General features: G+C 33.0%; 3 protein-coding genes and 3 long non-coding RNA genes across 17 annotated transcripts; 4 read left to right on the forward strand and 2 right to left on the reverse strand.

Annotated features, from left to right (window-relative positions):
• Positions 1–1102: 1102 nt before the first annotated feature.
• On the forward strand, positions 1103–9881 carry LOC143055955 (uncharacterized). Its single transcript, XR_012972179.1, has 2 exons — positions 1103–1488; positions 8594–9881. It is a non-coding gene; the product is annotated as an uncharacterized LOC143055955 (long non-coding RNA).
• A 16947-nt stretch (positions 9882–26828) lies between these two features.
• On the forward strand, positions 26829–172610 carry LOC143056082 (pleckstrin homology domain-containing family G member 5-like). Of its 10 annotated transcripts, none has more exons than XM_076229163.1 (21): positions 26829–27029; positions 72768–72850; positions 87866–88013; positions 88650–88788; positions 89203–89287; positions 90062–90250; positions 92415–92506; positions 92975–93111; positions 137534–137628; positions 140379–140537; positions 144225–144404; positions 158124–158288; positions 160916–161011; positions 161675–161725; positions 161970–162116; positions 162683–162793; positions 164904–165053; positions 165646–165903; positions 167039–167171; positions 167941–169021; positions 169749–172610. In XM_076229163.1, the coding sequence occupies exons 1-21, from the start codon at positions 26846–26848 to the stop codon at positions 169756–169758; spliced, it is 3693 nt and encodes a 1230-aa protein (XP_076085278.1). In that variant the 5' UTR covers positions 26829–26845; the 3' UTR covers positions 169759–172610. The 10 variants fall into 10 exon arrangements, with proteins under 10 accessions (XP_076085278.1, XP_076085277.1, XP_076085279.1 ...); XM_076229162.1 differs by lacking the exon at positions 26829–27029 and adding an exon at positions 37729–38048; XM_076229164.1 differs by lacking the exon at positions 26829–27029 and adding an exon at positions 49205–49634.
• LOC143057352 (uncharacterized) lies at positions 111263–116956 on the reverse strand. Its single transcript, XM_076230655.1, has 5 exons — positions 116902–116956; positions 114533–115533; positions 113957–114046; positions 112520–112700; positions 111263–112109 (listed from the first exon to the last, which is right to left on the reverse strand). Exons 1-5 carry the CDS (start codon positions 116954–116956, stop codon positions 112024–112026), a joined length of 1413 nt encoding a protein of 470 aa, XP_076086770.1. The 3' UTR covers positions 111263–112023.
• Positions 120050–122062, forward strand: LOC143056084 (uncharacterized). Its single transcript, XM_076229169.1, has 2 exons — positions 120050–120128; positions 120555–122062. Exon 2 carries the CDS (start codon positions 120602–120604, stop codon positions 121865–121867), a length of 1266 nt encoding a protein of 421 aa, XP_076085284.1. The 5' UTR covers positions 120050–120128; positions 120555–120601; the 3' UTR covers positions 121868–122062.
• A 13790-nt stretch (positions 172611–186400) lies between the features above and the next one.
• Positions 186401–192605, forward strand: LOC143057014 (uncharacterized). 3 transcript variants are annotated; one of them, XR_012972598.1, is made up of 4 exons: positions 186401–186561; positions 188961–189101; positions 191727–191824; positions 192449–192604. It is a non-coding gene; the product is annotated as an uncharacterized LOC143057014 (long non-coding RNA). The 3 variants fall into 3 exon arrangements; XR_012972600.1 differs by lacking the exon at positions 186401–186561 and adding an exon at positions 188651–188673 and having other exon boundaries at positions 192449–192605; XR_012972599.1 differs by lacking the exon at positions 186401–186561 and adding an exon at positions 188743–188829 and having other exon boundaries at positions 192449–192605.
• An 84270-nt stretch (positions 192606–276875) lies between these two features.
• LOC143056990 (uncharacterized) lies at positions 276876–278563 on the reverse strand. The gene is made up of 2 exons (XR_012972589.1): positions 278440–278563; positions 276876–277953 (listed from the first exon to the last, which is right to left on the reverse strand). It is a non-coding gene; the product is annotated as an uncharacterized LOC143056990 (long non-coding RNA).
• Between the last annotated feature and the right edge of the window lie 1919 nt (positions 278564–280482).

Raw genomic sequence — 280482 nt, forward strand, 5'->3', positions numbered from 1 at the left:
TATAAAGAAATATCTGGAAAGGCCACAATGGTGCACCTTCAGCAAATCAAAAGTACATATGTTTACAAATTAAGTTACATTTTCTATAATTTCAAATCTTTACAAATAATCGATAACTATAAAGTTTTTGCATCTTTATTGTACTTTTGTCATGACTAAACTACCTAGGCTGTAATTGGTTCCTTAATGCTGTGCAACTTAGTACTTGTTTAGACTTTTTAATTTGTTTGATTCTGGTGTCAATTGTGAGTATTTTGTAGACGATATGCGTCTGATGAACAACTATCTAATACACATTTATATTATATAAATACATACGGCCATACCTATCAAGACTGCTTATAAGATATATAAATTTTACAGGTGAAATCGGTTACAAAACTTGTACTCAAACACATTTGATCAATTATGAACGCCCTAATGATTAAATGATACATAGATAAACAATAATTAAAGATACCAGACTTATAATATTTTAAACTCGACGCACGTTTCGTCTACGCAAGACTTATTAGAGACATTTGAATTAAAAAGTTGAAAGCCGGGCATTTCGAATATGAGAGTATAGAGCTTAAAAATCGAAATGCCGAAAAGTTGAACCAAAGACGGCAAAGTTAATTTATACCTGTGAAAGGAAAACATAAGCGGTTCATTATATGCCGTGAATATACAGACAATGAATATATCAATGAAGTTTTGTGTCGACACAAAAGTACTGGATATTGTGATATGCAGGACAATGACCCGGTAGTTGTAAAAGCGCATCAATGATACGTATACAAGGCTTGTCATTTTTTACACCGAATAAACTAGTGAATATCATATCGCGGGGTAGCCCCATGTGCAAAACATCCTTTAATTAAGGCGCTTCAGTTAACGGAATATAATTATTGTTTTAAATTATTCGTCTTTATTTCGCTCTTAATACATAATATGTAGGGGCGGTAATCAGTCCAAATGTGACTTTAAAATTTCCTTGAAATTTTAGCTTTGACCATTGACCCCAATTTAAGAAAATCTTGACCGCTGTAGACAACGACGATAACGATATTCAATTAAAAAAAATTGAGAACAATACGTTTAATAATTACATGCGTGTTGTGCCAGGATTATTTGCATTATTCTTTTAACATGTTTAATAGTAACCTTCATACATTCGTATTTCCCGGCGTATATTTTCCGCGAAACTAGGTCATACATGTTTTCACTTTTTGTACACTTGCTTGTTATGCGGAATGATTTTCTATAGTTACAACATAATTACCTTATTCAGAAGTTATTAATGCATCCTATTTAATCCATATTTATCCTTTTATAATGTTAGAATTATCCCAAATCGAACTTGTCAACTTTATGGCCATTTTGGTTACTTTCATTTTGTGTACACACGTACTATTTTTAGGTGTATTGATTAACTTGATCTTTTAAACGTTTAGAGAAAAGTATAGTCAGTTTCAAATTACCTCGCAGACAGATCAGCTGTTTTTAGTAAGTGACCTAGATTTTACTATTCATGTATTTTCACTATTATAGCACACACTGCAATTCTATTTAGATATATTGTAATTGATTCATAATTATTATTTATGATATTAGCTTTTAATAAAGCTGCTTTTATTTAATTCCAACAAATCTTATTCTTGATTATTCAAAGTTTAGACTTCAAAACAGTTTTATTCCTTCGACTTTAAAATTGATATTTATATAATATCTGCCAACCATTTACAATAACGGTTGGCGTTTCAATTGGTGGCAGCGGTAAAAAGAACATTTAAAAAAAAAAAAAAAAGATAAAGAGAGGAAAAAAGTAATACATAAAAAAAAAACCAACAACATACAAATCAGCATATATTGAAACTCAAACTGTGGTTTACATATGATATTATTGAGCACCAAGAGTTATTGAAATTCAAGGTGTATTTTTCCATAAATAAATTATTGAACACCAAGAGTTATTGAAATTCAAGGTGTATTTTCCATAAATAAATTATTGAACACCAAGAGTTATTGAAATTCAAGGTGTATGTTTTCCATATAAATTATTGAGCACCAAGAGTTATTGAAATTCAAGGTGTATTTTCCATATATAAATTATTGAACACCAAGAGTTATTGAAATTCAAGGTGTATTTTTCCATATAAATTATTGAGCACCAAGAGTTATTGAAATTCAAGGTGTATTTTTCCATATAAATTATTGAGCACCAAGAATTATTGAAATTCAAGGTGTATTTTTCCATAAATAAATTATTGAACACCAAGAGTTATTGAAATTCAAGGTGTATTTTCCATAAATAAATTATTGAACACCAAGAGTTATTGAAATTCAAGGTGTATTTTTCCATATAAATTATTGAGCACCAAGAGTTATTGAAATTTAAGGTGTATTTTCCATAAATAATTATTGAACACCAAGAGTTATTGAAATTCAAGGTGTATTTTCCATAAATAAATTATTGAGCATCAAGAGTTATTGAAACTCAAGGTGTATTTTTCCATAAATAAATTATTGAACACCAAGAGTTATTGAAATTCAAGGTGTATTTAGCATAAATAAAATATTGAACACTAAGAGTTATTGAAACTCAAAGTGTATTTTTCCATATAAAATTATTTAGCACTAAGAGTTATTGAAACTCAAGGTGTATTTTTCTTTAAAATATTTTAATAATATAAGGGTAACTGAAATTAAGTATTAATTCAGTCTGGTATATTAAATATGAATTTAAGACAAAGACAACTACCACCTCCTATGTTTTTAAATAATGGAGGGTCCCCAAGAGCTCCCTTATGTAGTGTTAATTCCAATTTTTCGGGTTTAACAAGAGAAAATGAGACACAAATTGTTTCGAATAGTGCACCAGGGGCTAGTGGTATTATTTCTGATACTTACCGTTCAATTACAAGTGTTAATAATTTTAAGAGTTCAATGGCTGGTCCCAGCATTTCAAACTTTAATACTATAAGTTCACCTAGTACTAGGTTAAACAGTCAGTCATATCCTGCTTGGGGGTTACATTCAAATATTAGTTCTAATAGTATAAATGTAAGTTCTTATTCAAATCCAATGAATAGTACTACTAATTTGACCCAACCAATGACAGCAAATCAGACAAATACCATGACAAACCTATCACGGCCCAGAACATCTTCTTTGAGTGACAGCAATCTGAACAGATCAACATATGTGAATCATCAACCAGATGAGGTGATGGAACTTAGACGAAGGATACAAGAACTTGAAAGAGAGAAAGAATTTAATACAAGGCAAACAATGACTACTGAGTCCCAACCTTCAGCACATAGTATGCAGTCACAATATAGAAATTATGGTAACCATGGTAACGGTGAACAACAACCATATAGATGGAATCAACAAAATTCCATATACTACCCTGACACAAGATTTAGTGAGACGGCCTATCCAATGCGAAATCGAACAGAATCATTTGCAAGTCAAGATTCCTATAAGTCAAGACTTCCATTTTTTAATGGTAAAGGAGACTGGAAAACTTTTATGGTACAGTTCCAGATAATTGCAGAACGTAATAACTGGAGTCCACGACAGCAAACAGAAGAAATCCTTCTAGTCCTTAAAGATGAGGCCCTTACTTTTGCCACAGAGTTAGCTCCAGAAGTTCGCACTTCCTTTATGCTGTTTAATTCAGAAATGGAAAGACGTTTTGGAAACAACAATTTTCCGGAGACCTACAGACGTGAATTACAGACCATCAAGAAACAATATAAAGAAAGCATCCATGAATATGCTGCTAGGATAGAAGGCATGGTTAGAAAGGCTTACCCTGGAATGGACAAACAGCTGTTCAATAATATCAGTATTGAATATATGTTGTCTGGATTACCTGATCAGAGTCTGGCATATGATGTGCTAACCAAGCGACCAAAAACCATGGAAGAAACGATAAACCTGGTGACTTGGCATCTAACTTGTAAGAATGGCATGAAAGGAAAAACTCAGATCCGTCAAGTGGAGACAATGGAAGAAGAAGAAGAATATGACTATGAAGACCTCAACTGCAGAAAAGCAGGTCCCCAGAGATTCGTAACTGAGGAGAGATTGAATCAGTTTGGTAGGGACATGAAAGAGTCTATGACCAGAGATATAACAAAGGCAGTTGGAGAAATAGTGGAGGAAAAGCTGAATAATCAAACCACAGAGAAGAGACCATATAGGGAAAAACGACAGAAACCCAACTCCAAATGCTATTCATGTAACCAAGCAGGGCATTACAGCAGGGACTGCCCAACTAAGAAAAATGGTAAACAACAGTATAAGAATAGCACTGAAGAGAATTCTTTAAACAAGTAGAGGCTGGGACTGTCGGTCAAGTGTCAGCCTTAGAGATGAAAAATGAAGATGCTGAGTCAGCAGTTTCCTTAGAGATGACAAAGGAAGATGCTGAGTCAGCAGATTTTGATATTGATATACTTTTCAAAGAATCCAAGATGCAGAAGGGAAATAAAGAACAAGAAAAGGATTTAAGTCCTTTGTCACCTGTGAGAGAAACAAAGATTGTAGAGGTAATGTCTGAGTTGACGTCAGAACAAAGTACTTCGACAGCTGTAATGACTCCTATGATGAAAACGGAGAAGATGGACAGTAGACGGCAATCTAGTTGTGTTATCCAGATAGACAGAGTGAGGTCAGCAACAATTAAAGTTCCCATAAGTATTAATGGGCAGGTGACCAAAGCTGTTTTGGATACAGGAGCAGAAGTGACGGTTCTTAATAGCAGTCTGTATTTTGGGATTCCTGAGGAAAAGAGACCAATATTAAAGAAAGCGACCAGAAATTTAGTAGTAGCTGAGGCAGGGAAAAGTATGGAGACCCATGGAATAGCTATGATGAATGTTAAACTTGGGAACCATGAATTTTCTTGGGATATGTATATTGCCCCTATTGGTGATAGTATTCTTCTTGGATGTGATATTGTAGATGAACTTGACATTACAATAAACTCTAAGAAGGGAATACAGGTGGACGGCAAGTGGATAGAGTGTTACACTGAGAGGAAGGTGGATGACAAGATAGCAAGAGTGGTTTTAACTGAAAATGTAACCGTTCCAGCCAATTATGAGATGATATTATTTGGTGGGAGTTATAATACTGATGTTATAGATACCAGATATACCATGTTACAACCAGTGGTTGAAGATAATCGGAAAATTATGGTTGCACAAATCCTTGTTGACCCTTTTGAAAAAGTCATTCCATTTAGACTGGTGAATATGGAGGACCATCCTGTCCAGTTAAAAAGAAATTACTTAATAGGAGAATTACATCCAGTTACAGATATTACAGAATTTGATGATATCCAAAACAGTACAAAACCTTTGGATGATAATACCAAGAATATCTGCAAGTTGCACAATTTGAAGATGAATATCAACCTTACAGATGAACCAGTATGTATTCCTGATGAATGGAATAGTACCATTCGGAACTGTAAAGCAGAAAATTCCTGGGAGATGAATGATAAATGCAGAAATGAGGCCGAAATTCCTGCATTACCAGATCATCTTAAGGATTTATTTGAAAGAAGTAGCAAAAACATAGCAAATGAAGAGACCAAACGAAAGCTTGCAGATATGCTCATTAAGAACAACAAGGCATTTGCTGGTTCTAAAACTGATGTTGGTACATGTTCCTTTATAAAACATAGAATAGATACAGCTGGTGCAGCACCAGTAAGACAGCCACTTAGAAGGACACCAATAGGATTTGAGAATGAAGAATTTGAAAACTTACAAGATCAACTTAAGACGGGAGTTATCAAACCATCAAAATCAGCATGGGCTTCACCAGTAGTACTTGTTCGGAAGAAAGACAACTCTGTGCGCTGGTGTGTGGATTTTCGCAGGGTCAATGACCTTACAATTAAAGATGCCTACCCTATTCCTCGCATAGATATGTGCCTCGATTGTTTAGCGTCAGCGTCCATATTTTCATGTCTCGATCTTCAAAGTGGTTATTGGCAGTTGATGGTGGAAGAATCAGATCAACCAAAGACAGCATTTATTACCAAGTATGGTCTGTATGAGTATACAAAGATGCCTTTTGGACTCTGCAATGCCCCTAGCACTTTCCAGAGATGCATGGAGTTGATATTTAGAGGACTTCAATGGCAAACACTCCTGATATATCTCGATGATATTATAATTTTTAGTTCTGATGAAGAAGAACATCTTAAAAGACTAGATGAAGTTTTTTCAAGACTTATAAATGCAGGATTAAAGCTTAAACCATCTAAATGTGATCTATTAAGAGAAGAAATACTATACCTAGGGCATGTTGTAGGTAAAGAAGGAATTAAGCCAAATCCAAAGATAGTACAGTCTGTAGATAGCTGGAAAGCCCCATCAACAGCAAAAGAAATACAACAATTCCTTGGTCTATGTAATTATTACAGGCAGTATATATACAAATTTAGTGACATCGCAGCTCCACTCAGTCAGCTTACCAGAAAAGATGTACCTTTTGAATGGACACAGCCCTGTCAAGAATCTTTTGAAAAATTAAAAATCGCACTGACAACATCACCAATATTGGCATACCCACAATCAGACGGAATGTTTATATTGGACACAGATGCATCTAATATAGGTATTGGCGCTGTGCTGTCTCAAATCCAAGAAAACAAAGAAAAGGTTATATCTTATGCATCAAAGAAACTAGACAGGGTACAACAGAGGTATAGTGTCACAAGACGAGAATTACTTGCAGTTGTCACATTTATACAGCAATTTAGACACTATTTGCTTGGAAGAAAGTTTTTGCTGAGAACAGACCATGAATCATTACGATGGATATTTGCATTTAAAGACCCTCAGGGACAGTTAGCACGATGGATTGAAAGTCTTAGTCAATACAATTTTGACATTCAACACCGCCCAGGAACAAAACATTCTAATGCTGATGCAATGTCTAGAAATTCTAATGAAAATGATATTTGTATACATTTGAAAGAGGGAAATCTTGATTCCAGTTGCGCTGAATGCATTGAATGGAAACAAGAATGGTCAGAATTTAGAAAAAAGGTTGATAATGTAAAGAATTTAACAGATAAACCTATAATAAGGAATGTAACACAGTCAAGTGATGGTAATTGTTCCAGTTGGTTAACTAAATACACAGAAAAAGAGATGAGTACATTCCAGAAAGAAGACCCAGATTACAGCTTTTTACATAAATGGATGGATGCAGAAGAAACACCAGATAGAGATAAATGTGCCAGTTTCAGCCCAGCAGTAAGACATTATTGGCTGAATTGGAGTAATCTTGTCCGTATTGGTGGAGTAATATACCAAAAATGGAGAGAAGTTAAAAGTGAGCTAGATCATTTACAACTTCTGGTACCAGCTGTTATAAAGAAAGAAATAATAATCAGCTGTCACGATACTGCATATTCTGGTCATTTTGGTATTAAGAAATCAGTCCAGAAAATGAAAAATTATTTTACATGGTATCAAATGACAAAAGACGTCAGAGTACACATAGAAAATTGTGTAATTTGTACTAAAAGTAAAAGTAGAAAATCAAAAGCTGGGATGGTTGATTATAGAGTGGGTTACCCTTTAGACAGAGTTAGTATTGATGTAATTGGACCCTTACCACAAACACAGAGAAGAAATAAATATTTATTGGTAATAGGAGATAATTTCACCCGATGGATGGAAGTTTATCCATTGCCACACCAAAAAGCTGATATTGTAGCACAAAAATTTGTAATGGAATTTATAACAAGATTTGGAATACCATTAGAACTGCACAGTGACCAAGGCAGTAATTTCCAGAGTGAATTGTTTAAGGCTGTCTGAAGCATTTTAGAAATCACAAAGACCCGGACAACACCTTACCATCCTGCCTCAAATGGACTTATTGAGAGGTTTAATCGAACCCTTGCAGGGATGATAAAAAGTTTCATCAACAAGAATGCTACTGACTGGGATGTTAACATCAACCTACTATTGGCAGCTTATCGTAGTACACCACATCCTGCTACAGGCTTCTCACCTAATTTTCTAATGCTAGGTCGAGAAATCAGTATTCCTATCAAACTGATATATCCATTACCAGACCATAAATATGGAGGGCAATCTGAATATGCTCAACACCTTCAAGATAAATTACAAGACGTATACCAGATTGCCAGGAAACATCTAAAGACAAATGCTGAAAGACTCAAAAAGAACCATGACACGAGACTTACAAAATATAAATATAAGAAAGGGGATCTTGTATACAAATTTGACATAACTATAAGGCAAAAATTTAAATCCCCATGGCTTGGTCCCTATTTAATTTCAAAAGTTTTGAGCACAGTGGTTTATGAAATTTGTTTTAAAACTAGAACCGAAGTTGTTCATATTGATAAATTAATACCGTACGTAGGTGAAATACCAGACTGGGTTAATAGAAAACTCAACCATTTAGAATAAATTTTATGTTAAGTGTAAACCCAAATATTGTATACATGTATTTATTTCATGTATTTATTCCTGTTTTAAAAAAGTAATATTTTATACTTGTTAATTTATAAAGTATTTTGTATTGATTAATTTTATTATTACAGAAATATGGTACTGTTTCAATGTTCCAAGTGTCCCTTTCGAGGAAATACCAAAAATACCATCCAACATTTTATTATAAAACATACGTCGGATGACAGAGTCCCATTTTTATGCCAAACATGTAATTTCAAGACCATTTCAAATGCTAAGTGGCAAAGGCACATAAAAGATCATAAAAAACCTCATGTTAATAAAGAACACATTTGTGTGAAAAGCAGTAATCCTTATGTTGTAATAGTAAGTGAAGACATTAAAGAAGTTGATGAAGCAACATTTATGAAGAATCAAATATTCATACAAGAAGAAGAGATTGAAATTGTAGAAATAAAGGTTGACCCAAAAGATGAAAAAATTGTAGAATTAGAAAATAAATATATTGATTTACAATCAACACATGCCAACCAACTAAAGGAATTAGAAGAAAAACATAAATTTGAGTGCCTTCGTTTTGGGAATTTTATTGAACGACTGGAGAAAAGAAAGACAGAGCTGAAAGAAGAAGTGAGAACACTTAAAAATCAATTAACATGTCATTCCGCTAAGAAGATGAGAAGTTCCGTCTGTGTTGTGAATTCAAGAAAATAGGAAAGAACTTTGTAATCATATTGAACTTTAATTTTATGAGATTTATATATAATATTTATTATTTTACTGTTTATATACATTGTATGTATGCTTCTTAGTTGAAATTTGAATATTCATTCATTTTATATCAATTCTAGGGACAGAATTCTTTTTTCTTTAAGAGGAGCAGTGTTGTGCCAGGATTATTTGCATTATTCTTTTAACATGTTTAATAGTAACCTTCATACATTCGTATTTCCCGGCGTATATTTTCCGCGAAACTAGGTCATACATGTTTTCACTTTTTGTACACTTGCTTGTTATGCGGAATGATTTTCTATAGTTACAACATAATTACCTTATTCAGAAGTTATTAATGCATCCTATTTAATCCATATTTATCCTTTTATAATGTTAGAATTATCCCAAATCGAACTTGTCAACTTTATGGCCATTTTGGTTACTTTCATTTTGTGTACACACGTACTATTTTTAGGTGTATTGATTAACTTGATCTTTTAAACGTTTAGAGAAAAGTATAGTCAGTTTCAAATTACCTCGCAGACAGATCAGCTGTTTTTAGTAAGTGACCTAGATTTTACTATTCATGTATTTTCACTATTATAGCACACACTGCAATTCTATTTAGATATATTGTAATTGATTCATAATTATTATTTATGATATTAGCTTTTAATAAAGCTGCTTTTATTTAATTCCAACAAATCTTATTCTTGATTATTCAAAGTTTAGACTTCAAAACAGTTTTATTCCTTCGACTTTAAAATTGATATTTATATAATATCTGCCAACCATTTACAATAACGGTTGGCGTTTCAATGCGTCCGAAGCGCTTTTCTGGATTTACCTTCATCAGGAACGCTCAAAGCCAATTAAACATTTTAAATCCGTACTGAACAGTTGAAGAGCAATATGACAAAAATACCTAAAACAAATATCCAAATTCATTTAAGTTCAACTTTGCCTGAGGGAGTTGAAACCTCATTTCTTTATAATTTCAATTTTTTTAAACGGACAAATTTAGAAAGATTTGTGATAAATCATGTCAGTACCTAAGTACTGACTACTGAGCTGATGATACCCTCTTGGACTGATAGTCCACCAGCAGAAGTATTAGGCTTGTTCTCCTATTTCCGATAAATTTATAATACAGTCATTTGTTATTACGTTAACCCAAATCGATCAATTACGTTGACTGGGCACCGCACTTATAATGACACACTATGAATATAAGAAATAAACATTTAATCGTCTCCACTACATTAATGTGATATCGAACGAGAAAAAAATATCTATAAAAATGAAGATGTGGTATGATTGCCAATGAGACAACTCTCCACAAGAGACCAAATGACACAGAAATTAACAACTATAGGTCACCGTACGACCTTCACCAATGAGCAAAGCCCATAACGCAAAGTCAGCTATTGAAATCAGGTGGGGTTCGTCTTGCTTAGTCTTTAGTTTTTTTTGTTTCGTCTTCTGTACTATTATTTGTCTGTTTCTGTTTTTATTTTTAACTATGGCGTTGTCAGTTTATTTTCGATCTATGAGTTTGACTGTCCTTCTGGTATCTTTCGTCCCTCTTCTATAAAAGACCCCGAAATGACAATGTAAACCAATTCAAACGAGAAAACTAACGGCCTAATTTATGTATAAAAAAGGACGAAAAACAAATGTGTAACACATAAACAAACGACAACCACTGTATTACAGGCTCCTGACTTGGAACAGGCACATACATACAGAATGTGGCGGGCTTAAACATTATAGCGGGATCTAAATCCTCCCCCAAACCTGGGATAGTAGTGAAACAGTACAACATAAGAACGGACTGTAAAAATTAGTTAAAAAAGGCTTAACTCATCAGATGGATAAAAATGCAAATATTACATATACAAGTGAACGTGGCCGCGCGCCGAGTACTTGTACATTCCAACAACAAAAAGACAAATCTGAGAGTAATTGCTGTTACTGACAGCTAGTTCAAAAGACTTTTGAAAACGACTGCAGAGATGTTGTATATAGTGTTGTACAAATGTGGCCAATCGGAATGTCAAACAATATCGCCGTCATTTGTTATATGTAATGCAAATATTTCATTCACACAAAAAGATATGCAAGAAAACATGTCAGCAGAAATTTAAAAAAAAATTATGTAGTTTCGATTGTTATTGTTTTTGACTAACGGCGAAATGTATTTGTATTAACAGGTAAAGAAAATCGGGTTTGGTGTGGACATAATGCTAATCCACCTGGCATGTTTGTATCATATTTGATGGACGCCAATATTTTTCGAAATATCCCCATACTAAATGGATGGGGGATTGTTGAAAAACATGTTCAATTATTCGCCTTTATTTCAACTGACAATAGATTGTCCCTTGAAACAAAAACAGACGCTATTTACGAAATGATAGGATTAAAAAAAACGGTTGACAAGTTTAGAACATCTTTTGGCGATTTCTCCAAAAAGATAAAAAGAGAATTGTCTTCAGTTTCACAAAAAGCTGTTGTTCAAATTCAATCGTCAATTTCAAAACTACAGACCATTCTTGCCGGTATACTTACTGGAGGTGAAAGCCTCCGTTTAATCTTGAAGGTTATCAAAAATGTATGGACAACCTTCAGCATACTGAAGTACAAGGCTTATGATTTGCAAGATGACTTAGAATTTCACACAAGTCTTCTGGTAAAAGATTTCACTGATCTTATAGAGTCAGAAATCACAAGAATTGGTCGGAATATAGATAAAGTTTCATCAAAAGTAATAGACCAACTATTTTTATTAGTTGATTCTTATAACGGAGTCGGATTTCGTTTCAGAGCTTTTGTGAAAATAAATGTTTTAGAATTTGATGTCATGGAAATAGAAATTATTAATTCAGTTGAAGGTATTGGGAAATGTAACAAATTTAAAAAAGTATATGAACTTATGAGCGATGCGAAAGCTATTAGATTGGTGGCACATAAAATTCCAATTAAAACGAAGTTACCTAAAAAAATAAAGTTTGGGTATTTCTTATTATGTGAACATAACTATAATTTAAGCTTGGCTGTTGGTAGTGGAAAGAGGTTTGTTGCACATATCCATATTGACATATCTATATTAGGAATTCGAAGGACTGAGGATATGTTAATTAGTGATTCTGGTATACATATTTATACAGAAGGTAATGTATGGAACATATTCTTTGCGAAAATAGAAATGTCCGCAAAATTGGTAAAAAACTGGTTCGATATAACATATAATATAAAAGGATCGTTATCTGTAGCTAGTCAAAAGCAAGATACTATAGAGAGAAGTAAGTCTGATTTTCAAGGAAGTTATTCTGATGGAATTCTTTCAATTGCATGGAAAATCAGTAAAGAGGCCAATAAAAGATTGCAAGCGGCCCAGTATGGCCTAAATGTAGCTCAGGAAAAGCTGGCATTGTCACAAAACAATATAAGTCAAGCCCAGGAAAAGATCAAACTATGCAACGAAAATTTTGACAGTGCAATCTACAACCTGGAAAATGCCAAAAGAAAACTAGACAAAGTCAAAGTTCCTTACGAAAATGCCTTAGAAAAATTACGAAATGCACAAAGAAATGTCGGGAATTTATGCAGAATAAGATCATGTCCTCCAATATGTATACCTGGATGCATATTAAAGTGGTGTGGCCTCACTCCGTGCTGTGAACACACTAATTGTTTATTTAAAGTACCTGATATTATATGTCATGCTACCAACTTAGTTTGTAAAGGTATACGTAGTGCAGCCTACGCTGCTCTTGACGCCGCTCAAATATTTGTAAGAATTCCGATGCTAGCATTCGATAGCGCAAAGGCAGTTCTGACTGGAGCGCAAATTGTTGTTGACAAAGCAAGAATATTTCTTGACGTTGCAGTTAACTTCCTTGAGGTGACAAAGAACGGTCTCCAAATGGCAAAAGTCGGCTTAGAAGTTGCTAAAGGAGCCATTGATTTATTAAAAGTAACTTTAAGTGCAGCTTTGCATGTTTTCGATTTTCTGGTTCTAGACCTACAAAAAGCAATTGATGTTAAAAACTGTGGTTTCGAAATCGAAATGTCAATTTGGGATAAAGCCCTATTCGAAATAGGTTGTGATGTGAAAGCTTTTGGATTAGGTTGGAAAACATTTAGATTCTGGTTTGATTTCCGAAATCCGATTACAAGTATGTGGAGAGTTGCCAAAGGAACCATCGATGCTTTACTGGATTCTATTACCAATATTTTCGGTAAACGGAAAAGAAGAGATATTTCGTTTAAAGCAATGTCTAGACTTCATCACATTTTCAAGATATACAAGAAAGATACGTTCTACTCGACAGGAAATCAAAGCGAATATTTAACAAATACAGTTTTCAAGACCATGTATGATAATAATTTCCAGAACAATTCTATAAACGAGCACGATTACCGTGTTATGTTGTTTCAGGAGAACTGTTTGTCTTTCGATGATATTCACTCATTTCTCTCGATGGCTGTTATAAAGCTACTGGACATATCAAATGAAACTGTTTCGCAGTTGAATGTCATGTCAATGTTTAATGAACAAACACCGAAAATTACAACTGAAACATCAATATATGATTTAACAGTAGAATCATCCGGCATCAGTGCAGAATACGCTTTAAAAGACTATAATCTTACATACGAAGACTTAAACGCAATTCTGGAAGAAGTAAAACATAATTTAACAGGTGATCCACTAATAGCTGAAGTGGAGGAATTAAAACGTGAAGCTAATGAAATGACAAAATCAGCCATAAACGCGGCAAATTCTGTTTCTGCAGTTCCATTTTGGATCTTTGAATTGGAAAACATGACAGCTGAAAACTTTAACAGGTCTGAATGTGCAAATTTCCGAGATTGCGTTTTACACTCCATTTCTATTCTTTATGACCTTTTTACTGACGATTCAATTGAAAACGCAGTACTGAATAGGCAACTGATGTCTTCAATCGAGGATATTTTGCAAATACTACTGACAAATGATTCCCTTACTGTAACTCAAACGCACTTAATGTCACTGGAACTCGTTGGTCATCTGACAGCCTTGAATAGCTCTAACATGTTCTGTTCAACTCCCCCAACCTTTGTTACTCAACCTCAAAATCAAACTGTCTTATTAGGGTCTCAGATACATTTATATTGCAACGCGCTAGGAGATCCACCACCGACCATTGTTTGGTATTTTAATGATAGTATGCTGGAGAACACAGAAGGAGCAGAATTAACAATAGATAAAGCTACGAATCAAAACAGTGGCATTTACAGTTGTATGGCAGGAAATGTAGTTACTAATATAACCTCTGGTGACGCATTTATACTTGCAAAAGGTAAGTATTAACTTATAGTATATTTGAATGAGAGTGATTTAACTGAAATAGTGTCCACGACTCTTACAGTTACATGTCGTGAGAAGGTTTCAGACAGGGGTCGAAATTAGCGCTGGTCCGGTGGTCCGAGACCAGTAGAATTTGAGTCGGACCAGTATATTTTGTTACCTGGTGGTTTTATTATAATTTAAATGGTCAACCCCCAAAAAATCATGTTGTCCCCTGTTATTTTCTGAAAATTAAATCATTCAAAGAATATCTAAATTAAGTAAACAGACTTCGGATTTTCACAAATCTGATAGATTATATAAAGAACTTCTCCATTACTGGTCTGGTTTTGTTGTAACTAAAGCATGTAAGAAAATTTTGCATTTTAAGGGTGTTTCAAATGTTGCCCCTAGGGGTAATTTCCCTCCTGTTACCGCTTGTTTTTTTCCACCTGTGGACATGTTTGAAAGACCAAAAATTTATTTCTTGTAATGCAATGTGAAGAGCATCATTTCCTGAATGTATGACTCCATATGTTTAGGTGAATAGCAACCAGTTTAAAAAATCTGAACTCCCCAAAGATCAGAATTTGGAGAAAAATAATTGTGTTCTTCTCTCCTGTTACAGCTTTTTTGTGTACCTTCTGAGAATATTTCATTGTCAGCACTATACCAGTACATATGTTTTTATAGTATCTTATCAAATTGACATGTAGATGGAAGTAAACTTATACACAATTCGAGTAAATGGACAAAAAGTACTGTGTAATTCCTTTCTGTTACGTTCTGTCATGTTACCCGATTGAAAGTAACAGCATAACCATAATCAGTAACAGGAAGGATGTTCAAAACAATTTCACTGATGAACCAAAAAGTTAATCTACTATATGCCAACTATTTCATTTAATATAAGTTATCATCACCATATTAAATAAATTTCAAAATAATATACAGTATATTGAATGAAAAAATAGGTATTTTGCTTTTGATAACAGCAGAGAAAATTGTGCAATTTTAGTATAGTAGATAGTAACAGAAAGGAATTTATTTTTGGAATTTTTCATTACCTAGGCAGATTTTTCATCTTGTTAATACAGTTTCAAAGGATAAATGACATTGTTTGCTGTTATCTTCCAATTGTGCCCAATCTGAAATGATGTATTTTTCTTAAACTATAAAATAAAGCTTCTTTTTTTTTTAGAAAAAAATCCTTTCTGTTACCAACTCTTGTCTTGTTACCGTTGTCCTGTTACTCAAGATACTTTCATGTTACCGACATATCAGACTATGTTTTAGGATATTTCTAATACTTTGGTATTGCAAATGATAAAATCACTAATTGGCATTTGATAAACTATTGCAGGATCTACTAGTAAACCACAAATAGTGTCTTAAACTTATTCCTTATTCCCATTAGAAACTTTTTAAAGTTGATTCACTTTGGTAACAGGAAAGAACTGGATTTTTTTTATACCATCTTTAAAATTGCCATTCTTATCACATTTCACAATTGTTTGAATTACAGACAACAGGTCCTAGATCCTCAATGTGTGTTCTTCGATTTGTGTTATTAAAATACCGGATCTAAAGATTTTTTGGTGGTTTTTTTTTCTTATTGCCAAAAATTATACTTTTTCAGATATTGTCTCTTATAAGTTTCATGTAATATTCCAGAATGTCCACCAGGCACATTTTATAAAACAGAATCATGTGAAGTATGTCCGAAAGGTTCATATCAACGGAACTGGAACCAAAGAGAATGCAGTATGTGTCCTACTGGGTTCGCTACTTCCATGCAATTTTCACCGTCTGAAATTGAATGCATTGGTATGTTAAATTTCATGTACACATGATCTTAAGAATTTTATTATTCATATTTTCATTTTTTCTATCCCCAGTGAATATTACAGAAAGACTGAAATATTATGTCTTAGTTTAAAGGAATATCTGATACATTATTTCAGTAACAGAATAAAATTTTAACGCAAATTTTGCACCGATTTCACGCCTGCTTTTTTTGTAAAATTTATTCAGATTATAAGTTTTTTGTTCATTGAAAAAAATTGAAAATACACGTTCAGTAATTTCTTGCGTCCGAAGCGCTTTTCTGGATTTACCTTCATCGGGAACGCTCAAAGCCAAACAATCGAAACCCGAAGATGTATAAGTACCGAAACCGTTGAAGAGGTATATGTTAAAAATACCTAAAATAAATATCCAAATTCATCTAAAGCCAACTTTGCCTGAGGAAGTTGACACCTTAGTTTCTTTATAAAGCTTCGACAATAATAGTGTATACTGCTCTTGAAGCACAAATTCAAACATGACTAATCATAAGTATGATCACTTTTACTCTTTGGATAATTTCGACAGATATAAACGAGTGTACAGATCAGCTGTCTGTTTGTCAGCAAGTTTGCATTAATACCAATGGATCGTACTATTGTCAATGTGGGAGGAATTATAATCTGGAGAAAGATGGCAAGACCTGTTCAGGTAAGTATGCTTAACCATATTTTCTTTTCTTAATTGTGGTTTTTCGTCTCCACACTTGATATGTGTTGAAGATGGACTTTTTTAAGGCTTTGAAATTTTTATCAAATGTTTTTTTAGATTTTAAGATTTTATATAGACTTTTTTGACAAGGTTTTTAAAAACGAAAACACAAGTAACAATGCCATATTATCAAGCAAATCCTAAAAAAAAATAAAACATAACAAAAGAATTGAAATACATAATCACCATCATAATTTGTTTTACTCATGATTGTTTAAACAAGGTTCAAGCTTTGTTGTTGAGTTACTAAAATTGTCGATCACCTTAATTGCATTCAAGATTCTTGTGTGTGACATATTTCCTCTATTGAAGTTGGTTTGGTTCAGGCACATAACTTGGTGGGGTTGAATATGTTTTATACTTGGGCACAAATTTCTTTCTTATATACCTATCTATACTATATGCTTAGAATGAGAACACATAATTATAAGTTTGCACATTCCTTAATAAGTTAACAACGGATTCAACTAGGAATAGATAGACGTTACAAAACAGACATGCGTTAATATGTGCCTGCTGTCTAAAAACATTGATACCCTATGATTATGAATATGTGATAAATTAAAGTTGTTTATCATTATTTATATTTTTTGCACTTTTTATTTACATTTGTATGGGTTAACAGAAAATAACATGGAACTGATCATAGCCGCTGGTGTTGTAGTTGGGGTGGTAACTGTTGTAGCTGCTGTTGTATTATTTAAATTGTGGAAGACAAGACAACTGAGAAAAATGAAAATCAGGTAATAGATAAGGAAAATAACACTTTATAAATTTGGGGCACCCTTAGAGCTTTTCTGGATTTTCTTTCAAAAGAAACACGTAAATCCAAATATTTGAAGACTAGTAATTTATTAGGGGGAAATTGAAACAATATGGGCTATATTACTACAGGGGGCTACAATATATACAATGTAAAGCAAGAGTATAGCACATTTATTACAAAACTTTAAACACTGACGAGTTGAAATGTAAACATCATATGTACACAAAAAACACACACAATAAGAAAACAGTTCTAAACCGTGCATTTAATTAAATATGAATAATATATAAGTATATAGATGGTTGCTCAATGTGGACCTCATTTTCGCAAGTCAGTATGTATAGGGCTTAAATGAAAAACGACACAGAATCTATACAATTCGCAATAAAATAAATCATTTGATAAATACGCTGTACCTTTCGATATATTCCTGCTGTTATTGATGAGGCTTTGGATAGTGATAAGATGTATAAACACATGAATGTTGAAAGTATAAAATTTAAGCGGACTTCCATAAGACAATATTACATAATCATCTAACATATCCAACTCCAATAAACTAAAATTACCAAATTTTACTTAAAATAATTGGTGTTCATGTAATCTCCTAAAATTGATAACTAATATAAAACCAATTTAAGTAAGATATTTCATTAAAAAAATCTCAGGTATTGGACTTCGTAATCATATGATACATTTTTTTTTCTTTTAGACCATCAAGTGGTAGCGTGACGATTTCACAACCGGAACAAGTCCATGATACTGATCCAGCTAAAGCCAAAAGGATGCAGACAACAAATTAAATTACTTACACATAGACAAGTTTTATTATTATCATTCAGAATATGATTATTTTAATAATTTGTTGGTATTGAAATTATTTATGATTTGTACATGTACTCAATTGAATCCACCAGTAGAAAGATAAATTATAGCAATTTAGATTTGAATATATATGTATATAATCAGTATTATTTTTGTATTGCATATTAATCAAGATATTATTTTGTTTTATTCAGTAATGAACTTAGTTAATGAACTGTATAATATACTACGCGACTGGTATGTATCTGTTTGTCTCTTTCAAAGCTGTCCTGTTGTTCAATGATTACCTTTTTATTTTGCATGAATAACGTTTACTACGTCATATGATTGTTGTTGGACTGCACTTGTCTGTCGATGATAATTGTTGTAATAAAATATCTCAAAATTCAAGATGTATTATGCATAAAGTTATATCGAGGAATAAAAAGTATATACTCCCAATTCTTTTAATAAAGAAAAATAACACTTATAAATTTCGTGCGTCTGAAAAGATTTTCTTGATTTAACTTCACCATTCACGAACGATCTTGAATCTATACACCATTTGCAAGCCAGTGACGTAGATACGTCAAAACCTTACATGTATTCTTCATCTTTCCCATTGAAATAAGATATTGGCCTATACATGTGTAGTATATAATAATTTCCATATTGCTTGGAACAATTCATTGAGAACCTTCGACGACAATATTTTAATCTTCACGATCACTGAGAACAAAACGTTTTTTTTACAAACAGTCTTCCTTAAAGTTTTCCATGCAGACACGTTTGATTCTCAGTGGTTATGAATCTGCTTTCATGGATTTACATTTTGGTTAAATGTGATTTAGCCAACGTAATTTCAGTTGAATGTGCTATCTGGTCTCATCTCTGTCACTCATTATTAAAATGGAAAGATTATTTTAAGATATTCACATCATCATTCCTATTAGGTTGAAAATAATCACAACCAATCAGAATCAACAGTACCCTATGAAACGATGGGTTTTTATAAGAAAAATGATGTATATCTATTTAGGATGCAAAAAAAATTACACGACAGGAATGCCAATAATCACTAAGAAGTGATGATATTTTCAGTTTCTAACTGCCTTTCCATATTGTTTGCTTCAATTCTAAAAGTTGGAATTAAACTCTTGAAAAATGACCATATAAAAATTACAATAAAATGTAAAATTGTATATATGCATTTAAAAGTCATAAACTTAAAAGCTGCATCTACAAAGAAATGTTATATATATATATGAATTTGAGCTTTTTTTGTACGTGTTTAGGCTTTTATGTGTTCTTTATGTGAATCTAATGGAACTACATGTAAATTCTAGGCAAAAAGTGAATCGATTCTACAATGCTTTCGTTCTATTCATAATATTCATAATCAGATTTGGATTATATCAATAAAATCTTTGACCTTTAATAGGAGGCTGTGATGGGGTTTGCAAAAATGACTAGCAGTCAATAATTGCGAGAACTCTCAGATCTGTACTTAGTGTCTTTTTGTTGTGGGGATGTATAAGTACCGTGCCACAACCATGCACTGTGTGTTTTGGTTAGATGTATTTCAGCTTTGTCTTAATTGATCTGGTTAACCTTGTTTGACAGTCACATAGAATTCCATTATATTGACAACAATACGTGAACAAAAAAAAAAAACTGAACATGAAAGTTAAAATGTTAAAAATAGGGTACAGCAGTCAACATTGTGTTATAATCTTAATCCTATACAACAAACACATATTAAGTGTAGGTCGTTTGTTGTATAACATTTGTTTTCGTTCATTATTTTGTGCATAAATCAGGACGTTAGTATCCTTGTTTGAATAGTTTCAAGTTTGTCGTTTATATATTTATATATAGTGACCGGCCTATGACTATGCAGTATTGGTTTTACTCATTGTTGAAGATGACCTATAGTTGTAACTTTCTATGTCATTTGGTCTCTGGTAAGGAGAGTTGCATAATTGGTAATCATACCACATCTTCTTGTTTTTAACCGGATTTTTGTGACAAAAATGTCGGTTATTGATTTGGGGATGTACGGCGGGCGGCCGGGCGGCCGGGCGGCCGAGCGGTCGGGCGGGCTGGCAGTCGGGCGGGTGGCAATCAAATGTTGTCCGTGCATTAACTCATGAACCGTTCAACCAAAGCTTTTAAAATTTTAATATGTTGTTACTGACACCTAAATGAAGGTCAAGTTCAATAATGGCGATTTTGACTTTTACCGTTCAGGAGTTATGGTTCTTGAAAGATTGAAAAAAGGAGTTTCCAGTCGTGTCCGTGTATTTACACATGAATTGTTCTACCAAAACTTCCCAAATTTTAATATATGTTGTTACTGATGACAAAATGGAGGTCAAGTTCAATAATGACGATTTTGACTTTTACCGTTCAGGAGTTATGGTTCTTGAAAGATTGAAAAATGGTGTTTCAAGTCGTGTCCGTGCATTTTCTCATGAACCATTCAACCAAAGCTTTTGAAATTTTTATATGTTGTTACTGATGACAAAATAAAGGTCAAGTTTAATAATGACGATTTTGACTTTTACCGTTCAGGAGTTATGGTTCTTGAAAGATCGTAAAATGGCGTTTCCATTCACTTTATTGCATTTACTCATGAACCATTCAATTTAAGCTTTTCAAATTTTAATATGTTGATACTGATGACAAAATGGAGGTCAAATTTGATATTGACGATTTTCACTTTCACCGTTCCAGCACACAAATAAATGTTAATAAATCCGGTTTGCTGTCGTTGTGACAGCCTCTTGTTATATATTTATCACATGTGAAAAATCTACTGAACACCTCAAAACTATGACGCAATCGAAACTGCATATTAGGATGTGGAGGTCGGTTATTTGTCCATACACAAGTTGTCATAGACACTTATCATCGTTTACCTCTTTCAATTAGTGTGTTACTCTCTTGCATGTTCACACTATATATGGGCGTTTTTCAATAAAAACGTATTTTCTTGTCCCAGACACTTTAAAAAAAATGTGTTTGATCTTTGCAAGTAATATTTTGTGCAGTCAGTACATTGAATTAGATTTAACATTTTTAAGCAAAGAAACAGTTTATTTTTAGAGGGATGGATAAGATATTGACTCCTGAATGGTCCAAAACAACCAAAATGGCATGTCCCTAGACCGCCTGTCCAACATTCATACTCTAAAATATCGTAAAAAAATGAAGAAATAAATGTTATTTTTACTTTACATAAGTTCTTTAATAATTCAAAAGTATGTTCAGAGCCAACATATTTTAATAAACAGCTTTCAATATAGGATTTTTAATTTCAGAAGGTATGTCCCTCACAAAATGTCCACTACGAAACGAAGTCATTAAAATTTGCCAATAAACAGTTTTACAAAATCAATGTAATTTTTGTTTGCAAGAGATATAAACATTAGGGTCTTACAAAAGAAGTGATGCTTTTATAACGGCAATTAAATTGTTGGTAAGAAAAATTGAGCACACCAAATGGACCAGAGTGATACCGTATTTTTGTTAATGTCCACTACGAAACGGGTCAAATCTCCTTCATTATCTGGTTTTAAAATTATGAAAAAAAATATCAGTGTACAGCTTAATAACGCTTTGATGAATACAGTCAGTCTTGTTACTATTGCAATATTGGGGTTGTGAGAAAAAAATAAAACATGTGAATACGTCCCCTACGAAACAAGTATGGGAGAAAAACGTTTCGTAGTGGACACTACCACAACCATGCAGTCTTTTTTTACTCTTTTTTCAATTATATTCGTGCAAAACAAATAACAAGGGTTAGTTTCATGTAATTTTTATTATGTTTTTATTAACATATAATAGGGTTGATGTCAACTACGAAACTTTTTGTCCACTACGAAACGGTTTTGTCCACTACGAAACGGTTTTGTCCACTACGAAACGCATCAAAATGTCCACTACGTAACATGAGTTGTGCCCTCATATGTGAAGTACTGTCTAATCTTTATCGATAAAAATGGTTTTCCAATTCAGAAAAAAAATGAGATTTTTCTAGTATTTAAAGTAAACAAACTGGAATGTCTATAGGAAACATTTAAAATTGCAAAAAATACGTGTGTTTAGAAGAAGTTTCGTTTTTGTCCCCTACGAAATAGTACACAAATTATGAAAATAATATCATTTTAAAGAATATTTCAGATTGCACTTTTTGTTTACAAACAGGTCTATAATAGAGGTATTCAAAATAACTCTTGAAATTAAATTTTAGACAAGTTGATTTTCCATTTTTTTTAGGTCTGAAAGTTACGCTTTTATTGAAAAACGCCCATATACACCCCCCCCCCCCCTAAATATACACATGTATAAAGACTTCATAACTTGTGGAATGTAGTTTGCGCTTCTTGCTTTTTTTGTAATAGTTGGCATCTGCCAATAAGATTTCCTTCAGAGCAAGTTGTTGTGGTGTCTTCAAGTCTTGGACTGCTTAGAATAAACTCAGTATTGTCCAAACTGATCCAAACTGGCCATTGTCGAAGTAGTCTTTATTATATCAGTCATATCTAACGTTAAATATATTTTCTATAATAATTGTAGTATCATATCTATCACCAAATTATTTTACTTTAGATGCTCAATAGACCTGTCTTCAGCAAAATAAACACTTTTTGGCTAGTTTTTATAATTTCCAAGGCTTTCTTCTTAAAATTCTTCAGGTCTTGCTTCTGCGTGATGGAGAAGTTTGAGTTTACTATTTTGGGAATGGGTGAATTCCGAATTTATCCGAAAGGCTTCTATTTTTTTCGCGCCAATTTTTATGTAAACAAAAATCATGTCAAAGAACTTCAATATCAACCAAAGATAAATGAATTTAGTAACCCAGTATTTCATCCAGCAGGGCATATGGAAAGTATTTGGATTGAAAAGGGGGTGGATGGTCAGAGATGTAGTAGGGTTGTACAAAAAAGAGAGAAAAAAGTCATTCCACCCCAAAAATAGATAAAAATATTTTTGAAACATTGTCATTGTCATTGATCAGAGACGTCTCTGATGTCTCTGGATTGATGACATATATAAAGCAAACCTAAATAACCTTCATTATTATTGAACCTCTAGATCTAGGACTATAACATCACTGCAGGAGTGCAGCACTTGTTTCATGAATGGTAAATGCCTATTCAGAAAGAGCTGGGAACAGCTAGCATTCTTTGTTCCTAGAAAGGCCTTGAGAGGGGGTCTCATTGGGGGTTCTGATCCCAAATCCCCCTTACACTATGTACGTAAGCAATTTTCATTGTTTTGTAATTTCTGGGTCCCGCCACACTTCATTTCCTGTTTTCATGGCACAATAATTTGTATTTCACATGTCCAGCTTACAAAAAAATCGTCAATCCTGTGTCACGCTTAGACCCCAACTACCCACTTGAGACTAGAGAAGAGGGGCTTTACAAGCAGAAATAGGGAGGGGCATTAATCCAATCAAAAGATTAACAAGTACAATTTGGCCTGTTTCAGCACAGTCGTTTGAATTTTAGTGATAAATAAACCAAAAAAATAGAAAAAAGTCGCTAGATATATATATAATAGCACAGTCGTTTGAATTTTAGTGATAAATAAACAAAAATTTATTTAAATAAACAAAAAAAATAGAAAAAAGTCGCTAGATATATATATATAATAGGGCCCCTATTATATATATATATATATCTAGCGACTTTTTTCTATTTTTTTGGTTTATTTATCACTAAAATTCAAACGACTGTGGTTTCAGGTTCCCACTGTTTAAGATGTCAATATCAACAAATCATGTTCCAATGTCGATCTGCTCCAGATTTCAAAGAAGTCAAATAAGTTTCTCTTGGTTCAAATGTTGAAGATATCAATAATGTACCAATTCCTTGTCACAACATTTAGAATTTTTCCCCATAATTGAGGGGGGATAGGACCTTTATCGAGACTCCAGGATCAGGTGTTTTTAAGCTCAGGATTTCAGGATTGACCCTTTCGAGATCCAGGAGTTCTTTTTTCAAATTCCAGAATGTCAGGATTTAAATTTATTGAAATTCGAGACGTCAGGAATTATGTTTTTAAGCCCAGGATTTTCGGGATCAGGACCCCTTCTACCCCCCTATAATTTAATTGTTTCTCAATTCATTTCATTCTGTTTAATTACCCAAATTACATGGAGGTCTTGTACTTTTTCCATTGAGACAACAAACCACCAGACAGTAGAGTCTTCAAACGCATGAACCTTCACATGACAAAATGTAAAATATTTCCTCATGTTCAAATGGGAAAAGAAAACATTCTGATTTATGTACATATATCAATGATAAACAAAAATCAAATATGGCAGGCGGCATCTGATGACAACCACTGAGTCAAAGAGCTCCAAAGTAGGTTCAGGTGGACAGTCACATTGAGAAATTGGCAAGGTTGAACATGTTTATGAGCACTCACCACTTTACTTAAATCAAGAATGGTAGTATAGCATCTATACAAAATATAAAAAAATATTGGAAAAGGCATCACCTATCAACATGATCAAATTAATATTGTCACCATGGTCACTATGAAAAACAACACGTAGACAAAGTAGAGAAAAACAGTCTTTATATGTATCCAAATTCAACTTCTTATAACCTAAATCTCAAAATGTCACCTTTATACAACCGATGAAAGATAGTCAATGTGGATGATTTCCACTACTGATTTTGTAAATGTTGTTGTACATGTAATCTAAATCAATATTTCTCTGCTCTTTGGTCATGTTGTTGTCTCTTTGACATATTCCCTATTTCCATTCTCAATTTTATCTGGTTAAAATGTTTGTATAAGTTCAAGACTCGACAAGATCAAATCTATAATGTGTCAAATTTGGCTCCTATATGAATGACTGAATCCAGTCAAACTATACATAATATATGGAACATTAACTAGAGCTATTAATTATGAATTTTTTCAGGCTTTATCTGCTCTTTTTTTTTGATACATGATAAGTTTTATTTTTTTCTACCTTCAGTAGGTACAAGTAATAATCTAAGGTCTTTGTTTTCAGTTTGTAGGTCTGTTGAAAGTATTGCAAAAATTCATGGTGGATTAAAAGAATTTTAGAGAAAGTTTCAGCAGCAGAAAACAGAATTATGAAATAGTGGTAAAATAATATAACAAATCAATATTACACAAATAAAATGTACTTTAAAATAGACAAGTTACAAATTACATGTATGATCAAGTGATATAAGCCGATCATAAAAGAGTTACGCCAAATGCTGATCCTGTAAACAACTACATACATGTATCAATATAAACATGATAAACAAAGTTTATAATGACTCCTCATCAATACAGATCTTACTATTATAAAATTGAAATTTGGTTGCTGCTGTAGGGAAGGACTAGCAATTCAAAAGTCATCACCATGATAGCTTACACAAAACAATAATGGACAAGTTTATCATCAGTTTAAAATTTACATATATATTCACTGAACGAAAATACTAAAGACATGTAAATGATGTGCACCTAAGAGGTGTTAGCAGTAATACAGAAACGTAACTCGTGCGTTTAGGTGCGTCGTCACTTCCGTTTCCATGTTGAGCGAGTGGTTGAAAACTAAAAGCTATATATTTCACGAATTATTCGGCAAATTGAATTCTCATAATTGACGATCTGCACCGCTGTCATTAGGGAACTGTGATTAAGTACCTACTGAACAAACTTTATTTCTAGTTTATCCTGCATAATGACGATCACTAAGGCGCTTGGTGAATGTTTATAGTGCAGGGATACAGGCTAGCCCCTCTATCTGGTAAATGTGGTCACAAAGGCACGTATAATTGACGAGTTTTTTCCAGTGACGGATGAACTTGAAAGTGAATATCATCAAGGTTCATAAAGAGGTATATTGATGACAACAGGGGTCCACACATAAATATTAGTTTTATACATGTATATATTTGTAATAGACTTTTCATTAATGCTTATACAAAAAAAAATGTGTTTCAGTTTGTACCTCAACAAAACAGTGAAATAGTACCGGACATCACAAATAACCTGAGAATCTCTGGACATGAAGTCACCTCACACTATAGTACAAACAACTAAAAAAATGATCTTGCATTTGTTTATATTATATGTTAAATGTTATGAATATACACATGCTCACATATTAATTATTATTTTGCCATAAAGTTTTCTTCAGTTCTTATCAAGGCAAAGATGGCTAGACGTGACCCAGACAGCAGCATGGAGTTACCAGATTTCGATGGGGGACCAGATCTAATGAATGCTTTTCTACAGGAGGCCTGTAATGTACCAGGATTATCACACCTGTTTGCTGATAATTTAGAGACTATTGACCTGACCAATGATGATATCACTGACCCCACAGATGAAGCATCAGGTATCTACACAATCAAATGTTTACAGTATATTAATATGCAATTATGGCCCGCTGAGGGGTGAATATCCAAAAGTGTCAACCTGATTAAGAGTTATTCCATGAGGACTTTATTATACCAAACATACAATTGAGAGTAAAATATTGCCTTACTGAAGAGAAAGATGATAGTTAAAATACTTACTTTAGCAGATTATTTCGTGTCTAACAATTTCTGGTATGTACAACAAAGGTAGACTCTTTCTGTGAAATATTGATGGTCTGTTCACGAGAGATAACCTTGGAAGTAAATGATTTCTAAACATTGCTTGATCTTGTTTCCTTGTTACTTGATGGGCTTCTTAATTCTTAGCTGTTGTTAAATTTGTTAACAGGCGTCAATGACATATTTTTTGTGGGAGAAAACTCATGTAAAAAACAAAAAGTTAAAAGGTCATTCTCTTGGGTTGTTTAATTGAGGCTTGAATTTGTCTGGGTTGTCAAAGCTCCTGCCAATTTTTTGAAAAACATTGAAATCAAAATTTGACACTTGATTCCGTCTTTGTAACCAATCAAACAATAACTATTTAATGGAAAGTATGATAATAGAACTTGTTAAAGTAACATAATTTGAGTTTGATATTTCTCTCTTGGCCACCATGTTTAGAGAGGTATATTGATTAACCAAATTGAATAAAGTTGTACAAACAAGTAGGATGAAAGATCTCTTCTGATCGTAGAGAATATGAGTAAGGCTAAAAAAAAATAATTGTTTAGAAACAAATTTTCAGCAGTTAGTATTAAGTTGAATTTGGCTGATTTATGTAGGAACTAAGTGTTCCATGGTAACAAAAGTGAAGTGACTTGTTTAAATTGTTTCAATTGAAACCTAAACCTAATGGAACAAATGACCAAATTGAGTTATCTCTCTTTGATTGCAGGCTATCCATATCCTTTAGGAAAAGCAAAATCATAGGTTATGGATATAAGTATCCCAGTTATGACTTAAAATCTGGACGAAATTTAGTGCTTGGCATATATATAAACAGAATAACTTTTGAGCTGGTTTTATTTATTAAAACACAGTGGTCTTTGACAGCTGGGTGGAGTACACTTTCCTTGAATAACATTTACCAATAAATCATTGATGCTGCGAAAAGTAGTAGATTGCACTTTACATGAGTCTAATTTGATCCAGATTATATATTGAACCTGATGACATGAATAATTTACATGATTACCAAAATCTTATGAACAAGATTCTTTTGAAATATTAACTTTTTTTTACAACAGAAAATGACAATTTAATATAACAGTATGAAATCAGTCATAAAATTATCCTTCTCACCATGGAAGACATTCACTTTTCAATTTACACCTAACAGAGAATATACGATTATTAAATAATTTCTCCTGCATATATTTACGAATATTATTGTAAGAAAAAGTTTTAAATAACACAATCTGTATAGGATTAGGATGAGATATAAATAAATTAGTTAGGTTAAGAAGAGATTATATTAAGGGATATGTATAAGTTATGTAGTTCAAAAATATTATATACATGTATTTTTTAAAGTTTGGAATAAATGGTTATGTTTTTAAAAAGGAAGAGTTATTCTTTTCTGGAGAAACGTTATATTACAGGTAAGTTTGCTGCATTTGAAGCATTTTTCTGTATTTACCATGGAAGTTTCAAATCTAAATATATTTTATATCAAAGATGTATTGATACATGAGAACTTATAATTCAAAAGGATTATTGGCAAAATATTTATGGGTTTCCTAACAAAACTGAATTGGATATCATTGAAGGAATTTATTATATTTGAAATCCTCTAGTTGTTATTCAGAATGATGAAAATTTGTTTGCTAGAGGGTTCAATGGAGAAGGCCATTCTTACACTGTTGTCATATAAATTGATGACTCTTGAGCTACCTGTTGCAACTAAAGGTCAGCTGAATTTCAGAAATGGATGAATTTTGTCAAATTAAACAAATACTATATAGTACCAAAAATAATATAAACCCTCCTTAGAGGTATTTATTTCTTAGAAAAAAATCAGGTTTTTGACATTTACATAGACAGTTTATCTTCCAAAGCTTAAAATATTTGAAGCCATTTTGTAGGCCTTTTGGGGTACTGATGGTATTTGAAAATATGTGTAAGACATCTACAAATGTCTCTGTTTACCATGTTTACAGATAGGATGGGTGTAATATGAGTTTAATATTATCAAGTTATCACAGAAATTTGAACTTTTGATTTAAGATTTACATTTGTGGGTATACTTTATTAAAATTGAGAAACTGTAAATTCAGAAATTTTTGTGTGCATTAATAATTACAAATTTTGAAAAATGATCAAAATTTTGAGACTAATTATTGCAATATCAAGAAAATTTGCATACTGATGTATGCTGCAGATTTCTGAATGCAAGTTCTAACTATTGTGATAAACATTTTTTATTGCAATAATAAAGCTTTTCAATAATTTCTGAATGTACATTATTGAGGAATTTGTTCACTTTGCATTTTTTTAATTTCTAAATACTTTAAATACAGGGGTTCAAATTAGCGGTGGTCCGAGGTCCGCGACCTTCCACTTTTGCAAGCGGACCTTCGTTTTGGTTACTAGCTACGCCCGACGGACCTTCGATTTGAAAGAAAATAAAAAATAACTTCGCAGACCTTTTTATCAAAATTTCCAAATAAACGATCTCAAAATAAATTCTCATCTTTATTATTCATGACAGCAATATTCATTTTATCCAACCGCTAATTTTATACCGAAAATCGTTAAAAAGTAATTTGTAAATCCGAGTGAAATCGTATCTGACTGACAACATCAACATAGAAAAACAATGGATGCCATATATAAACCGGAAATGAAGATAATTACAATACCGGATCAGTTTCCGGGACGGATAAGGGTAATTCCGGGTTTGCCGATCAAATACAATAAAAAAAATAATGTCAGGCTTGAAGTTGTGACAAAATACATCTAAGATTATGAAATATAATCACTAGAATTGAAAACCAAAAGATATATGGAAAAGAAAGAAAGACCAGAAAATATTTTAGGTTGAAACTCAAAATTACTTAATAAGTTTTTTAGTTGACAAATTTCCATGTCAACATCCAATACAATGTGACAGCATTTTTCTTTTATCATTGTGGATATGACATGCAGATGTTTTTAAAGTGTAAACAAATTACTGCAATTCCAAGGGGTAATTTCTCCTCAATTTTTAGGGGCCTGTAAATAGCTGGAAGTTTCGTACTTTATTATCAAAAATAGTGCAACTAGATATGATACAATGTAACAAAGTAACAAGCTCTAGTGGACTTTTAAAATCGAGTTGAAGTAGTGTGAGCCCTGAGGTAATGATATGATACAATGTAACAAAGTAACAAGCTCTAGTGGACTTTTAAAATCGAGTTGAAGTAGTGTGAGCCCTGAGGTAATGATATAATTAGTAATTAATTACTAATCTTGGTTACAACACACCTACCAACAGTGACACCCTACCAAATAAAAAAAAATAAAGATAATATGAATTCATAATATACAGGACAATTATATTTATTAGTTTATTGAACATATTATACAACAGTGACACTGACAATGTAACAAGATAACCTAACACCAAAGGCACAATAATTTTGTATCTTACTGTGTTATAAAATATTTCAAGTAAAAGTAGGACCTGCAATTTAGGTTGTGGACCTTTCAGTTTTGAGTGTCAAAGGTCCTGGACCTTCCAGTACCAAATGTTAATTTGAACCCCTGAAATAGTTGGAAGACTTAATTCTGTCTTATTAAAATCAGCAGCTTGTAACAGTTCAGAATTATAAATGTAAATTTTAATATCATGAATCAACTTTATAGTGATTCAATTTAAAGAGGAACACACCAATGTCAGAAGGATATTATGAAGCGAGAGAAAATTGCAAAAAAGGCCCTCGTTTGATGATCTAAGCATTAAATTTTTCATTGTGTGTGGTTTTGTAGGAGTAAGAATTTCTAATAATAAGACCAAAGTTTGTCATTTATTGCATGTAAGATTGAGTGTAAATACAAATTATACAATAAAATATGTGCATATATAGCGTGAAAATAAACACATGAAATTCTTTACATGAATGGTTTAGGTTATTGGTTTTAATCTTTCTTAACAGACAGCTGTACTTTTAGGAGTTGGTAGATTTCAAATTTATGAATGCACATGTACATAATTTTATTAGTATGTCTAAGTTAGCAACTTGAGCCATTCACTGAAATAAAAGTAAGAAGTGCTAAATCTTTTGATAATAAGATAGAGGATTGTTAGTTTGTCTGTTCATTTGTGAATAGCAAATAGCAATAAGGTCTTTGAATATCAAGAAATATCTCTAAATGATTACAGTTCATATTTTGGTTTTAACATTGCTTGCTTAAAATATTTTAGGGGTGAAGACACTCATTAATAGATTTAGCCTTATAAAGAATGAACTTGATAAATTTTACCACCAAATGAAGAAAGTTTTTGCAATGTTAAATTCAAGGTTATACTTTTGAACTGTTATTTCAGGGACTATTTATAAAACTGATAAATGAACAAAATTGTCATTTATGTTGTTAATAGCTAAACTACTTATAACTTTATACCAAATAATTAGTAACATGAATGAAATAATGTAGATTAAGACAATACAAGAAAGAAGTTATTTTAGAAACATAACCAAGGCATATGTTGCCAAAAACATTAAGAATTAATAGTTTACACAATATTTCTGTCTCGCGTACATGACAAAGGTCAATTTTACCTGTTAAACATAATTTCTTACATTTTCTCCTATAAATCATAACTAGTGCCCAAAGGGAGGTAACCCTGAGGTTGATGTAGGTGGAAGGTCGTGTAATAGGATAAATTTGTAATCATCACTATTATAACAAACTGATTGACCTGATGTGTGTAAAACATTGTATATTTATTATATACTAGTTACACATGGTGACAAGATTTCTGTACTTATGTTCAGATTTGTTGTCACTGGGCTGATTGGCTATGTTTGTCGGTTGTCATGTTTATTAATTTTCATGGGTGTCTAGTTTGAAAGATTTATTATACTTATGTTTTATTTTCTCACAAAAAGATAACTCAACTTGTACTTTTTTTTTCATCTCAAAGAGATGTCTTTATATTTTTCCTGATACGAAAGAAATGGATGTATACAAAAGTGGATAGGGCATATTATTTGCTGGTTAAAATATTACATTAATACTGTGGATTCTATTATATAGTACATAAACACCCTGGATTCTTTTATATAGTACATAAACACCCTGGATTCTTTTATATAGTACATAAACACCCTGGATTCTTTTATATAGTACATAAACACCCTGGATTCTTTTATATAGTACAATAACACCCTGGATTCTTTTATATAGTACATAAACACCCTGGATTCTTTTATATAGTACATAAACACCCTGGATTCTTTTATATAGTACATAAACACCCTGGATTCTTTTATATAGTACATAAACACCCTGGATTCTTTTATATAGTATATAAACACCCTGGATTCTTTTATATAGTACAATAACACCCTGGATTCTTTTATATAGTATATAAACACCCTGGATTCTTTTATATAGTACAATAACACCCTGGATTCTTTTATATAGTACATAAACACCCTGGATTCTTTTATATAGTACATAAACACCCTGGATTCTTTTATATAGTACATAAACACCCTGGATTCTTTTATATAGTACATAAACACCCTGGATTCTTTTATATAGTATATAAACACCCTGGATTCTTTTATATAGTACAATAACACCCTGGATTCTTTTATATAGTATATAAACACCCTGGATTCTTTTATTTAGTACATAAACACCCTGGATTCTTTTATATAGTATATAAACACCCTGGATTCTTTTATATAGTACATAAACACCCTGGATTCTTTTATATAGTATATAAACACCCTGGATTCTTTTATATAGTACAATAACACCCTGGATTCTTTTATATAGTACATAAACACCCTGGATTCTTTTATATAGTACATAAACACCCTGGATTCTTTTATATAGTACATAAACACCCTGGATTCTTATAAACACCCTGGATTCTTTTATATAGTACATAAACACCCTGGATTCTTTTATATAGTACATACCCTGGATTCTTTTATATAGTACATAAACACCCTGGATTCTTTTATATAGTACAATAACACCCTGGATTCTTTTATATAGTACATAAACACCCTGGATTCTTTTATATAGTACATAAACACCCTGGATTCTTTTATATAGTACATAAACACCCTTGATTCTTATAAACACCCTGGATTCTTATAAACACCCTGGATTCTTTTATATAGTACATAAACACCCTGGATTCTTTTATATAGTACATAAACACCCTGGATTCTATTATATAGTACATAAACACCCTGGATTCTATTATATAGTACATAAACACCCTGGATTCTATTATATAGTACATAAACACCCTGGATTCTTTTATATAGTACATAAACACCCTGGATTCTTTTATATAGTACATAAACACCCTGGATTCTTTTATATAGTACATAAACACCCTGGATTCTTTTATATAGTACATAAACACCCTGGATTCTTTTATATAGGACATAAACACCCTGGATTCTTTTATATAGGACATAAACACCCTGGATTCTTTTATATAGTACATAAACACCCTGGATTCTATTATATAGTACATAAACACCCTGGATTCTTTTATATAGTACATAAACACCCTGGATTCTTTTATATAGTACATAAACACCCTGGATTTTGGAAACAACTGTATTTTCTTGGGTATTTGATATTGTAGATTTTTATAATAAACTGTATACAAATCCATAGAAAATTATTAAAAAATTATGAACACTTTATTTAGTTATTTCCTTCACCCATGCAATTTAGTACTCTTTAACAATGAAGAAGAATGTCCAGTAATTTCAGATGAAATTCTTTTTAGAAATTTATTGTAATCTGTCAGTGTCATTCTATTGGTTTCCAGATGATAATCAAAGTACAGCTTCATTAAATTAATTTCAAAATTTGAAATTGTCATGAACCCTAAAATACAGTTCCATTTTGACTGTTTTGGCTAATACTTTTCATGAGATTTATGTCCTTTTATTATCATTTACACTTAAATTTTTTCTCCAGATCATAAATAGCCTACCACTTGACAGAATCCTAAATTTGTATGCCCCCACCAAGGGGCATTATCTTTTTCAGTATGTGGGTCAGTTTGTTTGAACCTCTGTCCGTCTGTCAGGCTTCAGTTTTTGTTCAAGTTAGTTTATGATGAAGTTGAAGTCCTATCAACTTGAAACTTAGTACACATGTTCCCTATTATATAATCTTTCTAGTTTTAATGCCAAATTAGACTTTGTACCCCATTTGCATGGTCCACTGAACATGGTAATGATAGTGCAAGTTGGGCTTCCATATACTATGGACACATTCTTGTTAAACAATGTCATTATCATTTAAATACAGGTCAAGTTCCATTGTGACATTTAAGATTCAAATGTTATGTCCCTTAATTATCTGAAGAAAAAGTGGGGAGGGGTGTTGACTTATTTTTCAGTATATGTACAAAAATGTACACTGTTTAGTAATTTGAGATCAATATTACCTTTGTGTTGTCTTTTTCTATCTGTTAAACTTGAACTATCTATGCTATTTAATAATACATTGTATTTTATAAACAAAAGAACATAAATGCTGACTATGTATGGGCTTTACTCATTGTTGAAGGCCATACAGTAACCTATAGCTGCTAATTTATGTGTCATTTGGTTACATGTGAAGAGTTGTCTCATTGGCAATCATACCATATCTCTATATTTTATTTAATCAAACATTCCTTCAGAAAAGTAAACTTAATTTTTAAGCACAGTATTACAATGTTCAATTATTACTTGTTTTTGTGTTTCCATGTGTTTCAAAATGTTTTTACGATGTGTTAACATTATTTGTATCTTCCCGACATAATGTTTTGACAAGAAGACATCTTTTATATCAGTTCCTTCATGTAAAGAAAAAATAAAAATGATGTTGTTATGTATCTGTCTTGTCTTTTATTGTTTTTTATTGAAAAGGAAATGTCTTATTTGACCATGAGTTGGTTAACTTAAGGTGTGATAATCAACCCAAATGTGTCAAAAATCTAGAGAATGGCAGTTGACACGAAAAAATATTAGTTTAGATTGTTTAGAACTATTGAAGGATAAGGGTTGTTTTAAGAAAGTTCTTTTATTTGAGGAGATTTCGTTTTGTTAGTTGTTGATGTAGACATTGAATTTTCAAGACCTGCATTAAAACTTTGCCGTTTAAAGATGATTTATTTGGACCAATGTAACTGTGATTAAAAAAAAAAACTTGTTAGTTTTGATGTAGATTTCTTGATTTGATATGGAGCTGTCAAATATTGTGACATTCTTCAAGTGATGGTTCCTTTTCATTGTGTTGACTAATTCGGCTTAATAGAAAACGAAATAAAAGAAGATGATAGTTTGACCAGGACACAATTCTCCAGATTTATTTTCTTCATAAAACTGCTTTAAGTTTTGCTTTGCCACAGTTGTTGCTGCAGAACACAAGTTATCGTCTTTTGATGTACTGAAAAAAGTTTTAATCATTTTATTAAAAATTTCACTGGATAATTTAATGCAAGTATAATAATGGGATATTATTCAAAATGGATTTTAACAGAATATTTTACTGATGGATATAAAATAATGATACGAGCAAGAAAAATAGATGATTAGTCAGGATATAAACTGTGTTATCCAGAATTAGATAATCGCTAGAAATAAGACTGATCAATATAGCATGCTCTTATTGCTCTGATCATTTCATTCTTTTAAAGTCTCTCAACAGAATGAAATATTAATCATAATTAAATTATGGATTAAATATAACTGTGCAGGTGTGATGTATATTTATACAAATGATTTGGAAATTTAGAAAGGCTGTTTTTCAAGTTTACGCATCATTTTTGAATATACAAATTATTGACCTGGTGCAAAACTATTGGATCTTAAGTTCGGATGCTCTCTTTAATTCAAATATCTGCTTATAAATGATAAGTAGATTGAACTTTACATCCGGATTGGAATAACTTCGATAACACATCTTCCTCACATGTTTGTATCTGCATTTGAAACTTTAACTAGAAACATTAACCTTTTGAAATTTTGATTTCTGTAATGTGGAATACATGTACTCTGCTTTTAGAACGAAAAACAAACCTGGAAAATTGTTGAATAATTTGATGAGTTGATTAGGAAATAGCAAATTTTACGATAATTTTACAGTATTGCATTATGTACTTTAGTCAGGTAATATTATTGGATTGTTACGCAGATGGGTGTGTTTGATTACATCAGCTGCAGAAGCTTAATGAATTCTGAAAAATCAATATTGATTCATTGTCATTTCTCTAAACAAAAAGGGTGTTTTTGATATATGCATTTACTTTTGTTTAATAATCAGCTATATTGAATCAATGAAAAATTTCGATATTATCAATTAATATATGGGATTTTCATATAGAGAAAAAAGTAATTGTATCTATTAATAAACAGGAAGATAACATGTTTGGATGATAAAGTTGATTTTGGAATAATTTCTATATGATTTGCTTTGTGGACTGACAGACAATATGTGGAACAGTTATAGTGTCAAAAAGGAATAACTTTAGATGTGAAAAAAAACAGTTGTAGAAATCAATGTGGAAAAATGGATAATGATTTCAATGGGATAAACTTAGACAAATGTTTAGACAACTTATGAAAAATTATTCATGAAACAAATGGATACTTATCTGCAGTGTTAGTTTATTATAATCTAGTTTGAGAAAAGGCAAAATAAGTAAATTGAATTTTAGTGAATATTGATAAAAAGTATTACAGTGTGTTATCTTTAGGTGAATTTTGATAAAGAGGAATTCAGTGGTTTTAATTACAGATGTTGGACATGTGATTCGATAGGTTTATCATTTTTCTACTAATTGATTAACTCATTTGCATAATATCAATTATTTCAAAATGCAAAGTGTTTTTCTAATGAATTGAAGATTTAGCATAACACATTAAGTGATACATGCAAAGCAAATTAATAAATGGACATATTATATGTGGTCAATTTGTAATTGCACATGTCATCAGTAAGTGTCCTTACATGTAAAGGCAATGTTTACAAATGGATTTTATCTATTTGTTTGTTTATTTTTAGATATTTAATATATTTATGGTTAGAATTTTGTCAGATTTCTGAAATCGTTGACTTAATTGAGCTTAAGATAAGTCATGATTTTATGATCAGGCTAATCAGCATGGACTTAAACTTTACAGTGAACGGGCATGTTCTCAAACTCAAATTTAAAACTTGAATTTTTGATTTTATCAATCAACTTGATAGATTTATGTGAAAGTTTGCAGTTATTTGATAAATAAGGTGAATATAAACAACTTATAGAAGAATTAATGTAATGTTGGAAAAAATCTTAATCATGTTAAAAAAGTCTAACTATTGAACAAATTTGGATTTGCTACTAGTGTTTAAAGACTCAAGACAATGGATTATGCACTTTGAAAATCAAATGAAAAAGGAACAAAGTAATAATGTGAAATCAGCTGTTATAAATGTATAATTAGTTATTGTGGGAAAAATAAATACACTAGCCTTCATTGTTGGAAAGGAATGAGGGATATACATGTATAAATACATTTGCCTCCATCAGTAGCCAGGAATGAAGGATATTTAAGTGCCTTCATGGTTAGAAAAGAATTATACAGTGAAAATGAGGACTATTTATAACCCTATATCAAGTAGGACTAGTTCTCTGTGGTGTTGTGGAGGGGGATCTCAGAATAGTACCAAGATGCCAAGCAGTCCATTTGTTAGAAGGCCTTGCCATGGACCCAGAGCTGCGTTACGTAGAGGGCGCCTCTCTCATTCACATCCAAACCTGAAATTTCTTGGTCAAGGTTAGTTATCCTATTTCTCTAAATAAAAACTTATTAACATAATCATGTCCTAAAAACAATTTCCTTTCTCAATGAAGTAAGTGTTGGACAAATATTTTGGAACAACAGCTTGACATTTATAACCCAGCAAAAAAAAAAAGATGAAAGAATATTTTGTATATTTGTGGTAAATATTCTTAATTATATTGAGAAATGTTTACCACTGGATGAAACCAAACAGCAATCAATCACTCAGTCAATCACATATTTATAAACTATCAAAATATATAACAGTAGATAAATAAAAATAAAATAGAATGGGATATTTCTCATTGTTCAGAACAGTGACCTTTTATTGCTAACAACAACATTATTTGAACTCTGGTGGATAGTTGTGGCAGTCTGATAAAATCAGAAGAACAAAATGCACTAAACAAATTTCTTACAAAGCAACATTTCAATTCATTTTAAGTACTCAAATGGGACAGGATGAAAAATCCAGTAATCAATAATCAAAACTGGTTTGTTATTATTGCTGCAATAAATATCCTATCACAACATGTACAGTAAATAGAATTATTGAATTTATAGAACAGTTGTGTTTAAAAATGTTAAAACGATAATGCTTATTTGTTATACTTAAAATGTATAACACTTATTTGTAGTAAAATCTTTTCAGAAGTATATATTTGTCTTACCAGCCATGAAGCATGAAAGTCAGAAATTGATAAGATTTTATTGTTCACACTTTTCATCTTTTACAAACTGCTGTTGTAATTAGAATTTTGATTAATTGGTATTATAAGACTAATAATGTCAAACAGAGGTCCCCCCCCCCCCCCAAAAAAAATAATTAAATTATGCTGAGCCAACATTATGATCAATGTTTTTAAGCTGTTCAACTGAATTTGATTTGAATTCACTCATATTGATGGTTATAAAAAAGAAGATGTGGTATGATTGCCAATGAGACAACTGTCCACAAGAGACCAAAATGACACAGACATTAACAACTTTAGGCACCATACGGCCTTCAACAATGAGCAAAGCCCATACTGCATAGTCAGCTATTAAAGGCCCCTATTAATCTGTATAGAACATGATATCAGATAGCAAAACACAAAAGTTAATAAAGATAAAGAGAGAATACATAAATTGCCATCGAGGCATAAAGATTTGTTAAGCATTATAACTTAAAACTTTTTGGACAACTTAAGCTTGAAATGTGCAGTTATCTAACCTTACTAATGGACTTGATAACAAACCTTGATACCGTAATCAGTTTATTTCCAGATGGATTATGCATACTTTTGAAATTTTTTGATATACATAGTAATATATTTATTTATCTAGATTTATTATTTGATTCAATTTTGGATACAGATATCACATGGTATAAATTAAAACCCCTTTAAAGGGAGCTGGGGCATTAAGTCTTACGATTGACTGTCCTTAAGTATGTTGAGCTATTTTGTCCAATCTCTTTCAGTAGGACCTGTAAATAGGCAGAAACAACTTCACAAGAACTTTTAAAGTGCTTTCAAATGTAAATAAATGAGTTATCTCTCTTTGTAGGTTTTGTATGGGCATGTTGTAGTACTTTAGCAGACAACAAATTTGTTAATCTGAAATTTGGTTTTCGAAGAAAAATATTAATAAATAATACTATAATGGATAAGAGAATAGAATTTTTTAAAAATGCTTGAAAAGTATCAAGTGTATTTTGTCTCACTGAATTGAAATTCATGGGTTTTTAATTTTCTTCTATAAATACAAATATTGTACTTCAATTCTTCTATAAAAACAAATATTGTACTTGAAGTCAAATGTGCATCCACTTTAGTCAAATCTGAACATCAAGAACAAATAAGAATAAATTTATAGACCTCTTAAAAAGTGACATTTTAATTTGGTGTATCATAATAAAATTATGATTTCTTAAGGTTTTTTTTCCCTGTATTTACCTAATGAGTAGGTTCAATACAGTCTTTCCCACCCTTGTCATTGTGATTTATATATAATTAATGAGATAAATGAGTATAATACTTAGTGTAAATGTGTCTATTTATATATAAACTAAAAAAAAAGGGAATAATTTATCTATAACCATGAACCAAAAAAAAAAAACGAAAAAAATGTATACAAATGGTAATGTGTTAAAAAAAAGAAAGAAAAAAAACGTAAATACTAAACGGTAATGTGTTATCGCCTTGTCACTAATAGTCTGGTAATTTAGACGTGAAAGGAAAATTTAATCAGTCCAAAAATAAGTGGTGTGTGAAATTGTCCGTATTGTTTTACTTAATGTGTTATTATATCACCTTGGCTTAAATTACTATAGAAAAGATCGAGGATTTAGAATTTTCAATTTTTGGACAATGATTTGAAGGTAAGGTGCTTTGACTTTTCTAATTCCTTATATATAAATATATAATATAGTGTGGGATTTTTTTTACCTGCAAACAAAAGTACACTTACACTTTTTAACATTGTGTATCCAGGTGAAATGATGGTGTTAAGAACATTTTTTAATGAGCAATACTTTTGAAATAAGCTAGTGTTCCAAGGCTTCTCAATAACAGACCTGCAAACTCTCCAGTTTATAGGGGATAACTGTGAATTCAGTATATTTGTTGGATACCATTTTTTGTGGATTTTGTAGGTACAGGTGAACCACATATTTGAATGTTCAATAAACTGCAAATTTTCTATAGTGTTGTTTGCAGACTTTGTGACTAAACCACCAGATCTAATATCCATGAAAATGCAGGTTTTCATCAATCCTCCAAAATTGGTGCTCATAAAAATCATTGAATCCTCAGTAACAGCACGAAAGGCATTAGTTGGCCTAATTCTAACAATCTTCTGTTACATCAACTGATACCATAAAGCAGGCTTTTGAAAGTTTTTAGATGGAAGCAGCACATATGAACTCATCAAAAACAAGTTATTAATTAGATTAAAAACACTCAAAGACAAGAACAAGAGGTGTTGTAATAATAATAATTAGTCTCTCACATGCTGAAAATCATCTATGAACATTTACAAAGTTGATAGGCATGCAATAAGTGTCACTTTAAAGCTGATCTTCATGGATATATATATGTAGATGTTCTTTAAAAGAGTTATATATTACAAGGTTTTGAAGGTGATATTTCAAATCAAATCTTTGTTTCATTCTAGTTGTCTCACTTTAGATTTCATTGCATAACAGCCCTTGGACTTAGTAAAATGTCATGAATGTTATACTTATCTGAAATTTTTTCTGTATACTGGTGATCTATTTAAGATTTTACTGTTAATGCTTTATAAGAAAAGTTGCACAAAAATAATTTTATTTCACTTTCTTACATGTTTTTTTATCAATTTGAAACACTTTTATATCTAGAAACAATGGAATTATTGTTTGAGGCCAAATATGGCACTTACCAAACTTACACCTTTGTTCTGCTTTGAGTTATTCATTTGTTAAAAAATGTACCAACGTTCAATAGGAACTAATTGATATCTATTGTACAATGAATTATTGATTTACTATAGGTATATACTAGGGGTGTCTTAGTACAGTAGAGGGAATCTGATAAAGTTCATGCTTTGTTTAACTTATTGTTTACTTAAGAATGGACAATTGAGAGAGTCCTTTGAAGTATTTAACCTGATAGTACTGAAAGATCAGAAATATAAACACCAAAATATTGTTTTATTATTAAAGGAAATGATATAGGTCTGTTTATTAAAGATTTATCCAATTTGAATTAAATATTTGTTTGCTTAATAAAAGCAGTAGGATTTCAATTGGACTGTAATTTTAAATATTGTATTGGAACAGTAGTTGAAATACTAGGAAGGTGGACTGCCATATTTTCTTGTGGGTCCATCCCATATTGATCTATACTAAAGTATTGTAAGCCCTAAACCTTACCTTAGCCTTTAGTTAAACCCTTTGCTAGCCTCAATTCCAAAAACTAAACTTAAATTAGACCATTCCAATACCTAACCATAACCTAGCTGCAGAACCGCAGCTGTTAGGTCCTTATGGTTTTTTTTTTTTACTATTTGTGTACCAAGAGTTACGGTTCCTTAGCTTACCATTACCATAAATGAACCCCCATCCTGACTGGAAAGTGTTATGTTTTGCCTATTTTATATGAATTTAGTTGAATTATATTTTCACTAAAAAAATCATAAAAGGGTTTCACCTTATAATCCTCTTCTTTGTTCTCTAGACCATGTATACCTAAACAAATAGATGATATTTCAGCACTGTTTCAATTGAACTTATTACAATTACAAACATGTGACACTCAATCAAGCCTTTATTTTGGGACACTAGGGCTTTAATATGCATGTTCTTTATGCTATAATTTGCATGCAAAATTACATTAAATATAGTTACACTATATACCTGTTACCATAATCTGATATTTTAGGACACTTAATATATCGATGCAATAACTTTTGCACTGTGTTTATATAATAACATGATTTCACAAAAAGTACAGAAATAAATGTGATATCCAATTATGTTTGACAAATAGTAATGATATGCTCCGAGAATCAAGACAGTGTATTTATCATGAGAGATGGATTATCCTATGTCTAATAAGAAAAATCAGTAGCCTGTAACAAAAAGGAACATAATTAACTTCCTTAATTGCAAAGTCTTTTCCATTATATTTTGACCACAGATATCTTATTAATCTACCGGCAGTTAAAAAAAGAAAATAACTTTAAGAAGGAAGTTGATTTTTGGTAACCAAATTTCTTGAAAATGGCATTTCACTTTAACATGTTTAACAACTAAGACAAAAGTAAACATTTCTGCAACTCTTTAGTTACACACATTTTTGTAGCAATGGAGTTAGAGGCTTTTGAACCCCCCTCCCTGATAACCGCAATTGGACTTTTACCTACATGTAATTAAGTCAGAGCACCATGACCATGTACTAGTATCCCTCCCCAGAGGGTAGAGGCCTAGTTCCAGGTTCTGTAACTTCAGATTGACTAACCTTTATTTGACCTGTACAGTTTTCACTACCTTATCAACACTGTCAAAGTATTAGGTTTAATCAAGGAAATTAAGGACTGAGGCAGACTTGATAATCATAGATTTCTATAGATACCCGTATGAAAACCTTGATATTAAAGTCACTTTCATCATAAAATTCCATTATATTCAATAATGCAGTGGAGACATTTCGATGTGTGCTCTCTTGTTTTGATAATTGAGTCCTAGGAAGACATTAAATTTAAACATAGTGTGTGTAAGAAGATTAACATACAGATATCTGTATCAAATCTACTAAACTTTGACTTAACTTGGGCGTGGATTAAAGGGAATATTTATTGCAGAAATCCGATACAGGATATCACATCTCCACTTACAAATGTAATTTTGATTGAATTGTCATAAATTTGTTTAATTCTATCTCTCGCCTGTCTAGTCAGTTTCATAGAGCGTGATTTAATGTTCTCAGCATGTCATGTGATTACAACACCTCAGGAAAAGTTTTAATATTGCGGAAAATCTACACAAGATTTTATAAAAGGAATATCTGCAAATATTTGAAGTTTCATGGTTTTAAGAAATTGATACTACTGTAAAAATTTAATTTGTTAACTTCTTTGGAAATCTGTCAACTTTATGAAAAAGTTATATTATCATTTTCTGAATATGCTGTATTGAATAAAGTCTATTGATTGTGATGTTCTGTGTAATTAATAAGTTTTTGTGTACCAATAATATTCGCAATCTTTTTCTTTTTTTTTTATTGTGGAGTAAGTTATGGCTTTTCTGTCTTTCTTTGTTGTTTGCTATCTTTGAATTGTGTTTTTTTGATAACCTCTATTACAGTTCTGCAGCTAACATCTTGATATTTTTTTCTTTCAAGAGACTGAGTTGTGTAGTTCATCTATTGTATTACTTGCCATATATTATCAACACTGAAGTTGTCAGAGTTTCAGACCAGGCACATGGCAAGTGCTTTCAATTTCAATCTTAATTGACTAGGATTGTCAGCTTTCCTGCCAAAGTTTGATGGTTTTCTGTGGACTTCCTCCACCAACAAAAACTGATGGCCATGATAAATCTAACAGTGTTGAAATTGGTGTTAAAATACGAACAATAAATCTTTCTTCTATCTTGTTGCATTTTTTTTGGTTTCTTTTGCATGATTGTTTTTATAGATAAAGGACCATGTGGCCAAGTGGTCTAAGTATTTACTACTGTTATCACTAGCCAGTCAACACTGAGGTTGTGAGTTTGAACCCAGCTCATGTGGATGCACTCTACTCAAAGCCTAATTGACTAGGATTGTCAGTATTCCTATCAAAAGTCATGGTTTTCTCTGGGCACTCTGGCTTGCTCCACCAATAAAAACTGGCAGCAACGAAATAGCCCAAAAGTGGTGGTGCATAAAAGAGGTGTTAAAACATAAAAAATCAAGTAAAATCTTGATGGATAATAACATAATACAAGTTTGCTAATTTTAGTCAGGCTAAGTTCATTTCAGTTATAAAACTTACATGTGAGTCTTGATCACTACTTGGTAGAGTAAAGTTGCATAATTAGGTTATACATTGTGTATACTATTGTTCGTCATGGCATTGCAGTTTGTCATCAATGAGTTTGAATATCTCTTAGGTATCTTTCGCCTTTCTTTTGTGTTTGTTTTATGTTTTGTCGGTTTGTCAGAAATTCTAATAATACATGTATATATTAATTTAAAGTCTTTATATTGACTTTGATAACACTAATCCTGAGTATATTGAATTAATGATATATTTGTTCCCATTGACACGCATTAGTCCAGATTTTGCTGGGCACATTTTAATTAATGACTTATTTGTTCCTATCGACACCCATAAGTTGAGATTTCATGATTTATTATTGACAAACAGCTACCGTAATTACAACCTTATCATAAGAAGGTATAAAGGTTGCCAATCTCCTAACCCAAAACAACCGGAATAAATTCCCTCGTCAATAAACTTCCGTCAAACTAGCTCATTCAAATATCGGCATGTTTAATCCTTTATTTCAAAGGAAAGGTCAAACTTTTAAATCTCTAAAGTTATTTGTTTAACACACTAATTGCTTATCCCAAGTTGTGAAGTATTATTAGGAACTGTTTCAAATGGGCCATACAAAATAAAATTGTAAGATGTAAAAGGTGGTAACAAGGTCTGTTGTATAATTCAAGATAAGTGATGTTTACAAATGGATTTTACTGGGAATTAAAAGGATAAACTTTATTTTAAGTCATTTTGGGTAAAAAAAAATATTTCAATTTATACTAATGGAAATGAAATTTATATTCTTTGAAAATCTTATGTGTTATGCTTACTTGCTTTTTATCTACCTTTTTTTGTTAAAATGATATTAAATTAAAGTCCAACTGAATTTTGAACAAATATTAAATATATCATTTAATGCATTTGAAATTGGTTTGAAAACTTAAAAACTATAAAAGCAATCATTTTGACATGCATTTTTTGCATTAATTGAAATTTAAAAAGGGTAAAGTGTATAAAGTTTGCTGCAATGATTAGACATAACTCCTATACATTCACAATTTTGTAGAACATTTGTATAGAAGTTTTCTTCATAGGTGTTATAAAATTTCTAAAGCTTCTATTGTGAATTGAAAATTTTGATATCAGGAAAGTTACCATTCAGGATATTCACTATAGCTTTGGGAATTTCACTTGCTACAGATTTCAGAGGCCAAAAGCCTGCATAACAAATTTCACCTCCTACTTGCTTAGCAGGAAACATGCCTGTGTGTACACAAATGTGTATATAGAGTTGTTATATATAGTGATTATACAGTCTGTCGCCTGTTTATGTTGGATGTAAAGAATTAAATAGTGATGTACTTTATTTGGTTAACATGCGATTAAAGAATAAAATAATAAATTTAATGGACATAATCATAAAAGCTTTATTGAGATTGTACTCTGTCTGAACATGGTAGCAGTTTAGTTAATCTTTTATTTCATGTAAGGATTTTTTACTGCAGCAAAAATATCGGAGAGTAGATTTATTCTGAAAAGTTTTTGTGAAATGGATTAATTCAGTATAGATCATGAAGCATTATATATCATTTATGTAACCAGCCTTTTTGGATGAATGGTTAGAAAAAATAGTTTTTGAAAAAGAACAACATTTTTAAATCAGAAGTTGACAGATTGATTCATTAATGCAGAGATATTTTCAATTCTTTCGTATAGAGTCTATAAAGACATTTCCTTAAATCTTGCTTGAAAACAATTTGCAAAATTCTTATTCAATAAAATAACTTGTACTGTGAAATATTTTTTTTTCAGATTGTTGTTTTTTGCAATGTTGGTTACAAGGCTTAAAACGTTTTACAATAACATCAACATGAAAATATTTTAAATAGACTATAAATTTTAAAAAAGTCATTTATGATATTTTTAAGTTACTATTTTATTTGCTTAATCGGTAACAGTTAGATTGCTACAGTGAAAAAATCCTACCAATTAATGTGGCGTGCCAAATTTGGATCAAATTTTATTCTCTCAAACATTTAATTCATACTAGAGGACCCATTCAAAAAGGTGTAAAATCCCACTAACATATAAAGAATTTAACGTTAGCCATGCACTCGTGAAAGGATTTGAGCCAAATTCATGCTGATTTCCTGGGGTTGTGATTGATAGTAAAATTGTATAGTATAAATGAGTGATTTTGATATAAAAATATCGTATGACTTTTACCGCAAATTACAATTTAAAAATTCATTGGAGCGTTAATATTAATATGACACCTTGGGCTTCACTAGGAAGTCAGTGAAATGTAAATTTTTGTGGAATGTGTGACATCTATTTTACTACAAAACAAATTTCTGCACTTTTGAATTATAATGTTAAACATTGAAATTTATAAACAGGAAATCAAAATAGATCGTGTGGTTTGATTGAAGAGTTTTGATTCTAATTAGTAAAAACAATATTGGATTTACATCTTAACCAGTTGTTTTGATTGGAATAAAAGACAAAACTATCCCTTTTAGGAATTGTGTAATTTGATTTGTGTGTTATTCTGACTTTTAAATTTTCGAAGGAATTATATTGACCAGAATGTTGATTGACAATTTAAAAGGAATATTGAGAAACTTATCATCATAATTGTGAATTTTGAAGGACGGTTGGAAGTTAGAATTATTAGCATTGGGATTATGTACTATAGATTTTAATATTGTAAATTTCAATATTTGAGATTTTAGGATGACACCAGATAAAACTAAAGTTATATGATTCGTATATCAAAGGAATGAAATATTGAAATTTGTACATTCAATTTAATTTGAACAAGAAGGACGCATCTTGTTGTTAAAAAGTTGTTTTGACATTAACGAGGACATGCAGATTTGTCTTTTCCGTGAACGGTTGAAATCAATTTGTTTACCAGTGAATCAATGACTAATGTATGCATCAAAATATCAAAATAATTTTATGATTTGACGATGTATATATAAAGATATGGATGACAGAAAAATTTAAACACTGTCTTATTATTTTCTACCTCATAGCACCAATTGGAGGATGACATATTATACTTAAATTTGTTGTGAAGATCAAATTCAGTAATTGATATAAAGGATATTAAAATATAAAGAAGGAAAAACATTGCTACACAAGTTACAAAGAAACATCGTGTTCAGTGATTTGTGATACATTTTTTTGGACACAATTTTGTCTGCATTGGGAGAGACATTATTTTGCATCAGGAGGACAAGTTAAAAGTTTTTTGACACCTCAGTGCATTTTCAAAGGGAGGTAAATGACCGATAACTGAAAACAAGCACCTGTCCAATTAATTGTATTTAAATTCCACGACCTTTTAATCATTTTGACGTCTAAGGGGATTATTGAAATAGGTACCTTGAATTGAGGATTACATATAACTCTATTTTAATGTTATAATAAGGCCTGTATGATAGAAAAGGATACATGTAACAAAATAAGGAAAATTGGATAACAAATTTAGGTATAGAAACATTGTATAAAAATAATTAGGTAAGAATTTTATAATTAAATGTCTTTTATCTCATCTTTTGTAACAGAAAAAGGTAACAGAAAATAGTTCTTTTCTAATCACAAACAAAATCAGTATTTTTTAACATAAACATAAACAAAATGGTCTAAATTTCTTGGTATCATAACAAAAAGGGTTAGAATTTCGAAGGGTTTGTGACCTTAAGAATGCTGTAAATAAATTTTAAAATATTTTGATCAGATATCGTAAAAGAGCTTTATAAATACATTTAATCCGACACTAATTACATACCATTCCTATAACCCTTTATTACATTTCTAAAGCCTAACACTACAGGTTGCCTTGATAGATGAATGGTCAGCTTAAAAAGTCACAATAATACCAGGGTCATCCATAGTCAGTCTAAAGTGTCAGGCCAAGGACAAATATAAAGAACTATTCTGAGACATAGCTGACCACAACTGTTATGTAAACTAATTGGAAACAAATGTTCTTTGCAGTGAGTTGGATATATATAGTTTACAGTTATATATTGGAAATAATTCTGCGATAAGGAGCAAAAACTAAAACTTGGTTTAAAAAGCTACCAAGTATAAATTAGAGAAGCATATATAGTACTGAGTATCTATAGATAGTTTAAAGTGGATTTAATAAAATGACAGATGCGAAGGATATTCCATGTGATTTTGCACACCTGGATTTTCTGTAATCAGTCTTAATTACATTGAAAGGTTTAAAGAATCCTTGTGATGTGTTGATATTCTTTATTAAGGATACCTGGTTTAAATGGAGGATAGCAGATTTTTATAATCAAAATCAGAATAAATTGAATAATTATAAAACAAAAATATAACTAACAACTTGAAGTGAAATGCACAAAGATATATTTTGATAATTGATTGTTGACATTTGATAAAAGTTTTTGTTTAATTTAATTATGAAATACTGACTATCTAGGATTTTTCCCTGATTTTCCAGTAAATGAATTGATACCCCATAATAGATAAATGATTTAAAGTTGATATTATGAGTGATAATACCATGTTTACCAGGAAATCATAAATCAGGAATATAGAATTAAATGTATGTTGCTGTTTCATAAAGAGATCAACTGTCAAAGAAGAAGATGTGTAACTTGTTTTGTTTTGCCTCATTTATGGATTAGAGGCCATTCAAAGAAAATTGTACTCGACTCTTCTTAAAAGTTTTAAAGAATCAAGCAAATGTTTGTTTGCATAGGATAAACATTTTGTATGTAATTTTGAGAAACATTAGATATTATTTATACCAGTGGGTGTAAGGGAAAATGTCAGTTATTAGTAAAATTTGATAGCCACTACATTTGTGGTCAAGAGAGAGACTTTGTGACTTTTATCAGAAGTCGAGTATGACTGTTATCTAATAAGCATTAGCAACTTATAAACAGCAGACATTAGTTACATGTGAAGTTATGACAATGTTTTTCTCAGACCCATTAGTGTTGTGGTATAAACCTGATAGTCCCCTGACACCAGACTGGGACGGACCCATGCAAATTGTTGTACAAGATTATGATGATGATGTCAACAACAACTATAGTGAAGGTAAATACAGGGGGTGGGGATAGATTATGACAGGGTTGATGTTAGAGCATGTAAGGGGTGGGGATAAAATTATAACAAGGGTTTTGGATAGATTATGCCAGGGATGGGGGATAAAGAATCTTGTAAAATGTAAATATGCTAACTGCACTGGTTTCTGTTTAAATACCAGTCAATTGGGGTTATGGTAAATTGATAATACCTATTGGACTTATTATGATACTGTAAACTCCATTATTCCACTCGAAGACTACACTTGTAAAACTTTAATTGATATGATTGGTCAAAATGGTTATAGCAGCCAATTAAGAATTGTTTCTTTTAATTCAGTCCCTTAAGGATGTACTTAGGTGAGGTTTTGGAATTTGTGTCAAATGTTCGGACTCCTTGGTGTTTTTCCATACAATACAATGTAAAATATTTTGCCCAATAACATCCATTTATTTTTTCATATAAGACTTAAAATAGCTCAAGAAAGGTCATTTACCAAAATTTTAGATGATTCTTGATTTTCTTTCTTTTGTTTTAAGATCCAAATAGTTCCAATGCAAATATAAGGTAAAAGAGCGAGTCAGCCTTTTCCCGCCATATTTTAAATCTCAAATATCTCGAAAAAGAGGTCCATGACCTATTAATATTTTTAGCTTATCTTTATCCTTAATTGATGCTCTACCAGCTTATAGTATCAATTTTAATTTCTTAATTTCTTAATTTTTACCTAAGTACATCCTTAATATTATAGATTAATAAAGATACTGCTTGATAGCCTGGGATCAATTTATTCAACAGTTTGTGTTGGGGATAGTTGTCTCATTGTCATACCACATCTCTTTTTTTTTTTAATATATAAACATTCTTATAGTCTGTGTTATTGGATGGATGGTAACTGATTGTAAGGTTTTAAGAAGAAAAGGTTTCATTGTTGTGTATTCTTACTTGTTAATGATTGTGGTATAATTTTCATTTTTTGGTTAATTTCTTGTCAGATATATGAGGATGGATTGACTGTAAGTTGGTGATAACGCCCAAATAGTTCAAAAATGCATTTTTTTAAAATTTATTAATAAATGTTATAAAAATGAAGGAGTGAAATAAATTTTATATATGAAATGAGTTAAAAGAGGACACAAAAAGGGATCAAATTTTGAATACAACACAGGTTAGGAAGGTTGGATACAGCAACAGAAATTTATTCTTTTGCCATTTATTTGTAATCTCATATATGCTTGCTCCCCTTAAAATTTACAAAGGGGTCTTAAACTTAACGAAGTGTGAAACTATGACCTGACTAATAGTTTCTCTTTCACCTAAATGCATTGAGGTTAGTGGAAAAGCAGCTAATACCAATTTGCAAACTTGTCTTTAGTTTGACCCCACTTAGAATTGAACCCATGACCTCCAACACTTGGGGTGAGCAAACTACCATCATGGTTGCATTGGTTGGAAAAGCAAAGATGTTATTTTTTTTCCAAAAGTACATCTGCTTTTATCCACCAACAAATACTGGCCACCACAATATAACAAAGCCTACTGAAAGAGGTATTCAACACCTTCAATCAATCAGTCTGCTTGCTTTTTGGACACATTTCTGAATGGAATCATTTTTGTTGAGTTTACTCAGCAGTATCAAATTAAATGTATGACCTCTACCTCATCATGATGTGCAAGGACTATTTTTGCAAAAGTTGTGTAATAGGAAATAGAAATTAAATGAATAATTGCATTGTACATGTTGTTACACCTGCATTTCTTTAAAAAAAAATTAAAAAAAATAATATTTGAGTTATTTCCCTTTAACTGATAAGATATGCTCTTAGACAGGGAACATTGAGACACTGTTCTTCATATTTTATACAAAAGGTTTATCTAGTTTGATCAATGTGAGTTGTTTTCAATTTTCTATGTGCTTTGTTGCGAAGTGGTGTCAAGTTCCTCATTTTCTCAAATCTTTGCATTAGTCCAATGTAAAGAATGTATCTGACATCTGCGGCAGATGGACAGATTTTACCAGACCTTTCTCAATATGGTTACAAACCTTTTTTAAAACTTCAACTATATAAAATATTACAAGTTAGGTTTTGTGGAACACTGATCAGATCTTCACATTGCTTCATGCAGATTTTTGCTGTATTCTCTGATTTTGTATATTTTTGCCCATAAGTTTTTCTTACCAGTGAAATATCCCATCTTTTATACAATAAAAATTCCTCATAGTATGAATACTATTGCAATGTTATGAAATGAATGACATATGTTAGTATAATAATTCTTCTATGTCTGTGAGGCATTTTTTTTTAAAATTTATTGGGGGAGGTTTGGGAGATTTTGTATGCTACAAGCCTTGCTGTCACAGCATCTAATTCCACTAAGAACATGTTTTTTTAGTCGTTTGATAATTGGTGATATTTTTATATGTATTGTAAGCTTTTATCTAGTATCAAATGAAAAATTACGACAGATATATAAATGGTTGGACATTAATAAGATTGAAACGTTTCAGTATTACAGAACTCCTTCTTAGGAGGCTTCTTAATAACATAATGCTTGAAGCCTCATCAATAACAACAATGCACGAAAATACCTTTTACAGTGTTATTTATTGGTGATCTGATTTGCATATTTTATATTATTATTTCTTAATTTGTCTACAAAATATTCCATAAGTGCGAACCCATTATGAACCTCAATTTCCAAGCTTAAAACATTATGAGTAATAAAATTTATTGAGTATGAAAATAGATTTGAAATTATGACGTTTGATTGCCAGGTATTTTGTTATACAATTGTAATCATCTTCAGGTAGGAATCTTACCTGTCAATTTGTTTTAGTTTGGGTTTAATGACCTAATTTGAAATCACCTCTGTGGCTCATCATTTGCAAACATATACTAGAAATATATATTGAGAAATAATATTAGAGGGAATTTTTTAAGTTAATTTTCCGGAGGAAACAGCTACACTAAGTAACAGGTAACACAACATCTCTTATGTTATTAATTAATTGATAAATAAGTGTGTCATGTTACAAGAATGCATGTTCTAGATCAAATCAATTTACATTTAACTGGTTTAAAGTTATTCTTTTTATAGACTTGGAATAATCTTGTTGTAATGACACTAATGTCCACTGTTGAAGACAGTTTATGTTTCATTCTAGATATTTTTGATTTCTTTTTGTCATTGGGTTGCTGTCTCATTCAGATGTATAACCACATCTATTACTCTTAATGGACTTCAAAGTCAGTATACATGTAAGCCTATGAAACTCAAAATAACCTAGAGGTAATGGTTTAAAAGTTTATGTCAAAGAGACTGCTTTAGTATTCTAGCTGTGTTCTCATACTAATTTATAATCAATGTGGTTACAACAGCATTGAATCAAAAGTAATTTGTCCATTACCTGGTAGCTTGATAGTAAAAATGAGATGTGGTTGATTGCCTTTTACCTTAGCTGCACATATTTTAAGTAGACAATAAAATGGCCTATGATCAATAGTTGGTCAGTGACCTACATTTTCTGCTTAATTGACTTTAATTAGATACAATGATAGAGCTGACCTCAAGAAATTTGTGTGACTTATTGTCATGTACCTTGTTGTGAGGACCTCTTAAGTAGGTCACTGTGACATATATTTCCAACCCACTGACATTTCACTTTCTTTATTTCTCTTGGTACTTGAAAGGCTGTATTTGATTTATAAATCCAATTTGGAGGAGGGGATCAAGTGAAATTGTAATCATAGATTTATTATGTTTACACATGTACTTATTATGACAAATCTTTTTACTTTAACTGGCATGTTATGAGATTGGGGTTTTCACTATAAAACTCATATCATCTCTCAGTTTGAATATGGATTTTATTTATAGGTTGATTCCTCCCAGAAACAGTCCTATGGTGTCAGATATTTACACTCATATTTACCTGCATAAAGGTATTTGATAAATAGATAACCACATGTAGTAATCTAAATGTGCTGTACTATCAAGTGAGAAAGTTTTAAGGAATTTGTGGGGTTTAAACATTTTAACATTTTTGTCACTACTTTTACAAATAATAGAATTTTCAGGATATCATTTTTGGAATTTTGGAACATTCTGTTATTTAACACATAAATTTTGATCTTGCTACTGTTATAAGGAAAGTCAATAATTAGTATAAAAGAATTGGGTTAAAAAATTGTTGTAAATTACTGGAGATAATCCTAATTAAGCCTCCTTTTACTATATGGTACCCTTGCAATTTAAAACTATATTTCTGTTATCAACATATCCTGCCCTTATTTGTACCCAAATTTATAAGCTGTACCATGGTTCTAAACCTTGCATTGATAGTCCTGCAGAACAGGATCTTTAAAATATTTAAAGATGAACCTTGTTTATGTTCTAAATAAAAGATTAAATCAAGAATTTGAATAAAATAATTGAGTCGTTACATATATTTGATGTTATTGATCTAGGGTGGGTCAATGTACATTGTTTACCGACAAAAAATCTGTAATCCTTGATGTAAAGAGATATAATAATTCAGGAATGGTGTGGGCTGGTAGAAAATTCAGTTTAAATCCCTTTATTGTTGAATATTTATTCAATAGTGGTTGACCCATGTTATATAAATAAATGCATCTGTTCATATCTAAATTTGATACATTATAAAACATTTGTAATTGGGGAAGAACGATAGAAGGAGTTCATTTTTCCACTTTGTTTCCAATTTTCTCAATAAAACTTCCAAGAACCCGATGTTAACCGTTATTAATGGAAGATTATTGGATGTGTTCTAATTTGTTTGTCTTAGATTGCTTCACTTCATTTGAACTGACCATTACTTCCAGAGAAGTGACTGCTGATTTGAGAGATAATTTATAGAAATCTGTTATTATTTTTTTTTCTTTGTGGCGAGCTTTCTTGTCCATGTTTAACAACAATTATCAGTGCTAATATCTGGTATAGGGAAGACTTAAATGACTGGGAATGATATTTCTGAAGAGTTTTATTAGTGTCAACTGGTCAGCTGGTCTGCAGAATATTAGTTGTAAAATATAACAATAGATTGAAATTTTTTGAAAAGGATTATACCTCTGTTTATGTGAGTACTGTAAAAAAAATATTAATTAGACACAAATGAACCAAGGCCTGGTAAATCTTCTGTCTGTAAAAAAATATGTTTGCAAAGATTTAATTTCACCATTTTAAAGTACAACCTTTTTGCCGAATTTCAGGTTCCATAGTCCATACTGTTATATTCATATAAGATTAAATTTAAGCAAGGGAATATTTTGCAAATTGATTTCATCATCTTATACACTAAATTATTGTTGATAAAATCCCTCACTATAAAATATTTCCCACTTTGCAGTAGTGTTTTTTCTCAAAAGCTTTCTAGATAGATATAAGTAGATATGATGCTCTACAGTCAGTAAGTTTTCTGTTGTTGGACAGAAGAACTTGTTTGAATATTTAATGGTTTGTCATTTGCAAGATAAGAAAGAAAAGTTCCAACATTTAATTACTTGTACTTTGGTAGTAACTGTGTAATTTAAGTACACTATGAATTTTGAATCTTGAGAACTCGAAACATTTGTGTTTAAAATACTGACTGTATAAGGTTTTTTTTCAGAAATAAGAAAATGTTCTTAAAGAACATTATAAAGAACATTAGAAGTAGTATGGGAGGGTGGCATTCTCTTAATGTCCTGTTACAGTAAAAAAAAAAGTTTATCCTCTCAAAACTGACAGTCATGCTTGCTGCATGTATTCAATAGGTTCTAAACTTTCCTTTAATTTTGTAAAGCTATAATTTGTTGTGTCTTGATAGATTGAGTTATCTCCCATTGATTTAGCTTGTCTACAATCTTTAAGGCCTAGACATCTGTTTTTACTAAACTGAAGTGAAGTGAACCAAATGTTGCTTTTGACATGCCACTGGGCCTTTTATCGAGTACTATACTGTTTGGGTTTTGTTCTTTATTCATGGCCATACAATGACTTGTAGACCAATTTCAGATTTTTTTTTAATTTTATGAATGGGTACTGGTTGACAAGAGGTCAATAACGATAATGACATTTTTGAACAATTTAATTTTACTATGACATAATTACATATAAGTCCTAGGAAATATATTTGAAAATGTACGAATTTGAAAGTCCTTACATTCTTGCCCTGTGGTCTCTGGTGGGTTGATAGTTCTATGTCTCTTGTGTATAGTTGGCAATCTTTCTTTAAAATGTTGATAGGTTGCTGTCTCTTTTTTATCTTTTTTCAGTTTCTGATGAAATATTGTGAATGTCTTGGTATATTATGAAGTTTAAGAATTTTTAGATTGACAAATTGAACAGTTTGTTTGGGTAGCTTAAAATTGTTACCTGTTCTAACACAAGGTATTCATATGTAAAATTCAAATATATATGAGACATAGAAGTTACGCTTTCTCAAACCTATCATTAAAATTAATAGAGACAAATTGAATGTACCTTTTGATTGACATAAATGTAATTCAATTCTTTAAGACTGGTTTTCATTTGTAAAGTACAACTTTGTTAAAAATAGTCAATTTTTTTGGGGAAATACAATTTCCAAATGTGTAATTTCTCAAAATAGCATGATATGAAATTTAGAAAACTGACCAATCAGATGTTGTGCATGACTTACACTTCCCATTTAGGGGTGGTCCATCTTATGTTGTAACTGTAAAAAATGCAGTGTCACATAAAGGCAGCAAGAAGTCTATCCTTATTAGCATTAGCCCTATAGCTATACAGTAGTAGGATTAGTTATAACGTAAACAAACTAGTGATATATTCTTACCTATAGGTGGTGATCATGTAGTGGTTTCATCCTTCATTGATTTGTGTAAATGTTTTGAATGGTTCGTTACTTTTTGGAAGTGGAGGTCAAGGTTTTGGTCTAAAATTGGGGCTTACGGTTCAAGTTGTTTTTGGTTTACTGTGAATTCATTTATTTTCATGGGTACAATCTTAGTGGATTCAGGAAAACTAAAATGTCCGTGGACATTTTAATTTCGTCTTTTTGCCAAAGTCTGCATACCAGCCTATAATAGATTTTTTATTCATTGAACATTGAATTTGGTGGTTCAACTGAACCCACGAAATCCACAAAAATTGGTATCCAACTTATAATAATAAATTCACAGTAATAGAAATTGAAGAATGCAACTAGTGAGAGTTATATTAAGGGGAAGGGGTTAAAATTGAGTGGAGAAAGAATTTTTATCAAACAGTTTGTTCATGACTGTCAGACATAATAGAGGACCTTCAAATATGTGCATTTTTTCTGTCATTTTTTATGTCACAATGCTTATGTTATTATGTCACTGTAAAAAACGATTGTTCGATGATATCAATTACACAAATATTACCTCAGGTTAACCAGTGTATCTCTTCATAAAAACAATTAGAGATTGATAATATAATAAAAAAGGAAATACACTATCTTCAACATCTACAGCATAGTCACTGATACAAATGGATTTGAAATTTCTTTTTTTTAATTGATAATTTTGATTTGTTGATCTGTTAAGATTGTATGGATATAATCATTTAATGGATGTTGAACTCATGATATGGACCGATAAGATCGACTAGCCAAGATTGAGACTATATTGATAATTATAGAATATTTCATAATTGTCATGTGGACCCTAAGTTACAAATGTTTATGACTATATAGTCAATACTGAAGACAATACCTATTTGTTGTCAAATTTAATTATATTTGCTATGGAAGCTTGTCAAATGTCAACTCTTTTATAATCTCAACACTGGAGTCCTGATTTCAGGAAAGCTCATTAGTCAAGTCCAGTTTTGGGATAGCTCAAATGGTATGTTATGTTTTGGGAGAGACAAAAGTCAAGTCCAGTTTTGTGAATGCTCAATAGTCAAGTCAAGTTTTGAGAAAGCTCAATAGTCAAGTCAAGCTTTTAGATAGCTCAATAGTCAAGTCAAGTTTTGGAAAAGCTCAATAGTCAAGTCCAGGTTTAGGAAAGCTCAATAGTCAAGTCAAGTTTTGAGAAAGCTCAATAGTCAAGTCATGTTTTGAGAAAGCTCAATAGTCAAGTCCAGTTTTGTGAAAGCTCAATAGTGGAGTCAGCTTTAGGAAAGCTCAATTGTCAAATCAAGATTTGGGAAAGCTCAATAGTCAAGTCATGTTTTGAGAAAGCTCAATAGTCAAGTCAAGTTTTGAGAAAGCTCAATAGTCAAGTCCTGATTTAGGATAGCTCAATAGTCAAGTCTAGTTTTGGGGAAAGCTCAATGGGCAAGACCCAGTTTTGCAAAAAAACTCAATTATTAGTCTAGTCATGGTTTGGGGAACGTCTCAAAATTTAAGTCTAACTTTGAGAAAGTATTAGGATCAAAACTTTCTCTTTTTTGTGCAAGCATTATTACATTGTATGTATCAATGAAGTGGATTTATGCCCCTTGGCTACTTTGAATTGGAGCAGAAGTTTTCGTTTCTTTTGCAATCGTTGAATGAAATTTATGGCCATGTTTACTGCATACAAATTGTTACATTTTTTATTTTTAACTTGGGGCAACGATATCTCTCATCGTTTAAATGTGCAATGATTGTCAAGAATGAAATATAATCTAATCATAATAAAACTTCAAGATATATTATACATTAGGTTTCGTTGTATTTTAGGTGGATTTATAATGTTATAACTGGCTGTTCTGCACCAGAAATCATTCCATTAGTTTTATTTTCATGGGCATAATTTGAAACTGAATACTTATATTTTATTTTTAGATATTTTGTTTAGTATTTGTTCATTAGAAGAAATAAGTTGAACCTTTTTGCTACCATCACCATGCACAAATAAGTAGATCAATTGAATAACTTACCCTGATCCCTGAAAAAATCAACCTCAAGTACAAGCTCATTCAAAAAAGATTTAAAAAATTACTTGATGGAACATTAAGATGCTGTGCGTTTTTTATATGCATAATAATTTTCACACACTTACTCAAACTTATGATATTGTTAATGCCAATACTATACATGTCATATATGAATTTGTAACTTTTGCCTGTTTTGAAAATTGTATATTTCATAACAATTTTTTATTTCATTATTCATGTATGTGTGTCTGTTTGATATTTTGTAATTGTTTGTTATATTTCATTGTATTTCATGAGGGCCTCAGGGAAGATTAGCTTTATAGCTAACTGTGTAACCCTCTTTAAATAAAGAATTATTATTATTATTATTATTATTATTAATTTCATTAATGCGAAATTTGAAGAAGAAAAAATGGACTGCCTTGAACATAGCAGAACTTCAAGTTACAAAGTGCAGAAATACTTGATATACACTAATGTATTCTCCTGCAAGGAATTCTTAAAAAGCTTCATAGAACTTTAAAAATTAATGTTTCAGTTGGTTAATATTTAGAGAATATAGATTCCTTCTTGCATACCTCCGATTCCTGTCTATATTTGACTTCACTTTGATGCTTTCTGGTTTTAACTGCCTTATAATGTTTGTGTAAGATTTATCATTAAGGATTACATATATTTTGGCCTCAAGGATCACTATAAAAGACATTAATTATTTAAATGTGCATCTGCTGCATATAAATTATTACAGTTTACACAGGCACTTTGTTCTCTCTAACGCACAAGCGTACTATGTTGGTTCATTTGGTAATTCTGTCAGGGTTTTTTTTATGCCCCATTTATGGGCATTATATTTTCTGGTCTATGCCTCCGTCCGTTTGTCTCGCTTCATGTTAAATAAAATTGTCGGTAGTTTTTGATGAAGTTGAAGTCCAATCAACTTGAAACTTAGTAATCTACCCATGATAAAATCTATCTTATTTTAATGCCAAATTAGACATATCCCCCCACTTTAAACATAGAAAATGATAGTGCGGATCGGGCATCCGTGTACTTGGGACACATTCTTGTTTTTTACTTACAAAAAAGAAGATGTGGTGTGATTGCCAATGAGACCAAATGACACAGAAGATAATATCTATAGGTCACTTTACTACCTTCAACAAAGAGCAAAGCCTGTACCTATTTTGAATTTGATATTGGAGTTTAGTATATATGTTTAAAGTTTTTTCGGACAGTAATGGTGGAATGGCTCTAAGTATTTAGCTAATGATTTTATGAATAAACATTTCTTAAATTTTTCTAATCACTTAATATTTTTGTACTAAGTAATTAGTTATTTTTATATTCATTTCTAACAAGTTGTGGTGATGAATAAGGGATTTTTAAGATAAAAATATTATGCTTAAGGATAAATTTAAATAGAGAACTGACAAAATAAACAAATTGATTGTACTAAGGGTGTCTGCTGAGTGATTGGATGTTTAATGTTTCGGAAAAATAATCTCTTTATTTGAAATTTCATCTGTTTCATCTTAACAAATACAATTGTGTAAGAATCTGAAATATTTTAAGGGGTTCCATTTGTGACAGTCTAATGTATTGAATGTTCCTTTCAATTTTTGATTTTTTTCCATTGTTCAGGCAAATTATTTTCAAACCAGTGATATATATTTCTATAGCTCTTAATACTTGACGACTGGTTTGATTGGAAAAAAGATGTGGTGTAAAAAGTCAAGGCAACCCCTACCAAACAACATAGTTCACCAGAAAAGACAGAAATGTTTTCAAGATAGACAATAGTGGAATAGACATAGGTCAATGGCCAGGGTCATAGCATTCATTGAAAGTCTGAAATATTAGCAAAACTTAGGTTTCCATACTTTATCTACCATATGCCATAATAAACTATTACCAAACTTGGTTCTCCTACAAATTCTTACAGCGTACCATAGAAAAGCAAGTCTGACTCCTTTTAACTAAAACAATGATTAGATTTGTTCAATACCTTAAAGAAGGGGAAATAACCCAGTCATAGGTATCATTTTACCATACAAGTAATACTTAGAAAAGTCATCATTTTAAGATTTTAACAAAGAGTTTTGGGGATGTGTATTATTTTTCATTTCTGACAATTGATACAGATACATAGCATTTTGTGCATCCAATTTTAAACGGACTAATATTTCTATGTTACATATACATAAAATATGATTTTTCAACATAATACACATAAGGTGTTTTGCGTTGTTGGATTGTACGTGTCTCATTGCTGTATATTCTTCTTATATTTTCAATCCCTTACATTTTATCCTCAAATAAAATATGTGAAGCAACCATTAATGTTTAGACTGACGTCAGATGTAAATTGCATCATATTTCACCTACTTAGATACTTTTTTTTCCTTATTGTATTTATAGATGATTAATTACCAAGTATATCAGACAAATCATTGTCTACCTTTGAATACTGATTTTTTTTTTTTTTTTTTTTTTTTTAAACTGGTTATACGAATACATCTCATTTTCTAATGTGACTTGATTAAAAAAAAAATGCTTTATGAGAGATACATGTACCAATATTTTATTAGTTATAAAGTTCAACACAGCTCTGCAAAACTTGTTGGGTATAAAGTTTATTAACCCCTTACAGGCAGTGTCACAATCTTAAGTTACACCTCAAAGGCATTAAGCCTAATATTTGGCAAAGTTTAAGAATATTAGATATTTTCTTTTCAAGTTTCATATTTTTATTCATTAAATTATTTTTTAAGCAAATTATTGAGTCAAATAGCGACACAAAAGTATTTCTTACGATATCAATGATGAAAAATCACTATAAGGTTTAAATTATTGTGTCGTATGAATAGGAATATTATAGCTACCTGCCTTGTATGACCATCCACCTGAGGTCATGGAGTAGAAATATGTCAAAAAGATGAAACGGTAGCGATCAGAAATGATCGGTCGTAATTATAGATATAACTGATTTTGTAATGTCGGAGATAAATGTTTTTGATGTTTTACACCTAATTCTGGAAATAAAACTTTTGTAAGAGTCTTATGTGGTATTCAGTATAGGAAAAAAAATCATATTGAAGATATGAAATAACAATGAAAATAAAGTGATTTTCAGGTCAAGTTTGTTATTATATACCTTAGAATTTTTCTTGATTTGGATGTGTTTTATTGAGTGAATGGACTTTCTGTTCCACGTTGTTTCTGACCGTGACTTTGAATTATAAAGGCATTAGATTGTAAAGACACATGATATCAGATTACAATTAGTCATGGTGAAAACTGGATTTAAAAAAATATTATTTATAATTATAATGACAGAATAAAAGCAGATTTCAGAAAAATTATAATGTGGGATTTAGGTGCAAATAATGAGACCAGTGAAATCAGTCTACTGGAAGATATTAACAAAGTTCTCAAACTTTGGGAGGGTAAGACTTGTTAAGTATTAGTTATAACTGAAAACTGAAAAATCCTTATGATAGTCAATACTAGATTCGTTTGTAACTTCTCTTTTTTTCATCTTAATTTACACTGAAAATGCATGATGAATCTTTTGATGATATAGCTCCTATAGTATTCAGGTTATTTTACATCTTCAGTTGTCAAGTACTTAATTGGTTCTTCATTACATGATGTTGAATGGATTTCCCAGTTTAGAGAATGGTTGGGTGCTTGCAAAGATGTCAAACATTGGCACATTCTTTATGTGGGCCTATCTCAAGTCCAAGTGCCTTTTTTCAGTGGTTGTCGTTTGTTGCTGTTCTTTCCTTGTTTTCTTTAATCTGTCCATTGTTTTTCTCATTTGAATTTCTGCATGTTTTGTTTGGTCTTTTATGGCTTCCTGTAGGCCATGGTTTTAGGCTAATTGTTTAAGGATGTACACTGACCTCTAGTAAACATCTACATTATTAGTCTCTGGTGGGTAGTTGTCATGTTGGAAACCATACCACATCTTCTGTTTTATGTTATGGAAAAAAAACATTCTGAACAAAAAAAGTAATTTTTGGCAAAATTTAAAATTGAAACTTGAAATCGGTTACTAGTATTTATATCCCTTCTGTAGTGACATTGTAAGCCTTTCATTTCTATTTAGTCTTTACAAATATCTATATAAAAGTACTTAAGCTTAAGTCCATTTTGATTTTTTGTTATTAATCTCTGAAGATTCCTAAATTTCAATTTGGATGATTTCTGGATTGTCTTTTCCATATTAATTCCCTTCAATAGGAAGGTCTAGTTTACTCCTCATACGTTAAGTAACCACAATGGTAGTCATGTGTTAGTGTGCTGTTCTCCAGTGCAGGAGATCCTGTATTCCATCTCTGGCCCAGTCAACCAAAGACAGGAAATAACAGTGTGTAACAAACTGTTTTAGAGTTACTGTTTGGCCTTCAACAATGAGCATAACCTATACCATATAGTCAGCTATCAAAGGTTCAGACATGATAAATAGATATAGGAAGATGTGGTGTGAGTGCCAATGAGACAACTCTCCATACAAATAACAATTTAAAAAGTAAACCATTATAGGTTAAAGTACGGCCTTCAACACGGAGCCATGGCTCACACCGAACAACAAGCTATAAAGGGCCCCAAAATTACTAGTGTAAAACCATTCAAACGGGAAAACCAACGGTCTAATCTATATAAACAAAACGAGAAACGAGAAACATGTATATATTACAGAAACAAACGACAACTACTGTACATCAGATTCCTGAATTTAACAAGAACAGGGATTTTATGAGGCAAAATTGATTTAAAAAAGACCATGTATTAATGTTATATGCTTGTATTTATGGCAAAATGAAAATGTAGGTCACAACAATCAAATGACAATAAAACAATGGTCATCTTTTCTTCTCAGCCTTATAGAGAACATGTATGATGAGAATTCAAATATGATGTCTCTCACTTTGATAACTGAAGAAAAGTAGCAACCAGGTTTAAATATCAGTTTCTGAACCTTAATAATGTACTGAGGCTATGTTAAGAACTGGTCAAGGTTATAATATATAAATAACACTAAACATCACATTTCTTAGTTATTAGTCTTTCCTTTAATGACCCGATTGGTCTGAATAATTAGATATTGACCATCAATATAAATCATATTTTATTAACCTGTAATCAACATATATTTTGTCTGTTTAAATCAATATACAACATCTGGTTTAGTGTATTCATGATAACTTGAGTCATGTCACTGAATATGTACTGGGTATATATTAGGAAACTTATCTTGTAATGAGGGGGGAGATTTAATTCACTTAAAGTAAGTTTATCTATATTGGAAAGTTTGTTGTAATTACTTTTTTTGAAGTGATCATTTATAAGTTGATCACTCTTTTTTTTCTTCCAAAATAAAGAGTTATGTCCCTTATTGCTTATATCAAGGTTGTCAGCAAAAATGGGAAAAAAACATTGGGAAAGCCTTTTGCAGATGGGTGGAAGTTTATTGTAGCTGATCCCATAGCTCTTAAACATTTTCAGTATTTTTTTATTGATTCTTTATTCTTTGCATTTGAAAAGATGAAATGTTGTAAAATGATGAAATTTTGTTTGTATCAAAGTTTTTATTGTGCATACTTTTGAAATTGCTGCATAATATTGAGGTTGGCATCTTTATATGGATATGTAAAAAAGAAGATGTGGTATGATTGCCAATGAGACAACTATCAACAAAAGACCAAAATGACACAGACATTAACAACTATAGGTCACCATACGGCCTTCAACAATGAGCAAAGCCCATACCGCATAGTCAGCTATAAAAGGCCCTGATAAGACAATGTAAAACAATTCAAACGAGAAAACTAACGGCATAGTACTTTTCTTCTTTGAATGTTTTCCGATCACAAAAAGATGGTCTTACTATAAAGAAGGGTGTATATGCTATGTATAGATGTATATTTACATTTACATCATGAACTGTGAATTGAGTTTGTTGCAAAATTTTCTATTGAAACTGTGGATAGTAAGAATATTTCAGATTTTTGACATTATTTTCCCTTCTTTAGTCCCTGCTTTAGGCAAATTATTAGAATTCATGTTGACAGAAATAATTAGGTATTACAGGTTAATCCAGATCTAAAGGATCAAATAGCATTTGTTATATTTCACCTTTATATCTCGTTAATTTCAGGTAAACTTTTTATTCATTACCTGTCAATATTTGTAATACTGTTCAATGAAGTGTAAAAAGTATGATTCGATCATGTATAAATTTATAGGACAACCCCCTCAAGGTGTCAAAGGTCTGAAATATTATGATATAAAAAAAAGAGGAAGTCGGTGTCGACAATGTTTTAAGTTTGAAATCTGTTTGTGAATAATTCTGAAGAATAGTAGAGAATTGGGATTTCAATAGCTGTTTATCTGAAACAAACACAGCGGTGATGTTGATTTTAGTATAATGAACAGAAGTCTTTGTTAACCTGATTGTGTTAGATTCATACCTGAGTTTTGTCAAATTCAACAGATTTTCCATTTATCGATTTCTTTCTTCAAACATTTGATTTATTATTATATTTTATGTGTGATGTTCAACAGATGATGGTTCTATAACTGAAACTCATCAGTCAAAAAACTCTATTTAATATAGTGAAATTTATATGAAAAAAATAATTCGAAGGAATTGGAAATTACAACAGAAAATAGTTTATAATAAATTGGAAATCAAAAGTGATGTTTCTCTTTTTGGAGTAAGAGTGATAATATTGTGAAAAGAAATACATTTTGGTAAATTTATAGATATATATTCAGTTGGAAGTTTTATGTAATTTTTTACGGAATTTTAACAAATGTGTCAGCGTGTCAGTGGGTCTTTAGTTATACTTCATCATAAAGCTTTTGATTTGGACAACATGAAGAAATTTACATTTAAATTGCATTAATTTAAGTGACATGTAACATTTTATGGAATATCGGAAGAAATTGCGTAAAAATGATAAGTTTTGTTGATGTCAGCCGCTGGTTAAATAACCACAAAAAAGGTAAGGAAACAATAGAGTAAAATATTTATTAGTGGTTGGGAGACAGCATCCAACTTATTTATTAATTGTTCTGTCCTGTGACAGACTAACTTTGTTGTACATTTGTTTGATGTGTTTGAGCTTTTGATTTTGCCATTTGATTACCGACTTTCCATTTTGAATTTTCCTCAGAGTTCAGTATTTTTGTGATTTTACTTTTTTCAATTACGTCATTGTATTTTTAGCGTAACCATTTCTATATTATTATTATATATTTGTCAAGCTGTGAAAGAAAGACCTCTTAGTTCAGATTTTGAATTTACAACTCTAGGGTTTAGTATTGGGATGGAGTGGGGTGCTATTTGAAAGATTTAGAATAATACAAATTAAACAATTTACTGCCTATTCACTATTATTCTGGGATACAAATATTGTTGATTTTGTAGGTACTCGTGAGCCACAAATTAAATGTTCATAAAGTATAAATTTTCCATAAGCTTGTATTTAGGTGTTGTCCAAACCACAGAATCAACCCGTACAGAAATTGCTAACAAAAGCACATAAGTTTCACATGTGAAGCACATGAGATGCAAGTAAGAATTGTATGCAAATCAGGTTGCTCATATGTGCAGTTTGGTAGTTCATATGTGCCCACAAAAATCTAACATAATGCTCACATGTGCAATTCAAACCTCAGGTGAGCTTTTATCATCCATGTTAGTTTTATGTTAGTTTTGTACTTTGAAAAGTTTTTCCATTCTTCTAACCATTCAAAACTAACCTACATCATTGCTCATATGAGCTTTTTCAAAATGACATGCCCAGTCATGTACTTCCTGTAAATTCAAATTCATGAAAAGCATGCAATAAATGGAGGTAGATGGATATGGAAAATGTTAAGTCCTATATTGTGCTATTTGAAGAAAGGCATTGTTGAAATCTGATAAAACCAGTGTGACTGTGGTTAATTATTTGTAAGTTATCATTTCTATTTTGAAATATATTACAATTTTAAGTCCTTTATGGGAATATATATACAAGTTGCTTCAAAATAAGTACTACATGTATAAAGATTTTTCCTTCTTAAACTTTTTGAAATACAGTACTTATTAATCAAAGACATTCATTGTGTACTAAACTTGCAAGTCCCTCTATTAGTTTTATAATGTAATGTTATGTTTTTAGTCATGATCATGATTATTGTTTAAATAAAAAAAAATAAAAAAATGATATGAAAATCATAATTAACTGACAATAATAACTCTTTAAACATGATGTATCAGTTATTTTATTTTCAACTGAATTATTTAAGATTTTCATTTAAATTGGAAAAATATTCCTTTTTTAAAGCAGCCATTTTGTTTTGGTCAACTATAATATTCACGTGTGCAACATGTGAGCAATCTAATAAAATGCACATGTGAAACAAAAGCTTATATGAGCAGTTGCACATGAGGTTTTTAACATGCAAATTAGATTAGTTTCATATGTGCAATTTTTTTGCTCACAAAATGCTCACCTAATTTGCATGTTAAAAAACTCGTGTGCAATCATGTTAGTTTCTAACGTGAGCATCTTATGTGCAACATGTTAGCACTTTTTGGTAAGGGAAATAGGCTCAAAAATAGATAAATTCATAGTAAAATACTGTTATCATATTGTAAGAGAGAAGATTCAAAATATACAGAAAGCTAACTTCTAAAATAAGCAAATAAGAAAAAGAAATTAAAAGGTATGACAAAGATTTTTGAATTGACAAATGTGAGTTCCTAGTTTTTCTGAAAGTTTAAAAATTTGGTTTATTTTTAAATTTTCCCTACTGCATCTCAATTTGACAATTTTATTTTAAACATTTTAATTTTGAGCCCAGTCATGAGGGGAGGGGATTTGGGGTAAATAAAGCCAAGCCAAACTTTAATCAAATTCCAAATACAGCTTGCATACAAAGTAACTATCAAAATGTTAAAAGAGTCAAGTTTCAAGGTCATCATCCAAAGTAACTACCAAAAAGTTAAAAGAGTCAAGTTTAAAGGTCTTCACCCAAAGTAACTACCAAAAGGTTAAAAGAGTCAAGGTTCAAGGTCCTCTTCGTAAGTAACTGCCATAAGGTTAAAAGGGTCAAGGTTCAAGGGTTTTATACAAAGGAACTACTCAAAGGTTAGATAGTCAAGGTTCAAGGTCTTCATACAAAGTAACTATCAAACTGTTTTAAAGAGTCAAGGTTCAAGGTCTTAATCCAAAGTAACTACTCAAAGGTTAAATAAGCAAGGTTTAAGGTCTTTATACAAAGTAACTTCCAAAAGGTTAAAAGAGTCAAGGTTCAAGGTCTTTATACAAAGTAACTACCAAAAGGTTAAATAGTCATGGTTCAAGGTCTTAATCCAAAGTAACTACCAAAAGGTTGAGAGAGTCAAGGTTCAAGGTCGTTATACAAAGTAACTACTCAAAGGTTAAAAGTCAAGGTTCAAGGTCTTCATCCAAAGTAACTACCAAAAGGTTAAAAAAAGGTCAAGGTTCAAGGTCTTTATACAAAGTAACTGCTCAAAGGTTAAAGAGTCAAGGTTCAATGTCTTCATACAAAGTAACTATCAAATGTTAAAAGAGTCAAGGTTCAAAGTCTTCATCCAAAGTAACTACCAAAAGGTTTAAGAGTCGAGGTTCAAGGTCTTCATACACAGTTGCAATACAAATGTTAAGAGTCAAGGTTCAAGGTCTTCATACAAAGTAACTACCAAAAGGTTAAATAGTCAAGGTTCAAGGTTGTCATACAAAGTAACTACTTAAAGGTTAAATAGTCAAGGTTCAAGGTCTCAAGGTTAGTTATCCACATTATATTTGTGAATAGTAGATTTGTTTTTGTGAGTTGCTGTCTCATTGAAAACATTTACTTTTATTCATGGTCATTGTGGACATCTTTTTCTCCAAAACTTCCATTTGCATATCATTACAGTTCAAATTATGATCATTTAATCAGTAATGAAATATATATATTACCTTGCTCAGCTTCTATATTAGATAAAGAAGAGGATTGAATTCTTATTTAAATGAATAGACTTGACCCAGATACTGTCTCACTTTTGACGAATACCTTAATTTATAACGAAGAGCATTACTTTTCTATCTAAGTTGCCAAGTTTGATTGTAAGATTTTTGAAGTAGAATAGCTTCTGATAAACCTTCTTATTTGGCATACATTTGCTTACAGTTGGAATTTTTATGGCATGCATTATTATGAGGCCCCAGTCTTGCTCTAATTTCTTTGCAATCCATACTTACAAATAATAAGATTGTTTATAAGATATGCAGCGAAAGCTAACTAGCTAGAAGAACTTATGATGAATCATTCTTATATACATGTGGAGCAGGATCTGCTTACCAGTCATATTTTGCCCTTAAAATCTTTAAAATCTTGAATACTATTAAATAATCCCAATGGTCAATGGCTATTTTTACCCATATTTTGAATTTTTGGCTTTCTTTTATTTTGAGAACTATGCAATATATATAAAGACACTGTGTCAATGAAGAGCATTATGAACATAACTGAGGAATCTAGATTAAACTTGGAGATATTAATGTGTGTCAAAGATAACTTTGGACACTTTTTGTAATAATTTAAATGTTGCTTTCATTTACCAGATGTAAGATTCAGGCTCTTAGAAGCCTCAATCTCTTCGTATTTTGTTTCTGAACTTTTTATTTTAAAAGTTTACTTTCCATTTCAATAATTGTACATGCATGTTCTTACTGTACTGGTTTGATTGTAGATAGGTTGGAATATTTATTTCAGTACAAAGGATTTAAGAACTTTATTCTCTGAAGGGTTTCATAACATTCATCTTGAACAATAATTACTTGAGAGAGTGTGATATAGTAAGTGTTGATGGCTTTATAATGGACTCGATTCACTTTTTATTGAGAAATTTAAAATAAATTTACTATTGTTAAAAATAAATTTTCCCTTTCATGGCTGTTTTTAAAGTGAGTAATGAGTTTGTTGTAATATAATGAGTGTTCAGAAGTGGTATGATATAAATTGTGCCAAATAAAGTCATTGAAATAAGATTATAGAAAATATTTACACTACAATGTTGTATTTAATAATAAATTGAAAAAGTTAAACATGTATTCTATAATAGATATTTATCCGAGAAACTGAAGAATTCTGATATTTATTTAGTGGGAATAAATGGACAATTGATGATTTAAAAAAAAATAATAAAAAATTTAAAGTTGTTTTATTTGTTACTGAATGAACTTTAATCTTTTATGAGACGTTCAAATATTTTGATATCCCACCTTTGAAAGAAAACATAAAGGAAGTATGTCTCTCCGTTTCTCTTTATTTGTCTTGTTTCAAATTTTCTGTCTTTATCTTTTTCAGTTTGTTTGTGTTTGTAAATTGGTCTGTTTTACCACCAAGCTTTTGATGTATTAAACATTAATTCAGTTGTTTTGAAAATTTGACACTATTGTAAAGACAGCTAAATGGGGATTACATTTGGAATTGAAGGTTTTTATTTTGTTATAATTGGAGTGTGCTTTCAAAAAAGTAAAACGTGTCATAAAGTTTGTATTCCAAGGAATAAATTTTGAGAAAGCTACTTGAAATGCAAAAAAAAAATGATTCAATTTTAAAAGGAATAATATCATAATATGGAAGAGGAATGTAAGTAGTTAAGACTAATAAAACTGGACTTTCATTTATAGCAACTTCTCTCAGTTTGCTTTACATCACATTAATGTAAAACAATCTATATGCCTAGCATCAGATGTTTTCTATCATTATGGGAAACAAATGGGGGGGGGGGGGGGGGGGTAAACTTGAAATTGGTGTGTATGTATGATCATGATTGACTACTAACTTCATTAATTGACTATTTAAAATATACTATAGCTTATTATATTGTAATGTTACACTACTCAGCCAGTCTGAGGTTAGATGGAAGGTTGGCACCTGTTAAAATGTTTAAAGTTTAAACCTGCTGCATTTTTGTACACCTGTCCTAAGTTAGGTTCCTGTTGTTCAGAGGCTGTCATTAGTTTGTGTGGTTCATAAGTCAGTGTTTTTTTGTTTTTACATATATTAGACTTGTATTTTCTGTTTGATTTTGTTTAAACTGTCATTGGTGTTCATACCACATCTTCTTATTTTGGCTGAAATCTTATTTATTTATGCACAAGCAATATCATGTTTGATTGACAAAGTTCTATTTTTAAAGACCAATTGAACAGTATGTAATAAAAACAAGTATATATATTGATGACATGTATGATTTAAAGCAGTAAAAAACTTTATTAAACAATCATTTATATTAAACACCCAAATAGATTATAAATTGAACATTTCCACCCATCATTAAAATGACATTTAAATATTTTTCTCTGGACTGATTTAGTCATGCTTAAATGGCAGCAAAAAATACCTAACTGTTATAAAGTTCTTAAAGTGGACAAAAATCTTATGTGGGAAAATAGTTTTTACAATGTGTTTAATGTTCCATAAACTTAATACTTAGAATTAATGTCATAATGTACTAAAGTCAGTATATATTCATTATATATTTTTGCTGATATAAGGCTTTCAAGTGATTCATGTTGGAATCAAAAAGTATTATTGTTCTACCTTATCAAAGTATAAATAAATCCCAAAATGAGAAAAATGAGTCTTTGTTCAAAAATTCAAGTAAACTTCTGTACTCCTTAACTTGAGCCAGTGTCAGACCTTGTTTTGAAAGTGATGTTTACTCTTTTTTTATCAATCTGGACTATAGTGTCAAATAAATCTATTTTTGTACTTGTGCTTAAACATTCTTAACATATCACATTTGAATATTGTGTACTTTCCTTCTAACCCCTATAAACCAAGTTTAGGAAATAGATTGGGAAATGCCCGTCTTATGTTTGGTTGTCTAAGTTATCCAATTTATGTGTCCTCTATCCAGCTTCTTTTGAGCTTTTTCAATTTCCTTAGTGGTCATGTGGTCAGTAGGCCTTGAGTGTTGTTAAATTGTAGGCTTAACTGGGTACATTTTTAACTGGTATTTGCTCTGTTTTAATGGCATTTAGTAGTAAGATAAAAATCTGCTACAGAATCTGTCTTGTGTACATATACTAAGTCACCATAAATCCTTTTTTTCAGTGCACTAACTTTTTGACAATGTTTGTATTTACCTAGTCCTGAAATATAGGTTTGAGATGACCCCTTAAGGAAAGCATTACATCATATTTAACTATGTAATGAAGTAATTTATAATAAAAACATGTAATACATATCTACAGGTCGCTCAACCAGATGTTAAAAAAACTTAACAGCCCAAGGGCAACAACTCTTGTGTTAATGATAGATAATTTCAAGCCAGAGTGATTTTGTATTATTTGATAACTACCTGTTATGCTGGCTATCTGTTAAAGTATTGTTTCAAATTTCAATCTTACAATTAAAGGGAGGAGAGCTTAAGAATTGATGATTTTATATCAAAATAAAGGGGCACCTGTTTTGAACAAGTTAAGTGTGGACAAAGGGAGATCACTGATTTTTTTATTTCATTTCATATTATTTGTAGAAGCTAGCAATTTTATGAAAATGGTATGGTCTATTATGAAAGACATTCAAACAGTTTAAGAAGTCTTTAAAAAGAAGTGATGTCTAATGTATGGCCCCTTGCAGACTATCAGAGAATTGTAATTCTAATGCAATTATTTTGTAACAATTGTTCTGATTGGATGACAGCACGCGTAAAATTCTCTATCTCCTTGTCTGTAACTAAGGAAGCCGACATTTCGGAATGTATTGACATGTTTTTTCTACAATAATAAACAAAAAACTCACTTGTTGCGCCTAAAAATCTTCTTTTTATCAAATTTTATTACATTCTGAAGCGGCACAGAAGCCAGAAAACGCCCGGTGTTTACTGTTTGACGCCGGAAGCATACATATGACGTCACGTAGTGTAGGGACAAAAGAAGATAACATCTTTTCGCGGAATTTTCTTTAATGAAGATTTTACACTGAAAGTATGATTGAAATTTAATTATGAACTTGTTTTGCATTAGAATAGAGATAACTGTATTGTATTTGAAGCTTTTCGGACGTCCATCGGTAGTTTTACCAGGTAAACTAAATTTGCGACAGTAAAACTACCGATGGATGTCCTTAAAGCTTCAAATACAATACAGTTATCTCTTAATTGATCCTTTCTGTTCCTGTAAGGAATAAATGAAAGTCTACTTTTATTTTACACTGGTGCATCACATTATTTTATTATTTACATATGTTTTGCAGGTGGGCAGTCTGATGACGAAAAGACAGGAGGCATGGCTGTGTGTCAAAATCGAGATTGCAAAGACAGGAAGTTAGGAATAAGGGTAGGTAACTCTACAGGGTTACAATATCCCTGGGGTCTACAATAAATAACATTTCATTTTGAAAAAAATGTATGCCATCAGAAGAGACCTAAGATTTACCTCAGATAGTTTATTATTTCCTAGTCAGCTATATTCCCTTTTATTTCTATTTTTACATACATAGTTATTGTATATATTAAGGAAAACTGCTATTAGACCACCTAGGTGATTTTTTTCAATACTGTAAATTAAACTGCCATTTGACACTTTGAATCTTGTAGGACTGTTTGGAACATTAACTCTCAAAAGCAGTTTTCTATTGTGACTTGCAATTAATATATCTATATCAAGATGTAGTGATAATCTACAGGCGGCATTGAAAAATGTGTCTCATCTTTTGCAAAAAACTCTACACTCAAATTTATAACAGAAATGGAACCTCTTAAGGGTCAACTAAAAGAGAATTGATATATATACAAAACTTTTACAACAAGCATACTTTAATATTTATTTCACTGAAGATATTAGGATAATTAGAGGTACCAAAGTAACATACTGTTGCACATCCATGTCTTGTTATAAAACCTATGTCATTGGCTAACTGTGCTTTGGACAATAATTTAAAATGCTAGGTATTATAATTACTAGCCACCACTAGGAGATTGTATCCAATAAAGTTTGCATGATCAGGGTCAAAATGGAAATGTTAAGGATATTTCTAGACAGTAGCAAGATCTGATATTCAATCTGCAAGGTCAAAGTCACTGTAATTGTTCATTCTTATATTTTATATGTAAAGGTGCATCTTTCTTCTTCTATTTGCATTTTATTAAGGATATCAATGATACTTGGTTTGGTTGTAGCCCTCACAAAAGTCTGTGTTATAAAGATGGTTATGATATCCTTTTGCAAGGTCAAGGTTGCAGATAACCATAATAAGTTTCATCAATAGATTTGTAGATGTCTGAGATAACAGGAATAAGATTAATACTAATTTAGTGTTATAGTCTATTTTTATGCCCCACCTACGATAGTAGAGGGGCATTATGTTTTCTGGTCTGTGCGTCCGTTCGTCCGTCTGTCTGTTCGTCCGTCCGTTCGTTCGTTCGTTCGTCCGTCTGTCCCGCTTCAGGTTAAAGTTTTTGGTCAAGGTAGTTTTTGATGAAGTTGAAGTCCAATCGACTTCAAACTTAGTATACATGTTCCCTATGATATGATCTTTCTAATTTTAATGCCAAATTAGAGGGTTTACCCCAATTTCACAGTCCACTGAACATAGAAAATGATAGTGCAAGTGGGGCATTCGTGTACTGGGGACACATTTTTGTTATTTCATGTCTTTTCAAAAACTGTTTTATAAATTTTATCTTGTATGCATCCTGTTATAAATTTTCACCTTGAATATTAATTACATTTTAATCCCGTCATCCTTTTCAATAGATTTATGTCGAGGTTATAAATCTTAACATTTTAAGATTATGTTTAAAATTTTGACAGTAACTGATTTTTTATATTTTTATTATACATTAATATTATGTAACATATTCAGAATTTTGTAAAATTTTAATAAAATTAATGAAGACTTGACACAGCTACTAAACAACAGTGGTTCTCCAATGATATATGAGGGGGGGGGGGGGGGGTAGGACCTTTATCGGGACTCCGGGATCGGGTGTTTTAAAACTCAGGATTTCGGGATTGATCCTTTCGAGATCCGGGAATTCTTTTTTTCCAATTTCGGGACCTCAGGATTTCATGTTTTTAAGCCCAGGATTTCATGATCAGGACCCCTCCTATCCCCCCTCATATATAGATCCAGTTGATCGAACACCTAAACTGTGATCTTAATTTGGTAAAATCTTTATCTGTGAATGAATTAAAGAATAATGCAGATGTTCTTTTAATGATACATTTTATACTTACTATATAAAAATATTGTAGTTGGAAGTGCGGTTACCCTAATTGAAAAATACTAATAATGCATTTCTCACTGTGTCCTTGATTTACTAATGTAGGTCTGCTTTGGACTTACTAAATGTCCTTGTCTTCCAAAACTATATGAATGTGACATTTTGCACACACCTTGTATTTTGCAAAACTATGTTGTTTATTATTACATTTGAAAAAGAATCCAGCATCCAACAAGAATTCATGTCATGGAAATCTCAGACTTCTTATGGAGAGATTTTATCTAGAACTCTCAACTTTGATAAACCTTGTTGGAGAATCAAAATCTTACCCCCAGGGGATTGACATTTCCTGAAGACAGGCCTCTTAGAAATATCCCACTTAGATACTATACATTTCCTTAGAACAAGCCTCATCAGAGATTAGTAAATATACCCTCAAGCACTTGATATTTCCTTAGGACAAGTTTCATCAGAGACTAGAAAATATAACCTCTGACACCTGACCTTCTCTTGAAAGTCTCATCAGAGATTTGAAATCATACCTGACAGTACCTAACATTTCCTTGAGGACAAGCCTTGACAGAGACTAGAAAATATAACCTCTGATACCTGACCTTTTCTTGAAAGTCTCATCAGAGATTTGAAATCATACCTGACGGTACCTAACATTTCCTTGAGGACAAGCCTTGACAGAGACTAGAAAATATAACCTCTGATACCTGACCTTCTCCAGAGATTTGAAATCATACCCTACGGTACCTAACATTTCCTTGAGGACAAGCCTCATCAGAGACTAGAAAATAAAACCTCTGACACCTGACCTTTTCTTGAAAGTCTCATCAGAGATTTGAAATCATACCCTACGGTACCTAACATTTCCTTGAGGACAAGCCTCATCAGAGATTTGTAAATATAACCTCTGACACCTGACCTTTTCTTGAAAGTCTCATCAGAGATTTGAAATCATACCCTACGGTACCTAACATTTCCTTGAGGACAAGCCTCATCAGAGATTTGTAAATATAACCTCTGACACCTGACCTTTTCTTGAAAGTCTCATCAGAGATTTGAAATCATACCTGACATTTCCTTGAGGACAAGCCTCATCAGAGACTAGAAAATATAACCTCTGACACCTGACCTTCTCTTGAAAGTCTCATCAGAGATTTGAAATCATACCTGACGGTACCTAACATTTCCTTGAGGACAAGCCTCATCAGAGACTAGAAAATAAAACCTCTGATACCTGACCTTTTCTTGAAAGTCTCATCAGGGATTTGAAATCATACCTGACGGTACCTGACATTTCCTTGAGGACAAGCCTCATCAGAAACTAGAAAATATAACCTCTGACACCTGACCTTCTCTTGAAAGTCTCATCAGGGATTTGAAATCATACCTGACGGTACCTGACATTTCCTTGAGGACAAGCCTCATCAGAGACTAGAAAATATAACCTCTGACACCTGACCTTTTCTTGAAAGTCTCATCAGAGATTTGAAATCATACCCTACGGTACCTAACATTTCCTTGAGGACAAGCCTCATCAGAGACTAGAAAATATAACCTCTGACACCTGACCTTCTCTTGAAAGTCTCATCAGAGATTTGAAATCATACCCTACAGTACCTAACATTTCCTTGAGGACAAGCCTCATCAGAGACTAGAAAATATAACCTCTGACACCTGACCTTCTCTTGAAAGTCTCATCAGGGATTTGAAATCATACCTGACGGTACCTGACATTTCCTTGAGGACAAGCCTCATCAGAAACTAGAAAATATAACCTCTGACACCTGACCTTCTCTTGAAAGTCTCATCAGGGATTTGAAATCATACCTGATGGTACCTGACATTTCCTTGAGGACAAGCCTCATCAGAGACTAGAAAATATAACCTCTGACACCTGACCTTTTCTTGAAAGTCTCATCAGAGATTTGAAATCATACCTGACGGTACCTGACATTTCCTTGAGGACAAGCCTCATCAGAGACTAGAAAATAAAACCTCTGATACCTGACCTTTTCTTGAAAGTCTCATCAGAGATTTGAAATCATAACTGACGGTACCTAACATTTCCTTGAGGACAAGCCTCATCAGAAACTAGAAAATATAACCTCTGACACCTGACCTTCTCTTGAAAGTCTCATCAGAGATTTGAAATCATACCTGACATTTCCTTGAGGACAAGCCTCATCAGAGACTAGAAAATATAACCTCTGACACCTGACCTTTTCTTGAAAGTCTCATCAGAGATTTGAAATCATACCTGACGGTACCTAACATTTCCTTGAGGACAAGCCTCATCAGAAACTAGAAAATATAACCTCTGACACCTGACCTTCTCTTGAAAGTCTCATCAGAGATTTGAAATCATACCTGACATTTCCTTGAGGACAAGCCTCGACAAAGATTTGTAAATATACCCTCGGGCACCAAACATTTCCTGAAGACAAGCCTCAACAGAGATTTGAAATCTGACCTTCAGGGTTCTGGACATTTCCTGGTCTGCACTTGTGCCTGTATTATAACCTTTATTTTATTGTAGAGACTAAAACTCATTGACAAATGATTTACAGATTATCTTGTCAGAAGATCATCAAAAATAATTACAAACACTTTAACTCACGTTTTGTTATGATTGAAATCAGAGAGGGAGATTGATATGGTCGGGGGATCAAACATTGTAAAGATGAAGATTTATTTACCGTGTCAAAAGATTTAGTCCAAAAATTGAAATTAGATGTGTTTTTTCTCCCATTTGAATATATTAAAATAAAATTTAAAGTTTTTTAAACTCAATCTTAATATATATCTTGTTCATCTTTTTTATCTTGTTCTTACAAATATGATTTATAAAGACGTTTGAAAGAAAAACCTTTTGCACCCTTCTAATGAAGTACAAAATTTGCATCTCAACATTTACATCTTTTGTTAAAATCTACATTTATTACAAAATCTGTGAGTTGAATAATGTTGACATGGATGATAACAGACTGCTGGTGCCAGAATGTTAGGGAAAAAAATATATGTAGTTAAACATCAAAAGATTAAACGTTTTTCTGTATATTTGCAATAGTGTTTAAATTTTTTCACAATTTGTTGTTGAATCAATCATAATAAAGTTTTTAAACTTTAAAAAGAATTAGTTATATAAAATTTACGGTATTTTGATCTATGTCCTAATAGGGTAATATAACAAAACCTGCTATGTTATTTATTTTTACCAGTAAAATGTTTTATTTTCTTTTGTCAATTTTACTTGAGTTATCTCCCATGATGAGAGATTGCTGGTTAAAAACAGAGCTAGAACCAACTCCAACCCAAACACCCTTTTGGATCTGCCATTGCAAACTATCAATATGTTTCAAATTTAATATAGCTTTAGTTTTTCTGTGAATTTGATTTCTACCTGGCATAGTGGGGTGGTTTTCTCTATTTACTCTTATTAAACAGAATTTAACTGACAGCCACGAAATGGAACAATTTTGTTTAATGTAGCTTTAAACCCCAATCAATCAATCAATCTGCTCACTGCAAAAAGGCATAAAATGTAAAGGTAAAACATGCAAAGGAGTAGTGTATATTAATTTTACATTTTTCTGTTTAATTTTGTGCTGAAAAAGTTCAGATGGGACTTTATTAGCTAAAAACATAGGTGAATCAGGAAAGTACAGTACATGCACTTTTATCTCTGCTGTCTTTTTTTATGACTTTAATATTTTTTTTATATCATTGAAGTGAATAAAATAGGATAGTCTCATTCCTCTCTTTATATGCATTGAAGAATTCAACAGTAAAATTACCACAGTTTCTATGTATTGTTTACATAGACAGGAGGGTGACATCATAGTCACAAACAGTTTTAATTATCTCATAAGGACAATTCTTTGTTTGACTAAGTTTACTTTGGATTACTATTAAGTAATTGGCATTGAAAGTTTCACCTTTTTGTGTAAACAAGACGATTTAGAAATTTGAATAGATTTTGTTTTCATCTTCTTTTTAAGTCTTATTTAACCACACTACCGTTTAATAACAGAGGGCTCCTATTTCTAAACAAGCAGATTTACACATTAACAAATAATCACATCAGAAGGTGAGTAATTCTACACTACTATCCAGGCTATTTTCTGGTCAGCTGGTCAATCACAGTGGACAATAGACCCCTACAGATTAAATGTCCAATTAAAATACCCATCCTGTGGGACAAATCTGTTTGGAGTGACCTTGATAGGTAGTGCTAAGATGTAGATGAATAATTTAATGTTCATAAAATTAAAAAAAAAGAGAAGAGAATATGATTTTAATTGACAATACTATATATTTACATTAGCAATCTGCAAATCTCACAGTTAGAATTAAGAATTAAGATTTTTAAAAACTTTTCACAATACTAAAAGTAGATACATGCTGTGCTTTAACACTAAAGCTAGATGCTGGTTGTGTACAAACAACAGCTATATGCATGATGTTTCAAATTCAGCTAGAAAACACTACAGCTACAACCATGTTGTGTCAAAGCACTGTAGCTAGGATCGTACTGTCAAAATATTGTAACTTAAATCAAACACTACAGTGACAAACATGATGCATCAAAACACTAGCTACAGCAATGCTAAGTCAAAACACTATATTGACATACATGAAATGTCTAAACACCAGAGTGGCAAACTTCTGTCAAACAATAGCCTCAACTATTTTGTTTCAAAAACAATAGTTTTAACTATGTTGTGTCAAAACAATAGATACAACCATGTGTCAAAGTGATGTACAAATGTACCAGTAGTTAGAACCATGCATTGTCACAGTGGCAAACATGTGTCAAAGCACAACAGTGGCATACATGACATGTCAAAATGCTGCAGCAACATACATGATATGTCATAACACTAGCTACAATCATGATGTGTCAATAAACCAAATTGGACATACATGGCGGGTCAAATAATTTAGCTATAACCATGATTTATCAAAACAACAGTAACATACTTGATTTTTCAAAACCCTTCGTCTGCACCCATGCTCTATGAAAACACCACAGTGACATATATTGTGTGTCTCAGGTACAAGCTACATACTGTTGGTTTCAAAACAGCAAAGCTGCAATATTGATGTGTCAAAATACTGCAGCTACAGACTGAATACATGTATGACTAAACAACTTGCCCATCTTCTTGCTTTTTGTAATTACTAGTTGGAAAAAACAATAAACAGTCAGTACATTTATTTATTTACGGAATCACCAACTAGATTTATTCATTTTTGTTGACTGTACCAAATTTCTTTTATTGAAAACAAAATGTATTTTCATGTATACTGACATGGCATATTGATTTATAAAAAAACATCTGTCTGTGACATGGACCAAAACATTTTTATTTACAGAGTTTAAAAAATTATCATTTTAGAGGAAATAAGAAAATTTGAGCTGTTTGAAACATGGACATTTAAATTTTTTATTCATGAAAAAAATGAAATTTAATATGCATGGCTATCAAAAAGAATTGTGTGAATGGTGTTTGAAAGAATATTTATTAAAGTTTAAATTTATGCTAATTCGATTGAAGTTTATGAAGGAACAAATTAAGGGGTGTGTAAGGTGCTTTTGATGGATATATTTTATGGTCTGTATGTTATCTTGTATTTTGAAGTTTCCATATTTATGTAGTTGTTGTAATGTTTACATGTGAGCTTTGATGTTTGGTTAAGTGCAGTACATAAATAAAAACTCAAAAAGTTAACTGTATACATTATGAGAGCAATTGATATATGTAGAAAATGGAGAAATTATAAGGACTTGTACAGTGAAATGAAACTTTTTTTTTTGTTATCTTGAACATTTTTTGTTCATGATTTACATGTGTAATAATTGGTTCAAAAGAAGTTTGTAAACATGCCTACGTGTATCTAATTTATCTGATACATGTTATATACATATAAATTGACAAATAAGTGATAGAGAAATTCTTCAAATTTTTAAGAAGATGAAGGCTTTTTTTACCTATTACAATTTTAAACAATATATGTTGGTAAAAAAAATCAAAGGTTAATCCATCTTTTAACAGATGGTATGTAATATATTCATGGCAGCTAACACTGTGGGACTTCTGTTTTAGTAAGATTAAGTAGAAAAGCTTGAATTGATACCCCCTTTTTAGGCTAAAGAAATATATTAGCAAAATTACCAGTTAAGGTTTCGTTATGAAATCTATTGAGAAACAGACAAAATGACATGTATCCAATGTTTGGAATGATTGAAGGGTCTATAAGGATACTTCATTAATAGATATTTTCCTACTTCAAGTTAGTTGTTTATATTTTAAAAATAATTATTCTTAGGTCTTGCTAGGTCAACAAGAAAATTGCAAACTTTGTTAGGTCAATGGATTACCCTTAGTACTCAAGTTTTCTCCTCCAACTCAGACTGTCACTGACACAAATGTAGGTAAAATTGGTTTTATGCAAACAAACAGACAAACAACAAACAGTTGTTACTTCAATGTTTTATATCCCTATCAAATGATTCATAATGAATAAAATATCATAACGTCTCGCCCTGCAAAATTAAATAAGAATCTAAATATAAAAATTATTATAGCAGGGTGTTGCTTCCTAAGTAGGTTTTTATAGCCTTTTTTCAATAGGTCATTTACGGGACAAATATTTAACTATAAAATTTATCATAAATTTAAACATAACATTAGCAAATTTCCGTCCATTGTTCGTCATAGTTTTGATTGTAAATATTTATCTTATATCAACAACATAAACAAATGTTTTGTTGTTGAATTAACACTTGAGAAAAAACTCAGTTCATCGGCCACCTCATTAGTTCGTAGGTAATAGGGATTATGATCAGCACGGACAATAGAAGATAGATGGAGGATTATAAATAACAATAAAGTATTTCTTCTTTCGTTATTAGGGGAAAAACAGGTTTGATTAGCCGGTTGAATCATTGAAAAGCAGCGTGAAACGGAAGGATTTTCATGCTTTGTTGTACTTTCAATGGCTCTTTTGAGCAGCTATTACTCATGTGGAACCTCTCTTGATTTATCCTATTCAATGCTTTATAAAATGTAATTGTACATTTGGATACGATTAGTGATAGGTTTATTAAAGTACAGGTGCATCATTTTTCATCAAGTTTTCGTTAGAGATGTTACCTTTTCGTTAATTTATTACCATTTAGGATTAATTGACATCGAAACAATTTGAACTGTTATTTTCGTCTAAGATGAAAATTTTCAACTAATTTTTTTCGTGGATCTTGAAATGATTTGAATGGTTTATGGATCTATTTCATTATTTATCAATGGATTTATGGAAAATAACACGAAAGATATGACATCTGTGAACGGTTTAATTATATTTTTAACAAATAGTTACGCTTTGTAACACAGAGTTGTACAGTTTATTGGATTTCAAGAATTTGTTTAAAAATGGATTACCGATTAATTTGCTTGACAAGTATGTTTGTTCAGATTTGACAGATGCGATGCATTCAATGACAATTTTTTGTGAATTTACTGTTTTAAACGAAACAACAGAGACTAATTTAAACATAATGTATCTTGTTAACAATTAATACTTCCTTTTTTTATATCCTGGTAAACATAGTGTTATATAGATTTTGTCATTCAGATGTGCGTTAATCTTCAAGTGACATAATTGAAACTCTTCTTAGATTCTTCAACTCGGATATAGATCATTACTTTCATATATAAAGCTGCTGCATAGAATTAATAGAAGCTGTAAATAATTTCGTGGAGAACACAAAAAATGCACAGCAATTTGCATTGCTGAAAAAATTGACATACTTCAAGGGACTTACATATAGTGAACCTATAAGAACTTATGTTTACATAGATCCATAGATTAGTAAAAGGATAAAATGTACAATTGTTTCAAATTCATGGACAAAAAATAACCACAGACTGAGATAAAAGGTTGGAGACTCAAACAAACAAACAAACAATTGTAGCAGGTAGTGTTGAGAGGTTTGAATACACATAGACACTGTCAAGAAATGTTTGCATTGAAAAAAAGCATTCAATTGATCAGGATCAAACGACGGAGAGATCTGTAGCTTTTTTGTTACTTGGAAATACAGGTGTTTTATCTCGTTAAGTGTCCAACTTAAACCCTATCATTCGATTGTTTCACAATGCTAGAAACATTTGATCGGTATTGATAAAGGGTGGTGTCAGATTCCACATGAAGACTTAGACATTCCGTAACATATCATCGTCTAAATTAAGAAAATTAAACGGTTCAATTATGTATATTTCAATCAATTTCTAAAGGAGAAACCATGATAGATAATTGATTTACTTAAAGAAGGGTTCAGTTGGTTTAATTGATCTGCAAAATTCAGGTAGCGAAAGTTATGCAAACAATTTATTTTTTGGATACAAAATATCTTAAAAGTATTGACGAAATATTGATTACTTAATATTCTGAGGTTTTCCCAGACATCTAATAGACAGTGCGTAGTGTAACGCCTTTGCTGGAATTTAAAAAGACAGTGCACTATTATTGGAGTGGTTTTGACTTTTACTTAAAATTGATTCATGAATTTGAGTTTAAACAAACTTTTAAGACATTCCTGTCACAAGTAATTATATATCATAATAAAACGGGACTTCATTGGATAAGGATCAATTCAAACCATATTGCACTTTAAGGAATTCTTTTGATGAACATTATGAATACATGTATGGAAACCGTATTCTTATTTGTGTGATTAATTTCAAATGTTTGACAAATAAAGTTTTGCAAGCATATGTAGAAAACCTGTTTGAGATCTGAATTAAGCTGAGCTTAAAGAAAGTGGCAGTCGGTTGATAATTAGTAGATTGTCACCAATCATCAACAAAGATATGAAATCGCAGTAAATTATATGTGAAGAGGTCTTTTGTTCGGGAGTTTGTGGACATTTTTACAAGCTTGACCTGTGAAGATTTAAATCTTTTGTAAATGACCACCCAATAATTAGGATTTGTAAGCCAACTCTTGCTTATTAAAATTTGACTTAGTTGTGAAACGATTTAGCATGATATGTTTCGATTATAAGGATATGAACTAAATCATTTTGACAGCTGGGGATTAATGAGAAAAATATTTCATAACTTTTTAATCTTTTTTGTGATTTGTTCACTCAAGGATTAAAAAAAAATCAGGACACTTAAATCTTAAAAAGTGATTGTAAGTTGTAAATATTTTGACTGTGGGTATAAAAGATACTTGAATATTTTCTGTCATTATGCCTCGGAAAAAGAAACAAAAAGCAAAAAACATAAACAGACAAATCTCAGCTCCAGAGATTAAGAATGAGAAGTCTGGGAAAAAGAAGAAACTGCATACTGTCCACTCTGCAGGGGATGTTTACAAGTACGATTATGATGCAGATTACGAATCTCCGAAGAAATCAAATAGCAGACCAACTTCACCTGTACCATTCTTCATGCCAATTCTTGCTGACTATGGATTTTCTTGGCCTAGACGTAAAAGTCCATTTAAGTCTACAAGTAGCGAGAAAATTGTTGTCAGTCCAGTTTCATCACCCGATAGTGGATTTCCTACCTCTCCTTGTCAGGTCGTTCCCATAGAGGAAATAAATAATGGGAACAATACTGACTCTTCCAATGGGATTTTGTCATCTGATGCATGTGACAGTGACCGTGAGAAGGAAAGTGATAAGGAAAACTTGGAAGTTGATCATGTGATAGCATCGTTGGATGACATCATTGAAAATGAAGAATCTGATGAAGATGTTAACGGCAACTCTGTTTCCAATGGCAATGTTACCAATGGTGACATAAATGAGGAGATTAAATCAATCATTTTCTCTGATGAAGACGAGTCTGAGACTTTTTCTGTTAGAAAATTCAAAGTCAAAGAAATGATATTAGGTTTCGAGAAAAAGAAAAGTACCGATCAGGCAATTTCTAACAATAATTGTGACAAACAATGTATACATTTAAGCACAGAAGAAATTGATGTTCTAGACAATTTTTCAAAGTTAGAAAACTTACAAGAAAATTTCAAAAGTTACAGTACAACTTCGTTATTCGATGATACAAACAAAAACAGTTTAGAAGTTTCAACGAAAAGTAACAGTATTAATTCACTGAGTCCTATTATCAAAGATGGTAAAGGTTCAAACTCTGGGAAAAAGGTTAGATTCATGATTGATTCAGTACCAATCAGAAAGTCTATAAGTTGTGATGTTTTAGAGACTCCAGGAAAAGAAGAGGTTTGTGAATGGGAGGTAACTGTAAAAGAGATTGATATTCCTGTGCATAATGGTCAAGAGAAGATAGAATGTCCTGTTAGAAATAGCTATCAAATCATGGTAAGAATGTGATGCCTGTCCAGGGGGAAATAGTTCTGAATGATAATTACTTCTATCTATCTTCCTCCATGAAGGTGCATTTTACTTTAATTGACTTGGATTTCAAATTTATCTGCTGAAGTCTATGATTCTCTTTTATTGTTGGCTGGCTTCCTCCAGCAGTAAACACTGGTGACAATGATGGGCCAAAGAAAATTGCAAATGTTGCTCAACATCAACAATCAATCAAATTTTTGAATTAACTTGGGATTGACACTGATATGATCGGTCTGTTCACTCTTTAAATTGAAATAAATGATTCCTTGATGAAAAAGTGCAAATAATATTTGGACTGTATGTGTATTGATGTCTTTATTTGTAACAGAAACTTCATAGGAATTCCCTACTCTTCAATGATTTGTTGACTGATGTTCGTCTTTTTATTCTTTTACAGTTGTTGGTCTTCTTTTCTTTGCCCTGTGAATTTAATTTGGGTTCCTTTCTTTGGGTCTTTGCTTACACATTTTAATCCAAGGTGGCAAAATTATCCAATAGCAGTTAATATGGCTAACCTCTAAAATGTTAGCCCAAAAAATTTGTTGAAGGACTAATTAGTTATCAAAAAAAGGTACCAGGATTATAATTTAGTACATCTAAATAAGACTCATCAGTGAAGCTCAGATCAAAATAGTTATAAAGCCAATCAAGTACAAAGTACTAAAAGATACATTCTCCCTCGACAGCTGATCTTTAAAAGTATAAGACTTTTATAAATAGTTAACTCCTGACCAGCTTCGAGTGGATTAAGTATCATTTTATAAATAAAGAGGAAATAATTAGATTTGTAATACAAATAAACTTTGAATCCTGAAAGTTTATTTCACCTAAGGAAATGAACTTTAAATAAATTTAACCTTTTTTTTTTTTATAAAATCCTAATAGTATTGTATACCTTCTAAGGATTAGACAAGGAATAATGAGCTCTAAGGATAAACTTTAGTGTTGTTTTCAGTTAAACAATGATCCGAGCACACCTTAATCAGGTATAAATATATTTTTAAATGCTTGAATGTAAACACAAAAATAATTCATAGATCTAAAATATATTTTTAGTATTTTTTTCCCTATCTTTTGAATTAAAACTAAATATGGGATTTTTTAGATCCTCTGGAACAAGGAGCTGAATTTTGTTTAGTGTTCCTAAAAAAATAACAAAAATATCTGTTTTCTGTGTTGTTTAATCTCTTTTTGAACAGATATATCATGTTAAGGAGGGGTATTTGCGAAAAATACCAGTCGAGAGAATGTTAAATTTCACGAGCCGTAAGGCGAGGGAAATTCATTCTCAAGACTGGTATTTTTCGCAAATACCCCTCAATAACATGATATATCTGTTTAATTACACCGAATGTTAATGTACTAAAACGCACTGATGATCGTGACGTTACAAGCGTCCAGTCGGATAGAGTATTTTTTGGCAAATACCACGGCAGAGAGGGTAAAAAAGGCATATCCTTTTAGCAAATACCCCGGCGGCGTTAAAAATGAACGATATTCATTTGATAACAGTAAATTGGTGAAAAATACACTGGCTATCAACCAATCAAAACCCCAGATTCTTACATAAGGTGTAATTATAATCCAAATCCTTAACTTTAATGGATATTTTACACATTTTCTTAATTAAAGCAAAAAGATCATTTTATAATGTAACAAACTCGAGTAGTGATGAACAGGGAGTAAAGACTTTTAGGCTCTGACAAAATGTTATTTTAAACCAGGAAGGTGGTCTTATCCATTAATATTTCAAAGAAAAATTATCAAAATTTATAAATTTATTTGAATAAAGGTAATAAAACGCCCAACAAGAACAGCTTGGTTTTATATTGAGTTTTTATAAAGGACAATTTTTCAGTAAATTGAAAAAGTGATAATATTCTCTGTTTGAACTTTAAGTTTATATCATGGTCTCTGATATTTGAAGCCATAAATATATTTGATCATTATATTTTATTTACCTTGAAGCCTTGAGTATTGTATCATGTTGTATGGAGTTTTTTACGATAGAAATTTCATCATTGTTAAATAAATGAAGTAAATTGATTGTACTGTAATGTGATATACAATTATTAGACTGTTACCCGAGAACATATGTTCATGTAGCTGCAGCTTCTAAACAATAATCTATACACAAAAGTTTATTTAAATCTGAATGACAATAATTTCATTGCAATATTTAATATAGAGAATTCTTATTATTAGAGATCAAGTTGGAATCAATAGATTAGAGAAAAATAGTTTCAGATGATGTTAATATATAATGTCATCAATACAAAGCCTTTTATCTACCAAAGAATTAGGCTCATGCATAATGATGAGTATCCTTGAACTTGCTCTGAGATAATAGATTATGCTCAAATATACATCTCACTGACTAGAAGATGCCTGCGAAATCACAGTACAATTGGCAAGTGATGATACAAACAGTTTTCAAAATAGGTAGCAGTAGACCAATAGAGCATGCACAAAAGGGTATAAGACACTGATCCATAATTGTCTCCGAATTCCGATGTTTTCTGTAGAAAAAAAGATTGTTTCAAAGACAAATTAAGGAAATACAAAACACTACATTTATACGTCATGTCACAAATATTTGCCACTTGTATGGTTTCAGATGAGTTGCATTGTAATGAAATCGGTCTCTTCCTTTTGTAGAATAGATTTTTGTTTTATAAAGCAAATAAATGTAATAATCGTATATTGAATGCTATTTTCTGTTATTTTTAGGTGTGCCATCACCCAGACTGTACAGAGTCTAACGGTAATGCCCCCTTACTGTTATGTGGGGACTGTGATAAATCTATACATTCTCGATCAGAACTTGGTAACAGCAGCCATCTTGTTTTAGATGCACCAAAACGCAAAAATAATACAGGTTTGTTTTTATTTAAGTTATCTTTTTTTTAATTTAGATTTGTACTTCCATAGGCAACATGACAGAAGATATTTAAGCAACACACAGGATTTGCTAACCTTTTCAAAATAGTTTGAATTTTCAAAGAAACATTATAATAGAAGGTGCTTAGCAATATTTAAAAATCTCCAACATAATAAAAACGTACAACAATATCAGCAATAAAACCACCAACCTGATTTATGTACTAAACAACAAAGGAAAGCCAACCAAAACCCCTAAATTCAAGGCTTCTGACTTTGGACAGGCACATACAGAATGTGGTGAGGTTACATGTGTTTGCTAGCTTATACAAAGACTAAGCCTAAGTAGATGTGGTTTAATTCCAAAAGACAAGGGGTCAGCTCACCTGTTATTGAAATATGGTACTGAATGATAATGGAAAAAACCCATACAACAACAAAAACTACAAAAATTCCAATAATATAAAAATGTGAAACAATTCAAAACTTAAACTAAAATATTGTCTCGCAGAAATTTAAAGCAAAATATTTGAAATGTACGTGTAATTGTGAAGGGAAAAAAATGAAATGATATTATTAATTTTCATCATTTGTCTGATTTTTTGTTTAAATGTAAACTTTTTTTTGCTATTAGCAAATGGAGCACTGCCTCGAGGAAAATCTACGCCAAACTTAAACACTGAAAACAGTGACAATGAGAACAGAGAAACAGACTCCGGTAACCAAGGTGATCAGACGGATGGCATGTATAACAAAAGAGCAGAACCTTACAAGTAAGAAATATATAAATCAACAAATCTGTATAAGTATAGCCAGTTTTTTTTTTTGTTTTTTTTTTCTTGGGGGGGGGGGGGGGTATCCTTACAGCAAAGAACACAAAAAGTGAAGTTCAGATATTTTTTTTTATAGATATCTTAAAATTGCAGCCACACTACACACAATAAAGACTGTTAGCTTGTTTGCTGCACTCACTCACCAAAAATGTTGACACTGTTGCTAACAGCTGATATGTTACATTATCTAAAGTATAGAAATCCTGATAATCTAAACTGTTTTGCTTTACTCTAACTTAAATCTTTGTTGATCTTTAAAAAAAATATTGCTCTTGAGTGCAAACTGACTGCATTGAATTCTTCAGTAAAAAGGTGTCAGGAATTCAAAATGTAATTTATTATTATTTTTTGCAGATTTCAAACTCCTGCACCTACGTCCAGTTTAGAGGCTAAATTAAAACGCAAGAAAGTTCTTAAGAATAAAAGACGTCATACAGACGTAAGTTTTATTATATTCATGTTACAGGGAACCAGGTGATACCTGTAGAATACCTATCAATTATTAATAGTTGTAATCCTTCTCCATTGTGACATTGTAACGGTCCTATTTATTGGTGGTATTTTAGTGGTCCCTATTTATAGGTGGTATTTTAGTGGTCATATTTAATGGTGGCTGAATGTTCTGACAGGAAATATAATATGCAGATATGTTGAGAAAATGATAAAGAGGGCAAAGTGGAAGTTGAGCAATCAAAATTCAACCAATCCACATTAAATCATGTTTATAAGATAAAATGCCTTATATTTCAAAATAATAATCATAAATAAAAAACACATATAGTATACAGTCAAACCTGGTATAAAGGTTCATCTTTAAAACAAAAGCTTGCTTTGTCAAGTCAGTGTCTAAATATTCATTTCGCACCTCAATTAAAAGAACTCCTCTCTTATAATGTCACTTTTTTCTTGACCAGAATATGCATTTCACACCTCAATTAAAAGGACGCCTCTTGTATAATGCCACTTTTCTCTTGACCTGGGGGTGGGTGACCTTTATATAAAGGTTTGACTGTATATCGCAATGTTCTCTTCTCTTTATTTACAACAGCTTAAAAAATATAACTTTTGAACTCTACATTTACTATGCACATAAATAAACTATTTTTTAACCTCTTTCAAAAAGTCATTTTGATGGCTCCTTTTAAATGCACTTCAATCTGCATGAACCACATTTTTAACCCATTTCTTTTCCATTTTACCTCTGCACATATAGGGTGAACAACCAATCATAAATGACTTTGAAGCATTTTCTGATTACTCTGACGAAAGTGATCAGAGCCTGGGTTTAGCTGACGACGTTAGCAGATATACAAAAGGAAACGTGAAGAGAGTCCTGCGACCTAAATCTGAGGATTTAGACGCCGGTTCTGTTAGTCAAAGAGCTTTACGTAGACAATCAAAGGTGCTTTGGGTGATCTGTGTTAAATAGACCATTTAGTTCACTGTAGATATATCTATGTTGTCTGCACCCAGTTTGTACATTGAGTTATTTCCCTTGATATGAAATCTAAAAATTCTTTGTTTACATGACATTTTTTATATATTCTTTTATATCAAATAAAAACATAAATTTCAGTGAAATCATGTGAACATTTAGTAGGATTAGAATATCATTATATGTTTTTAACCCTTTAAATTTATTTTTTTATCAAATTTCTTCATTTATTTGGCTATAATTGTTGATTTTAGTTATCTTAATTAGAATGATTCATAACATCATACGTTCTAAGTTCATTTAACTTTAGAATATCTGTATGCTTTATATCAAGATTTCCAATATTCTTAGGAATAAAAGAAGATTTGATCATAAGCTATGAATAATATGTAAATAAAAAAACTAGCAAGTGTGTGATACTGTTAAATTTTAAATGTAATTTTAAAAGAAAGACTTTTAGGAATAATTTGAAAATAAAATCTCCCAGCAAAGCAATGAAGTATGCACAAACTGGGGTTCAATTTGTAACTACGATTTATACACACCATATTCAATTTATGACAGTTTTATAGTATAGTTTGAACCCTTCCCTCCAACACTACTTAGTACTAACATGGGATACTTTCTAACAGTAAAATAATGTTGTTATTATTATCCAAACATTATCCACAGTACATTTGTATATTTTAACTAATTTCTATGAATTCAGAAATTATTGCAATTTCAGGAAAGTTTTCATATGATATTTATATAACTCAATATTAGAATGCAAGTCTTTTGATAGAGAAAAACACTAAGTGACCCATTATTCACAGGAATAAAAGCCTTACAATAATTTCTGAATTTACTGTACATATATACATTTGATTCCTTGTAAAAGTGGTGTTAAATGTAAGTTTTCTTATTCAGTAAAATCATAATACAATAGTTTTGAACTCAAAGGTCAAAATTGAGATGAAACAGAAAGAAATGCAGTATATTTCTTTTTAATATGACCGATAAACATGATAAGACTAAAACAGTTTAAGGATAGATAACATAGAGCAGCAAACCCCAAAGAAATGTGCATCAGTGTAACATTTTGCTGCACAATATAACAAGGGGAACTACTGTAAAGAACGTTAAATGATGTAACATTTTGAAGAGTTTTATCTTGTAAGGCCTATCAATCTTTTAGAATAAGACAGACTTCTTTGGAATTAGATTGTATTACTATTCTTAAAAAAACCTTCTAAATTGAATATGGTATTTAAATCAAAAGAGCTGCATGGAGCTTTGGAGTTTTGTTTTATGGTGAATACAGATTTATAATTTTTTGCATTAAAGATTTGGCTGGTGATAAGGTGTCATTGCTTCACTTGCTTTTTTCACTGCATGAATAACTTTCTATCTTTCTCTTAAACAATGATGACATGTTTTAAAACACTTCTTATTTTTAATGCATTATATGTTTTTAGATATGGAACATACAATAAAATGTATTAGCTTATCATGTATTTTCAGCATACTATAAACCAACAATTCTATCGGTGCTGTTTTTCAAGCTACACTTTCAATTATTAAATCTGCAGCAATTAATTTTCGAATTTTATTGACTTTTCTTTCACTGTATCAGATATAAGAGAATTAGATCCAAGTTTTAAAATATTTGCAAGAATTAATGTTTGCCTCACTTTCAAACTAGTTATGGTCACATCAATAAATTGCATGGCAAATTTAGTTGTTTATAGTTCACCTGCTAGCACTGAAAATGTTCATTTGAAAAAAAATGATATTTGTCTCGAAGTTTAAACTGAAATTATTTTTTAACAAATTTGTTACATGGAAAATAAAAATCTAGTACATAGCATATTATATATTTATGGTTTTAAGATTTGCTTTGTGGAGGTTAAAGGTCATTATCCTGTTTTTCAAGGTCAAAGTTAGAATAGAATACTTTTAATACTTATTTCATTTTAAATATTAATGTTTTTTGCATACATAAACAGATTTGATATTATAGTTCTCAATAAAATGGGAAAAAATCATGAAAACCTAAAATATTTACTGCGTTTAAGGATTGTACCCAGATAAATAGAGTTTATTTATTGATATCAACTGTATAATTATTTAATGTTTTGATATGTTGTAGACTGTTATAAGTGATGAATGTTTTACGCTGAGGTTTTTGGATCGTGATAATGATGTTGAAATAATGGCTGCCGTGAAAGGAATTAGTCTGAGGTTTGTGATCATTTCATTTTGGGGAAAATTTACAATTTTAGAGATTTCATATTCAAAAACAAAACAAGTATATTATAATTGATCAGTTATTAGAGCAGTAGTTCCAACACTATTTAAGGGAATAAGATGACTGCCAATGAGACAACTCTCAATCAGAAATGACATGATGTAGAAGTTATCAACAAGAACGAAGAACAAGCACAGCTCCTAACTTGGTACATACACATTCAGAATGGGACAGGGTTAAAACATAGTGGAATATGCCCAACCCTCTGTCTAACCATGGACAGTGGTATTAATGATTGATTGGTTTGACTGCCTGATTAATTTTCGTTTGACAAAATGTCACAAAATATTACACAAAGTCATTTTAATGAAAAATATACATGTATTCCAAAGTTTTCTACATTAATTTATTAGCATCTAATTCAATGACTGGACATATGTGAATTTCTTTATAAACAACAGATCTGCAATACAGACGAGCTTAGAGAGAAGGGGTTTGAACGTAAACAACGTCAACATCTACGTGGAAGCCTCTAAAACTCCATTACCTCTAGAATGTGAATCATTTCTCCTCGGTGGAAATACACTTAATATAAAAGGTAAGTCACAGACCTTCCACTAGGAATATATATTTTATATCATATGTTCCATTATCCACTAGGACTTGAGAGTTATTATACCCCCGCTTTAAAAAAGGGGGGGTATACTGTTTTACCTCTGTCTGTCCGTCAGTCCGTCCGTCCATCAGTCCGTCAGTCCGTCCGTCCGTCAGTCAGTCCGTCCCATGAAACTTTCGTCACATTTTTCTCAGGAACTACACATCCACCCTTTCTGTAATTTGGTATCAACATTTATATATGTCAGCCATACCGTGTGATGCGTTTTCAGATTCATCACTTGACAACTTCCTGTTTACCGAACACTTGTCTGATTTTACACATTATAGCCAAGTTGAAAATTTTCGTCACATTTTTCTCAGGAACTACAATACAAGGATTTCTGAAATTTGGTTTCAGGATTTATATAAGTCAGCTATACTGTGTGATGCGTTTTCAGATTCATCACTCGACAACTTCCTGTTTACCGAACACTTGTATGATTTTACACATGATAGCCAAGTTGAAAATTTTCGTCACATTTTTCTCAGGAACTACAATACAAGGATTTCTGAAATTTGGTTTCAGGATTTATATAAGTCAGCTATGCCGTGTGATGCGTTTTCAGATTCATCACTCGACAACTTCCTGTTTACCGAACACTTGCATATTTTTACACTATTAATATTATCCACTTGCGGCGGGGGTATCATCAGTGAGCAGTAGCTCGCAGTTTCACTTGTATTCTCATTGGTTGGTCTGATGATGTAACTATTGCAGTGGAGGATCAGGCCTTGCAGACATATAACTTTTGAGTAAGATATTTGAACTCCTACTTAGGAATCAGCCAATCACAACACTGGATTTGGTTTATTTAGCACAAATTTTGTAATCAAGAGAACTGAGTAAATTTTTTTAACGGAGAGCCCATGGACAAAAAGGTTTTACTGTCATTCACCAGCTGATTAAAGGTAACTTTGACAAGCTTTTAATATATATGTAGAAATTGCAAAATGCATTTAATCTGTCTACGGTTTTATTGATAGAAAGAATATATGTAAATCTCAGAAACTGATTCAATTTGGAACCTTATTTGGGCTTGCTTTTATATGATTGGAAAACTTCTATGACAAGTTTGTAAAGATACAGGCTTATCTTTTCCTCCACATATATACACCTGAATGTTAGTCTCATATATAGCTTGCGTGATTCGTTTCGTTAGCACAAGCTGTCTATTACTGCATCATAATGATGATAATATAATAGTATGTCAAATTTTGTCAAAGGTCATTTGATAATTGTTTTTATTGTTGAGGCTTTTTAATCATGTTTCAAGAGACAATACCTCCAATGAGTCTGACATCCATAGCTTTTGTCTCCCTCCCGGAGTGATTATAGATTTATCTGTTTGTAAATGAGACTATAGATTTCTAGAGAACTAATTGACCTGACTATACAATAGAATGTTTTGTAATCAGCTCTAATTAAAGTAGTTTGTCGAGTGATCAATTTGATATTGATCCAGAAGCTACTTGTAATTAGATGATGCCAGTTTGAAAGTCCACAAAATTACTATTTGTCTTTTAATTGATAGATGTCCCATTTTCAACTTGATAGCAAATGTAGGTCACTGGAACTTGTCTTTGAATTGATGGATGTCCAATTTTCAACTCAGCAATAGCAAATGTAGGTCACATGAAATAACTTCTCTGAGACAAAGTCCCTGAGAGATAATAATTTTTGGCCCCATTTCGCAGAAAAATATTATTGTGATTTTGTCCTGGATCAGTCCCAATAGTAAAAGTTTGCCTTTTGAGCAAGATCTTAAACAAACCTGATATAGCCATTAACCTCAGAAGGGATATCGTTGCTTTAATATGATTTAATAGAAGTTATGGTATAGAAGGAATAACTATGGTTACCAATGTAAACAACCTTAATAAACCAGACTACATAGAAGGATAACTATCAACAGCCTATGGTCCTAAGCAAACAAAATTTGTCTCTTGAATTGTCTCAAAACCGTCAAATTGACAGGTTCTGTATTGTGGATGCAAGGATCTTATCTAACTATTTATCAATAAATACAGGTTAAGTTCATCTCTTCTTGTAATATTTTAGGAAATTTATTTTGAAATTGATAAAAAGATTGCTGCATTGATCTGATGAAAATAGATATGAACTAAGTGACACTGGTTTTACTTCAGTCTCGTTATGTAATAATCAATTTCACCTTTAGGGGAATCATTCAATGTCGGAAGATGTTCTGTAATGAAGGACAATTTTTACATAGATGGATTATCATTGTAACGAAGGATCCAATGTAATCAATACGGAATCATTGAATATACTTGTCTTAAATTTACCATTGCCGTAAACCATTTTATATCTAAGTTGAATGATTTTCTTACCTGAGTATATTACCGTAGAGCTAATGCAGTTCTTCAGCATATGTTGCTGAAATGTTCTGTTCACTGGAATCTTAATTCATGACATTTTATTTTACTATGGATAAAAAGCTTATTATTTTTCAGCTTTTATTAAAAGTTCACTAATTATTGAATATTCAAGGAAATTTTTGGAACAAATGAAACTTAACTTAAAACTGTAAAAGACACTTTATCGGTTGTGTTGCTGTGTACCCGTAATTTTAGCTCCTTCGCCAATATTTGGTAGAGCGAGATATATTTTAAAAGTTCACTAATTATTGAATATTCAAAAAAATTTTGGAACAATTGAAACTAAACAGTCAAAACTGTGAAAGAAAATTTAATTGTGTATTATCTGTTGTGTGGCTATGTACCTGTAATTTTAGCTCCATAACCAACATTAAGTAGAGAGAAATATAGCTTTTATAAAAGACTAAAAATCACAAGTGACAGATTAATTTGTGATTTGTTCGTTGAATAATAAATGAGTTAGGTTGATGACTAGTTACAAAATGTTAACAAATGATTGATTCCATCTAGCATCAATTTAATCATCTTAGTTACGATAGCAAATTCATGATAGATGTAACCAGATTATTTCAATACTCCATGTACTTTTGGGAAATAGGAAGAAATTATTTTCTACTGATTGAATATTTTGCACTGTTAGTGAAAACGAAAACCGATTGAAATTTTTGACCTAGAATAATCATTAATGGAAGCAATTTTTGAAAAACTGTATTCATAGTCGTTCTGTTCAGAAGTGGTATTTTTTTCTTAATTGGTTTTATCTTATTAAGATGGATTTAACAACATAGGGATATTAATTGTGCAGATAGCGTCAAAATTAATTTGGAATGAAAAGAAGTATGTCAAACCACCTTTGTCAGTGAAAAGGATTTTGTGACACTGTAATGTAATCATGACATTTTGAAAACTTAATGTTAATAATGTAAATGTTGTTTTTTACTTGGAATGTTTACCTGTGCAGATAAAGACTTGCTGTTTTAAGGATTTATTTTGTGGTTTGAAAATTAAGATTGCAGGTCATTATGCAACATTTTATAAGTTGAACAAAAATCTTCATTCAACTAAGTCAAGGACTATATTATGGAATTGATATCGTTATTTTAACTGTCAAATTTTGCTGTTAGATGTTATTGAATCTTAAAAATCAAAATTCCAACTGAATTGATTGCCGATCATTGTATTTTAAATCTAAAGAAACAAATTGATTCTGAATCTTTGTATATTAAATCTAAAGAAACAAATTGATTCTGAATCAGTGTATTTTAAATCTAAGAAACAAATTGATTGCCTAATAGAACCTTGTGGTTGTGGTAATGGCATTAATTATTTTTTCTTAACATTTCAATAATAAAACAAAAACAACTAACTGCAGTCAAAAATCAACAATTGGTAGTGTTTATGATTGATTTAAAGCCAGAATTACTCAAATGAGTATCAACATGTGGAATAAGGACTCCATCAGGATTTCTTATTGTGAGGATTATATTGGATAGCAATGAGTAACAAACTTAGGTTATTACAATTGTGCTTAAAACATACACGTATAATGGAAAGTATCAGTGTAAATTCAGGCTTAAAAGACGCTTTTTATGGATTGATAATAATAGCAAATCTTATCTGACAAATAAAATTAAGATTCTTAAGAAAATTGGACTAAACAATTAAACCAAGTAGGATATTGGTCAAATGAAACTGTATCTTCTTGTTGTAACAGAAATACAATGAATTAAACAGAAAAATTGTATTCCAATCAGAATCCAATGAGAGATAAGTTTAGTATCAAACTATGTAAGTAAGAGGATTATTATAAGTGTCAATAATTATGTTGGAACCTGCTATGGTGTTAATCATTAAATATGATTAATTTATTCTGAGAATGCCATTAATTTGCTTGAAACTTACTTTTAACTAAAGAAATCCTGCATTCCTGGAGTTTTTTTAATAGGATCATTTTGTATTCGATGGATTACTGTAATACTGACGTAATATTTCTTGGAAAGAAAAGCACACAAAGTAAATGCATTGGTATTGACATTAACGGTGATAATTTCTCTTATGAAAATAAGTTATCAATCTTGCATTTGGCTTATGACATAGATAGTTAGAAAGATCAGGCTTTTATTGACAATGAATAAGTTTCTCTGATTCATAAGTAAACTATCTAGACAAGGATACATACAGTCAGAAGAATTGATAATGACTGCATCACTAGATATGAACTTAGTTAGTCCAGTGTTCCAGCATTACTTACATTTTCCAGGTAAGCTTAAAAAAAAAACGAGAGGTTTTATAAACAAGTTAGTCCAGTTTAGGGTAAATAGGGTCTTATCCTATAACTTTCCATTCTGCTATATAAATATTCTTTGTGGGTTAGTTGCTGCTCAGTCTTCAGCTTTCTTTAGACTGTTTTTCTTGCCCTTCCAGAGCACCTGAGATCACCCCAAGTTTGGTGAAGTTCATTTGTTACTCATTCTTTAGTTTTCTTTATACTGTTGATTGTTACAATAGTATATATTTCTTACAGATACATGAATATTCAATGAGTGGTAATAAAATTGTTAGTGTAATGGTCAAAGTGGTCAATTCTAATTAGACAGGACATTGGTCACTACATCATTCAAAGACAGAATTATGACTTATTTATTTTTATTTTATATTTATCAATGATATTACAAAATGGGGTACTTACAGGCTATAAAAGGGGGTTGAAAAACTTTATTGTTTTTTTTTAATTTAATTTGAAGTAAATCGTTTAAAGAAAAATCTTTCTTTCTAAAATTGTTTGCCAATGTTTTTAAAAATAAAATTGAAATTTTTGTCCTTCCCCCCAAAAAAAAGTAAACAAGAAATTCATCCCTTATTGCGATCATTCACATTGGCCTCTGATATTTTATCTTCAGAAATAACTACTTGACCAGTGTCCAAACATTTGTGGAGTCCTCTCTGACTATGTTACTTCTACTTCTGCTATTTGACTGTAGATTTTACTTAATTCTGAGACAAATAGTGTTTATAGTTATGGCTTTTCTGTTTGAGGATTTTGTGTCAGTTGTTATGAGCCGATATATTACATTACATTGAAAGTTTTATTATCATTGATGGTTTATTTATACAGCACCTGTCAATGGTAGTTTAGACTCTATACAAGGGACCAGTTTACACAAAATTACTGGTTCACTGTTTGAGGACAAATACATGTTATTGTTGCTAAAGAGGATAGTTGGGAGAATATGGACTTTATAAAAGTTGGCAATCATACCAGAGATCCACTTATTTCATGTTATTGGTTAACATATGTTTTCAAAGAAAATGTTTTTACAAAGATGATAACTTTTCAGAGTCACTTGACCTGTAATTATCTATCCAAGTAGATTATTTTTTAGAATATGTGTCGATGAAGAGCAAATATCAGCCTTGATGCACTTATCTTTGATGCTATATATAATTCTGAATATTGGTAAAGAATTGTCACTTCTCTTAAGTTTGTAATGAAGGAAGGAAACACTGCTATTTGGGGAAATAATTTAATTCCTAGAATTCGTCTGATAAGAGGTAAGCTTTGGTTCAATTTGACATTTTAAACATCTTAGAGAAGTATAAATTTGAAGTAATTTCAGAAACCATCATGTTAAGTCTAAAGTCTTGTACTGGGCATTTTTGGTCTAGAATTTGTTTAATAAGTATTTGTAGCCTAAAGTCTAAAACAATCTTCCAATTAACTTTTTTGAGTCCACAAGCCCAAAGCTCAATTTTTTAAAAATTTTAATTGGGTTTCTTTGGCTTGTAGAGAAGACTTTCACAAGTTGGAAAAAATTTTGCAAGCCAATGACATAGGACTGGTGGTTAAGCCTGAAGACTGATTCAAGGTATATTTTTATCTCCCTTCATCCTGGTCAACTAATTTTGCAGACCTAATACCTATTAGATTTATTTTTACATGAACTATTTGCCACTGGACATCATGCATCAATGGCCTGATGGTATCCATTACAGAGACTCTATATATAGTAGATCTTGTAATAGATTAATGTTAGGTAATAATGTCAGTTATCCTGAAGGGGTTTATATCTGGACATAGCTATGTCCACTCAGTGATCAGACAGGGATATAATGACCGCCATAATGAAAACAAATTATTTATACTTTAGGCTATAATGTAAGTTTAACGTCAAGGTCACATTCTAAATTGTGACCTTGGTTGTTATCTTTGTGCTAATGCATTGTATTGCCACTTTGTGCTAATGCATTATATTGCCACTTTGTGCTAATGCATTGTATTGCCACTTTGTGCTAATGCATTGTGTTGCCAGTACCTTATTAGAGGGGCACTAGCTACAAGATATATAAAAAATCTAAAGTTTGATTTCTTTCTGTTCAATCAATAATGAAAGTGAAATAGTGAAATAACTATTCGCTTTTTGCAGCCAAAAAGGTTCAATTTTGTCAAATTACGCTAATAAACATTGATAATTAGTAATTCACTTGCAAGTGAATGAGTCGACCTCTATAAATCGGTATTCATGTGAACTTCAATTTAACCCCTAGCTAGAGATTGACAAAGCATGCACTGTACGTGTACTGGTTATTTAAAGAAAATAAATATCAACAATGAAAGTGAAACTATGATAAATCATTTTATTACTAATTCGATGCACATAAAATCATTCTTATACAGTTAAAACAATGAGAAACGTCTCTTTTTAATCTATAAAATAAAATCAAACAGACCTATAAAAATCCAATTACACGTGTTGGTTTAATCTATTCATATCTTTATTTATGTTTACATCGCTTATTTGGTCAATTGAGGTCAAACCAATAGGTAATTAAATGGCGTCTGGACTAAAATACACACGAAACGAACCTATAATTATTATTTACTATCTACCCCATGCTCTGTAAACTGTTTATTTTAGATTTTTGATAGTTTGGATAAATGTTTTACATTGTTATAAATCAAATATGAGAATTTGAGTCAAATCGGTGACCATGAATTTGACAGAAAATGCCCCTTTAAGATCAGTAAAAATACATAAGAAAGATATGTGTTAAACTTCAAACAAATAGCAACCTTGAAAATAGGTTAGGTATTGTTTCAGTGTCTCTTCAATGAAATTGAGGATGTCTAAGTTATACCCCAATCATACATGTCAGTGTGTGTGAGGATTTGCGATTGAAGTTATATTTCAATCATACATATCATTGTGTGTGTCTGTATGTTTGTGCAGGTACACTTGTCATTTCTAGGGATCTGAGCATCTCAGAAAGTGATTATCATACAGTTAAAGTTTTATGAACTGGTTAATTTTAGAAAGAAAGACCATTTCTTACAAGATCTTACAAGATCTTATGGTCCAGTCCTAAAGAATATATTAAAGAGACTTGGGGTCTGTTATTGCTGATTATAGTGATAGATATAGGAAGATGTGGTGTGAGTGCCAATGAGACAACTCTTCATCCAAATAACAGTTTAAAAAAAAGTAAACCATTATAGGTCAATGTACGGCCTTCACATCTAAATTTGTACTTTCTACATTGTTCTTGGTGTAGAAATTTATTAAGCATCAAAATCAGAAATATTAAATTGTGTACAGTTTATTTATTTGGAAAAGGCTGCTTTTTTCAATGGCTTTAAAATATAATCTATTCTTATTTTTTTCAACACTAATACTGTTATGTTACTACTACGGGGGAGGGATCCAATAACCTCGACTACTAATAAGGGTCTTTAATGGTCATTGCATATATTGTGGGAGGGAAATCATTTTATCACAATTACTGATGACTGTTAATTAACTCCAATATAAAGTAAGAATGTTTGTGGTAATTAATTCCAATGATAAGTAAAATAAGGGTCTCTAAATTGTGGGAGTACTATAGGTAAATCACAAACAATGATGACTGTTAATTAATTCCAATGATAAGTAAAATTAGGGTCTCTAAATTGTGGGAGTACTATAGGTAAATCACAAACAATGACGACTGTTAATTAATTCCAATGATAAGTAAAATTAGGGTCTTTAAATTGTGGGAGTACTATAGGTAAATCACAAACAATGATGACTTAATTAATTCCAATGATAAGTCAAATGTTTGTGTTTTGATTATTTACAGTTAGGGACATGACAAACAAATTATTTGACACATACCCTGGGCTACTAACTGTTAAGATACATGTACGTACTATCATGTTACAAGTAATAAATATTCTACAAATTAACTACTCATTAATGTTAGATATTCATCACTGTAACTAAATAGTTACTTTAATCTCACCGTCACAACTGATATAAACAGGTAATCTTAACGTGAGATCTGAATTTTCATGAAAAGTAAGTTAAATATCTAAATTCTTTTACATATAACTACATTGTACCATTTATTCGTACAATATTTCAAAAGGGTATAGGCCTTTCATAGCTTACTATGGGGTATGGGTGTTTTTGCTCATTGTTGAAGGCCGTACAGTGACATATAGTTGTTTACTTCTATGTCATATGGTCTCTGGTGGACTCATTGATAATCATACCACATCTTCTTATTTTAATATAAGTTGACTTTTTGGTTTTTTACCTGATTGAAAATTAACATGTATCTGTCTCGTAGGTTATAGATTTTCAATTTGACTTTATAAATATTGTTGAAGGTTTCATTTAATTAAGTTGTGGCTTTTTTTTTCTTTGTCGTCAGTAATTTTGCTAAGGTAATTTAAGCCTATTAACACTTTCTTATCTTGTTGCTTTAATAGGCCACCCCAATAGGTTCATATCCCCTCAATTCCTTAATTTGGCTTAAACACTTTCCAATTAGAAATGTTTTTATAAGTTTAAAAAATGTTTTATTAAAGATTTTTATACAGTATTTCTATATTATTTTTCAAGAAAAGTTCTGTTTTAGAGTATAATATAGACAGAAATTCTTATGTAACCCTCAATATGAATAGGATTGGACTTCAAAGTTCACAAAACTCAAAATTTCAATATTAATTTCAAATCTTATATTGACAGTGTTAATTCTTTTGATATATTCTATGTTTGAAAACCTGAACAAATTTGCCTTTTAGAAAATGTGATTTACAGGGACACAATAATGGATGTTAAGATGGACGACCATAATAGTATACAGGATTTAATTAGAAACTTTTGATCACCAGGTGGGGAGGCATGTTAATGTTTTAAATAAGTGACCGATACGATTCAAATTGTACTGGTATTTATACGGCATTTATACCGATATAGATACATTTATACAGAACCAACTTATCTCATGTGGGGATTATAAGCCTTTCACTTATTCAGATTGAAATTGAGTTTATTTAATTCCTCTATAGAAGTTTATTTGTTTATTATGTATTTTGTACAAAGTGGTTGGAGGATTCCTACAATTTAATAGTTTGTATTGAACAACTGACTGGGAATTTGAAAAATTCAGTATATATTAAGTGAAAATTTGATTCAAAATTCAATTTATTTGTCATCTTCAGGATTTTTTAATCTCATGGAATTTCAAATGACCTTGAAAATATGGAATAAGATAGTCCTATGTGGGATTTTGAATTGGTGACAGTTACTGTGATATTGAGCACTGATTGAATTTAAGTAAAAAAATTACCAAACTTTATTTAGTCAAACAAAGAACATTGTTTGTTTATTTGGATGTTTTAACTCAGTGTATGTAAGAAAATCAAATAATTAAAGATTGCATACCTACAGTTACATACTAAGCCCTTGAGGGTAACTACATACAATATTACTGGTGCAATGAGAGATATCTAACGGAGATATCTAACTATTTACTGGATTTCGATCAGATAACTTGAACATAGTAATTGCTGGATTTAACCTTGGGGTGGGATTGACAGTCACAACATTTGGTGAAATTTTTGTGAAAATGTCTGGATCTTGAATTATGTTTCATAGACGTCAAATATCGTGTCCTGGTGAGTGTTTGATTTAATCTGCAGATTTAATGTCAGATCATATATACCTGAAACTTGCATTGATATATACATGATATATGCAAGTATTGATTTAGATAAGTTACACCTGCCGTTTCTACCACCCTATTGTAAGAAAACAGAATGGTACGTCAGAGATGCTATTCTGTTCCAGGTAGGTAAAGTATAGCTGTTCTAAGGTGATAATTTATTAACAGGAAAATGCTGCGTCAGAGATGCTTTACAAACCCAGGTAACCATTTTTTTTAACAATTTTTCTAAGGTGTTAAAGTGATTGTTTTAAAGAAAATTTCATAATTTGAATGAAAGTTATGGCTCTAGCAAGGCTAAGGCGACGTTGCTGGTCAGAATCAGAAGCTGGTAAGAAAGATATAATTTATACTATTTGGAGAAAAAAGTGCATGGCTGACTGTGCAGGAAACAAAAATACTATAGGTTTACCTATACATGTTATGTTTTGTTGGGTTAATAATGTTGCATTGAATTATCATCCATTTTATTTTTGTTCATGAAATACTGAAAATTACCAATTTTTCTAAGTAGCAGTCCCTTTTCCTTTTGATGCCCCATCTACGATAGTAGGGGGGTATTATGTTGTCTGGTTTGTGATTCCGTTCGTTCGTCCGTCTGTTCGTTGTACGGGTGTACTGTTCATCCGTCCGGTCGTCCGGCTTCAGGTTATAGTTTTTGGTGAAGGTAGTTTTTGATGAAGTTGAAGTCCAATCAACTTGAAACTTTGTACACATGTTTCATATGATATGATCATTCTAATTTTAATGCCAAATTAGAGTTTTTATCTCAATTTCATGGTCCAATGAACATAGATAATGACAGTGTGAGTGGGGCATCCATGTACTTGGGACACATTCTGGTTTTTTTTTATCCTCTGACATTTTTGTTTGGGGGCAGAGGTCAGTGGATTGAAGGAACAATTTCAGTTGAAAGAATCATTTCAAAAATTGAAAATAATATTGACAAGATTTGCCAGGCATTTTGACTGTTTATAATTTAAAAGATTTGTATATGCATGTTTCTTTTGTTTATAATATTTATCTTTAAAACATTGTGACATTACTTAATGAATAATAGGTAATAATGTTATTAGCTTAATTTGAAAGAAAAATCTTTAATTCAATCCTTCTATTTAATCCTTATTTTACAGCATCGATAATCACCAAGGGTTTTGTTATATTACATAACTATATAATGTTGAAACCAGATCTCAGGTACTATCTTTAGATCATGATTGATTATCCTTAATTAAAAATCTTTCATGTGTCTATGCTCAACAAAGCGGATTCGATCTGAAAATATAGGACATTGAAACCAAAGGGAGATAAATATAGCAAACACATTTCAATAATCACAATATTTTTAGGTTTTATTTTTTAATTCAAGAAGTAAAATGAAAGTGATTTTTAATTTGCAATATAATAGTATTTAGAATGGAGACGGGAAATTGTCAGACAACAACCCAACCAAAGAGCAGAAAACAAGTAAACTTTGAATAAAGTCTTTTTTTTTTCAAATTAGAAATTTTTAAATGAGTTTAGTCCATTATAAAATACTTCGGACTTCAGATGGTAAATTCTGATCTCTGGGACCATATTTGTGGCTATCAATCTTTACTGTAGATGCAATAGATATAACAAACAAAAATTTCCCATCTGCACTATCATTTTCTATGTTGAGTGGACTGTGAAAATGGGGTAAAAACCCAATTTGGCATTAAAATTAAAAAGATCATATCATAGGGAACATGTGTACTAAGTTTCAAGTTGATTGGACTTCAACTTCATCTAAAACTACCTCAACCAAAAAGTTTAACCAAAACTTTTACTTGAAGTGGGACAGACAGACAGACTGCGAGTGGGGCATCAGTGTACTGTGGACACATTCTTGTTTCTGATGAGTTGACATTTGCAGTGAAATCACTCTTCTTTTCAAACCACAATGTCTAGACATATCAAATTGTTGCTAATATTCAAACCACAATGTCTAGACATATCAAATTGTTGCTAATATTCAAACCACAATGTCTAGACATATCAAATTGTTGCTAATATTCAAACCACAATGTCTAGACATATCAAATTGGTGCTAATATTCAAACCACAATGTCTAGACATATCAAATTGTTGCTAATATTCAAACCACAATGTCTAGACTTCAAACCACAATGTCTAGACATATCAAATTGTTGCTAATATTCAAACCACAATGTCTAGACATATCAAATTGTTGCTAATATTCAAACCACAATGTCTAGACATATCAAGTTGTTGCTAATATTCAAACCACTTGACACAGTTGTCAACACATGTAGAGTTAGGTGTTAATATTCAAACCACTGGACACAGTAAATGTCAACACATGTAGAGTTAGGTGCTAATATTCAAACCACTGGACACAGTGGTCAACACATGTAGAGTTAGAGTCACACTTTCATTCGAACCAATTATTGTCTCAACATATCAGGTTAATTTCACACTTTTATTCCAGCCATATTAAGGTCAAGTCCAGCCATATTAAGGTCAAGAAGTTATGTTGGTGTTTTAGGACACCTCTGTTGAATATAATGACCAGGTCTCCTCTTTATGGTGATCAATTTTCATGGATAATAAGAACTTTTATTTTAAAGAATGTCCCATGTTGACCATATATGGAATTTATTATTTATTGAAATGGCCACAATAATTTTCTTTTTGTATAATACTTATTTCAGACCAATTTAAATAATTTAATGAGAATCTAAGCTTCAGTCCAATCCAATAGTTGATAAGCATTTCAAGTCTGTGGTTATACAATTGTAGAGTTATATTTTGACTATTTCATTGCAACCAATGTAATAAAAAAACAATCAATATTTTCTGCTATAAATGTTTACAAAATGTGTGAAAAATATCTGAAGGGCTGAAACGTATTTCAATTATCAAGACTACATGAGATTACTGGTGTGAAAAATATAAGCAGACAATCCAGTACATGTGTATGAATATTTCTCTTGTTCGCTGCCAAGATATTTGAAGAATTAAACAATATTTTATCTAAAGAAACTTTAATCATGTTGTGTCATTGTAATAATCAATTTAATTTAACCTGTGAGAACCAAATATTTTTGATTTATTTTTATTATTAGAAATGTTCAATTTTCAATTTATTATCTTTTTCCCCATTTTGAAAATTCCAATAGGATCTTTTTTTTTACATTTTACTTTTTAGATAAAACAGATAATAAATACTTTTATGTTTGTCATACATCCAATTGATTTCTCTTTGTGTGCTGTTCATGTTTATAAGGTTATATGAATTAGCTGCTAAACCAAAAAGTTGTTTAAAAGATATTCGATTATCTCCCTTTAGTCATTCTCTGCTAAGTTACAACAACCGTTTTTATCTCCCTTTACTCATTCTCTGCTAAGTTACAACAACCGTTTTGTAGGTTTTTATTATTAAAGTCTTGTTATGTTTTCAATTAAGACAGTAAGAAAGTGAAAAGATTTCAACAAAAGTAATGAACTGGTACTCTTTTAAGACCAGTAACCAGTATATTATTCTCACAAACCTATGTACAGTTTATTATAAGTAGGATACTGTGACTCTTTGGTATGAGTCTAGACACAAGTTGCTGTAAATTTTGATAATTATGTGTGCATATTGTTATTGCGATTGGAGTGTCCAATTTTCAAAATAGATGCTAGATTAGTTATTGTGAATCAGGAAATACTACATATGCATGAATATTGCTATCAAAATCTGTCTTTCAGGAAATACTACATATGCATGAATATTGCTATCAAAATCTGTCGTTCAGGAAATACTACATATGCATGAATATTGCTATCAAAATCTGTCACAATTTTACAGTAACATTAGCTAAAACATCTAAAGAAATGTCTTTCTATAATGTTTGGTATTTGATCCTTTCTTGTCTTCTTACTTTCAACGTTGCTTTGTTGCTTTTCTCGAAAAATATTTGTTAAATGATAAAAAAGTAATTAGGTATGGTGATAAGTTTTATTCAGTCACTACTAAAATCCCTAAGATAATCTCAAGTATAGAGTTGTAATTTATAAAACTCAAAGTTTTGTTGACATAAATAATGACCTTTATATAACAGGATGCAGTGTAGAAAGATAAACACAAACTAAGGAAACTTAGATACAGGGTACATAAAACAGATAAATACTCAGACAAATATTTAGATTAATTTACCACACCACTTTTTGTTTAAGTAAATTAATGTTTTGATCATTCTCTTTACAAATAACTGGAATTTTTTTTCGTCAACAAGAATGTTTTGGCTGCAGTGGAGCTTTTTATGTCCAACAATGATGTAAAAAGGAGATGTTTGGTTTATGTCAATAAACAGCAACGCAACAAAATAGACAAACCATTATTAAGTCAATTAATGGGAAGAGATGGAAAAATGAAACAGCTTGTTTTAAGATCTGTTCCTAGTTTTAGATTGAGTGATTTGTGTTTAGTAATATAATGATATACACCAAAAAACATCACATCTACATAATAATATAATGATATACACCAAAAAACATAACATCTACATAAGTTAGAAATCAACCTTATTTAAATTAATATCATTACATCTATTAAGCCATATCTTGTTAAAAAAATCTCTATAGAAATTCTAGCTGTTTGAAGATTGAGCTAATATAAGAACACTACAATACAAAAATTAGTCTTTTTTTTCGTATTTGAATGTTCCAAAATCTGAGTGAGTTAAAGTCTTGTACATGTACATGTATATGTGCACTTGCATGAGGTCAATTTCTATCTGAGGCAGCTCATTATGTCATTGAACAGTGGAACTTTGAATATTAACCTCAGTAAACTCTATTGTCCAGGAAGTTTATTTCATATAAGCTTTGATTAAACTCCTAACATCCTATGAACACATAGCCTAGCTTCTAAGATATGTGTTTGTCCTCAAATGTAAATATATAATAATACATATATGATAACAGTTCAAATAAACAAATTGATATTTAGTTGGTTGTCTGGTGGACTAATAGCTTCAATTTGTTGATAAGAAAATATCTAATGTGGTTTTATAAGTCTCGGCACAGAAAATATCTAATGTGGTTTTATTAAAGTCTCTGGAAAGAAAATATCTACTGTGGTTTTATAAGTAGGGAATGAGTAGACCTCAAAATGTGAATTACATGCATTTTTACAAGACATCTTATACGTTCAGGTATTTCACATCCAAAATTTTATGGAAATATTCTTTATAAAGCACAAAAATGTCAGTATTCTCCTCAGAAACTAACAAAACCTTTAAATAGACTTATTAAAAGGGGATATAGTTACGATACTGTTGTCAGGTCATTAAAGATTACATATTTTGGCTTTAACATTGATTCACTGATAGGGTCTTTGCATCGGAACTAAACACATTTATTTCTAAAAAAACAGTTGTTGGTATGACACGGGTTATGTTCTTCTCATATATTTTATGATAGTATGATACTAAACCCCTAACGGGAGGGATTGTACCTGATATTCATATGATGAAGACATAATCTTTCAATCAGTTTAATTGAGGTCTGGAGCTGGCATGTCAGTTAACTGCTAGTAGTCTGTTGTTATTTATGTATTATTGTCATTTTATTTATTTTCTTTTGTTACATCTTTTGACATCAGACTCGGACTTCTCTTGAACTGAATTTTAATGTGCGTATTGTTATTGTTTTACTTTTCTACATTGGCTAGAGGTATAGGGGAGGGTTGAGATCTCATAAACATGTTTAACCCCGCCGCAATTTTGCGCCTGTCCCAAGTCAGGAGCCTCTGGCCTTTGTTAGTCTTGTATGATTTTAAATTTTAGTTTCTTGTGTATAATTCGGAGTTTAGTATGACGTCCATTATCACTGTACTATTATGCATATTTTAGGGGCCAGCTGAAGGACACCTACGGGTGCGGGAATTCTCGCTACATTGAAGACCCATTGGTTGCCTTCGGCTGTTGTTTGCTCTATGGTCGGGTGGTTGTCGCTTTGACATATTCACCATTTCCTTTCTCAATTTTATTTTTTACAGAGTTTGTCTTTAGTGCCGTGTGGAGACAGTAGAGTGCCTCCCCGTGCTTAAGGTTTATGCTCTTATATTATACTAGATTATGGAGTGTGTGTCCGAGCGAGAACTTCTCTATGTTCATTACTTTAGGAATATCTATCATAAAGTAGTATTTTAATATTCAGCCCCATTCATCTATTTAGTCAGACGTCAGTCGCTACCTTGATATACCCTATCTTTTGTTAAATTTGTCGGGTAACTTATGACAATAAGCATTTGACGTCTTGAGCCGAACAGTTTTATCATTTTTACACAATTTAATCTACTGTGTGATGGTTCATATTCTGGACGCCAGTCTTTGCTCCTTTGTAATAAATCTACATACCAAAAAACAAATATGAAGCTTAGAAATGGAAAAATATTAAATACTAAACTCGTTCAAAGGGTATCTACAAGTCTCAATCTTCAGAATCGCTTATCTAAAAATACGACCATAGCTAACGTTTTTAACAATAAAAATCGTGGTTACCCTTCTATCGATAAGTGTCATGCCAAAAAATGACTTACGTGTCCCCGTCTTTCCACCAACAATACAGTAAGGTCCACATTTAATGGTCGCACATTTTCTCTAAATTTTGAAACTGATATTACTTGAAAAACAAACAGTATTATTTATTTACTCACATGAAACAAACCGGGATGCGGTATTCAGTACGTAGGTGAAACTGGGCGATATTTATCTAAACGCACGCAAGAACACCTGTATCGTTTTAAAAGACCCAATAAATTCAAAAGTATCATTTATCAACATCTTAAGAAGCACAGTCATCCTATTAAATATTTAACAGTTCAACCTTTAGAAGTAGTAAATAAGCAGCCTGGTGAATCTCATTCCAAGTTTGTACGATCACGAAAAATAAATGAATTAAATTGGATTAAAAAATTACAGACAGTCTACCCTCTCGGTCTTAATGATAATATCATGGGAATTGGCAATATATCAAGAACCGATTCTGTTAACATTTTGGATATAGTTTCTAAAACTGTTCGTAAAAATCGTTCTCATGGACGCAGAAAAAATCGCAATCAAAGAAAATTTCGGACCAACCATACAAATATTTCGGACCTAATTTCCATTTCAAAAAACAACGGCAGACATTATCTGTTAACCAAGCTTTGTTCTTTACCTATAAATAAATTAAATAAAATTTTAGAGGATTGCAACACAATTTCATATTACAGTCCTAAGTATGAAATTGTCCAAATTATAATGGCTTATTGTTATTCTAAACTGTTTCCAAAAATTGATCGCCCTGAAGATCATAAAAAACATTTTATTAAAATAAAGTATGTCAATAAAGGTTTTGATTTTGTAAATATTGCCGGTATTTTTAACGACCATTCCGTTAAAGACAAAATTCCTGGATATTTTGATAATACTGAACTCCCTCTCATTTGTTATATTTACAAGAAATCTACCCGAAAATATGTGTTTAATTATAGCCAATTGTGTAAAGATGTAAATGTCACTGAAAATACACCTATGTCGTGTAATTGCAGTAATTCAGAATACACCTATGGACCAATTTCCCATGTTATAACAGGAGACCTTAACATCGTTCGCGACCGAGAGTTAAAATCATTCCTCAGTAAAGGACCTAAATATCGTCCCCCGTCAACTGTTAACTGGAATGAGTGTCGTTCCCCTGTGAAAAAAATGTGGGAATTCCTAGGATAATCCTTGGATAAAGCTGGAAAAAGATCCCAGTTTATCCTAGGATAATCCTAGGTTTTTAATCTAGGATTATGTGGGACGGTATTGGAACAAGGATTATCCCAGGTTATCCTGAGACTTTTTTAAAAGCTGGGTTTTTTCTAATTCAGTTATAGTCCCAGGTTGTCCCAAATATTAATCCCAGCTTTATATCATATCGATCCCAGCTTTATCCCACATCACTTAGCCTCAGTCCCAGGATGTCCATGATAATCCTATATAAGTCCCAGCTAAATTCTATAAATTCCCAGCTCTGTCCTATACCAGTCCCAGCTTTTCCCAGAAAATCTGATGATCATTTGTGGTAAATCTTCCTTATAAAGCAGTGACTGTGAGTCTTTCTCAGGCTAATTTTTTTCTGCAAAATCTTCTGAATCATTAAAATGTTATATATTTCAACCAATTATAATTGTAAAAAGAATATGTATTTACTTGTATGAAAACTATTGAATACACTAGACAACATAGTTTGCAAAAAAACAATCATGATTGCTGAAAGTTTATTTAGTAGAATATATTTGATTTGATTGTAAACAATAAAAATTGAATAAAATATCATAAAAAAACTCATTGATATGTATAATTCCATTATGAAATACTGATAATGAAAATGAAAATGTCAATGTTAATTTTTGTCACAATTAGGTTAAGACATGTAAGATAGACTGTCAATTATAAAATCTCCTGTCCTATTTCCTGGCAAACATCTTAAGCCTGTCCCTCATTTTCCCTCTAACTTCCTTTATTGCCACAGTATAGGCCTTGGCTATTAAATCTGAAAATATAAACAGAGTGTAATATTACAATAACAACTAATACAAATCTCAATTTTTGCACATTAGTTGTTCCAGGATTCATATATCATGTAAAAAGCGGTAAAAAGATTACATTATTTACAGTTGTTGAAAAATAGATATTGTTCTTTTTTTATTACTGGTTAAAATCTCATGTCATTCAATCTTCGGTCAAATATTTATTTAATCATTTTTTTAGACTGCATTCTCTGTATTTTGAGTCATGTCATCAAATGCCAAATAATCATACTTGTGTCTGACCAAATTATGCTGTAAACCAATCTATTTTGGTGGCTTACTACATTATGTCCTGAATTGTCTATGGTTTGATTTTTTATACCTGTACCGTTATATAAATGCATCAACCCTTTACACTACATCAATAACTTACCTTCTAAGAAACTTCTTTTGGTTTCATCAAGGCCTGGTCTTGGGTCATCCGTTTTTGTATTCTTTTTTTGGCCTAATAGGCTGCAATTCCTCAATTCCTCTTCATTAAAAACCATTGGCATTGTTGCCTTAACAGCCTGTGTAACATCAGATCTGGATTTGACTGTTCTTTCAATTTCATCCTGGAAATCCAAGGGAAAAAAGTCTTCATTATTTAATATCTTGATTTAGTAATGTCACCTATGCTGACCAAAGCAACATATAGGGATCATTTATCATCAAAATGCCTTCTGATTGTGACATCTGTACCAGATGTTTAGCACAGTTTTTCACAACAAGTACAAATGTACATTAGCGTACACTGAGCTGACATCTTTATCCCAATGTGTAATAAATATCTGTATTGCTGTTGTTCTATTTTAATATTTTAGTTTTATTATTGTATGAATTATCAATGGTAAATAAGAGATATAATAAGCAATAATTTGTTTATCACTTGACATATTTCTGAAGATTTCCATACTGGTGTTATATCAGTTACAAATTTAAAGGAAAAATCAAACATAAACATTACTAATGAAAATGGAATGCTATAGTATTGTATGATTGACAATGATTCGCAATAATATTTGAAAGGGCTGAATAAATATTTTGGAAAATATATCAAAATAATTTTTTGGAAAGTTATTCTTGTGCAAGTCTCATGAATTTCAATGCATTTATTGTATTTTGTGGTATCCGGTCGTTCCGGCCCCAAACCGATCCGGCCCCAAACCGATCCGGCCCCAAGTCAATCCGGCCCAAAGTCGATCCGGCCCAAGTCAATCCAGCCCACGTCGATCCGGCCCCAAGTCGATCCGGCCCCATAATAAAATAAGAAATAACCATATTGATCTTGGAATAATAATAACCTATAATAGTTTACTTTTATAAACTGTTATTTGGATGGAGAGTTTTCTCATTGGCAATCACACCACATCTTGCTATATATATCGATATATTTTTCATAAATTTGACAGTATTTTGAATAGTTGTGTGTAGAAAAAACACAAGTTATATGAGTATCCAGTATCTATTATTATTTTATACTCATCTAAAGAAAATATTTTTTAATTTTTTTTTACCGTACACCTTTAACATTATAATAAAAATCATAAACATTTATGAATTACTTTAATAAATATCTTTATTTTTATTCCTTATAAATATATTTTTTTATTGGGGCCGGATCGACTTTACATTTGGGCCGGATCGACGTGGGGCCGGATCGACGTGGGGCCGGATCGACTTGGGCCGGATCGACGTGGGGCCGGATCGACGCGAAAGCGTATTTTGTAAAATGAACATGTAATACTTTTGCAAAAATATGCAAGAGAAAATTTAATCTTTTACCACAGAAGTCAGAAAATAAATGACAGAGAAAAAAAAATGATAATACCTTTGTATATCCATTAACCATATTGTTCTCTTGACGGTTGTTATCTATATCCAACTGATCTGCATCTTTAAGGTCAGAAGATTGGTTTTTCTGAAATAAATAATTGACAATTAATTTATCATACTAAAATTGAGTTTTCTTTAGGGAGATTATTAAGGAGGCACTGACATTTTACTGTGTCTTTTTTTCAATTTTGATTATGTTTTAAAGGTTAAGAGGTCAGTGTTTCCCTCAAGTTCTTGATTTATGCATGGTGGTGTCCATATACATTAACGTCAGGCCCCTCTCCTTAAAAAAGTTAATACCCTATGACTCTTCATTATTCCTCCCCCCTTCAAATGTCATGATCACCATTCTTTCAGTCAAGCCCCATCCTTCAAACAATTTATAGGAAAAACACTCAACTGAAGGATTTTATTCATTTATATATGCTAATAAGTATTTGTACTTCAATTAATCTGAAAAAATACTTTAAATTATAAAATGAATTATGTGTAACCTGTACAGTGTTATTGTAAAGTTTCAATACAGAATAGCAGAGGATAAACCTTCATGTCAAATATGTTTTGCACTCACCTTAGACTTCTTTTTTAGTTTTTCAACGTCCTTTTTCAGTTCTTTTATTTCTTTTTTTAAATATTTAAGTTGGTCACAGCATTTGTGACATTGACTTTGATCATCAGTATCTTCCTTCTCATCATCACTTATGACCTGTTCTGTCAAGGGTTCAAAAGAAGTCCCACTTTCACAGAAGGAACTGGTATGGCTGGAGATTGGCCAATTATATGCAGTCTCTAGGCTTTGTCTAATTGGTGGTACTTGTATGTCCTGCTGAAATTGATGGTCATTGTTGTTCATGAGCATACTCATGTATGGAAAGGAGTTCTGTCCATTTGATGTACTTGGCTGGTTAAACATGTTTGAATTATAAGGATATAATTGTTGCGACTGATTTTGTTGAAAAAGTTGTTTAGGAACTGGTAAAGATGACTGACTTTGTTGAGGGGATAATTGATGAAGTGGTATTTGCATTGATGGATTTTGCTGAGACATTTGTTGATGAAGTGGTATATCATGCCATTTATTTTGCTGAGACAGTTGAGTGACTGGTACACATGACTCATTTTGTTGTGGAAGTTGTGGAGTTACTGGTAAGTGTAGCTCCTTATGATTAGAGATTGGTTGCTGAACAGGTTGGTGCGACAGATGTTGTTGCGATATCTGAGGATGTGGTACACATGACTCATTTTGTTGTGGAAGTTGGGGAGTTACTGGTAAGTGTAGCTCCTTATGATTAGAGATTGGTTGCTGAACAGGTTGGTGAGACAGATGTTGTTGCGATATCTGAGCATGTGGTACATGTGACTGATTTTCATAAGGTTGTTGTTGAACTCTCTGGGAATCATCCTCATATGAGGTCTGTTGAGGTTTGGCTGCAACAAGTGGTGGTGTGGTCATATGATTTTTTTCATTCCGACTTCTAAGAAGTGAATCAACTGCTGTTTTTATAGCTTCTCTTGTGACAGCAGGTGAATTTCCATCATTTTCCTCATCATCACTGTCGTGTTTTTCGGCACCTGAAAATAATGTGAAAGAAAATATACAGATCTGAAAAACAATCTGCAAAAGGTAAATAGTGCTGCATATACATGTATTGCATCCCAACTTTTTTGCTTAATTGTGTTTAGTACATTTTATGTGTGACCAACGTTTTGCAGATATTCAGAAAATTATTCTTGTTTTTATTTCTGTTGAAAAACAGAATTGTGAACGGACCATTGTTATGTCCAATCCATAATGCTATAGCACATATATTTTATAGAACTCATAGTTTATATTTTAACTCCTGTACAATTTAACACACTGAGAGTCTACTGAAATTACAACATACATGTATAATATATATTTGGTAAGATAGATAATATTTAAAAAAATGGACCGTAGAAAAGGTGATTATCCAAAATTGTCAACATGAGAAAGTTATTTCACTGACGGAGCAGAGAAAGTTGATGTTTGAAAATACATTTGTATATTAGAATTTCTTGTATGCACAACAAAGGTAGAAACTTTTAGTAAAATATTAATGGCCCTGAAAAGGACCCTTTATAGGAAATATCATTCGGTTGGCACTAGTTAAACAAGAAAATCAAAAGGTTATTTGCTGGTGAATAATAGGGTTAATTAACCAAAAAATACCATGTAATGTGTTAACATATAGAATTGCTTGTAATATATTATAAGTTATATGGTTCGTAGGGGGGTCAGTAGTTTACCGTATAACGAATTTATCGGACGCTGGACTTTTTTTGCGGCGTTTTGTTGAAAAATAAACAATGAAACACAACAACATTGATACTTCGATGATGTCACTGCGGAGGTGATATTAGGTCATTCGGAGGCAAGATACAGCTAAATACCAAAAGTGTAAATACGTTTATTGAACAGATACATGTATATCATGTAAGGGAGGGGTTTTTGCGAAAAATACCAGTCAAGGGACTGTGTTATTTCCCAAGCCATAACATGATATATCTGTTTAATAACACCAAATAGATTTTGATTGAACATAAAAGGGAAATCATAGTACCGTGGTAATTAAACATGTTCAAATATATGCATTTAAGTGCTTTGTTTTTTTGGTATCTATGTGTAAATGTCATCATTAAATTGTTCATTTGTATAGATGTCTTTTATTTCATAAACAATAATATATAACGTCTTAAAATATATTTATGAGGATTGTTTTAATTTGAATCATGACCATAAATATCTTACTTACAAGATTCATATTTTCTTCTTGTTCTTGATATACCTAACAATATCTTCCATTGTTGTTCCATGCATTTCTAATCAGGACGACATGCATAACATTCTTTGTTTTCATACATGCATTAGGGAAGTATCGTGCGTTCTTACCACCAATGGCTAAAATTTCAAAATCCCACAACTCTTTGTACCCGGGATATGATGCCTTTCCTTTGTCGCCGAGTTTAAAGTCATTCCATGGCTTAAGAGGCTCTTTAATTTTCCCCAGACTATGTACTGACATTTTACCACTGTCAGTCGGCCATAACATCACAGCAAATTTATTCTGGGCTTGCATTTCTGTTTCTTTGTAATCGTGGCTGTAACTGTAGTCGTTCAAGTTATTTGAAAATAGCGCTAGGTGTCAAGTTACTTTCTGTTTACCAAATACGGGAAATAGAGATGCATCTAAACACCGACGAGTAAATACCGATAATATTAACGCGCTTTCGATGTGTTTTAAAACGTGATACGTATGTGGTAGGGATTATCATCGTTTTTAATCGTTTATTAGAAGATGGGAATAAACAACATCACAAAAGCACGAAGAACAAATAATTATTAAGGTTTGTTATTTTCCTTTTCGGTTTTAGCTTTACCGTGATTTTCGGAAACTCTCTAGAATTATCATGCTTTATCGTGATTTTCGGAAGCGCTCTAGAATTTTCTTAATGGAAGAAAACAATAACAATGAATGAAGTCGAAGAGTGCGAAATTTGTGGCAAACTGTTGAGTAGAAAACAGAGATTGATATCCCATAGAGAAAAAATACATGGCATAAAACGTAAGATTAGAAATTGTTTTGTTCAGAACTAGGACGTCATTGTGTAAATTGTATGCATTTGAAAGTTAAAAGGCACCAGTAAAAATGTAACATGATACCACACATGATGCCGGACATTTCACAATTATTTACCGTCTCTAAATTATAGTGTAGTTTTTACTATTTTCTCCCGATCTTCTTTAAGCTTCAAATACAAGTTTATAATTTTTTAAACTTGCATATATTTTTCTTCTTTTTTTTAAATTTTATAAAGATAGTGTTTGTTGAAAATCATTGACCATTCACATTCCATTTAGTATCTGAAAAAAGGGGGGATTTTTTTCTGGGGCATACATTTGTAACATTTTTCAAGTGTTGGCTCATAATCTATGTGAGAGCTACATATTTGGTTTTTTTTAGAGGGGTATTTTCTTTAAGGATTTCTGATGGGTTCCTAGTCAAACATCATGAGCATCTGGGGGATTGAAATTGCTTGAGCATTTAATTTCTTAAGGGTCTTTGACAAGGTACAAATGTACATGTAGTGTTTTATCCCCACTTCTGTTCAGAAATTAAATGGAATGGCCTGTTTTAAAACATTGCATTAATTTCAAAATGAATTATCAACAGTATATTTATTATTTGCATTCGACTGTAATGAAAATAAACACTGATATGATAAACATATTTTTCATTGAATAACTATTAAGACATCCAATTTTTTTTTATATTCTAGCTGACCATGAAGCGAAGAAGTACAAACTTTACGTAAGCAATTCTGCAGTACCAATTCCTAGGACAACAGCGTTTTGAAAAAGAAAATTTGACCAAGAAACATGTATCCAGTCTGTAACAGTATCAGGACAGTTAGATCTAGAATGCCAAGAGGAATCCACAACATTTGAAACAAGATCAGAAACTGCTGAATCTTCATCTTTATCAAATTTAGAAAGTTGTCATTCATCGTCAATACATGAAGAAGAACTTGCACATACTGTTTCATATAATGAATGCACATCTTCCCAGAACAAACTTGAAACTGGTATGTTAGAAAGCATATCTGTTTTAAATGAACATGAGGTCATGAACAGCAATTCAGCAGAAATACATGTACAAAATGTATATGATAAGACAATGCAATCTTTCCCAGGAGCATGGGAATGTGAGGCAGCTGCTGCTGAATTATCTGATTGTGATTCATCTGCAACATCTATTTCTAGAGACTCTGATAGTGATATTGATACAGATTTTGAATCAGATATATCTTCATCTTCTGAATTAGATACTGATACTGAGGACAACATATTAAGTGATGACTCAAGTTTCGATCAGCCAGAAATCGCTAATTCAGAATCACAGACAAAACTGACCCATGATGAAGAAAAAGACATGGCATTACTATCCCTGCTGTTAAGATACCATTTAGGAGAGAGTGGATCTCGTGATGTAGTTAAAATCCTTAACATTTTTAACCCTGAAAACAAAGTCAAAGATCCTAATAAATTAAAAGCCTGTATTGGTTCAACTGAGACACAGATATATGAATTCTGTGACAAATGTTATACACTGTATACTGAAGAAGACATTTTTCAATGTGCAATAGCAGGATGTAATGGCATAAGGTATAAAGGGCCAATTAACAAGCAGCAACTGAAAAGAAAGAAAACATACTTTACCTGTCTACCAGTGAAACAACAAATAAAGGATATATTACAAAGGGAGGGCATATGGTCAAGTATAGTGAAGTACCGTGCTGACTGTAAAGCAACAACTGATGTGACTGATATAGTTACAGGAGAAATGTACAGAGATTTATGTAAGCCTGGCCAGTTTATGAATGGAAAGGATAATTTCACTTTGCTTTTCAACACCGATGGTGTTCCATTATTCAAATCATCCGGTGTTTCAATATGGCCAATCTATCTTGTTATCAACGAATTACCACCAGTTTTAAGATTCTCCAGGAGAAACATGATAATATGGGGTATTTGGCAGTCCAAAGGTAAACCGGTCTTCAGGACATTTCTGCAGCCTTTTATTGAACACATGATAGACCTAAAAGACAATGGGGTATCCATATCTGTAGATGGTAAGACAGTTCTTACCAGAGGTCTTCTATTGGCAAGTACAATGGATTTGCAAGCAAAAGCGTATTTGACTGAAATGACCCAACACAATGGAAACAAGAATGTGTCCCCAGTACACGGATGCCCCACTCGCACTATCATTTTCTATGTTCAGTGGACCGTGAAATTGGGGTCAGAACTCTAATTTGACATTAAAATTAGAAAGATCATATAATAAGGAACATATATACTAAGTTTCAAGGTGATTGGACTTCAACTTCATCAAAAACTACCTCGACCAAAAACTTTAACCTGAAGCGGGACGAACGAACGGACGGACGGACGAACGAACGAACGAACGAACGAACGGAGCCACAGACCAGAAAACATAATGCCCCTCTACTATCGTAGGTGGGGCATAAAAACAGCTGTATTACATGTGAAGATCCTGGCGAAGTGGTGAAGCAAGGACGTGGTCATACCAGAGTTTATCCACACCGTAATGATAGTGATTTGTATAAAGTCAGAAATTCAGCAGGTAATTAAGATTATACATGTCTGCATGTCATGCATGTAAAATGATGATTATAAAAAATGTAAAAATAAGATAATGTGGTAGATATATTTATGTATGATTGCCAATGAGACAACTACTCCCAATAAAACAAGTAATTATCATGATGAATAAATGAATAAGCAGTGATGTAGGCTGTCATAAAATCTTCAACACAGAGCAAAAAAACATGCACCTGGTGTACATGTGTAATCTTTTACACACAGTATTTAACATACAACCATGAACATGGATATTTTTATTTTCTGAAATAAGAAATATTGAAAGCGTTTGATTAAAAATATCAATGATTATAAAAACATGAAACATATTAAATAACTGACATGATTGACAATTGTCTTTGTTTATTGTTGAAATGATAACGCATGTTCAGTTATTTTTTTTTTATAGAAATCCTAGCTTGTGGACTAGCTGCGCTTCAGACAAATAAGCCTGAGATGGGAGTTAAAGGGGTATCGTCATTGCATGGGCTAGAATGGTTTGATATGGTCTGGGGACTGGTTCCAGACTACATGCATGGAGTTTTACTTGGTGTAACCAAAATGTTGATGAAACTTTGGTTTTCATCATCACATGCTGGTAAACCTTACTTCATTGGAAGGGCCATAAAACAAATTGACAAAAAACTTAAGAAGATGAAGCCTACCGACGACATTACAAGACTTCCAAGGAAAATTGAAAATAATATGCATCATTTGAAAGCATCCGAACTCCAGATGTGGTTACTTTTTTATTCTGTACCGTGTTTGATTGATATCATGGTGTCTGAATACTTCAATCATCATTGCCTCCTTGTGGAGGGAATATATATATTATTAAGTGACAAGATCACTGCAGTGCAGTTAAATCATGCAGAACATATTTTGAACTTATATTATGCACAGTTTGGCAACTTATATGGAGTAAATAATTGTACAATAAATCTGCACAATACTTGCCGACATCTTACATCGTATGTCAGAAAATTGGGACCACTCTGGGCATGGTCATGCTTCGCATTTGAAGATATGAATGGTACAATTTTGGAATCTGCACATGGTACAGGAGATGTTTGTTCCCAAATTTTGTGGTCTATGCAGGCAAGAAAACGACTCACTGTTGATTGTTCTAAAATGGCCAACTCAGAATTAAGAAATTTTGTCGTAGAAGCAATGAACACAAGAAGAGCAATAAAAATAAAACATGTTGCAGAAAATTGTAAAATTGCAGGGGGAATGAAGACAGAAATTCTTGAAGCAGATATTTTAAGACAACTCAGACAAGTATTGAATTTACCACAGCCAGATGATGATAGTAGTTTAGGAACAATTTCAAAAGTTGGACGCATAGTCAAAAATGACCAAGTTATATTCTCCAAAATCTATAGTAGAATGACCAAGAGAATTGGCCATGTAGTGTTGATAAATAATATTAATACATGCACTTCTGACAATTCTTCCCAGATAGCATCTATTCAATATTTTGTATTGCACCGTAAGAGTAACAAATGTGCGGCAATTGTGAAATACATTACACTAAAGGAAGAAATGGCATTGGTTCATAGGTCTATCAGTCATTTAATTACTGTGAACCCTGAAGATCTGAATGCCAAAAACTGTGTTATATTAGTTGAAAATATCCAAGAAAAACTGCTTTATCTTGATGGAAACACAAAATATCCTTGCATTGCCAGACTACCAAATTTATATGGACAAAGTTCCTGAATGGATTGAATGATAATGTACTTAAAATTCATAATTTTCACTGAACAATTGGCTAGAAAATTAATTTTCACAAATCAAGTTTAATTATTTAACATTTCTAAAATTACTGTGTATAAAGATAATGTTCATGCACATGTTCACAATTTGTATCTTTTTTAACAAAAATTTCTCAGACATAAAAAGTTTGGACTCTAACATTTTTACTCTTGTCTTTACAAATCCTAGAAAGTCCTTGCTTAATCCCAGAGTTCTGCAAATTGAAAAAACAACTAAGTATTTCTGGGACTTGTGCTATTCTTATCTGTCCCAGCTCTTGCCACAAATTTCCAATAATCCCAGGATGTCCTTAGATATCCCAGCTTTTTCCAGCTCATATAATTTGTGGGAATCCTAGGTTGTCCCATATAAAATGAATATCCCAGCTTTTCCCAGGTTCACCCACAAAGTAAGGCTGGGACGTCCTGGGACAATCCTGGGATTACCTAGGATAAATCCATTATCTGGGATTCTTTTTCACAGGGGTAATATCATCAACGACTCACTCCGCGCCTACTGTTTGAAATGGGTAAAACGGGGAAAAAGCTGACAAAAAATCTTTGGACTCTTTTTTTAATTCAGTAATGAAGATAGTTGATATTCGAATACAACATTTTAAAGAACATTTTACCCTCAACAAAAACTATAAAAACCCTATTTCGCGTATCAAAAATAAACTAACAGAACTAGCCAAGGAATTTGTTTTTGTCCCGGCTGATAAAGCTGCTAATAATATCATTATTGTTTGACGTAAATTTTATATAGAGGTTCTGCAAAAGGAAATCACGAATTCACCAACATTCCAACTGACTTCATTTTCAGAAAACGACATCTGTAACAAACATAAACTTTTAGCTACTTCTTTACAAGCAGAACCAAACACAATGAAAGTCCCAACTATGTACTGGCTTCCGAAGCTGCACAAAAAACCTTACAAATATAGATTTATTTCATCTTCCAGCCATTGTTCAACTACTAAATTGTCTGTTTTACTTACTAGTACACTTGGTACAATAAAAAACCTGATAATAAATTGTTCAAATAAGGCCTTTGAAAATAGTGGAATTAATTACTTTTGGAGTGTCAAAAACTCGTTGGAAGTACTTGATAAATTGCATGCATATATTGGTGATTTTGAATCTGTTCAAAGTTTTGATTTTTCTACCCTATATACCACTTTGCCTCATATTCTTATTAAGAAAAAATTCACATCCCTAATTAACTGGGCATTTAAAAAGTCGGAATGCGAGTACATATGTTCAAACTCTTTTAGATCATTTTTTAGTAGCAATAAACAAAAGAACTATGTCAATTGGACATGCTTTGATACTATTTATGCACTTGAATTTTTACTTGATAACATTTTTGTTCGCTTTGGAGATTCCGTATATCGTCAAGTTATTGGAATTCCAATGGGGACTAACTGTGCACCACTTATTGCGGACCTGTTTTTGTATTGTTATGAGTTACAATTTATGACTAAAATTAGCAAAGACCCATCAAAACAACATTTGATACAAAAATTTAACAATACTTTTAGATATTTGGATGATATATTGGCTCTAAATAATGACGACTTCAGTATGTATACTAAAGAAATTTATCCTGTAGAACTTACTTTAAATAAAGCTAATGATAACAATGACCACTGCCCTTTCCTCGATCTTGATATCTATATCATAAACGGGAAGCTTAATACAAAAATTTATGATAAAAGAGATGATTTTTCATTTCCTATTGTTAATTATCCATTTTTAGATGGTGACGTTCCCTTGTCACCATCTTATGGTGTTTATATATCTCAACTTGTACGATTCGCTCGTGTATGTAACAATGTATTAGATTTTAGCGAGAGAAATTTATGTATTACTGAAAAATTATTACACCAGGGTTTTCGATATCACAAACTGGTCAAAACATTTACTAAATTTTATCACCGGTATAAGGAAATAATTCGTAAATATAACTCAACATGCAGACATCTTATACGTTCAGGTATTTCACATCCAAAATTTTATGGAAATATTCTTTATAAAGCACAAAAATGTCAGTATTCTCCTCAGAAACTAACAAAACCTTTAAATAGACTTATTAAAAGGGGATATAGTTACGATACTGTTGTCAGGTCATTAAAGATTGCATATTTTGGCTTTAACATTGATTCACTGATAGGGTCTTTGCATCGGAACTAAACACATTTATTTCTAAAAAAACAGTTGTTGGTATGACACGGGTTATGTTCTTCTCATATATTTTATGATAGTATGATACTAAACCCCTAACGGGAGGGATTGTACCTGATATTCATATGATGAAGACATAATCTTTCAATCAGTTTAATTGAGGTCTGGAGCTGGCATGTCAGTTAACTGCTAGTAGTCTGTTGTTATTTATGTATTATTGTCATTTTATTTATTTTCTTTTGTTACATCTTTTGACATCAGACTCGGACTTCTCTTGAACTGAATTTTAATGTGCGTATTGTTATTGTTTTACTTTTCTACATTGGCTAGAGGTATAGGGGGAGGGTTGAGATCTCATAAACATGTTTAACCCCGCCGCAATTTTGCGCCTGTCCCAAGTCAGGAGCCTCTGGCCTTTGTTAGTCTTGTATGATTTTAAATTTTAGTTTCTTGTGTATAATTCGGAGTTTAGTATGACGTCCATTATCACTGTACTATTATGCATATTTTAGGGGCCAGCTGAAGGACACCTACGGGTGCGGGAATTCTCGCTACATTGAAGACCCATTGGTTGCCTTCGGCTGTTGTTTGCTCTATGGTCGGGTGGTTGTCGCTTTGACATATTCACCATTTCCTTTCTCAATTTTATTTATAAGTACATTGTATCTGCAATTAAGAACCCTAAAAAGGTGACTTGCATATGCTTTTGTAAAGGTTGGCTATGAGTAGGCTTCATAATAACCCACCTGTACCATATCAAGCTTTCTTTGACATGTTTCTGTTGACCATGTTTGTTATTATGCATTGCTGGTTGTTGATGTTGTGTTCTTGTTATCCATTGTATGTGCTTTATAAGTCTAGGCTAGGGAAGTAATTTCAAGATGAATTTCTATTAAAAAAGAGACGGAAGATAACAAAGAGACAAATTAATCAATCTTTAAGGTGGTACCCAACACTTTCACTAAAAGTAATTTGGCTCGTTTAATTTTCATAAAATGGTGTCAAAGTATTTACTTTGAGACTTTAATAAAAATATAAAAATTTTAAAATTTTTGAACCAACCGTTTTGTTAGAAAAAATACACTGGTTATATATATAGCAATTTGACAAACACCAATTTTGATCATTAAGAATCTTAATATTTTCTTTACAACACAACGTAATTAAAACGTTCAGCTGACTTTACAGAGTTATCTCCCTGTAGTGTTAGGTACCACCTTAAATAACAAAACAATTAGCATATTAGTTGAGACAAATTTCAAGTCATTTTAAAATTACTTATGTCTAGAATAAGATTTAGGGTAGATGTCAGTGACAGGGAAATAGATGACTGCATTATTTTTAAATTAAGACTGATAGATCTCTCTGGACACAACAATCAGTTGTTAAATAGTTAGATTAACACCCCACACAGTTTAAGTACAATCAACAAACTAAAATGTAGACAAACCAGGTTTGCAGTTTCAATGTTAAATATACTGAATCGCCTACTTGTACTGAAGGTACTTTTACGATTCTCTAGTTATTAACACTTAATAAGTACATTTCAATAAAATATACAGATAGTAAAACATTTATGATCAAGAATAAAGTGCCAAAATCATTCTGTACTCTCTCAAGTACCAATGTACTTGAAATTGTCAAGAATAAGTGCAATTTTCTTAACTTTATCTAGCGCAATAATTCCAGTTAAAGACAATTTGAAGATTAACTTCGCACAACGTAATTAGATTTTTAACAACAGTGATAAACCTATAGTCTTTCTTACTTTGCATGAGGTTATTTGATTTGTTCTTTAATTTAAAAGAAAATTTCTAACTTTCTATTGCATGGTGATGACCTTGAGATGAAAACCCAATAAATATTTGTAAAGGATGTTAATTATATAAAACCGACCAATCAAATTAACTCTATAGTAAAAAGTTTATTAAATTGACTCAATTTTTCTCTGAGTAACAACCTCTCCAATGATTTCAATAGATACATGTCAAGGTCATTTGCATGTAATTGTAATAGAAAGGCGTCCTTCATAATGAACTCTACTTTCTAATCTAGGTTGAAGCAATATATTTTTAATTAGAATTCCACTTGAATTCTTATAAGCATTATATTGATGATGATGAAAAGCTCTTTCATGTGTTCAATACTTGTTAGTGGTATAACATAGTTTCAAGTTGATTATTGTTATATTATTGTATAGATGGATTATTGTCCCCAAAAAAAGTTATGGGCATTGTTAAAGTCAATGGAGGGAAAACAGTTGTAAGAATGAATAATGTTTAATCAAGGTGAATAAATCAACATAAGGTAAAGAGGGTTAAGTATCTTAACTTTTTTTTTGTGATTTCTAGGGCCAAGCTGGTGGTTGGGGTTTGAATTTTGCGTTCAAAATGTTTTCCTTTTAAAATATTAAAATGGCAAATGAAACATGTTAATTGTGAATTTCAGTTGAAAGGACATTTAGGCTCACTTTTGGCAAAATATGGCCTTGAATTTCAACTTTATTTTAACATATCACAAAGGTCACACTTTGGTTCTTAGATGGACCCATTTCAAAAGCCTTTTAAAACTGCTGGTAAAACAAATCTCTTCATAAAACCTTTGTTGTACAATATAGGCTCTGAGAAATCGTCAAAACAAAACACAACAATTTTGTTTTTTCACCTAAAAGCTTTAGAAGGACTGTGGCTGCCAACTAAGATTTAAAGCCATATGGTTAATATTGAATCCCTAGAAATATAAAATTTCTGGATCAGGATAATAATTATGACTTCTTGAAATGGCTATTTTACTTTTTTGCTTTGACACTAGTTCCTCAGGATATCAGAACTCCTAATTATTTGGACTAGGTTGGAATCCAAAGCTTATTAATATATATAACTATGCTAAAACTATTTTAAACTAAGGAAAAATAGAACCAAAACTTGTAACAAGAATAATGCATATCAACCACTTAATTTATAATGTGAGGTGCAAAAAAAAGTTATTTTGTATTAGTAGTTAACTTGTGTGAAATTTTCTATATTTTGTCCTGACTAAAAACAGGCCAATTTTAGTCCTTAGTGAACCTACTCTTTTAGTGACAGTTAAGTTAGCATGATTAAAATCACTTAATAATCAATATAAGACTTTTATTTATCAGTTTGACCTTTCAACCAATTAATCACAATGACAATTAAAGAGCCAAGTCAGCATATCTTAACATACTTAAGTTTATGTTATTAAAGTAAAATTAAAAACTAATTTGACAAAAAATGTCATTTAGAAAAAGCTGTTAAGGAGGAAGTTTATTAGTTTTAGAATCTTTTAATACATTTTAATGTCTATAGGACAGTTCAGTTAAATTCTTAATAGAATTTTTGAAAGGTTTAAAAGTGGTTGTAAAAGTTGTAATAATGGCTTCAACAATGCTTCACAAATGGACCATTTAAGATATAAAATTATCTGACATTCTCAAAAGTTTAAATTATACTGTACTTTAAGCACTAGGCAGAATTTCAGAAATAACGTCAGAAATTAAAAATTGGTTTTGCAAAAGTAAATGATTTGAAAAAGTTGTATGGTTAGAGGTGCTGTTATTGCATGTAAATAAAACACATCAGAGTCACATTTTTCTCTAGGGCCTTGGTTACGTTAGAGGTTTTAGAAAATCACCTTGACTGTTATCTATAAAATGAAGGTTAGAATATAAACCCATTCACACCCTCAATAAGAAATGGTCATAACATACCAATTGCCCATACCCCCCACCCCCCAATTACCCCCTTCCAAATAAGGAATGGTCATAATATACCAATTGCCACCCTCGATAAGAAATTGTCATCATACCCATTGCCCCCCTCCCCCTCCCCCTTGATAAGAAATGCTCATAACATATCAATTTCCACCCTCGATAAGAAATGGTCATATCATACCTATTGCCACCCTCTATAAGAAATGGTCATATTACACCCATTTACACTCTCAATAAGAAATTGTTATAACATTCCCATGGCCACCCTAGATAAAAAATTATTATAACATACAAATTTCAAGCCTCAATAGAAAATGGTCATAACCCACATAAAGATTGATGATTGTCTGAACACAACATTCTGTAATCATTTACAGAACAGGGGAAGTGAAAGACAGATTGATCCGGAATTATACAAAGATAAAAAATATCCAAGATAATAGGATAAATATGTAATGCACGCAAGATTTAAGGACTCACAACAGATCTGGAAAGTTATATGGTGTTTGTTGAAACTTATGCATTTCATGTTATAATCTTTAAGTTATAGATTACGATTGCATATTTTGGCGTTAATATTGATTCACTTATAGGGTCTTTGCATCGGAACTAAACACATTTATTCAAAAACCAGTTGTTGGCATGACACGGGTTATGTTCTTCTCATATATGTTATGATGGTATGATACTAAACCCCTAACGGGAAGGATTGTGCCTGATGTTCATATGATGAAATCATAATCTTTCAGTCAGTTTAATTGAAGTCTGGAGCTGGCATGTCAGTTAACTGCTAGTAGTCTGTTGTTATTTATGTATTATTGTCATTTTGTTTATTTTCTTTGGTTACATCTTCTGATATCAGACTTGGACTTCTCTTGGACTGAATTTTAATGTTATGCGTTTACTTTTCTACATTGGCTAGAGGTATAGGGGGGGGGGTTGAGATCTCACAAACATGTTTAACCCCGCCGCATTTTTGCGCCTGTCCCAAGTCAGGAGCCTCTGGCCTTTGTTAGTCTTGTATTATTTTAATTTTAGTTTCTTGTGTACAATTTGGAAATTAGTATGGCGTTCATTATCACTGAACAAGTATATATTTGTTTACGGGCCAGCTGAAGGACGCCTCCGGGTGCGGGAATTTCTCGCTACATTGAAGACCTGTTGGTGACCTTCTGCTGTTGTGTTTTTTTCTATGGTCAGGTTGTTGTCTCTTTGGCACATTCCCCATTTCCATTCTCAATTTTATCAAATATTTGCCGCTGTACATTAAGCAAACAACAGTAAATTAGTGATGTATACATGATTATTTGCCATGTTTACTCGTTAATATTTACTTTTATTTATAAATTTCAATAAGCTGTCTATATTATAAGCTGTATAATGTACTGATTGTAATTTGCTGACTTAGCAAGAATTGATCTGATGCTTATGTAGTTTCTGTTTTATGTGTACATGTATTAGTTAATAGACATTTGTGTTCCGTAAAGTTGATTTAAATAATCATTTACATTATTTGGATGATGAAGAAGGAAAAAAATGTATTAATTCATGAGTACATGTTTACATGAAATCAGTATACATACACACATGAAAAATAAAAAGCAAAAATAAAGGAATAGAGCATTTATTGCTATTTTTATTGAAATTAAAATTGAGAATGGAAATGGGGAATGTGCCAAAGAGACAACATTGTTTGCATTTGGAATGTCCTGTAGTGAGGTCAGAACCCAAGATTATCATGTAAATAGAATATCACTAAAATTGCTTAAAGTTTTTAACCCAGTGAGATGTGCAGTGTATGTTGAATTTTATAATCAGTATTTAATGAACAAAAACCAGCAGGAAAGAACTAGGTCTAAATAAATGGTGAAATAAAATAATACATTGACATTGTATACCTTGGCAATCAGTTCACTTTACATAACAGATGAAAATCTTTCTACTCTTAATACCAATGTGTATGGTGCATGTCCAAGAACTGTGATGTGACTAAATATGGATGCACTCTATATTTCTATAAGTATACGTAGTGCATCTTGTCTGGAAAGTTGTGACTTCTTAATGTAATTCTTCATATTGCACTTGGTAATAATTAAGAATAAGAGTAGAAACATATATGTGAAATCATTATTTTGCAATATCCAATATTATATTGGGTTTGGTTGATTGGTAGAAGGTACTTTCTTTAGATCATTCTAATACATTATATAAATATTCGTCCATTTCAGGTTATACTTATATAGTGTAGAAGTGTTTAAGTATCTGAATGGTACTACCTATAAAGTAAATAGCTGTAGAATTTGTGAAAAGTATGTTGTTTTTTGGGAGGGTTACGTTACTGATTTTGCTTATTATTCAGTGAAGATCATTTAACAAACTATAAAGAAACTGAATCTTTGAAATCTCATACACTTTCTTTTCCATAATAATAAACTCAGTCAATATCAAAAATCATAATAGAAGTTTAACTAATAAAGTTATACAGAAAATAAATGTTTAGGACTCAATATAGGTCACCATTAAAAAGGAAATAACTATAGTGCCTTTTTAAAACCGTATTATGATTAAAGCAACAACATATGTACAACTAATTGTGTGTTGTACAGTAGGTTATACAAACAGAAAATACAATAATACAAAAATGTTCAATAGTCTCTTTAATCGGTACATATAGATTTGTCTTGTAGCTATTGACCTAGTGCCAGATGTAATCTAATTTAGTCATTCCTTAAGGGACAAAATAACTTGTAAAACATTTATACCAAACATTTTATACATTTTTTATTGATAATATATAAGTTTACCTAGCATTCAAATGAACCACTTAAAAGACTTTGTCGACACCCTTTATAATCAGTAATCGTTTAATCTTACGATATCAAAAGGACGTGTATTACAGTCATCGACTTTTATATGAGATGTGAAGTTTTTTCGTAAAGCCATTTCATGGGTCAGTTAAACTCTTTGATGACTTAACGTGGGCCTATAACGGACACAAGACTCCTGTTATAACCTTTTGTAGTCCTAATATCATTATGTGACAATGGTTTGAATATTTAAATAGCCGATTATTAGTTCTCTTTTAACCAGTAATTATTTTATAGTTGAGATCTTATAGATCTTTCTTTGTACAGAGTATGTTACATAACAATAGTTGAGTTCAATTGAGAGATTTAAATTGACGATATTTGGCTTAGCCATTTGTGAGAATTTTTTGTGGTATATGGATGGACCGCAGGTGTTTTTAACACTATATTGGTAGTTCAATGTTTTGTTGTAAAAGCTGATGTTGATGTCTTTAGTTATTAAGAACTAGTATTTCATAAATAGGATATTTATATTGATGCACTATTCTAAGATAGTCAATTAGTAAAGTTTTGACTATACAGACGCATGCTTTGGACAATTTAAGTATGTGCAGTTAGATGGCCAATGATGTCATGTTTCATTTTGTAAATTTGATCCCAGACAGTGAGAGGGCTAGTTACGTAAAGTAATTTGCTCAATTGTGTATGGATTTATACCATTAAAAATTGATGTAAAACCATATATCCAGCGAAATGTCTTGTATCTTTTGTCATTGATTTTTCGTCAGTACACAGAGAACGATTCCTCGTTTACTTTTATACCTGTATTACTGTATCCTTATCTGTATTGACTAAACTTATAATCACTTTAAATTCAGTTTACAAATCAACGGACTATAAATAGGACGTGAATTTGTGAAATTCTAAAACAATGTGGATTTTAGGTTTATGGACTAAGGCTCAGGCGTGGATCAATACTTTTTGAACTGATAGAATGGATTTCTATACGATTGGACATTCTGAATGAAAAGATTTAATTGATTTCACTATTATTTGTTTAGTGTATGTGAACTTTCATTATGTTATCTGTAATAACTTTTTAAATCTTATAATTTGATATTTGGATTAATAAGTGGTATGAAGTAGAGGATGCATTGATTCTTTATAACTACAGCTGTAACAGTTATCACATTGCTGGAAGCAAACTTTAAACCTTGACGGAAAATTTAGCCTTGACACATGTGTAAAGTTTGTTTATTGAAATTTGTCTATCAAAGGAGAGTGGGATTTTGTGCATATCTGTTCTTGTAAAAGCAGATTTTCAGGTATCAACTGATCTTTAAGGAAATGATAAGAAACACAGAGAATTAAAGGAAAAAAAACATAGTTTTCATGATGAGTAGAATTGAACGAAACAAAAAACGGAATATAATTCGCTCCAACAGGAAGTCCGAATCGGATTTATTTCGACCTGGATTTAGTTTCACTCAAGACATTTTTGGTTTCAAATCTATAGGTAAATTAACTTAGAGATGATATTATATTTAATTTAAAGCACTTGAATTATATTATGTTTTTGTTAAAATTTGTATTAAGATACCAATAGAAATTTTGTCTTTAAGCATTTAATTTTGTGGTTAACTTAAATACCAATGAAATCTACCAAAAATTGATACCTAACGAGTAATTATAACGGTTATAATGAATTCAAAGTATGGTGATGTAAATATTCTTAAGGTTGTTTTTTAGGTTGTTATCAATTTCTAAGAAAAGCAACTTTGTTTTAGGTTGAACTAGTTTTTCACCTACATGTATCAGTCAAATTTTTGCATACTTCACAAGAAATTTAATGGTTATATATTATCATAAATCTATCATGTGATGCCTTTAAATACTCCTTCACTGTCAAGGACACCAAGAGAATATCACAGTCTTACATAAAATGAAATTTATTTAAATCTTGCTTGCTTTCAGATCTTTGAACACTTTCGTACCACGATAGTATTGATGTTTCCACCCTCTCTCTATCAGTCAGGGACACCTAGATCCTATTCCACGATTTTATAAAGCTAATTTAAGTTTTATGAAGTATTAAAAGATCGATGAACAAAGTTTTGTTTGTTCAGTAGGTTTAACATGACAAATTAGTACTTTGGGTCATAGATAACCTTTATTTAATACTGCCCAACTTGGCAAATCTTTCTACGACATGAAAAATAGAAATATCTGCCCCACTAAATCATAGTCAGCAGTTTTGTATAGATTTGTGGGTTAACCATAATCTTAAAAATCCATAAACTTGTGTTCAAAAATTTAAATTTCCCTATTTTTATGAAACTGAAAGTGTGTATAATAGCCAATTATTTGTTGTCAAACATACTTTTTTTTAATTACGGTAAATTTGCCACAATATTTAACATGTTGATTGGCAGCCATGTATGATATAACATACAGAACAGCTATTGATTATATAAACAAATGTTCTTTTCTGAAAATATTTTTGTCACATATATTATGCTTTTGAGATATTATACAAATATAGCCTTTGTATGAGGTCGATACAAGGATATATTGACCTGAAAGAAGTATATTGACTGAGGACGAAGTCCGAGGTCGATATACTTCTTTGGGTCGATATATCCTGTATTGACCTCATACAAAGGCTATATTTGTTATATTATTAATTTCTGACCATATTTGTATCAAAATCGTCATTTAGGTTTGTTGGAATTGTATAGATATTACATTGTCTCCTTGACAATAACAACTTTTTCATTTACTTTTTTTTTGGACATCTTTAATTATGTATTTGAAGATTTTTTTTGTCAAATAATCGATCACAGATATCATGTGTTTCAAAACGTTAAACAATATCCTGAATTCATTACATGACGTCACAAAGTATATTGGTTTTTAGATATTCTAAAAATAACCGTGCAATATGCTTTTTGCAAGTCAATATGCGTTTTACTATCCCGTTTTTTCTCTACCTTCGAAAATATAGTTTAACATGTGACTATCCCTAAACGAATCAAATTTGTTAAAATATACGAATTAATAATATTAAGGAATACAACGAAGACTTGATTGACTGAGCAATGTTCTGGTTCTAATACTTTTATCCTACTTGAAGTCTGACAAGTCTGAGTTTACCAGTACATATGAGAAGCAGGATTTGCTTACCCTTCCTGTGCACTTGAGATCACCATAGTAACGGTTACCTGTATTTTTGTGGTTTTCTTTTTTTTTGTCAATTGTGTTCAGTTTGTCTTCGACTTTTGAGTTTGAATATCGCTTTGGTGTCATACTCCTTTGTTCTACTCTAGATTATCTTCTCCTTTGTGGAGAACCACTAATAGAAAGATGGTTCTACTCTAGATTATCTTCTCCTTTGTGGAGAACCACTAATAGAGAGATGGTTCTACTCTAGATTTAATTTACTCCTTTGTGGAGAACCACTAATAGAGAGATGGTTCTACTCTAGATTATCTTACTCCTTTGTGGAGAACCACTAATAGAGAGATGGTTCTACTTTAGATTATCTTACTCCTTAAAATGTGGGGAACCACTAATAGAGAGATGGTTCTACTCTAGATTATATTCTCCTTTGTGGAGAACCACTAATAGAGAGATGGTTCTACTCTAGATTATCTTACTCCTTTGAGGAGAACCTCTAATAGAGAGATGGTTCTACTCTTGATTATCTTACTCCTTTGTGGAGAACCACTAATAGGGAGATAGTTTTGGTTTGAAAAGGTTTCAGGTTTGTGGAATGTTTAAAATGATTTTCCTCTATCCTTCACTTCAGTTGTCACATATTTATATACGCCAAAATCTGTTACCTCATTATCCAAATAAAAATAGATTTTTTAATGTAAAATCAATTTCAGTCCTGAGCAACAGAAGAGGGCTACACAGGTCATTTCATATCAATATTACAATGTAGTATGGAATATCACAAGTGTTCTACTTTAAAACCTATTTTCTTCCATGATATAATCATCTGAATAAAAAAAGGACTTATCATTTGTATCTGAAGTGCAAAAGATAGATGGTTTATAACTAATAAAATTCAGAGCCCTTTATAAATACATTTGTAGTGCCAAATATTAAAAATACAGGAATGCTTTCTACATAATGAAATCAGAGTTTGAATGTAAAAACAAAATCTCATCTTAGTCTAAGATCTGTTCTTCACAACAGTCTATTTTCTGATTCAACAATTTAGAGCTTTATAACTGGTCCTTCTCAAAACTGTTCAGTCATAGTTATCCTCAAGCTGTGAAGAGCTCATTTATATTATCAGTCGGTTGAAATGGTGTCCTATGAACATATTATATACCCTCATGTTACTTGTGTGTAAGTGTAATTTCACTGCCTACACTTTTGTGTTGTATTAAATTGTATGATGAAGGAAGTTTCACTGTGCAATACATTGTACTGTAGGTGTCAGTAACATAAAGACAGATTTGTGACATAACTTATGGTACATGTAATGATTTTATTTTATATTTTCACCTGTTTAACACGTCTTCTCATATTACCATTATATAAAGATTACTTCATAATTATTTTGCAATGAAAATGATCAATTGATAGTTGTTTCTGGATCAGAGTGGGAAATTTGCTCCAAATCTGAGTGAAAGTCAGGGCAATTTTTTAACATTGCCATATGAGTGGTAGGTTTGGCTAGCCATAAAACCAGGTTCAAACCACCATTTCTTCTTAAATTGTCCTGCATTAACTCAGGAATATGGCAGTTGTTATCAAATAGTCGTTTCTACATATGTTAGCGTTTGTTTTGATGCACTTCAGTGTTCCTGTTGTTCCTTTGTCGAATAGTTGATGTGTTTCCCTTGGTTTTAGTTTTTAACCAGGATTTGTTTTCTTTCAATAAATTTATGACATTGGAAAGTGGTATCATAACTACTGTTTCTTTTATCTATATTGCAATCACCTTGTCCATCCATTTATCCATGCAACACGTAACTTTGTCATCATTTTCTCTGAAGCCATGTTTAACACTATGACTACATATTTGGTCAGCAGCTTAACAGTGGTAAGTTGTAAAATGTGTGTGCTTTTTGGGTCTGTCCAACTTCCTACTTTATAAATAATATGAACCATGTGAGGACAACACATGCATTCTTGTTTGACATATTATAAAAATTAAGGCAGACAAGACACTACAGTATTGAAACTGGTGATAAATAAAAAACATATCCAATTGTTTATTGTTGAATATGTACAAAGAAATACTATTTAGAAGAACTCAGGGTATTGAATCTCTTTGTCATATTTTGATTTAAATATTTCTTTGACCTGAGCCTTATCAAAAGAATATCTCACTATTGCAAGTTAAAATTTATTGAAAAAGTTTAAAGTTTGAACAAGTAAAAGTTAGGTAAATAGACATAGTTGATAATTTGAAACCCTTAGACATTTATTTGACAGTTTTATTTGGGTGCGTTCTAATTCAGTTACTATCAGGATGTATTCCATTTTATTTGGGTGCATTCTGATTTTGTTTCTTTCAGAGTGTCCTCCATAAACCATCTATATTATAAAAAGTTTTTAAGATTTTCAGTTGAAATTTTAAATTTCATTATCATTTGTTGAAAAGGTATTGATGTGTAAACATCGTAAATTTATCACGAAACTGACAAACTTTTATCTCAAGGATTAAACAAATTTAAGATAAAATATTAGCCATATCAGAGCTGTGTACCGAACCTTGTATGTTATACTGTATTTTGATCACACTTACCTTGAAAGGTGATTTTAAATTGTTTTATTTTCTATTACTTTTATTATATCAGATCTTGAAGAGTACGGTAGCTAAAAATGTTCGTGAATGCCAAGTCAAGATCCCCTGACCAATTAGTTGACCCTTGTCTGACCATTGGTTTACCTGAGTTGGACCATTAGTTTAACCGAGTCTGACCATTGGTTTACCCAAGTCTGACCATTTGTTAACCTGAGTCTGACCATTGGTTTACCTGAGTCTGACCATTGGTTTACCCGAGTCTGACCATTATTATATCAGATCTTGAAGAGTACGGTAGCTAAAAATGTTCGTGAATGCCAAGTCAAGATCCCCTGACCAATTAGTTGACCCTTGTCTGACCATTGGTTTACCTGAGTTGGACCATTAGTTTAACCGAGTCTGACCATTGGTTTACCCAAGTCTGACCATTTGTTAACCTGAGTCTGACCATTGGTTTACCTGAGTCTGACCATTGGTTTACCCGAGTCTGACCATTGATCTACCCGAGTCTGACCATTGGTTTGCCTGAGTCTTACCTTTGGTTTATCTTGAGTCTGACCATTGGTTTACCTGAGCCTGACCATTGGTTCATCTTGAGTCTAACCATAGGTTTACCTGAGTCTTACCATTGGATTATCTTGAGTCTGACCATTGGTTTACCTGAATATGACCATTGGTTTGCCTGAGTCTGACCATTGGTTTACCTGAATATGACCATTGGTTTACCCGAGTCTGACCATTGGTTTACCTGAGTCTGACCATTGGTTTACCTGAGTCTGACCATTGGTTTACTTGAGCCTGACCATTGGTTTACCTCAATTTGACCATTGGTCTACCTGAGTCTGACCTTTGGTTTATCAAAGTCTGATTTGCTGACCTGAGTTTATCATCCCTAATAGACCATTGGGACTGTACACATTGGACAGCCTAATTAGCATTTAAGATGCAATGGCTTATTGTCAGACAGTCTCCTTCACTATTTACAAAAATGTACATCTGTTCACAACCTGATCAAAATTGAAAACCATTTTTGCTGATAATTATTCAATAATTGCATAACATGTTCATATAAGTTTGTTTTTTTTAAATATGTCTTAAACTTTAACTTTTTATACAATAAAGAATTATTTATCTTTACAGAAAAGGAGTCGGATGGAGTTTTTGGAAAGAGTTCCTCGTCCAAACAGTCTGGCGGGAGTAAAACTGGATCTATATCAAAGGGATCAAAATCATCGGTAAGGTTCAATCTTAAACACAATGTATAATTGCATGAGCTTTTATTGAGGGCTGAGATTTAAAAATATAAACTGCACAGTGTTGGGTGTTGGTGTAGTATAGAGGTATTTGTGTAAATCAGACCCTCGTTGGACAGTTTGTTACGACTATGCAATGATATCAGTGAAACAAATGTCTGCAGCTCATTTTCTATACACATAAAGTCTGTCATTTCATTAGTCTTATAGGTGGCACATGTGGCTGCATTGGTGGACAGGCATTCCTAAATTCATGTGAACAAAATGACATATATATATCTATAGTTATAACGTTATGAAGTTCAGTTGCTTAATTTATATATTTTAAATTTGTAAATTGGGCATTCTTTGGCACTATATTTAACTCAGCAGTCTTGTGTAAATTGGCTAAGTAAAAACTAGCTTTTGAATGTCAGTATATGCAATGTGACTTGGGTTGGTTGAAAATTTGAATTTTGATTTCTCTGATATTTTGTTTTAAATGGAAATGTTGGTATTTTCAGTTACTGACATTTTTAGATTTTTTTATTCTATGAGTAAACTATATGTATTTAATATAATATTGCCACCTCTGGACTCTGGAGTCAATGTGTTGAGATATCTATGACTGGCATTGTGTTGGTCTTGGTTCTGCTGTTAAAGTTATTAACTGTATATTTGAAGGTTTCATTCACACCGTTTCAGAGTTTGGTAATAAATTCTTCAGATTAAATATATACTAAATACTTAGTCATGTCTGTTCATATTTTACTATAAAATTTCTAGTAATTGTTTATACACACACAAAATTTAAAATTATAAGTGAAAACGAATAGAAATTTTACTGTTAGTATTAAAATTTATTTGTTGAAAAGTGTCCAAATCTTTTCTATAAGCAGATTAGTTTATGATAAAAGTCTTGTTTAGCTTGTTATTTTTACCACTTGTGAAACTTTTTAATATAAAGATTAAAGTTCAACAATACAAACTATGAAAAGCAAGTTAACCTTTCAGAATTTACAATTCAAATAGTGTTACAAATTTTTAAATATATTTTTTTTAAATTTAAAAATAGATTAATTCATAAAAGCTTCGCCTTATACATAATTTAGATTTGAACCTTTATGTAAATAAAAGAGATAAGAAATATGCCACAGCATATTTTAAATTTTTGCAATTAATTATTCATTTACCATAAAAGTGCAACATCTGTAAGAAAGGTGTGTTTGATTACACAATGTTTACAATCTCTCCTTACTTCCATATATAGATACTTTTGATATATAAATCAGACTTATATACAAACATTATATCATTTCAACTTATAGGAGTGAGTCTTTTCTCTTTTAAAAAGTATTTTTAGAAATGTCTAAATAGAATTTAAGGTTTTTTCCTTCTATTGTTGGCGGGATGGAGTTTTAATGAAAATAAAACCTTCCAGTGGTAAAAACTTTACTTTAACACTGGATTCCATGAATATCTTTTCAAAACGTAGTTAAACAAATAATAATAAGTTAAAACAACTAAATAAAACAAATAGAGAAAACTTCAGATGTAAAATCATTGATAAAAGTTTTATAAAAATATTTTTCATCAAAGTACGTTTTGTGCAGTAACCTAATAATGTAATGTCGTCAGTATATCAGGCGTTAATAAAACAGACAGTAGATTATAGGTCTTAATCACTTATTGATTTGTCATTTACACCACAAAATTTCCATCAATCTTACAAGAAAGTTACGAATTTTCCAATTACGGAAATATATGTCCAGATGTGAAGAAATTACATAGTATCAGGTGATCGCGAGATAGAGACGTGAAATGACTTCTTTTTGTTTTCCTGTTCGTTTACTATTACCTTGGATTATAAGATCACAAATCAGTATAGCATGTTCAAAGGAGGTGCAAGAAAGGATTTTTAGAGAAGAAAATTGTCCAATAGCATCAAGTAATATATTTGTAATGTTCTGGAGATCAAAAAATGAACAATCCTATAACAATGGTTAGATAAAAACAAATGAAAAATCTAGCCAATTTTGATAGAGCCCCTGAGTCTTTCTAAATAAAACACATAGTTCAATTTTAATTAACAATACATAGTAAATTTGAGAACTTTGTATTTAGACTCTAATTGATAAGTAAAGCATGTTGTATACTGCATGTCGTAGAGCATGATCCAAACTGATATAATGATCATATATGGTATACCACATCTCCTTATTCTCCTATACCTATACAAAGGTTTAAAACAAAGATACAAGGTCATTATATTGTAACAATGAATATAAGGTATTGTCATACTCATCCAAAACTGAAGTTGACTTTCATAATAGATATGCATTAGCAAAATGATTAGTATTTGGATGCATCAGGGCTTTATTATTTTAAAACCAGTATGATTTTGTGCAATATCTGCTTTAAATGTCTAAGCCATTAAACTCTGATTTTTTAGGTACAGCGCAGGGAAATGCTTCAATTATCTCTTGTTTCTGACTAGTTGTAAATACTTTAGGGTGTTTCATTGAATTTAAAATAAATCATGAACGGGTAAAGATAATTTTAGAAATCATCTTTAAATATACATTATGTAGTTATTTAATATATTCATAATTGTGATGTTCTCTAATCAGAGAGAGAGAGACACTAACATTGTTCTGTCTTTTAACAATAGCTGTTCTTTGTTACTTGACTGTTTTCCTTGTTTTTGCCTTATTTACATAATGTGATTTTTTTGTTACCATGGTTACCAACAGATGGCCAGACGGGAGTCCTTTTTTGGACGATCTGGTAGTGGTATGCTTGAGCCTCCCGTTCCTTCGAAGCAGCGACGTAACTCTTTGTCCTTCCCCTTTTTCACTAATTCTCCTAAAGTAGCAAATGAAGATATGAAGGCACAGGATGACGGAAGCTCTGTAAGTCAGGCAAGATTTGGGCAAACATAACTTTGCCTGGCATCCTTTTTCCTCTACTTAATTTTCTTGGTTCTTAATGATGCTCGCTACCTTTGTTTTGAATCTAACCATATCTTATTCATTCATATATCACAATTGATCAAACAAATATTTTGAAAAAAAAAAAAAAAAAAAAAACAGAGCTTAACATTTTACATTAGCTGAGTTGTGAACTTGAATTTTCAATACTGAACAAAATGCCAAAAATATCTCACAAATACTTAATAGATTGCTTCATACATTACTTTCAATTCATTATTATTTGTGGGATACAAATTTTCTTGAATTTAGTAGGTATAAACAAAACATGAATTTAAATGATCAACAAAAGTATGAATATTCTAGCGGCTTTTGTGACAAAACAACAAACAAACTATCCTTGAAAAAAATATGTGTCTTCAATCCAGGAAAATGAATAGTATTATTAGGTTTCAAATTGGTAACATGAGATATGGTTAGAATCAAAACTCTCTTGTATAGATGTATCTTATTTTCACAGCATTTTCAGCATAAACACTCACTGACAGAACGTATAGTAATTAATTAGCTTTTTAAACTGAAATATAGATTATTTTTTTAAGCTTAAGTATTTGTTATAACCTTCTAGATCCAATAAACTATATCTACTTTCGTTTTAACTTTGATTTACACTGATTTTCTGTGTTTGTAGATCACTACAACAATAAGGAGTGAAATAGGCACTGCTACTTTTTCTGCTTTTTAATTTAAATGTTGGTATAGACTTACAGGTTCTTATAATTATCTGTACAAAATCTGATTGGATCATAAACTAGCCTCTTTTTGATATTGAAAATAAGTACAAGTTCCATAAAATTTTATAAAATATTATTGCATTTTTTTTGATTAATAAATACTTAAATTCCATAACTTGTTAAAGATACCTGATTTCTTTAATTTCTTTAAAATCTTAAATAAAAGATTATCAGAAAATCTATTTCAAAAAAATTTGAGTCTAGAGTTATTTGCCATTGTTCTTGAATAAGAAGGAAAGTTGAAGTTGAAATACAAAAAAAAATTGTGAAAATGTTTTTGCTGAAATGTCACTTTGCATGATCTATTGTATGATTGGTGTTCATGCTGAAATGTCTGTTGAGAAGTATAGTCCAACTATTTAACTACTTAAAACTCTGTCTTAATCTTTATCTGATAAACCAAACATTAGCATGGCAAAGACGGTTTTTGGGTACAAGTTTAAATTGAATTTAACTCTGTTAATAAAATTTATATTCATAATTATTTCTAATTTAATCATTTAATGCTCATTCTTAACCCTAATGAAACAAAATATATTTAAAGTGGAATTGGGTGTGTAAAAAAAGGGGGTCTAGAATTTTAGGATTACAAGGGGAGATAAGTTAGCAATATTATTATTATCTCCCTTAAGATGATTTTAATTTAAAATATCAAATTTCAAAATTACTGATTTATTTCTCTATGTTTTTATGAAGGGTCTAAATCTTTGAAATGGTTTTGAAGGAATTTGTAACAGTCTTCTGTAAAATGACAGAAAATTGTCTCAAATGTTCAGTAAATGTGCCTGCCTGGATATTATTCATTTACCAAAATTTACTGAACTTTATAGTGAAAGACAATTTGGCTTTGCCATGCAGTGGTGTATATAGCATTCCCATTGTAAACCTACCCTTAAGAGCAAGTCCATGTTAAAAGTACAGCTAAATTATAGAGTTAGCTTCTGAGTTATAGTCTCAGAAATCTATCTGCTACTATTATTAAATGACAGATATTATTATACAAAATTTAATACAACAGACAGGAGACATATCTGGGTTAACAAAGCCGGCATGTATTTGATCAGCATCTTGCAGTTGATAATGAAGTGGTTTTCAATGGTTCAAATGAGACTAGAATTACTATTTTGATCTAATTATTGTCTAAATTTTCGTACTACATTGTTTCATTTCATGTCAAGATGTCTACGCTGCCATACACAGTTCCATCACATCATTTTAGCGTCTAATATTTATGCTGAGCAAAGCATATCAATGTTTTTTCAAAACATTACAGTCACTGTGATTAACTTTCTTAGAACTGTTATAGTAGCAGCTAAAATCATTTAAAAAAATCCTCTCAATCCAAGGACTATTATTGGTTTTGCTATTTAGAAAATTTAGATCAAATTCAGATCAAAACAGTTAAATCAGCCTTAGAACCAAGTTATTTATACATATAATTTCCAGCTTGTATTTTTGTGACCATAGTTATGAGTTTGTACAGAATGTATTTTCAGATATCTTTAACTATTGTATCAGTATGCACTTGTAAAATCTATGAAGGCATGTTACATGAACATCTGTGTATATAATGTGTTTGTAATATTTTAAAACTTTTGTCTAGGTATTGTCTGTATGTTGTTAAGGCATGGTTTAATGGTTAATACATAATGTTTTTAAAATGAGTAAAGAATTATTTTCAGGCCATTGCTGCACCAAATAGATTTTTAATTCTAAAATAGATTTGTTCAAATTAATTTTGGTGGATAGGTTAAAATTTAATTTGGAATGAATAACGCTTTCTGCCGAAGAAAATATCTGGGTTTTTTTAACACTTTATTTTACAATTAGACGAAAATTAAAGAAATGATTATCCTTTCCGATCAAAAAGTACGATTAAATATTTTGCTAAAGAATTAATCGACAACTTTGGGAGGTTTTGAGGAGCTCCTGCTCATCTCTTTGTCAACTTGGTGTAGCAATGTACAATTTATGGTGAAAATTAATATTTAAAATGAAATCAACAACAAGAAATTTAATGCATTAAGAAGAGTATGGTAAACAAACAGTAATAGAGTTGTAGTGAATTCTAGTCATATAGGAGTAGCTGATAACTTCCCTATTAGAGAGAAAAGAGTGTGCTTAGATTTTTTTGCCATATATTTGACTTTAATTTATTATCTCCCTTGGCAGTAAAGTAATTGTTATTTATATGAGTATGGGACCATGGCATAGTATTTTAGATATTTACATGACACCCATCATGACCCATGTATATATAGGGACATTCCTAAAACACGCTATTTCTAAAGTTCGCATAGGAAATCTATAGTTGTTTTATACATTTTATTAATTTTTCTTTTGTATCCAGATTTATTTCCAGCGTTATGGATTTTGTTATTAACAAAAGTGAATAGTTTAAGGACAAACTTGATCAATAATAAACAATGTTATTTGTAAGATTTCATATAATAAAATATATTTGTTGGTCATGTGAAAAGTAAAAATAACTTTGTTGGAAATAAACATGAACAATGACCAAGTATTACAACAATTTTTTTTTTTTTAAAGTGAAAGAAGAATAATCAATATATAAATGAGAGAGAAAATATTTAAGTAATTTTCTTTTTACAACTTGTTTAATGTAATAATACATTGAATTTATCTTATGCTGTCTTTATTTAATGGCATTCTGTCAAAGAGAGATAATCCAATCTGATATATGCAGCAGAAGTCGAGTATTAAAAATTAGTCCATTGTGATTTCTGCAACAGAAAATAGAATATATTGAAAATTGACTTAAAGGTTAGATATTTATGAATTTAGATCAGAGAAATAAATGTATATATATTTATGAATATAATATAAATAATTAATTGTTGCATTTTCTGTAAAGGTTGGAAGTTTAAGGAGCAGACGTGGTATAAATCTATCTATAGATGATACATGTCCAATTCCACAGACTTTGTCACAATCAGTCAGTCCACAGGGAACTCTAAGCGGGACATATAATGAAGGGAAACGGATCAAGGAAAGGAGCAAACTGACAAATCTATTCAGTCCCAGTACATCAAAGGTGAGTTCCCCATTGCCCAACTCATAAACAAGTCTGAAGCTGTGAGAGTGTTCACAGTTTATAGGAACCCTTGCAACCATTAAGAGATGTCAGTAGGTAAACTTTTGTAATGTAGATCTACTCTTATCAGCTCTTTTTTCAGTGAATCAGAACCATTTACAATGATCAATATTATAAAACAAATGTTCATTTTTTTTTTTCTCAAATTTTATGTTGCTTTTACAGATGTTGAATAACATCTCGTGCAATGTTTTAGATAAGGAATAACAAAGGGAATTTGAAACATTGCAGAGTTCTATTGAAAGTTTGAAGTAACAAATATTTACACGATAACCTCTTTGTCAAGAGTAAAAAAAGTATTTGTAACCATCATATCCCAATCTGACAACAGCAACTCTACTATTAATACTGTTTTTTTCTTCTCAAAATACAAGCTAGTCTAAAGTGTTCATTTAGACCAATGCATTGATCATAAATGGTCAGACCTTGTGCTCATAAGCGAGGCAAGTGTGAAAAGTGGTGAGTTGAATTCACAGTGATGCCTAAGCATACACTTCTGTTCTTCATGAAAGGAAGACATTAAGAAGTAGTTACCAATTGGGGTTTGCTGTCAGAATATTGAATCCACATGGGTGAGGGTATGGTAACATGTCTATGCAGACTCATGTTGTCTTAATTTGTGAGCTATTTCATTTTAATTTGCCATTGTTTCGGAAAAGCACAAGCTAGGTATATCATAATCCTAACAATAGGCATGAAATATTGGCTGCTGGACATTAAGCATCTTTTAATCTAAATCAAAACAAATCACTGCATGAAAAACTTAGTCTTTTTTTTTCCTCTATGTTTTGAATGTGAAATATTAGAATCCAACTTGTTAGAATTGACTGTCCCAGATACATAAACATTCATAAAAAAAAACCATCATAAGGAACATGAAATTATGGTTTAAGGAGATTTTTTTAAAGTTACTTTAAATATGTTAGATTTCCATACAAGAATGAAGGATTTGAAAAGAACATTTTGGGGTATTTTATAGGTCAAATATAATCTTAGAATTTTCCATGAAAACTGATAACTAAACATTATTTAGAAAAAACCCAAAACCTTTTAATAAATTCACATGTTGATTTCCTGTGTTAACCAGATAACGGCATAATAGAAGATAAAAAGCAAACAAAAGTCTGTTGTTTGTGGTAACATTGGTTTTTATGGCTGTCAGTAATAGTCCAGGGTGACATTTCCTGTTGATCGGTGTCAGGGTCTTACTGCACCTTTCAGCATAGCCAGGTTAGGAAATTGAACCACAAAATTTACTTTTTAAAAACCATGTATGAAAGCCGACAAAACATTTAGAAGAACGGATTTAACAACATTACTATGAGGTTAAGGTCTCAGGTAAAAAGATTGAATTAAGATTAAAGTTTAATTTAATTTAATTAATTTAATGATAAAGTTAATCTTCTAATAATAGGCCATTTAAATGTAATTATATTAATTTGTATTTATTTTTTTTGTTGAAATATTAAAATCCTTTTTTTAATTGGTATAAAATATCTTTTCATTGTATTTTTTCTATATTACATTTGAATTAATTTAAGATACCCTTGGGGCAAGATGTACTTAACATGTCAATTTAAACAAATGAAAAGAAATAAATATTTACCCAACTATTATTGAAAGGGTTAGTTAAGGTCAAAGCTGTAATTTTTAAAAGCAGTGTTCACCATAAAGACATGTCTTTTTTATAAAAACATTTTGAATGAGAACTTCAACAGAAATAACAAGTCAATGAAAAAATTCAAATGCTGACAATTTTAAATCTGTTTTGATAAAAGATTAGATGAGTGTGAGAAATTTATGTGTGAAAAGCATACGATAATTCTGGAATAGTGAAAAAAAGTTGAAGTGTACAAGGACTTAAAAAAAAACTAAAAAAGGCCCTGGAGATAAATTTCAAAGGTGTGATACACATTACAAACAGCCTGTGAAGAAACCAACCCATCAAAACCTTTAGGTTGTGTAAAGTGTGACAAACAAGGGTGACTTTTAGCCTGATTGATCAACTAGTATATCTTGATTAATGGACTATAAATTATTTTTGTGTTTTGTAAACTATTGTGATATATTTGGCATGGGTCACACAATATGAAATACTCTGTTAGATTTCTGCAGTTTCAGCAAGTTTTTGGAACATTGCCTGCCTGTATCCTGCCAATATTTCAACTAGGATTCTATATATTTACTTAAAATAAATCAATATACATGTGCAAAGAACAGTGACTTTATGAAAGGATCATTATAAAACCTCAGGATTTTAAGATAAAAATAAAACAAGGATTTTTGTATCATAAATTAGGAAGCAGATGGACAGGAATACACCAAATCTAGAAATTTTTTGTTCAGGATGCTAAAATATCAGTGATGTCTTTTAAAAATAAGGTAAGATCAAATGCATCCTTCTTTCAAAAGACATTTAACAGGTTAAAGCAAACACTAAAATATGATAGATTGTATGAGGTAAATTGATAGTGCCAGAAAAAATGTAATTTTGGAGAATTAAGGGTTTTGTCCCCTGGAATATTGTTTGTAATAAATCAAGAACCAGACAGCCTTTCAATTATGAATAGTTGTCCACTAAACACAGGTCAAATGGGATATTTCAGTTTGTCCTTTTTTTGCCACTTGTTTGATCCTGAGACCTAAGCCAAAAAAAATGAATGGACAAGTTAGTTTTTGCAAAACTTTCTTTTTAGAGAGAAAAGAAACTGTCACATTTTGTGAGTTATTCCCCTTATTGTGTGATTTGAAAAAGGTCTAAAACTATTTCATTTTGCAATGATGTGGGAAATTTTATGTTGCATAGCTGTGTTTGTTCATTATTAATGTACCTGCTATTCTGCAGGAAATAATAAATTGTTTTTTTGCTATATTCTTACAAACAGGTATTTTTTCATGTTCCTCCTTGCATGTAGCTGCTTTTATATATTTCAAAACATTTCAAAATATAAAATAATATTTGCAAATATATTTTAAAATTTCCCCACATTATGTGCCTCATTTATTGTAATGTAAGAACTGTTGTATTGTATGGATTTTTAATTAATATTTCCTTTTCAATGTATTCAAATCCATATTGACTTTGATGTAGAAAATGTTCTTAACAATACAGTACAATATAGGATTATTTATTCCTGACCTCAGTTTTGATATCTAGGGGTCACTCATTAAAAAGATCGTATCATCGAAACGTTTGAATTTTATTTAAACATCAAATTACAAGTCATCATCAAAATAAAAGTTAATAAAATTTGTATAGGAAACACCATGTAATTTTTATAACGTAACAAACACCTTGTCAATCATGTTAGTGAAATGAAGCAGGTAAAAAATCATCGTAGCGAGTCCAGGTATGACTTAATGTAAGTCTGAACGTTATGGTGGGGACATCATACTGTTAATAAAGTTAATAGACCGGTCTCAGCTGTGAAATACTGTCGTCTGGTATAATATTCGATGGAATATGAAACGAAAAGATTTATACGAGGAAACGTCAAATGTCTGGGACTGAAAAGGAGGAAAGATTTAATAGGAATATCCCTATAAAGTGCACTTTAAAATGAAAATTTGTGAGATGTAATGCAATGTATAATAAAATTCTTGTCAAGGAGACTATAACAGTAAAAGAACTGACTAGATACGAGAACGTTCTAAACCAAAAATGACGAGTTTTAATCATCATACGATAGATAATGTGGTAAAGCGTAGACTCCAAAAGTCTACTGCCAACCCCGTCTATAGGAGGTCCTGGCCTATTGGACCAAATATATCAAAAACTTGGAAGGTAAACAAACTGTTTGATTGAGTAATGTTAGTGTTTCTTCATGATTTAAGCTTAAGGAGATTGATCTTAGATTTTTTATCAGACAGTAGGTTAGCATAGGCGGATCCAGGGGGGGGGGGGCCTGGGGGGCCCAGGCCCCCCTTTCGTGGGAAAAATTTGGTTGATTATATAGGGAATCATTGAAGCATGACTGGAGCGGGGGCCCCCCTTAGGTCAGTCAGCGGGCCCCCCCTTAGGAAAAGTTCTGGGTCCGCCACTGGTTAAAGATGACTTCTTAAAGGGCCAGCTGAAGGACACCTACGGGTGCAAGAATTCTCCCTACATTGAAGACTCATTGGTGGCCTTCGGCTGTTGTCTGCTCTATGGTCGGGTTGTTGTTGCTTTGACACATTCCTCATTTCCTTTCTCAATTTTATTCGTTCCTATGTCATTTTTTTGTTCAATCTATTTTGACCAACTGTGATAGACCCTTGTGGGTAGTCAAGGTCTTTAAACATTTCAATGTTCTGAGAATTTGTTTAGTTGTGAAATTTCTATTAAAGATAAGATAAGATGTTACAAACAGATACTTAAACCCACATTTATGGATAAAATAAGATATTTTGTTTCAAAATGAAGTCCCAATAAGTGCCTTATTCTTAAAGCACAGTATTCTTCATAAAACATTCATATAACTAAAAACAAATCAAAAAGAGTCATTCTTATTATTACTTATAACAGACAAAAAAGAATATAAGGGTTATTTGCTTCTCCAAAGATGTGGGAAATGTCCTTTGCATTGGCAATTTTTTATTCTTTTGCTTAAACTTGTATTTATATTTCCTTGAAAGTATATATTTTTGTTTTTTTAAGCTGCTACTGAGGCAGCAAACAGTTATATTTTCTGTTACACAGTAAAACCTGTTACATTATTATTTAAAGTATATTGATCAGTAATAAACAGCTTCATAGATCTCTTAACAGTTATTACAGCCAGAAAAATAGAAAATTGATTACATGGCAAATTCAATTTTTACATAAGAAGTTTTATGAATTTATTTTGCATATATTACCATATATTATAAAGGTGGCTATAAAGGGCTGGGTTATTTATGTGGATTGTCATGGTAACATATTGATTAGAGTATAAGAAGTTGAAGTTTGTCTTTTAATAGTAGCTTAAAAATTGAAATCCTTTATTGGACAGAAATCTAACGAAAAATAAGTGGTTAAGTTCTGACTAAACTTAACGCCACCTTATTATTTATGTATGAGCCTGTCCCAAGTCAGGAGCCTGTAATTCAGTGGTTGTCGTTTGTTTATGTGCTACATAATTGTTTTTCGTTCATATTTTTTTATACAAATAAGGCCGTTAGTTTTCTTGTTTGAATTGTTTTACATTGTCATATTGGGGCCTTTTATAGCTGACTATGTGATATGGGCTTTGCTCATTGTTGAAGGCCGTACAGTGACCTATAGTTGTTAATGTCTGTGTCATTTTGGTCTCTTGTGGACAGTTGTCTCATTAGCAATCATACCATATCTTCTTTTTTATAAATGCTTCAAAATTCAGTACATGTTGTATGATACATTTCAAAACTGCTGAGGAATCTGAATCTTAATTAATAAAAAGTTTGTAATTGTTGATAGGTTAAGTCTGGTTCCAAATCCTTTCTAATGAATTATGCTCCATAGGAATCAGGTCCAGATTTTACCTAATGACTATTCACTTCTTTCAATTCAGATCCCCTGAGGATTTCGAATTGGGTCCCGGGGGTGTTACATGTTATTTAAAGAAAAATGTTAGAGAAATCCCTTTTGCTGTTCATTTAGTCTTTGATAACTCAAAAATTAATTGGAGTCATTGTATTTTTTTTACCAAAGTAAGCCATAAATATCTATTACAAAAAAGTTCATAATATTCAGGTCGAGATATAGGTCAATTTGTAGTTATATCATTTATTCAATCCTATATCATAAAAACACACAAAACATGACAGAATACATGAAGAAAAATGTTTTTATTCGTTAGATTGGCATTTGTTTGTTAAGATATAATTAACCCAAATAACCTTATTTATTCAGAGAAATGGTCATTTATGAGGACATTATGGACAGGTTCTTTAGAAAATAGCTGTGATTATATTTGGTGATAATTATATTAGGTGATTTTTATGTCGGAGACGGTTGTCAAACTTGATTTATGGTTAGTTTGTAGGAAATAAATTACTCAAAATATGTTTGATAATTTACAGTTTTCACATTCCTTAAGATGAAGAAAAAATGATATGGGGTCCTGAATGTACATGAAACAAAAACACATGGATATTGTCAATGGATAATATCAATCAAAAAATAAAAATGAAAATGAAGAGTGAACAAGAACTAGCTAATTAGAAGAGCTTGTCTTTCAGCTCTGTTTACCGTACATGTAATACTAAAATATTTTCATTTTGACTCAATGAACCATTTCCCAAACATTCATTTTTCCTATCATTGTTTGATCTTGTAAGGCTAACGGTAAAATGTTGGATAACAGTTCAAAATATTATTGATCATGTTAGAGATTGGGTATACACAGATCTTGAGGCATTTCAACCTTTTTTCATGTCAACTCTGAGTGTATTGATATTAGTTAAATTCAAATATGTTGGAGTTCACAATCTTAAAAAAATGCCTGACTTTGCAGTATGAGTTTTGCTCATTGTTGATGGCTGTACAGTTACATATAGTTGTTCACTTCTATGTCATTTGGTCTTTGGTGGAGAGTTGTTTCATTGACAGTCGATAATTCAAAAAAAATAAAATTGTATTAATGTCAAATTTTTCCTTAAAATATCAATTAGGACAAATATTTTATAGCATGAAATATCTGATTGTGACTTATACCCCACATCTTCTTTGATTGAAGTATTGTTTGAAGAAATTTAACTACAACATCAATTTAACCTTGCTATTGATGTTGAAGAAGTATAAACATTATTTATAAAAACAGACATGTTAGAAACATCAAATGATATATATGTTTTTTATGTGTATATACATATATGTAAGATGTACTTTTGTCATGTAAGATCCATAGCTCATTAAGGATTTATACTTCAGTAACAGTTGGTTATTATACCTGACAGGATAGAATAGAACATTAGTATTTACAGGTATATATATATATGTCTTCCTGGAAATCAATATTAGGGGATATCTTATGGTTACATATATGTGTTGTCTCAGTCTGACTATAGATGTGTTTGGTGCACTTTTAAAGATTTACTCTTTAAAAGTTCCAATTTGTTTAAATAGATGGCCTAGCTGTCCCTTATAGCTTGCTGATCGGTGTGCGCCTACTTCCTGGCTCCTTGTTGAAGACTGTACTTTGACCTATTATAGTTATGACTTGGATGGAGAGTTGTATGTCTCATTGCCACTCATACCACATCTTCTTATCTATCTGTTGCAAGGAATTTGACTTTATGATAACCATCCCACCATCCCAACCCTTCCCTGTACTTATAGACAGGGTGTTAGACTCCTGCTTGTAATTAAGGACATTCATACCCTTATCTATAAACAAAGATCTAAAATACCAACAATCAGTCTAATAATTCAAAATGGTTGCAACTCATGTAATTTAACAACATTGGACTTTACTGTGGATAACATCTAAAATCCTTAATTTCTAGATTCTTAACATTTTACATTTGTACTAGTAATTTAGCTGCTAAGGCTCACATCTACCAACGAACAACGAATAGGATACATAAAGCCTCAGTCACACCTTCCTTAATGGATAGCACAAATGGACACCTAACGGAAGAAAATAAAAGTTGTCCGTTGGCAAAATTGTTATCCGTTGGGAGTCTGTTGATGTACTGACCCAATAAAACGAACGCATAACGAATGCATAATGGAGACACACCGGATGCCTACCAGACGTTCGACGTCCGTTCAAAGTTTTGAACATGCTCAAAATTTTCAACCAGACAAAACGGACGTCGATGGATAAAACGTACGCTAAACGGACGTCTAACGGATAAGAACTAACGTCTAACGGACATGAACGGATTGAAAAAAAGTTATCTGTTAGGCATCCGTTTGAGCTATCTGTTAAGGTGTGACCGAGGCTTAAGGGTTTCTTAAATATAGTTTTGCATTTAGAATAACAAAAAAAATCTTTCTGTTTTTTGTTTTTTGATTTTTGTTTTAATATTAAAATGTCCTGATAAACTTGTAAGTTCCATACAAGGAAGATGTGAATACTTAATATTTGGGTTTTTGTTTCCCTATATTATAAATGAATAAAATACAATGTATTGAAAAGTATTATTCCATAAAATATCATATGGTATGTAATATGAACCAGCTGTTTCAGTTTTATGGCATACTTAGGTGTTAACATATAATTCACCATGTAAATTTTTTCTACTGTTCAGTTTTTCGTCAATATAAACTTTACTTTATATTGTCAATAAATTTCTCAGATATATTCTAAGCATTTGAAAACATCAAAGAAATTATGAAGTTCAGTTGTATATTACAATACATTATAATGTGAGTCAATGCCCTTTTGATTTTAACTTATACAATAGAGGTTCAGAAAAGGAAGGGTGAAGTCCACAGATTTCTATATTTTCTTACCCAAGTCAACCCTTGTCATTCCTGAGACCAGAAGGAAATTCAATGTCTAAGTCTTCAATGTCAAGGTTAAATAGAAATTGTCAGGAAAATCAAGGTTATATGACAATGGAGGCTTATATTGACATCATATAAATATCTTGAAGTGCAATTGACTTTTAGGCTAAAACATGGATAAACTTATCTCCCTTGCCATTATGTTTTCAGCTCTATATGACCTTACTAGTTATGCTTTCCATGTCAGTCTGATCAAAGTTACATATCTGTCCGACCCCTTGTCAGTATAGCAATATCTGACATCTTGAGTTAAAAAAATATATAAAAAAATGTCACACACTCTCAAGTTTATAAATCATTTTGTAATTGTGATTAACATGGTCACAAAATTTTGTGGTGAAATAAATCACGATTATTGTCAATGAAGACAATTTATATCAAAACAAGACCTGCACTATTAAATTTCACAGATTTATTACAAAGTTGGGAACTGATAATCAAGTATTTAGCAGGACGGGAAATTTTTATGCTCAAATTCAATTCTCCTGAACTCGAAATCCTTTGATCCTGTCCAACAGCCTGTCACAATGTTCTTATCTCAGCTATCTTTTCATTGGTCAAGAACAACTGCTTTATTAGGGGTCAGTATATTTTGGTAAAAAAGGGTTTGATAGCGCCAAAAGTCAACAGTGGTGACAGGTCAAGTGGTTCCATCCTGATGATTGATCCACCGTGTCCTATTTCCTATTTGACCTTGATATAATTGAAAGTTCAGATAGTACATGCATGTTTGATTGATCTGTTTGTCGTCTGGAAGTCCTTATACAAATATACAACCATAAAGTGGGAAATTTGATTTAATTGTAGATAACATTGTAATGTCTGAAATTATATGCAAATGATGTGAATAAATTAACATATTTTTACACATTGATAATGACACAATTAATAAGCATGTTTTCAACATCATTTGATAATTTTTACATGTACGTCATCAATTGTATAATCCTTGAGATTTAAGCCACCAGATTTGATTTATAGCTGTTTTAATTTTCTGTTGTAAATTTGGGAGAATTCAATGAAGACAAAAAATAGTTTAAATCGTTCAAAAAAATAACAACTCTTCATAACCATGCAGTCTCTATAATGTTTCCAACATTTAAAGAATTAGAAAGTCCCTCTCAACTTGTACTTCACTCTAAATTTTAACATGTATGGGTCTCATATGTGTTCAGCGACTTAACTGCAGTAACGAAAATCTTAACAAATAGTGACTTGGATGGAAAGTTGTCTGATTGGCACTCATAGTCATACCACACCTTATATCTATATAAATGTGTAATTTTCAAATCCATTTTAAATACCTCTTTTCTGTTTTCCAATACTTTGAATAAAGAGATGGGGTTTTATAGCTTTGCATGAAAAATGACTGCATTGACATACTGTTTGTCTACATATCCACTGGTTTTGGGTTAAAGGCGACCAATTTTTCAGTTTTCTGTCCTTCATAAAGGTATACATATTGCCCAGAAAAGACCTGCCTCTGATTATATAGTAATATTATACTTGTTAATCAGAATGTGTTTATAAGCCTTCCACCCACAACTATACTAGTCTGAATTGACATTGTTATAAAATTCAATGTTCTTTGCAAGGTAATCAGTATTTTTAGATTGTTTAACAAATTAAACAATGTTTGTGGTTTTTTAGCCGCTTTCTGCCGATGTTAAGTACATAATTGACACATTTTGTAATGTAATTGTCGGCCTTTCGGTCTGTACTAATACCACAAAGAACAAATAATTTTTACTTTCATTCAGATTTTACCTATAAGTTTTCTAACGGTACAACCTTTCTTTTGTATTGCATGACATTTTGACGATTGTTAGAAGAAAAAGAACCGTAACTCTAGATCTGATTATCTTGTTCTGATAAATTAAGTCTTTGTGCAGCTAAATTAAGTTTTGATAAAAATCAGTTGAATAATTCTTTAAGTAACAATAGCGGAATTGAATCATTTGATCTTTGATGACATACGTGTTGGTAACGTTTCTTCGTGCAAAATGACATCAATGCTGAATAAAAGAATTTTTTGTTTTGTTGAATCGCAGTATTTCTTTTCATTATTGTTGGTGATAACATCGCTTTGTTTATAAAGAACAAAAACCTTCAAATTTGAGAAGAAACAAAGTTATATATATTGTCTTACTTAATTTAGATATTTATGTACATCAAACAACCAGTTCACATGTAAAATACTATCCCTATCTTTGTAAATAGTCAGTTAGTACACTGTTGAAATTTTAGTCCACAAGGGCATCACCTGGCCAGGAGAAGATGAAAGATCTTTGATGCAATCATTTTCTGTAAATTACCTTACATAAATGCTCAATTCATATGAAACATTAAGGTTTTCTACCTTTCTGCATGCTTAGCTCAAGCTAGATTTTGATACAAGATTTTAGAACTTTTGGTTTCGATGCTCTTTAATTTGTAATTGACAATTGTTTTGCATTAAGTCATATGTATACATTATTTGACAATGTTTTGAGCCAAAATGGTCTAGAATTATTATATTATGCTTTAAATATTTGCCACTGGACATAAATCAAACCACTATCAATCGTTAAAGCCACAACAGTAAGCAGACTTAAGATTGTGGCGTCATGTCTGTTCTTCATGAAAGATTTATTTTTGTAATTAATGATTATGATACAGTTATTAACACTCGTTAGTAGAACACTTCCCCTGGTGACAGGTAATACTAATCACATGTACACAGGTAATTAATTACATCTTTACCTCATATACAATTGTATATCAAAATAAAACAGTAGATAGATAAAATGTAACGCTGTATCCTTTGATCTCCTCTGTTGACTGTATGGTTGTTGGTGTTTTAATGCAACTTTTAAGCACCCCTTTTGGGCTATTTCATGGCGGCCAGTTTTATTGGTGGAGGAAGCTGCAATGCCCTGAGAAAACCACCAACCTTCAATAGGAAAAATGACCATAAGTCAATTAAGATTAAAATTGAGTGCACCTGCACGAGCAGGGTTCGAACTCACAACCTCTGTTGACTGGCTAGTGATTACAGTGACCTACTTAGACCCCTTGGTAAGCAAGGCCCCTGCCTTTGATTGTAAAATCTTATCTCTTTTTAAAAAACAATTTCTTAATGCAAATGTAAACCTTAAAAAAAAAAGTTCATTATTTTTAGGCCTGTTACACCTGAAAATGTGGATTTGATTTCTCTGACTTCTTGCACCTGATAAATATTTTTTATCAAAAAGGCAGATGTTTATTAAATAAACATCTGCCTTTTTGATAAAAGTGTATTTTATAAGTAGTCAAATATTATGGAAAGATTTCTCAAATTAAAATGTTTTACATATTTTCATCGAAAGAGTATGCTTGAAATTCATAATTTTCCATGAACTTCTATTAAAGTCTTTCTTTTATGTAAAAGTTAAATTTTATTGTTATTTTTTATATTTTGATGGTTAGATATAATAACATTCCATAGAAGTACAATGTGTAACTATTTCATTTACATATGAAAACCAATGTGGAATGCTGAAAACAGTTACCAGTGACGTCAAATTATTGAATTAATAAAGATTAACAATATTGAATGGAAATGTAAGATATGTTGGGCAAAATGAAAAAAATTACATTCCATCTGTCCATACCTCAAGTATTCAAATTTATATTCTACTATTACAGGATAAAGTTTGTTATCTATATTAAAGGTTAACGAGAAAGTAATGACCAAACATTTCATTATTAGTATTACCATAAAATACAAAATGAAACCCTTCTCATCAAATCTAGATTTATAAAAAAGTTTTTAGCCAAAATGACGTTGGTCCTATTCAGGTCAAACAAAAAAGCACACAGCTGATCTTAGAAGTATGCATATCTAATACACTGTACGGTGACGAACGGCTATTTGAGTACAATATTTATATTAGGTATTAAAGTCTTTTGTGTTTCTTGACTACCTATAGAAGATAAAATAAAGAGCGGTGACACCGTTAGTTTAACTTGTGGTTTTGTTTTGGGTGTTATTGATATTTATTATATAAGGACAGAGAAGGCGTAGAAGTCATAGTTTTTTATTCGTTAGTAATATAGACCACATGTGACAGATTTTTCTTGTAAAACGTTGGATTTATTGAAATGGATCATAATATTTTTACTGCATTAATTTGATATGGATCTTTCAGTCATTTATGAAATTAATGTTGTATTTATGTGATAAAGATTTTGTAAACTGAATTATAAAAGTACTGCTGAGTTGATGTGTTATAATAATATGGGATGTATACTGACTTGACAGCCCTGTTAAAAATGAGATACTGGAAGGTAGGAGAAATTTGATATTTAAGTAGCCATTTTTCCTTTTGATTGGGGATTTCATGTAATCTTAAATGACAAGGAAGATACACATGTAATCCTTGAACTGTTGAAACAACTTGGTGACAATTTTTAACGGCAAAAATTGTGACACAAAAAAATCATACATTTATAAAAATATGTGTAGATGATTACAAACATTTTTTACATATGTTTATGAAGAATTTCATTTGTATGAAATTTGGTGAAAATTATGTCCTGGGCTATTGATCTTTTTCTAGGGTATTAGTTTTGGACATTATAAAGGAACAAAAATCAATAAAGGAAATTCCAAAATTAAGATAAAACAAATGTAAATCTTTACACCTGTGGTCCTGGATCTTGCAAAAATTTGCAAAAATTCCTGGTTCTTTAAATTTTAAATAAGGTCTGTTTAGTAACAAGGAGTGATATATCTCAGGCTACCTTAAGTTAGCATAAGGGAAGGATAAAGTTCAGATAAATACTGATGCCTCAGCTTGAATCAGGCCTTTACCTCCATTTGACCCTCATTTCTTGAGTATAATAGTTGTTTTGATACAGAAAAACCAGCTTCAACCTCATAAATTTCAGAAATTGCTTGCCATAAAATTGAGATGAATACATCTATTCATAAAAAGTTGTCATTCTCATATTTATTGAATAAGAACTTTATTTAGATGTTTTGCTATGGAGGATTAGTAAGTAATAAACGGCGGACAAAACTTTCAATTGACTTCTGTATGACCCTGTATGATGTATTTGTTGAATCCAGATACAATAACTATTTGTTAGCTTCGAATGAAATTAAAAAAGACTTATTTTTTACACCATTAGAATTTATGTATCACCTCCATTCATCATTTAATGTTTGTTATCTTTTATTGCAGGACCGTGAGAAACAGGATCAGTTGAACGAGTTGTTAAACAACTATAGTACAAATGGAATCCCTCACATGCCAGAATTCCTTACCCTTGGACGTGAGACACAGTCAGAAAAAGAAGATTTGTTTGAAATGGAACCTCATTGGAGCTCTATTGTGGAAAATGCTTCAGTAAGTCTCACAGTCAGACAGACTCAGTCGATAAGAACAAATTCCTGTCACATATGATACGTCATAACAGATATTTCTGATTTCTGCAAGTAACTCGAAGATTTGAGTGATAATTTTAACACTTAGGTTTTAATGCTCTAATGCAAAGTTGACGGAAGATGAATTTGGCTATTCATTTAAGGATACCCTTTTGGTTATAATAATAGCTCCTTTAACAAGAATACATATTCTACATCCCTGGCTTTTATATGTTTTCATTTCTGATGAAGGTAAATTCATAAGTTAGTGTTAGATGAATTTATAAAGCGTTATATTTATTTAGAGGTCTTAGAGTAACGTTTATATGAAGAACAACAATCAAGTGATAATCTCTCAATGCCTAGTTGTAAGGTTTGATTATTGTATGTTGTGTCAGATACAATGATGGTAGTCTGTTTTTTATGATATTGTCCTTCAGCATATTTACATGTTGAGTCTTTAACATCTTATCGGAGGTCAACGGAAACGAGATATGATAATGGCTTCAAATGACTGTCCTTGTGACCCACATTTATAACCGGATGATTCTATATAAATGTTTATAATGGTCTTTAAAATTCATATCAATTTAAAACAAGAAAGGCGAATAAAACAAACCATTGAAACATAAGAAACATGGCAAAATATGTAAACTTGGATACTTTAAAAAGTAATAGTTACAATATTAACCCATTTTATTTCTTGTACCATTAAAATAAGAATATTTGTATATTTGTCCATGTAAAAACCTTCATAGAGACCAAATGAGGTAGACTATAGCTGTTATAGGTCACTCTTCAGCCTTCAACAATGAGAAAAAAATTATACTGCAAATATGCCTTTGCTAGCTTTAAAACAATTTAAAAAATAACAGCTTGATTTACTCACAAAACAATAAATAAAGACAATTTATTCATTTTTTTTTTAATTTTCAATTTAATTCAAAATTCAGAATTCTGTTTTGATGACTACCATTGGTATCATTTTTTTTTTGTATTTCATATACAAAAAAAGACATTTACCACAAAATCTTGCATATTTGAACTAAAGTAAAATAAGTTTTAGTTGTTATTATGTAAATTTGACATTTTGTTCACAAGTCTGTTACCAAATCCTGTTATATACTTCTTTACTGAAATGGAAAAAAAGACATTTCTTATTTATAATCATGAAATTAACCTTAATTTTATATTATTCAATATAATATGTCCACAAGGTTCAAACTTAGATCAAAAACAAAAACAAACATTGCATGGTGACACATGGATTTTTGTTTTTGTAAAGGTGATAATAAAATTATACCTCAATTAATTTCATGAATAGACGTAATTGACCATTTAAGTGGTCGCTCACAAACCACTTCACTAAATAGATTTTAATCTTAATTCTTTTATCCTAATTTGATTTAGTATAAAGCTTTGGAACAACAGTTGATTGAAATTAAGTAAACAAACAAGACTGTTAAAATAAGTTATATATTCTTACCAAAAGGTTTGTAGGTCAAGTTGAAAAGATTAAAAAATGCTCACAAATCAAACTTTTCGTAGAACTTCATAACTTTTTAGAAGGTTATACAATTATGAATATTTATACCATAGGGAAAAGCTAACTCTGCAGATTTTAGGTTACATGAACACTTAACATGGATTTCATTCCAAAATGATAGTCAATCGTTTAAATTAATGAAAAGGAATACAGAAAAAGAAGTTTTGAGAAAGGTTGCATACCAAGTTAGACTTGCTGTCCTACATTAATGTTAAACTCTATTGATTTTATTGTACTTTTTCATATTTTTCTTTTAACAACATTTCACTGAGCTTGCATCTTCATAATTTACCAAATATGGATAAATTGAATTTAGCTGTAATAACCTTGTTTCATGTAGTGTAGTTTAAAGGAATGACCGATCACACAGAATTAATAGTCAATATCCTGTTCTTTGGTCTTTATTATCAACAGCTTTCAATAATTTTATCTTCATATTAATTTAAATGTTTGTTTGTGTCCTTCCTTTCACAAACTTTTCCATTGTTAGTCAAAAGAAAGTTGTTTATATTCAAGATTTTATGATGACTCATATTATACATATTTAAATGATGCAGCAATATTTACCTGTTATACAGGTGAAAAATTATATAATTTGAACCCTTCGATTATTTTGTCGTGGGTGGTGTCAAGAAGGCCACAATAAGCCCATCTAAAACAAGTTTTTGATTTCATACAGCCGGAACTTATACCTCTAAAACGTTTACTCCACATTTTTTTAGTTTAATGTCTTGATTTCTGTGTATGTTTCATTCAAAAGGTCATGAATAGTAGTAACATCACTAATCTGAATAAAGACAGATAATCTAAAAGCAAAACCTGTGTACACATCTATGAAAAATTGTCTTAGAAGAAAATACTCCAGCATTTTTTAACTTAACAAGTACCTATCATAATCAGTAGTTGTACCTAAATTCTACTGCAAAACACAAAATATTGATCTAATAAAAAGTCATAACAATAGCCAGATTTCCCTTATAAATGTTTTTGTATTGCTATCAATTATTCATTTTGCGTCCTCTTTCATGTTTTAACTCATGTGACGATATTATTATATTTTTCAGGGTCTTACAAAACGACAGCATGATCAACAAGAGGCCATATGGGAACTCCTACAGACTGAAATTAATTATATTAGAACACTCAGGGTTATAACAGATGTAAGTTGTTTGTTAATTCAGAATGTATGATTGTAAAATGTCATGAATTTTTAAACTGGCTAGTACCAACACTTATATACTCAAAAATTAAAGTATACAGGTATCTAAACTTCTACTCTAGTCAAGCTAGAAGTAGAAAGAAAACTGGATTGGTAATATTCATGGTTTACCAATTTTCGTGGGTAAAGGTGAACCCCAAATTTTAATGTTCCACAAATTACAAATTTGCTATACAGGCTTGTATGTCTATTAGGCATGAAAAAGTAAATACGATATTTTCTCAATTTATGAAAATTGGTTACCATGAAAATAAATTATTCCATAGTATGCTATAATCAAGAACTGTAACACACCAGTACAGTGGTACAAAAATGTTTTGGGGTCATTAGTAAACATATCCATAAGTTGGTTTTAAAGAATTTAAACTGTGCGTCTTATCATCTAATGATCTCTAATGCTAAACAGAGGGAAACAAGAACAAGGTATGTGAACAGACAAACAGGCACATGAGATGATAATTTTATGCAGAATAAAAAATAAAAATAGCTTCATGTTCCTTTTTTACCAACAAAACATAAAATGTATTATGAGCTTACAATAACATAACATATATCTGATTTCTATAGACAATATGAGCTTTAAATATTTTGTTTTTCCTTTCAGCTATTTTTATGTGTGATATTAAATTTACAAAGTGAAGGACTTCTGTCGGAGGTAAGAACCGTAACTGTAAACATCTTGTAATTTAATGTGTCATTTTAATTTGTTAGGGAGTTTACATTGTAAAACATCAGAATATTTGACAACCATTTTGATAATGATTCCTGAAATATCTTGTTTTTTTTTCAAATTTCTATCAAGAACGATCTTTAATAATCATCTATATTGGCCAAACAATTATTGGAGTAATGAATCTTATTTTAGTCTGACCCTCACTTATTAAAACTTTATTTTTTAGATTAAAACTGAGCAATTAAGCAATGTTGGTGAAATAGTTTGTGTAAACTGTGATTTCTGGGAGTCGACATTAGTCCCAGTGTTAGAGGAAGCTAGAGAGAGTCGCCTCCCCTTAAATCCATCTATAATGAGAGATGGTTTTAAAAAGGTATTGTATTTAAATTAATTGTTTCAATGTTTGAATAAATTGCACATGAGTTTTATGTTCTAAAGGTATGAAAGAGAGGCGAAAGATACCAAAGGAATATTCAAACTCATAAGTTGAAATAAACTGACCACACACCATGGCTAAAAAAGACAAACAGACAAAGAGACCAACAACAGTACACAAAACTTAACATAGAAAACTAAAGACTGAGCAACAGGAACCCAACCAAAAACTCAGGGTGTTCAGATCAGGTGCTACTGAAGGGTAAGCAGATCCTGCTCCACATGTAACATATAATATATTGTTACTGTGTAGTGGTGAAAATATTTGGAGGGAATAGAACATTTCATTGGAACTCTGTTAGTGAACGTACAATTTTTTAAAAGCTGTTAGATGTGGAGAGGCTTTTTGATTCACAGTTAAAATGATTGGTGTTTTATATAAAACAGCTTTAAGAATTATGTGGAATGTATAATACTTGAAAAAAATTAACTATTATGTATTTGCATACTTATGTTTAATTATGATCAATTGATAATTGCTAATTAGAAAAGATTTTTTTTCAGTTTCCAGAAACATTTACACCTTATATAAAATACTGTGTAGAGCAGAAATCATCGACAGATTTTATTAAAGCTAGATATGCTGAAAATGATTTATTTAAAACTTATGTTGTGGTAAGTTGACACATATAGTGTTAAATAAGTTTACACTTAGTGTGTGAAATCAGTTTACACATAGTGCATGAAATCAGTTTACATGTAGTGCTTACCTCAACCTAAAGGTTTTCTGTAATTAGAGAAAACTTTATCCTGGTAAAATGCGTCCAGGCAGATATACCTTACTAATAGAAAAAGTCCCTAGAGTGTTTAAATTTTCGTGTGTACCTGTGTTTCCAATAAGAATGCTACAAGACTTGAAACTCAATTGTCACATATTTTACATCGCATATATATATGATCTGTATGGAATTAATCCAGATACACTTGTTCTGACCCCACCCACCTCCTCATGGGTATCTGAGAGAATTACATGTAAAGTATGTGTGTATGTAATATGCATCCAGCAGACAAAGGCTATATTCTGGTCCATGCCCATAACACAATTGGATGCAAGACCAGACCCTGAAGAGCTCATGGTTACTGAAGCCGAACAAAATCTTGTACTTTAACCGTTATGCACAGGCTGGACCAGATAATTATAAAACATATAAGTTGAAATGAGACAAAATACTGGTTAATGGGCAAACTAACCACAGTTTTATTAATTTCTTTCATTATATAATAAACATGACAATGAACAATGAAAGAATCATAAAAAGTCAATTGTTTCGCAAATATCAATTCACTGATAAGTCTGTGGTACTCCATACAAGAAGCTGAAAGCCTAATGACAACTGTGGTTATCAACATGAAAATGGAAACTAAGGCAGCAACCATTTGATTTTCTGGGGGGGCTATGGTTTTTTTTGGAAAAAAAAATTTGTTTCCAGTTTTTGGAGAAAAAAATAATTTGTCTTTGATTCTGAGAAAAAAAATTTGTTTGTTTCACCCTCAGCTGCCACTATATGTAATGCTAAAATTGAAAGAAAAAAATTGTTTTTGACTTGTCGCATAAAAAATAGATTGTTTTTCGCCATAGGCGAAAAAAAAAGTTTGCACAGAAAAAAAAACCATAGCCCCCCCCCCAGAAAATCAAATGGTTGCTGCCTAATCTACTGATACACATTAAAAAATAAAAGATTTCACTAAAATACAATATCATCAAATAAACAAAATCTACAAAAAGGTGACACATACAATGACAACATATAGTCATATAAAAAAACAAAATCAACATACACACAAGTATTGCGAGGGCTGTGGTGGGTGGGAATAAAATAGAATTGTAACTGGAATATGAAAAGCAGCCTGCACACGCTTTGTGCAAATTCAAAAGTGATCAACAGCGCTTGTGATAAAACAAAGACCGTAATTAACAATCTGATTGGATAATTTAAATAAATCAAGAACAATGATTGGCTAGCATCCTAGATACCAACCATACCAATTAGTAAAAGATTAGGGCTGCAGAAATTATGATTTCCAATCATGATTGGATAAAAGGAACTTCCTGGATACGGTAATTAACTAAGTAAGCAAATGCTATGTTCAAGTTCCCTCTGTATTAATACTTTATTTAATAAAAATATAAAGCACATTAATCCAGATACACTTGTTCTGGCCCCACCCACCTCCTCATTGGTATCTGAGACTTGGCAATTTAACTGCCAAATATTGTCCACTTGACAGACCTTTGGTTCATGTCAGATATAAATAATATATTAATGCTGGTCGAAGGCATCGTTAACCTAATCATCCTGATCTACAGATCACTGAAGGCCATCCTTTTACCAAAAAATTAGTACACACGTTGATAATTTTGTATTGGACGAACTTTATTTGAATGAACCCTGCTCTTCAAGTAAAAAGACACAGAATATCGTTCGTCATATCATGATTCAAAGCTTTCAACATCGATTTCAAACAAATGCTTTGAAACTCTAAATGCAAGTGTTCATGTCAAACGTTCAAGTGATGCCAAATGGACTAGACCTTATATGGTAAAAATAAAACTTGAGGATTCCGGTAAAAAAAAATTTTGAGCTGGAAATAAATATAGTTTTTTGGTAGGAACGAAAAAATCAAAAAAAAAATCTTGCTGGTAAATACAAATAAAAGTCGGTTGGTAAAGGGCAAACAAACAATATTTTAATTTAGGCCTAATAGATATAGTTTCATTTTGTAGTGGGCTGAGTCACAACCTCAATGTAAACGTCTCAAGTTAACAGATTTACTAGTCAAGCCGATGCAGAGGATCACTAAATACTCACTGTTATTACAAGCCATCCTCAGGAAAACAGAGGAGGATAAACAAAGAAGAGCACTCCTGGAAATGGTAAATGTATATTATTATAGAGATATAAGAAGATGTGGTATGAGTGCCAATGAGACAACTCTTTATTCAAGTAACCATTTGTAAAAGTAAACCATTATATGGTAGGTAAAAGTATGGTCTTCAAGGTGTAGCCTTGGCTCACATTAAACAGCAAGCTGTGAAGGGCCCAAAACATGACTAGTGTAAAACCATTCAAACAGGAAAAGCAACGGTCTTATCTATATAAAAAAAGGAGAAACATTATTTTACTTATCTTTAGAAAAACAGAGATTGTGTTATACAGCTACTACTCAAAAGAAAAGTTATTTTTTACATTGGCCTGTCTGTTCCCTACAGTTATAGGTTCTTGATAACATCAAATTACTTATCTGAGTGAATGTACTGATTTCTTACCCAAATATTACAGTCATTATATTCTGCTGAGCAACAATTTCTACTTCATTAGATAGATGAGATCGACTAGGGGAGGGAATGAATTATTTTGGTTAACTGATTTCTTCAAATTGAACTCATATGCTTTTTATTTGCATAGAATATGTTGTAATTTCCATAATATAACTACCCTCAGAACTGTAACATTTTTTTATTTCAGATTGCCAGTGTGGATAAGTTTGTCTCAAGTGTAAATTTAACATTAAAACATCGACATGACCAAGAGAGATTGGCGTCCATTATTACAAAGATTGAATCTTACGATGCAGTTGAGGCTCCTAATGATGAATCACTTAAATATATACAGGAATACAATACGAACTTTGACCTTAGAGCTCCGATGCCAGGATGTAGTGCTTCACAAACACGTTCACTAATCATGCAATCAGTTTTAAAACTGAAGGATAATGCGTCAAGGGTAGGTGTTTGTAACTAAAAGTTGAAATTTTGGCATTCTGAAATTTTGTTGTCACTTGTAAATATATGTAGAGATATTTATATAAACCCTACACAATTCTAAATTAAGGTCATTGCCATTATTTCTTTGTATTTGATTTCATTTTTTTTATGGTGGCATGGCTTTGATTTTACTGTGAAATAACATAATTTGAACCCAAAAAGGATTTGTGATTCTACATAAGGCTTTCACCAACTGTTTCAACAATACTCTCTCCATACACACTACATCTTCCTCTTCCTCTTTGCAAAATTTGATAAAAAACTTGAAAGATTTCATTTACATTTTTTCATTAAAAATATACCAAAAAGACAGTAACTTTAACTTAATTCAATAATCATTTCAAATTGTGCATCAAAGTTTATAGACCTAGTTGGTATGATATTTGTACAACAAATATATAAATTTGACTAGGAGATAACAGTATTACATTGCAACCAAGGTAATAAATATATTTTAATGATCTATTTACAAGTAAATCAAATAAGAAGTCAATAAAATACAATCTTTTTATGTAATAAATTCTGAATTTTTACTTCCCTGACGTCATACAACTAAAGCATTACGTGTTGTTTACAAAGTTACTTTAAAAAAAAAAGTGAGAATGCATACAAAAAGATATAGTTTGATTTTAATTTCTGACATAACTCATTGACATAATGAAAGTCAAGGTAATAAATAGGAAAAAAACTAATCCAAGGTTTTCATACAGGCCGTTGTAAATACTTTGTTAGGCCACTCATTGAATACTTTTCATCATTCAAAGTCTTCGATTAATTATTTTGTAAAAACAAATCACCAAACATATACCAGGCATATAATAGTGAACCCCAGACATGTGTTTCTCCTACAAATGACTTATCAGTAATGACCAAATCAAAAAAGCTCATAGGCCAAATAAAAAACAAAGTAAAAAAGTGTTTAGGATAAAAAAAAATCTGAAAATGCTTTGATATAATACAGCCAATGTTATCTTTCTATAAGGTAGAAAATCCTTAGTTTTTGAAGAATTAAAAGTTTTGTAAAGCAGCCATTTAAAAAAAAAAAAAACTGAGATGATTGAAGTAAATATATATTATTTTATTTTATTTTTCAGATGGACGTAGAATGTTTACTTTTCACAGATTTATTATTGATATGTAAACCGAGTAAACGTATGGAGAAATATAAAATTATAAAACCTCCAATGAGGGTGGATAGGCTTATAGTACATGAGCTTAAAGATAAAGGTAAGACTGATTTAATGTTAATATAATGATATATAGGCCAAGTAAACGTATGGAGAAATATAAGATTATAAAACCTCCAATGAGGGTGGATAGGCTTATAGTACATGAGCTTAAAGATAAAGGTAAGACTAATTTAATGTTAAAGTAATGATACATAGGCCAAGTAAACGTATGGAGAAATATGAAATTATAAAACCTCCAATGAGGGTGGATAGGCTTATAGTACATGAGCTTAAAGATAAAGGTAAGACTAATTTAATGTTAAAGTAATGATACATAGGCCAAGTAAACGTATGGAGAAATATAAAATTATAGTACATGAGCTTAAAGATAAAGGTAGGACTAATTTAATGGTGATCACGAAGAATAAATATATGCAATCGAATCCCGGCAAGGAATGATAAAAAAATTCTTCTGCAAATTTCAGATATGACATTTTTAGCCTGATATTTATATATATAGGCCAAACATATATATGGAGAAACATAAAATTTTTAAAACCAATGAGATGAATAAGACAACAAAATCAGTTTGTCATTTTATGCATCAATGAAATATAACAATTACTTAAGTTGAAATAGCAGAAAAAAATATTCTCTTATGAAAATTCCACTCAAAGAAGAACTCAGTTCTTACAGACCAGATGAAATTGAATTTTAAGCAATCACCAAATAAAAAGCTGAACAACAAGAAATACCACATGGATTTCCAGAAAAATATAATGTTAAAGGCATTTTTTGGATCTTATTATTTGATTTTTGTTTTTCAGGAAGTTTCCTGTTAATTTATCTGAATGAGTATCACATTCCTATATCAGCATTTACATTCCATGCAGATCAACGTGCTATAAATATCTGGATAGAACATATACGTAAAGCCCAGGATATATATCGTAATTTGTCCAGGGAATGTAAGAATTCAGAACCGTATTTTGTACCAGTAACCGTTGAAGAGGAAGTAATACATGTGACTCCATTACATCAACCGGACGATAATCCTCCCGATGTTGTTATTTCTCGGACAATTGCAAATGGTGATAATTATATTACGAACGGTGAACCAAGTCCTTCTGAACTTCTCTCACCCCATGCATTGTCAAAGTCAAGCTCAGACCAGGACATTAAGTCTCAACATTTTACCGACAGTGTGACAAAAGACGATAGGAAAAAGCATGGCAAAGTTCAAACTTCTTATTCAGTGCCAGCTTTTGTGGATAATTCTCCCGATGATGAACGATTAAAAATACCGTCATCAAATGTTTCTTCTGCAAATAGTGATTCATCATTACCAGATATTGTAGACGATAATCTCAAAGCCAAAATAAACCAAAGACGATCGTCAAGATCGGAAAAACGTTATCACACGGCAGATGCTATTCAGGATTTAAATAGAATTGACGATAAAGATAATAGTATTTATAAAAGACTTTCGTGGAATTTTGGAACTACAGATCAGAATGAAGAAAGACAAGGTGTTCTAAAACACAAAATACAAAGTTCGGATTCTCTAAGGAGTATACATAGTTCTAGTGGTGTTAGTTCAACAAATTCATTACATTTAAGTCCAGAGGGTGATATTTGTGAGGAATCGGACTACAACACAAGTGATATCGGTACTATTTATGAATCTCGGCATAGTGAAGATGATTATCATGATATATCTGAACATGATCGTACAAAGTCTAAATCCACAACAGATATTGCTATTCTATTTAAAGAATTGACTACTAGTGAGAGAAAAGATGGAATATCCTCGGTTGACTTGCCAACAATGGATAAAAATAAATACTCAAGTACACACTTGTTGAAAATGAAACGTCAGTTGTTACTTAGTGCTGATGTAGAAGCAAGGTAAGGTCAAGGTCAACATAAACACAATATAAAATGAAACGTCAGTTGTTACTTAGTGCTGATGTAGAAGCAAGGTCATGGTCAACATAAACACAATATAAAAACACAGAGCTACATTAAAACACACTTTTGATTTTGTATATTTATCTTTAACTTCAAGAAAGTTGAAATTTTTATGTCCTGCTTTTGATATTATGGTGCATTATGTTTTCTTTTCTGTATTTTTGTCTAAGTCCCTGTGCTGTATTAGGTTATTTTAATTTAAGATAGCTTTCCATGAACTTTAGGTTACATCAACTCTTGATTATACTGTAATAATCTGTTTTACTTATTTAAGTTGTAAGAATAAAAAGTTTGCTGGTAAAATTCACTAACGACCTAACCAGAAAACACAAAACCAAAATAAGAGGTAACTGAAGTCTTGGTTAGTTGTGAAAAAAATGACAACTGCCAATATGAGACAACAACACAAATTCTGTAGGAAGAAAACTTAAACAAGGACACTTACTGGTGAGAATAGAAACTGTGAATGTGCCAAAGAGACAATAACCTGACCAAACAGCAGAAAACAGCACAAGGTCACCAATGGGTCTTCAGCACAGCTAGAAAATCCTGAAACCGGGGACAGGCTTCAGCTGGCCAGTTCAGATTTATGGTAAAATGAGACAAAGAATAAAACATGTTTTAGAGGTTCACCATATCTAATGTTATTTTATTTTTGTTTCAGTGAGGTATAGCATTTGAATGGAATATATCTGCAATAACTGGGATATTTGAACACTTGGCTCAATGATCAGATTGGTGACTGCACTGCAATATTTGGATCAACATTGAAAGGGAGATAACTCATCATACTTCATGTGATTTTGTATTCATGTATTTTTCCTAATCTTTACCTTATGCAAATTTTGACCTTACAACTTTACATATTAACCAGTTTATTGAAGATTTGTGTCGTCTTTTAATTCATGTTTTGTTATTTGGTTCTATTTTATTATCAATGTAAAATTGTTATAAATTCAACAACAGAGTTGAAATATAATTCATATCAGTAAATTCACAGTTTCAGTGAAATTTTGAATAAATTTTTACAACTGCAAACACCAAAAGACTGTGATTGGTTTTGGATCCTAAAGAATGGATATTTGTATGATAGCATTAATCTAATGAGATTTACCCATATTAATTTAAATAATAAAGATGCAATTACAATCAATTAAAAGTACATTCTTATATTATAGGATGTAGAATCCTGTGTTAGAATAAAAAAAAGTAATGACAATTGTGCTTAAAATCTGTCTTTAAAGATTCATTGTTTTTGGACTTTTTTTCTGTTGGAATAATTTGATCAGTGCTGTTAAAGATACTTTCCAGATTATTATGTATAAAAGTCTGATTAATGAGACAATTGTAAATTTTAACTTACCATTTGATTTATGGACCTGTTACGTTTACATATAATTTCTTACACATTTTCCAAATATTTCATTTTGAAATGATAAGAATTTTTCTAAATTTTAGTATCCGCTTATAAAAGACATTCAAAATCAATTTTTATCCAGAAGAAAAATCTCCATTGTATTTCTAAAAGATCTGATTTTTGTATTTCGTGTATCTAACTTACATCATTTTGAAAGAAGTGCTATTGATGATAAATAATCATGACATTCCTAGAGTCTGTGATCTGAAAATACGTACTGTGAATTCGTTAATTTTCGTGGGTAACAATTTTCGTTGATTTAGGAAAAGCTACATGTTTGTGGATATTTAATTTCGTGCATAGTGTGTATGTACAAACCTATTGGAGGGAAAGTTGTAATTTATTGAAAAATTAATTCCATGGTACATCTGTACCCACTAAATACACGAAAAATTGGTATCCAACGAATAATAATGAATCCACAGTATTCATATCTCAGGACAAAGTGCTAAAGAGAAAAGTTTTGTTCCGACATTTCCTACCTTTCTGATACAATTATATTGTGTTATAAGTTAACCTTGTTACAGATATAAAACATTGTCTCACTTAGATATGTGATAATCTATATTGTAATGGATATGTGTAGATTGTTTTTTTAAGGCTCACCTGGTTCATATTTTAAACTCACCTTGTTATTATATAAAGATCACATGGTTATTGTTTGAAGCTCACAATTATTGAATGAGACAAAATCTTTAAAAATATATGTCAACATGGAAACATTTCCTTAACGAATCAGTTGCCGAATTTAAAACTGAAAGTATTTCATATTCAAATGAAAGGCTTGCTAGAGTTCCATAAATTCTCTTCACAGACTTTCAAACAGTATGTTGGGGAAGTGTTGAATAGACCAGCAAAGAATAAAATATCATTATTAACACTTTTTATGATTAGCAAAAATTATTTATTAAATTTGCATGATTAGATAACAAAGTATTTAATTGTAAAAATTATGTCAGTCTCTTTCTGTTGAAATGGACGTATAACTCCTTCACATCAAAGGGACATAATTCATGCATATCAAAGGGAAATAACTCATGCAAATCATCATGACTCAAATGAGACATATTTGTGTATTCAGGTGAGCTTTTATCCAAGATTATGTATTTTTCATATTGTTTATTGTGATATGTAACAACATTCCTATTATGACCTATATCATGCAATATTGTTTGTAATGTCGACATATCTGTATGTATATACATCTGGTGTCCTTATTTAATATTTTATTATTTAAGTACCCAATTAAACTACATTTTCACTTGCATGTGGCTGGCATAAACATATTGCAAGATTTTTTTCAATGTTGCACAAGACCAACAATATTTTCTACTCATAGTTTCATTGTTGACAAAGGGAGATAATTCAATTCAAAATATGAAATTCACATTGCACAATGGAGGTTTTCATTCAGTGCTACAACACAATTTGATATGCCCTGTTAATGAGTAGAATCCTATACTATATTCAGATTTCATTTTTCTTTTTTATATTTCTGTACAACTTGAAAGATATTTCAAATTCTACATAGAAAAAAACTTAAGAAAGTTCCTAATAAATGTCCAACCATGCAACTGTATCATCAAAAAGTTTACTTGTTGAGGTCTTTATTAAATTAAATACCATATTGAAATTGACGTGAAACAATTGATTATGTCCTTGAGTGCTGCTAAATTAACTTTTAAGTTAGTATGGAGTATTAAGAATTACATTTACTTATAGATTTATTATAACAGTTGGACAATTTTTTGGCTCATTTGTATGCAAGACGTTAATTGGTCAGTTTGTCTATATCTATTAAAAGATAAAACAATCTTTTTGGCAGAATACACAGCAAAATTTACATCTTTTTTATATTTACGATGTAGTAAATCTGGTACTAAATAATATGTTGGACAAGGGTACCAGATGTTGATCTTAACATATCACAATTAACTTTCATTGTCTTTCAGTATCCTATTTATAGAATTTTGTATGCAAGTTGAAATATAACTGGTTCCATATTTTTAAAAATGTACAATTAATATCAGATATTATTTATATTCATCCCTGTGTTAATAGGGTGTGAAATTTATGAAAAAATAAATAAATGTTTCAGCAATACTATAACTGATGTTTATTTTTTATTTCTCAATGATTTGCTATTTCCACTTGTTTATTTATCTCCAGTTATCTATAACAATGCAAAGAAACATAGAAAAAAGAAAACACATGAACTATGTTACTATTACAACTTAAACAATCAACAAAAAAATTAACATCATCAGTGATACACTACATAAATTAAAAAGATGTGCAAAAGTCACCAGAGACACATATTAAAGAAAGATGTGGATATAAGCAACTATTGATCACCCCTTTAGGCCAATGTTAGTATTAATGGGAGATAATTTGCCTGAAATTGTACAAATAATTCTTATTGATAGCAGTGTAAACCATTTGTATTCAGCTATACTATACAGTGTAAATGACATATGGCCACATATCTTGTATACAGATGCCTTATGTTATTCATATTCGGTTTGTCATAAATCAATTGTTGTTGACCACATTTGTATGGTTCAGCGACTGCTTGACAAAAAAGGTTAGTTTTTTAGGTAAAGATTGCATGAAATGCAATCAAAACCTTACGGGACTGACTTGATAGCTAAATATTCCAAGGCTTATCACTACCTTTTTGATACACAAAATATAGTGCATTTATCTTAACATTCTGTACATCCTATCCATGAACATTTCCAGAAATTTATCAATGTAATATATGCTCAGATATTCCAGGCACAAAATGATGTTACACATAACATAAATTTTGCAAGGTGCAGCGATCTAATATCTGTTCTAAACATAGAATGATGTCATTGTTAAAATCATCTTTGAAAAAATGGAGTTGTCTAGAATTGGCTTGCTGTTAAAGCAACTACAACCAATGCAATATTTTAACTTCCCACTGATAAATTGAAGCAATCTTTATTGTTCAGTGCTTACAAGCAGTTTGATTCATTCGAATCTTTCACTGGTTATGAGTAATAGGATAACTGTATTTATTATATAGGTTCCTTACAATTTCTACATGTCACTCAGACAGGTATCACCTTACCTCATTCAATACATCAGTGATCCAGGTTAAAGTTTGGTTATTAGTAAGAAGATATCAAAGAAGATGAGGTATGAGTGCCAATGAGACAGCTGTCCATCCAAGTCACAATTTGTAACAGTAAACCTTGTAGGTCAAAGTATGACCTTCAACAAGGAACTTTGGCTCTCATGGAACAGCAAGCTCTAAAGGGTCCAAAATGACTAGTGTAAAACCATTCAAACATGAAATAGTCAGATCTATATTAAACAAAAGTGTACATGCTGAAATGTGTCACCTTCTGTACTAAAATACTATTGATTTTATGTGGATAGACCTAAATGTAAATCTTTATTACAAGTATCAAGTAAACTAAACAAGATCCAAATAAATAAGGTCAATGTCATACAAACCAAACAGGAAACACATGTACACCTTACAATCATTTAATACACCACATATGATTGTTAAGAAACAGACTTAACCATTCACTAATGAAAATTAGATCAAGATTAGATGAAGCATGCCGACTGACTGCATGTATACCTTTCAATCAATCTGCATTAAATATAGTTTGCCTATTGTTTAAAATATCTATGAAACAAACTTGAGTATGAAAACTAAACATTGACAATAGGGATCATGAAAATGAGGTCATGGTGAGATGAAACCTGCCAGACAAGACAAAATGCACCTTACAATCATTCCATACAACTGTTAAGTTCCGTATATTAGGAAGTTCCGGGCTTTGGTTTTTAGTCAGACCCGCAAGTGGCGGGAATCGTGATTGTTATTGCACATGGAGTTCGAGCAGGGCGCCCGACAGATACAGATACAACTTGGTGAGTCCATTACTATATAGAATTATCTTTTGATGGTAGCAGAGCGTAGCGATCATAATGGCAACAAGTTTTAAGAATCCACCTACGTTTGACCCGAGGTCAATGACTTACGAAACATGGAAGAATGAAATTTCCGTCTGGCAATTAGTAACTGATTTGAAAGTTGACAAACAAGCACTTGCTGTTTCACTTACACTTACGGGAAATGCACGGGAAGTGGCTATGGATGTCCCGGCTGCCGATCTGGCCAAGGAAGACGGCATGGCCAAACTGATAACACAATTAGACAAGGCGTTCTTACGAGATGATAAGGACAAAGCATACGAAGCTTACAAAAATTTTGATACGTTTGTAAAAACTGAAAATTTGTCAATGTCAGACTACATTATTGAATTCGACAAAAGATATAGCAAATCTAAAAAATATGACATGACACTCCCAGAAGCTGTCCTTGCTTTCAAACTATTAGATTATGCTGGCTTGTCTTCCAGAGACAAACAAATAGCCTTAACGGCATCTAGTGATGTTGAATATACCTCTATGAAGTCAGCATTGCAACGTATATTTGGTGAACGAGTGTCTGGACCTTCAAAGATTACTGGTAATGTTCCAAGTATAACAATTAAACAAGAACCAGTATATTATACACAACATAATAAAGGGGGGTAAATCAAAAGAAAAGGGCACTAATCCTTTAAACAATTTTGGAAAAAGAACAAAATGTGCTATCTGCCAGAGTGTTTTTCATTGGGCTAAGGACTGTCCTGACAAAGTAAATTCTGTTAATTTTGTTGAGTCTGAAAGTGAAATTGTAGAGAATTGTAACATCACGCTTTTCACAAAAAGAGCAGCCACCTGTCAGTGAAATATTTGTACTTGAATCAGCATGTTCAGCGATCATAGACACTGCATGTACTCGTACTGTGTGTGGGGAAAATTGGTTTAAACAGCTTTTAGAGAGAACTGGGGACATTACTACAGTGACAAGTAGTAGAACGTTTAAGTTTGGTGATGGAAAAGTAGTTAACTCTTTTATGCGGGCCACTATACCTGCTCAGATAGGAAGTACCAATTGCAAAATTGAAACTGAAATTGTAAAAGCTGGTATCCCTTTGTTATTCAGTAAGGCATCATTGAAGAAGGCTTGTACTGTACTGGACTTAAAGAATGATAGGGCAATCATGTTTAACAAACCAGTGGAATTAGAGTTCACATCTAGATGACATTATTGCGTAAATATTGTGAAAACAAAACCTCAAATACAAAATGTGAATGTTAACATAGAGGAGAATGTACTTAATATCACAGATGACATGAGTACTGCAGAGAAACGCAAGACATTGGTTAAAGTACACAAACGATTCGGACATGCCACATTTAACCGTTTAACCAAACTTCTGAATAAGGCTGGAATGACCAATGCTGATACAATAGATATTTTACGATCTGTTTGTGAAAATTGTGACATTTGTATGACCAACAAAAGACCAAGTTCTAAACCTGTGGTTGGACTGCCATTGGCAACAGAGTTTAATGAAACAGTAGCGGTTGATCTGCATGAACTAGAACACAATGTATGGTATCTTCATATAATTGATGAATTTACACGCTTTAGTGCAGGGAGTATTATGAAAACAAAAAAAGGATCAGAATTTGTCAAGAAATTTTTGGAATCTTGGATTTCAATACATGGTTCACCAAGACGTCTTTACAGTGATAATGGTGGTGAATTCAATAATGATGAAGTACGAGATATAGTGGCGGAGAACTTTAAAATTGAAGTGAAAACTACTGCAGCTTATAGTCCTTGGAGTAATGGGCTTCTAGAAAAACATAATCAAACTCTTACAGACACCTTACTCAAATTGAAAGCAGATATTAATTGTGACTGGGACATAGCCTTAAGTTGGGCCCTCATGGCAAAGAATGCTTTAGATAATGAACATGGGTATAGTCCATGATACCAGTTAGTTTATGGACGCAATCCAAACCTACCTAGTGTTTTAATAGATAAGCTGCCTGCCCTTGAGGGTACCACCATGAGTGAAATTGTTGGAAAACATATTGAGACCTTGCACTCAGCTAGAACAGCTTTTACCAGAAGTGAATGTTCTGAAAGAATTCGCAGAGCATTAAGAAAACAAACTCGTCCGAGTGGTATTATTTACCAGACAGGTGATAAAGTTTACTATAAAAGACCAGATAACAAAGAGTGGAAAGGGCCTGGCGTTGTGATTGGACAGGATGGAGCTGTTGTTTTTGTAAGACATGGTGGTATGCTTGTAAGAGTGCATCAGTGCAGATTAACGAAGGTATCAACAATACCTGAAACAGAAGAAAACAAAAATACTGGTAATTTTGAACAAGAAAAAAAAGCTCAGAGGATTATTTCTAAGTCAATGCCAGTTCATAAAAACAAATTTGTAAATTATTGTGACAGTGACACTGATAATGAAAATGATAGTGATAGTAATGTTGAAACGATTGAAAATGGTAATAATGAAGGACAAGATTAAAATGCAAATAATGAAGAACAAGTAGAAAATGCAATAGCAGGAACAGTCGACCCAAACTTGCAGATATGAAAACAGGACAAACAGTGAAATATAAAAATGCTGAAAGTGGTGAACAGTGTGTTGCAAAGGTTACTGGACGCGCTGGAAAGGCAACAGGAAGTAATAAAAACTGGTTTAACCTGCAATACTTGGAACCTATCACACTTAAAGGAGCAGACATTTCAGTTGACATGAGTAAGTTAAAGGAATTAAAAAATGTTGCTACAGAAGTAGAACTTCCTAGTTCTGATGACGATAGTGTTATGATTTTTGAAGATGTATCATTCAGGGAAGCTAAACTAAAAGAACTAAATTCATGGAAAAACAACAGTGTTTGTGAAGAATGCACAGATACCGGTCAAAAGTGTATTTCTACGAGATGGATATGTAGTTTGAAGGACACCTCAGAAGGAACAATACATAAGGCAAGATTAGTTGCGAGAGGATTTGAAGAATTTAATAGAGATGATATACCGAAAGATTCACCCACTTGTGGAACAGATTCCCTAAGATTAGTTCTAGCTATTCTAGCTCAAAGAAGTTGGAAAACACGAACAATGGACATTAAAACTGCTTTTTTACAAGGAGCTGAAATAGAAAGAAAGATTTATGTCAAACCACCAATGGAAGCTCAGTGCAAAGATATTATCTGGAAACTTCGCAAATGTGTCTATGGTCTGTCAGATGCCTCTCTTAGTTGGTATAATAGAGTAAAAGAAGTTCTTGAACAATGTAACGTCAGTGTATCCAAGGTTGACCCAGCTGTATTTTTCTGGAAAAACAATAAAGGCAGCGTAGAAGGAGTGCTTACTTGTCATGTTGATGACTTTTTATGGGGCGGATCAAAAGAATTTGAAGAGAAAGTTATAAATAGCATAAGATCAACATTTTGTGTTGGAAAAGAAGAATTAGAGAAAAACGGGTCATTCCCATATGTTGGAATAGAATTATCAAAACATGAAAATGACTTGCATTTAAGACAAAACACTTATCAAAATAGTCTCAAGTTTATACCTTTTGAAAAAAGTCGTATGGGAGTCAAAGAAGAACTTCTTATCAAAGAAGAAAGAGAACTTTTACAATCTAAAATTGGACAAATACTTTGGATTGCAAGACAAAGTCGACCAGATGTGATATTTGATGCATCAAACCTTGCTTCATCTCTTAAAAAGGCAAACGTACAAACGTTAAATGAAGCAAACAAAATAATCAAGAACCTTAAATCTGAAACTGTCACTTTGAAATTCAAAAAACTTGGAAATGATAATGCAATTAGACTTGTAATATTCAGTGATTCTTCCCTTGGTAATTTATCTGATGGAGGCACACAAGGAGTACATTTCATTGTGCTTGTTGGTGAAAATGGACTTTTCTCGCCTATAACTTGGCAATCAAAAAGAATAAGAAGAGTGGCAAGAAGCACTCTAGCAGCAGAAACCCTGACTATGGCTGATGCTATTGACAGTGGTATTTTTATAGCTTCACTGTATACAGAGCTTATGTATGGTAAAGCTGATCCAACTCAATTGCCAATAACTTGCCTAACGGACTGCCATTCATTGTGGGATGCTATTAAATCAACAAAACAAGTATTCGAAAAAGGGCTTAGGCTTGAAATTAGCAGCATTCGAGAATTAATTCAAATGCATCAAATAGTATCGGTCAAATGGATTGAAACAAAACATCAACTTGCTGATTGCTTGACTAAAAAAGGAGCTTCATTCCATAACCTGCTCAGGGCACTTCAAAATGGTGTCTTAGGGAACAGGTGTTTGGATCAGTAACTTTCTAAAGCCAGATTTGTAAATAGTGTACATAGACTATGTAATTGACTTTTTGCTTATAGTTTCAGAAAGACAGACCAAAACACAACCGTGAAAATGAGATCAAGGTCAAATAAACCCTGTGAGGCTGACATCATAGAAAATTTCTATGCACCAAATATAGTTGACCTATTGCAGAAGTATAAAATAAAAAAAGATCAAAACACAAAAACTTAACTTTTACCACTGAACCATGAAAATGAGGTCAAGGTCAGATAACAACTTCTAGTTGGACATGGAAACCTTACAATTATTTCATACATCAAATATAGTATCTGATATAAGGCATTAACTTATTCCTTGTTCACTGATCCATCCGTTTTTCTAATACTTTCAACAATGGTGGTGATATTATCTAGCTACACCATATTGAATATTTGGTATAAATGATAAATCAAGATAATTAATCCACAGTTACAATGGTAAAATCAAGACAAATACATATAGTTAACACATGACATGGGTACAATCTCTTTGTTCTTACTGTGCCATAATCTGGATAATGCACAGCAAAGGTGTGCATTAACTACCTCAGATCAGAGACATAGTATTATATGTCTCTGCTCAGATATACTGCACAGTTCAAATCTATTTTTACCTTATGGGGCAGTGCCTGAATTTGGAAAGGGGCGTTATTCGTTAAAAATTTTAAAAAAATATCACCGAATGTAGCGAGACTCAAAATAATTTTGACGATTTTATGCTTAAACACGATACTTTGTCCAATCCCAGGATGAACGACTTATTCGCCCCCACCCCGAATCCTCCATCTGCAAAGTTTAACTTTGTAAAAACATCGTAGTTTCAAAATAGGAAAAAAGGTTCCTCATTCCCCCCCCCCCCCTTTTTTTTTTTTATCTCAGCTGGGAAATAAAATATTTCATCTAATTTTATGTGCAACGTAACTCTTAAATCAGTGTTTTCAGGATGTACTTATGTGAGGTTTGGGAATTTGTGTCAAATGTTCCGACTCCTTGGTGTTTTTCCATACTATACAATGTAAAATATTTTGCCCCATAACACCCATTTATTTTTTCATATAAAACTTTATAGCTCATTTTGAAAAATGATGTCGTTGTTTAAAGCATTTGAAAGTGGCCCTCTATTCTATAGTATGGTAGCAACGATATTCTAAAATATGCCGCTGAATGGGGAAAATGAAGAGTTCCTTCAATTTTAACAATTTTAGGTCATCCTTTGATAGAATCGTGTCCATGGTGTTACCAATTTAAAACATACATTTAGGTACTAAATATTATTGTTAAACATCAAACAACTGTTCAAATTTGTTGTTTAGGTTTAAATTCCCAGCTAACACATAATATTTTCATGATATTATTGACTGGTTATATATGTCTGTCAAAAATATTTACCAAAACATATTTTATAGACATTTTTTCTTCATCAGAATGATATTTTAACAATAATATTTCATCCCAATGTTTGATTGCTAATGTAAACACATTTTTTGTAAATATTTTTAAAAATAAATAGATAAATATTCTTTGCTGATGTTTTTAAAACATTAAATAGACAGTTTTATAAATGAGAACAATTGTATGCCGAGGAGATATTTCTTTACAATATCTAATCAATATCTGATGGACATTTTTATATAACATTTAATATATATATTTTTTAGATGTGTAAAAGAAATATTTATAAAACATTTTTGATTAATATCTATGTAAAGCATAGGTTTAATGTATAATAAAATTTCTTTTTGATGTAACATCAATATAATTTTCTTGTCCTAATTAAAAATATAAAAATGGTAATATCTAATGAATATTTCAATAACATCATAACAATATATTTTTTCGATTTTATTTAGAAAATATTAGTTAAAGACTGTTTCATGAACATTTTAAGATAATATTTCTAATTGATATTTGTAAGATGTACGACAAATGTTTTTCTAATGTTTGTAAGTGATATTTGTGTGAAGCCCATGTTTGATATGAAAAAGGAAATATCTTTTATATAATTTTTTAATCAGATTAACATGAACGTCTCCTCAGTTTTGATAGAAAAGTTTTAACAATTCTAATCTAACTTGGATGAAAATTCCAATCAAGTCAAAAGTAAAATAATCTAGCGAATAACAATTGTGTTTGAAGAGCATTGAGGACTCAGTAAAAACTCAAATGATAAAGTCATACCAAATAAGACTACGATAATATGTGCCTAGAACTAGAAAATTATTTGTATTTTGCCTAATTCAAAGTATTTAAAACAGTGTTTATAAAAAAAATATCAGTGATATTTCATGCCAATAAAGAAATATAAGTCAACATTGTGCCAGCAATATGCCAACTTATTAGGTACTTATTTCCCCCTTTATACCACAAAATTTATTTTTTATATTATTCCAACGTTCCAACATTTTCAAATCTGTGTAGTCATTTTAGTCCGGCGGCTACAAGCATATTTCAGACGAATTGTGCACATCCTGCTACAAGCATAAAATTTGGCATAGATCTTCCTCAACTATTACTCTGTCATTTCAGATAGGGAGGCATATGGAAAAAAATGTCTCACTTCTGGTAAAATCCAAAATGGCGGACATTATACTTAAATCAGCCCTATATCGAAGGCTATTAAGTGAAAAGGTGTTATTATCATGCTACTAACATAATATTTGGTATCAACCTTTGTTTTGTACTACTTTTGGATATATGATATAGATAAGATGTCTTCAAAAACCCTACTTCCGGTAATATCAAACATGGCGGATATAGTACTAGAATAAGCTTATTCTTAGGGAGGGTAATTGAAATGTGTTTTAATGTATTGCTACTATGATTACACTGGGCAGGAACCTTTCTTTTGTGCCTCTCATGGATACAATGTATAAGACATATCTCTTTAAAAACCTTACTTCCGGTAAAATTAGAATGGCGGACATAGAAATATCAATTTTCTATTTTAATATTCAACTTTTTCAAAATGTAAAGAAAATGTTTTTTGTTGGTTTTTTTTTTTTTGCTTGTCATTAAACTATTGGCTTCTAGTTATCCCCAAAACCACTTAATTTTTTCTAATGTAAATTTTTAAATCACACTTCCGGTATTAAAAAAAGCCAATATGGTGGAAATTTCAAAAATGAGTCCTCAATACATATCTTTGATTTAGAGTTTTAGATAGATTGGTTAAAACAAAATAAAATTACTGAAGTACTAAAACATTTTCAAATTATTACTATTTGGCTGAAAATACGTGTTTATTCATAGTCACCACCACATGTAAACAAAACGGTGCACGGGAGACCCGATTTTCCACATAAAAAATGACCGCGACATCCTCTGTATCTGTCTCTGTATCTGTATGAATGCGTTGTCAATACCAATTCTGGCTTTAATATAACGGTTTGAGAGAGCACCGCCGATTTATTGACGAGGAGTAAGAGCAGATTTGACGCTCTATACGCTTGATGTGCGCACTACAGTGTCGTCTTGTTGATTCGACGCGATCACTGTCTTTACAAAGAATGAGTTTAAGTATTGTGGTGTTTTGCTTAATGGAATATCAAAACACTAAGAGTGATTTTCTACTTGCTTTTCCACAATATTTGTTGCGTGGTATTCTTCGAACTTCTTTGCAGTTATGTTTCTCTTAGGACGTGTTTTTTGGTTTAATAGCGGGAATCAGCCCCTAAACCACTTTGTACATAAATATCAACTTCTAGCTTGTTCGTCTTGCAATTGTCTGGAGGTCTTGTAGTTCCAGTTTGGCAAGCATATTGGAGACACACCCGCCCTCTCTTGACTTGTAACCTATGGTGATAAATCTTGCCGCTTGACGTTGTATCCTATCTAGCTTATTAATGTTTGTTACCATGTTGGGGTCCCATACTATGGCTCCACATTCCATCGTTGATCAACGAGCGAGATGTAAGCTGTTTTTGCAATCTTGGGCAGTATTTCAAGTTTCTTCTTTGAAAGCCTAGTGTTGAATTAACTTTCTTTGCCACGTTTAATATGTGGGTGGTCCATTTGAGGTCTTCCGAAGTTTGTAAGCATAGGTACGGGTTATGCTTGACTTGTTGTAGTATGTGTCCATTTGAACTGTTGATGTTATGGCGTTTGTTTCTGATGCTTAGGATGAAGCATGTTTTGGCATTGAACCGCATTCCCAAGTACATCCACAATGTAGAAGCGTCTGACAAAATGATGAGGCCTTAGAAAGAGTTATTTAAAAGTTATCCTCTCTGTCCTTCGCCATTCATAAGCGCTTGAAATGGGTGTCATAAGAGTCAATTCCAAGCTCGTCCCCCTAAACACTTGCCTTAGTATATTGCACGTTTTACCCTCAATTAGTCTTCCCTTTTGCGCAAATAGTTATTTTCTTGATTCGTTAACCATGTTAACCCCATCTGATAAGTTTGTGTGATCTTACAGTTAAGCCTCGGTGATTTAGGCTGACCAATCATCATTCTTTATGTCAAATTCACATCTTCTAATGCCATCAATGTCTCCCACGCAGTCTTATTTTCCTTTTCAAGCAACCAGAGAACCATATCACAACTGGTAAAGACATAAAGCATAATTAGAGTGTGAAATCACTCATTGACAGGTACATTTGTAAATATATTTATTCAAAGTATTTTGCCCTCCCATACACAATCCATAGTTCGTCTACCCCTGTCACGGAATAGCGAAACAATAACGACTATTCGAATCATGACTTGTGCAAGTTCGTGGTTCATTACATCAAACATAGGCACCATGATTATATTGTCAGCATCTTAATGTGAACATGGTGATTAACTTGAAATACATCTCGAGATAGATAAGATAGAATATCCTGAGAGAAAGGGAATACACTGACGAATCAAGAGTCAAAACAAGATTACGACAATAAGAAAGAACTTTTAAGTTTTCATTCGCAACAGCTAGCTCAATAGATTTTGAGGGAAAGGCAGTTGTAGTAACAATTACTCAGGATGTTCTGTGCTATCCATCACATGGTGATGTTTCAAGCTTATCATCATGTTCACGTAAAGAGGCTGACACTTGAATCAAGATGCATGTGTCTGATGCAGTGAAAGACAGACTTAACATGACTCGAACATTCGATATTGATGTTGCTGTCATTGCGGTTTTGCGGTTTCGCTTTTCAGTGACCTAGGAGCAGACAAACCTTGGCTTGCATTTGGAAAGGGGGAAAGCTTCAGATATATATGTATCCATGACCTTTCAAATACACTAGGCATTGAGATATTACACGTTTTCTGGAAAAGGAACTGCGTTGGTGAAATGGATGGTGTTTAAAGATGTGACTCTATCATTTAGAATGATGATTGATCAGCCAACACCACCAGATATGGATTTGATAATGTCATTGATAGAACGATACATGGTTTTTTTGTACGATCGAACAAACTTATCAGATGGGGTTAACGAAGCAAGAAAAATTTGTTTTTGGAAGAGGAAATACTTGTTGAAGCTATTCCCACGACTCGGTATAGTCTTTTGCAGCAACCAGACACAAGTTGGTTCCTTTTTCCTTTTTCCTTTTTCGATATTCAAATTTTAAAAAATATTACAAGTCCAAACTAAAAAAAATTTTTCCTTCAAAATTTTTTTTCCTCAGAATTTTTTTCCTCTGTTTTTTTCCTCAAATTTTTTTTTTCCTCAAAATTTTTTTTCCTCAAAAAGTGTTTTCAAATTTTTTTTTCGTTTCCTTATTCGGTTTCTTTTTCCTTATTCGATTTTCATTTCCTTATACAGTTTCTTTTTCCTTTTTCAATGTTCATTTCCTTTTTCGGTTTCTATTTCCTTATTGGATTTTCTTTTCCTTATTCGATTTCCATTTCCTTATTCAATTTCCATTTCCTTATTCGGTTTCTTTTTCCTTTTTCAATGTTCATTTCCTTTTTCGGTTTCTATTTCCTTATTGGGTTTCTATTTCCTTATTGGGTTTCTATTTCCTTATTGGGTTTCTATTTCCTTATTGGATTTTCGTTTCCTTATTCGATTTCCATTTCCTTATTCAATTTCCATTTCCTAATTCGGTTTCTTTTTTCCTTTTTCAATATTCATTTCCTTTTTCGGTTTCTATTTCCTTATTCGGTTTCTATTTCCTTATTCAGTTTCCATTTCCTTATTGGATTTTCATTTCCTTTTTCTGCTACTTTTTCCTTATTCGGTTTCTATTTCCTTATTCAGTTTCCATTTCCTTATTGGATTTTCATTTCCTTATTGGATTTTCATTTCCTTATTCGGTTTCCATTTCCTTTTTCGATATTCAAATTTTGAAAAATATTAGTCTAAACTGAAATTTTTTTTTCCTTCAAAATTTTTTTCCTCAAAATTTTTTTTTTCTCAAAATTTTTTTTCCTCAAAATTTTTTTTTCTCAAAAAATTTTTTTCCTCAAAATTTTTTTTTCTCAAATTTTTTTTCCTAAAAATATTTTTTCCTCAAATTTTTTTTTCATCAAATTTTTTTTTTCCTCAAAAAGTTTTTCAAATTTTTGGTTTGTTTCCTTATTCGGTTTCTTTTTCCTCATTCGATTTTCAATTCCTTATACAGTTTCTATTTCCTTATTCGATTTCCATTTCCTTATTCGATTTTCATTTCCTTATTTGGTTTCTTTTTCCTTTTTCAATGTTCATTTCCTTTTTCGGTTTCTATTTCCTTATTCGGTTTCTATTTCCTTATTGGATTTTCATTTCCTTATTCGATTTCCATTTCCTTATTTAATTTCCATTTCCTTATTCGGTTTCTTTTTCCTTTTTCAATGTTCATTTCCTTTTTCGGTTTCTATTTCCTTATTGGGTTTCTAATTCCTTATTGGGTTTTTATTTCCTTATTGGGTTTCTATTTCCTTATTGGATTTTCGTTTCCTTATTCGATTTCCATTTACTTATTCGATTTCCATTTCTTATTCGATTTCTTTTTCCTTTTTCCGCATAGTCAGCTATAAACGGTTTTAAACTGAAGCAAATTATCTATTTTATTTATATTTTGATTAAAAACATTTTGGAATTACAAAACAATATTATGTCCATGGCAGTTGAGTACTTGGTTATTGTTTGCTTATTGTATCATGGCATATAATTCAAAAACATCCTTTGTTCGACCTGTTAGTCAAATGCATTTGTCGAAATATACTTGTTCACTGTTCGGTCTTTTAAAAAATGTTGTTTGTGCTGTATTTAGACCCTTCTACCAAGAAATTTGTTTTGCATGCACATGTGTAAAAAAAAATCCAAAGCAATCATAGGTTTAACTTTCTTTAGACTTGTATATATATTATATCTGTACAACCTTCAAACCTATGAAACATCAATTATTGATAGAAAAAATACCGTTAGACTAAGTGCAATTTGAATAATTATGTAACATAAACGATACAAATGTGTTGCAAACAGAACCTTTTGCCGATTGCACTTCAATTTATTTATTATGACAGAATACGGTATTTTTTTCAGTTTTAATTCGCGCATAATTTTAAAATACTTATAGTAAATGTAGGTTAAGTGAGAAATAATATAATAAGAAATGCTATCTAGAATTCGAAACCATGCAGTAAATGCAATAGGCCTGTCCTCTATCTCTGATATACGGGTATCTCAGATATCCTTTAAAAGACAGGGAACAAGTCTTTCAATGTAGGTATTTTGATTGGTTTAATCAAAATGCTTTGGTTAAAGAAGTACTACACTACAATTGAACTTCAACCGTGAGTGCGACAGTATTTCATCCAGCAAAAAGAAGATTAGTAATGGAATATCGTCAAAGAGAGAACAAAGATAGAATACGGTACGAATATTTTGGTTCTTCAAGTTGTTTTGGTTTTAACAGTTATAATTGATCAAATTAAATAATTATATTTTAATTTAAGATAATTTTCGTTAAGAAATTTAAAACAAATAATAGTTCGACTTCGGGACAGATTTAGGAATAGCATTGTATGAAGTATATAGAGTTCCCATTTTTAGGAAGGAGTCTCACCCTTGACTGAAACCCTTATTAACTGTTATTTTATGTTATAGAATAGAACGATTAAGTTTTCAACATTGTTAAATTGAAATTACATCTAAGAGTCCATGTGATTAATGAGACGATTCCTATGACTTTTCCGAAGATACATGTTTGATAAACGCACATGTTCTAAGTAAAAAAGTCATGTCCTCTAGTCCTAAAAGCGCTTTGAAAAAAGTCATAGGGGGCTATGTTCCTGCCTTATGTTTATTTTAGCTATCATCTACTTGAATTGATTCTACCCTATGGAGCCGTTTGTGACAGTTCTTATCTATAATAGATCACAATACCAAGAACAGATCAGAGAGCCCTATCTATTTTTTGGTAAACGGACCGAAAGTCACAGGACAAAAAGTCACAGGACATAAAGTCACCTAACAGTCACAGGACAAAAGTCACAAATAATCTGTTGACAATTGTTTGAATATATAAGAGAAATATCTTGAAATATTTACTTTTTAATACATATATTCATATTAAAGTTTAAGAAATGTGTCATTATACTTGAAAAATTAAGATTTATTTAAATTTTATAATGCAAAAGAAAGATTTCTTTGCACCATGAAGCCATTTAAGTGCCAACTGAAGCCACTTTGACATTTTGTTTTTTTAATAATTATTTGATCATCTTTGATATGTTTTTGATAAATTTTGTTTACAAGGTTGGTTTATTTACAATAGTTCAAGAAAAATACAAAAATATTTTTGTAGAAATAAGCGTTTTTTATTCAAAGAAAATATCAGAAAAAATGAATTGTGACTTTTTGTCCTGTGACTTTCTATCTTACATTCTAGTTTTTTGGGTCCTCATTTAAATTATTAGTGAACTTTTTTTAATTTTCGATTACGTTAAATATTTTATTCATTCTAATGATTTGATTAATTATGTTATGTTACAATAATTTCATTAACTTTTTAACAAAATAAGTTTTGATATGGTTGTTATTTGGGCACAGGACGTTTGCGCTTTTTTACCTGTAAAACGATAGGACATTTGCGCTTCAAATACTATGGACATTTGCGCTTTTAGTTTAGAATCACCTGTATTAAATTGACCGGACATTTGCGCTTTTTACCTATAGTCGACTACCTTTAATCTTAATGAGAAGTAATCATTACCTAAATAAATTGAACTTATATTTGTCATTAGTTAGTTCACATTTACACAGTCTTAGACATGGAGTTTAAAGTAATAGTGACTAGCTATATTGTAAAGAAAAAAAATGTATATGTCTTGATGGATTTTTATATTGTTTCGACCAAACCCTAAAAATTGGAGACCTTTCATGGAGATGTACCGTTAAAATTATAATGCAAGAATTAAAACGGACAATGGGACTTCTAATATTTTGAGTCAGAAAAATGATCATAATCATCAACAATGCGACGACAGAAAAATTGGAACTAAATTCCCCTTGTATTTATTCTGTTGGATGGGAAGTCTGAAGAAATATATCATCATTGTTTTACCAAGCTAGTTGAAGTTTGTGATGACAGATATCTGACTTTAAAACCTAAAACGGTCCCAAGCACGGATAAAAGAGTAGGGAAGTCATAGATATATATATATAAAAAAAAAGCGCAAATGTCCTATGTAAAAAGCGCAAATGTCCATTTTTAAAAAGCGCAAATGTCCTATGTTTTGAAGCGCAAGTGTCCACAAAAAAAAAGCGCAAATGTCCTATGGAAAAGCGCAAACGTCCCGTGCTGTGTTATTTATTACTGTATATTGCAAGTGACAAATATCCTCATTAATACTAAACCACATAGGTATTATTATGTAAGATTGTATAATGTCAGGTAAAGTCTGGTAACAACAAAAAAATACATGGACACTGTGTAATCCAATTTAACATTTACCTGTAATCTTTCGAAAGAAATTGTATTATGGTACGATCTTTTTACCTTTTTATGAGAGGTTTGGAGTATGAAAGCGGACACGTTTTTTCTTCTTCTCAGATACGTTCTTTGTCTCTAAATTTATTTTAAAACGCCCCTCATAGTAAGGGCCGCATAGAATGCCAGGTCTTTAAAGCTTACTATATGGTATTGGTTTTGTACATCGTTAAAGGCCATACTGTGACATATAATATATAAATCGGCTTTTGGTCGTATTTTTTTTTGTCTTTTGCAAGTTTTAAATACGTAATGTATTTATATGCATGTTTCTTTTTCAGTTCAACAACCAATCCAAGAAAGGAAGTCTTTCTTTTTTATAAAATAGAGTCACCACTTAGTAACTTTTATGCCGCCCGATTCAGGTGTCTGGAAAGTGGTACACTATAGTACAGAGCAATTCTACTTATACAAAAAAGCCGGTAAGTGTTTAAGTGGTAATCTTATAACATGAAAATGAGAAAGTATACCGATTAACACGTTTAAAAAATATACCCAACAAATAACAGGGGCGTATCCAGAACCTTGAAGTCGGTGTGTGTGTGTATGTGTGTGTGTGTGGGGGGGGGGGGGTATTGCGATCCAAATTATATATTTAATAAACATTTATGTGAGTGTGCGTGGTAATGGTAATATTTTAGTCATTATAATGATTTAATTACGTTATAAAACAATATTTTCATTAACTTTTTAAATGGCCTTGTTTCTTTGAAATTGGTCTACTTAATATTTTAAATTAAAGATGTCAGATCATCATTTCTATAGTTCTTTATCGTTATTTTTTTTTAACATTTCACTTTTTTCTTTAGTCAATTGATCTCTATTATTTGTCATAAGCATGTATGTAATATTTGCCCCTTGACGTTGAGTAACCAATAATCACCTCTTTAATCTGTTATTATCAGATTATTACATGGCATTTTTCATATCGCATGTATTATCAGCCCTAGGTTCAATATCAGCCCAAGAGCCGCATGGCTCGAGGGCTGATATTGACCGAGGGCTGATAATACATGCGATATGAAAAATGACATGTTATGATCTTTTTATCACATGCTTCAACAGTAGAGAAAAATAACAGATTCATATATTGATCTTTCTACGTGGTTCCCGAAAAGAAGTTGAAAGAGTAAAAAGTTCACGGACGTCTGACCAAAAATTTGATACATTCAATATGAAATCTTTCTATCATATGCCTCAACAGAGAAAAAATCATTTAAATATTGACGAATTGACAAAAAATAATTCAACAATATGCATCATGAACATTGTTTGGAAAAGTCAACTTTTTTAAAGTAACTTTCTAAATTATGTTTCAGAAAAACTTAAAAACTGCATTTATTTAATATATTTTTTTTTTAATTTAATTTAATCATTTTACACAATATACTTTCCACTATTCAAATAATTGTTTTGTACACTACTGTGTAATGTTTTTCACTGAAAACGTAGCATTGAGGTGTATTTTCCGGAATGCCATGTGATAACGTTACGGAAAGGCATGTGATAACAATCGAAGCATGTGATAAACTTTTCATATCAGCCCGCTAAGCACCAATTCGGAAAATATGGAAAATACTTTAATTTAATGCTATTATCATACGGTAAAAATCATATGTTATTTAGTCTAAGTATATGATAATTACATTTATCGGTACCATGCATTATTCTCTTTTCTTCAAACTACATCAGAGAAAAATAATATAATATGTCTCTAATATCATTCATATCCTCATAAATGATGACCCATGCCTAGCCTCATACATGTATGAACATGGTAATTGAAACAGGAAAAATATACTGTCATATATTACCGTATGCTTGGACTAATAGATAAATGTATTTATATATAAGTAGTTCCAGATTATGTTTTATAATATGCAATTGCGGTTTATTAATGATTATATATAAAACAATGACAATCAAATTCTTTTTTTGTGGAAAGAGGTTTGGGGCAGTATTTTTTAAAATAAATTGTTGGTTTCCTTTGAAAATAGGAATGAAAAGAAAATACGACATTCAATTAGAAAATCTTGTTTGAAAAGAAAGTTTGATGTTGAATAAAATCACAAAAAGACAGTTTTGAAGAAAAAAAGTCACAAAAATTGGTAATGTGAGAATTTTGTTATGGAGACATATATTCCATATATCGATACTAACATTCTTGGCACTAAACATTTACTGATATGAACATATTTTGTGAAAACACAGAATTTGATTAGGTATTTCTTTCATGGTCAGATGATTTCACCTGTTAATCGATCTCAATCTGGGATATTGTGTATTAAAAATAGAATTTTTTTTTTTTTTTAAATCGTACTTTTTCCAATCAACAAGTACATGTATATACATTTATAGTTTTAAACATCAAATCTTTTAAAAAGAGACATTAGTTTACACACAGGTGTCAATATTTACACACTCAACAATAAATTGTCATAAATCACGCATGTTGAAGCTGGGATTAATTAACGGATAAAGTTAAGAAGTCAAATCAAGCTGCGATTTATTTCCGCTCTAGATTTATTAATAATTAATAATCTTTTATTCGTAAGCAATACAGCTTATAGAATTATAAATATTACAAATATTCAATTACATCAGTGAAATATATTTACATTTAAACAATTAGTCAAAAAATCATATAAGTAAGTATACCCATATAACAGAACAGCAGAGTATGGTAAAACTTAACACATATTAAGCATTCATAATGATAAAATTAATTACGTGCCTTTTTGGCCAGAAATAAAAGCTTCCCTAAATTGTTAAGTTCCTTTACATTATGAACAGATAGCAGTTGTATGAGTTTAAAATTCGAAGGTTTTCTCCAATAATATGGTTTGATAAATTTCTTTCGAAGTTCATTATACTTTTCACATACTAAAATAAAATGATATTCATCTTCAATTACAGTACTTGTTTATCACACATATTACAAAGTCTCAGATGTCTCTTAATATTATAAAATCGGTCAGTTTCTATATTCAAACAGTGAGCAGATATGCGATATTTACAAATAAATGGTTTATAAATATAATTTACAGCATGATCTAAATAAAATTGTAACAGACCCACCAAAGATTAAACATCTGAATGGGAGCGCGTTTCCTATGACATTATGCAGAGAAGCATTTTGGGAAAGGTAATAAATTACAAAAATATATTTTTATTTATCAAGAAGTAGAAAAATCTACATACAAAAAACGTTATATGGTTATGTCATAACACTGATGTTACGTTGCATTTCTTCTCGAACCATCGTCCTACTATCTCAGCAGTCAGCACAAACACAAAATAGCAAATACGCACTTAACAAAAGCAATTTGATAATAGCGACCTATGACAGATACTTGTTACAGTTTGAGAATACAGAAATATAAAAAAAATTATCTTGATGCCAATACAATCTGAAATTCATTGTCGTGTTAACAAGAACGAATTCACAGACCTTTGTTTCATATTGAAACAAAAAGTATCCATACTAAATATTGACTGATTTTCATATATCTGTAAAACTGAACATAATACTGGTACAATAGAAAAGGAGTTCCAAAACCGATAGTCACTGAAATTCTTCTGACGATCTTGCGTATCTTCTCAGAAAAAATGGAAGGTAAAATACTTATGTCACATATTAAAATGCATGTCGTAATGCTAAACCTTCATATCACATTTTATTTGTTTGTTTAAAATAGGTGTTTGAGAAAAAGGAATTGCATGCATTGATTCATTCTTATTTATTGAGTGTACATTTATATATTTCTAGTTCAGCAGTGACAAAACCCTTAAAAGGAATCTAAAGGCGACGTACCCAAAAATCCTGGCAGAATCCAGCCTATGGACCTGAAATTGGGGACTGGGTACGGACATACAGACCCTCATGCACATGATCCCAAGTTGTGGTGAGGACGGAACCGTCTTGGGAACGCATGTTCCATGTTTAATTTAATTTCATTCGTTTGTCCTTTGATTAAATCACGTTAATGATACGTACTTTTCTTGTTTTTTTTTCTTCAAATTTCCAATTGTTACGTCATAAAAAGGCCTTATATATAAAAATGATGGGGTAAGATTGCCAATGAGAAAACTCTTCACAAGACGCCAAAATTAAGAACAAAAGTTCACCTTACGACTTTCAGCAATGATCAAAGCGTATACTGCATAATCAGCTATAAAAGGTCCAGAAATGACAAACGTTAAACAATTTAATCGATAAAAGCTAACCAATGCGACCTAAGCTATACACAAAACAATAAACCAAAAAGCAAATATGTGACTTAGCAAGCTAGCACCAAACGACACTGAACAACGGGTTCCTAACTTAGTTCATATCAATACATACAGAATGTGACGGTGTTAAACATGTTAGCGGGCGCCAAACTCTCCCCTTACCATGCTCATTATGTTGTGTCCACTAAAACTAGATGAAATCATATTTAATTACTTCCTTTTAACCTACAGTATGCTGCGATAATTTGATGTTCAATATGTCCCTACAAAGTTATCAATTATTAATGAAAATCTACGGAAGCGTATTAGCGCCACACATTTTTTTTAAATTTTTCTTCCTATGTTTGCGTTATTACGCAAACATTTACGATATAACGCAAACCTTTGCGTTTAACGCAAACATTTGCGAAATAACGCAAACCTTTGTTTTATCTTATTTCTTATTTAAGATTCAAAGGAAACAGTAGCTATTAATGGAGGAGGCTGTATATATTAAAATTTATCACCTTTGTAGTCATTGCAAAGTAAAATGCTTGAATAATTAGATCATTGACCAATAATGAGCAGAATAATATAAAAAGATGTGGTATGAGTGCCAATAAGAAAACTCTCCATCTAAGTCACTATTCGTAAAAGTAAACCATCATAGGCCGAAGTATGGTCTTCAACACAGAGCATTGGCTCACACTGAACAACAAACTATAAAGGCCCCCCAAAACGATATCCATATTGAAAATCGAGTAAATTGAGGTTATACCGAAGAAAAAAATCAACCCTGCTAATATAGCTATAACCGAATATAAATATATACTTCCAAAGTAAGCTCTCGCTTGAGAACTGTGTAAAGTAGGTTAGATTTGAGTTGTAACGAAAAGCCGTTTGCGTTATATCGCAAAGGTTTGCGTTATAACGTTATAACGCAAAGATAGGAAAAAAAATGTGTGGCGCTAATACGCTTCCGTAAAAATCATTAACAAAAAAGTAATAAATTTGTTCCAGACCATATGAGTATTTGGACATGCAATACGCGTACGGTCCGGACCGTATGCGTACAAATGTATACTTTTAACCATATGAGTATTTGGACAATACGCGTACGGTCCGGACCGTATGTGCCACGTATGCGTATACTCGTACAGTCTATTACGAGCTGGAACATATCTGTTATTGGTTTTTAAAAATCAAAAATATTATAAAAATATTATAACAATTAGATGAATAAAGTGAATAAGTGAACATTTGATTTTAATCAATTGAAATTAAGTATATTAATTGTCTATATAAATCCTTATTTTTTTATTACTTAATTTATTTCCATAGATTTTTTTTATTAATTTTATTAATTTCTGTCCAGTGTTTTTGTCGGTTTTTGTGGTAAAGTTCGTAAATATTCTCAAAAGAAGATCTTCAAACATTATAATTACTTCCAATAACTTCAATTTCAATGATTGAAAGTTCAATCCATGTAATTTGCTAAATACAGGAGATTAACAGATTGAAATAATCTGTCTTTTTTTAAATAGTCAAAATATTTAGTTTTTATTCAGTTTACAATTTAACTTTTAAAATTGATTCGAGATTTCTGTTATCTTGATCTGTAATATATATTTTAGTCTAATCAGTGAACTTGACCAACTTCTTAAAATTAGTCAGACCGTACGCGTACGGTCCAAATACTCATATGGTCCGGAACATATTAACATAAATTAGAATATAGTAATTTATGTGTCATTTGGACTGTTGTAAAGCGTTGTCTCATTGGCACTCATACCACGTCTTTTTTACGATTTGATTAATTTGGAACTCTCTTTGTAGTTGAAAACAGCAATTTGTATTCTGAGAAATAAAACAATTTATTGTAGTTATTAATTTCTCAATGACAATGTTTCATTATTAGTAATTGCTACTCGATTAAAATTTGTCAACGTTCAGGATATTCATAACATATAGTTGTCACTGGACGTACTTTTCAAACATTTTACTGTGTAAAAAGTTTCAAATAATTGTTCGATCCTTAAATTTAACTGTCTCGTGTGGAGAAATATCGTAAAACACTTGTTGCCTCGATGGCATCTATATTTTTCGGTGGTTTCCTTTTTCTGGTGATAAAAACATGTCTGGACAATGGATGGACATCTCAATTTGTTCTTTCACAGACAGGTCAAAGAAGTCTGGAAATATCCGTAGTGATTAAAAATAACAACTCAGTTGGTCACCTTTGACCGGAGTCGAAATATTAATACTGTTTTGGTTATTTAACGTGCAGTGGCCAATGTTTCAGTATATACATCTTAATTTTATAGTTTAATATGAATTATAAAATATACAACTTAGAAATAGTTAAAACGGGTTGATTTAATCTCTATATTCGTTGCTTGATTTAATTATAAATTATTTTTTCTTCTGTTGTAAAACATGTTTTCGGGAAATAGTAGCTAATAATGGATGCATATTTGTACTGAAAATAGATATAGTATTATTTTTTTTAAATCTGAAATATTCTTATCACAGTAATTAATAAGCGCATGTGTTTAGATCACAATTAATATTCATCCTGTTTATTGTGTAGACCCAGTGGAAACGTTGAGCAATGACTAGATGACAATTCAATCTGAGTTTTATGATTGTTTATGAATGGAAAGACTAGACTGCTGGTCACCATGTCAGCTTGGCTCAAACCTTATGCATTTACCTTTTTTTTAGTGGACATTTTATTCTCCCCCAAAAATAGTTGTTTAAAACACCTTAAATCTAATAAGATAATAGTATTGCCACCTGCAACACATTCCAAACCAAATGTTCCACAGAACGCCTTATATAAAACAAATGCCTAAAAGAAAAGGATGACGACAATCAGTTTAAAATGTTTGAATAATAATACTACAAACAAAATATTAATTACGCCCGGTTTTGTTTATCATATTACTTATTGTCATAAAAGATGTCTTAAACATTTTTTTTTTATATAAAAAGATAACATAAGACCTTTAATGATGAATTAATTAGTAACAACCATACCTTATAAAATAAAATGGACATCTCAATAATTCCCTCCGACCGGATAAAGAAGTCCGGAAATATCCGGAGTGGTATAAAAGTTTTGTAGGTTTTTATTTGACAAGAGATAAATGCCAAGACATATACGAGTTAAAGAAAGAAATCTCAATAAGTTTACTTAGACCGCCTAAATATTCTGTCCTGAATATCGGGAGAGATATGATAATCATTTCGCAGTGTTCTCTTTGACCGGGGTTGAAAGTCCGGATATTTCCGGATTTTTGGTGAAAATCTAATTAAATTCCCTCAGACCGGTGGTACAAGTCTTTTGAATCACTTAATAATTTTCATAAGTCTAAATTTTCAATAAGGTTATAAAAAACAAATATGCCCCAAAACAAACAAGAAGAGAACTAATACACCGAAAACGAGAAGAAAATGAAAAAATCAAAACGGGAATTAACTTGACGTTCTAAATCGACGCCATTTACGTTACCTTAGAAAATTCATATTCAGGTACATGGACGATAGTCCAAGTCTTATATTAACCTCTCGTTATTTTTGCCGCGATGTATAACATGTTTTATCAAAAATTATTTCCTTTGTTTTTAGAAAATGACATGGCAGAAAATTTAAAGTCAATAAAATAAAATAATTAAACTCTGCTTTATTTGGATTTAAAATTGTTTTTTTAGCCTTTAATGACAACGTATGTTAGTTGTAAATCTCAATAGTGACAGAAGTTTTGAAACAATCAGAGTGGTAAACTACTAACAAAATTTCGTTTGTTCCCCTTTGACCGAGGTCGAAAGTCCAGGCGTATACGTATTATATGTGGAAATCTCAATAATTCCCTCCGACAGGATAAAGAAGTCCGGAAATATCCGGAGTGGTATACAAGTAATTTTGTAGGTTTTTATTTGATAAGAGATAAATGCCCAAACATATAGGAGTTAAAGAAGGAAATCTCAATACCTTTACTTAGACCGCCTAAATTTCCTGTCCTGAATATCGGGAGTGATATGATAATCATTTCGCTAGGTTCTCTTTGACTTCCGTTGAATGTCCGGACATAACCACATTATGGGAGGTAATTCAAGTTCCCTCAGACTGGTGAAAGAAGTCTGGAATTATACAGAGTGTTATAATAACAATTGCGTTGGTTTACCTTGGACCGGGGTTGAAAGTCCGGATATTTCCGGATTCTTGGTGAAAATCTCATTAAATTCCCTCAGACCGGTGGTACAAGTCCGGAAATATCCGGACCGATACAATACGAATTTCGTTAATTTCCATTTGACGGGAGATAAAAGTCAGCACCAATCCAGATTATGCTCTATTGACACTAAGTTCTTTTGCATGCAGTTGATAATTTTCATAAGTCAAAATTTTCAATAAGGTTATAAAAAAAAAATGTGCAAAAAAAATAATAAAAAAAAAAATAGAACAAATACACAGAAAACGAGGAGAAAATGAAAAAAAAGAAATTAACTTGACGTCATCAATCGACACCATTGACGTTACCTTAGAAAATTTATATTCAGATTCATGGATAGTCCAAGTCTTATATTGACCCTTCGTGATATTTGCCGCGATGAATAAAATGTTTTATCAAAAATTATTTCCTTTGTTTTTAGCAAATGACATGACGGAACATTTATAGTCGTACAATAAAATAATTAAACTCTGGTTTGATTGGATTTAAATTTTGTTTATTAGCCTTTAATGACAACGTATGGTAGTAGTAAATCTCAATAGATCACGCCATCCAGTGACAGAAGTTTTTGAAATACCCTGATGAATTGAATCAACATTTCGCTAGGTTCCTGTGGGTGAAAGTCCGGACATATCCGGATTATGGATAGAAATCCCAATAATTTCAATCAGACCGACGAAAGAAGTCCCGAATTATCCGGAGTGGTATAATAACAATTTCGTCGTTTTCCCTTTGACCAGGAACGAATGTCTGGACGTATACGGATTACCTGTGTATATCTCAATAAGTTCCTTCAGACCAGCGAAAGTAGTCCGAAGTAGTACAATAACAATTTTGCTAGGTTTCCTTTGACTTTCAATGAATATCCGGATATGACCGGATCATGGGTGGAAATTTCAATTGATTTCTTCAGATCGATGAAAGAAGTCCGGAAATAATCAGAGTGGTAAACTACTAACCAAATTTCGTTTGTTCCCCTTTGATCGAGAACGAAAGTCCAGACGTATACGTATTATAGGTGGAAATCTCAATAATTCCCTCCGACCGGATAAAGAAGTCCGGAAATATCCGGAGTGGTAAAAAAGCAATTTTGTAGGTTTTCATTTGACAAGAGATAAATGCCCACACATATACGTGTTAAAGAAGAAAAGAAGAAAATCTCAACATGTTTACTAGGACCGCCTAAATATCCTGTCCTCAATATGGGCGGTGCTGGGAGAAGATTTTCACTCTTATGGGTAGTTGCCTTTATGTTGGTTTTCTATGCTTTTATGATGGTTTATCGTGTTTTCCGCTTAATGAAGCACCTATTTATATTGAAAAACACATGTTAAAGTTAGCCAAGGCCTTTACGATGAAAATGACACCTTGTATATACAAATGATATGCTCTGTTTGGTCCCTAGGGTGAAAAGATCCGGAGTTGGTATGGTCAATATTGGCTTCTGGCTGTACAAATTGGGGGTAGGGGTCGATTAAATATTTATTTGGCTTACGTTCACATATTTTAGTATATATAAAGATTCAAGCATGTAGTAAACACCCTAAGCATTAGTTTGAGCTATTATATACCCCAATGGCATGCCTGGGCGATGCTGGGGGCAGATTTTCACTTTAATGGGTAGTTGCCTGTATGTTGGTTTTCTAGGCTTTGATGATGGTTTATCGTGTTTTCCTTTTAAAGAAGCACCTATTTATGTTGGAAAACACATCTTAAAGTTAGCCTAGACCGTTACAATGAAATTGACAACTTGTATAGACCAATGATATGCTCAGTTTGGTCCCTAGGGTGAAAAGATCCGGGGTCGGAATGGTCAATATTGGCGGCTGGCTATCAAAATTGGGGGTAGGGGTCGATTAAATATTTTTTTGGCTTACCTCCACATATTTCAGTATAAATAAAGATTCAGGCATGTAGTAGACACCCTTAACTTTAGTTTGAGCTATAATATACCCCAATGGCATGCCTGGGCGGTGCTAGGGGTAGATTTTCACTCTTATGGGTAGTTGCCTTTATGTTGGTTTTCTAGGCTTTTATGGTGGTTTAACGTGTTTTCCGCTTGATGATGCACCTATTTATGCTGGAAAACACATCTTTAAGTTAGCCAAGGCCTTTACGATGAAAATGACACCTTGTATAGACAAATTATATGCTCAGTTTGGTCTCAGGGTGAAAAGATCCGGGGTTGGTATGGTCAATATTGGCTTCTGGCTATACAAATTGGGGGTAGGGGTCGATTAAATATTTTTTTGGCTTACGTTCACATATTTTAGTATATATAAAGATTCAAGCATGTAGTAAACACCCTAAGCATTAGTTTGAGCTATTATATACCCCAATGGCATGCCTGGGCGATGCTGGGGGCAGATTTTCACTTTAATGGGTAGTTGCCTGTCTGTTGGTTTTCTAGGCTTTGATGATGGTTTATCGTGTTTTCCTTTTAAAGAAGCACCTATTTATGTTGGAAAACACATCTTAAAGTTAGCCTAGACCTTTACAATGAAATTGACAACTTGTATAGACCAATGATATGCTCAGTTTGGTCCCTAGGGTGAAAAGATCCGGGGTCGGTATGGTCAATATTGGCGGCTGGCTATCAAAATTGGGGGTAGGGGTCGATTAAATATTTTTTTGGCTTACCTCCACATATTTCAGTATAAATAAAGATTCAGGCATGTAGTAGACACCCTTAACTGTAGTTTGAGCTGTAAAATACCCCAATGGTATGCCTGGGCGGTGCTGGGGGAAGATTTTCACTCTTATGGGTAGTTGCCTTTATGTTGGTTTTCTAGGCTTTTATGGTGGTTTAACGTGTTTTCCGCTTGATGATGCACCTATTTATGCTGGAAAACACATCTTTAAGTTAGCCTAGGCCTTTACGATGAAAATGACACCTTGTACAGACAAATTATATGCTCAGTTTGGTCCCTAGGGTGAAAAGATCCGGGGTTGGTATGGTCAATATTGGCGTCTAGCTATACAAATTGGGGGTAGAGGTGGATTAAATATTTGTTTGGCTTACGTTCATATATTTAAGTATATATAAAGATCCAAGCATGTAGTAAACACCCTAAGCATCAGTTTGAGCTATGATATACCACAATGGCATGCCTGGGCGGTGCTTGGGGAAGATTTTCACTCTTATTGATATTTGCCTTTATGTTGGTTTTCTAGGCTTTTATGATGGTTTATCGTGTTTTCCGCTGAATGAAGGACCTATTTATATTGAAAAACACATCTTTTAGTTAGCCAAGGCATTTACGATGAAAATGACACCTTGTATAGACAAATTGTATGCTCAGTTTGGTCCCTAGGGTGAAAAGATCCGGGGTTGGTATGGTCAATATTGGCTTCTGGCTATACAAATTGGGGGTAGGGGTCGATTAAATATTTGTTTGGCTTACGTTCACATATTTTGGTATATATAAAGATTCAAGCATGTAGTAAACACCCTAAGCATTAGTTTGAGCTATTATATACCTCAATGACATGCCTGGGTGGTGCTGGGGGAAGATTTTCACTTTAATGGGTAGTTGCCTTTATGTTGGTTTTCTAGGCTTTGATGATGGTTTATCGTGTTTTCCTTTTAAAGAGGCACCTATTTATGTTGGAAAACACATCTTAAAGTTAGCCTAGACCTTTACAATGAAATTGACAACTTGTAAAGACCAATGATATGCTCAGTTTGGTCCCTAGGGTGAAAAGATCCGGGGTTGGTATGGTCAATATTGGCGTCTGGCTATCCAAATTGGGGGTAGTGGTCGATTAAATATTTTTTTGGCTTACCTCCACATTTTTTAGTATAAATAAAGATTCAGGCATGTAGTAGACACACTTAGCTTTAGTGTGAGCTATAATATACCCCAATGACATGCCTTGGCGGTGCTGGCGGAATATTTTCACTCTTATGGGTAGTTGCCTTTATGTTGGTTTTCTAGGCTTTTATGGTGTTTTAACGTGTTTTCCGCTTGATGATGCACCTACTTATGTTGGAAAACACATCTTTAAGTCAGCCAAGGCCTTTACGATGAAAATGACACCTTGTATTGACCAATCATATGCTCAGTTTGGTCCCTAGGGTGAAAAGATCCGGGGTTGGTATGGTCAATATTGGCGTCGGGCCATCCAAATTAGGGGTAGGGGTCGATTAAATAGTTTTTTGGCTTACCTCCACATATTTTAGTATAAATAAAGATTAGGCATGTAGAAGACACCCTTAGCTTTAGTTTGAGCTATAATATAACCCAATGGCATGCCTGGCCGGTGCTGGGGGAATATGTTCACTCTTATGGGTAGTTGCCTTTATGTTGGTTTTATAGGCTTTGATGATGGTGCATCGTGTTTTCCGCTGTATGAAGCACCTATTAATGTTAGAAAACACATCTAAAAGTTAGCCAAAGTCTTTACGATGAAAATGACACCTTGTATAGACCAATGATATGCTCAGTTTGAACCCTAGGGTGAAAAGATCCGGGGTTGGTATGGTCAATATTGGCGTCGGGCTAAACAAATTGGGGGTAGGGGTCGATTAAATAGTTTTTTGGCTTACCTCCACATATTTTAGTATAAATAAAGATTCAGGCATGTAGTAGACACCCTTAGCTTTAGTTTGAGCTATAATATACCCCAATGGCATGCCTGGCCGGTGCTGGGGGAATATGTTCACTCTTATGGGTAGTTGCCTTTATGTTGGTTTTATAGGCTTTGATGATGGTGCATCGTGTTTTCCGCTGTATGAAGCACCTATTAATGTTAGAAAACACATCTAAAAGTTAGCCAAAGTCTTTACGATGAAAATGACACCTTGTATAGACCAATGATATGCTCAGTTTGGTCCCTAGGGTGAAAAGATGCGGGTTGGTATGGTCAATATTCCCATCTGGCTATCCAAATTGGGGGTAGGGGTCGATTAAATATATTTTTGGCTTACCTCCACAAATTTTAGTATAAATAGAGATTCGGACATGAAGTAGACACCCTAAGCCTTAGTTTGTGCTATAAAAAACTCAAATGGCATGCCTGGGCGTTGCTTGGGGAAGATTTATACTCTTATGGGTAGTTGCCTTTATGTTGGTTTTCTAGGCTTTTATGATGGATTATCGTGTTTTCCGCTTGATGATGCACCTATTTATGTTGAAAAACACATCTTTTAGTTAGCCAAGGCCTTTACGGTGAAAATGACACCTTGTATAGACCAATGATATGCTCAGTTTGGTCCCTAGGGTGAAAAGATCCGGGGTTGGTATGGTCAATATTGGCGTCGGGCTAAACAAATTGGGGGGAGGGGTCGATTTAATATTTTTTTGGCTTACCTCCACATATTTTAGTATAAATAAAGGTTCAGGCATGTAGTATACACTCTAAGCCTTAGTTTGAGCTATAATATACCCCAATGGCATGCCTGGGCGGTGCTGGGGGAAGATTTTCACTCTTATGGGTAGTTGCCTTAATGTTGGTTTTCTAGGCTTTGATGATGGTTTATCGTGTTTTCCGCTTAATGAGGCACGTATTTATGTTGAAAAACACATCTTAAAGTTAGCCAACGCCTTTGCGCTGAAAATGACACCTTGTATAGACCAATGATATGCTCAGTTTGGTCCCTAGGGTGAAAAGATCCGGGGTTGGTATGGTCAATATTGGCGTCTTGCTATCCAAATTGGGGGTAGGGGTCGATTAAATATATTTTTGGCTTACCTCCACATATTTTAGTATAAATAAAGATTCAGGCATGTAGTAGATACCCTAAGCCTTAGTTTGAGCTATAATATACCCCAATGGCATGCCTGGGCGGTGCTGGCGGAATATTTTCACTCTTATGGGTAGTTGCCTTTATGTTGGTTTTCTAGGCTTTTATGGTGTTTTAACGTGTTTTCCGCTTGATGATGCACCTACTTATGTTGGAAAACACATCTTTAAGTCAGCCAAGGCCTTTACGATGAAAATAACACCTTGTATAGACCAATGATATGCTCAGTTTGGTCCCTAGGGTGAAAAGATCCGGGGTTGGTATGGTCAATATTGGCGTCGGGCCATCCAAATTAGGGGTAGGGGTCGATTAAATAGTTTTTTGGCTTACCTCCACATATTTTAGTATAAATAAGGATTCAGGCATGTAGTAGACACCCTTAGCTTTAGTTTGAGCTATAATATACCCCAATGGCATGCCTGGCCGGTGCTGGGGTAATATGTTCACTCTTATGGGTAGTTGCCTTTATGTTGGTTTTATAGGCTTTGATGATGGTGCATCGTGTTTTCCGCTTAATGAGGCACGTATTTATGTTGAAAAACACATCTTAAAGTTAGCCAAGGCCTTTGCGCTGAAAATGACACCTTGTATAGACCAATGATATGCTCAGTTTGGTCCCTAGGGTGAAAAGATCCGGGGTTGGTATGGTCAATATTGGCGTCTTGCTATCCAAATTGGGGGTAGGGGTCGATTAAATATTTTTTTGGCTTACCTCCACATATTTTAGTACAAATAAAGATTCAGGCATATAGTAGCTACCCTAAGCCTTAGTTTGAGCTATAATATACCCCAATGGCATGCCTGGGCGATGCTTGGGAAAGATTTTCACTCTTATGGGTAGTTGCCTTTATGTTGGTTTTCTAGGCTTTTATGATGGATTATCGTGTTTTCCGCTTGATGATGCACCTATTTATGTTGAAAAACACATCTTTTAGTTAGCCAAGGCCTTTACGGTGAAAATGACACCTTGTATAGACCAATGATATGCTCAGTTTGGTCCCTAGGGTGAAAAGATCCGGGGTTGGTATGGTCAATATTGGCGTCGGGCTAAACAAATTGGGGGGAGGGGTCGATTTAATATTTTTTTGGCTTACCTCCACATATTTTAGTATAAATAAAGGTTCAGGCATGTAGTATACACACTAAGCCTTAGTTTGAGCTATAATATACCCCAATGGCATGCCTGGGCGGTGCTGGTGGAAGATTTTCACTCTTATGGGTAGTTGCCTTAATGTTGGTTTTCTAGGCTTTGATGATGGTTTATCGTGTTTTCCGCTTAATGAGGCACGTATGTATGTTGAAAAACACATCTTAAAGTTAGCCAAGGCCTTTGCGCTGAAAATGACACCTTGTATAGACCAATGATATGCTCAGTTTGGTCCCTAGGGTGAAAAGATCCGGGGTTGGTATGGTCAATATTGGCGTCTTGCTATCCAAATTGGGGGTAGGGGTCGATTAAATATTTTTTTGGCTTACCTCCACATATTTTAGTATAAATAAAGATTCAGGCATGTAGTAGATACCCTAAGCCTTAGTTTGAGCTATAATATACCCCAATGGCATGCCTGGGCGGTGCTGGCGGAATATTTTCACTCTTATGGGTAGTTGCCTTTATGTTGGTTTTCTAGGCTTTTATGGTGTTTTAACGTGTTTTCCGCTTGATGATGCACCTACTTATGTTGGAAAACACATCTTTAAGTCAGCCAAGGCCTTTACGATGAAAATGACACCTTGTATAGACCAATCATATGCTCAGTTTGGTCCCTAGGGTGAAAAGATCCGGGGTTGGTATGGTCAATATTGGCGTCGGGCCATCCAAATTAGGGGTAGGGGTCGATAAAATAGTTTTTTGGCTTACCTCCACATATTTTAGTATAAATAAGGATTCAGGCATGTAGTAGACACCCTTAGCTTTAGTTTGAGCTATAATATACCCCAATGGCATGCCTGGCCGGTGCTGGGGTAATATGTTCACTCTTATGGGTAGTTGCCTTTATGTTGGTTTTATAGGCTTTGATGATGGTGCATCGTGTTTTCCGCTGTATGAAGCACCTATTAATGTTAGAAAACACATCTAAAAGTTAGCCAAAGTCTTTACGATGAAAATGACACCTTGTATAGACCAATGATATGCTCAGTTTGAACCCTAGGGTGAAAAGATCCGGGGTTGGTATGGTCAATATTGGCGTCGGGCTAAACAAATTGGGGGTAGGGGTCGATTAAATATTTTGTTGGCTTACATTTACATATTTGAGTATAAATAAAGATTCAGTCATGTAGGAGACACCCTAAGCATTAGTTTGAGCTATAATATACCCCAATGGCATGCCTGGGCGGTGCTAGGGGAAGATTTACACTCTTATGGGTAGTTGCCTTTTTTTTTTGGTTTCTAGGCTTTTATGATGGTTTATCATGTTATCCGCTTAATGAGGCACATATTTAGGTTGGAAAACACATCTTAAAGTTAGCCAAGGCCTTTACGGTGAAAATGACACCTTGTATAGACCAATGATATGCTCAGTTTGGTCCCTAGGGTGAAAAGATGCGGGGTTGGTATGGTCAATATTCTCATCTGGCTATCCAAATTGGGGGTAGGGGTCGATTAAATATATTTTTGGCTTACCTCTACAAATTTTAGTATAAATAGAGATTCAGACATGAAGTAGACACCCTAAGCATTAGTTTGTGCTATAAAAAACCCAAATGGCATGCCTGGGCGTTGCTTGGGGAAGATTTATACTCTTATGGGTAGTTGCCTTTATGTTGGTTTTCTAGGCTTTTATGATGGATTATCGTGTTTTCCGCTTGATGATGCACCTATTTATGTTGAAAAACACATCTTTTAGTTAGCCAAGGCCTTTACGGTGAAAATGACACCTTGTATAGACCAATGATATGCTCAGTTTGGTCCCTAGGGTGAAAAGATCCGGGGTTGGTATGGTCAATATTGGCGTCGGGCTAAACAAATTGGGGGGAGGGGTCGATTTAATATTTTTTTGGCTTACCTCCACCTATTTTAGTATAAATAAAGGTTCAGGCATGTAGTAGACACACTAAGCCTTAGTTTGAGCTATAATATACCCCAATAGCATGCCTGGGCGGTGCTGGAGGAAGATTTTCACTCTTATGGGTAGTTGCCTTTATTTTGGTTTTCTAGGCTTTTATGGTGGTTTAACGTGCTTTCCGCTTGATGATGCACCTATTTATGTTGAAAAACACATCTTTTAGTTAGCCAAGGCCTTTACGATGAAAATAACACCTTGTATAGACCAATGATATGCTCAGTTTGGTCCCTAGGGTGAAAAGATCCGGGGTAGGTATGGTCAATATTGGCGTCTGGCTATCCAAATTGGGGGTAGGGGTCGATTAAATATATTTTTGGCTTACCTCCACATATTTTAGTATAAATAAAGGTTCAGGCATGTAGTATACACCCTAAGCCTTAGTTTGAGCTATAATATACCCCAATGGCATGCCTGGGCGGTGCTGGGGGAAGATTTTCACTCTTATGGGTAGTTGCCTTAATGTTGGTTTTCTAGGCTTTGATGATGGTTTATCGTGTTTTCCGCTTAATGAGGCACGTATTTATGTTGAAAAACACATCTTAAAGTTAGCCAAGGCCTTTGCGCTGAAAATGACACCTTGTATAGACCAATGATATGCTCAGTTTGGTCCCTAGGGTGAAAAGATCCGGGGTTGGTATTGTCAATATTGGCGTCTTGCTATCCAAATTGGGGGTAGGGGTCGATTAAATATATTTTTGGCTTACCTCCACATATTTTAGTATAAATAAAGATTCAGGCATGTAGTAGATACCCTAAGCCTTAGTTTGAGCTATAATATACCCCAATGGCATGCCTGGGCGATGCTTGGGAAAGATTTTCACTCTTATGGGTAGTTGCCTTTATGTTGGTTTTCTAGGCTTTGAAGATGGTTCATCGTGTTTTCCGCTTAATGAAGCACCTATTAATGTTAGAAAATACATCTTAAAGTTAGCCAAGGCCTTTACGATGAAAATGACACCTTGTATAGACCAATAATATGCTCAGTTTGAAGTCTAGGGTGAAAAGATCCGGGATTGGTATGGTCAATATTGGCTTCTGGCTATACAAAGTGGGAGTAGGGGTGGATTAAACATTTTTTTGGCTTACGTTCACATATTTTAGTATATATAAAGATTCAGGCATTAAGAAGATACCCTAAGCCTTAGTTTGAGCTATAATATACCCCAATGGCATGCCTGGGCGGTGCTTGGGGAAGATTTTCACTCTTGTGGGTAGTTGCCTTTATGTTGGTTTTCTAGGCTTTGAAGATGGTTCATCGTGTTTTCCGCTTAATGAAGCACCTATTAATGTTAGAAAATACATCTTAAAGTTAGCCAAGGCCTTTACGATGAAAATGACACCTTGTATAGACCAATGATATGCTCATTTTAAACCCTAGGGTGCAAAGATCCGGGGTTGGTATGGTCAATTTTGGCTTCTGGCTATACAAAGTGGGGTAGGGGTCGATTAAACATTTTTTTGGCTTACGTTCACATATTTTAGTATATATAAAGATTCAGGCATGTAGTAAACACCATATGCATTAGTTTGAGCTATAGTATACCCCAATGGCATGCCTGGGCGGTGCTGGAGAAGATTTACACTCTTATGGGTAGTTGCCTTTATGTTGTTTTTCTAGGCTTTGATGATGGTTCATCGTGTTTTCCGCTTAATGAAGCACCTATTCATGTTAGAAAATACATCTTAAAGTTAGCCAAGGCCTTTAAGATGACAATGACACCTTGTAAAGACCAATGATATGCTCAGTTTGAACCCTAGGGTGAAAAGATCCGAGGTTGGTATGGTCAATATTGGCTTCTGACTATACAAAGTGGGGGTAGGGGTCGATTAAATATTTCTTTGGCTTACCTCCACATATTTTAGTATAAATAAAGATTCAGGCATGTAGTAGACACCCTTAGCTTTAGTTTGAGCTATAATATACCCCAATGGCATGCCAGGGCGGTGCTGGGGGAAGATTTAAACTCTTATGGGTAGTTGCCTTTATGTTAGTTTTCTAGGCTTTGATGATGGTTTATCGTGTTTTCTGATTAATGAGGCACTTATTTAGGTTGGAAAACACATCTTTAAGTTAGCCAAGGCCTTTACAGTGAAAATGACACCTTGTATAGACCAATGATATGCTCAGATTGGCCCCTAGGGTGAAAAGATCCGGGGTTGGTATGGTCTATATTGCCGTCTGGCTATCCAAATTGGGGGTAGGGGTCGATTAAATATTTTTTTGGCTTACCTCCTCATATTTTAGAATAAATGAAGATTCACGCATGTAGTAGACACCCTGTGCTTTAATTTGAGCTATAATATACCCCAATGGCATGCCTTGGCGGTGCTGGAGGAAGATTTTCACTTTTATGGGTTGTTGCCTTTATGTTGGTTTTCTAGGCTTTTATGGTGGTTTAACGTGTTTTCCGCTTGATGATGCACCTATTTATGTTGAAAAACACATCTATTAGTTAGCCAAGGCCTTAACGATGAAAATGACACCTTGTATAGACCAATGATATGCTCAGTTTGGTCCCTAGGGTGAAAAGATCCGGGGTCGGTATGGTCAATTTTGGCGTCGGGCTAAACAAATTGAGGGTAGGTCGATTAAATATTTTTTGGGCTTACATTCACATATTTTAGTATAAATAAAGATTCAGGCATGTAGTAAACACCCTAAGCATTAGTTTGAGCTATTATATACCCCAATGGCATGCCTGGGCGATGCTGGGGGCAGATTTTCACTTTAATGGGTAGTTGCCTGTATGTTGGTTTTCTAGGCTTTGATGATGGTTGATCGTGTTTTCCTTTTAAAGAAGCACCTTTTTATGTTGGAAAACACATCTTAAAGTTAGCCTAGACCTTTACAATGAAATTGACAACTTGTATAGACCAATGATATGCTCAGTTTGGTCCCTAGGGTGAAAAGATCCGGGGTCGGTATGGTCAATATTGGCGGCTGGCTATCAAAATTGGGGGTAGGGGTCGATTAAATATTTTTTTGGCTTACCTCCACATATTTCAGTATAAATAAAGATTCAGGCATGTAGTAGACACCCTTAACTTTAGTTTGAGCTGTAATATACCCCAATGGTATGCCTGGGCGGTGCTGGGGGAAGATTTTCACTCTTATGGGTAGTTGCCTTTATGTTGGTTTTCTAGGCTTTTATGGTGGTTCATCGTGTTTTCCGCTTGATGATGCACCTATTTATGCTGGAAAACACATCTTTAAGTTAGCCAAGGCCTTTACGATGAAAATGACACCTTGTACAGACAAATTATATGTTCAGTTTGGTCCCTAGGGTGAAAAGATCCGGGGTTGGTATGGTCAATATTGGCTTCTAGCTATACAAATTAGGGGTAGAGGTGGATAAAATATTTGTTTGGATTACGTTCACATATTTAAGTATATATAAAGATCCAAGCATGTAGTAAACACCCTAAGCATCAGTTTGAGCTATGATATACCACAATGGCATGCCTGGGCGGTGCTTGCGGAAGATTTTCACTCTTATTGATATTTGCCTTTATGTTGGTTTTCTAGGCTTTTATGATGGTTTATCGTGTTTTCCGCTGAATGAAGGACCTATTTATATTGAAAAACACACCTTTTAGTTAGCCAAGGCATTTACGATGAAAATGACACCTTGTATAGACCAATTGTATGCTCAGTTTGGTCCCTAGGGTGAAAAGATCCGGGGTTGGTATGGTCAATATTGGCTTCTGGCTATAAAAATTGGGGGTAGGGGTCGATTAAATATTTTTTTGGCTTACCTCCACATATTTTAGTATAAATAAAGATTCAGGCATGTAGTAGACACCATTAGCTTTACTTTGAGCTATAATATACCCCAATGGCATGCCTGGGCGGTGCTGGGGAAAGATTTTCACTCTTATGGATATTTGCCTGTATGTTGGTTTTCTAGGCTTTTATGATGGTTTATTGTGTTTTCCGCTGAATGAAGCACCTATTTATATTGAAAACACTTCTTTTAGTTAGCCAAGGCCTTTACGATGAAAATGACACCTTGTATAGACAAATTATATGCTCAGTTTGGTCCCTAGGGTGAAAAGATCCGGGGTTGGTATGGTCAATATTGGCTTCTGGCTATACAAATTGGGGGTAGGGGTCGATTAAATATTTGTTTGGCTTACGTTTACATATTTTGGTATATATAAAGATTCAAGCATGTAGAAAACACCCTAAGCATTAGTTTGAGCTATTATATACCCCAATGACATGCCTGGGTTGTGCTGGAGCAAGATTTTCACTTTAATGGGTAGTTGCCTTTATGTTGGTTTTCTAGGCTTTGATGATGGTTTATCGTGTTTTCCTTTTAAAGAGGCACCTATTTATGTTAGAAAACACATCTTAAAGTTAGCCTAGACCTTGACAATGAAATTGAAAACTTGTAAAGACCAATGATATGCTCAGTTTGGTCCCTAGGGTGAAAAGATCCGGGGTTGGTATGGTCAATAATGGCGTCTGGCTATCCAAATTGGGGGTAGGGGTCGATTAAATATTTTTTTGGCTTACCTCCACATATTTTAGTATAAATAAAAGTTCAGGGATGTGGTAGACACACTTAGCTTTAGTTTGAGCTATAATATACCCCAATGGCATGCCTGGGCGGTGCTGGGGGAATATTTTCACTCTTATGGGTAGTTGCCTTTATGTTGGTTTTCTAGGCTTTTATGGTGTTTTAACGTGTTTTCCGCTTGATGATGCACCTACTTATGTTGGAAAACACATCTTTAAGTCAGCCAAGGCCTTTACGATGAAAATGACACCTTGTATAGACCAATCATATGCTCAGTTTGGTCCCTAGGGTGAAAAGATCCGGGGTTGGTATGGTCAATATTGGCGTCGGGCCATCCAAATTAGGGGTAGGGGTCGATTAAATAGTTTTTTGGCTTACCTCCACATATTTTAGTATAAATAAAGATTCAGGCATGTAGTAGACACTTTAGCTTTAGTTTGAGCTATAATATACCCCAATGGCATGCCTGGGCGGTGCTGGGGGAATATGTTCACTCTTATGGGTAGTTGCCTTTATGTTAGTTTTATAGGCTTTGATGATGGTGCATCGTGTTTTCCGCTGTATGAAGCACCTATTAATGTTAGAAAACACATCTAAAAGTTAGCCAAAGTCTTTACGATGAAAATGACACCGTGTATAGACCAATGATATGCTCATTTTAAACCCTAGGGTGAAAAGATCCGGGGTTGGTATGGTCAATTTTGGCTTCTGGCTATACAAAGTTTGGTAGGGGTGGATTAAACATTTTTTTGGCTTACGTTCACATATTTTAGTATACATAAAGATTCAGGCATGTAGTAAACACCATATGCATTAGTTTGAGCTATAGTATACCCCAATGGCATGCCTGGGCGGTGCTGGAGAAGATTTACACTCTTATGGGTAGTTGCCTTTATGTTGGTTTTCTAGGCTTTGATGATGGTTCATCGTGTTTTCCGCTTCATGAAGCACCTATTCATGTTAGAAAATACATCTTAAAGTTAGCCAAGGCCTTTAAGATGACAATGACCCCTTGTAAATACCAATGATATGCTCAGTTTGAACCCTAGGGTGAAAAGATCCGAGGTTGGTATGGTCAATATTGGCTTCTGACTATACAAAGTGGGTGGTAGGGGTCGATTAAATACTTCTTAGGCTTACCTCCACATATTTTAGTATAAATAAAGATTCAGGCATGTAGTAGACACCCTTAGCTTTAGTTTGAGCTATAATATACCCCAATGGCATGTCAGGGCGGTGCTGGGGGAAGATTTAAACTCTTATGGGTAGTTGCCTTTATGTTGGTTTTCTAGGCTTTGATGATGGTTTATCGTGTTTTCTGATTAATGAGGCACTTATTTAGGTTGGAAAACACATCTTTAAGTTAGCCAAGGCCTTTACGGTGAAAATGACACCTTGTATAGACCAATGAAATGCTCAGATTGGCCCCTAGGGTGAAAAGATCCGGGGTTGGTATGGTCTATATTGCCGTCTGGCTATCCAAATTGGGGGTAGGGGTCGAATAAATATTTTGTTGGCTTACCTCCACATATTTTAGTATAAATAAAGATTCAGGCATGTAGTAGATACCCTAAGCCTTAGTTTGAGCTATAATATACCCCAATGGCATGCCTGGGCGATGCTTGGGAAAGATTTTCACTCATATGGGTAGTTGCCTTTATGTTGGTTTTCTAGGCTTTGATGATGGTTCATCGTGTTTTCCGCTTCATGAAGCACCTATTCATGTTAGAAAATACATCTTAAAGTTAGCCAAGGCCTTTAAGATGACAATGACCCCTTGTAAATACCAATGATATGCTCAGTTTGAACCCTAGGGTGAAAAGATCCGAGGTTGGTATGGTCAATATTGGCTTCTGACTATACAAAGTGGGGGTAGGGGTCGATTAAATACTTCTTTGGCTTACCTCCACATATTTTAGTATAAATAAAGATTCAGACATGTAGTAGACACCCTTAACTTTAGTTTGAGCTATAATATACCCCAATGGCATGCCAGGGCGGTGCTGGGGGAAGATTTAAACTCTTATGGGTAGTTGCCTTTATGTTGGTTTTCTAGGCTTTGATGATGGTTTATCGTGTTTTCTGATTAATGAGGCACTTATTTAGGTTGGAAAACACATCTTTAAGTTAGCCAAGGCCTTTACGGTGAAAATGACACCTTGTATAGACCAATGATATGCTCAGATTGGCCCCTAGGGTGAAAAGATCCGGGGTTGGTATGGTCTATATTGCCGTCTGGCTATCCAAATTGGGGGTAGGGGTCGATTAAATATTTTGTTGGCTTACCTCCACATATTTTAGTATAAATAAAGATTCAGGCATGTAGTAGATACCCTAAGCCTTAGTTTGAGCTATAATATACCCCAATGGCATGCCTGGGCGATGCTTGGGAAAGATTTTCACTCTTATGGGTAGTTGCCTTTATGTTGGTTTTCTAGGCTTTGAAGATGGTTCATCGTGTTTTCCGCCTAATGAAGCACCTATTAATGTTAGAAAATACATCTTAAAGTTAGCCAAGGCCTTTACGATGAAAATGACACCTTGTATAGACCAATAATATGCTCAGTTTGAAGTCTAGGGTGAAAAGATCCGGGATTGGTATGGTCAATATTGGCTTCTGGCTATACAAAGTGGGGGTAGGGGTGGATTAAACATTTTTTTGGCTTATGTTCACATATTTTAGTATATATAAAGATTCAAGCATGTAGTAAACACCATATGCATTAGTTTGAGCTATAATATACCCCAATGGCATGCCTTGGCGGTGCTGGAGGAAGATTTTCACTCTTATGGGTTGTTGCCTTTATGTTGGTTTCAAGGCTTTTACGGTGGTTTAACGTGTTTTCCGCTTGATGATGCACCTATTTATGTTGAAAAACACATCTATTAGTTAGCCAAGGCCTCTGCGATGAAAATGATACCTTGTATAGACCAATGATATGCTCAGTTTGGTCCCTAGGGTGAACAGATCAGGGGTTGGTATGGTCAATATTGGCGTCGGGCTAAACAAATTGAGGGTAGGGGTCGATTAAATATTTTTTGGGCTTACATTCACATATTTTAGTATAAATAAAGATTCAAGCATGTAGTAAACACCATATGCATTAGTTTGAGCTATAATATACCCCAATGGCATGCCTTGGCGGTGCTGGAGGAAGATTTTCACTCTTATGGGTTGTTGCCTTTATGTTGGTTTTCTAGGCTTTTATGGTGGTTTAACGTGTTTTCCGCTTGATGATGCACCTATTTATGTTGAAAAACACATCTATTAGTAAGCCAAGGCCTTCACGATGAAAATGACACCTTGTATAGACCAATGATAAGCTCAGTTTGGTCCCTAGGGTGAAAAGATCCGGGGTTGGTATGGTCAATATTGGCGTCGGGCTAAACAAATTGAGGGTAGGGGTCGATTAAATATTTTTTGGGCTTACATTCACATATTTTAGTATAAATAAAGATTCAGGCATGTAGTAAACACCCTAAGCATTAGTTTGAGCTATAGTATACCCCAATGGCATGCCTTGGCGGTGCTGGAGGAAGATTTTCACTCTTATGGGTTGTTGCCTTTATGTTGGTTTTCTAGGCTTTTATGGTGGTTTAACGTGTTTTCCGCTTGATGATGCACCTATTTATGTTGAAAAACAAATCTATTAGTTAGCCAAGGCCTTTACGATGAAAATGACACCTTGTATAGACCAATGATATGCTCAGTTTGGTCCCTAGGGTGAAAAGATCCGGGGTTGGTATGGTCAATATTGGCGTCGGGTTAAACAAATTGAGGGTTAGGGTCGATTAAATATTTTTTGGGCTTACATTCACATATTTTAGTATAAATAAAGATTCAGGCATGTAGTCAACACCCTAAGCATTAGTTTGAGCTTTAGTATACCCCAATGGCATACTTGGGCGGTGCTGGGGGAAGATTTTCACTCTTATGGGTAGTTGCCTTTATGTTGGTTTTCTAGGCTTTAATGATGGCTTATCGTGTTTTCCGCGTAATGAGGCACCTATTTATGTTGGAAAACACATCTTAAAGTTAGCCAAGGCCTTTACGGCGAAAATGACACCTTGTATAGACCAATGATATGGTCAGTTTGGTCCCTAGGGTGAAAAGATCCGGGGTTGGTATGGTCAATATTGGCGTCTGGCTACCCAAATTGGGGGTAGGGGTCGATTAAATATTTTTTTGGCTTACCTCCACATATTTTAGAATAAATGAAGATTCAGGCATGTAGTAGACACCCTTTGCTTTAATTTGAGCTATAATATACCCCAATGGCATGCCTTGGCGGTGCTGGAAGAAGATTTTCACTCTTATGGGTTGTTGCCTTTATGTTGGTTTTCTAGGCTTTTATGGTGGTTTAACGTGTTTTCCGCTTGTTGATGCACCTATTTATGTTGAAAAACACATCTATTAGTTAGCCAAGGCCTTTACAATGAAAATGACAACTTGTATAGACCAATGATATGCTCAGTTTGGTCCCTAGGGTGAACAGATCAGGGGTTGGTATGGTCAATATTGGCGTCGGGCTAAACAAATTGAGGGTAGGGGTCGATTAAATATTTTTTGGGCTTACATTCACATATTTTAGTATAAATAAAGATCCAGGCATGTAGTAAACACCCTAAGCATTAGTTTGAGCTATAGTATACCCCAATGGCATGCCTGGGCTGTGCTGGGGGAAGATTTGCACTCTTATGGGTAGTTGCCTTTATGTTGGTTTACTAGGCTTTGATGATGGTTCATCGTGTTTTCCGCTTAATGAAGCACCTAATAATGTTTGAAAATACATCTTAGAGTTAGCCAAAGCCTTTACGATGAAAATGACACCTTGTAAAGACCAATGATATGGTCAGTTTGGTCCCTAGGTTGAAAAGATCCGGGGTTGGTATGGTCAATATTGGCGTCTGGCTACCCAAATTGGGGGTAGGGGTCGATTAAATATTTTTTTGGCTTACCTCCACATATTTTAGTATGACTAAAGATTCAGGCATGTAGAAGATACCCTTAGCCTTAGTTTGAGCTATAATATACCCCAATGGCATGCCTGGGCGGTGCTTGGGGAAGATTTTCACTCTTATGGGTATTTGCCTTTATGTTGGTTTTCTAGGCTTTGATGATGGTTCATCGTGTTTTCCGCTTAATGAAGCACCTAATAATGTTAGAAAATACATCTTAGAGTTAGCCAAGGCCTTTACGATGAAAATGACATCTTGTAAAGACCAATGATATGCTCAGTTTGAACCCTAGGGTGAAAAGATCCCGGGTTGGTATGGTCAATACTGGCTTCTGGCTATACAAAGTGTGGGTAAGGGGGGATTAAACATTTTTTTGGCTTACGTTCACATATTTTAGTATATATAAAGGTTCAGGCATGTAGTAAACACCCTATGCATTAGTTTGAGCTATAGTATACCCTAAATGGAATGCCTGGGCGGTGCTGGGGGAAGATTTACACTCTTATGTGTAGTTGCCTTTATGTTGGTTTTCTATGCTTTTATGGCGGTTTAACGTGTTTTCCGCTTGATGATGCACCTATTTATGTTGAAAAACACATATTTTAGTTAGCCAAGGCCTTTACGATGAAAATGACACCTTGTATAGACCAATGATATTCTCAGTTTGGTCCCTAGGGTGAAAAGATCCTGGGTTGGTATGGTCAATATTGGCGTCGGGCTAAACAAATTGGGGGTAGGGGTCGATTAAATATTTTTGGGCTTACATTCACATATTTTAGTATAAATAAAGATTCAGGCATGTAGTAAACACCCTAAGCATTAGTTTGAGCTATAATATACCCCAATGGCATGCCTTGGCGGTGCTGGAGGAAGATTTTCACTCTTATCGGTTGTTGCCTTTATGTTGGTTTCCTAGGCTTTGATGATGGTTTATCGTGTTTTCCTCTTAATGAGGCACCTATTGATGTTGGAAAACACATCTTAGAGTTAGCCGAGGCCTCTACGGTGAAAATGACACCTTGTATAGACCAATGATACGCTCAGTTTGGTCCCTAGGGTGAAAAGATCCGGGGTTGGTATGGTCAATATTGGCGTCTGGCTATCCAAATTGGGAGTAGGGGTCGATTAAATATTTTTTTGGCTTACCTCCACATATTTTAGTATAAATAAAAATTCAGGGATGTAGTAGACACCATTAGCTTTAGTTTAAGTTATACTATACCCCAATGGCATGCCTGGGCGGTGCTGGGGGACGATTTTCACTCTTATGGGTAGTTGCCTTTATGTTGGTTTTCTAGACTTTTATGGTGGTTTAACGTGTTTTCCGCTTGATGATACACCTATTTATGTTCAAAAACACAACTTAAAGTTAGCCTAGACCTTTACAATGAAAATGACACCTTGTATAGACCAATGATATGCTCAGTTTGGTCCCTAAGGTGAAAAGATACACCATTGACGTTACTTTGGAAAACTTATTTTCAGGTACATGGATAGTCCAAGTCTTATATTAACCTCTCGTGATATTTGCCACGATGAATAAAATGTTTTATCAAAAAGTATTTCCTTTGTTTTTAGCAAATGACTAGGCATAAACTCTGGTTTGATTGGAATTAAATTTTGAGTACCTTAACATTTAATGTCAACGTATGGTATTAGTAAATCTCAATAGATCACGCCATCCAGTGACAGAAGTTTTGAAATATCCTGATGAATGGAATCAACATTTCGCTAGGTTCTTGTGGATGAAAGTCCAGACATATCCGGATTATGGATTGAAATTCCAATCCGTTCATTCAGACCGACGAACGAAGTCCAGAATTATCCAGAGTGGTATAATAACAATTTCGTCGTTCTCCCTTTGACCAGGAATGAAAGTCCGGACATATACGGATTACCTGTGGATATCTCAATAAGTTCCTTCAAAACAGCGAAAGTAGTCGGGAGTAGTATCATAACAATTTTGCTTGGTTTCCTTTGACTTCCAATGAATATCCGGATATAACCGGATCACGGATGGAAATTTCAATTTATTTCCTCAGATCGATGAAAGAAGTCCGGAAATATCTGTCGGGGTTAACTACTAACAAAATTTCGTTTATTCCCCTTTGACCGAGGACGGATGTCCAAACGTATACGGATTATAGGTGGAAATCTCAATAATTCCCTCCGACCGGATAAAGAAGTCCGGAAATATCCGGAGTGGTATAAAAGCAGTTTTGTAGGTTTTCATTTGGCAAGAGATAAATGCCCAGACATGTACGAGTTAAAAAAAGAAATTTCAATACGTTTACTTAGACCGCCTGAATATCGGGAGTGATATGATAATCATTTCGCTATGTTCTCTTTGACCTCCGTTGAATGTCCGGACATTACCTCATTATGGGTGGTAATCTCAAGTTCCCCCAGACTGGTGAAAAAAGTCTGGAATTATACAGAGTGTTATAATAACAATTTCTTTGGTTTACCTTTGACCGGGGTTGAAAGTCCGGATATTTCCGAATTCTTGGTGAAAATCTCATAAAATTCCCTCAGACCGGTGGTCCAAGTCCGGAAATATTCGGAGTGATACATTACAAATTTCGTTAATTTCCATTGACCAATCAAGATTATGCTTTATTGCCAAGAAGTTATTTTCAGGCAATGAAACTGGCGTCTGGCTATCCAAATTAGGGGTAGGGGTCGATTAAATCTTGCCTTAATGTTGGATTTCTATGCTTTTATGATGGTTTATCGTGCTCTCTGCTTAATGAAGCACTTATTAATTTAGGGAAAAACATTTAACAGTAAACCAATGCCTTTAAAATGAAAATGATAACTTGTATAGATCAATAATTTACGCAGTTTGGTCCCTAGGGTGAATAGATCTAAGGTTGGTATGGTCAATATTGGCGTCTGGCTATCAAATTGGCGGTAGAGGTCGATTAAATATTTTGTTGGCCTACGTCCACATATTTTAGTATAAATAAAGATTCAGGCATGTAGTAGACATCCTAAGCATTAGTTTGAGCTATAATTTACCCCAATGGCATGCCTGGGCGGTGCTGGGGAAAGATTTTCACTTTTATGGGTAGTTGCCTGTATGTTGGTTTTCTAGGCTTTTATGATGGTTTGTCGTGTTTTCCGCTTAACGAGGATCCTATTTATGTGGGAAAACACATCTTTTAGTTAGCCAAGGCCTTTACGGTGAAAATGACACCTTGTATAGACCAATGATATGCTCAGTTTGGTCCCTTGGGTGAAAAGATCTGGGGTTGGTATGGTCAATATTGGCCTCTGGCTATCAAATTGGCGGTAGGGGTCGATTAAATATTTTGTTGGCCTACGTCCACATATTTTAGTATAAATAAAGATTCAGGCATGTAGTAGACATCCTAAGCATTAGTTTAAGCTATAATATACCCCAATGGCATGCCTGGGCGGTGCTGGGGAAAGATTTTCACTCTTATGGGTAGTTGCCTTTATGTTGGTTTTCTAGGCTTTGATGATGGTTCATCGTGTTTTCCGCCTAATGAAGCACCTATTTATGTTGAAAAACACATTACGATGAAAAAGACACCTTGTTTAGACCAATGATATGCTCAGTTTGGTCACCTAGGTTGAAAAGATCCGGGGTTGGTATGGTCAATATTTGCGTATGTCTATACACATTGGGGGTAGGGGTCGATTAAATATTTTTTATGGTGGTTTAACGTGTTTTCCGCTTGATGATGCACCTATTTATTTTGAAAAACACATATTTTAGTTAGCAAAGGCCTTTACAATGAAAATGACACCTTGTATAGACCAATGATATGCTCAGTTTGGTCCCTAGGGTGAAAAGATCCGGGGTTGGAATGGTCAATATTGGCGTCGGGCTAAACAAATTGGGGGTAGGGGTCGATTGACCATACAAACCCCAGATCTTTTCACCCTAGGGACCAAAGTGAGCATATCATTTTCATCGTAAAGGCCTTGGCTAACTAAAAGATGTGTTTTTCAACATAAATAGGTGCATCATCATGCGGAAAACACGTAAAACCATCATAAAAGCCTAGAAAACCAACATAAAGGCAACTACCCATAAGAGTGAAATATTCCCCCAGCACCGCCCAGGCATGCCATTGGGGTATATTATAGCTCAAACTAAAGCTAAGGGTGTCTACTACATGCCTGAATCTTTATTTATACTAAAATATGTGGAGGTAAGCCAAAAAAATATATAATCGACCCCTACCCCCAATTTGGATAGCAAGACAACAATATTGACCATACCAACCCCGGATCTGTTCACCCTAGATACCAAACTGAGCATATCATTGGTCTAAAGAAGGTGTCATTTTCATCGTAAAGGCCTTGGCTAACTAAAAGATGTGTTTTTCAAGATAAATAGGTTCCTCATTTAGCGGAAAACACGATAAACCATCATAAAAGCCTAGAAAACCAACATAAGGCAAATATCCATAAAAGTGAAAATCATCCCATAGCACCGCCCAGGCATGCCATTGGGGTATATTATAGCTCAAACTAAATCTAAGAGCGTCTACTACATGCCTGAATCTTTATTTATACTAAAATATGTGGAGGTAAGCCAAAAAAGTATTTAATCGAACCCTACCCCCAATTTGGATAGCCAGACAACAATATTGACCATACCAACCCCGGATCTTTTCACCCTAGGGACCAAACTGAGCATATCATTGGTCTATACAAGGTGTCATTTTCATCGTAAAGGCCTTGGCTAACTAAAAGATGTGTTTTCCAACATAAATAGGTGCATCATCAAGCAGAAAACACGTTAAACCACCATAAAAGCTTAGAAAACCAACAAAAAGGCAACTACCCATAAGAGTGAAAATCTTCCCCAGCACCGCCTAGACATACCATTGGGGTATATTATAGCTCAAACTGAAGCTAAGTGTGTCTGCTACATGTTTGAATCTTTATTTATACTAAAATATGTGGAGGTAAGCCAAAAAAATATTTAATCGACCCCTACTCCCAATTTGGATAGCCAGACAACAATATTGACCATACCAACCCCAGATCTTTTCACCCTAGGGACCAAACTGAGCATATCATTGGTCTATACAAGGTGTCATTTTCATCGTAAAGGCCTTGGCTAACTAAAAGATGTGTTTTTCAACATAAATAGGTGCATCATCAAGCGGAAAACACGTTAAACCACCATAAAAGCCTAGAAAACCAACATAAAGGCAACTACCCATAAGAGTGAAAATATTCCGCCAGCACCGCCAAGGCATGCCATTGGGGTATATTATAGCTCACACTAAAGCTAAGTGTGTCTACTACATGCCTGAATCTTTATTTATACTAAAAAAATGTGGAGGTAAGCCAAAAAAATATTTAATCGACCACTACCCCCAATTTGGATAGCCAGACGCCAATATTGACCATACCAACCCCGGATCTTTTCACCCTAGGGACCAAGCTGAGCATATCATTGGTCTATACACGTTGTCATTTTCATCGTTATGGCCTTGGTCAACTTTAAGATGTGTTTTCCAACATAAATAGTTGCCTTTTTAAAAGGAAAACACGATAAACCATCATAAAAGCCTAGAAAACCAACATAAAGGCAACTACACATATAAGTGAAAATCTTCCCCCAGCACCGCCCAGGCATGCCATTGGGGTATGTTATAGCTCAAACTAAAGCTAATGGTGTCTACTACCTGCCTGAATCTTTATTTATACTAAAATAGGCAAATGTAAGTCAAAAAAATATTTAATCGACCCCTACCCCCAATTTGGATAGCCAGACAACAATATTGACCATACCAACCCCGGATCTTTTCACCCTAGGGACCAAACTAAGCATATCATTGGTCTATACAAGGTGTCATTTTCATCGTAAAGGCCTTGTCAAAATTTAAGATGTGTTTTCCAACATAAATAGGTTCCTCATTAAGCGGAAAACACGATAAATCATCATAAAAGCCTAGAAAACCAACATAAAGGCAAATTTTCATGAAAGTGAAAATCTTCCCCCAGCACCGCCCAGACATGCCATTGGGGTATACTACAGCTCAAACTAATTCTTAGGGTGTCTACTACATGCCTGAATCTTTATCTATACTAAAATATGTGGACGTAGGCCAAACAAATATTTAATCGACCCCTACCCCCAATTTGGATAGCCAGACGCCAATATTGACCATACCTGTCGAGAATACCGCGGGAGTCAAGACGTCGCAATTTACCGTTATGTATCTAGGGTTGACGTCAGTGAGCGACGTCGCCTTAGCTGTTGTTATAATGAAGTAAACGTCAAACTGTATGGTTGTATTGTTTTCTATATACGATATTAGAAGTTAGCCTCGACATTTATGGTGCCGTGACCAAAAGGGAAAATGGATACAAAGCTGAAAGCCATTCGTTCCGGACATAAAGGAGCAATTACAAGACTTTGGAAGAATTTTGGAGACATACGAGACACTTCCGAGATAGAAATTGAGGACGTCACAGCTATTTTAGATTCCATGTTACAGAAAAGGGATATTCTTAAAGATCTGAATGATAAAATTGTGGACGCAAGCTCGGATGAAGACGTGGTGGATGAAATTCAACAAACAGATGAGTACATGTTCGATTTAGATTCAAAAATTCGTCAAATTAGAAAACTCATTAATCCTTCCCAGTCGAAAAGTCATAATTTACCCGTCAATTCTACCGTTTTTCAAGCTAGTAACGTTACTCCCTCTGATACACCCATGCATACCTTGATTTCACCTACAGCAAATAGTATACCCGCAAGCGACTCCTCTCAATTGAACCCGCACGCCAATTGTTTCACGTCGATATCTCATGTACAATCGAATGCAGCCTCGTTTTATACAAGTAACCCCGCTATATCAGAGATTATTCCTACTACGAACCCGTCTATGCATATTCCAAGTTTACATTCGTCTTCTAGCACAAATAATCAGTACCACAAATTACCAAAGTTGAACTTGCCTACTTTTAAAGGGAATATTTTAGATTGGCAATCCTTTTGGGATTCATATGAGACATCTATTCACACAAATCCAACACTCAGCGACGTACAGAAGTTTAACTACTTAAAGTCACTGCTACAGGGAGAAGCGTTTCAGACCGTATCAGGTTTTTCTATGACAAACACTAATTACGGCAAAGCTATTTCGTTGTTACAAGAGAGGTATGGACAGATACATACTATAATACAAACATACATGCAAGCTCTACTTGAGATTTCGCCGCCAATTTATACTTTAGTAAGCCTCCGCAATTATTATGACAAAACTGAAACTTACGTACGAGGTCTAGAGTCACTCGGACAGACTACAGACACTTATGGTTCACTACTGATACCCGTTATTCTGAACAAGTTGCCCGCAGAAATACGCCAAAACCTAGCAAGACAACACGGACCGTCAAGTTGGAATTTGAATGATTTGAGGAAGAGTATACTGAACGAAATTCAAATCATGGAGGCAGGACAAAATACAGGTACTTATCTTGATTCTATAGACCACCAGTTTGCAAACTCATCTATAAGTCAATTTCACACAGGAAATAATTCACCACAAGGAAACACAACACACAACGCGAAGAAAAGCCAGCCCCGGAATATTAAGGAGAGACCATGTGTTTTTTGTAAAGACATACATCCACCAACATACTGTACCAAGGTTAGTGATCCTAAATCCCGTATATCTATAGTCAAACGAGACAATTTGTGCTTTAATTGTTTAGGAAATCATCATGCTAATGAGTGTAAATCTAAAAGAACGTGTAGACACTGTGACAAGAGACATCATTCCAGCTTATGTAATGTAAGTAACCATGGTAACAGGGAAACTCAAAACAACCCAGATATACAGAATAATCAAAGTCAGAATAAATCTACATCTGTAAGTCTCATCAATACTACTCAAAACAAGGAAGATACGAACATTTTACATTCATCGACACAGATGCGCACAACTGTACTATTGAAGACGGCTGTAGCTCCTGTATGGTCAGGTAGTATATGTACGGATACGAATATTTTATTTGATGAAGGTGCACAAAGATCTTTTTTAACAGATGATCTAGCGAAAAAATTGAATTTGAAAACTGAAGGAGTTGAAGTTGTACACCTATCGGCATTTGGAAAGGACAACACTAGCACGAGAGAACTACGTAAATCCACCGTACACATTGAAACAGGAAATAGACGTAAATTTCCAATTGAAGTTCTAATTGTACCTACAATAGCAGTCCCACTTCAGAATCACATGCACAACGTTAACCGAGATATGAACTATCTAAAAGGATTGAGACTCGCTCATCCAGTTACCAAAGAAGATTCTTTTGAAATTTCTTTACTTATTGGTGCCGACTATTATTGGGATTTTATTGAAGACGAGGTTATACGAGGAGATGGACCGACCGCGGTAAGATCAAAGCTTGGGTATTTGCTATCAGGACCCTTACAGTCAGGTATAGCACGTTCGTCTACGACAGCTGGCATCTTTAACTTACTAGTTTCGCACAAATCAGAAGAATTTAACTTGGAAGCGTTCTGGAAACTTGAATCGATAGGCATAGATTCATCCGAAAATCAAGAGAAAGAGACAAATTATTTGAAAGACTATCAGGAGTCATCAATTGAATTTCTAGGAGATAGGTATTCGGCGAAATTACCATGGAAACAAGATTACGAAGAATTACCGTCAAATTATGATGTCGCAAAAAGGAGAACGGAAAATGTTATCAGAAGAATAGGCAAAGATGCGACCATGTTAAAGAAATACGGAGATATTATAAAGGAACAGGAACTTCGCGGATTTATTGAGAGAGTTGATGAATTAGAACCGACAATTAACAAGGTACATTATATACCACACCATGCCGTTGTTAAGAAAGATTCCAGTACAACACCAATACGCATAGTGTATGACTGCAGTTGTAAGATGTATCAAAATCAACCTAGTCTGAATGATTGCTTAATGAAGACTCCTCCAGAGTTAAACGACTTATCCAAGATCTTGGTAAGATTTAGACTTCATCGTTATGCTATCACTACCGACATTGAGAAGGCTTTTTTACATGTAGGACTCAACAAAGACGACCGAGATGTAACACGATTTCTATGGTTAAGTAACCCATCAGACGTAACCAGTCCGTTAATGACGTATAGATTTAAAGTGGTACTATTTGGAGCAACTTGCTCACCATTTATCTTGAGCGCTACTCTCTTAAAACATTTACAGCAAACCAACAGTAATACCGCAAGAATGCTTGAACGTGATTTATATGTGGATAACATTTTGACTAGCATTGACAGAGAGAGTGACGCTTTGAACTTCTTTGAGCAAGCAAGGGAAATGATGAGTAAGGCAGGATTTAATTTGAGGTCTTGGAATTCGAACAGCATAAAGGTACGACAACAAGCAGTATCTCAGACTGTTTTAGACACGGACACAGACACGAAAGTATTGGGAATGAGATGGAATAGTAACACAGATTATCTTTTCTATCCACACAAATGCAAGGAAGAAAGTACGACAAAACTTGTAACTAAACGAGAAATATTGAGATATTCGTCAGGAATTTACGATCCGCTTGGATTACTGAGTCCAGTGACTATAACGGCTAAAATTTTGTTGCAAGAAATATGGAAACTTGGATTACAATGGGACAGTATAATAGAAGGAGACATATGTAACCAATGGATCGGTATACGCGAGAATATTGAGACCGCTACACAAACAGTATTTCCTCGATATTATTTCACTGAGACTACAGGATCAACACAACACAGTCTTCACATATTTGTTGACGCAAGTACAAAGGCATATGGTGCGGTAGGATATATATGTAATGGAGAAGAGACAGCACTTGTAATGGCAAAGTCACGAGTAGCTCCGTTAAAGGAACTGACACTCCCACAACTTGAGTTAATGGCAGCCGTAATCGGAGCACGCTTAGCTAAACACCTTCAATCAACGTTGGAGTGCGAAAACATCACGTTTTGGTCGGATAGCCAGATTGTTTTACACTGGCTTAAGTCAACAAAGACATTAAAACGTTTCATACAAAATCGTGTGAATGAAATAAACGAATTGACAACATCATGGGAATGGAAGTATTGCCCTACAAGCGATAACCCAGCTGATCTAGTAACACGAGGGATAACGGCCGAACAATACACAAACAGCAAATTATGGATTAAAGGTCCGCATTGGTTAACAGACAGTTCAACATACCCAAAATCAACATCAATCGATACGTCTTTATCAGTTTTGTTAACAGAAAATGAAAGTACATGTATTAGCCAATCAAAGGACGATTCAGTTTGTCAATTTGGAATTAACTTTATTATTGATATTGAACGTTATTCGTCGTACCAGAAACTGTTACGTATCACGTCATATGTACTACGGTTTATAGAAAACTGTAGAATTGAAAAGAGTTTAAGGACACTAGAACATTTAAAACCAAGTGAATTATCCAAATCTGTTGAGTTGTGGATTCGAAATTGTCAGGAAACGGCTTTTGCTACGGAATATAACGCATTGAAGTATAACAGTAAATCACGGAACAGTTTACCGAGAATCAGACAATTAAGATTATTTCTTGACGACAGGAACATCATCAGATGTGGAGGAAGAATCCAGAATGCGCCCTTATCGGAGTCAACTAAATTTCCGTATATCTTACCTAACGATCATACAATTTCTAAACTTATTGTATTAAATGCCCATGAAAAAATTTGTCATTCCGGAGTAAATGCCACAATCGTACATCTAAGACAAAGTTTTTGGATACCCGCTATCCGACAGTTTGTTCGAAAAACACTCAGGAAATGTGTTACTTGTAGGAAGGTTGTTGGACAACCATATGCAGCACCGGATCCGCCGCCATTGCCTAAAATTCGACTACAAGAAGCTGACCCTTTTACAGCTACAGGGATAGATTTCACAGGCGCATTACAAGTAAAAGATACCGAAAATGTCATAAAAAAAGTCTACATATGTTTATTCACTTGTGCCTCTACTAGAGCGATACACCTTGAAGTCGTTACAAATTTGTCAGAAGAAACATTTTTACAAGCTTTTCGGCGCTTTTCAAGCAGAAAATCTTTACCAAAAGTAGTTATGACAGACAATGGTTCTACTTTTGTATCCGCGTCAGAAGACATCAAACAACTTTGTAATTCAAAAAAGTTAAAAGAGACATTATCAGCACAAGGAATCGACTGGTTTTTCATCCCTAAACGTGCTCCATGGTTTGGTGGATGGTGGGAGCGTCTTATTGGAATGACGAAAACGAATCTGAAAAAAGTACTAGGAAAATCACTTGTAAATTTAGAGACTCTTCAGACAATCGTTACAGAGATAGAATCCGTCTTAAATGATCGACCCTTAACATATGTGTCTTCAGACCCGGAGGATCTTCAACCACTTACGCCAGCTCATCTTCTTTATGGACGTAGGATAAATACATTACCGTACATGGATACTCGTGAAATTGACATGTTTAATGAGAAATTAATGAACAAAACAAAGTTTATCAAACGTGTTCAAAGACAATCATTACTCTTACAACAATTCTGGAACAGATGGAAAACAGAGTATTTGACGTCATTGCGTGAATTCCACAAGAAAACGGGAAACAATTCCACTATAATCAGAATAGGCGATATTGTTCAGATTCATGATGAAAACAGAAGAATAATGTGGAAAACCGGGATTGTGGAAAACCTAACCAAAGGAAATGATGGACTTGTTCGTTCCGCTATTATTCGAACCAAAACTGGAACCACATCACGTCCGATCGTCAAGTTGTATCCCCTTGAACTTTGTACAGACATCGAAACATCAAAGGACGAAGAAGCTCGACAGAAGAAAGAACCAAGTGCGACCACAAGCCGGATATTGCCAAACCGAGAAGCAGCCACAAGAGCCAGGGAAAATATTAAAAAATGGACTAAATAATGCGTAACCTATTAACTGTTCAGATTTATCATGGACTTTTACGAATATGCTTGATTTAATTGGCTAAGTGCAAAACCAATTATTTGACTATGTGAACAGGTGCGCGGAAAATATAGACACTGTTAATTATCGAAATAGACTCATTGTGAACCGAAAGATAACTAGTCTGGAAGCTAGTGACTGTGCTAAAGTTTTAAGTTTAAGTTTTGAAATTAAGAGACAGTAATTTTAATTTTTTTTTCTTAATTGTAATTTAAATTTGATATTTACTTTTCGCCGCCCGGAGAATGTCGAGAATACCGCGGGAGTCAAGACGTCGCAATTTACCGTTATGTATCTAGGGTTGACGTCAGTGAGCGACGTCGCCTTAGCTGTTGTTATAATGAAGTAAACGTCAAACTGTATGGTTGTATTGTTTTCTATATACGATATTAGAAGTTAGCCTCGACAATACCAACCCCGGATCTCTCCACCCTAGGGACCAAACTGAGCCTATCATTGGTCTATACAAGGTGTCATTTTCACAGTTAACGCCTTGGCTATCTTTAAGATGTGTTTTCAAACATAAATAGTTTCCTTAATTAAGCGGAAAACACGATCAACCATCATTAAAGCATAGAAAACCAACATCAATGCAAATATCCATAATTTTTTTTAAGGTGAAAAATTCCCCCCAGCACCGCCAAGGCATGTCATTGGGTATATTATAGCTCAAACTAATGCTTAGGGTGTCTACTACATGCCTGAATCTTTATTTATACTAAAATATGTAAACGTAAGCCAAGAAAATATTTAATCGACCCCTACCCCCAATTTGGATAGCCAGACGCCAATATTGACCATACCAACCCCGGATCTTTTCACCCTAGGGACCAACTGAGCCTATCACTGTTTTCTAACAGTAATAGGAGCTTCATTAAGCGGAAAACATGATGAACCATCATAAAAGCCTAGAAAACCAACATAAAGGCAACTATCCATAAGAGTGAAAATATTCCCCCAGTACCGCTCAGGCATGCCATTGGGGTATATTATAGCTCAAACTAAAGGTCAGGGTGACAACTACATGCATGAATCTTTATTTATACTAAAATATGTAGAGGTAAGCCAAACAAATATTTAATCGACCTCTACCCCCAATTTGGATAGCCAGACAACAATATTGACCATACCAACCCCGGATCTTTTCACCCTAGGGACCAAACTGAGCATATCATTGGTCTATACAAGGTGTCATTTTCACCGTAAAGGCCTTGGCTATCTTTACGATGTGTTTTCCAACATAAATAGTTTCCTCATTAAGCGGAAATCACGATAAACAATCATAAATGCATAGAAAGCCAACATAAAGGCAAATATCCATAAAAGTGAAAAATTCCCCCCAGCACCGCCAAGGCATGCCATTTGGGTATATTATAGCTCAAACTAATGCTTAGGGTGTCTACTACATGCCTGAATCTTTATTTATACTAAAATATGTGGAGGTAAGCCAAAAAAATATTAAATCGACCTCTACCCCCAATTTGGATAGCCAGACAACAATATTGACCATACCAACCCCGGATCTTTTCACCCTAGGGACCAAACTGAGCATATCATTGGTCTATACAATGTGTCATTTTCATCGTAAAGGCCTTGTCAAACTTTAAGATGTGTTTTCCAGCATAAATAGGTTCCTCATTCAGCGGAAAACACGATAAACCATCATAAAAGCCTAGAAAACCAACATAAAGGCAAATATCCATAAAAGTGAAAAATTCCCCCCAACACCGCCAAGGCATGCCATTGGGGTATATTATAGCTCAAACTAATGCTAAGGGTGTCTACTACATGCCTGAATCTTTATTTATACTAAAATATGTGAACGTAAGCCAGGAAAATATTTAATCGACCTCTATCCCCAATTTGGATAGCCAGACGCCAATATTGACCGTACCGTCCCCAGATCTTTTCACCCTAGGGAACAAACTGAGTGTATCATTGGTCTATACAAGGTGTCATTTTCATCGTAAAGGCCTTGGCTAACTTAAAGATGTGTTTTCTAACATTAATAGGTGCTTCATTAAGCGGAAATCACGATGAACCATCATAAAAGCATAGAAAACCAACATAAAGGCAAATATCCAAAAGAGCAAAAATCTTCCCCCAGCACCGCCCAGGCATGCCATTGGGGTATATTATAGCTCAAACTAAAGCTAAGTGTGTCTACTACATGCCTGAATCTTTATTTATACTAAAATATGTGGAGGTAAGCCAAACAAATATTTAATCGACCTCTACCTCCAATTTGGATAGCCAAACAACAATATTGACCATACCAACCCCGGATCTTTTCACCCTAGGGACCAAACTGAGCATATCATTTGGGCTTACATTCACATATTTTAGTATAAATAAAGATTCAAGCATGTAGTAAACACCATATGCATTAGTTTGAGCTATAATATACCCCAATGGTATGCCTTGGCGGTGCTGGAGGAAGATTTTCACTTTTATGGGTTGTTGCCTTTATGTTGGTTTTCTAGGCTTTTATGGTGGTTTAACGTGTTTTCCGCTTGATGATGCACCTATTTATGTTGAAAAACACATCTATTAGTAAGCCAAGGCCTTCACGATGAAAATGACACCTTGTATAGACCAATGATATGCTCAGTTTGGTCCCTAGGGTGAAAAGATCCGGGGTTGGTATGGTCAATATTGGCGTCGGGCTAAACAAATTGAGGGTAGGGGTCGATTAAATATTTTTTGGGCTTACATTCACATATTTTAGTATAAATAAAGATTCAGGCATGTAGTAAACACCCTAAGCATTAGTTTGAGCTATAGTATACCCCAAAGGCATGCCTTGGCGGTGCTGGAGGAAGATTTTCACTCTTATGGGTTGTTGCCTTTATGTTGGTTTTCTAGGCTTTTATGGTGGTTTAACGTGTTTTCCGCTTGATGATGCACCTATTTATGTTGAAAAACACATCTATTAGTTAGCCAAGGCCTCTACGATGAAAATGACACCTTGTATAGACCAATGATATGCTCAGTTTGGTCCCTAGGGTGAAAAGATCCGGGGTTGGTATGGTCAATATTGGCGTCGGGCTAAACAAATTGAGGGTTAGGGTCGATTAAATATTTTTTGGGCTTACATTCACATATTTTAGTATAAATAAAGATTCAGGCATGTAGTCAACACCCTAAGCATTAGTTTGAGCTTTAGTATACCCCAATGGCATACTTGGGCGGTGCTGGGGAAAGATTTTCACTCTTATGGGTAGTTGCCTTTATGTTGGTTTTCTAGGCTTTGATGATGGTTTATCGTGTTTTCCGCGTAATGAGGCACCTATTTATTTTGGAAAACACATCTTAAAGTTAGCCAAGGCCTTTACGGCGAAAATGACACCTTGTATAGACCAATGATATGGTCAGTTTGGTCCTTAGGGTGAAAAGATCCGGGGTTGGTATGGTCAATATTGGCGTCTGGCTACCCAAATTGGGGGTAGGGGTCGATTAAATATTTTTTTGGCTTACCTCCACATATTTTAGAATAAATGAAGATTCAGGCATGTAGTAGACACCCTTTGCTTTAATTTGAGCTATAATATACCCCAATGGCATGCCTTGGCGGTGCTGGAAGAAGATTTTCACTCTTATGGGTTGTTGCCTTTATGTTGGTTTTCTAGGCTTTTATGGTGGTTTAACGTGTTTTCCGCTTGTTGATGCACCTATTTATGTTCAAAAACACATCTATTAGTTAGCCAAGGCCTTTACAATGAAAATGACAACTTGTATAGACCAATGATATGCTCAGTTTAATCCCTAGGGTGAACAGATCAGGGGTTGGTATGGTCAATATTGGCGTCGGGCTAAACAAATTGAGGGTAGGGGTCGATTAAATATTTTTTGGGCTTACATTCACATATTTTAGTATAAATAAAGATTCAAGCATGTAGTAAACACCATATGCATTAGTTTGAGCTATAATATACCCCAATGGCATGCCTTGGCGGTGCTGGAGGAAGATTTTCACTCTTATGGGTTGTTGCCTTTATGTTGGTTTTCTAGGCTTTTATGGTGGTTTAACGTGTTTTCCGCTTGATGATGAACCTATTTATGTTGAAAAACACATCTATTAGTAAGCCAAGGCCTTCACGATGAAAATGACACCTTGTATAGACCAATGATATGCTCAGTTTGGTCCCTAGGGTGAAAAGATCCGGGGTTGGTATGGTCAATATTGGCGTCGGGCTAAACAAATTGAGGGTAGGGGTCGATTAAATATTTTTTGGGCTTACATTCACATATTTTAGTATAAATAAAGATTCAGGCATGTAGTAAACACCCTAAGCATTAGTTTGAGCTATAGTATACCCCAATGGCATGCCTTGGCGGTGCTGGAGGAAGATTTTCACTCTTATGGGTTGTTGCCTTTATGTTGGTTTTCTAGGCTTTTATGGTGGTTTAACGTGTTTTTCGCTTGATGATGCACCTATTTATGTTGAAAAACACATCTATTAGTTAGCCAAGGCCTTTACGATGAAAATGACACCTTGTATAGACCAATGATATGCTCAGTTTGGTCCCTAGGGTGAAAAGATCCGGGGTTGGTATGGTCAATATTGGCGTCGGGTTAAACAAATTTAGGGTTAGGGTCGATTAAATATTTTTTGGGCTTACATTCACATATTTTAGTATAAATAAAGATTCAGGCATGTAGTCAACACCCTAAGCATTAGTTTGAGCTTTAGTATACCCCAATGGCATACTTGGGCGGTGCTGGGGGAAGATTTTCACTCTTATGGCTAGTTGCCTTTATGTTGGTTTTCTAGGCTTTAATGATGGCTTATCGTGTTTTCCGCGTAATGAGGCACCTATTTATGTTGGAAAACACATCTTAAAGTTAGCCAAGGCCTTTACGGCGAAAATGACACCTTGTATAGACCAATGATATGGTCAGTTTGGTCCCTAGGGTGAAAAGATCTGGGGTTGGTATGGTCAATATTGGCGTCTGGCTACCCAAATTGGGGGTAGGGGTCGATTAAATATTTTTTTGGCTTACCTCCACATATTTTAGAATAAATGAAGATTCAGGCATGTAGTAGACACCCTTTGCTTTAATTTGAGCTATAATATACCCCAATGGCATGCCTTGGCGGTGCTGGAAGAAGATTTTCACTCTGATGGGTTGTTGCCTTTATGTTGGTTTTCTAGGCTTTTATGGTGGTTTAACGTGTTTTCCGCTTGTTGATGCACCTATTTATGTTCAAAAACACATCTATTAGTTAGCCAAGGCCTTTACAATGAAAATGACAACTTGTATAGACCAATGATATGCTCAGTTTGGTCCCTAGGGTGAACAGATCAGGGGTTGGTATGGTCAATATTGGCGTCGGGCTAAACAAATTGAGGGTAGGGGTCGATTAAATATTTTTTGGGCTTACATTCACATATTTTAGTATAAATAAAGATTCAGGCATGTAGTAAACACCCTAAGCATTAGTTTGAGCTATAGTATACCCCAATGGCATGCCTGGGCTGTGCTGGGGGAAGATTTGCACTCTTATGGGTAGTTGCCTTTATGTTGGTTTACTAGGCTTTGATGATGGTTCATCGTGTTTTCCGCTTAATGAAGCACCTAATAATGTTTGAAAATACATCTTAGAGTTAGCCAAAGCCTTTACGATGAAAATGACACCTTGTAAAGACCAATGATATGGTCAGTTTGGTCCCTAGGTTGAAAAGATCCGGGGTTGGTATGGTCAATATTGGCGTCTGGCTACCCAAATTGGGGGTAGGGGTCGATTAAATATTTTTTTGGCTTACCTCCACATATTTTAGTATGACTAAAGATTCAGGCTTTGATGATGGTTCATCGTGTTTTCCGCTTAATGAAGCACCTAATAATGTTAGAAAATACATCTTAGAGTTAGCAAAGGCCTTTACGATGAAAATGACATCTTGTAAAGACCAATGATATGCTCAGTTTGAACCCTAGGGTGAAAAGATCCCGGGTTGGTATGGTCAATACTGGCTTCTGGCTATACAAAGTGTGGGTAGGGGGGGATTAAACATTTTTTTGGCTTACGTTCACATATTTTAGTATATATAAAGGTTCAGGCATGTAGTAAACACCCTATGCATTAGTTTGAGCTATAGTATACCCTAAATGGAATGCCTGGGCGGTGCTGGGGGAAGATTTACACTCTTATGTGTAGTTGCCTTTATGTTGGTTTTCTATGCTTTTATGGCGGTTTAACGTGTTTTCCGCTTGATGATGCACCTATTTATGTTGAAAAACACATATTTTAGTTAGCCAAGGCCTTTACGATGGAAATGACACCTTGTATAGACCAATGATATTCTCAGTTTGGTCCCTAGGGTGAAAAGATCCTGGGTTGGTATGGTCAATATTGGCGTCGGGCTAAACAAATTGGGGGTAGGGGTCGATTAAATATTTTTGGGCTTACATTCACATATTTTAGTATAAATAAAGATTCAGGCATGTAGTAAACACCCTAAGCATTAGTTTGAGCTATAATATACCCCAATGGCATGCCTTGGCGGTGCTGGAGGAAGATTTTCACTCTTATGGGTTGTTGCCTTTATGTTGGTTTCCTAGGCTTTGATGATGGTTTATCGTGTTTTCCTCTTAATGAGGCACCTATTGATGTTGGAAAACACATCTTAGAGTTAGCCGAGGCCTCTACGGTGAAAATGACACCTTGTATAGACCAATGATACGCTCAGTTTGGTCCCTAGGGTGAAAAGATCCGGGGTTGGTATGGTCAATATTGGCGTCTGGCTATCCAAATTGGGAGTAGGGGTCGATTAAATATTTTTTTGGCTTACCTCCACATATTTTAGTATAAATAAAAATTCAGGGATGTAGTAGACACCATTAGCTTTAGTTTAAGTTATACTATACCCCAATGGCATGCCTGGGCGGTGCTGGGGGAAGATTTTCACTCTTATGGGTAGTTGCCTTTATGTTGGTTTTCTAGACTTTTATGGTGGTTTAACGTGTTTTCCGCTTGATGATACACCTATTTATGTTCAAAAACACAACTTAAAGTTAGCCTAGACCTTTACAATGAAAATGACACCTTGTATAGACCAATGATATGCTCAGTTTGGTCCCTAGGGTGAAAAGATACACCATTGACGTTACTTTGGAAAACTTATTTTCAGGTACATGGATAGTCCAAGTCTTATATTAACCTCTCGTGATATTTGCCACGATGAATAAAATGTTTTATCAAAAAGTATTTCCTTTGTTTTTAGCAAATGACTAGGCATAAACTCTGGTTTGATTGGAATTAAATTTTGAGTACCTTAACATTTAATGTCAACGTATGGTATTAGTAAATCTCAATAGATCACGCCATCCAGTGACAGAAGTTTTGAAATATCCTGATGAATGGAATCAACATTTCGCTAGGTTCTTGTGGATGAAAGTCCAGACATATCCGGATTATGGATTGAAATTCCAATCCGTTCATTCAGACCGACGAACGAAGTCCAGAATTATCCAGAGTGGTATAATAACAATTTCGTCGTTCTCCCTTTGACCAGGAATGAAAGTCCGGACATATACGGATTACCTGTGGATATCTCAATAAGTTCCTTCAAAACAGCGAAAGTAGTCGGGAGTAGTATCATAACAATTTTGCTTGGTTTCCTTTGACTTCCAATGAATATCCGGATATAACCGGATCACGGATGGAAATTTCAATTTATTTCCTCAGATCGATGAAAAAGTCCGGAAATATCTGTCGGGGTTAACTACTAACAAAATTTCGTTTATTCCCCTTTGACCGAGGACGGATGTCCAAACGTATACGGATTATAGGTGGAAATCTCAATAATTCCCTCCGACCGGATAAAGAAGTCCGGAAATATCCGGAGTGGTATAAAAGCAGTTTTGTAGGTTTTCATTTGGCAAGAGATAAATGCCCAGACATGTACGAGTTAAAAAAAGAAATTTCAATACGTTTACTTAGACCGCCTGAATATCGGGAGTGATATGATAATCATTTCGCTATGTTCTCTTTGACCTCCGTTGAATGTCCGGACATTACCTCATTATGGGTGGTAATCTCAAGTTCCCCCAGACTGGTGAAAAAAGTCTGGAATTATACAGAGTGTTATAATAACAATTTCTTTGGTTTACCTTTGACCGGGGTTGAAAGTCCGGATATTTCCGAATTCTTGGTGAAAATCTCATAAAATTCCCTCAGACCGGTGGTCCAAGTCCGGAAATATTCGGAGTGATACATTACAAATTTCGTTAATTTCCATTGACCAATCAAGATTATGCTTTATTGCCAAGAAGTTATTTTCAGGCAATGAAACTGGCGTCTGGCTATCCAAATTAGGGGTAGGGGTCGATTAAATCTTGCCTTAATGTTGGATTTCTATGCTTTTATGATGGTTTATCGTGCTCTCTGCTTAATGAAGCACTTATTAATTTAGGGAAAAACATTTAACAGTAAACCAATGCCTTTAAAATGAAAATGATAACTTGTATAGATCAATAATTTACGCAGTTTGGTCCCTAGGGTGAATAGATCTAAGGTTGGTATGGTCATTATTGGCGTCTGGCTATCAAATTGGCGGTAGGGGTCGATTAAATATTTTGTTGGCCTACGTCCACATATTTTAGTATAAATAAAGATTCAGGCATGTAGTAGACATCCTAAGCATTAGTTTGAGCTATAATTTACCCCAATGGCATGCCTGGGCGGTGCTGGGGAAAGATTTTCACTTTTATGGGTAGTTGCCTGTATGTTGGTTTTCTAGGCTTTTATGATGGTTTGTCGTGTTTTCCGCTTAACGAGGATCCTATTTATGTGGGAAAACACATCTTTTAGTTAGCCAAGGCCTTTACGGTGAAAATGACACCTTGTATAGACCAATGATATGCTTAGTTTGGTCCCTTGGGTGAAAAGATCTGGGGTTGGTATGGTCAATATTGGCCTCTGGCTATCAAATTGGCGGTAGGGGTCGATTAAATATTTTGTTGGCCTACGTCCACATATTTTAGTATAAATAAAGATTCAGGCATGTAGTAGACATCCTAAGCATTAGTTTAAGCTATAATATACCCCAATGGCATGCCTGGGCGGTGCTGGGGGAAGATTTTCACTCTTATGGGTAGTTGCCTTTATGTTGGTTTTCTAGGCTTTGATGATGGTTCATCGTGTTTTCCGCCTAATGAAGCACCTATTTATGTTGAAAAACACATTTTAAAGTTGACCAAGGCCATTACGATGAAAATGACACCTTGTTTAGACCAATGATATGCTCAGTTAAAAGCCTAGAAAACCAACATAAAGGCAACTACCCATAAGAGTGAAATATTCCCCCAGCACCGCCCAGGCATGCCATTGGGGTATATTATAGCTCAAACTAAAGCTAAGGGTGTCTACTACATGCCTGAATCTTTATTTATACTAAAATATGTGGAGGTAAGCCAAAAAAATATTTAATCGACCCCTACCCCCAATTTGGATAGCAAGACAACAATATTGACCATACCAACCCTGGATCTGTTCACCCTAGATACCAAACTGAGCATATCATTGGTCTAAACAAGGTGTCATTTTCATCGTAAAGGCCTTGGCTAACTAAAAGATGTGTTTTTCAAGATAAATAGGTTCCTCATTTAGCGGAAAACACGATAAACCATCATAAAAGCCTAGAAAACCAACATAAAGGCAAATATCCATAAAAGTGAAAATCATCCCATAGCACCGCCCAGGCATGCCATTGGGGTATATTATAGCTCAAACTAAATCTAAGAGCGTCTACTACATGCCTGAATCATTATTTATACTAAAATATGTGGAGGTAAGCCAAGAAAGTATTTAATCGAACCCTACCCCCAATTTGGATAGCCAGACAACAATATTGACCATACCAACCCCGGATCTTTTCACCCTAGGGACCAAACTCAGCATATCATTGGTCTATACAATGTGTCATTTTCATCGTAAAGGCCTTGTCAAACTTTAAGATATGTTTTCCAGCATAAATAGGTTCCTCATTCAGCGGAAAACACGATAAACCATCATAAAAGCCTAGAAAACCAACATAAAGACAAATATCCATAAAAGTGAAAAATTCCCCCCAACACCGCCAAGGCATGCCATTGGGGTATATTATAGCTCAAACTAATGCTAAGGGTGTCTACTACATGCCTGAATCTTTATTTATACTAAAATATGTGAACGTAAGCCAGGAAAATATTTAATCGACCTCTATCCCCAATTTGGATAGCCAGACGCCAATATTGACCGTACCGTCCCCAGATCTTTTCACCCTAGGGAACAAACTGAGTGTATCATTGGTCTATACAAGGTGTCATTTTCATCGTAAAGGCCTTGGCTAACTTAAAGATGTGTTTTCTAACATTAATAGGTGCTTCATTAAGCGGAAATCACGATGAACCATCATAAAAGCATAGAAAACCAACATAAAGGCAAATATCCAAAAGAGCAAAAATCTTCCCCCAGCACCGCCCAGGCATGCCATTGGGGTATATTATAGCTCAAACTAAAGCTAAGTGTGTCTACTACATGCCTGAATCTTTATTTATACTAAAATATGTGGAGGTAAGCCAAACAAATATTTAATCGACCTCTACCTCCAATTTGGATAGCCAAACAACAATATTGACCATACCAACCCCGGATCTTTTCACCCTAGGGACCAAACTGAGCATATCATTGGTCTATACAAGGTGTCATTTTCATCGTAAAGGCCTTGACAAACTTTAAGATGTGTTTTCCAGCATAAATAGGTTCCTCATTAAGCGGAAAACACGATAAACCATCATAAAAGCCTAGAAAACCAACATAAAAGCAACTTTCCATTAAAGTGAAAATCTTCCCCCAGCACCGCCCAGACATGCCATTGGGGTATTCTATAGCTCAAACTAATTCTGAGGGTGTCTACTACATGCCTGAATCTTTATCTATACTAAAATATGTGGACGTAGGCCAAACAAATATTTAATCGACCCCTACCCTCAATTTGGATAGCCAGACGCCAATATTGACCATACCAACCCCGGATCTTTTCACCCTAGGGACCAAACTGAGCCTATCATTGGTCTATACAAGGTGTAATTTTTACCGTAAAGGCCTTGGCTATGTTTACGATGTGTTTTCCAACATAAATAGTTTCCTCATTAAGCGGAAATCACGATAAACCATCTTAAAAGCATAGAAAACCAACATAAAGGCAAATATCCATAAAAGTGAAAAATTCCCCCCAGCACCGCCAAGGCATGCCATTGGGGTATATTATAGCTCAAACTAATGCTTAGGGTGTCTACTACATGCCTGAATCTTTATTTATACTAAAATATGTGAACGTAAGCCAGGAAAATATTTAATCGACCCCTACCCCCAATTTGGATAGCCAGACGCCAATATTGACCATACCTACCCCGGATCTTTTCACCCTAGGGACCAAACTGAGCATATCATTGGTCTATACAAGGTGTCATTTTCATCGTTAAGGCCTTGGCTAACTTAAAAATGTGTTTTCTATTATTAATAGGTGCTTCATTAAGCGGAAATCACGATGAACCATCATAAAAGCATAGAAAACCAACATAAAGGCAAATATCCATAAGAGTGAAAATCTTCCCAAGCACCGCCCAGGCATGCCATTGGGGTATTTTATAGCTCAAACTAAAGCTAAGTGTGTCTACTACATGCCTGAATCTTTATTTATACTAAAATATGTGAACGTAAGCCAAGAAAATATTTAATCGACCCCTACCCCCAATTTGGATAGCCAGAGGCCAATATTGACCATACCTACCCCGGATCTTTTCACCCTAGGGACCAAACTGAGCCTATCATTGGTCTATGCAAGATGTCATTTTCATCGTAAAGGCCTTGGCTAACTTAAAAATGTGTTTTCTATTATTAATAGGTGCTTCATTAAGCGGAAATCACGATGAACCATCATAAAAGCATAGAAAACCAACATAAAGGCAAATATCCATAAGAGTGAAAATCTTCCCCCAGCACCGCCCAGGCATGCCATTGGGGTATTTTATAGCTCAAACTAAGCTAAGTGTGTCTACTACATGCCTGAATCTTTATTTATACTAAAATATGTGAACGTAAGCCAAGAAAATATTTAATCGACCCCTACCCCCAATTTGGATAGCCAGAGGCCAATATTGACCATACCTACCCCGGATCTTTTCACCCTAGGGACCAAACTGAGCCTATCTTGGTCTATACAAGGTGTCATTTTCATCGTAAAGGCCTTGTCAAAATTTCAGATGTCTTTTCCAAAATCAATAGGTTCCTCATTAAGCGAAAAACACTTTAAACCATCATAAAAGCCTAGAAAACCAACATAAAGGCAACTTTCCATTAAAGTGAAAATCTTCCCCCAGCACCGCCCAGACATGCCATTGGGGTATTCTATAGCTCAAACTAATTCTTATGGTGTCTACTACATGCCTGAATCTTTATCTATACTAAAATATGTGGACGTAGGCCAAACAAATATTTAATCGACCCCTACCCTCAATTTGGATAGCCAGACGCCAAAATTGACCATACCAACCCCGGATCTTTTCACCCTAGGGACCAAACTGAGCCTATCATTGGTCTATACAAGGTGTAATTTTTACCGTAAAGGCCTTGGCTATGTTTACGATGTGTTTTCCAACATAAATAGTTTCCTCATTAAGCGGAAATCACGATGAACCATCATAAAAGCATAGAAAACCAACATAAAGGCAAATATCCATAAGAGTGAAAATCCTCCCCCGAGCACCGCCCAGGCATGCCATTGGGGTATATTATAGCTCAAACTAAAGCTAAGTGTGTCTACTACATGCCTGAATCTTTATTTATACTAAAATATGTGGAGGTAAGCCAAACAAATACTTAATCGACCTCTACCCCCAATTTGGATAGCAAGACGCCAATATTGACCGTACCGTCCCCGGATATTTTCACCCTAGGGAACAAACTGAGTGTATCATTGGTCTATACAAGGTGTCATTTTCATCGTAAAGGCCTTGGCTAACTAAAAGATGTGTTTTCCAACATAAATAGTTCCTCATTAGGCGGAAAACATGATAAACCATCATAAAAGCCTAGAAAACCAACATAAAAGCAACTACCCATAAGAGTGAAAATCTTCCCCCAGCACCGCCCAGACATGCCATTGGGGTATACTATAGCTCAAACTAAAGCTCAGGGTGTCTACTACATGCCTGAATCTTTATTTATGCTAAAATATGTGGAGGTCAGCCAAAAAAATATTTAATCGACCCCTACCCCCAATTTGGATAGCCAGACAACAATATTGACCATACCAACCCCGGATCTTTTCACCCTAGGGACCAAACTGAGCATATCATTGGTCTATACAAGGTGTCATTTTCACCGTAAAGGCCTTGGCTAACTTTAAGATGTGTTTTCCAACATAAATAGTTGTCTTTCTAAAAGGAAAACACGATAAACCATCATAAAAGCCTAGAAAACCAACATAAAGGCAACTACACATAAGAGTGAAAATATTCCCCCAGCACCGCCCAGGCATGCCATTGTGGTATCATATAGCTCAAACTGGAGCTAAGGGTGTCTACTACATGCCTGAATCTTTATTTATACTAAAATATGTGCAGGTAAGCCAAAAACATATTTAATCAACCCCTACCCCCAATTTGGATAGCCAGACAACAATATTGACCATACCAACCCCGGATCTTTTCACCCTAGGGACCAAACTGAGCATATCATTGGTCTATACAAGGTGTCATTTTCACCGTAAAGGCCTTGGCTAACTTTAAGATGTGTTTTCCAACATAAATATTTGCCTTGCTAAAAGGAAAACACGATAAACCATCATAAAAGCCTAGAAAACCAACATAAAGGCAACTACCCATAAGAGTGAAAATCTTCCCCCAGCACCGCCCAGACATGCCATTGGGGTATACCATAGCTCAAACTGGAGATAAGGGTGTCTACTACATGCCTGAATCTTTATTTATGCTAAAATATGTGCAGGTAAGCCAAAAAAATATTTAATCGAACTTTACCCCCAATTTGGATAGCCAGACAACAATATTGACCATACCAACCCCGGATCTTTTCACCCTAGGGACCAAACTGAGCATATCATTGGTCTATACAAGGTGTCATTTTCACCGTAAAGGCCTTGGCTAACTTTAAGATGTGTTTTCCAACATAAATAGTTGTCTTTCTAAAAGGAAAACACGATAAACCATCATAAAAGCCTAGAAAACCAACATAAAGGCAACTACACATAAGAGTGAAAATATTCCCCCAGCACCGCCCAGGCATGCCATTGTGGTATCATATAGCTCAAACTGGAGCTAAGGGTGTCTACTACATGCCTGAATCTTTATTTATACTAAAATATGTGCAGGTAAGCCAAAAACATATTTAATCGACCCCTACCCCCAATTTGGATAGCCAGACAACAATATTGACCATACCAACCCCGGATCTTTTCACCCTAGGGACCAAACTGAGCATATCATTGGTCTATACAAGGTGTCATTTTCACCGTAAAGGCCTTGGCTAACTTTAAGATGTGTTTTCCAACATAAATATTTGCCTTTCTAAAAGGAAAACACGATAAACCATCATAAAAGCCTAGAAAACCAACATAAAGGCAACTACCCATAAGAGTGAAAATCTTCCCCCAGTACCGCCCAGACATGCCATTGGGGTATACCATAGCTCAAACTGGAGCTAAGGGTGTCTACTACATGCCTGAATCTTTATTTATGCTAAAATATGTGCAGGTAAGCCAAAAAAATATTTAATCGACCCCTACCCCCAATTTGGCTAGCCAGACAACAATATTGACCATACCATCCCCGGATCTTTTCACCCTAGGGACCAAACTGAGCTTATCATTGGTCTATACAAGGTGTCATTTTCATCGTAAAGGCCTTGGCAAACTTTAAGATGTGTTTTCCAACATAAATAGGTGCATTATCAAGCGAAAAACACGTTAAACCACCATAAAAGCCTAGAAACCCAACATAAAGTCAACTACCCATAACAGTGAAAATCTTCCCTCGGCATCGCTCAGGCATGCCATTGGGGTATAATATAGCTCAAACTGGAGCTAAGGGTGTCTACTTCATGCCTGTATCTTTATTTATACTAAAATATGTGCAGGTAAGCCAAAAAAAATATTTAATCGACCCCAACCCCCAATTTGGATAGCCAGACAACAATATTGACCATACCATCCCCGGATCTTTTCACCCTAGGGACCAAACTGAGCTTATCATTGGTCTATACAAGGTGTCATTTTCCTCGTAAAGGCCTTGGCTAACTGAAAGATGTGTTTTCCAACATAAATAATTTCCTCATTAAGCGGAAATCACGATAAATCATCATAAAAGCCTAGAAAACCAACATAAAGGCAAATTTCCATGAAAGTGAAAATCTTCCCCCAGCACCGCCCAGACATGCCATTGGGGTATACTATAGCTCAAACTAAATCTTAGGGTGTCTACTACATGCCTGAATCTTTATTTATACTAAAATATGTAAACGTAAGCCAAGAAAATATTTAATCGACCCCTACCCCCAATTTGGATAGCCAGACGCCAATATTGACCATACCAACCCCGGATCTTTTCACCCTAGGGACCAACTGAGCCTATCACTGTTTTCTAACAGTAATAGGAGCTTCATTAAGGGGAAAAGATGATGAACCATCATAAAAGTCTAGAAAACCAACATAAAGGCAACTACCCATAAGAGTGAAAATCTTCCCCCAGTACCGCCCAGACATGCCATTGGGGTATACCATAGCTCAAACTGGAGCTAAGGGTGTCTACTACATGCCTGAATCTTTATTTATGCTAAAATATGTGCAGGTAAGCCATAAAAATATTTAATCGACCTCTACCCCCAATTTGGATAGCCAGACAACAATATTGACCATACCAACCCCGGATCTTTTCACCCTAGGGACCAAACTGAGCATATCATTGGTCTATACAAGGTGTCATTTTCACCGTAAAGGCCTTGGCTATCTTTACGATGTGTTTTCCAACATAAATAGTTTCCTCATTAAGCGAAAATCACGATAAACCATCATAAATGCATAGAAAGCCAACATAAAGGCAAATATCCATAAAAGTGAAAAATTCCCCCCAGCACCGCCAAGGCATGCCATTGGGGTATATTATAGCTCAAACTAATAATTAGGGTGTCTACTACATGCTTGAATCTTTATTTATACTAAAATATGTGAACGTAAGCCAAAAAAATATTTAATCGACCGCTACCCCCAATTTGGATAGCCAGACAACAATATTGACCATACCAACCCCGGATCTTTTCACCCTAGGGACCAAACTGAGCATATCATTGGTCTATACAAGGTGTCATTTTCATCGTCAAGGCCTTAGCTAACTTAAAAATGTGTTTTCTAACATAAATAGGTGCTTCATTAAGCGGAAATCACGATGAACCATCATAAAAGCATAGAAAACCAACATGAAGGCAAATATCCATAAGAGTGAAAATCTTCCCTCAGCACCGCCCAGGCATGCCATTGGGGTATGTTATAGCTCAAACTAAAGCTTAGTGTGTCTACTACATGCTTGAATCTTTATTTATACTAAAATATGTGAACGTAAGCCAAAAAAATATTTAATATACCGCTACCCCCAATTTGGATAGCCAGACAACAATATTGACCATACCAACCCCGGATCTTTTCACCCTAGGGACCAAACTGAGCATATCATTGGTCTATACAATGTGTCATTTTCATCGTAAAGGCCTTGTCAAACTTTAAGATGTGTTTTCCAGCATAAATAGGTTCCTCATTAAACGGAAAACACGATAAACCATCATAAAAGCCTAGAAAACCAACATAAAGGCAAATATCCATAAGAGTGAAAATATTCTCCCAGCACCGCCCAGGCATGTCATTGGGGTATACTTTAGCTCAAACTAATGTTTAGGGTGTCTACTACATACCTGAAACTTTATTTATACTAAAATACGTGAACGTAAGCCAAACAAATATTTAATCGACCTCTACCCCCAATTTGGATAGCCAGACGCCAATATTGACCGTACCGTCCCCAGATCTTTTCACCCTAGGGAACAAACTGAGTGTATCATTGGTCTATACAAGGTGTCATTGTCATCGTAAAGGCCTTGGCTAACTTAAAGATGTGTTTTCTAACATTAATAGGTGCTTGATTAAGCGGAAATTACGATGAACCATCATAAAAGCATAGAAAACCAACATAAAGGCAAATATCCATAAGAGTGAAAATCTTCCCCCAGCACCGCCCAGGCATGCCATTGGGGTATATTATAGCTCAAACTAAAGCTAAGTGTGTCTACTACATGCCTGAATCTTTATTTATACTAAAATATGTGGAGGTAAGCCAAAAAAATATTTAATCGACCTCTACCCCCAATTTGGATAGCAAGACGCCAATATTGCCGTACCGTCCCCGGATATTTTCACCCTAGGGACCAAACTGAGCATATCATTGGTCTATACAAGTTGTCATTTTCACCGTAAAGGCCTTGGCTAACTTTAAGATGTGTTTTCCAACATAAATAGTTGCCTTTCTAAAAGGAAAACACGATAAACCATCATAAAAGCCTAGAAAACCAACATAAAGGCAACTACACATAAGAGTGAAAATATTCCCCCAGCACCGCCCAGGCATGCCATTGGGGTATATTATAGCTCAAACTAAAGCTAAGGGTGTCTACTACATGCCTGAATCTTTATTTATACTAAAATATGTGCAGGTAAGCCAAAAACATATTTAATCGACCCCTACCCCCAATGTGGATAGCCAGACAACAATATTGACCATACCAACCCCGGATCTTTTCACCCTAGGGACCAAACTGAGCATATCATTGGTCTATACAAGGTGTCATTTTCACCGTAAAGGCCTTGGCTAACTTTAAGATGTGTTTTCCAACATAAATATTTGCCTTTCTAAAAGGAAAACACGATAAACCATCATAAAAGCCTAGAAAACCAACATAAAGGCAACTACCCATAAGAGTGAAAATATTCCGCCAGCACCGCCCAGGCATGCCATTGGGGTATATTATAGCTCAAACTAAGGCTTAGGGTATCTACTACATGCCTGAATCTTTATTTATACTAAAATATGTGGAGGTAAGCCAAAAATATATTTAATCGACCCCTACCCCCAATTTGGATAGCAAGACGCCAATATTGACCATACCAACCCCGGATCTTTTCACCCTAGGGACCAAACTGAGCATATCATTGGTCTATACAAGGTGTCATTTTCAGCGCAAAGGCCTTGGCTAACTTTAAGATGTGTTTTTCAACATAAATACGTGCCTCATTAAGCGGAAAACACGATAAACCATCATCAAAGCCTAGAAAACCAACATAAAGGCAACTACCCATAAGAGTGAAAATCTTCCCCCAGCACCGCCCAGGCATGCCATTGGGGTATATTATAGCTCAAACTAAGGCTTAGAGTGTATACTACATGCCTGAACCTTTATTTATACTAAAATATGTGGAGGTAAGCCAAAAAAATATTAAATCGACCCCTCCCCCCAATTTGTTTAGCCCGACGCCAATATTGACCATACCAACCCCGGATCTTTTCACCCTAGGGACCAAACTGAGCATATCATTGGTCTATACAAGGTGTCATTTTCACCGTAAAGGCCTTGGCTAACTAAAAGATGTGTTTTTCAACATAAATAGGTGCATCATCAAGCGGAAAACACGATAATCCATCATAAAAGCCTAGAAAACCAACATAAAGGCAACTACCCATAAGAGTATAAATCTTCCCCAAGCAACGCCCAGGCATGCCATTTGAGTTTTTTATAGCACAAACTAAGGCTTAGGGTGTCTACTTCATGTCCGAATCTCTATTTATACTAAAATTTGTGGAGGTAAGCCAAAAATATATTTAATCGACCCCTACCCCCAATTTGGATAGCCAGATGGGAATATTGACCATACCAACCCGCATCTTTTCACCCTAGGGACCAAACTGAGCATATCATTGGTCTATACAAGGTGTCATTTTCATCGTAAAGACTTTGGCTAACTTTTAGATGTGTTTTCTAACATTAATAGGTGCTTCATACAGCGGAAAACACGATGCACCATCATCAAAGCCTATAAAACCAACATAAAGGCAACTACCCATAAGAGTGAACATATTCCCCCAGCACCGGCCAGGCATGCCATTGGGGTATATTATAGCTCAAACTAAAGCTAAGGGTGTCTACTACATGCCTGAATCTTTATTTATACTAAAATATGTGGAGGTAAGCCAAAAAACTATTTAATCGACCCCTACCCCCAATTTGTTTAGCCCGACGCCAATATTGACCATACCAACCCCGGATCCTTTCACCCTAGGGTTCAAACTGAGCATATCATTGGTCTATACAAGGTGTCATTTTCATCGTAAAGACTTTGGCTAACTTTTAGATGTGTTTTCTAACATTAATAGGTGCTTCATACAGCGGAAAACACGATGCACCATCATCAAAGCCTATAAAACCAACATAAAGGCAACTACCCATAAGAGTGAACATATTCCCCCAGCACCGGCCAGGCATGCCATTGGGTTATATTATAGCTCAAACTAAAGCTAAGTGTGTCTACTACATGCCTGAATCTTTATTTATACTAAAATATGTGGAGGTAAGCCAAAAAAATATTTAATCGACCTCTACCCCCAATTTGGATAGCAAGACGCCAATATTGCCGTACCGTCCCCGGATATTTTCACCCTAGGGACCAAACTGAGCATATCATTGGTCTATACAAGTTGTCATTTTCACCGTAAAGGCCTTGGCTAACTTTAAGATGTGTTTTCCAACATAAATAGTTGCCTTTCTAAAAGGAAAACACGATAAACCATCATAAAAGCCTAGAAAACCAACATAAAGGCAACTACACATAAGAGTGAAAATATTCCCCCAGCACCGCCCAGGCATGCCATTGGGGTATATTATAGCTCAAACTAAAGCTAAGGGTGTCTACTACATGCCTGAATCTTTATTTATACTAAAATATGTGCAGGTAAGCCAAAAACATATTTAATCGACCCCTACCCCCAATTTGGATAGCCAGACAACAATATTGACCATACCAACCCCGGATCTTTTCACCCTAGGGACCAAACTGAGCATATCATTGGTCTATACAAGGTGTCATTTTCACCGTAAAGGCCTTGGCTAACTTTAAGATGTGTTTTCCAACATAAATATTTGCCTTTCTAAAAGGAAAACACGATAAACCATCATAAAAGCCTAGAAAACCAACATAAAGGCAACTACCCATAAGAGTGAAAATATTCCGCCAGCACCGCCCAGGCATGCCATTGGGGTATATTATAGCTCAAACTAAGGCTTAGAGTGTATACTACATGCCTGAACCTTTATTTATACTAAAATATGTGGAGGTAAGCCAAAAAAATATTAAATCGACCCCTCCCCCCAATTTGTTTAGCCCGACGCCAATATTGACCATACCAACCCCGGATCTTTTCACCCTAGGGACCAAACTGAGCATATCATTGGTCTATACAAGGTGTCATTTTCAGCGCAAAGGCCTTGGCTAACTTTAAGATGTGCTTTTCAACATAAATACGTGCCTCATTAAGCGGAAAACACGATAAACCATCATCAAAGCCTAGAAAACCAACATTAAGGCAACTACCCATAAGAGTGAAAATCTTCCCCAAGCACCGCCCAGGCATGCCATTGGGGTATATTATAGCTCAAACTAAGGCTTAGAGTGTATACTACATGCCTGAACCTTTATTTATACTAAAATATGTGGAGGTAAGCCAAAAAAATATTAAATCGACCCCTCCCCCCAATTTGTTTAGCCCGACGCCAATATTGACCATACCAACCCCGGATCTTTTCACCCTAGGGACCAAACTGAGCATATCATTGGTCTATACAAGGTGTCATTTTCACCGTAAAGGCCTTGGCTAACTAAAAGATGTGTTTTTCAACATAAATAGGTGCATCATCAAGCGGAAAACACGATAATCCATCATAAAAGCCTAGAAAACCAACATAAAGGCAACTACCCATAAGAGTATAAATCTTCCCCAAGCAACGCCCAGGCATGCCATTTGAGTTTTTTATAGCACAAACTAAGGCTTAGGGTGTCTACTTCATGTCCGAATCTCTATTTATACAAAAATTTGTGGAGGTAAGCCAAAAATATATTTAATCGACCCCTACCCCCAATTTGGATAGCCAGATGGGAATATTGACCATACCAACCCGCATCTTTTCACCCTAGGGACCAAACTGAGCATATCATTGGTCTATACAAGGTGTCATTTTCATCGTAAAGACTTTGGCTAACTTTTAGATGTGTTTTCTAACATTAATAGGTGCTTCATACAGCGGAAAACACGATGCACCATCATCAAAGCCTATAAAACCAACATAAAGGCAACTACCCATAAGAGTGAACATATTCCCCCAGCACCGGCCAGGCATGCCATTGGGGTATATTATAGCTCAAACTAAAGCTAAGGGTGTCTACTACATGCCTGAATCTTTATTTATACTAAAATATGTGGAGGTAAGCCAAAAAACTATTTAATCGACCCCTACCCCTAATTTGTTTAGCCCGACGCCAATATTGACCATACCAACCCCGGATCTTTTCACCCTAGGGTTCAAACTGAGCATATCATTGGTCTATACAAGGTGTCATTTTCATCGTAAAGACTTTGGCTAACTTTTAGATGTGTTTTCTAACATTAATAGGTGCGTCATACAGCGGAAAACACGATGCACCATCATCAAAGCCTATAAAACCAACATAAAGGCAACTACCCATAAGAGTGAACATATTCCCCCAGCACCGGCCAGGCATGCCATTGGGTTATATTATAGCTCAAACTAAAGCTAAGGGTGTCTTCTACATGCCTAATCTTTATTTATACTAAAATATGTGGAGGTAAGCCAAAAAACTATTTAATCGACCCCTACCCCTAATTTGGATGGCCCGACGCCAATATTGACCATACCAACCCCGGATCTTTTCACCCTAGGGACCAAACTGAGCATATGATTGGTCTATACAAGGTGTCATTTTCATCGTAAAGGCCTTGGCTGACTTAAAGATGTGTTTTCCAACATAAGTAGGTGCATCATCAAGCGGAAAACACGTTAAAACACCATAAAAGCCTAGAAAACCAACATAAAGGCAACTACCCATAAGAGTGAAAATATTCCGCCAGCACCGCCAAGGCATGCCATTGGGGTATATTATAGCTCACACTAAAGCTAAGTGTGTATACTACATGCCTGAATCTTTATTTATACTAAAAAATGTGGAGGTAAGCCAAAAAAATATTTAATCGACCACTACCCCCAATTTTGATAGCCAGACGCCAATATTGACCATACCAACCCCGGATCTTTTCACCCTAGGGACCAAACTGAGCATATCATTGGTCTTTACAAGTTGTCAATTTCATTGTAAAGGTCTAGGCTAACTTTCAGATGTGTTTTCCAACATAAATAGGTGCCTCTTTAAAAGGAAAACACGTTAAACCATCATCAAAGCCTAGAAAACCAACATAAAGGCAACTACCCATTAAAGTGAAAATCTTCCCCCAGCACCACCCAGGCATGTCATTGAGGTATATAATAGCTCAAACTAATGCTTAGGGTGTTTACTACATGCTTGAATCTTTATATATACCAAAATATGTGAACGTAAGCCAAACAAATATTTAATCGACCCCTACCCCCAATTTGTATAGCCAGAAGCCAATATTGACCATACCAACCCCGGATCTTTTCACCCTAGGGACCAAACTGAGCATACAATTTGTCTATACAAGGTGTCATTTTCATCGTAAATGCCTTGGCTAACTAAAAGATGTGTTTTTCAATATAAATAGGTCCTTCATTCAGCGGAAAACACGATAAACCATCATAAAAGCCTAGAAAACCAACATAAAGGCAAATATCAATAAGAGTGAAAATCTTCCCCAAGCACCGCCCAGGCATGCCATTGTGGTATATCATAGCTCAAACTGATGCTTAGGGTGTTTACTACATGCTTGGATCTTTATATATACTTAAATATATGAACATAAGCCAAACAAATATTTAATCCACCTCTACCCCCAATTTGTATAGCTAGACGCCAATATTGACCATACCAACCCCGGATCTTTTCACCCTAGGGACCAAACTGAGCATATAATTTGTCTGTACAAGGTGTCATTTTCATCGTAAAGGCCTAGGCTAACTTAAAGATGTGTTTTCCAGCATAAATAGGTGCATCATCAAGCGGAAAACACGTTAAACCACCATAAAAGCCTAGAAAACCAACATAAAGGCAACTACCCATAAGAGTGAAAATCTTCCCCCAGCACCGCCCAGGCATACCATTGGGGTATTTTACAGCTCAAACTAAAGTTAAGGGTGTCTACTACATGCCTGAATCTTTATTTATACTGAAATATGTGGAGGTAAGCCAAAAAAATATTTAATCGACCCCTACCCCCAATTTTGATAGCCAGCCGCCAATATTGACCATACCGACCCCGGATCTTTTCACCCTAGGGACCAAACTGAGCATATCATTGGTCTATACAAGTTGTCAATTTCATTTTAAAGGTCTAGGCTAACTTTAAGATGTGTTTTCCAACATAAATAGGTGCTTCTTTAAAAGGAAAACACGATAAACCATCATCAAAGCCTAGAAAACCAACAGACAGGCAACTACCCATTAAAGTGAAAATCTGCCCCCAGCATCGCCCAGGCATGCCATTGGGGTATATAATAGCTCAAACTAATGCTTAGGGTGTTTACTACATGCTTGAATCTTTATATATACTAAAATATGTGAACGTAAGCCAAAAAAATATAAATCTTTTACTGAAACTGACCAAGTAAGTTCATAAGAATATCATATTCTTAGTTGTCATTGCTTTTGTACTACTATAAAATAAAACATATCTATATTTTCGCTGATCCAACCCAAAGAAAAAATCATCTTATAATTATTTCTTATCATATATTATATGGTTCCTAACCATTCATTTTGTTTTCTGGAATTTTTTTTTATTAAGTTTAACATCCCTTCGAATACCTGCAATTTAATGGTGTTATTTGTACAGAATAGTACTATATTACAAGCACTCACAACAGTCATGCATATAAATTGCGAACAGCAAGATTAGTAAGAAAATATACGCATTATCGCCTAGTTAAAACTGACAATTCAGTGGGCAACAATTGCAATAATTGTGAAGCTTTTATAATGAAAAAAAATGACTATTATTATATGACGTGCTTCTTTGGCGTTTGAACAAACCGATAATCTAAATCCAATAATATTTGTTTGCACATGTGTATATTGATTTCTTTAGAATAATGAATTTTATCAAATTATCATGCACTTAATATATTTCCTTAACTTTAAAACACTTTCAAACTCTTAAATGGTGCACATGATGTTACTAATTCATTTATTGTGACCGTAATGTGTTGCATTCCGAAATTGACATATATTACCTAGATACGACAACTGTTTCTGCTGGCTGTTCAAACTTTGCCCTCTGAAAATCACAGTGCAAGCCGTTTGCTTCTTTACAAAAAAAAGGGTGGTTCATGGAAGAGCCTACACAAACGCTTTTAAACTTATACTTATCGGACATATACATTACCTTAATTGTCCTATTCAGAATCGAAATAAATAATGCAACCTATACTTTATTGTAGTATTAACATGGATAGGCATTATATTCGTGTTGTTTAGCCCTCACTATATCGCCCGGGCCAAAATAATCACGAATATAATGCCTACTCATGTTAAAACTACAATAAAGTATAGCTTGCATCAAATGCGGCGTAAAGCAATCCAACAATCAATCAATCAATTATTTCTTAATTTATTTGATTTTCTTTATATTTAAATATTGTTATAAACTTTATTATCATTAATAAGATCAAGAAATTGTTTATATTCCGGGATATTATTTAATGCGTTTTTGATATGCATCCGACATATTTCGATTTTCCTATCTGTTCATATCCGCAGAGATCCTAGTCACCAATCTTCGCAACAGTTTGAAGCTAAATTTGTTTCTGCTCGTCTCAGTGGCGGAAATTAATGGCGTAAGAACACAAGTTGGGTTAACGCACGATTCTGGTTATCTTTATTTCTGTAAAGTACATTTACTACTAGCTGTATGTGTTAACAAACTTAGAATATATTTAACTGTATACTATCTTTTTGAATTGCAAAAAGCTGAACCCAATCAGCCTAGTTCTTTGCTAAATTCTAAGGACAAGGTATTATTAGGCCCCCCCCCCCCCCCCTTTCCAAAATTTTGAAACTTTGATGTTGGAACCCATCCCGCCATTGGAATGAACTGCAGTATATAGTAGTCCAAAAAGAATCTCTTTGTATTGTGCTATGTGCTCAAATCTGTACAAAGTACAACCTTAGGCAATGAACGACGAAAAGCGTAAAAAATTTTATTTAATCATATTTGAAGACGAAATTTGAAATCAGCACCAACGTAGACCATCCTGAAATTTTCAACTATCAACTCTACTCTAAGGTATCTTCAACTTGATAACATATCATTGTGTCTACATGGTGCTCATGTCTTAAATTTCAAAAAGAAAATGCTAAATTTTAGACCTCATATGACAGAAATTTAAAAACTTTGGACTTTTGCTAGGCAATATTTTTGTGGATAAGTTGTTGTTAATCATTTATTAAACTGATATTGACTTGATTATTTGTAACATAAAGTTATTGTTAAACAGACAATTCTATTTTGAGTATTGATAGTTCTCAATATTTTTTGGTCTATTTTCTATACAAAGGATATCAATGATCTAAATATAAACTTATTCCGGAAGGGGGACAAAAACGCCCCTTATTATGCCTTGACAGATTAGAAACTCATTAAAAAAATTACGAAATTGTCATGTTTTTTTCCTTTTATCAAGAAAACAATTCCTGAGACATTATTTTTTATCTGAGACATAGCTGTTAACATAATTTCATTCTTTTCAAGCATTTATTTATGGCATGTACAAATGAAGAAAATTCGTGACATCTAGATATGAGACAATATCTGAAAAAGTCTAATTTTTGGCAATAGGAAAAAACCCCCAAAAAATTGTCTTTAGACCAAGTATTTTTATAGCAAAAATAGAAGAACACACCTTGAGGATCTAGGAACTGTTGTCTGTAATTCAAACAATTGTTAAATGTGGTAACAATGGCAATTTTAAAAATGATTCACAAAAAAATCCAGTTCTTTCCTGTTACCAAAGTGAATCAATTCTAAAAAGTTTCTAATGGGAATAAGGAATAAGTTTAAGACACTATTTGTAGTTTACTAGTATATCTTGCAATAGTTTATCAAATGCCAATTATAGATTTTAGCATTTGCAATACAAAAGGTTTAGAAATATACTAAAATATAGTTAGATATGTCGGTAACATGAAATAATCTTGAGTAACATGACAACAGTAACAGGACAGAGTTGGTAACAGAAAGGATTTTTTTCTTCAAAAAATGCTTTAAATTTATTCGTTCATTGTTTAATCATACGTTTTTTGATTGAGTTAAGTCTGCCAATTGATATTTTATCGTATGTTTTTCTTTGTTGTGATGTTATGCTATTGTTTCAGAAAAAGGGAGAAGGTTTGGATCCATTAAAACGTTTAATCCCGCTGCAAATGTTTGCACCTGTCCTAAGTCAGGAATCTGATGTACAGTAGTTGTCGTTTGTTTATGTAATATATACGTGTTTCTCGTTTCTCGTTTTGTTAATATAGATTAGACCGTTGGTTTTCCCGTTTGAATGGTTTTACACTAGTAATTTTGGGGCCCTTTATAGCTTGTTGTTCGGTGTGAGCTAAGGCTCCGTGTTGAAGGCCGTACTTTAACCTATAATGGTTTACTTTTTATAATTATTTGTATGGAGAGTTGTCTCATTGGCACTTACACCACATCTTCCTATATCTATTTCTTTTATAGTTTAAGAAAATTACATCATTTCAGATTGGTAACAATTAGAAGATAACAGCAAACAATGTCATTTATCCTTTGAAACTGTATTTGCAAGATGAAAAATCTGTCTAGGTAATGAAAAATTCTAAAATAAATTCCTTTCTGTTACTATCTACTATACTAGAATTGCACAATGTTCTCTGCTGTTATCAAAAGCAAAAAACATATTTTTTCATTCAATATACTGTATATTATTTTGAAATTGATTAAATATGGTGATGATAACTTATCTTTAATGAAATGGCTGGCATAAAGTAGATACCTTTTTGAATCATCAGTGAAATTGTCTTGAACATCCTTTCTACTGTTACTTTTTATCAGGTAACATGACAGAACGTAACAGAAAGGAATTACGCAGTACTTTTTGTTCATTTACTCGAATTGTGTAGAAGTTTACTTCCATGTACATATCAATTTGATAAGATACTATAAAAACACATGTAATGTTATAGTGCTGACAATGACATATTCTCAGAAGGTACACAAAACGGCTGTAACAGGAGAGAACAAAGAAATTATTTTCTCCAAATTCCGATCTTTGGGGAGTTCAGGTTTTTCAAACTGGCTGCTATTCACCTAAACATATGGAGTCATACATTCAGGAAATGATGCTCTTCACATTGCATTTAAAGAAATATTTTTTTGGTCTTTCAAACGTGTCCACAGGTGGGAAAAAACCCAGCGATAACAGGAGGGAAATTACCCCTAGGGACAACATTTAAAAGACCCTTAAAAATGCAAAATGTTCTTACATTCTTTAGTTAAAACAAAATCAGACCAGTAATGGAGAATTTTTTTATATAATCTATCAGATTTGTGAAAATCGGAAGGCTGTTTACTTAATATAGATATTCTTTGAATGATTTAATTTTCAGAAAATAACAGGGGACAACATGATTTTTTGGGTTGATAGATTGTTGTTTGATTAACGTCCAGTGGCAAATATTTCATGCATATTCAGGACGAGTACAAGTTCACAATAAATACTATATGTAGGTCTTGAAATAAAAGAGGCCATCTGGGATGATGGTCGGGTAAATTTGGACTGCCACTGGAAAATGAGGGTATATTGGATAGGGACAGAAATGTTGCCTTACAACAGACCCCCTACGGACCTCCCAAAGAGTTGTTGTAAGGTTTCTTAACGTGCAAAGAGCGTGGAACTCTCTGTATACGAGGCATCGGATTTAACGACCCCAATCTGACCGGACGTGACTGCGAATTTGATACATCCCGCACAGCAAAACGGACGCCCCCCTTCGGCAAAAGTTTTACTGCCGGTCGGAAGAAGACCAAGTGACCATATTTCTATTCCCAAGTCACCCTTGGGATTTTTTTGGGGTTGACCATTTTAATTATAATATTTTATTAGAAGAAATATTAAAAGGAATGTTTAGTTGGGTGCAGTTGGTGCATTATATACTCTAGTTAATACTGAAACTAAAAAAAATCCAAAAAGATGCCTGAATAAAAAAAACAATTGCTGGTGAAAGACGGGACAGGGAAATTAGACTTTTTCAGATATTGTCTCATATGACTTATCTGTGTGCGTCAAACGGTTTTTGCTGTTTATGTGCATACTTTATGTAATACAAAATGTATCAAAATATTAAAACCTAGAATATATATACCTTTGACATGCATAATGAAATAAAATCCAACCCAAAACGCTTGACATATAATCTGCATTGTAAGTTTTCAGACGAAGAGTATTCTACAATTAAAAAAAACACACAGATTGTACCATGTGTATAGATTAGAAACATGGTCAAGGCCTCACTCGTAATTCTTATTGGAAAAAATAAGAGAAAACTTCATCATTCTAATTAATGGATTGCACATTATAATTTGATATCTTTATCTAGCATATCCATGTAAATTGATTTAATAATTAAAATGTATAATACGAATGTTCGACATCTACAAGCAATGATTTTAAGTAACTACATTAAAATCTGATATTTTTAGGATTGATAGAATTTAAAAATAATAATATTTTTTTTTTACCTTTGTTATATCAAAATCATGTTAGAATGATTATTTTTAAAACTTTAACTTCCTCAGCTGTAGAATATATTTTCATTGAAATCAACTATTGATTTTTGTGACAATAATATATATATTTTCAAATATTAAATGTATTTTAATTCACTTAACGAGGTTAACAAATATGACTTACTTTGTTTCCCCTATCAACATGTGTTTCTAAGTGCTAAGTACATTCGTTGTTTGAATTATTGTACTAAAAAAGTTAAAGAATTAAATATTTTGAACATTAAAAACAAGATAAAAAACATTTTTCTTTCGACTTTTGGTTCATGTTCATTGATATAATGTAAGTATGTATTACCTGATTTCATTGATTACATATTTTGGTATATTCCTTTTTCGTTCCTTTATCAATTTATCAAATTATACATACATTATAAAGAATTATTCGTCTCACCATCTAGTCATAAAATAAAACAAATATGTATTTTTCTCTGTATTGACACTTCAAGCAGACAGTTACAAAATGAAGCTTTCGAGATAAAGAAAAACTAAACTTCGCCAAAATACAAATTGTCATGATATTACGATGTCTAATAATAAACAGACACCGAATATTTAATGTGAATTGTTTTAGTAAAATATACTTTTGTTACATAGTCTGTTAGTGACCTAATACGATATAGACGGGGTCAGCAAATTCCATATGGGGTTAGAGCGAAGCACGCTTTATAACGAATTTATCTTACCAACTATCTTTATGTGTTGAATTTAGACTAGAGTTGTCTCATTTGTAATTATACCACACCTTCTCATTTTTATATTAAAGTTTTTAGTGTTCAATTTTAAAGACCTACTTCCATTAGACAGCACAAAACAAGTAATGTCCACTATAACAATATAATATCAAGAGCCTTGATATAAAAATATTAAACAGAACTTTCAATAAATTTAGATAATCAAATAGTGCCAGTCGTAATTCCACTACTAACCGTGTATTGAAATAAGCCCCGCCCCCTACTATCCGAGTATGGAATATACACGGTCTCCACGCGGACGCTTTTAACCAATCATATTCCTTGTAATATATAGGCTGTAAGATAATTATCAATGTTGCATGTCTTGTTTTAATGTGTGATCTATACCATGGACTATGCTAACCCCGGAATGCATATATTATCTGTATTAAGTCGTTACTGTTTATTTAAAAGAAAAACGTATCGTACACCAGATGCACGGTTCATTTCGAAAAGTCTCTTCTCTGTTTTCCGAGTAAAATCGGTTAAAATACCAGATCAAAAAGGAAGTTGAACAGAATCGAGGGCAAAATTTTCCTACAGGTTTAACACGCCAACTCTGGTCGGAAACTGCAATCTGAAAGTGCATCAATGAGGAAGTTGTAGAAAAACTAATCAAAGACATATTTTTCCGAATACAAAAGACGTGCGTCTGGCCTGCGAAATACTGATCGGTGCACGGGACGTTTGAATCATAAATTTTTTTGAATCCGAATCAATTACGAAAATGAAGATTATGAGGAATGTGAATAAAGTACCCTCCGACTGTCATCAAAGTATATCATAGTGTTATATATACAAAGTACTTGGCTGTTATAATTAAACTTTGATAAATGTTTGAAACAAGAACTTATTCTAATTTAAAAATGTACGACTCTCTTTCACTGACATAAAATACTAACTCTGTTTGACAGAAATCGGTAGTTACTAAATATACTAATGATTGCAGAGTCCATCAGCTTGAACAAAATCTGAGCCAGATAATTTTTCACTGTCTTTCATTCAGATGATAAAGTAATACCGATAATTCATTTAAAAACGTATTTAAGATAAACCCAATGTCAAATTTTATAGCAAATTAAAAGTGGACCTTTATCGTATCATTTTTATATTATGATACTACAGTTTCATACGGTAATATACTTATCATATTTATAATATATTAAAGTTTCTTAACATTTAGATAATGTATCTCAATAGGCCATTTATGCAAAAAGTAGACAAACAAGGTCAGAAAATTCAAATTACATAGCATTTTCTATATTGTAACAGCTTCAACGAAACATTAAAGTCCAAAATTACTTTCCTCTTTCTTTTACTTGTGCATTTTCATATTAAACGAATTTTATTTTCTTCCAGGGGTATTCTTCTTACATAAAAACTGTGCAAACAGAGTTATGAGAAAGAATAACTGAAAATGACAATACATGTGCTTCACAGTCACCATCACGAATGGTATCTCAAATCTCAAGCGATATTTTCCTGCGGTTTTAGATCTAAGGCACCAGTAAAGTAGCTTGATATGTAGTCTGACATTTGTATTGTACTTTTTATAATTGTGACAATCTAACTTTGTGTGAATGTCAACGGTGGAGAACGCATGCATAACCCAGCCACTTTTGTGTATTCTAATGAAAATAACAGTAGCCTGTTAATCAGTGATTGTCGTTTGTTGCTGTGTAGCATTTTTGTTTTTCGTTCATGATTTTATAGATACATTAGGCTTAGTTTAAAACATATTTATTGATAGTGGATAGGTAAACAAGTCATTGCAACTTATGTTAAGGATTGTGTACCCTTGTGTTGATTCAAAGCTAAATATATGGAAATTTTATAGAAAATTCAGGGTTTTCCCCTTTTTTCCCCTTTCTACAAAAATCTTGTTATTTTGCCACAAAATCCCATTTTTTATAAAATGCCACGAAACAAGAAATAATGAAGCTTTGTACAAAGCTTCCCTTGTCATATGTACAAAATGGTCCATCTCAATTATTCATAACTTTTGCTGTTTCGATACAGTTGCAGTTTGGAAATTTTGTAATTCACATGGCTACAAAAGGGGTTATAAACCTTTATCCCTTTCCTCTTTGCAGGTGCAAGTACTGCATTGTAGCGTCATTAGACTTCTCTTTTCCGAAATCTACAAGGATGTCGTTTACATGCAGGAGGTATGGCTCTCTTGTAACACGACTCAGACATTTATCGTCCCCTTCTGACGGACTATCATCGTTTCCATACTCACAGATGGTGTCAAGGGAGCACCGAAAATTCTGACTCTGAAGTTTTCTCCTCCGAACGGGGATCAAACAATGAACTATTGTGTTAGTAGTCTAATGCGCTAACCACTATCCCATGGCTCTCCATAATACAGTAGACTGTTAGTTTTCTCGTTTAAATTGTGTTTAAATTTGTCATGTCGGGGTCTTTTGTAAATGTCATTACGGTATGGACTGTGTTCCTTGTTTAAAACCGTACGATAACCTGTAGTTGTTACTTTCTTTGCCATTTTCTCTTTTGGGGAGATTTGTCTTATTAGTAATCATACAACATCTTCTTATTCTTATATAGAGGGCTAACCATTTCAACGCACACGGTATCGCTACTTTTTTTAACATATGTCGCGATGATATTGTTGCCGATGCATTTCTTTTTAAAAATCATAAGGATTGCAAAACGTTCGAGCACATCTTTGATCCATCTTTATTTGAGTTGTGTCTATGAAAAACAAATTACGTACTGACATAGCCTCGTAGATTCATGATACAATGCATTGAACTTATGGTAAGGCGTTTGTAGATTGACTTTTTGAAGTATGCGTCTTTGACTACTGGTCTACAGTAGTTAATTTTGGTTTATGAATCACCTGTATTAACTCTGGTTTATTTGTGGCCTTACATTTGACATATAAGCATCTCTCATAACAAATACCTTACTTTTGTGACCTCTGTACATATTCTCTCTTTCTGATTGACATGATTGACGTATACACGGTGTCTCAAATTTAAAATAGTTGATATTTTGGTCTGACTAAAAATAAATTTCACCGAACTCATATTCAAAAATTTTTAAAACTTTCTAGTGAGTAGAGTTAGGTTATGAATTAAAATCTTTTCTCTTCGAATTTTTGAAATAAGATGTATACTGAATTTTAATCTTTCCATGAAAAATGTAAAGCCAGATATTGTGTTTGCTTTCCGTTTCATTACAGTACTTTAATCGTTTTAAAGACATAGCACGTTAGTTGCGGAACAAAATTATTATTTAATGAGCTGAATTTAGTTTAACAAAAACTTCCTGGGGACTTTCAAAACGGAACCCGCTCTTCAAAAACAATGTTTTAATTCTAAATGATATTCCAATTGTTAAATAGATCGAACACTTGAATTATTTATTATTCAAAGCTATTGTTTTTCAATCTCTTTCCTGTTTTTAAAAATCGTGCCAGTTACATATGAAGCACTTTTAAAATATCAAATAAAACTATAGTTTTGCCTTGACCTGTTGCTGCAATGTCTCATAAAAGAGGAACGAAACGCCAAAAGGACATCCAAACTCATAACTTTATTTTTGAGCGATGTGAATTTATTTAAGAATTGCATTCCTCTTTTTTGTACAATTCTTGTGGTACAAAATCGTTGACAGAACCACATTTTGTATTGAATTCGAAAGCTCTACATACTAGAAAGAAGTGCACGATTAACGCTTGCACAGTCTTGTCATATTGAATAAAGCACAAAGAATGTTATTTTCATGACTTACAGATCAAAGACACTGTTAATAAAAAAGAAATAGATGTGGTATGAATGGATTTGAACAATTCTCCACATGAGACCAAAGTGACACAAACATTCATAACTATGATAGGCCATCGTAAGGCCTTCAACAATGAGCAAAGCCAATATCGTATATAGTCAGCTACAAATAGCTCCGACATAACAAATTTCAAACAATTCATTTTGTTATCCAACACATATTCTGTGACGTTGTCATGATAAGCAGGTGTTGGCATGCAGGTTGAGTTTATTTGTAAATAAATTTTCAGCAAATCAAAATATCGAACTCGTACGTGAAATGTTAATGATGTTTAATGACAATAAACCCATCATATAAATCCCCATTGAAAATTAAGACGCGTTTCATCTAACAAACTCCATTAGTGAACTTCAAACAATAAACAGTTTAAAAGACAAATAAAGTTCGAAGTTGAAAAGTATGGATTAATAATTGCAAATACAGGTCCGAAAACACAGTTATTTCGTAGTGGGTTTCTTTATAACAATAAATGAAAATTAAAAAACACCTGCGAATTCTCAATAATATTTTTACAGTGTGTTGCACTACTTTTGGGACAATTTTTACAAAAATTATAGAAAAAAACATCAGCTCTAATTTAAAATACGCACAATTTTAAAATATCTTGACAGCTTCTGATGTGCTAATTTTGAACCTTTTTCAGCTGGACCAAACCACTACTGTATTTTAACATTCATGACCTAATCTTTTTACAGTACAATTGTATCCCCTTACATGCTATTGAAGTCTGTTTTAAAACATGAAGAGATACAATTGGAAGAGGATGAAAAATAATGGCAAGTTACACACTGTCCACACTAGGGAATATATTCGTGGACAACGAAAAGCAGTGGACGATAACTGTGTTCCATGACCTAATAACTACATTGATATATTCCAGAGGTAGAATGCATAAGTATTACGAAAATTTAATTTAATTTTGTTAAATTTATAATTGTGAACATATCAATGATGTTGCATGTCAACACAGCGGAAATAAACCAATTTGGTGCTCTTAACTTGGTTTATTTCACTAATGCTATATTTTCATTGACATTAACCAAACAAATGTGGACAAGTGGTTCAGTAAAGTATAGAAAGGAACAATGTCTTAAAATAAGCAAGTAATTTCAGATCTGTACTTAGTGTCTTTTGGTTGTTGGGATATACAAGAACCCGACCACGTCCACCCTGTGTAGTATTTCTATTTGTATCCATCTGATGAGTTAAGCCTTTTTCAACTGATTTGTATAGTTCGTTCTTATGTTGTTACACCACTGTCGCATGATCGGATGAGGGTTGGGATCCCGCTAAAATGTTTGATCCTGACTCATTCTATATGTACTTTTATGTGCCTGTCCCAAGTCAGGAGCCTGTTATTCAGTGGTTGTCGTTTGTTTATGTATTACATATTTGTTTTTCGTTCATTTTTTGAACTAGTATATAAATTACTTTTCTCTTTTGAATTGTTTTACATTCTCATGTCGGGGCCTTTTATACTGACTATGCGGTGTGGCCTTTGCTTATTGTTGAAGGCTGTATGGTGACCTATAGTTGTTAATTTCTGTGATTGAGGTGAAATACAGTTTCGAATCAAGAATCACCACATATTTATAGTTATTTCAACATTTTATTGTTTAAGGTGGTATAGGAGTCTAAAATAAAAATGATAGAATTTGTTCATACTTTGCCAAAATGTAGTATCTATTGTTTATGTTGAAAAATATAATAAAAATGATAGGTTATCGCGCATTTTCTCAAGCTACAGGGTGTGACAAAATGACACATTTTGTATGGATTATACAAGAAAAAACACCATATTGTGATTAGAAACTAAACAAAATGATACAATTGTTAAATACTTAAGGAAAAGATAGCTTTCAGACAATGCTTTGAGAATATCAAAAGAAAAGATAGGGTCACCGAACGCTTTTTCTGGCTAAAATACAAAATAGGAAAATCCCATGTAGAATCCTTCAGAAAATGCACTGTTTTAGAGTTACTTCCCCTTAAAATGCCAATTTATTCATTTTTAAAAAAAAACAACCAAAAATTATCAATTTTTGCAAAAATACTAATATTGATAAGTTATATTCCTATAAATTGGTTCTTTTAAATGAAAATTCAAATTCACATTAAATATCTGCATTCCTGCATAAAATTTTGCTAACTCGATTGAAAATCTGGACCTTTGGTTCTTCGTTTTTTACAATCCAAGATGGAGGAAGGCACCCATTCCACTTTAAGTAACAAGTTTATATATTCTTTGGTTTCCGTTTGTTTAGAAACGTTTATCCGTTGGAAATTATCGTCTGTGTCCTTCGAGTAGTTTTCACCATAATTTATGTTTGCACTTTCTTGACCTTCATTAGAAAAAAACATTTGTTTAATCCAATGGAAAACCATCAAAAATAGCATGATTACAGGTAGTTGAATTTTCATAGATCCAGTTTTGTTTGGTCTTGTGATAATCATGTTCGACTTCATGTCCATTATTTGAAACCAATGTCGAGTATGGTTTTTCATAACCATCATTTAAATCTTCTGAAGCATTATTATCAGTGTTAGATGATGATAAAGAGTGTTCCTCAGACAGTCCAGTTGTGTTACTGTTTTTGACACACAACAGCAACTAGTATTTCGGGTTCTGTAATAATCAGGGTATTATTACCTGAAATCGGTAAGGAGGTTACTGGTATTTTTCGCAAATACCCCTCCTTAACATGATATATCTGTTCAATATTTATTTCTGTGTGTGTGTGTGTGTGTTAATTTTTGTTGGTGAGGACAAGGTTAATATTTTAAAGAACACGTTTCTGATTGTTCCAATTAAAAACCACACATTCCCATCTGTTACACTTTTTTCAATAAGTGTATACGTACTTTATAAATAATTATGTTTAATATACAAAGTGGTGTGATCAAATTTATTTAAATGTCTTCTATTCATTTGATTAAATAATCAGCACAATAGTATTACACCGTTTTAGAAGCAAACAATTATGTTACCTTTTTTTACCCTGAGGACATTCTTAGGGTCTTGCTGTCGTTTAAAGAATACAGAATAATGGGTCAAATGTACAGAAAAATCAACAACAAAGGAATAGAGAAAAATAGGATAACAAAGACTAGAGCATAATGGGGTGTTAAATAAGAAACGAGAATAATTGGCCAAAAATATAAAGAATATCGAAAAATGACCTAACCAATTAAAGAATAGAAACATGAAGGACCCCCCATTCAGACCATTTATCCGCATCTTGTTTTATATAGCATATGTATGGGTTTTATTCATTGTCGAAGACAATAGGCCGATTATAGTTGCCAATGTCTATGTCATTTGGTCTCTTGTGGAGAGGTATCTCATTGACAATCATACCACTCTTTTTATTTCACTATTAAGCCTTATGAAATTTAGATTTATGACAACAGGAACTATTCACGATTTAATCCTAATTGTTGAGACTCTCTTTGTACGAAATAAGTGGATGGGTCGGATTAACGTATTCATAAGAATAAGAAAATGTGACAATATAGTAAAGTAAACAGTATCTTACTAAAAGGTTCTTAGTATAAAAAGTCCACACCCATAACTGTCGTTTATTAAGCAAAGGAGTAGGTCCAGTAAGACCCCTTTTTGGCCCCAAAATATAGCAGTTTTACGAAATTGTTAAAATGTAAACTTTAAGTTATTTATTGGAGAGTAAAACGCTTCTGCTACGGCTGTTTTTGACAATACAATGCACATATATCGGGTACTAGCACCATTAAGTCATGCTAAATTACTGAAATCCTCACATTCTAGCATTTTAATTAAATTTTAGACGGTTTCCGTGTAAAACGAAAATGGCCGCATTCGTGTTCATCCTTAATATTGAAATGTAAGTTGTATTTGATGATAATACATAACATATATAATGGGTGAAGGGTGCGGCCACTTTCATTTTTGACAAAACCATCTGAAAAGTGACATTTTTTGGCATATTTGGTAGATTTTTCATATTTGAGCTTAAATCGGATAGTTTTTAATGACTACATCAGTTAAAATCTTTCACATAAACTAATTGATTCAAATGAAATAGACACTTAAGTGTTTCAAAAGTGGTCAAAGTCTTTCGTGAAATGAACCTGAAATTTGAGGCCAAAATCGGTCCTTACCGGACCTACCCCTTTATTATCAAATACATTAAAACTGATGTTCGAGTTTTAAAACTGATGTACATTTGACTCTCATGTACTGTGTCCATGGTTATCACGTCATTCATTTAGGATGATTTTTGTGAATTTTATATCACATATTGTTGCACTTTCTATATCACATTTGTGTATGACAGTCTCTGGCGATGTCAAGACATGAATTCTTTAAGAATTTGTTATATTTCAAAATAGCCAACCATCAACGAAATCACTGTTCTTTTGCTCTTTTCTGTTCGGTAGTTCATACATATGCGTTGTATTTTTGTAGTAATTTTATGTATTTCTATTAAATTAAAATTAATATAACTTTATCTGAAAATATTCAGACACCCATTGGACACATTCTGTTCTACGCAAAGCCCAGCTTTTATCCACTATGGAAGCGCCATCTATTTCCGTTAAATCTTTGCGTGTGTTTTGTCCAGTCATTGTTACGAACAAAGGCTTCAAATTTGTTTCTTTAAAAATCAGGCCATTCATTGAAATATCCTCACAGAACCGTTTACTATTCCATTCAACTAATGTTTTATCCTGCATATATTTTTCTAGATATCTACGGTGAAACAGCATTGTTTTGCCGAGCGTTAGTGACGGATCATTGCCAGAGACAAGGTACTCGTTGTTCGAATTAACATAGCGCATGTCTCTACTAATTCCCACTAATCTGTTAGTGTTTTCACTCCATCGTAACAACATCAATGATAGCAATGGTTCACTAATCAAAACATCATCATCAATTACCATCACCGCATCTGTACGTAAATATTCCGATACGTTAAAACGGTTGTTCATACTATTATCTGACGATTTAATCAGCTTTATCTTTGGTGAATCGATATTTGGCATAAAAGATTCGTTTTTATTGTTCCAAATCAAAATAATTTGGTCAATAATCCCCATGTTTGAATATGAGGGTAAAATTGTTTCATAGTTAGGAAATCGTTTTGTTGAGTATCCCATAAGAACAATGGAAACTCCACTGGTTCCCACACAAAGCGTATCTGAGCCTTCTAACATGGAAGGAGTCAAGTGTGGGTAAATAAATAAGCATGGCGCTGCATAATAACTAACTTCTTCCCGCCAATTCTGTAAATGTTGATAGGAGAGCATTATCTTAATTTTACTAAATTTCAAAATGTCTGTCGCTGCTTTAAAACTAAAACTATCGGTTTGTATAATTATTATTGTTTTAGTATTAGTGGCGTCATTAATCGTTTTTAGAAGGTTTTCTGCAAGAGAAGAATTATCATTTGATACAAAGACTATCACAGTTTGCTTCCCTTTATTTTGTTCGAAACAAGGCATATGTTGTGGTATATTTGTCTTTGCTGCCATGTTACGTCTACGACCAATGAAATATACGCCTTGATTCTTCAATCGACGTAACTCCTCCGTGTCCCAAGAAACATACACTTCCTCAAACATAGATATGATATGTTTTGCAATCACGGTTTTGATACGAATTGGATGTAACTGATATTCACGGTCATTACCAGGCGGAGTAGCCATTCCTCGGTAATTATCCCAAAGTCGTTCATGCCAAATAAATAGTCCATTTTCTTTAATCAAATTGATAGCTGAATCAAGTATAGATAATGCATCATAAACATGTTCGATAACATTTATCATGACAAGAGAATCAAACTTTCGGGTATTATTTATTTCTTCGGCCGGTATTGCTAATAATGTAGTCGGTAAGTTCTTAAAAGCTCCATTTTTGTAAAAACACTTTTTCACATGCGTCATATAATGGAAAGCCATTGGCTCTATCAGTGTAATACTGCTTGCTGTCTTGTCTTGAAGAATAGTCTGCGACTGTGTGAACGGACCAGCGCCAATCTCGATCATATTGCCTAAGTTCTCAGGCAAAGACTTATAATAACCAAACGACTTTGCATGGGCCTCATTTCGGTCGGTAGCAGTTTCACGTCTATCCCATGTTATTTGTTCCACACTTTGAGCTCCATGCCAACGTTCACACGAAACAGACAAAGTGCCTGTTGTGTTGCTATAGTAACACTCATCGTTCCATTCGGAACACATTTTGGGGGAATGAATATCGCAATTTTCACCATGCCAAGCCGGTGTGCAAAATGTTTTATCTAGAAAAGTAATACTCTTTGGTAATTCAGATACACTGTACTTGGGTTTGACCTTGTAACTCCCTATGCACCAACCTTTTTGAGCACCTCTGTAAATCCAGCCTTCTGGCACATGCATTTTAATGTCGTGTAAAAGGTCATTTTTCTTTAAATAGTCAACACCTTTGAGCACTGCTGGCCAAGATTTTGAGCAGTCATCCATCAACAACAGGTTATTTTCAGAAGCAACACGCGCCATGTTTTTCATGTCCGTCTGCGGAAAGTGAGCGTGATGAGCGCCATCTATATGTATCAAATCACAGGTTCCTTTGAACTGAGGGACAGTTTTAGTAGAATCACCCTTTATTAGCGTAATCTGACGTAGATGAAACTGTTTTCTTACCCAGTCAATGGCCGTGTCCTCGTAAACAGACTGGTCCCACATGTCAAATCCGGTATAATTAGCGGAGGTTGTGGAGAGGAGAAACAACGTTGCACTATGACCTCCAGCAAAGCCTATTTCACAGATTGTTCTTATTGGATATTTTGTACTGAATTCTCTGATGGCAGAAATATAGCTCAATATTTGCATTCTTCCTTTACCGCTATAAATATTCCCATATATTTTACGTTCAGGTGCCTTTCTACGGATGGCTGCATCTAAATTGTTTAACATATTAAATAATGTATCCGCAATACCTGTCTCATTAAATGACGACTTGTCCGTTCCTAATTGTGTAATATCCTTTCTCTTCGCAAGCTCAAACTGACGGTATTCCAATAAAAATAATGATACAACCACACACAACACAAGCAGCAGACATTTACGATAGCTTTGAAAGAACCGAGGCATCGTTCACGTGTTGTTTCCTCAGCTATAACGTTAAATAGATAAGTCCACCACTAGATCGCAAGGGTTTATGTACTAACCACTCGGAAGTTACATCTTAACCCTAGCTATTATATCCTTCTCCAATTAGACAACGGGGATCGATGTACATGTAGTTAATCGTACAGGTAAATCGATGAAAACCTGTATCTCTGTGGTCAGTATAATTCTATATGTATCCTTGTGGTCAGTATATATATGTATTGTATAGAAGCTTAAGGACATTTAACATCTTATTGTTAAAAGAACAATAATTATTAGAGGAACAAACAGAAAATACAAGACAATACAAAATATGTCTTTAAGGCTAAACGTGAACAAAACTTAAGTCTCATCTCTCATTTATTTATGTAGCTTGTACAAAGTAAGTAGGGACCTTAAATGTTTAGAGGAGATCTCAAGTTTGTGTCTATGCATATTCAATATGCAATATCTACCGTGATCTACCGGTATGTTTTGAATTTCCGAACTTATTATTGTTTCACAGATTGTCCAAAACTCTATTGTCACGAAAATTTGAAAATATTTCCACTTCTTCGGTATACATATTTTGGGTAATACTGATAAAGAAATCTTCAAGTGAATTTGTATTACAATTCATAGGTACTGTGGGACAAAAACAAAAAAATGTTTGGCCCTCCCTTTTTTTCCAAAATCCGGTAATTTTTTAGTTTTCAATTATTTCACGTTTTTCTGTTTTATAAAAAAATATACAAATAACTTGTATTTGCTATTTACTACCAATTTCAAGTTAACCGCCATCCACAGCAGTCACTGATATAATATATTATTATTGTAGTACATATATGTTCTTATAATACCAAATAAAACCCCGCAAAAATGATTAAGATTTAATAGTAAACGAAAAATAACGGATAACGGATAAAAAAAAAAAAAGGGGGGGGGAGGGTCTAAACAATTGTTATGTCCCCAAGTACCTATGTTACAATTTACATATTTCCTAGTATCCTTTAAATCGAGACTTTATTATAAAAATTTCACCTCAAAATACTTATGTTGTCAGTTCCTTTCTTTTTGTATCCTATTTGTGATGTTTCAAGTAGATTTACATTGGAGAAATATTCTGTTATCCTATTTTTACTGATTTATGATAAACAAAAATTAGCTTCAAAGTACTGATTTCTGTTCATTAAATTTGGACAATTTCTTTATTTATAATCATAATTGATTATGTATTGTATTGTATTGGAGGAATTGGACATTTAAAGAACATAATTATGTGAAGGACAAACAGAAAAAAACCAACAAAACAATCCAAATAAGTCTATAAGGCTAATAATGTATCAAACTTAAGACTAACCTCTCTATTTGTCATAAATGTATTACATAGATTAAAATAAAATAACAGTATAAATACTTTAACACACTACATGCCACTCTGAATAGAATTATGAGGAGCCATTAAATAAAAGCATATAAAACACAAAACTATGGTGCATAACATATGTTTTTTTTTCACATAAGACATCATAGCAGATTTTGGCTATAACCTAGAATATACAAAACTTTAATCTGAATTGTCAACGGACAAATAAACAAAATAACATTTACAATGAACTAGTTTTTACTGGAACTAATTACTGGTAAATTATTCAGTCATGGATTTGATTACAACACATTACTTAAAACCTTTATTTAATTCTTCCATAGACCATAGATGTATAAAGATTTGCTTTTGAAGTTTTGTTTTGCTATCAGTAAATTAAAAACAAATTAAATATTATTATTATAACTAATGAACTTTCATGGATCTACTATCTGTCGATATACTTGTATCTTGGCATTGCACAGAAAGTCATGTTTTTCTCTAACTGTTTATAATGCCTGTACACTAAATCCATTGGATGTTGGATGCGTAACGATTGATTATTTATTCTTTACTTAGATGCATGATTTTTTTTTATTAGTTGTTATTGAACTAGCTGCCATTAACTACGAATACTCTTAGATCTGTACTAAGCGTCTTTTTGCTGTTGAGTTTACAAATACCCGGCCACGTCCACGTCCACTATGCATATAATGATCAGTTTTGTATTATATAATTTATGTTTCTTCTCTTCGTCAATGCTAAATTGTCTCACATTTTCACGAAAAACAAATGTATCCCCAAAAACCATGCATTCGTATATCCATGTTGTCCGGTTTCTAACCCTAGAGGCGCAACACCATACATAAATTCTGAACAGCTTACTACGTTCATTCAACCATAATCAATGCAGAGTATTATGTCTCTCTTTATTTTCTAAAAGGAAATACCAAAAATACTGAACTCCAAGGAGAATTCAAAACGGAAAGCCTTGTATCCAATGAAAAATAAAAAGCCCAAACACATCAAACGCACATCGTGGAAGACATGTATCAAAATATTTGTATATTGCATTTTCAACAATTCTACTTATAATATAGATCTCTGGTACCAGACTCAAGCTGGCAGCCACTTTTATCGGCCAATCAAGATAGCAGCCACTTTTTTCCAGCAGCCAATTTTGACGATATGTCTAAAAACCAAAAAACTGCGTGAGGCTCAAACGTTCCAAAAATCGCTAAATCTTAGTTAAATGCAATCTAACAGCGGAAATCGACAATTTCACGGTTTCTGCTAATTTCTAAAGCATTTCATTTCTCTGGTGTCGTTATCCCCATTCTGCGACGGATCACACGAGTTCCGATAGATCTAAATTTTAATCCGATGGATTGTCATTTCAATAGTAATTATAGTATCAATTAAAAACTCCATATCCATGTAATGAATTTGGACACTGAAAAACGAAAATTGTTCGTCCACAAATCATTATTGTTGATTTTATATAGTTTTATAGTGCATGCCTTTTTATGATCCCTTTAAGTGGTTATTTTACGAGTCGCTTTCGATTTTAATAATTCAAATGTTACTTGTACTTCACGCTTTTTAGGCGAGTGATATCAGAGCCAAATTTACATTTTTAATGCACCTACCTAACACACGGCTAAATTATATATCACTGGAAAGCTAAGAATGTGTACTTTCTAAATATCCCGGTCGTCAAAAGGAATTATGGTGCATTTTTTTTTAAATCGAGGTCAAAGGTCATGGGTGCAATTTCAATTCACGGATACTTCCAGTAGAAAAATCGAGTCAAAACAAATGCAAAAACGAAATAATTTTATAGGAATGCTGTATTACTGTTGGGAAAATATATTTCTATCATAGTATATTAATTAATTTTGGTTGATTTTAACGGTATCGCATGTTACGCAACGTTTTCTCTCGGAGTCTTTGAAAATCAACCATTAAGTCACACAAATGTATCTGTAGTCTCCCTTGCATTATCTAAATCTTATAATACCTCCATATCATTTGATTGCACGTATTTACAAACATATATCTGCAAATTTGATATAAATAATCCGAAACAAAATATTTGAAGCAAGGGGAAAATATAACATATGACGTATTTTTAATTGTTTAGAAAGTCCCATGATGAGCTGTACATTAAAATTGAGGAAGCGTATGGTCTCCTGTTAGTTTGAAAGCCTACCAACAGCTTCAAGATCAGACAACCATAGGGCGGATTTTCTTTTTTATTATTGTAGTGCAATATGTTGAGTCTGGATCATACCGCCATTTCATTTACATCACTAAATCAGAAATGATAAGAGTACTACTTAGTAACTAACATTACTAAAATGAGTAAAGTGCTACTAGTATATTTATATCAACAAATTGACAATTTTTAGTCGGCCGCCGTGTATCTTGAGATATCTTATTAATCAAACAACACTTGACAAAGGAGTTTGTACTTTTTTTTTAAATTACGCTAGTGATGACCTTCGGCTACTTTGGCACTACGTATTACTTTTTTATATCTTGTTTCACCGCTTCAAACGGAGGACAAGGTTATCCTAATATTGAACCTTTTATTTGGCTTTCTTATGTTAAAATCCCGTTAGCGTATAACCTAAATGATCGAAACGTCGGACTAATGGGATATAGGACCATTTAGGTGTCGGAATATTGCAATATCGGATTATTATAGCTTCATTTTAACTTGTAATCTCATCATTCTTATCGATCAAAATATCCATACAAAGACAACTTCCTTGGCATGGGCTTATACCAGTACAGCAGAGGTTTTGCTCAAAGCGGACACAAGATCTACTATATACAGATTGAATTAAAAATTGGAAATGGACATGAGGGATTTGTCAAAGAGACACCAACCCGTTCAAAAAGCAGGCAACGGACGAAGTCCACCAATGGGTCATCAATGCAGCAAGAAACTCCCAAACCCGGAGGCGTTCTTCAGCTGGCCCCTAAACAAAAATGTAATAGTTTGAAATGATAATGGACGTCACTCTAAGCTTCGAAATATACTCAAGAAATTAAAACAAAAAATCATACAAAAATAAGAAAGGCCAGAGGCTCCTGACTTGGGACAGGCGCAAAATTGCGGCGGGGTTAAACATGTTTTTGCAATCTCAACCCTCCCCCTGCGTGAACAGATCAAATCTGGTAGAAAGTTGGATAACATCATACCGGACCGATGTTGCCTTTTAACCAACCAAAGTCATACGGAGAACTTTTATTGTTTCTGTAGTTAGGTCGACATTGTCTTGGATAAAATTTTGACCCCCAGAAGAACAATAATGCCATGTAGAATGTATGCCCCATTTTCAATTTTTTCTAATCTGTTGATCAGTCAAACTTGTTAATAGTTATCAAAGGTGTGCCCATAAATACGGTGCATTTATAATGCTAAATCTAAATGAAAAAGAGTTAAAAAGAATAAGACAAACTTATAGAGCTACTGTATACAATATTGGATGTACCTTGGCCTTGTTAAGGCTGTATACATACATGTACATTGTAACTATAAATTGACCATATATTTTTAGTATTTGTTGAAGCTGATAATATGTTATGTAGTTTTCCCGGCAGCGATCCTCGGGCATAAATTAAGCCCGGTTAACTGATCAAGTAATTAAAGTTGTTAACCAGAATACGTCATTGTGTACTAGAGCACGTCATCTTTAATCGTCGAAATGTTAGTAAAAGCCGTTTTTTGTTCAGAATGAAATAGCTCTTTACTTTCCGACTTCAAATTTTGTAGCAAATATTTAGCGATGCCAGCTCGATGGTATAAAGATTTAATAGTAAAATTATCATGAGTTATTTTGTAAATCAGATCATTACGTCCACTTGTATTTTTGTCCATCTGATGAGTTAAGCCTTTTTCAACTGATTTTTATAGTTCGTTCTTATGTTGTACTGTTATACCTCTGTTCCAGGTTAGGGGGAGGCCGCAGACCTGCCAACTTTTGAAAATCTTCATGGGGGATTTAGCGCGCGACCAGATTTTTAAGGGTTACAATTTTAGTAAGCGACTTTTCTGCGAGCATTGTTCTTTACTCCTAAAATAGTCTTAAGTTCTCTTCTCTTTTCTTTTGGTATACTAATGATGAGCTTGTAGGCCTTGATTTCTTTTATTTGCATGATTCTTGTACTATTAAATTATAAAATTGACAAAATAACTGAAGAATAGAGAAATATGGCATTAAAAATAAAGGATTCAAAGTAGAGACCCCCCCTTTTCCCCCTCCAAAGACCTTCTTATCTATGAACCTCGACTCAAAAGACCTAAAACAACATGTCCTAAAGTTAGAAGAATGAAGACAGATTTTGATTTAGTCTTACTTATGGTCTTATCAGTATCAATGAGAAAATGGATAAAATTTGAAAATTTTTAGTTATCTTTCTTTGTATTCAGAGGTGCTCTTACCGGCGGAGGCTTATACAGTAACACAGTAGAAGTGAATACAAAATGGCGTCGATTTTAAATCAACAGACACACGACGTCTGGTTTCAAAAATTAAACGGATTTCAAGATAAACGATGTTTTCTTGAGAGTTTATTACAGTTCTCATCTTTCAATTAATTATGATTTTGTTGTGGAACTACGGCAAATTGTGCTTGTATGATAAATTGATTAAAATTGAAAGGCTGTTTGACCAAATTTGTGTTTACAAATTAATTTTGAGGACTGTTACGACCCATTAGGTAATCTGATTACATACAACCACTAATTATGACACCTGTTGTGACTGTTGATTAGCGTAGGGTCGTTAACTTGTCATAATATGTCCCCAGGTAAAATTATAGATTTTTAAAATTAATCAGAAAAACTTCAAAATCGGTAAACAATAATTTTTTCGGGTATATTTGGTGAAAATCGGGATTTTGACAGCCCGGTGATTTACACTAGTTTTACGATCCCGATATCGGGATTCGGGTTGAGGGATAAAAATCGGGATGATACCGCGAAAATCGGGATAGTTGGCAGGTCTGGGAGGGTTGATATCCCACTAACATGTTTAACCCCGCAACATTATTTATGTATGTGCCTGTCCCAAGTCAGGAGCCTGTAATTCAGTGGTTGTCGTTTGTTTATGTGTTACATAGTTGTTTTTCGTTCATTCTTTTACATAAATAAGGCCATTAGTTTTCTCGTTTGAATTGTTTTACATTGTCTTATCGGGGCCTTTTATAGCTGACTATGCGGTATGGGCTTTGCTCATTGTTGAAGACCGTACGGTGACCTATAGTTGTTAATGTTTGTGTCAGTAGATCTACTGCCCTCATTGATATATGAGAAGAGACTGGTCGGTAGAATTGGTACATGTAGTACAAAGTCTTTGTACAGACAAAACAGAAGATGATAGGTTGTGCTTACTTTTGAAATATTCATAGCAACTCTTATGATATTTTGTATTTTCAAATGGGATGTTTTCATTTTTTTCATATTCATCGACCAGTCTTCTGTAAACTTCATCTTTTCGTTTTCCCACTGCTGCAATACAACTGTATCTTCATTTAAGTGTTTGACTACATAGTTTCTATGTAGTAAATACATGACAGACTATGCATCTGTGTCAATCAATGGATAGTTTTTGCTCTTTAATATAGAAAGATTATGTAGACGACCTAGTCTTAACACTTCGTAAAGACCCTTGGTAGCTTTTTCTACATTAAACTGTTTTGTTTTATTAAAATTGCCTGTTCTTGTTAGAACTATTCCTAAGTAGTTAAATTCATCAACAATATCCAGTTTTTTGCCATTAAATAAAAATTGAAAATTACATGATGGTCGTCTCCTTGAAAAAACCACGACCTTTGTTTTATCAACATTAACTTTTAGCTTCCATACATCTGTGTAATCTTGGAAACAATCTAAAAGTTTTTGGAGTTCAGTTTCTGATTCGGCCATCAAAACAGTATCATCAGCGTACAGAATGATAAAAAGTTTTAAAAAAATGTCAAGTTTTTCCTCAAGCTCTTTTGACACTGATTTTAGGCCCTCTAGGTTACAGTTTTGCAAAAAAAGAATCAAGATCATTTAAAAATAAAGAAAAAAGGAAAGGCGATACATTTTCGCGTTGTCTAACCCCGTTACTACATGGGAAGAAATCAGATAAGGCATTGTTATATGAAATACATGACTTTGTACCTAGATACATATTTACAATTACATTATACATACATCCATTCATATTGTTTAAAAGCATTTTGTACCACAGTGCATCTCGCCATATCGTGTCAAAAGCCTTTTCGAAATCGACGAATGCACAAAATAGTTTTTTTCTTTTTTAACTTTAAAATTTCGAACAATTCTTCAGAGAAAAGATTTAGTCGCTCGCATAAAAATGCGGTAAAAAGTTTCCCCATACAACTTAAATTAATGGTAATTGGTCTAAAATTTTTGGGGTCCAACTTGCTACCTTTATTTTTATAAACAGGCTTAATGTAACCAATTAGCCAACTGTCCGGTATAATACCAGTGCGAAATATAACGTTAAATAATTTTTCGTATAATTCAATGAATAAACTAGCTGTAGACTTGATATATTCGTTTATTATACGATCATCCCCAAATGCTTTATCATTTTTCAGGTTTTTGATGCCCTTAAGAATTTCGTCTTTAGAAACATCAACTTGCATGTATGTTTAACATGAGTTACACGACGGGTGCCACTGATGAGGCACAATACGCTTAGTCCCGGAGCACCACACGTTTTAGTGGTTCGATATGATCAGTTTTTAGTTTTTTCAAAGTGGTGTTTTGTCTTCCGTTTTTCTTTCATTTTTTGCGTTGGCTTTGTCAGTTTCTCTTGAATTATGATTTAATGTTACTCTAGTATCGTTGACCCTTTTTGAAGCTAGACATATATGAATGAAGTGTGCATATACAAATCGGTATTATAAAGACCATAAAGTGTGCCACACTAAAGCTACAGATTATATTGATGATATCTGTTTGTCACGTTGGTTAAATATTGTTCTAGTTTCAATGAATTTGTGTCGAAAACAAAGATAATAGAAAAGACCTAAAAAACTGAACAATTTTAATTAATGGTTAATATATATTGACTTTCTGCATTAATAAATATTAGATTTTACTCTTTTATTGACTTGTAAAAACTATGCATCCCTTATTTTTTGCAGTCAATACTACGAGTTTTCACTATAGCAGGTACATGTAGGATCATATTAGAATAAAAGCGCTGAAAGCGATTATTTATCCATACACACTACACACGTATATCTATAAGAACATAACTTTATAAAGATTTAAGAACAGCGATAGGATAAAAGCATAAATAATTCCATACACCGAAGAAGGTACATATTTATTGTGAAAACTATTATAAATCATCAAATAATTATCATCTAGTGTCAACAATTGATAAAACAAACTATTCGAAAAAACGTAAATCAAAATGACAATATGCTACAATAAAGATGCTCAACAAATAGCAAACATACAAACGACAAGCAGATCAAAAGATAGAAAAACTCATACACACTTACTTTATTATGTGCTCTTCTAAAACATGAGCAATTTTTCATTTTCACAGAAATAACAGAGTTATCGAGCAAGTTTGAGCACCGGGAGAAAACAATAGTAAAGGGATCCAGGGTCATTAACTAGTTAATTTAACCTTTATATTCTGTTTTTATCATTTTGAATCTGTTTTGTGTAGAAAGCAATAATCTTTATTTCAAATATGTTTTCCATACTTCATCGTATTAAAACACAAATTTGAAATTTTACCAGTATCAGACATTTTTTATAGCGAACAAATAGAGTTTTTAGGACTCAGGACTCAAAATAAAGGGTAATACAGTATTTGCCTAAATGTTTAAACTTTTAGAAGTTTAAGGCCAAAAAATGTTGAAAAAATGCAACACAAACCTATGTGTTGACCTTTGCAAACAATAGTAGTGTATATAAACTGTCCATTCCAGGTAAAAAATCTTTTAAGAAACTTCATAGTGAATGGTACAGTTGAAGCCGTAAAAGGAGCTCTTTATGGTAATTGGAAGTTATTTAAAGAACTCTCACTTTTTACTGCAACCTTTTGTATTTCAAATCAATAGTAAAACAGCATTTTCGTTCATAAGTTTAAAAAAATCATCATTATTATTCATTAATTTTGTAACGAGGAGGTATTTTCGAAGTACAATTACATTTTTCTTTAAACATTACGCATAAATTCGTGCTACAAATTCTAAATGATGTGTCAAAGATAAACTAATGATACTATAGGTATTTATAAATAAAACCTTCGAGTCCAACGTAATTAGTATGAACAATACTGTCATGTGTGACTTGTTAGTTTCCTATTCAGTATAAAACTATGGTCCTTTGGTGGTGATTGTGTACTCTCACAAACATTTAAAAAGGTTGGCCTGAAAATGAAAAGATTATTAAATGTGTGTGCATAAATCTTTTTTATTCTCTTGATGTACATAAACTGAATAGAAATTCAAATCAAGAGTAAATAACTGCACAATACTACCAAAATAATCATTGCTTAGGAATATGTATGATTATGAGTAAACTTTGATCAAATGAAGTTAATAAATATTACGATGATCTTATTGTTTTTACCTTTTTGTGTACACTAGTTTAAAATATGAATTAACAAAAATACCGAACTCCAAGGTAGATTCACAAAAGGAGGATGTCCACAAAAGCTCAACTATATCTACTATCAGAACGACTGGAAAGAACTGTCATTTTTTTTCAGTTTTAATTCTGTCCTGTCCTCATGTTTTGTAACTTAGCTCGAACAAAGGAAAAGGAGAGAGTTGTCAGCTCCTTGTAATGAAAGAGTGGACTCATAATCTGTATTACAATAAAGTTGCTTTTTTCTTTGGCTTAAACAATTATACCTTATTTTATTGTTTTTCATTTGTCTTCCTTTCCATATCTTCAATACAACAACACCAACAACTAATGCTGCAATACCGATACCTGTACAAACCATAACCTTCAACATCATACTTAGCTCTGAAATGTTGTAAAACATGGCCGTAAATGTCGACATCAGTAGTTTTTTTTTAATGAAATAATTAAGATTATATATTAAGGTTACTGCTGAACGCATACATATATATAGCGACATTAAATTAAGAGATATTTTTAATATACATGTCTGAATACTCATCAATTTTAATTGCTTTGTAAAATCAGAAAAAGTGGTAAATAAATCTTCATTCAAGAAGAAAACCGACACAACGGAATTTGATCTTTCAATATTAACGAAAGAAAATCAGGACTAGCTTGTAGCAATTCGATACTTAAAATATCAATAGTAGTCCCTACCCGATTATTACGCCAAACAAGTAGTTATGGGTCCCTTTAAGTTTGAAGAGATTTTTCCAGAACCTTTATTATTGGTTGCACTTAGTTAATATAGCTGTTTCACAAACCATGCCTCTTTTAGGAGATATATATAATATTTTGAGAAATTTTGTTTTGTTTTGTTTACTGGTTTCAAGATATGATCTCTATGTCTCATCTCATAGAGACATATCTTGGCTGAATTAACAGTATACCAACACAGATTGAATTCTGAGGAAGCCTCAAGTGAAGATGTGGGTAGAACAGATTATTTATATAAGTTTAAACTATTAGAAGTTCGAGGCGTATAAATGTTTCAAAAGTATTCCGTACAGCCGCAAAAGGCGTTCCTTTAGAAATTCATTGTCTATGTTTACAGAAGCGCTTATATTTGGTGAATAAAGAGAAATGTAGAATTCACCAAATATGGTTTATCTTCAAAGATTTACACGCAATGAAATCAAATATAAAGTTTCATGAATTTGTCATAAAGATTTAGAAAATCATGGGCCTTAACTATGATGACTCAGCATACACTCATAGTTTCCAGTAAACATAGTTGATTTAAATCCCTGTATGACATTCATAATATATGCACGTTTGTAGTTCAAACGGTTGATAAGTGCTTATATTTACTCTCCGTAGTTGTTGAAAATCATAGATCCTTGATGAATATGGTTGTAGGGGTATTTTAATGCTGTCGAAAACCTCATAAGTTGGCCGAAACGCCTGAAGGGGATTTCTTATGACAATGGCATAAACAAATACAGTCAACCGATACAAACAAACCTCAATAAAACTATCAATAGTGTGTTCTGTTCTATAAGTTACTGATTATTCCATAATATTACATATTCACCGAAACAGCAGTACTATTAAGCAAAGAGAAACCCGTGTCAAAAAGACATTGAAGAGTCCCTAACCCTATGTAATAACAGATAATTTCACCTGCAAAAGCTATGATTATATTATAAAGTTTTTCTTGTATAGAAAACAATAACTGTGTTTTGAAGTTATGCAAAACACAGATTTTAGCAGTCAGTTCTATAAAACTTTTAGTGTATTCATATATCAGACTGCTAATATCATACGTATTAAAAAGAAGATGTGGTATAATTGCCAATGAGACAACTGTCCACAAGAGACCAAAAATGACACAGAAATTAACAACTATAGGTCATCGTACGGCATTCAACAATGATCAAAGCCCATACCGCATAGTCAGCTATAAAAGGCCCCGAAATGACAATGTAAAACAATTCAAACGAGTAAACTAACGACCTTATTTATATAAAAAATTAACGAAAAACATGTAACACATAAACAAATCTGTTTGCAAATATGGCTCAATTTAAACGCTTCTGGTTCATTTAATAGCAAAAATATGTTAGATATAGGGTTAAATGAGTGATATTATTGAGACAAGATTTCTAAATTGACCATTTTCGGAACAAATTGTGAACATTTTACTTAAAGATAAAAAGGTATACAGTAAGATGTGGACTGGACTGGTGACAGTGGCAGGATTGGATACGTAATATAATCTTTCCTCAAGCACCTGATTTCACTCCCGGTTTTCAGTGGAGTTCGTG

This window comes from Mytilus galloprovincialis, chromosome 13, assembly GCF_965363235.1.
Source record: "Mytilus galloprovincialis chromosome 13, xbMytGall1.hap1.1, whole genome shotgun sequence".
Classification (NCBI taxonomy): domain Eukaryota; kingdom Metazoa; phylum Mollusca; class Bivalvia; order Mytilida; family Mytilidae; genus Mytilus; species Mytilus galloprovincialis.

Bases quoted from the DNA above. Each gene is read 5' to 3' on its own strand.
- LOC143056082 (XM_076229158.1), top strand. From the start codon at position 84,008: ATGCCTCGGAAAAAGAAACAAAAAGCAAAAAACATAAACAGACAAATC. The intron at 88,014-88,649 runs GTTTGTTTTTAT...TTTTGCTATTAG, and splicing joins AAAACGCAAAAATAATACAG to CAAATGGAGCACTGCCTCGA. The intron at 140,538-144,224 runs GTAAGTCAGGCA...TTTTCTGTAAAG, and splicing joins CACAGGATGACGGAAGCTCT to GTTGGAAGTTTAAGGAGCAG.
- LOC143057352 (XM_076230655.1), bottom strand. From the start codon at position 116,956: ATGACTTTAAACTCGGCGACAAAGGAAAGGCATCATATCCCGGGTACA. The intron at 115,534-116,901 runs GTGGGATTTTGA...CATTATTTTCAG, and splicing joins TATCCCGGGTACAAAGAGTT to GTGCCGAAAAACACGACAGT. The intron at 112,701-113,956 runs GTATTATCATTT...TTGGATTTCCAG, and splicing joins TGGTTAATGGATATACAAAG to GATGAAATTGAAAGAACAGT.
- LOC143056084 (XM_076229169.1), top strand. From the start codon at position 120,602: ATGGGAGTTAAAGGGGTATCGTCATTGCATGGGCTAGAATGGTTTGAT.